At 38.7% G+C, this 243,793-nt stretch overlaps 1 protein-coding gene across 8 annotated transcripts; it reads left to right on the top strand.

Moving 5' to 3' along the window:
* The first annotated feature begins 2,760 nt into the window (after window positions 1–2,760).
* DMXL2 (Dmx like 2) lies at window positions 2,761–163,852 on the top strand. 8 transcript variants are annotated; one of them, XM_060149899.1, is made up of 45 exons: window positions 2,761–2,886; window positions 38,092–38,217; window positions 41,011–41,082; window positions 45,456–45,534; window positions 46,388–46,523; window positions 47,187–47,253; window positions 61,752–61,930; window positions 63,662–63,845; window positions 66,526–66,700; window positions 68,359–68,595; window positions 69,147–69,418; window positions 70,058–70,754; window positions 71,092–71,213; window positions 87,554–87,643; window positions 90,024–90,141; window positions 94,688–94,807; window positions 98,003–98,230; window positions 100,382–102,058; window positions 105,030–105,140; window positions 115,458–115,627; window positions 120,735–120,832; window positions 121,271–121,436; window positions 122,757–123,021; window positions 128,428–128,430; window positions 133,700–134,778; window positions 135,185–135,376; window positions 137,362–137,438; window positions 139,207–139,334; window positions 141,165–141,413; window positions 144,336–144,514; window positions 148,222–148,352; window positions 148,846–148,931; window positions 149,362–149,563; window positions 150,626–150,743; window positions 154,031–154,093; window positions 155,213–155,299; window positions 155,384–155,505; window positions 156,647–156,785; window positions 157,444–157,504; window positions 157,638–157,765; window positions 158,320–158,397; window positions 159,191–159,282; window positions 159,984–160,036; window positions 161,393–161,610; window positions 162,369–163,852. In XM_060149899.1, the coding sequence occupies exons 1-45, from the start codon at window positions 2,800–2,802 to the stop codon at window positions 162,582–162,584; spliced, it is 9,177 nt and encodes a 3,058-aa protein (XP_060005882.1). In that variant the 5' UTR covers window positions 2,761–2,799; the 3' UTR covers window positions 162,585–163,852. The 8 variants fall into 8 exon arrangements, with proteins under 8 accessions (XP_060005882.1, XP_060005872.1, XP_060005900.1 ...); XM_060149889.1 differs by having other exon boundaries at window positions 139,204–139,334; XM_060149917.1 differs by lacking the exon at window positions 154,031–154,093.
* Window positions 163,853–243,793: the final 79,941 nt, after the last annotated feature.

Raw genomic sequence — 243,793 nt, 5'->3', positions numbered from 1 at the left:
CAAAGAGCAAAGAATGGGAAGATTAAGAGAACACAGTATGCTGGAGACAGCAAATAGCTCAGGGGGCTGGAGCATAGTGGGTGTGAGGGAACAGCCTGAGATAAAACTGGAAGATTAGGCAGAAGCTGTAGGGAGTGGAGATTTTAAGCAGAGAAATTTTTCCCTTAAAAAGGTTTCTCAGGCCGCAGAGCTGTGGATGGATTGGAGAGCACAGAGTTGGAAGGCAGTCAAACCAGTTAGGAGGCTTTCAGGGTAATTACATGAGAAATGATGAGGTCTAAATGAAAGTAAAGGGCAGTAGGTATGATGAAGGGCATGAACTAGGGACCTCGAAAAGGGATCCTTGGATATAGACAACAGAGAGAATGGGGCTGAAATTGGCTCTGCGGTTTCTAGTTTGGGTGACTGGGGGAACAGTTACGCCATTAAATGCAAATGAAAATGCCCTAGGTCATTGGGAATTATCTTTGATTCCTTCTTCCACTCAACAGATTACCAACTCCTGCCAGGTCCTTGCCTGCAATCTTCCCCACTCTTCTAAATATCCTTCACACTGATATGAAGTTTGTAAGGTCGGATCTTAACAAACGGCACCGCGAAACAGAGGAAAGCTTCAAGTGAGCTTTATAAGGGAGCGCTCCCGGGCGAGGTTCACTGGTCCGAGAGAAAGCGGCCAGAGAAGTCGCACCCGGGCGAGGGTTGGGCAAGACTTTATAGGGGAAGAAGGGAAAGGGGTGTGGTGAATCTGGGAGGGCGCAGGGTATTCCTTATTTGGTGGTCTTTTCGGGTATCCTGGGGGGAAGGCTGGGCTGGGTTCAAAGTCCCCAGGTCAGTTCCTGGAACTGGGTGGTCCGGAATGTCTCCAGGGCAGTTTCTGGGACTGGGTGGTCCGGAGAATTTCGGTCTGATGCAACCTGTGAATCTGATTGTGTTCCCCTGCCTCGGGCCAGTTGGCCTTACAAAGTTACCTTCCTAAAGCAGCTGAGTGTATACATTACTGTTCACAGGGGCTTTCCTGGTGGCGCAGTGGTTGAGAGTCCGCCTGCCGATGCAGGAGACACGGGTTCGTGCCCCGGTCCGCGAAGATGCCACATGCCGCGGAGCGGCTGGGCCCGTGAGCCATGGCCGCTGAGCCTGTGCGTCCGGAGCCTGTGCTCCACAACGGGAGAGGCTACAACACTGAGAGGCCCGCGTACAGCAAAAAAAAATAAAAATAAAAAAATAAAAAAAAATTTATACATTACTGCTCAGAAGCATTTGATGGACCCCCCCCCCCCACACACACACTGCACGGGAATGAAATCTAAGCTTCTTTGTGGAGCATTCAAGCCTCTACATGTTCAGGCTGGCCACAAGCTACCTCTTGGATGTATCCATCTCTTGTTAACTACCATTCCTTTTCTCACCCTATATATCTTCAGCCTTAAACATTAATCTAATCATTGTTTCTCTAACACATCCTGTCATTTTACACTTCTAAGCCTTAGCTTAGGCTATTTTCTCTATTTGAATGCAGCGTTTATGTCAGTTTCTCCATAACACTTTACCCATCCCCTTAGTCAAAAGTATTCTTCCTCTTCTGTGGTGCATAGACTTTTGTGTCTCAATCCTAACACTTTTTGCGTTCTGCCTGTTTTTATAGATAGTTGTAACTTAGTCCCTTCTACTTCCTTGCCCCAGTGACTTAATCACACACAGTATAGGCTTAAAGCCTTGTGACGAATTGAACTGGAGCAGGGATCTGATCCCTGTATCAAAGGTTAACAGTCTGGAAAATTCAGGCGATTCTGCAAGAATCCATAACATCGCGCATGAAAAAAGAGCCTAGAGGAGTCACTCATTCCAGGGGGCTCTTTCGCTGTCTAGAACAACCGTTACAAAAGGTGGGAACAAAATAATTTGCTGTTAGGGGAGTACGGCTTCTCTACACAGTTGCAAGATGTTTTTATTGTTTATATAAAGTAAAATATCTTATGCACTGTACTTGAAAAAAGCCCTAAGGGATCTAAGATTTCCCGAGGTGAATTTTCCGCTGACGGGTGTCCTCCTGAAGTCAACTGCAATGACCATCATGCAGTGTACTTGGTAATGGATTAAAGACTCATCGAAGCATACTCGCGGTGCTTCTCCGGAGAGGGACTGCGGCTTGGCCCGGAGCGACCTCCGCTCCGCCCTGCGGCCACCCCCACGACCGCCCCCAGCGGAGGCTCCAAGGGAATTCCCGCACCTCTGCGCGCGCAATCCCGGGACAAGGATCCGCGCGGCGCGCGCAATTGCCCTGGAAACCTCTGCGCGCGCACGCGCAAACGCGGGGCGGGGGAGGACTGAGCTAAGGGTTTAGCAGCGGAAGGAGGGATTTACCCTTCCAGTCGACTGGCGCTGCCCCCAGGGTGGACGCGCGCGCCGCCCATCTCCCTCGGGTGGAGCGTCCCTTCCAGCACGCACCCGGCCGCGCGCTCCCCAGCCCCTCCCCCTCCGCCCTCCTCACTTCACAAGCACCCTTGCCGTCCTCCCGCATTTGTGCGCCGGTGCAGCAGGCAGTGGGAGCATCCGGGCACTTCCGCAGCCGAGAGGCGATCCGGGCGGCGGCAGCTGCGGCGGCGGCGGCGGTCGAGGAGCTCCCATGGCTGGGACCAGGCTGGGGGAAGGCAAAAGGGGGGCGAGGCCTTAAGCCCGAGCCGCGGCGGGGTGGGTCCCGAGGGAGGCGGAGCGGGAAGCGCTCTCGCGGGCGGAGGAGGGCCGGGAGCGGGGCTCGTTCAGTCTTCTAGTGCGTTCGCCTGGCCAGCCGGGGCTCTGGAGATGCATCTACATCAGGTCCTCACCGGAGCTGTCAACCCTGGAGACAACTGCTATTCCGTGGGCAGCGTCGAAGATGTCCCCTTCACGGTGAGCGGTGTCCGGGAGCCCGAGGGGGAGAGACCGCAGTCTCTACGCGGGGGCCAAGACCCCCTGTTCCCGGCCCACGCCTCCCCGGGAGGCTGCGAGGTGTTGGTAGGCCCCACCCGAGTCCCCTTTGCACCCCAGTTTAGCGGGGCGGGCCGTGGGACTGTGATTCCTGCGGCTGCTGTAGGAAATTGCCAGTCAGGGGAAAGGTTGAGGAATCCACCGCCCTGTCCGCCCTCAGCAAACGGGCCCCGGGGGTGACTGCACCAGACGGTTCGTCTCCTAGGATGGCCCCGGGTCTGTGGTGGAGGAAGGTGAAACCGCTGAAAGCCCAGAGCGTCCGTTTCGCACCTGCGTCCGTTTCGCACCTGCTCTGGTTTTGGAGGCGCAGAGACTCGGTCTTGTCTCCTCGCGGAGCGTGGAGGCGATGCTGCGTCTGGCTCCCCCTGCCCGTTGTGTTAGGACATTGAGGAGCCGCTGGAGCCGGTGGCTTTAAGCCCAACCCTCCGTACCTCCTGATATGCAGAACCTTAATTCCAACAAGAAAATGGAAAAATTCATTCTCTGCCTCCGAGAAATTTAGAATAGAATAATTAGAGTGACAGCGGTCTGGAGAGCTCTTATTTATGACGAGATCACGGTTTGGTAACCTCCCTAGATAATATTTTAATCCGTTTGCCAGGTAGGCTGGTTGATTTGTTTTAAAGATATGGCAATGTGAAAATTTTATGACAGTGTTTTTCCTGTTTGTGAGATTAAAGTGTATGTAAACGATAATGTGTTAGAACCTCTTAAAAATCTGGATGAAATAGACATGTTTCTCAAGGAGCTTGGATGGATTAATCCTTTTGAGAATGGAATGTTGTTAGTATAGCCAATTCAAACCAAGCTCTAGAGCTTCATTTACCCACAGAGAGACTCCCATGGATTAACATGAGTTTCTTTTTTGTGTTAAATTTAGACATGATCCTCCTTGGAAGGAACTGTAGACAATTAGACCTCGATTAAATACACATTGTTGTTAATAATCATTCTCTTTGATGAAATTGGAAATAGCATAACGGTATGTTTTTAGACAAGGGAAACACTCTGATCTGATGTCTGCTTTCCAGTAGCATGTTTTTAAAGCTGCAGAAATAAGAAAAGCTTCTGCAAAACTGCAGAATCATTATGTAGCACAGTGCATTCAGGAGCAGAGTTTATCTAACATTGTGATACATTAGAAATAACCCCATAAGATTGTTTTCTGGCCATTTTAATTTTAAATGTAATCAACTTGGCTTTGTACCAGTTTAGAATGAACCCTTAAAAAATATAATTTGCCTGACTTATATTGTTACACCTATCCCTACCAATGGTGTCATCTGTGTTTTGTGTACTTGTGACCTGAAAGACCATATAGTGTTGAGCTTGGGCTTCAAGTGTGTAGACAATTTGGGGGGCATAGAGAGAAGAAATTTCCCTCTCCCCTAGTTGTGTATGTGGGGAGGAAGTTCCCCAGGGTTAGAAGAACAGGCTTTCTCCATCAAGAAATGAATCTGGACTCTTGGCTTATGGAGTATCTCCACACTATTATGGTCGTGGTAGTTTTCTGTTTCCATCTAAGGTAGAGTGGTGTCTCATTGTGAGGCTGGTATATAGGGCTAAACAGGTTCAGGTGCAGTCTGGAAAAGCCAATGCCAGAACCATTAGTGCTGCACAGGTGTGGTTATGCTGTAGGCTGCTCATGACCAGGTCCTTGGAATCATTTTCAAATCTTTTTCCACCTCCCTCTTTCAACCTGTCACCAAATCTAGCTGACTCTCTGCAGTGACTACCAGATTTACCCCTTTTCGTGTCCTTAGTTACCAGATTATTGTAGAACCTTATTTGTATTACTTAATATTAAAAACTTCCAAACTGGTTTCCTGACATCTCTGATCACTTCAATTCATCCTCCACACAGCTGCTGGTATAATAATCTTCAAATAGCATTTCACCATATCATTCTTGGCTCAAGAGTATGTAGTTGTTTCTAAGAGCTGTGGTGTGAAATTTAAATTTGTCAGATATTCTTCTGCCATCTTTGACTTTACATTTGATTATATATACTCCTCACCTTGGCCCCTCTGCTCTAGACATACCAATCTTCTCACTCTAGCCTACATTTTTATGTTGCAACAAGAGAATTCTTGCGTTTTGTTTTCCGAAATAATGACTCAAAATTTACCTAGTTTAGGATGCCTGCCTGTGACACTGATTATTTTGGCCCTTTGGCATTTACACACCCATGTTGCACACCATCTCATTTTAATATCTTAGTTTTTTAAAATATATATTTATTTATTTTGGTTGTGCCTGGTCTTAGTTGCGGCATGTGGGATCTTTAGATGCGGCATGTAGGCTTCTTAGTTGCGGCATGTGAACTCTTAGTTGTGGCATGCATGTGGGATCTAGTTCCCCGACCGGGGATCAAACCCTGGCCCCCTGCATTGGGAGCATGGAGTGTTACCCACTGGACCACCAGGGAAGTCCCAATATCTTAGTTTTTTTTTTTTTTTTGCGGTACGCGGGCCTCTTACTGTTGTGGCCTCTCCCGTTGTGGAGCACAGGCTCCGGAAGCGCAGGCTCAGCGGCCATGGCTCACGGGCCCAGCTGCTCTGCGGCATGTGGGATCTTCCCGGACCGGGGCACGAACCCATGTCCCCTGCCGCGGCAGGCGGACTCTCAACCACTGCGCCACCAGGGAAGCCCAATATCTTAGTTTTGAATACACTGATCCAGTTATAATTTTTGCCTTGAACTAGAAATGACCTTTTGGACTCTATGAAGAACAGAGTTGCTTGAAAAAATGAGAAAAGCTGTTTTCAAGTACTCAGGAATCAGCTAACAATTATTTCAATGCCTGTGTTAGTATGGTAAAAATGAAATTAAAAGAAAAGGTAAAACTCCTTTATGTAGAGCATGCCATTTGATTTGTATAGCAATCATATGAAAAAACTTTAGTTCTGGGTCAGATGACTAACAAGGGGACCAGCCGGGACTGGAATGGAGGTCTTGTGACTTCTCATCTGGTGGGCTTTTCTCTGTAGCATGTTTCTTTCCTGTCAGAGTTCTTGCTCTGAAGGGTGTGTATATGTGGGGAGGGTCTAGACATGGCCAGTGTAGAAGGTAAGACTGTCTTGGAGCTAGCCAGTGGTAACCTGAGGACCTTTTCAAAATAGGGCAGATCATTTATTTCAGAGTCTATAAGCAAAGTTTTTTTTTTTTTTTTTTTTTAATTTTTCGGTACGCGGGCCTCTCACTGCTGTGGCCTCTCCCGTTGCGGAGCACAGGCTCCGGACGCGCAGGCTCAGCGGCCATGGCTCACGGGCCCAGCCGCTCCGCGGCATGTGGGATCTTCCCGGACCGGGGCATGAACCCGTGTCCCCTGCATCGGCAGGCGGACTCTCAACCACTGTGCCACCAGGGAAGCCCCAATATAAGCAAAGTTTTTGAAAAGGAATTGTTCTAAAAGAATTTTGAAGTGTTCATGACATTGTAATTGAAAAACAATCTGTTATATATATATTGCACTGTGCATGGGAGGTGGTGGGTGGTGGCGGTGTGATCGGCTGGGCAGTGAATGTCTGCTTGGTTATGTTGTCAGGGCACGATCTCTACTGTGTTGACATGGTGATGCAGTTGGTAGTGGACAAACCCAGTGATGAGTACTTTTAGTGCTAGCATGTGGGCTGTGATGGTTTTTACTTGTGTTTTGGCAGTTAGGAGTTCTTTAAAACACTCAATTGTAATTTTATAAATACACTTGTATAAATATCACCTTTTGATCATTCTGTTCTTTTCAATATAAGATCTAAGTCCTGGGAAATATTGCTATCCTGTAAGAAGTCAGGTCCCAGGTAGTCCAAAGGTTGATGTATGAGCTTTGTTGTAGTTTATTTTGCCATCGATACATTTCCAACTACCTTCTTACAGGTAAAGTGGCTGTTTTAAGGCTTAATGCAACAGATAGTTTAAATTTCTCCTTATTTATGTTGTTTATTACTTTCTGAAAATAGTCCTTAGTTTTTTTTTATTTTACTTTTCTGTAAGCATTAGAATATTAATTAAATTAGTGATGGTACATGATGATTATTAATATAATTAAAATATTTTTTTCACCTAAGGGGTACAGACTATTTTCAGACATATAGGGCAGTTGATGTTACTCCATTCTGATATGAATTCAATACATTGATGAAAAAAGTTTACAAAAATTAGTAAGTCATTTCCACTTTCAGGGGGCTTATAATATACTGGCAGAGATAAAAAATGATGTACATAATTACAATGTAAGTCAGGTGAAAGAGATCACATGTAGTTGGGAAGATAAAAGATTTCATGAAAGATTGACACTTGGAAAGACAGAGTAGTATTAGGCATTTCTAGATGGTAAGAACAACAAAAGCCAAGGAGTGGTGTGATATAAAGGATACATTATTGGGTGACTGTTCCTTCACAAAAGTGATTAAAAAAAGAAAACAAAACACAGGACTTTAAAAACACCCCACAGGGCTTCTTTATTAAGTAGCGAATACTGTTAGAATTTTGAAAAATACGATTTGCAAACATTACCCTTAGCTTTTTAGGAAAATATATTTGTATTCTGACATTCTTGACTTTTTGTTTTTTCTAGTAGTGAATGAAATGAATGAAAAAACATTTATTTAAAAGTTAGAAGATAATGTTATGTTACATGTTATATATGTCATATATGACCTTTTTTTGGCATTTAGATATATTTTTATTCTACTGTAGCATAATAACATTCTAGTCCTAGAATTATGGCAGCACCGAACTTTGAAAATAATCAGCTTGTTTATACATTTACAAATGTTTGCTGAACACATGGATGTGTGTGGCTCTGTGGAGATTAAAAAAAATAATAAAAAAGAACAAAAAAAAATAGTCCAGATTTCAGGGAGTTTATTAAAAAAGTTTAGGAAGCTGGTAATCTATCTACTAGGGGAGTTAAGATGTATACTTAACCACAGCAGGTCAGCTGTGTGGTATTGTGAGGCACTTAAATTCTTGTGGGAATTCAGAAGGAATAAGAGATCACTTTTGGCCAGGGGAATTGGAGAGTTGGACAGAAAAATGCTTTTGTACTGGCTAGTTATCAATAGGTATAATGACTTTACCTATTGACAGCCTATGCTGAGAATAAAGGGAAGGACAGAAGTCAAGAATTTAGAACGGGCTTGTTTCCCAAGAGAAATTGGCCCATTTATTCTTGGAGAGTAGCTTCTTGTTTATTTAAATTGATATCTTTTAGAGTTTGTGGCCTTGTGTTTGCTGTCAGCCTGTAGGTGAATATGAGGTTCTATAAGTTTTTACTTATGTCCCTAGGTAGATTGTTAATTAGCCTGCCTTCTAGAGTGAGAAGACTCCTAGCAGCTACCCTGAAACTCCGGTATAACCCCAAATAATGCCTCCTCAGAAATGGGAAGTCAGAGACCAACTACTTATATGACATTGGCCAAATTGCTGAAACTTTTTAGGTTTTTCATCTGTAAAATGAGGTTCTTAAATTAGGTTCTCTTTAACTATTCAGACCTTGGATGGCATTTATACAGACCTCTCTAGAGATTTCCAAGGGGCAAAAGAGAAGATGGACCCAGAAACATAAAGTGATTGTGGTGAGGATATAGGTCTAGCGCCTCTGTGCCCTGCCACTTGTATGTATGTACAAGACTGTTGGTCAGACTCTACAGTCAGGGAGCCTGACTTCCTTTATCCTCAGGGATTAAGCCATGCAGAGCCTTTGTGAAGTAGTGGTTCTGCTTCGGGCTCACAGTCGAGAAGGAGGCTCTTGTTTATGATTGTATCCTCAGTATCTGGTAGACGGTACTGTCAGAGTACAGTGCAGAGTGGGAGATGGGCCAGGGTGATGGTATTCAACCACCCACTAAATAGATTTACTCCTTTACTTTCTGTTCTTAGCTTTTTGAGTATTTGAAGGATGACTTTAGAAATTATCTAAAAAATTGATACAAACGAACTTATTTGCAAAACAGATATAGACTCACAGACATAGAAAACAAACTTATGGTTATCAAAGGGGATAGTGGGGATGGGGGAAGAAAAATGAGTTTGGGATTAACATACACACGACTATATATAAAATAAGTAAACAACAAGGACCTACTGTAGAGCACAGGGAACTATACTCAATATCGTGTAATAACCTATAATGGAAAAGAATCTGAAAAAGAATATATACATACATATGTATAACTGAATCACTTTGCTGTACACTTGAAACTAACACAACATTGTAAATATGTAAATACTTCAATTAAAAGAAGAAATTATAATCAGTATCTTAATTTGGATCTTGAGAAACTTTTAGAACAAATCAGAGTCTCAGTATTTTTTTTTTTTGCGGTACGCGGGCCTCTCACTGCTGTGGCCTCTCCCGTTGCAGAGCACAGGCTGTGCACACGCAGGCTCAGCGGCCATGGCTCACGGGCCCAGCCGCTCCGCGGCACATGGGATCTTCCCGGACCGGGGCACGAACCCGCGTCCGCTGCATCGGCAGGCGGACTCTCAACCACTGTGCCACCAGGGAAGCCCAGAGTCTCAGTATTTAATCATCAAAAAGAGTATAGGATGTTGGGTTACAACAGTAATGGTGCAGTGGAAAAACAAGTCGTGCCTGACCAATTTAATTTCCTTCTGTGATAGAAAGCAAGGCAGTGTTTAAAAGGGGATAATAATAGAATATCTGTAATTCAGATTCAAGTAAGGCTCTTCTAGCTTATTTTTTTGTGGCTTATTTTTTAAACAAGTTTGGAAACTAAATATTTTAATAGAAGTTTTAGGGTTTTCAATCTTTTTGAGTTTGTAGTATCCTTTTTTCATTTTATTTTTGCTCTGGATCCCTAATTTGTGATATAACAGGATAGGACTTGTTATTGAGGAAGCAGGGAGGCAGGTGCAACTTTCACGGGTGGTGTGACTGTATTTTCTTGCTCTTAGAGATAGCTCATGTAACCCTGGCACTTGACATACAATATGTGAAACCAATTGACTGTGCTTTTATTCTCAAACTTTCTCATTTCATGATTGCTAAAGGCTCCTTTAATGCTCCCCTTTGCCTCCATCCCAAACACCTAAAAATATGGTTAGCTTATATCTCTTTGATGGAGAAGTCACTAGGTATTAAAGGGGTCACTGAATAGAACCAGACTCCTTTAACCACTACATGATAATTTGGTGGGGTGATTTGAAAGGCATAAATATCACCCTCTTAGATTATCATTGGAGATGTGTTCCTTTTGGACTGTTCCTCTAAAAATTGAGCCTTCTCAGGAATGATATTTAATTTAATTCATACTAAGTCATGACGTTTTCCTCTTGTGATTTTAGAAGAAACCCAGGAAACCTGAAATTATATGGGCATTATGCGAGGCGGCATAGATTGGACCCCCCCTCCCCCAAAACATAAAAGTTTTGGCTTAGACTAAGTTCAAAGACACACATAGCTTATATGGTCTCTGCATTTCAATAACAAAATGCTGACATCTTCCTAGGAGTAATGACTTTGGTTTTGTTATATGCTGGCACCTTCCTCATGTCTTCTGTGGCCTTGACTATATCTGTACTTAGGAGGATCTAATCAGAAGGAGACATTAAAATTACTGTCATGTACTGTAACCAAAGCATCTTTTATATGGATGAATTGTCAGTGTTTCCAGGAAAGGCCAGTTCCTCCATTGGTACCGATGATCTTAAATTGGGAGTGATTTTGCCCCCTGGGACGTTTGGCAGTGTCTGGAGACATTTTTGATTGTTGACAAGGTTGTAGGGAAGGACTAGCATCTAGTGGGCAGAGGCCAGAGACCCTGGTAAACATCCTGTTATGTGCAAGACAGCTCCGCACAATGAAGAATTACTCAGCCTAAAATGTCAATACTGCTGCAGTTGTGAGAAACCCCAATTAATATCCCAGGTCCCATCCCCTCTTATCTACTCAAGCACATTGCTCTAACAGTTTCTCCTTTTCTGTCTTGTAAAATTGCTTTTTCTTCCTCATTGAAATAGTTTCTTTACTTAGCTCTGCTGGTTGTCCTTTACTTCCCTTAAGTACTCCTTCTCAACCTGATTTCAGATTTCTGTATCCAGCTTTTCTTTGACATCTCCCTTTTGAATGTCTAATAGCTGTCTCATAACATTCTCTTCCTCCAGCCTTCTCTAAAGCAGTAAATGGCTACCTTACCTTTTTTTTTTTCCAGTTCCCTTGGAATCTTTCACTGTTTTCTTTCATTTACACCTCAGATCTACTGTTGGCAACTTATCATCTCTTTCCTAGATTATGGCAATAGGCTCTCCTTGCCTTCTCTGCCTTTAGTCTTATACTTCTTCAGTTTATTTTCAACATAATAGTGGAATGATCCTGTTGCTGTATAAATCGGATCTTATTAGTCTCTCGTTCAAAATTTTCAAATGACTTCTTTTTTCACTCAGAGAAAAGACCTGAGTGCCTTCAATACCCTTTACTGCTATTTCATTAACACCTAGAACAAAAATTTATTGGGTACAAAATAGTACCCAATAAATTAGTAAATAGAAACGGCGCTTAGTGTAATATACAACATCCTTAGAGTAAATATGGTGACCACTTTTATAAGGCTATTTTTTACAATACTTTTTGATATAGGTCAATGGCATTAGGCCATATTTAGATAAATGAATTTTATAGGATGGAGGCAGGGAGAGCTAAGAGAATACAATCCAGGTATAAAGCTTAGCTGGTCTGGTTTAATCGAAGGATGCATATTAATGTATTGAGAGGAATTGACAAATTATGTGCCTATTAAGCAGTTCTAAAATTTTCACAATTTTGCTTTTGAAAAACTTTAATACATAAAAAATTAGAGATTAACCTAACACCTGGACTGTAGAGATATTTTCTAAAATATTTATTTATTTATTTTTGGCTGTGTTGGGTCTTTGTTTCTGTGCGAGGGCTTTCTCTAGTTGCGGAGAGCAGGGGCCGCTCTTCCTTGCGGTGCGCGGGCCTCCCACTGTCGCGGCCTCTCTTGTTGCAGAGCACAGGCTCCAGACGCGCAGGCTCGGTAGTTGTGGCTCACGGGCCTAGTTGCTCCGCGGCATGTGGAATCTTCCCAGACCAGGGCTCGAACCCGTGCCCCCTGCATTGGCAGGCAGATTCTCAACCACTGCGCCACCATGGAAGCCTTGTAGAGATTTTTTATTTTAAGAGTTACAGATTTTAAAAAATAGCTGAGCTGGGCCTGGAATTGAAAATTGAGGAGCCTGACAAAGACAAGATTGAGGTGGTTGCCCCACCTGGTGGTAAACTGAACTCAGCCAAAGGAATATTCTTTTTTTTTTTTTAACATCTTTATTGGGGTATAATTGCTTTACAATGGTGTGTTAGTTTCTGCTTTATAACAAAGTGAATCAGTTATACATATACATATGTTCCCATATCTCTTCCCTCTTGCGTCTCCCTCCCTCCCACCCTCCCTATCCCACCCCTCCAGGCGGTCACAAAGCACCGAGCTGATCTCCCTGTGCCATGCGGCTGCTTCCCACTAGCTATCTACCTTACGTTTGTTAGTGTGTTTATGTCCATGACTCTCTCTCGCCCTGTCACAGCTCACCCTTCCCCCTCCCCATATCCTCAAGTCCATTCTCTAGTAGGTCTGTGTCTTTATTCCCGTCTTACCCCTAGGTTCTTCATGACCTTTTTTTTTTTCTTAGATTCCATATATATATGTGTTAGCATACGGTATTTGTCTTTCTCTTTCTGACTTACTTCACTTTATATGACAGACTCTTAGGTCCATCCACCTCACTACAAATAACTCAATTTCGTTTCCTTTTATGGCTGAGTAATATTCCATCGTATATATGTGCCACATCTTCTTTATACATTCATCCGCTGATGGACACTTAGGTTGCTTCCATCTCCTGGCTATTGTAAAGAGAGCTGCAATGAACATTTTGGTACATGACTCTTTTTAAATTATGGTTTTCTCAGGGTATATGCCCAGTAGTGGGATTGCTGGGTCATATGGTAGTTCTATTTGTAGTTTTTTAAGGAACCTCCATACTGTTCTCCATAGTGGCTGTACCAATTTACATTCCCACCAGCAGTGTAAAAGTGTTCCCTTTTCTCCACAACTTCTCCAGCATTTACTGTGTCTAGATTTTTTGATGATGGCCATTCTGACCGGTGTGAGATGATATCTCATTGTAGTTTTGATTTGCATTTCTCTAATGATTAATGATGTTGAGCATTCTTTCATGTGTTTGTTGGCAATCTGTATATCTTCTTTGGAGAAATGTCTATTTAGGTCTTCTGCCCATTTTTGGATTGGGTTGTTTGTTTTTTTGTTATTGAGCTGCGTGAGCTGCTTGTAAATTTTGGAGATTAATCCTTTGTCAGTTGCTTCATTTGCAAATATTTTCTCCCATTCTGAGGGTTGTCTTTTGGTCTTGTTTATGGTTTCGTTTGCTGTGCAAAAGCTTTGAAGTTTCATTAGGTCCATTTGTTTATTTTTGTTTTTATTTCCATTTCTCTAGGAGGTGGGTCAAAAAGAATCTTGCTGTGATTTATGTCATGGAGTGTCCTGCCTATATTTTCCTCTACGAGTTTGATAGTTTCTGGCCTTACATTTAGGTCTTTAATCCATTTTGAGCTTATTTTTGTGTATGATGTTAGGGAGTGTTCTAATCTCATACTTTTACATGTACCTGTCCAGTTTTGCCAGCACCACTTATTGAAGAGGCTGTCCTTTCTCCACTGTACATTCCTGCCTCCTTTATCAAAGATAAGGTGACCATATGTGCGTGGGTTTATCTCTGGGCTTTCTATCCTGTTCCATCGATCTATAGTTCTGTTTTTGTGCCAGTACCATATTAGAAGCAAGATTTTCTTTAGAAAGTAATTTTAAGAATGTTGGGAATTCCCTGGTGGTCCAGTGGTTAGGACTCTGTGCTTTCACTGCCGAGGATGAGGGTGCAGTCCCTGGTCAGGGAAAGCCATGGGGTGCAGCCAAAGAAAAAAGAAGAATGTGCTAATACATAGACAAATGGAACATTTAAACATGGCTGTCATTTTATGCTAGAAAAATTTTATATAATCAAAAGCCCAATTTGGCCATTAAAATCAAAAAGCAAACAAAAACCATAAAGAACTCAATTTTTTGTTTTAACATTATTAATATAATATCCTAATTGTGAAAAACTCATAATTCAAACAATGTTGAAATACAGAAAGTAAGAAGGAAAGTTTCCTTTTCCTAGTAGAATTTTGTTTAGCCTAACTTCCTGGTCATCCTTGATTCAAAAAATATTTGAGTGCCTAGGCATTGTGCATACCCTCTAAGGCAAACCAGCTATTAAATATGCACTGTTGTACACTGTTGGTGTATGTTGTTTTAAGGTATAAACTAGTTAAATTGGTAAAGTAGTTGAATTACAGCCCTTCTTTCTGGTAGTATTTAATAGTGCCAGTTGCATGGGGTTGATATATAGAAACACAATTTTTTTTGAAATGGAAGGATTAATATCCATCTTGTATGTTAAATTGGTATATGAAATGAAATATTTTACAATTTAGATCTAGTATAGGAATTTTAGATCTAGGAATTAAAGAATTTAATCAAAGCTACACAGCAGACCCTGTGGCAGAATTAAGACTGGAACGAATAAACAAATGGGACCTAATTAAGCTTAAAAGCTTTTACACAGCAAAGGAAATCATCAACAAAACCAAAAGACATCCTATGGAATGGAAAATATTTGCAAATGATATGACTGACAAGGGGATAATTTCCAAATATATAAGTTAAAAAAAAAATCAAAAAAACAAACAACCTACTAAAAAAAATGGGCAGAAGACCTGAATAGACATTTTTTTCCAAAGAAGACATACAGATGGCTAACAGGCATATAAAAAAATGCTCAACATTGATAATTATTAGAGAAATGCACATCAAAACAACAAGATATCACCTCATACCTGTCAGAATGGCTGTCATCAAAAAGTCTACAAATACATGTTGGAGAGTATGTAGAGAAAAGGGAACCCTTGTACACTGTTGGTAGGAATGTAAATGGTGATGCAGCCACTATGGAAAACAGTTCCTCAAAAAACTAAAAATAGAACTACCATATGATCCAGTAGTTCCACTTCTGAGTATATATCCAGAAAAAATGAAAACACTAAGTTGAAAAGATACCTGCACCCCAATGTTTATAGCAGCACTATTTATAATAGTTAAGATACAGAAGCAACCCAGGTGTCCATCAACAGATGAATGGATAAAGAAGATGTGATACATATATACACAATGGAATAGTACTCAACCATAAAAAAGAATGAAATTCTGCTATTTGTAGCAATGTGGATGGACCTAGAGAATACTATGCTTAGTGAGATAAGTCAGAAAAAGACAAGTACTGTGTATCACTTATATGTGGAATCTAAAAATTAATGTAAACAAATGATATGCAAAACAGAAACAGACTCAGATATAGAAAACAAACTAGTGGTTACCAAAGGGGAGAGGGAAGGAGGGAGGGGCAAATTAGAAGAATGGGATTAAGAGATACAAAGTACTATATATAAAATAGGTAAGCAACAAGGATATATTGTAAAACACAGGGAATTATAGCTATTATCTTGTAATAACTTTTGATGGAGTATAATCTATAATTATACTCCATTAAAATACTGAATCGCTGTGCTCTACACCTGAAACTAACTTAATATTGTAAATCAACTATACTTCAATGAGAGAGGAAAAAAAAAGGACTGGAACCTAAGGCTCCAAGTTCTTTTTTGTCCCCTTAAAATTTAAAAAGTAACATATGCCCTTGTAGATAGTTTGAAAAATGTAGAAGAAAGATAAAATCATTTGTAATTGTCCAATCCAGAGATAACCCCTCTTACCATTTTGGTAAAGTGGACGGAGGCCCCATTGAGGAGGCTTATTTGATTTCAGAATGCTTATCTGTATTTTTTTCCTGAATGAGTTTTGGGTAGTTATTTTTGTAAAGATATATATTCTTTTATGTAGATATTCAAATTTATTAATTTAAAATTGTTCAGAGCCACCTCTTACTATCTTTTTGAGGTTTGCAGCATCTGTTATATTGCTTCTTTTCTCTTTACTATCATTGGTTATTTGTGGCTCCTCTTTTCCTTCAGTAGAGGTTTATCAACCTAATTAATCTTTTAAAATAACCCACTTCTAACTTTACTAGTTCTTTCTGTTATATATTTATTTTCTATTTCATTAACTCTTATTCTTGATTTATTATTTCCTTCTTTCTGCTTTATTTGGATTAGTTTTGCTGTTTTCTTCTTAATTTGAGATAAACATTCCAGCCTTTTTCTAATATATACATTTAAGGATGTAAGTATTATATTCTTAAGACTTACATTACCTGCATACCACAAAGCTATTTTAAATTTATTTTTATTTATTAAAAATTTTTTTTAAATTGAAGTACAGTTGATTTATAGTGTTTCAGGTATACAGCAAAGTGATTCAGTTATACATATACATATATGTATATTCTTTTTCAGATTCTTTTCCATTATAGGTTATTACAAGATATAGAGCATAGTTCCCTATGCTATAGAGTAGGTCCTTGTTGTTTATTTTATCTGTTAATTCAAAATTTCTACTTCATCCCTGCCTCCCCTTCCCCCTTTGGTAACCATAAGTTTGTTTTCTGTGTCTGTGAGTCTATTTCTGTTTTGTTAATAAGTTCATTTGTACCTTTTTTTTTAGATTCCACATATAAGTGATATCATATGATATTTGTGTTTCTCTCTCTGACTTACATCAGAGATAATGATAATCTCTAGGTCCATTCATGTTGCTGCAAATGGCATTATTTCATTCTTTTTTTATGGCTGAGTAATATTCCATTGTGTGTGTGTCTGCTCTCTAATTGTGGTGTGCGGGCTCTAGAGCGCGCCGGCTTAGTTGCCCCACGGCATGTGGGATCTTAGTTCCCCGACCAGGGATCGAACCAGCGTCCCCTGCATTGGAAGGCGGATTCTTAACCACTGGGCCACCAAGGAAGTCCCTTTTGTGTTTCATTCTTGAAAGACATTTTTGCTTAGGTTGCATAGGTTGAGGATGGCAGTATTTTCTTTTCAGCATCTTGAAGATATCACTCCTTTATCTTCTTGCCTCCACTGTTTGTGTTGAGAAGTGAGCTGCCAGCTTGTTGCTTCTTTAGAAGTTGTATTTTAATTTTTTTCCCTCTAGCTGCTTGTAAGGTTTTTCTTGTCTTTCTGGTGTTTTACTGTGTTGTGTCTTGGTGTCCTTTTTTTTTTCTTTTTAATCCTGTTTGGGACTTTTGAAATTTTTGAATTTGTGAGTTGATGTATTTCATCAAATCTGGAAAATTTTCAGCTAATAGCTCTTCAAATATTGTTTCTGCCCCATTGACCTCATGAGACTAATACATTAAATATATTAGGACTTCTCTGGTGGCGCAGTGGTTGAGAATCCGCCTGCCAATGCAGAGGACACAGGTTCGAGCCCTGGTCCGGAAAGATCCCACATTGCTATGGAACAACTAAGCCCATGTGCCACAACTACTGAGCTCCCGCAGCACAATTACTGAGCCTGCATGTCCTAGAGCCCACGTGCTGCAACTACGGAAGCCTGCGGGCCTAGAGCCCGTGCTCTACAGCAAGAGAAGCCTACAACGAAGAGTAGCCCTTGCTCACAGCAATGGAGACCCAATGCAACCAAAAAAAAAAAAAAATATATATATATATATGTATATATATTAGATCTTCTCCCTTTAGTTCTATGTCTAAAATCCTCTCTACTATATTTTCTTTTCATCCTTTTTAGAATTCTAATTTTTTTTTTCTAATCCATTTGTTAATCCTTTCTTTTTTTTGTTTGTTTGTTTGGCTGCTTCAGGTCTTAGTTGTGGCACTCAGGATCTTCGTTAAGACATTGGGGATCTTTCGTTGCAGCTCAGGGCTTCTCTCTAGTTGTGGCGTGTGGGTTTTCTCTCTTTAGTTGTGGAACGTGGGCTCCAGAGTGTGTAGGCTCTGTAGTTTGCAGCATGCAGGCTCTCTAGTTGAGGCTCAGTAGTTGTGGCGCTGGGGCTTAGTTGCCCCGAGGCATGTGGGATCTTAGTTCCCCAACCAGGGATTGAACCCATGTTCCCTGCATTGGAAGGCAGATTCTTTACCACTGGACCACCAGGAAAGTCCTGGTAATCCTATCTGAAGTCATATCTGATTTGCTCTATTGTACTTACTGCACTGACTAGTCCTAGATTTTGTTTTGTTTGCCCTTTATAAGATTGAAAAAATGTCCTTATATTCTTTTTTGCTGGAAGTTTTTATCATGAAGTCATCTTGAATATTGTCAAATTTTTTTTTTCATTGATATGGTCATGTGATTTTTTTTCTTCTTTAAACTGTTAGTGTGGTAGATTACATTGATTGATTTTTTGCAAATAAAATCAGCCTTGTATTACTGGTATAAGCCCCACTTAGTTATGGTGTGTATTATCCTTTTTATATAGGGCTAGATTTGATTTGCTAATATTCTGTTGAGTGTTTTTGCATTTATGTTCATTCTTGATCCATCGTCTTTTCCCCTCATATTGTTTTTGTTTGGTTTTGGTATTATTGTAATGCTGGTTTCATTAAATGAGTTTGTAAGTATTCCTTCCTTTTCTATTTTCTGTCACGGATCAGGTAGAAGTGGTTTCATTCTGTAAATTTTAGTAGGATTTTCCACTGAAATCATCTGGGTTTTGACTTTTCTGTTTCAGAAGTTTTTTTTTTTTTTTTTTTTTTTTTTGCGGAACGTGGGCCTCTCACTGTTGTGGCCTCTCCTGTTGCAGAGCACAGGCTCTGGACGTGCAGGCTCAGCGGCCATGGTTCACAGGCCCAGCCGCTCCGCGGCATGTGGGATCCTCCCGGACCAGGGCACGAATCCGTGTCCCCTGCATCGGCAGGCGGACTCTCAACTACTGTGCCACCAGGGAAGCCCCAGAAGGTCTTTTTTTAAAAAATTGAGCTGTAGTTGATTTACAATATTAGTTTCAGTTGTACAGAATTTTAGGGTTTTATCTACACATTCAATTTCTTTAACAATTAAAGGACTATTAAGGTAATGTATTTCATTTTGGGTGTGTTTTTGTAGTTTCTGGTTTTGGAGGAATTAGTCTTTTTTTTTTCTATTTCACTGTCATATTTATGTGTATAGAGTTGTTTATAGTATTTTATTATCTTTTTAATGTTTGCAAGATTAGTACTGGTATTTTCTTTTATTCTTTTTTTATTTTTTAAAAGAAAAAATTTTTTTAAGTTATCTTTTTATTTTTCATTAATTAATTTATTTTTGGCTGCATTGGGTCTTCGTTGCTGCATGCGGGGTTTCTCTAGTTGCGGTGAGCGGGGACTACTCTTTGTTGTAGCACGCGGGCTTCTCATTGCCGTGGCTTCTCTTGTTGCGGAGCTCAGGCTCTAGGTCCGTGGGCTTCAGTAGTTGCAGCACACGGGCTCAGTAGTTGTGCTGTAGGGCATGTGGGCTTCAGTAGTTGTGTTGTGCATGCTCACTAGTTGTGGCTTGTAGGCTCTAGAGCACAGGCTCAGTTGTGGTGCACGGGCTTAGTTGCTCCATGGCATGTGGGATCTTCCTGAACCAGGGCTTGGACCCACCATGTCCCCTGCATTGGCAGATGGATTCTTAACCACCACGCCACCAGGGAAGTCCCAATTTTTCTTTTTTCTTTGGTGTTGGTAATTTATGTCTTCTCTCTTTCTGTGTGTCTTTCTAGAGGTTTATAAGTTTTACTGAAATTTTTCAAAGAACCAGATTTTTATTTTGTTCACATTATATACTGTTTTCCTGTTGTCACTTTGATTTCTCCTTTTATTTTTATTATTTCATGACTTCTGCATGCTTTGAATTTGTTTTGCTCTTTTTCTGATTGATTAATATGGAAGCTTAGATTACTGATCTGAGGGTATTTATATTTCTATGGCATTTTTATAGTAGTCACTTTAACATGTTTGTGTGTTAATTTCAAAGTCTGTGACTGTTGATTGTCTTTCCCCATGTGAGTTGAGATTTTCTTAGCTCTTTTTATGCTCAGTAATTTTGCATTGTTATCTGGACTGTTTAAAATATTGTGTTATGCAACTCTAGGTCTTGTGTAAAGTTTATGGAGAATGTTGATATTTTGTTTTAGCAGGCAATCAGCTTATTTGGGTTCATGCCAAAAGTTCTGACCAGCCTTCTGTAGGTTGTAGTTTCAGTGTGAGTTCCATTTTCAAAGGCCTTGCAGTGCTAGTTGGATATAACCTGTGTACATGCCACAGGCGGCCAATATGAGACCTGGGCAGTGGTATCTCCTGTAGTTCAGATCCCAAAGGTGGTTATGCCGCTGTTTTAGGTATGATCTGTGCATGTGCTGCCCGGGGATGCACCCAGGAGTTTATAAAAAAGTTTATTGGGTTGTTCTTCCAAGCTCTTCCCTTTTTGTGATTTCTGTGGTACTTTCTGTTTTGCTAGGGCTCCCCTTGGTGGTTCTCTGGCTGGAAAGTTGAGACTTTAGTTACCCTGCTCTGTGCTTCCTGTGACTGTATTTGTGTTCAGTGCCAAGCAGCAGTAGGACAGAGAAAGAAAAAAAAGCAACTGGGATTTCCCCCACTCTCTTGGGATCATAGCTCTTTATATTGGAGCTCTGGGATTGCTTGGGGGCTGGGATGTGAGAAAATGGAGAAAAGAAAAGAAAAAAAAAGGATAAATGGGGAATTTTCTCTCCCTCTCTTTGAAAATTAAGAGTCTCTTTTCCTACTTTTTTTTTTTTTTTTTTTGGTACGCGGGCCTCTCACTGTCGTGGCCTCACCCATTGCAGAGCACAGGCTCCGGACGCGCAGGCTCAGCGGCCATGGCTCACGGGCCCAGCCGCTCCGCGGCATGTGGGATCTTTCCGGACCGGGGCACGAACCCGCGTCCCCTGCATCGGCCGGCGGACTCTCAACCAGTGCGCCACCAGGGAAGCCCCTTTTCCTACTTTTTGAACCAAAAATAAATGGCTTCTCCTGGAGGTCTTTTTTTTGTGTGTTTTGGTTTTGTCCTAAGTTTAAACTCTCTGCTAATACAGTGGATTTCAAATTCTGTTCTTTCCTCGTTCATCTACTACCATTTACTTTTCAGAGTTTTAAAATATTTGTTCCATGCATTCTGTCCATGTTTTATGGCTGCATTCAGTGGGAGAGAGATATTGTTGTTCTTACTTGGAATCAAAGCTATGATACCATTTTTCATATCAAAAAATATCAAGGACCAGCAATAAGTCTAATAATACATGTAGAAGATTTCAGTGGGCAGAATTAATAGAACTTTATTGAGAAACCTAAATAAAGGGAGATAAATACCATGTTTATGGACTAGTATAAAGATATCAATTCTTTCCAAGCTAATTTATAGCTTTGATGTGTTCCCAGTCAAAAACTTAAAGAGGATTTGTGAAATTTGACAGAATGATGCCTAATTTTATGGAAAGAGGGCCAAGAATAGATAAGGCTATCTTGAAGAACATTAAGATGAGAGGACTTCTACCATCTGAAGACTTGTAGAAGTTGTAGTCATTAAGGTAGTGTGGTGGTGGCCTAAGAACAAATATACCAAACTAACAAAACAGAGCACCAGAAACAGACTCACACATTTATTGATGCCTGATTTTTTTTTTTTTGGCCACACTGTGTGGCATGTGGGATCTCAGTTCCCTGATCAAGGCTCGAACCCACACCCCCTGGAGTGGAAGCGCACTCTTAACCACTGGACTGCCAGGGAAGTCCCACCTGATGCTTGATTTATGTCAAAGATGACGTGGTAGAATAGTATAGAATGGTTGATCTTCTCAGTCAGTAGTGCTGGGACATTTTCTTATTTATATAGGAAAGAAATGAAACTTGGCCTCTAGCTCACCCCATACATAAAAATTAACTGCAGGTAGATTACAGATCTAGGTGTGAAAGAACAATAAAGATTTTAGAAGACAGTATAGAAAATTTATTCATGACCTTCAGGTTGCAAAATATTTCTTAAAACACCAAATATACCACAATTATAGATAAATAATTTATTATGTGAACCAGGTTTCTCATAATTGAAGAAGGGAGTTCAAAATATGGAATGTAGGAAGGCTAGAATGAATGGTGGATATAATCAGACCAGAGGCATGTGTATGACTTCATATGTATGTGTGTGTATCCATATATGTATATGTTATGTGTTTTTAATGTGTGAATCTGTTTGTGTGTATATATATATATATATATATATATATTTAGAGAGTGAGAAAGGTAGAGAGCAATGATGTATAGGTATAGAGGTATATAGATATGGTGGGGATGTATGCATGTCCTGGATGTCGATGCTTTTAAACCTTTCAATGGAGAGTTGTAACTGTATGTGGGTGTCTACATACACACACACACATATGCGTGTGTATTCAAGTGCACGCGCACACATGTCTGCTTCCTAGTTGCTCAGCTGAGAGGGCCTAGACACAGTTGGTACTCCAGTAGCAGAAACATAACTGGCATCAAGATCTTGGTTTCTAAATACCATTCTCCACTAAAAAGAAACAGCATTCCTTGGAGAAATAGCTGATTCTAGGTTGGATGATACGCCTAGATAAGCCTGGAATCTCTTATGCCAGAAAGTAAGGAATTGTTCAAAGAATGACGAGAACATGTCAAAAGAAGACAGGGCTAGCTTGAAGGGTTCCTACTGGCCAAGTCTGGGACAGTTGGAATATGAAAATAAGTGATAGTAGTGGATTATCACCCTTTGAATGAGGTAAGAACTCGTGATCTTTAATATAAAAAGTACAAAAATGAATAAGAAAACTCCGGGGAAGGGATAAATTAGGAGTTTGGGATTAATATATACGCAGTACTATATACAAAACAGATAAACAGCAAGGTCCTACTATATATAGCATAGGGAACTATAGTCAGTATCTTTTTTTGTTTTGTTTTGTTTTTGCTTTTTTTTGCGGTACGCGGGCCTCTCATTGTTGTGGCCTCTCCCGTTGTGAAGCACAGGCTCCGGACGTGCAGGCTCAGCGGCCATGGCTCACGGGCCCAGCCGCTCCGCGGCATGTGGGATCTTCCCAGACCGGGGCACGAACCCGCGTCCCCTGCATCGGCAGGGGGACTCTCAACCACTGCGCCACCAGGGAAGCCCTAGTCAATATCTTATAATAAACTTTAATGGAAAAGAATATGAAAAAGAATATATGTATAACTAAATCACTTTGCTGTACACCAGAAACTAAGACAACATTGTAAATCAACTATACTTCAGTTAAAAAAAAATAAGAGGGGACTTCCCTGGTGGTCCAGTGGTTAGGACTCTGTGCTCTCACTGCCCAGGGCCCGGGTTTGATCCCTGGTCGGGGAACTAACATCCCACAAGCTGCATGGTGAGGCCAAAAAAAAAAAAAAAAAGAAGAAAATTACCATTTGGCAGCCATCATAGTAATAACTGATTAGGCAAGAATCATCCAATGGATGCTAATATTAGTGGGTAAAAGTTTGATAAGTAACAAGATATTTATATAACCTCAAAATAGCTTCCCACAAAATGCTTATTAATTACAAAGGAAAAAAAATAGCTTTATAGAGGAGAAACTTGTCAGATACCACCTTTAACAACCGATCAAAGTTAACATCACCAGAGATGGGACAGGTAGACAAATGTGCCTCTTAGTAAAATGCAGTGAGAACATGGCTATATTTCTATGATGTTCCTGCCCCAAATGCATAACTGGAATCTAATTATAAGGAACAGTGAAAATGCAGGCCATGGACTTGGAAAAGATAATTGCATCACATATATTTGACAAAGGATTGGTATCCAGAATATAAAAATATCTATAAATCAATAAGAAAAGAACTGAGAACTTAATAGGAAGTGGATGAAAGTCTTGAACAGGCATTTCACAAACAAGAAAGTCTAGATGACTAGCAAACATATGAAAAGAGAGGCTCTTCCTTATTAGTAATCAGAAATGCAAGTTGAAATCAGGAAGTACCATTGCATACCTACCACATTTGCAAAAGATTAATTTGACATATCTGGTGATGGCAAGAATATCCATAAATGGGAATCCTTACACACTGCTAGTGGGAGTATTAGTTCATACAGCTACTTTGGAAAATGCTTTATCATTATATAACAAAATTTAAGATACATATTCTCTGTGATCTGTCAGTTCTTCTCTCTATATATTCTAGATAAATACATATAATATGCAGGATATGTCTACAAGAATGTTCAGAGCAGCATTTGTGTTTGTTTCTTAGAGCGGCATTGCTTTTAATAATATGCAAACAGTCCAGGAACATTAGAATGGATACATTGTGGTACATACAAGGGAATATTAATAAGTAATGAAAATGAATGAATCACAGCTATATGTGTCACGAATTAACCTCTGACCAAATGTTCATGAAAAGAGCAAGATAAAAGAATACATGCAGTATGATTTCACGTACACAAAGTTCAGAGGGCCGGCAAAACCAAGCCATGTTATTTAGGCATGCATGCAGAAGTAGAAAAACTACAAAGAAAAGCAAGGGAGTGATTTCCCAAAAAAGTCAGGGCAGTGCTACTTTGCTTGCGGGAGAGAAATGTCCTTTTGAAGGGACACATGTCTTTTGGGTTGCTGGAAATAGTGTCTTCTTTTTTTAAGTGGTGGTTATGCACACGTTCATTTTAGTGTATTCTTTGTGGTGTCTGTTTTATGTACACCTCTAGCTTTTAAAAAAAATCGACTTAATGGGGTTTTGTGAGGGAGTGGATATAGATGTATTTTGTTGTTTTATTTTTTTGTTTGCTATGTTTAATGAGAATCTCAAGCCTTCTTTGTAAATTAAAAAATACAAAAACAAAAACTTACCATCCACCTCTCCCTGTCCTCTGGCGAAATGTAAACTTCATGTGGTAGAGAGAGACCTGCCTCTTTTCCATCACATTCTGCTCTGTGTGCCTGGTCCACGCTAACTGCTCAGCAGACGTTTGTGGACTTGAATCCCCACAGTCATCCCGCTGTGAATATTTGTTGAGACTTAAATGGTACAAGGAACAAATTACCTTAAGCAATGGGGAATTATGAGAATACAGAAGAGGAGTAGAAGACTGTGAGGGAAAACTGTGGCCTGCCATATCAATAAACAAAGGATGCTGCAGTAAACAAAGGATGCTGCATCCCCCCACCCCCACCCCGTGAGCCCTGAAGGAGCACAGGACAGAGGTGAATGGGCTGCCTGCTGTCAAGCTGTCAGCCGCTGCAGCCACCCCCAGAGGTGCACCCCGAGGGGACTCAGGATGGGGAAGAATACTGGTCCTAGGTAGCTAAGGTGCATATCAAAGCAATGATTTCAATGAGCCCAGACTCTTGCATCTTCCCATATGAAGAAAAGTGCTAAATTCATTCACTTGAGATGTCTGGTTTTCTTTGGTTAACAGTAATCTTGTGTTGCGACTACCTGGTCTTTGTTGCAAAACTCCTATATATCCTGGCTTCTCCCTTACCTCTTCAGAGCAGTCCCTCAGAAATACCTGAGAGGCTGTCCCCTGGCCTTGAAGTCCTCAGAAAGTCCGCCAAATAAAATATAACTCTCACTGTTTAGGTTGTGTAATTTTTTTCAGTCGACAAGACAACTCTTCCAAGAATCTTCTAACACAAGTCGTACGTAGTACAACTGGGCCTCAGATATCAGGAACTTGGTCGGCTCGGGGGACAGGTTACTCTGTCTGTGTTGGACTGTGTGGCTGTCATAATATCTCAACCTCTCCCTGTGTTGGATCCATTAAAACTGGCTTGCATGAGGACCCCAGGGACCACCCTGGCCTCTGTGTACATAAAGTCTGTACATAAAGTCTGTACATAAAGTCCTTTTGCCTTTCCTGCCTATTACTACCTGCTACATTTCTTGGTATTTCCTTGAATATCCAGAAAGTGGAATCTGACCCAGCTCACCTTTTTTAAGCCAGGCCACATCATGGGTTGCTGGCCAGCCTGTAGCTTTTTTTTTTTTTTAACATCTTTATTGGGGTATAATTGCTTTACAATGGTGTGTTAGTTTCTGCTTTATAACAAAGTGAATCAGTTATACATATACATATGTTCCCATATCTCTTCTCTCTTGCGTCTCCCTCCCTCCCACCCTCCCTATCCCACCCCTCCAGGCGGTCACAAAGCACCGAGCTGATAGCCCTGTGCCCTGCGGCTGCTTCCCACTAGCTATCTACCTTACGTTTGGTGGTGTATATATGTCTATGCCTCTCTCTCTCTTTGTCACAGCTCACCCTTCCCCCTCCCCATATCCTCAAGTCCGTTCTCCAGTAGGTCTGTGTCTTTATTCCTGTCTTACCCCTAGGTTCTTTTGGTATTAAATTCTTGGCCTTTGGAATCAGGTGTCACCCTGGTCCAATCAGTTGTATGCGGTGAGTGTTGGTCACGTTGTCTGCCCAGGCTGTGGGTGGGGCAGTTTTGCTTAGAAACGTCTGCGAGTCTGATGGACAATACACTTGACGTGATAACCATAATTTTTCTATTATGGGATGTTTAGGTTGTTTCCATTTTTTTTATTACTTTAAATAATGCTGCAGTAAACATCTCGGTACTAGTTGTAATGTTTGTTTGCACATCTGAATGTTTTCTCAGGATAGAGTCCTAGAAATAGACATAATGAATGAAAGTACTTAAATCTCTTTGCAGTCTTTTAATTCATATTACCAAATTGCCTTCCAGAAAAGTCACATGTTTTTATACTGCAATAGTGTATGAGAGTGACAGGTGCACCATACTCTTGCTCATTGCTTTTTGCTGTTCATTCTTCAGAGCTGAAAAAAGAACATTCGGCTATTTAGTGCTCCAGAAGCCTTTCTCTAGTACATATTCTGGGTCCCACGGGATCACAGATGACTACTTTAGTAACTGTAACTTTATTATACATATTTTTTTTTGCCGGCTTTCTATCCTAGTATCCTCATTGCTGCTGCTCTAATATCATGGACAATTCCATATTTTCCTTGAAGCCCTGCTCTGAATATCCCCAGTCTTTGTACCAGTTTCGGTTCCAGTCAGGGCAAGGGACAGATGAACTGAAGTAAAAGCAAGGTTTATTTCAGTATACACAATGAATCATCAAGGAAGGGCACCTGAGCTTCAGCGTGATTAGAACTAAAAAGCTGGTAGAATAAACCGCGTTTTCTTAGAGATTTTGCATACATGTTTTCTTGTGAGTTCTTTCTTATTTTCGGATATCTGATCCATTTGTTTCTCAAACTGGTGATTTCAGTTTCAAATTGCACATGGTTCTTAATGGCTGCCTTATCCCTGAATATGTATGACTTTTCAGCTCAACTCTCCCTGCTAACTCTGGGTTTTCTGGTTTAAATTCCCCAGAATAGACTTCGGCATAGCTCATCTTTTTCAGCTATTAGCCACTGGTCATTATTCTGGACCCATCCTTGCCTCCTGTCAGCTTTGAGTAGGGGAAAGAGTCACAAGATGTAAAACATTTAGCTGGGGTTCTATGTAAAATAGGTACACTGGATTATTTAATCTTTTTATCAAGACTTTTTGAAGCAAATTTGTGTACACTTAACAGAATCACAGTGTAGAAGTTGAAAGGGGTCTCAGAAGTGATCTACTCACAATCTTTCGTTTGACTGATTAAGGAATTATCTGTAGAGAGACTGTGATTTGCCCATTGTTATAGTCAGTGTTAGCACCTCTAGATTCTCAAGAATGTACTCTTTCCATCATACTGCAGGATTGGAAGTTTAATTACAATTTAATATTTTAATCATATTATTTGGGAAATATTTTTTTGAATACTGTCAGGACCATCTCCCTCAAAATATCAACATTTAGATTAAATGATTTTCTGGAAATGGCCAGTAGTTAACAAAATAATTGAAAGTTGTCATAAACATTACATATTAATATTGCTACATAATATACTGTGAACTTTAAAATCCTTTCAGATGGAAAATGTATTAAGAACAAATTAAGGAACAAGATATTAGGTACTTATTTTCTCTATTTCTAATAATTTAACGTCCAAAAAAGCTCATTTTATTTCTTTAGACGTAGCAGTTTTAAAAAGTAGTATCTTACTTCAGTATTTTCTATGAGGCAAATTATTTTATACTCTAAGCTTTAGAGAACAACTTTGAGGCTGAAAGGTGACTCTTTTTATACCTGCTGGCCAGTCCACGGGGCTTATTGTTACCAGTATTACTATGATTTCCTTTATACATTTTTGATAATTAATACTTTGAATGGTTTATTCTTAGCACTGACATAAAATAGTTATTTATAAGAGAAGATAATTTTGGGGTTTTATTTCCAGACCTACCTTTTAATGAGAATGCAGGCAAGCGGAAGATAGAGCTGGTTTTGTAATGGTTAATTAGAATTAATTAATTAATTATGGCATATTTTTCTTTTCAAGGTCTCATTTTCCTTTCAGATGGTACTAGTATCAGTAAATTAAAAAAACATATGTTTGTTCTTGGTTCAAGGGTATAGAAATAGGCTTAGTTTGGAGTACAGGTGTCTGTTTCTTTTTATCTTAGTATTTAGAAGTTTTTTTATAGGTCCATCTTGTTAGTAAATTATCAAAATTGGCTAGCTTTTGACTAATATTAAAAATAGTTCTTGTTTAAATTTAAAGTTTTAATTTTAATTAGAGAAAGTTCTACTTTCAGATCACTTGCTTCTCTGGGGTTGTTAGGAAGAAATTAAAACAAAATTCATTTTGTCTCTTACCCCTTAATCACAGATATGTAGTATTTTCTTCAATTTTCTTCTCTTCCTTTTTTCTGGCCATAAATTTTTGTTTTTACATGCTATTAATCTTTGTCTATGTATCACTTAGCATACTGCTTGCAGCTTTGCTTTCTTCTATTGTTACTTATAAGTAGCCTGCTAATTTTGCATTTCCTGGTGTGGGTTGTTTCTAAGAGGAACAGTCCCTTTGGTTACCACACAAGTAGTCATAGTAGATTATTTCCAATGTTGCTTCACACATCATTGGCTTAGTCTGAGCTTTTTGCATAATATTTAGTTTTTGTTTTGTTTATTTTAATATATAGTTTCTTTCTCATTTATTTTGCTCATTCAGCATTGTTGAATGAACTTCAAACTGTTAGAATGATTGAATCATCTCAGTAAAATGTGTTCTTACTAGTGTGGAAGGAAGAGCTTCTTTTCAAATACTACTCTCTCGCCCTTTTCTAACTCTAGTTTAGACTTGTATCTGAATGACAGGAGGCTTATTTATTTTGGGGGGTGGTGGTAGGCAGTAATTGATAATGGTAAGGGTTTGACTTTAGGTGTAGAAACTTATAGGAAGACAGGTGAGGCTGATTGAATATATTGCTGATAATAAGTACTCATAGGAACTTCCCTGGTTGTCCAGTGGGTAAGACTCTGTGCTCCCAATGTAGGGGGCCAGGGTTTGATACCTGGTCGGGGAACTGGATCCCACATGCATGCCACCACTAAGATCCCACATGCTGCAACTAAGACCCAGCGCAGCCAAAGAAAAAAAAAAAGTACTCATTTTGTAGACTTAAATTTCATTTTGAGAACTCTCATTAAGTCCAGAATGTGTATTTTTTATGCATAAGTCTATGGTTTCCTGGTAAGCCATAAATTAGGTTTTAAAATAGTCAGTGGCTTCTTATGATCTATTTATAAAATTTTAAAAATTGGAATTGTGTATTATATTAATATACTATCTCAATTAAGAAAATGTTTTCTTTGGTATGTTTGCACCTTCATATGTCTTCAGCTCAGGCATTTTGTTAAAAAAAAAAGAATTCGTTAGCTACGTATGACAAAGGATAAGTTCTCTGAAGAGCTCTTATAAATCACTGAGAACAACAGGACTAAAGACCTAGTTAAGAAATGGACCAGTGGGAGTTCCCTGGCAGTCCAGTGCTTAGGACTCCCCACTTCCACTGTCAGGGGCCCAGATTCCATCCCTGGTCGGGGAACTAAGATCTCGCAAGCTGCGCTGTGTGGCAAAAAAAAAAAAAAAAACAGAAAAAGAAATGGACCAGTAACAGGAATAGTCAGTTTGAAAAGAAAGAAATATAAATGGCTGATAAATATATGAAAAGATGTTCCTAGTAAAAATACAAATTAAAACAAGTAGATGCCAGGTTTTGTTGGATTAGAAAGATTAAAACATTTGATAATGATCAGGATTAGTGATGAAGTGGACAAACAGGTACTTTTTTATATCTGGGGAGTATGATTTTTTTGAAGGGCGGTCTGCTTTAGTTTTTTTTTTTTTTTTTTTTTTTTGCCGTACGCGGGCCTCTCACTGTTGTGGCCTCTCCTGTTGAGGCTCCGGACGCGCTGGCTCAGTGGCCATGGCTCACAGGCCCAGCCGCTCTGCGGCATGTGGGATCTTCCAGGACCGGGGCACGAACCCGTGTCCCCTGCATCGGCAGGTGGACTCTCAACCACTGCGCCATCAGGGACGCCCTGCTTTAGTTATTAATTCTAATTACTGACGCAGCAAATAATGTCTTAGAATTTATTTTATGGGTATGTTTCCATACATATGCATAGTATCATATACATGAAGATGTTCATTGAAACATTTTTTGCAATAGTAAAAGACTGGAAACAACCTAAATTAATTATGGCAAAGCCACAAAATGGAATACTATGCAACTATTAAGAAGAATGAAGTAATTCCTTCTGTGGGATTTGGAAAGTTTTCAAGATATATTGTTAATTAAGTGGACAAGAAGTTGCAGAATTGTGTATAGCATAATCCCTTTATGTTAAAAAGAAAGATTTATATGTAGATACACTTGTATGTACACTAAACATTTCAGGAAGAGTTCGTAGGTAACTGTTAAGTGATTCCTCCTTGGCTATGAGTGGGGACGGTCAAGGCTAAGAAGGTGACTTAATTTTCCTATATAGTTTTAAAATTTAGTACATGTGTTATTCTCTCTATAAAAAAGAATATTTTGTCATTGAAAGCATAAAACACTTTAAGTGGTTTATTTAGCTTTAATGGATAAGTACTATTTGAAAGTTCTAGCTTAATAAGGGATCCATTCAGCATTCAATAAGGAAACTTATTTATCCATTTTAGAAGTTAATTTTTAATTCTGTGAGTATCATAAGCAGTTAGGGTTTTAACTAGGTGACTAAAATGAAGAGAGGGAAAGGATGTTTTCTTGAGAAATTTTTGTTAATCTGTGCGTTGTTTTCTTGGTTGTAAAATTTTTTCATAGGTCAACACTGACCTCTTAAGACTATTTCCTGAAGGTGACTTGGTACAACCAAGTAATCATGAAAGCCCAGACAACCCTGTATTCTCTTTAGTTTTTTGTTTATAGAGCAGAAATCACAGCAGAAATGAAGAATATAAATGAATTTATGTAATTAACCAATAAGATGAACAAAAATTTAAGCACTAGAAAACAATATGATAGAAGATGGTCATTACTGAAGCGTATAAAACAGTGTAAAACGATCTAAATTTGCATGCCAGTATGTGTTTGCCTTGTGACTTAGGACTTTGATTAAATCATATGAACTTCCATTTCTTTATATTAAAGTGGGATTAATAACCAACTTCTAGGTTTACTGCAGTCTTGAAAGAGACTAGGAATGTGGAATGCATAGTACAATACTTGTACCCAGCAGGCTTTCAATAAGTGGCACCTCTTTCTTGTAATTATTTTTCTAGCTTTTAATAACATGTGCCTTATATTTATATGAATCAGAACTCTCAGGGGGAGGTGGGAGTTTAACAGTAACACTCTTGGTAGAGTATGCTTGTTAAATTAGACTATAACACGTTGTTAAATTAGTGAAACCTTTCAACATGCTTAGTACCTCTTGATTCATCAGTGCTATTCTTTTTAAAATTTAGACACATCTGTCAACAGTTGTCACTGATCTCAAACTTTGACCCTGTAACTACCAGGTTGTTAAAGCATCCAACTACTCCATAGAAAATGCCAGTATAATGTATTCATACTCTGTATTCTTATAGGAAAAGTCATGTTTGTGTAAGATTTATTACTCAGTCGTAAAAAGAAAAGAAATTGAGTTATTTGTAATGAGGTGGATCGACCTAGAGTCTGTCACACAGAGTGAAGTAAGTCACAAAGAGAAAAACAAATACTGTATGCTAACACATATATATGGAATCTAAAAAAAAAGCCTCTGATGAACCTAGGGGCAAGACAGGAATAAAAACTCAGATGTAGAGAATGGACTTGAGGACACAGGGAGGGGAAAGGGTAAGCTGGGATGAAGTGACAGAGTAGCATATATACACTACCAAATGTAAAATAGATAGCTAGTGGGAAGCAGCTACATAGCATAGGGAGACCGACTTGGTGCTTTGTGACCACCTAGGGGAGTGGGATAGGGAGGGTGGGAGGGAGACGCAAGAGGGAGGGGATATGGGGATATATGTATAGCTGATTCCCTTTGTTATACAGCAGAAACTAACACAACATTGTAAAGCAATTATACTCCAATAAAGATGTTTAAAAAAATAGGAAGAATAAATTTAAAAAAATTGAGAATTCCATGGTGGTCCAGTGGTTAGGACTCGGCACTTTCACTGCTCAGGGCCTGGGTTCAGTCCCTGGTAGGGAAACTAAGATCCCATAAGCCACAAGGCGTGGCCCCCCCCCCCCAAAAATTTCTTTACTTTACACTTTAATTTATCTAAGACTTAAGGGAAGTCTGAGAAATTAGAACAGTGTTTGAGATATGAGTATTACTTATTTGAAATACTACATTATGAAAATAATGTAGTCAAGGCAATTAGTATATATTAAACTGAGGTTAGAGAAGACTGAGTGTGTTATGCCTATTCAGCTACACTTAATCATTGTTCAGAATGACATTGAACCCTCTAGAGAAGGCAACAGTATTTTTATTATTGTCACGATAGTGTGTTCATTCAGAGGATTTTATGGCTTTAGAAAATGATACTTAAATTTTTTTCAAGTGTAACATTTTAATAAGGTAAAAGAAGAGGGTCACTTGTTTTTCAGCCTCAGCTAATTGACAGGGCTCTCCTAATGATATTTTGGATATCACAAATAAAAACATAGAATCTTGGTAATAACAACTACTCAGGTTTTTAGCTCCCATATAATAATTTTGGGATAACACACTTTGTCTAAGGAAGAGATTCTTTAAGACATAAACTAATGAAATCTATGGACCCAGTGAAAACCAGTACATTCACATGGCTTTAAATATAATTTCCAGGATTTCAAAGACCTCCTGAAACCATCTGTGATTCACACCCACTAGACTCAGGTTGAAAACTTCAGTCAGGTTGGAAATTTAGTTTCAGTGCTCAAAGTAGAGACTAGTTTTCTCTTTCCTGACAGGATGGATTCAGTCTCCAAAAGTAAGGTTAGAACAAGTGAGGGTTAGAGCATGTCTTTGCCTTTAGAACTTGTGCTACACAATTATCTCTTAGTTATAAACTGTCAGCTAGTTATTAATTCTTCATCATAAGGACAATTCAGTCCTTCCATAAAAGGAACTCCCACGTGAAGAGAAGGAAAGGATGTTTTTCTAAGATTCTTAGAAAAAGAATCTTGCGTTTGGGCCAATACCATATCCTTGACTTTGAGAAATATTTTATATACATCAGTACTGTTATTAGTGCAGGACACTGGTGTGTGGTGCTATGGCATAGGGGTGGTTCTCCCAGGAACCCAAGGGAAGAACTTGGTTAAGGGGTTCCATTTGTTCCAGAAAGGGCTTAGTGCCCTTTTCCCTGCTTCCCTGTAGTGATCCTGTAGCCTCTCTACCACATGTGGAATAGTTAGTTTATCCTCAGCCGAGTCAGAGATATTTATTTACCTAGTACAAAGAAGCCCATAGCCTGTACTCTCTGGGATCATTGTAGTATTTGTTTGCAGTCTCAGTGAGCGCCTGCTTTTCCTTCTGCACTATAAATTTTTCCTCTGGTAAAACTGAATTCTGAAAAAGAGGAATGAAACAAATTGCTTTTGACCTAAAATTGAAAGAATGGAAATCTCTTGAGTAATTATAGATTTTGTATATACCTTCTCAGCTGCTGGTCTTTACTCTGAGCTAGATGCTGTGGGAAATTATACTTGGGATTACAAATACGAACATGGGCCTTTCAGTGCTTATAAGACATCTTAGTGGAGTTGGGGTGATGCAATGGAAAGAGCAGGAGCTTTACTATGAAGCAAATGAATCCTCACTCTGTGAACTTGGGCGAGTTACTTATCCTTTCTGGACCTCAGTTTCTCCACCTTTACAAGGGGGCCTGTGAAGATATGATATTCATAAAGACCCTAGCAGACTGCCTGATCATAGAAGGTATTCAATAAATGGTAAATTATTAAGGAAGGCTTTGATAGATTCTCTTCTGGTAGGTCTTCTAAATCCATGACGCTGTTAGACTGGAAAATAAGCCAAAATATCTTTCTTTTTCTTTGTATAGCTACCATCATAAACTTGGCTAAATTATTAGCTTATATCAACTGTCTGAACTCCAAGTTCTTTGACCAAGTTTCTAGGTACATAGACGAGCCAGAAATTAGGAAGATTTTGAATCATTTATTTGTTATACAGATATCTGTATCTATTGAGGGCTGTGCACATGCTGGGTGCTAGGACTACAGTGGTAAATAAGAACATGGTCCTTGCTCTGATGGACCTCTCAGTGTAGTAGGAACCAGACAAACAAACACACATGTATATAAATCATTAAAATCTTAGGCGCCTTCGGTTATAGAATGCATGTGATTCAGTACTGACTGATTATGAGTCCCCTGTTCTCGCACACTTGGGGTTATGTGTATTTTAGACTCTTTAGAGAAAGGTGAAGAATAATAATATTCAACTTCTGTACTTTTCCAGCTCTTTGTGTGCAGTAGTTTATGGGGTTCCGTTCTAGCCATGACCATGGATATTATATAAAAGAGTAGGTATTGCCTAGGTGTGGTTCCACAAGACGCTAGTGCCACACATGATTGTTCTGTTATGATGGTAATTACTAGTTTGATAAGGGATTTGAGACCATTTTAGACCAGTGGTCTCTAAACTTTTGGTAACTGCATAGTATTCTACTCGATGGATATTCAGTAACTTATTTAACCACTTCCCTACTGATAGATGGTATGATTATTTTCAGTTTTTGCTGCTTAAAATAATGAGGCAGTGAATATCCTTCTCTATATATTTTGGCAAGCTTTGCTAGTATGCTTATAGTAAAATAGGGACTTGTCAATCAAAGGGTATATTGTATTTAAAATTTTGATAGATATTGCCAAATTCTTTTATCCATGACGATCCTGATTTAGTAAGTCTGGGGTGGGACCACTCAGTTTGTATTTTTAACAAGTTCCCTAGGTATTTTGATGCAGCCAGGTTTGAGAACTATTGCATTTCAGAAAAATGGCAAGATTCTCTACTTCTAAGGAGCATGGTACATGTCCTCTGGCAAAGGTCAGGCAATTATGGCTATCTAGGGAGGAGTAAAAATCCTCTTCAGTGACTGAGCAGTAAGAGCCTATGTCTAGAGCAGCTGTTGCTGGGGATGGCCCATCTTTAGAGAAGCAAGTGTGCTAATACTTATCTGAAATATTTTATGTCTCTTTGACATGTAATGTAGGGGAAAAGAACATAAGAATTGTAAGGACCTGAGTTTGAACATTTTCCACTTACTAACTGTATAATCTTGGGCAAATAAATGAACTTGAATCTTTCTTTATATAATGATAATGATACTCTCTTCCTCTCAGGTTTGTTGCAAAGATGAAAGGGGGAGTGATTTAATGTTTATTTACTTATTTTTTTGCTGCTTTGGGTCTTCGTCACTGCGCGCGGGCTTCCTCTAGTTACGGCGAGCGGAGGCAACTCTTGGTTGCGGTGTGCGGGTTTCTCATTGCGGTGACTTCTCTTGTTGCAGAGCACGGGCTCTAGGCGCATGGGCTTCAGTAGTTGCAGCATGTGTGCTTCAGTAGTTGTGGTGCATGAGCTCAGTAGTTGTGGCTCGCAGGCTCTAGAACGCAGGCTCAGTAGTTGTGGTGCACGGGCTTAGTTGCCCCGCAGCATGTGGGATCTTCCCAGACCAGGGCTCGAACCCGTGTCCCCTGCATAGGCAGGTGGATTGTTAACCACTGCGCCACCAGGGAAGTCCCGATTTAACATTCATTGAGTACCTTTTGTCTTTGCTGGTAACTTATAGATCTCTCTCTCTGTCGTGGCAGTTTGTCATTTAGTTGTGATTGGTGATTCACTTGGTTGTCTCCCCAATAGACTCACTGGGACCACATCTTGTGTTTTGTATTCCCAGTTGCTAGCCCAGACTTGGGACATCATGCACTGTTTTGTGTCTTTAATGAGTGACGTGTGCTAAGCACTATGGAAATAGATTTTCTGTCCTAAGAAATAAGTATTATTTCTTCCATTCTACCACAAGGAACTGCTCAGAGAGCTTAAGTTAACTTGCTTAAGATCCTGTAGTACTGCAGAACCAACACTGAAAACCCTGCGTGTGGTGATTCCAAACTAGGTAAAGTTTTGCTCTTACCATCAATCTGCTTTGCTGAGATAATGCTATAAAGTACTTTGGAAATTGTGAAATGTTTAAGGGTAAGATTATTTTTGTTATTTTAATAATATAAGTGTAAAGGTTAGCATGGTGACACAAACATTTCTTCTACCTATACTCAGGATTCCCATTCAGTTTACCTTTCTTGAATGCATAGCATAGCAAATCTGCTTTGTCTATGAGAGTATATAAGTGGTTATTTCCCCCATAGTTCCTTTGTTTAAAATTCCATCTTTGTTTTTCATTTGGGGAACTTTCTGGTATATGCAAACACATGAGTTGAAGATAGTTTATAGTAGTTAGAGCAGGATTTTGGCAACACTGGAAGTTTCAGTGACCAGTAGAAGTAGTGTCTGTCTTCCTCTCTGGTCTTTATCTTCAGTTCCCTCTTTCATTACCAGCCATATGTGGACCTCACTGGCTTAGCTGTCATCACATGTCAGCCCTGGCTACTGGATATCTGTATTTTGTAGGACATGACCATATTGCTTAAGGCTGTAGAAATAGTGGGAAGAAAATATCACCTCATAAACTTTATGTTGCTTTTTATGGGGCTTTTTCATTTGAGAATTACATTGTTAGGTTGTTTTAAATATTTAATCATAAGTTGAGTTTGGAAGAAAAAGAGAAATGTCCCCACCCTCTGGCCCTTATGTCATAAAATTCACAAAGTTGCAAAACAGGAATAGCATACACCAAGAAGAAGTGTGGCAATAGGAAGAAATATGCAGTTTTGCTCATTATAGTTCTTTTGAACAAGGGAATTTTCCAGGAACTTGACTTTGTGTTTTATTTTATTTTCCAGACCAAATACTTGTCACATTTTATATAAATCAGTTTATTTTTTATTTTGTTTAGCGTGTGTGTGTGTGTCTAACCACTTTGGATTGGTGTCCTCTCTCTGTCTCTGTCTCTCTGTCTTCCTCTCCTGCCTGGTAAGGTTGAGGGGAGGGGGCAGGCAGGCTGGCTTCATCATGGATTCACTTCGGCAGTTGAGTTTGTTTAGTGTTTGCCTTAGTGCATGTAATTCTGCCTCAGGGGTTCATGTCTATTTAACTAGCTCTTTAAGCCATGTGGAATTGTGTTGGAAAATGCATCTGATTTCTATCTTGATCTTCCTCAAGCCTGGTTTGAACCCTGGGAATGCAATTGAAGCCTTCAATACCTCATTACTTTCAGATGGAGGTTTTATTCTTTAGGGTTTACTGAGATGAGCTTCAGAGAGAAATTCTAAACCAAAAGATTTATGAGGGATGGAGGCTATAGTGTTTAAGACCTGGAAGAACCCTTTTTCTGTTAGTAGCATTTGTTGAATGATAATGCATGGTATGTCGTCACCCCATGTTTTTGGTGTGATTTTAATGTTCTGATTTGGGAATTGACATTTTTAATATTCTTACATTAACTATTTTTGTAAAATGTGTCACAGTATCCTTTGCAATAGCAGCAAAAACTAAGATAAACTAAAATAATTCACAAATTACATACCTTACATAATGTAAAACTTTTCTTTTTAGGCATATGGATCGGGCTGTGATATTGTTATTTTGGCAAATGACTTTGAATGTGTGCAGATCATTCCTGGTGCTAAGCATGGAAACATCCAAGTCAGCTGTGTGGAGTGTTCTAACCAACATGGAAGAGTAAGGGATTTATTTACTTTATTAAATGTCATCTTTTAATGTATTTAACAATCTCAGAGAGTATTCTTATGCTTTTATATAAGGCTTGCCTACACTTTCTAATTATGTATTATACCTTGCTTAGATGGATGTTAATAGGAGTGGGTAAAATGATAGGTTATGTACAAATTTTAAAGAGCCATTAAGCTGATAAGTGATAATTAATTGTTCTACCTGTATATACTGTCTTAAAAGATTTGTAGGCTTCATATTCCTGTGTGTACTAATATTCTGCCAGTTGATAGTTCTAGCAGCTATTAAGCCAGTAGCAAGGAAGTAAACTTTTATCTTCTATATCTAGCATACCTTATCTCTCCCAAATTATAATAACATCAAATTTTTATCAAGAAATGTAGCAAGTTGTTAGCATCTAATATAATATTTCTCATGTAACTGATGCTTTGTAAAGTTTCTGTTAATGAAACTTTGTTGTTTGAAGAATGTTAAAGTTCATTCGCTCAGACTTTAAACAGAGGATTTATTTTAAAATAATTCAAGTTTCATCATATGTTCCTTTCCCCCAAATTTCACACATAATATACATCAAATTTTGATTATATGTAAAGTAAATATAGCATAGTTGCTGTATATTCTAGCAATTCATTAAGGCCAATGTTGTGTAGCAGAGTTAAATGTTTCTATGGGAATATAAGAATGATATTTTTCCTGTAATAATTGTAATAATTTAAACAGTTTTAGTGTTCTAAAAATTGTTCTTTACTAAGTAATAATAAATTTTATGAAGGATATGTTAAATCGGAATATTCATGGTAATAAATAGTAATCATGCAAATTTATACCAAATAATAAATTGTGATATTATATCATTTCTACTGTCCTACCCTGCTGTTTGTATTAAGCTTTAATATTTGGGTAAATGTGCCACTATATGACAATCCAATGATAAAATTGACATAGTATTGAAACACTGAATTTTCTGGTGTTTTCTGATGCTTGTTTCTTGCTTTTCTGAATTTTTTCCCCAGTCGTTCTCCCTAAGTATTGCTTACTCTTTAGAAAACACTCAGAGTGTCAGATTTCTCTCATTAATTTTTCATTGCTCATCTCCCTATTCCAAGCATGGTAGCTTTAAACCTGCTTAGAGTTGTTACGATAGTTGTCAGAGATGCATTTTAAAAAATTATTTATGTGCTGGTGATGATCACAATAAACAGATACTCTGGGAGCAAAATTTTTGTTTTTGTTTTCTTTTTTTTTTTTAATATAGAAGCCCTTGGTTTTCATAACCATGTTTTTACTTTTTCTAACCTGGTTGAAGGTAAAGAAGCCCAAATTGTGACATCTCTGATTCATTGTCTTTTATTGCCATCTTCTTTTATTTCATTTATCCCCAGTCCTTGTGATGATTACTTTCAAATTTATGACTTTGTATTAACCAGTTATAATCATTCGTTCATTCATTCATTGACATGTTGAATGTGATCATTCATAACACTTTTTACCTAAGTGTTACCGTGGCCAGGCATTTTAAGTAACTCTCCCCCTACCATTGTGGAGTACAGCTTTTTCTTGGAAAGACAGTTAGATATTAAATAACAATTAAAATCACTTTTTTGGGGACTTCCCTGATGGTTCAGTGGGTAAGACTCCGCGCTCCCAATGCAGGGGTTCCGGGTTTGATCCCTGTTCGGGGAACTAGATCCCACATGCGTGCCGCAACTAAGAAGTCCGCATACTGCAACTAAGGATCCTGCATGCTGCAACTAAATATGCCTCAACGAAGATCGTGTGTGGTGCAACTAAGACCTGGCACAGCCGAAGTAAATAAATAAATATTTAAAAATAAATAAATAAATACACTCTGAGTGACTATAGATACTAAAAATAAATAAATAAATAAATAAATAAATAAATAAATGAAATCACTTCTTTTGCATTAGAGTGCCCTGAAATCACAGTAGACCTTTTTGGCTTGCCTTAAAAACATGTATACCTAATTTAGCTTTATAGGTTAACCCATAGACCTAGAGGTGTGAGAAGAGATGGTTTTTAGTCTGTTCCCTGTAGTTGTTTCCCTCTTGCCAAGAGGAAGATAAACTGGGAACTGGCTTTCAAGGAATTATTGGAAAACAGGCTCTGGTAAGCTCCTGGGAACAGAGGAATTTGTGTTTCTTCTCATCAGGTATGTGACGTGGAGCAAAGTCCTCTTGGCCCACAAACTCCTAGCTTAAGTCCACTAGAGATGTCTATATCAGCTGTTTCTCCTCCAGTTGCAATGGATGTCTCTCTGGTTTCTCCTTAGTCCATTTTCTCTATTCCTCCTTCTACATGGTGTTCCCAATTGGTATTTTTTATTTTTATTGGTATTTTATAGTTAATGGCATTTTATTTGATATATTTTTAAAACCTGTTGCCCTTTGATGTCTTTTTCTACTTCTCATGGTTTTTATATTATTTTCACTGAATTGTAAAGTTTCTGACAGATGTACCATTGAAATGTGTCTTCGTTAATAAAAGTTATTTCTGTATTTAAAAATGAAATTTTTATAGGAAAGGATGATTTCTTTGAATAGGTCAACCTTGTATTTGATATGGAAAATAAAGCCTGCTGAATTTTTGATAAGAGAAGAGATTCTTAAGTCCAGTACTTTTCCAGTTATATTTATGGAAGGGAATAAACCATAAATACTGTATTGGGATTGTATGTAATCAGTTTATACATTATTGTGAAAAGGAAGTTACCTTTATTTTCTCTTTTCCTTAAATATTAATGCTTTGTTCATTCTTTTTTAGGTTGCAGCTTCATATGGTAATGCTGTTTGTATTTTTGAGCCCTTGGGCATCAATTCTCATAAGAGAAATTGTGTAAGTATTAAATGGTAGTAGAAAAGTTTTATAATTGAGTTTGGAATCCAGTTGACAGCAATGAAGAGCTCCTTAGGAGCTGGTGCTGAAGGTGGTCTGGAATATTAGTGTGAAGTTTGTCTGGTGCTTTATGGTAAGATCTTTTACATTCACTAGGAATATATTCCTAGGCCTTTTAGAAAATCAGTTTCCTAGAATATTGCTTATTGAGATTTGCCTTGTTAATTGGGATCTACCCCCAGGTGAACTCCTGTTGTTTCTTATGTAGATTACTAGACTAGTATCCTGTCTAATATCTGTCCCCTTGCCCTTTCTCTGTTCTCAGCAGAGTAGATCATGACATTTCTCTGCTAAAAACTCTAATGGCTCCATACTTCTCTCACATTTAAAGCCAGAAAGCCTTAGAATGGACTATAGCCCTTCTTCCTCCATCCCCGCCTTGCCCCCCACACCTGCACCCATTTATTACCTCTCAGAGCTCATCTACTATTCTTGTCCTCTCTGGTCACTCCAGCCACACTGGCATTTTCACTGTTCTTTGGCTAGTTACCCTCTCATCTTTGAGCCTTTGCATTGGTTGTTCTTTTGTCTGGAATGTCCTTCTTTCTCTAGATAGCTCCAGGGCCAGTTCCTACAGATCCTTTAAGTTTTTGCTTAGTAATACCTTCTCAATGAGATATGCCTTGACCACCCTTCCCTTTTTTTAAAAAAATAATTATTTTCCTTAATTTTTTTTTTGGCTGTGTCGGGTTTTAGTTGCGGCACACGGGATCTTTGTTGAGGCATGCGGTATCTTTTCGTTATGGTGTGCGGTCTGCTCAGGTTTCTCTCTATTTGTGGTGTGAGGGGTTCTCTCTAGTTGTGGTGTACGGGTTTTCTCTCTCTAGTTGGGGTGCGCGTAGGTTTCGGAACGTGGGCTCGCTCTTTGAGGCAGGCGGGCTAAGTTGCCCCGAGGCATGTGGGATGTTAGTTCCCCGACCAGGGATCAAATCTGCATCCTGCATTGGAAGGCGGATTCTTTACCTCTGGACCACCAGGGAAGTCCCTTGAACACCCTTTTAAAAATTGCCACTTGATTCTCCCACTTTCCTTCTAACTTGCCTATCCTTCTATTTTTAAACCTTTTTCAGTAGAGCACTTATCTTGTTTATTTATTTATAGATTACTATTTAGAATGTAAGCTCCATGAGGGTAGGGAGCTTTGTTTCTTTTGTTCACTGATGCATCTCAAGTATCTGGAACATAACAGGTACTTCTAAATATTTGAATGAAGGAGTTAGGAGCTTAGGTAAACTCACTGGGTGCTGAATTATATTTTGTCTTACTTAATATTCAGAAAATCCAATATGGTTAGAAAAATTTTTTAATTTTAAAATTACTACATGCATTAGAACTCCACCATCACTCACAAATAGTTAAAACTGCCAGTGTGAAATCTGAACGCCAAGATTTCACCTCTTGACATATTTACCAGTAATTAAAGAAAAATTGTATTCTTAACTGCAGTAAATAAAGTAAATAAGTGGTTTTGATATTTTTCATTAAATGTATGTATATGAATTTTTTTTTACATTTACCCCCAGAAGTATATCATAGTCTCTTCCCTATGATAATATTATGAAATGCATATTAAATTTTCAGAGTACTGGACTTCCCTGGTGGCGCAGTGGTTGAGAGTCCACCTGCCGATGCAGGGGACACGGGTTCGTGCCCCAGTCTGGGAAGATCCCACATGCCGCGGAGCGGCTGGGCCCGTGAGCCATGGCCGCTGAGCCTGCGCGTCCGGAGCCTGTGCTCCGCAACGGGAGAGGCCACAACAGTGAGAGGCCTGCGTACCGCAAAAAAAAAAAAATTTTCAGAGTACTTAAGAGTCATCGAGAGTACATATTTAAAAATTCAGGGGCTTACCTGGAGGCACAGTGGTTAAGAATCTGCCTGACAATGCAGGGGACATGGGTTCGAGCCTTGATCTGGGAAGATCCCACATGCTGCAGAGCAACTAAGCCCCGTGCGCCACAACTACTGAGCCTGTGCTCTAGAGGCTGTGCGCCACAACTACCGAGGCTGTGCTCTAGAGCCCATGAGCCACCATTACTGAAGCCTGCGTGCCTGGAGCCCATGCTCCGCAACAAGAGAAGCCACCTCCATGAGAAGCCCTCACACCGCAACGAAGAGTAGTCCTGACTCGCCACAAATAGAGAAAGCCTATGTGCAGCAATGAAGACCCAATGCAGCCAAAACTAAATAAATAAAATAAATAAATTTATGGAAAAAAAGTCAGATTCCATAAATAAATGATACAAATGAACTTATTTACAAAACAAACAGATTTACAGACTTCGCAAACAAACTTGTGGTTACCAAAGGGGAAAGGTGGGGATGTGTGTGGGAGGGATAAATGAGGAGTTTGGGATTAACATATACACGCTACTATATATAAAGTAGATAATCAACAAGGACCTACTATATAGCCCAGGGAACTCTACTCAATACTCTGTAATAACGTATATGGGAAAAAAATCTGAAAAAGAATAGATGTATGTATATGTATAACTGATTCACTTGTACACTGGAAACTAACACAACATTTTAAATAACTATACTCCAATATAAATTAAAAATTAAATTTAAACAAATGGAAAAAAAAATCAGATTCCAGACCTCACTCCCTGAAATTCTGCAGTGTAATTGGTCCACAGATTACACTCTGAGAAGCACTAATGGAAAGAATGTTAGAGATAGCTCTAGTTTTAGGAATGATTTTATTATTACTGTAAATAGTTCTGTTGAGCAGTATTTAAAATACTGTTGTGACTGTTGTTGGGTCAGCAGTGATAGGGTTTAAAAAATAACTTTTTCCCTGATTAATAAATATAAAATTACTTTTGGATACTGAAATTCAGGTTTTGTAGTTGTATTTGAAAATTCCACTTCTAGATAGTCATGAAATCTTGAATAAATTATTTTATTGTTAAATATTTTAAAAGTATTATAATAAGAGAGGGCATCGCCATTTATTAAATTATTACTTGCCAAGCAATTAATGTATAACTTGCCTATAAAAAGCCTTGACATGGCTTTACATTGCACTATATTTTCACAAAAGGACTTTTTTTTTTTTTTTTTTGCGGTACATGGGCCTCTCACTGTTGTGGCCTCTCCCGTTGCAGAGCACAGGCTCCGGACGCGCAGGCTCAGCAGCCATGGCTCACAGGCCTAGTCACTCTGTGGCATGTGGGATCTTCCCGGACCAGGGCACGAACCCGTGTCCCCTGCATCGGCAGGCGGACTCTCAACCACTGCGCCACCAGGGAAGCCTACAAAAGGACATTTTATGTTTATCTACTGAAAAGAGATATCTAAACTTTTTTACTTACTGTATTTCATGGGAAAGCTGCGACTTTTAAATTTTAAATCTTTCTACACTTTAGAATGGAAACAGTAAGAAAATAGAATGGAAATTATTCAAATATAGGTCAGGTTTGTGGGTTTTATATATTATATGGTTCAAATTTGTTGGCTTTTTGGAAGGTGTATCTAGTTTTATTTTAGACATTGACTCCATAGGATTGTGTTAATTTGTACTTCTTTCTAATGTGCATTTACTTTGTTTTTATAAAGTTATTGAGCATCTGTGTACCAGTCATTACAACACTGAATACACAAAGCTCATTGTGGCATAATTCCTGCCCTTGAAGAGTTGCAGTGTAATAGGAGAGTCAGATATATAAACAAATAATTCAGTGTGACCAGTGTTATAATGGTAGAATGTAAGTAAAAAGTGCTCTGAGTGCTGCCAGGATGTCAGAAGAGGCTTCACTGCAGAGGTGATGATTTAGCTAGATCCTGATGTAACCATAGGAGTTTGTAGGCGGAAAAGAGAGGGAGGGATACCCTAAGAATAAGAATGTGTTTATAGGGGCCTCCCCTGGTGGTCCAGTGGGGAAGACTGCGCTCCCAGTGCAGGGGGCTTGGGTTCCATCCCTGGTCGGGGAACTAGATCCTGCATGCATGCCGCAACTAAGAGTTTGCATGCCACAACTAAGAAGCCTACATGCCTCATTGAAGATCCCGCATGCCGCAATGAAGACCCCGCGCAGCCCCCCCAAAGAAGAGATTGTGTTTATAGACATGGAAGGAGGCCTGGAAGACATGCTTTGTTTGGGTGTGGCAAACAGCTTGATATGGTAGAATAGTAAGTGGAATCATTGGAAATTATTTTAAAAACAGTATTTTGAAAATAATAGTGAAATATTTACATCTTTGTTTCAGATCATTGTCTTCAGTTGAAGAAAATGATAATATGGTTGTGCTTGTGGATATTACTTTGAAAACATATCTTTCTCTTTTTTCTTCCTCTCTCTATGTTTCAGCAACTCAAGTGTCAGTGGCTTAAAACTGGGCAGTTTTTTTTGAGTTCCGTGACATACAATTTAGCATGGGACCCTCAAGGTATTGAGCAATTATCTTTAGAAATTATGAAAAGTTAATATTTGTTTTAAGTGTATGATTACAATGTGATATAGTCTACCATAATAAGAAGATGATCTTTTTATAAGAAGTATTATAAGAAGTATTCTCTTTTTGCTAGTGAATGAGTATACTTTTTTCTTTTTCATATACACTGCTTTGTACAGTGCTTAATTTACTGTTAGTTCTGTGCTTTCCCCCGCTACTTTTGAATGTTTTGTTCCAAGAAACAATGATGATTTCTTTCATTAATTAATGTGCTGCACTTTACTCTTACTGTGTTTATTAAGAAATAAAATCAGAAATAAAACAAGATAAGAAAAACCCTATCTCACTTTGGTATTTGTATTTCGGGAAATTACTGTCTTTAATATTGAAAGTTTAGAAACTTTTGATGATAATGGCTGTTGTCCCTTTTTACATTCACAGCTAGTGAGGGTAATTTTAATAGTTCATGTAGAAAAACAAATTTCATTAATCTTTAGTTATGTCTTATATCCTGAGAATATTCTGTGTTGTATATATTCTGTGTTGAATATTCTGTGTTGGGGTTTGTTTTGTTATTCTACTTCTGTTGTTATTTTTTTTTTAAAGTTTTACCTGATAGACAATAGCTCTTTGTCAGGAGGCTTTTTTTTTTTTGTTCTCAAGTTTCCCTCAAGTTTTCTTGTCAGTGGATTCTAACTTTTAAATGGATATACTCCACAAGTGTTTTTCATAGACAATATTGCTTATTTTTCACAGAATAGTTTATAGACCTAAGCAGAAACCCGCATGTGCGTTTATTTCTCTAGATAATCCTTGCTTATTCATCTGAACATTCTTTAATTTTCAGATAACAGATTGTTGACAGCAACTGATTCTATTCAGTTGTGGGCTCCTCCAGGGGGTGACATTCTGGAAGAGGAGGAAGAAATCGATAATAAAATTCCTCCTGTTTTAAATGATTGGAAGTGCATCTGGCAGTGCAAGTTAGTGTCTAACTCTGTTATGTTCATTAATTAAAAAAATGCTTCCTGAGATATGTTCTTAGAAGCCTAGAAAAATAGACTTTTTCTAACCAAAACCCATTATAACATCATCCTTTAATCTGTGCTACAATTGATTGTTTTAAAAAAGGATGAAAGTATTTTCATAGTTAATAACCTCAGGACTTGGGTTGAGAAGGTTGATATGTAGGAATTATTCATTAATGCATGAGATATAGGTGGGATAGGGAGAGGGAAGATGTGAAAGTTGTGAGACACTCTTTCAGGTGGAAGGATTATGTGAAGGGATCCATTAACAACATGGAGTATGTGAAGGGATCCAACTAGCCAGGGAAGATGATGAGCTCAGTTTTCAAAATGTTACATTAGGATGTTGGTGGGGCATGTAGGTTGCGATATCATTTATGCATGTTAATTGCATTCTTTTTTGGCTCCCCAAAGTGAGCTTTGGATTAGCTTTAATGAATTAATTTGTATTTTTAGGGAGGTGAAATACTTAGATTTATTTTTAGAGAGGTGAAACACTCTTGTTTTGATGATGTTATGAAAATCTTTTTTTTTAATTAAAAAAAATTTTTTTTGACCATTTATATATATAGTGTTCCAGATTTTAAAAATGCTAACTGTTCAATTTTGTTTTTTTAGAACCTCAGTATCTGTACATTTGATGGAGTGGTCCCCTGATGGTGAATATTTTGCTACTGCTGGAAAGGTAAAGGACCAAACAAAACATAAACAGAAAAAACAAAACAAAAGTGTTCCTTGTTCATTCTCATTTTCAGTTTTTTCATCTGTAAAATTAGGATAATCCTACATTACAAAGATGGCCTGAGGAATAGTGATAGTTTTTGTAAAAGATCTGCTATGTTTCCCATAGGTAGTTGGCGTTTGGGCAATAATGGCTATTATTTTTATTCTTATTTGACCCTTATGAAAATTTATGGTTTTTAAAACTAATTTTTAGGTTTAAAAAATAGCATATGTACATAATTTGAAAAGTAAAATATTACTACTAGATTTACAATGAAAAGATGCACTCCCTTCTTCTAACTCTTAATTCCTGTGTCCTAGAGGCAGTGATTCATAAAATTGCAGTTTAGTATTTCTTTACATATTCTTTAGTAACTTGATTATGCTCCGATTTAAAATTTTTTTTATTTCTTTTCCTTTTGGTTTTATGTATAATTTCTGGCCATGCTACTATGGAGGCTGAGACTTTAGTTCTCTAGCTGATGTCCCAACCTCATCTCCACTTAGCACATACACATATTCACTTCCCTTCCTCCTGTCTTTCTGATATAAGCATCTCATAATATTTGGGAAAATCACTATTTATTATTCACATTATTAAGAATGTGTAAAAGATTTTTCATGGAATAATTACTTTGGTGTTAGTAATTACTTTGTTTTACTGTTTGCTTAGTTTTCTATATACCTAATTCATCCCTCACACCTCTGACATTCTTTGGATCTTCTCTCAGTATAATCCCACGTAGGAGGTATCCTGGAAATGTCTGTTCTCTTTGCTCCAATCTGGCTTAGTTGTTCTCTGAGTCTAAAATAATAGAGCTCTCATATCAGGATTTTCTTTTACCAGCCTCGGGAGATTCTCTTTGCCCATCTCCTTTGTTAAATTCCCTGTTACTTCACGTCATTTATCATCATCTTTCCTTGTTTTGATGGAGATACCCTCCAGTAGGTTCCTGAGAAAAGATGAATGGGAAAAAAGCATTTTTGAGGCCTTGCAAGTCTGAACAGTTCTTTCTTCTTTGTTATGCTTTATTTTATTGGGCATAGCATTGGGTTGGAACTAACTTTCCTTCAGAATTTTAAAAATGATGCTTCTGTTGCCTCCCAGCTTCCAGTGTTGCTGTTTGAGAGGTATAGTGCCATTATGACCATGCTCTCCCAGCTCTAGCTTTTAGAGGTTTTAAGAATGTTCCCCTTATCCCGGTGTTCTAAAATTTCAATATATCGTGATATGGGTCAGTCATCTATAAATATTTTAGTATGTATCTCTAAGGGATAAAGACTTTTTTTGTGCAGGCAATCTGATGCGCCTGTTCAGTCTGAAAACTCATGTCCTTCAGTTCAGGGGGACTATTTTATATTATTCCTTTTGTGTTATTTCCTTCCTTTCGTGTTCTCTTTTCTCTCTTTCTGGATCTCCCCTTATTCAGATGTGGATCCTTCTATACTGATCCTCTAATTTTCTTTTTTTTCCCCCCCTCGTCATTTTTTTAAATTTTTTTTTTTTGTTTAAATTCTGGGTGGGGTGTTCAGCTCTAACTTAGAAATAATTTTTCCCTGCTATCACATTTTTGAGTTTCAGGAATATTTTTCTGATTCTATGAATGCTATTTTTTAAATACATAATATTTCCTAAGTATAAAATGAATATATGTAAAACTTATATATAAGATAATAATTAAACAAGTGCACATGTATGTACCTGCTACCCAGTTGAGACAAAGGACATAAAACTAATGGGTTACTATTTTCCTCTTGCATCTCCTCATTTTCCTCTCACCTATGCAATCGGAATCCTGAATTTTATGTTTTAATTCATTGCTTTAAAAAAAAAATAGTTTCACAGGTGTAAATTCCCAAAGAATATAATTTTTATTTTTGAATAGTTTTGAACTTATAAAAATGATACCATATGGTTATTGAAATATACCTTTAAGATATTAAAAAATAAATTTGTGACGATATCAATTATGTACTTCTTAGTTAATGTATTCATTAAGAAAAAATTACATTTAAAAATCACAGATTAAAGTTTAATTGTATTTAGTTGTTGTGTATGAATTAAAATTTCCATATTATACTTTACAAGGCAAGGATAGGTTTTCCAAGAACATCAGAATTCACCCAAGGCTTTTTGAGTTAATCTTTAGTTGTAGAACACTCAACTGTTTTGTGGTTGAACGATTACTTGGCACAGAGGTAGTTAGTTGCTCAATAGTTGATGACATTATAGACAGGAAGACTGTATAACATTATAGACAGAAAGACTGCAATCATGTGCGGTTTAGCAGTAAACTAATAAATAACGGTTTCAATGTAGTGAGGAGTGTAAAAAATATTTGGAGGTATCTGCAGCAGCTGTCGTGTAATATTAAAACATCTGTGATTTCTGTTAGAGACAAAGTCACAAGTACTGCTAACATCATTTTGGTATGTTTATATTCATAACTGAACTTTAGCATTTCCTTCAATTAGCAGTTACAAAAATAGAGAAGTAATTTTTTTCCCCTACTCAAGTTCATTGTAACTCTGGGTCTTGGTTTTCTTGGTTTCTCAAGAAGCAGACCCCCAGACAAGCATTCGAGTTCAAGTAATTAATATGGGCAATGCTCACAAAAACATACACTGGATTTGAGGCAGGGAAGTGAAGGTGCTTAAAAAAGAGCGTATTATCATGCAGGTGATTAACAAGATTAAATCTCTGGCTAACTCTGGGAGTTAGTGGTCCTCACAACATTATGTTCCTCACACTTGTTCTTCAGACACATCACACATACACACATGGGTTGAAGGCTGGTGAGAGCAGAGCATTAATTCTCAGCACTTACAAACAATTCCTGGAAAACTCAGGCAAAGATATGTGGCTGCTGTCAACTGGAACTGGCTCACTGAAATGCTAAGGCATGAGAGGATACAGTTGAGGTATCAGAAATATTTTTTATATCTTGAATTCTATCTGCAGGTGCCTTGGGTCAGAAGACCTCAGAACCTCTGGCCTAAAATCTGGACATTTAATTTTTTGCCTTCCACATTTAGATCTAAAACCTACGTGGAATAGTTTTTAGGTATGGTTTGAGGAAGAGGTCAGGTTTCACTTTTTCTGTATGGATATCCAGTTGTCCAGCACAATTTGTTGAAAAGCCTCTTGTTTCTCCATTGCTCTTTATTGCCACCTTTGTCAAAATCAAATGTCCATACTAGTGTGGCTCTGTTTCTGGATTCTTTTCTCTAGTCCACTGGTCTTTCCTTGTAGTATTGCCACCTTCGTTGCTATAGCTTTTAAATTGTCTTGATATCTGGTAGAGCAAGTCTTCCCATCTTGTTTTCCTTCTTTAAGATTATCCTATCTATTTTTGGCCCTTTGTATTTCCATATAAATTTTAGAATGAGCATAATAAATTTTATAAAACAAACAGAAAACCTCTTGTGATTTTGATTGATATTTCATTGACTCTATAGATCAGTTTTGGGAGAATTGACGTCTTTACAGTTGAGTCTTCTCATCTATGAACATGATATAGTCTTTAATTTAGATCTTTTTACTTCTCCCAGTAAGGTTTTATAATTTTTTCTAGAGGTCCTAAATATCTTTTGTTAGATTCATGCCTAGGTATTTGATATTTTTGATGTCAAAAATGATATGAATGGTATCATTTTATAATTATTACTGGTATATAGAAATGCAATTAATTTTTGTATATTGGGTTTATACCTAGCAATCTTAATAAACTCATTAATTCTAACAAGTCCTCTGTAGATCCTTTTGAATTTTCTATGTGCATAATTCTATTATTTGTGAATAATGGCAGTTTTATTTCATCTTTTCTAACTTTTAAGTGTTTTGTGTCTTCTTTTTTTCTGCAGTATCTAGGACCTCCAGTATAGTGTTGAGTAAAGGTGGTGAGAGTAGGTATCTTTTCCTTGTTCCCAGTATCAAAAAGATGCCTTTCACTGTGTCGCCATTAAGTGTGATATTTACTGTAGGTGTTTACTATAGATACTGTTTTTCAGATAAAGGAAGTTTCCTTCTTATTTGTAGATTGCTAGGATTTTTCTTTTTTAAATCACAAATGATGTTGAATCTTAGCAAATACTTTTTCTGCATCTAATGATATTATCATTATTTTCTTATTTAATAAGATGAAATATGTTGGACTTATTTTCAAGTGTTAAATAAATCTTGTGTTACTGGAATAATCTCAACTTGATTGTAATGTATTGTCCTTGCTGGATTTGCATTGCTAATATTTTATTTAGGATTTATGAGATCTCTGTATTAAAGTGAGGCTTGGCGAATAATTTTTCCTTTTTTGTACAGGTATACCTGGTTTTATCGTGCTTTGCTTTCTTGTGCTTTGCAGATAATGTGTTTTTTAACACAGTGAAGGTTTGTTTCAACCCTGTGTTGTCAGATGATGGTTAGCATTTTTAGTAATAAAGTATTTTAAAATAGTAAGGTATGTACATTTTTAAAGATGTAATGCTATTGCACACTTAATAGTTTTTCTCAAACTTTTTTAGATGTTCAGCCTTTTTTGTTTTTCTCAGCCTTTTTTGTTTTTAATGTATACATTTAACACTATAGATTTCCCTTTAAGCTTAGCTTTATCCCATAAGTTTTTTTTTAATTCCATAACTTTTGATGTGTATTATTTTTATTATTATTCTAAATATAAATTTTTCTGATTTTCAGTGTGATTCACTTTTTGATTCATGGGTTGTCCAGAGTATGGATTAGAGTCAGGCTCAGTTGTTTTGGGGTGATGGTGGATGGTGCAGAAGTATTTTATTGGCGGTGACAATTTTATTTTGCGTTATTAAGTAAAACTTATGAGTAATTTTAGACTAATAAATACTGATACTGTTATGATAGTGACTGGTAGCTGTTGACTGTTACGTACCAGAAACTGTGCCTTCAAAAGCCTATGGGGCAGCTGTTTTCCAGAAGGGGAAACTGCAGTTTAAGAACTTCCCTGAGAATACAGAGATAGTCAGAAGGTGGAGCTGGGATTTTAACCCAGATGTTTTAGATTTCACAGCACCAAAATCAGCTGGCTTTGTATTTCATTGAGAAAATATTTATTGCAAATGCATTCGTAGGGATGCTTTGAGGCCTGGGTTGAGTATGCATTCCTTCTAGGAAAGGTTCGTATAGTTTCTGCCAGGCACCTGGGGGCACACACAGTTTAAACTAAATTCTCAGCTTGGAAGTTGTGCCACACAGTGTGCGCTTGGGTCTCATGAGGCCTGTTTTGTCGTTACAGATGCCCAGCGGAGACTTTTTCCTTCACTCAGAGTTCAGGTGCAGATGAACCCTTCCTTACCATATTCCTTTACAGAGAGGGTTTTTTTCTTGATTTCATCCTTTCATTTAGCGATAGTCCTTAGGGGTCTTTTTCTTTGTTTGTTTGTTTTTTATGGTGTTATGCAGGCACCTCTGATCTGACTTATCACCTTGCGTGAACACCGTGTGTTGTCTCTATGTAGCTACTGTATTTTAAACTGAAGCTCTATGCCACTGGGTGTTGGTAGAGTCCCATATGACAATCCATGCTCCCACTTTAGCATTTGTGTACTATGGATTCTTACCTGAGAAAATAGATGTAATCAAAAGAGAACTTTGATAAACTCCCACCACCTAGCTGTATCTGTTCATCTCCCTACATCTGTGCATGTATGTTCTGCCTTCCCTTGTGTTGCCATGGATGAATGGTCTGCTTTTATACAAGGCCAGTTCTTCCACTTGTAAACTAGATTCCGTTTGTCCTTGCTTATTCAGGGACCTCAGTATTGCAGTGCTCTCCTCTCTTCTCAATTAGTTTTCCCTTCTCCATTGGGGCATCACATTAGCATATGTTATGGACTGAATGTTTGTCCCCCCTCCCCATTCATATGCTGAAGCCCTAACCCCGCAAAGTGATGATCTTTGGAGATGGGACCTTTTGGAGGTTAAGGTTAGATAAAGTCATGAGGGTGGCCCTCATGATAGGAACAGTACCCTTATAAGAAGAGATACCAGATAGCTTGTTCTCTCTCTACTACATGAAAACGCAGTAAGAAGGCTGCTGTCAAAAAGCCAGGAAGAGAGGTCTCACCAGAACCTGACCATGCTGACACTCTGATCTTAAGACTTCTGGCCTCCAGAATTATGAGAAAATAAATTTCTGTTGTTCAAGCCGCCCAGTCTATAGTATTTTGTTATGGCAGCCTGAGCTGACTAATACAGCACAGCATAGCGAATATGCTATAATCTTGCCCATTCTAAAACAAACGAACAGCAACAATAACAAAAACCATCTCTTGACCTTCTCTCTCAGTTTCTGTTAATTCTGTGCTCTCCTTATAACACCTCGAAAGGGTTGCTTATAGCTGCTGTCTCCCAAGTTTTTCTCCTCATTTTCTATTGCAATTGTTATTCTCTTTACCCAGAAAAATCCTTCCCCCAGAGACCTGCGTGGCTTTTCCCCTTAACTTCTTAAATGTCACTGTCTCAGTGAGGCTTTACCTAAGCATCCCTTTAAATTGCATCTCACCTACCACTGTACTTTCTATTCCCTTTGCCTGCCTTAATTTTACTTGTAACACTATCACTAGGAGTTTGTATTAGTTTTCTGTTATTGCATAACAGAAATCGCCACAAACTTAGCAACTTAAGACCACACATTATCTCAGCTTCCGTGGGTTTGGTGTCCGGACATAGCTGGGTGCCGTGATCAGGGCACTTTTGGCTGCAATAAAGGTGTCAGCTGGGATGAATTCTGACCTGGAGACTTGACTAGGGCAGAACCCTTTTCCAAGCTCACTCAGGTTGTTGGCAGAATTTATTTTTTTGTAGCTGAATGACAGGGCTTGTAGTCGATTTCCCTCATACATTCTTAATGTTTCTGATTATCTCCTTTTGCTCACCCAGTGTGTGACGTTTGCCTCTGCCGTGTGTTACAGCTGGCTAAACTTTGAGACTGTTTTAGGATATATGGTCGTTTGACAGGGTCACTTGTTGCTTTACAAACTATTAATGAGCCATGAAAGATGATCTTTATTCATTGTCTAAACATCTTCTGATTATTTGAACTCCCTAATGAATCTGAAAGATACCTTTGTGCTTCAGACAAAAATATGTAAATAGACTAAAAGTATGTCCTCTTAAATGGAGCAACTAGATTTTAAGCTCCTCAGAGGCGATTCTGTTTGTGCACTGCATAATGCCTAATACATTTTTTCTCTGAATTTTTATTGCACACAGCCTTAGCAATTGATTATTGAGTATGTTTTTTCATTGTATTAGTCATGTTCCGTTAAGCTTTTTTTTTTTTTTTTTTTTTTTGCGGTACGCGGGCCTCTCACTGTTGTGGCCTCTCCTGTTGCGGAGCACAGACTCCGGACGCGCAGGCTCAGCGGCCATGGCTCACAGGCCCAGCCGCTCCACGGCATGTGGGATCTTCCAGGACCAGGGCACGAACCCGTGTCCCCTGCATCGGCAGGCAGACTCTCAACCACTGCGCCCACCAGGGAAGCACCCCCCCCCCCCTTAAGCTTTTAATGTTCAATTCTCCTAAGAGCTAAGTGTTTCACATTTCTGAGGGAAAGATAAGAATGCCTTTGAGATTGACATATATAAAATATATAATAAGAACCTACTTTATAGCACAAGGATATATATATATATATCCTACTATATATAAAATAGATAACTAATAAGAACCTACCATATAGCACAGGGAACTCTACTCAATACTCTGTAATGACTTATATGGGAATAGAATCTAGAAAAGAGTGGATAACTGAGTCACTTTGCTGTACAGCAGAAACTAACACAACATTGTAAATCAACTATACTCCAATGAAAATTAATTGAAAAAAAAGAATGCCTTTGGGGTTTAATAAATTATGTCGTGGATTTTAAAAACTTATTTCTTCACTTTTTTGAGAAGATAACCACATCTAATTAAGATGATCTTAATAAAACGAACAGAAACTACCTTTGTAATGTTGGCTTCCTCTCCTCTTCAATCTGTTCTGCTGCTGTTAATAAAGCCAAGTTTGTCTGACTTGATGAAACAGATGGTGACTGTGATCTACCACTAGAAGGCATTTTCCAGCGCCTCTGCTACACGTGACAGAATTTCAGCTCTGGTGTTTGGGGATTCAAATCCAATTACCTTCTGGATTTTTAATATTATAGTTCATTGAGTACTTTTGATGGTAGGATCTATTTTTTTAAAAAAATAAATTTATTTATTTATGTATTTATTTTTGGCTGTGTTGGGTTTTTGTTGCTGTGTGTGGGCTTTCTCCAGTTGCGGCGAGCCGGGGCTACTCTTTGTTGCGGTGCTCGGGCTTCTAATTGCGGTGGCTTCTCCTGTTGCAGAGCACGGGCTCTAGGCACACGGGCTTCAGTAGGTGCGGCACACGGGCTCAGTAGTTGTGGCTTGCGGGCTCTAGAGTGCAGGCTCAGTAGTTGTGGCGCATGGGCTTAGTTGCTCCACGGCATGTAAGATTTTCCCAGACCAGGGCTCGAGCCTGTGTCCCCTGCATTGGCAGGTGGATTCTTAACCACTGCACCACCAGGGAAGTCCTGTATATTAATTTTGTATCCAGCAACTTTACTGAATTCAGTGACGAGCCCTAGTAGTTTTCTGGTAGTGTCTTTAGGATTTTCTATGGATAGTATCATGTCTGCAAACAGTGACAGTTTTACGTCTTCCTTTCCAATTTGTATTCCTTTTCTTTCTTTTTCTTCATGGATTGCTGTGGCTCAGACTTCCAAAACTATGTTGAATAAAAGTGGTGAGAGTAGACATCCTTGTCTTGTTCCTGATCTTAGAGGAAATGCTTTCAGCTTTTCACTGTTGAGTATGATGTTAGCTGTGGGCTTGTCATATATGACCTTTATTATGTTGAGGTAGGTTCCCTCTATGCCTACTTTCTGGAGAGTTTTTATCATTAATGGGTGTTGAATTTTGTCAGAAGCTTTTTCTGCATCTATTGAGATGATCATATGGTTTTTATTCTTCAGTTCATTAATGTGGTATATCACATTGATCTGCAGATATTGAAAACCCCTTGCCTCCCTGGGATAAATCCCACCTGATCATGGTGTATGATCCTTTTAATGTGTTGTTGGATTTGGTTTGCTAATATTTTGTTGAGGATTTTTTTTTTTTTTTGCGGTACGCGGGCCTCTCTCACTGTTGTGGCCTCTCCCGTTGTGGAGCACAGACTCTGGATGCGCAGGCTCAGCGGCCATGGCTCACGGGCCCAGCCGCTCCGTGGCATGTGGGATCTTCCCGGACCAGGGCACGAACCCGTGCCCCCTGCATTGGCAGGCGGACTCTTAACCACTGGGCCACCAGGGAAGCCCTGTTGAGGATTTTTGCATCTATGTTCATCAGTGATAATGGCCTGTAATTTTCTTTTTTTGTGATATCTTTGTCTGGTTTTTGTATCCGGGTGATGCCAGCCTCATAGAATGAGTTCAGCAGTATTCCTTCCTCTGCAGTGTTTTGGAATAGTTTCATAAGCATAGGTGTTAAGTCTTCTCTAAATGTTTGGTAGAATTCACCAGTGAAGCCATCTGGTCCTGGACTTTTGTTTATTGGGAGTTTTAAAATTACTGATTCAATTTCATTACTGGTAATTGGCCTGTTCATATTTTCTATTTCTTCCTGGTTCAGTCTTGGGAGTTTGTACCTTTCTAAGAATTTGTCCATTTCTTCTAGGTTGTTCATTTTATTGGTGTATATTTGCTTGTAGTAGTCTCTTATGATCCTTTGTATTTCTGTGGTGTCAGTTATAACTTCTCCTTTTCCATTTCTGATTTTGTTGATTTGGGCCCTCCATGGTATGTGTGTGTATATACACACAATGAAATACAACTCAGCCATAAAAAAGAATGAAATTTTGCCATTTGCAGCAACATGGGTGGACTTGGAGGGCATTACACTAAGTGAAATAAGTCAGAGAGACAAATACTGTATGATATCACTTATATGTGGAATCTAAAAAATACGACAAACTAGTGAATAAAACAAAAAAGCAGACTCACAGATACAGAGAACAAACTAGTGGTTACCAGTGGGGAGAGGGAAGTGGGAGAGGGCAGTGTAGGGGTAGGGGATTTTAAAAGGGGGTTATTATGGGATTATATGAAATCGTGTGTGTGAAACTTTTGAAAATTGTAAAGCATTATATTTGTTCAATAAAAAATACTGTTCATGTTTATGAAGTTTATATCTGAACACTTTCTAAAATTTCTATTTTTTAAAATTTGAATGTAACTTAAAATACCTTGGTTTTTTTCAAAACCATTTTTCTTTAATAGAGGATTACTCTTTTGAGAAAAAAACTGGGCTTTCTAAGAGCTAAGGTGAGAAGAATTTTTGAGGAGGGTCATTTTGGCGGGAAGGGAAGCAGCTGGCTACAGAATGTTCCCTGAAGCTTTTCCTCCTCTTGAGAGCGTGCCTCTGTACCTAGATTTAGTGTTTTGGTTATTTAAGGATTGGCTTATTGACCTTTATTCCCGCCCCCCCCTTTTTTTTTTTGCGGTACGCGGGCCTCTCACTGCCGCGGCCTCTCTCGTTGCAGAGCACAGGCTCTGGACGTGCAGGCTCAGCGGCCATGGCTCACGGGGCCAGCCACTCCGCGGCATGTGGGATCTTCCCAGACCGGGCCACGAACCCGTGTCCCCTGCATCGTTAGGCGGACTCTCAACCACTGCGCCACCAGGGAAGCCCTTTATTCCCCTTTTAACATGGAAATATCTTTACTTCTTTAACATAATATGTATTTATTATTAAGAGGAACATGCAGAGAAAATGAAAATCTCCAGCCAAATAGCCATACCCCCAGTAAAAAAAGAATGGCCACTGTTCTCTGTTTAATATATATTCTTTCAGACTTTTTGATGCCTTTGTAAACCACACAGAAGTGTGTGTGTGTACATATTCTTTAAGCTGATTTATTCACTTACTGTATCATAGATAGATTGATGTGTCAGTACAGATATATCTTTTCTTTTTAAAGGCAACATAATTTGCCATTATATGAATGAATGTATACCATAGTTTAACTTAACCAGATAACTATTAATGAACATTTAGTAGTTCTCATTTTTTTCTATTGCCATTAAAAATGAACATCCTTTTATATAAATCTTGTTATGTCTTTTTTATAATTAACTTTATATGGTATAATTAAACCATATGTAATTAACCTAAAAGGTATAATTAACATAAAATGAAATTATTTTTTAAATGTGCAGTTCAGTGTATTTTGACAAATTTAAAGACCTGTGTAATCACCACCACGATCTAGTTATTGGACACTTACACCATCTCAAAAGGTTTCCTTTTGCTTCTTCCCAATTAATCCTTACTCCTATTCCTAGTTCCAGATAATAAATAGCTGCTCTGCTTTCTATCACTATTGATTAGATTGGTCTTCACTAGAGTTGTATGTAAATGAAATTGTGTCGTATACTCTATTGTGTCTGAGTTCTTGCACTTAGCACAGTGTTTTGCGATTCATCTGTGTTGTGTGCATCAGTAATTTGTTCTTTTTATTTGAGTTGTATTCTGTTATATGGATATATCATAATTTGTTTATCCATTCACCTGTTGATTGACATATAGGTTGTATGGAGTTTTAGGCTAAAATGAACAAAGCTACTATGACCATTCATTTGCAAGTCTTTGTATAAACATTTCACTTCTCATGGGTAAAAAATACCTATGAGTGGAATTGTTGGGTCACATGGTACTTTACAAAAAAGTACCAGGCGCTTTCCAAAGTTGTACCATTTTGCATACTCACCAACAATTGAATAATATCAGTTGCTCCACTTTCTTGCCAACATTTGGCATTGTCAGCCTTTTTAATATTAGCCATTCTAATAGTCCGGGTAGTGGTGTCTTATTGTGGTTTTCATATGTATTTCTCTGATTTCTGATGATGTTGAGCACATGCTTATTGCCTGTCTGTATACTTTTTTTTTTGGTAAAGTGTTTATTTGTCCTTTGCCCATTAAAAAAATTGGGTTTGTTTTCTCATTATTATAGAATTATGAGTTCTTTGTATATTTAGTACAATTGAAAGATAAATCTATTATATATATTTCCTCCCAGTCTGTAACTTGCCTTTTAATTTTTTTTAAATGATGTCTTTTGATGTGCAGAAGTTTTTAATTTTGAAGAAATCCAACGTCAATTTTAAAAAATTGGTTTGTGCTTTTTGTGGCCTAGATTTAAAAAATCTTTGTCTACCTTGAAATCACAAAGATATTTTACTATGTTTTCTTTTAGAGGTTTTATAGTTTTGACTTTTACATTTTGGTTTTTTTGCATTTGATTTGAAGTCAGTTTTTCCGCAAAGGTATATCAAGATATTTCAGTGGCATTTTAAAAAGGCAATCCACTCTCCATTGAATTTCCTAGACAACTTTGTTGAAAATCAGCTTTCCATACGTGTGTGGATCTGATCCTGGCCTCTCTGTTTTGTTCCATTGTGATATGTGTGTGTGTGTGTGTGTGTGTGTATCCCCTTACGCTAATATTATGTGTCTTGATTATTGTGGCTTTATAGTTAGTTCCAAAAACAAGTAGTTTCCTCTAACTTTGTACTTTTCTTTTAAAATATTTTTGGTGGTGTCAGTCCTTTGATTTCCATACAGAGTTTGTCAGTTTCTACAAAAAAGCCTGCTGTGATTTTGATACTATTTATATACATTGTATCTCTATAGAACAATTTGGGAAGAATTGTACATTAGTAACATTTGGTCTTTTTTTAAAAATTTTAAAATAATTAATTTTTGGCTGCTTTGGGTCTTCGTTGCTGTATGTGGGCTTTCTCTAGTTGCAGCGAGTAGAGGCTACTCTTCGTTGCGGTGTGCAGGCTTCTTATTGTGGTGACTTCTCTTGTTGCAGAGTGGGGGCTCTAGGCGCATGGGCTTCAGTAGTTGTGGCTCGTGGGCTCTAGAACGCAGGCTCAGTAGTTGTGGTGCATGGGCTTAGTTGCTCCACAGCATGTGGGATCTTCCCGGACCAGGGATCGACCCATGTTCCCTGCATTGGCAGGCGGATTCTTAACCGCTGCGCCACTATGGAAGTCCCACATTTGGTCTTCTTATCTACGAATGTGGTATGTTTCTCTTTTTATTTAGGTTTTCTTTCTCTTAGCAGCGTTTCGTAGTTTTCAGGGTACACAATTTAAGTTTATCTTCCTAATGTAAAAAGTATTTACAGAAATTACATTGCTAATTATTGTTAAATATAGAAATAGAATTGATTTTTGAATTTTGATCCTTAGTCTTATTACCTTGCTTATCAGTTCTAGCAGCCTTTTTGGGTAGTTTTCTTAGGATTTTGTGAAAAAAGACAATTTTACTTCTTCCTTTCTAATCTGTATACCTTTTATTTTTTTCCCTTACCCAATATATTGCAAGTACTAGGACCTCTTGTACAATGTTGAGTAGAACTGATGAGAGCAGACATTCTTGTATTGCTCCCAATTTTATGGGAAGAGCATTGTCTTGCACCATTATATATGATGTAAGTTGTAGGTTTATTGTAGAGTCACTCAACTTGATCATGTTGTATATGTTCCCTTTTATTTTTCCTATTCCTATATGCTGAGAGTGTTGTTCTCCCCCATGAATTAGTGTTTACTTTTGTCAAGTGCTGTTCCTGCATATAGTGAGTTAATTACTTAGGTTTTCTTTTTCATTCTGTTACTATGATGAAATGCAATTACTGATTTTTCCAGTGTTAAACCCACTTCACTTTGCTGGGATAAACTCCGCTTGGTCATTTAGAGTAGGAATCAGAACACTATGGCCCATGAACCAAGAATGGATTTTACATTTTTGAAGGGTTCTAAAAAAAAAAACAACCCAAGGAGAATCTGTGTCACAGGCTGTGTGGTCCACAAAGCCTAACTTACTTGGCCTTTTACAGGAAGAGTTTGCTGAGTCCTGATTTAGAGTAAGAAGCAATTCATATTTAAAAAGGGTTTGTCTCATCCTTTCAGATCTCTTCAAAATGGAGATGATAACAGTGACAGATAACATGGCTTCTTTCTTATCCAGGCTAGCATCTGGTTCCAGAGTCTTTTCTTTACAGTGACCCTTGTGTATTGAAGTGGGGGAATTTGGCTTCAATCTCTGTTTGAAAAGTACCTTTGTGTAGAGAAGATTAATAATGAGCACACTGACCATTTATTTCTCAAGAATGGTATTATTTAGAATAATAAACATCATTTTAGGGTTAGTTTTGTATTATGTATAGGTCACATTTTAGTTTTTATATATAGCTTAATTTTTTTTCACACACACACTGTATTTTATTTTTACAAGAGATAAATAAACTGACACCAATATAGCTTAATTTTTAAAGCTTCTTCAAACCACTTAAATTTTGAAATGTGTAGATACAAATTAATTTTATATTGGCCTATATATTTTCACAGGATGATTGTCTTTTGAAAGTGTGGTACCCTATGACTGGTTGGAAGTCTTCAATTATACCTCCGGATCATCATGAAGTGGAAAGGAGACAGGCGTCTACCCAGTTTTCCTTTGTCTATTTGGCACATCCGCGAGCGGTGACAGGTTTTTCATGGCGTAAAACTAGCAAATATATGCCCAGGTTAGACAACTGTGTCATCGAACTTCATTTTGTATTACTTATATGTTTATAAAAATAATGAAAACAAAGGTCCTTTTAATTGACATGGTGGCAATGAATAGCAGAGGTTCTGGGCATCAACTGCCTGACTTCAGATTCTGCTGTTGTTACCAGCTTCGTGAGCTTTTGACTAAATTTCTTAAGCTCTCCATGCCTCTGTAGAATGGGGGTCGTAGTAGTACCTACCTCAGAGAGTTGTATGAGACTGAAATGTGTGAGTGAATGTGAATGCTTATACAGGCCTTTGCACATTGTGTGTGCCAGGGCAACGTTAGCTGGTATTGTCAGTATCAGCAGCAGCAGTAGATTCCAGGAAGGAGACGTTTGCAAGTAACAGGAAAGCACACACTGAGGGAGAATAAAACATAGTAATAAACTGTCAGTAATATGCATTCTGGGAAGGCATATCATATACATACAGTGAATAAAGTGGCCAAGTTTTTCTTATCTTAGGGCTATCAACAGAAACTTCTCAAAGGATTTATTAAGTTTTTCTTCATTGTTACAGCCATCTCTTAAAAGTGTTTAGAAGATAAAGCAAACTACAAAACAGCCCATACCAATGATTCCTGTATTATATATACAGTTCTAAAAATGCTTGCTTAGAAATCTGTATTCATTCTTGAGGAAGGGTTATTTCATCTGCTAAATATATCTGAGCACTGTTTGCACTTGATGGGAAATACAGCACACCTATTATGGAGGTGCTCAGTAAATGATAAAATGGGGAATTTATACATTTTTGGAATCTAGATAAAAGGTTACTCTAAATCTGTTTAAGTTATTTGCATCTATGGAAAACATTTGCAGAACACTTTACCTTTGACTGAGTCAGATTGTATGTAAGCATTTTTTTAATGGGAAAATTTTTTTTTTCACGATGAGTGGTTAAACCACTTCAGCTGCTTGATGCTGTGACATTTTTGCTTAACTTAATGGAAATTGATTTATAGTTTGAATTTATAGTCTCCTTACAGTTTTATTATTAATAAGTTTGTTTACCTATTTATAACTGTTTAGATTATAAGAAGGATAAAACAAAATGCTGGAACTACTGCCATAAACCACATAGTTTAATTATAATTAATGATCTTTTATTATGGTCATTCTGCAAGTTGTAATGACAGAAATGTAGGTTTTCTTTTGATGTTTACTTTGTTTTGTTTAGGAGATACTAATCCTCCAGAGCCTTGTTTTCAAGCAGCACATGTATAATCTGGCATTAATTTCTGTTTCCTTCGTCAGGACCATTTCCTAGTTTTTATGATGTTCACAGCCGTACTGTGCGTGATTTCAAGCTCTTCCATTGATACTCTTTCTCCACACAATGTAATTTCTAAAGCAATTGGAAGCATACTATACTGTCATTTAGTTTAGCTGTTCAAGACATAAGTTTAATGAATTAAGGTGAGTGTCAGGGACAGTTAGGTTGTTCTTATTTTATGGTAACTGATTGCACCCTATGTCCAGCCTACCACCTTGCAGGTCTGAGCAGGTAATAAATGGGGTTTGGTAAGAGTGTGAAATAGTCAGTACAAATCCATTATCATTATTGGAAAAATAACTACACATAGATCATACTGTTTTGCGTTAATGTCATCTTTAAGGATGAAGAACTAAATATTAATAGCCTTTAATTTTTCATGTCATTGATACTCACAGTAACTTTTGTTCATTTCTCTTTATCATTAGAGGTTCTGTCTGTAATGTGTTATTAACTTCATGCCATGATGGTGTCTGCCGGCTGTGGGCAGAAACCGTATTACCAGAAGACTGTCTTTTGGGTGAGCAGATTTGCGAGACTACCACTTCCAGCACTGCCAGCAGCCTTACTCATGCTGGAAGTCACAAAGACGGAGTACAACATGCTCTTGAGGTACTGTATTATTTAAAATGGTAAATGACTCTTGAAGATAATGTGAGTATGGTGGGAATTCATAAGCTAAGTTGCAGATGGTGCATGGTATACATAATGACGAAATTAATGGCAAAGAATTCTCACTTATTTTATGTCACTTAGAAGACAGATATAGACAGTAATGATCTCAGATATGTAGTCTAGATAAATAGTATAAATTTAATTCTTCCAGTTTGCATGTTGAGTGTGAAAATCTATAGGAGTAGGCAACTTTGATTAATAAAACATGTAAAAGTCTTTGAAATTGGTTGTAATTAAAAATGTTTTGTGGGGAATTCCCTGGCAGTCCAGTGGTTAGGACTTGGTGCTTTCACTGCTGGGGCCTGGGTTCGATCCCTGGTCAGGGAAGTAAGATCCCGCAAGCTGCGCGGCGCAGCAAAATAAATAAATAAATAAATAAAATAAACCACAGCAATCTTTAAAAAAATAAACAGATTAAAAATAAAAATATTTTGCTTTTGTTTCACGAGGATTAAATTTTACATTTATTTTTCTAATTAAAAATGACTATTATGAATAAGAATAAAGGTGTTGTTAAGATATTAAGTGAACTTATATAATTGCACAGTTTTCACGGTTTAATATTTTGAAAGTGAAATAATTTTTCTAGTTTTTAAATACTATATGTAAAACAAAAATGCTTTCTAAGAAATTAGATTATTTATAATATAGTATGAACTGTTGTGCCCATTATGATTAGCGAATAAAATGAGATAAACACATTATTAAAAATTACCAGAAATTTATTATAGTAAACCTAGATTGCTAATTTTCTTAATTTTTCATGTGACTTTATTACACAAAGAGTATATGCTTATTCTAAAATTAGATTAGGAAAAAGAAAAAAAGGTAGAGTTTATAATCCAACTATTCCAATATGTGTTTGTACATTTTTTTTATTTACAAGATTGAGATCATATTATGCAATAATGTTTTATAACTTGCTTTTTATACTTAATGTGTTATAAACATCTCTGTACATAACTAACTATACTTTTACATTGCACGTTTACATTAACACTTTAATGGTTGCATAGCCAAAATGGTTTTGCAGTTTTGGCGAGCAAAAATATTTTGGGGGTTTAATAGGCTAAGGATGTGGTCCTTTAAAGTTTTATGTAAAGTAGTCCTGCTCTGATGCTCTCTGTGATTGGGCACTATTTATACAGTTTTTTCCAACATTTAAAGCATAAATGAAATTAAAGCACAAGTCAGAACAGTTAGAGTTATGTTTTGCTATTGATTGAAAATTAGTGGGAAAAAGTACTTTATTTACTAGATGTTTACAATAATTTATATATATTTGTATAACATTTTATCTTTAAATTACATATGAGCTTTTGGAGACTAAGGGCTTTTAGATATCTTTATATCCTCCATGTTATCTAATATATTTCTTTTCAAGTGTTTGTTAAATCGAATTATTAACTGCTACATAAAATAAAAGAAAAAATAAAATGTAATCAGTGATTTGACACATTTTTGCTGCCTTTTAATAAAATGTTGTCAATTAGTAATGTTAAAATTGTTTTTAATAGAAAAAACCTGATTATCTGACTTATGAGCTATTTTGCTTTCTAATGTCCTTTCCTATAAAACCCCTAACTGCAAGGTCTATATAATTCTATATATACTTAAATTATACATTTTGTTCCTAGGAGAAGATAACTGACCAATATAGCACAGCCTTGGCAATCTAATTTAAAATAATGATAAATGTCAAAGATTGAGTGAAACTAATTTGATAGGTATAATCAAAGAAATAACCGGGGAGACCAGAGACAGAGGACACGCCATAGAACTGATACTGTTTTTCACATGAAAAGGGACAAGGGCTGTGGAATTGAAAGGAAGGACCAGATGTTTTATTTTACTGCAGAAAGAACTGAGAGGATGCCACATTTTATTTCATTGATTGCAAGGAACAAAGGAAAAGAATGGTATATTATTATTAAGCACGGTATTGTTAAGTGACAGAATAAGGAATTGCTGTGTGGTGGGGTTATGGTGTGGAGAAAAGATTGTGCTGAGAATTGACATGGTCCCGTGTCAGAATAGTTCAGATGATGGAGTATGCCAGTACAGAATTTTTATCATAGGCACATATCTCAGTTTGAACAAATTCCACAGGTCAATACTTTCATGGGGTCTTTCCTGGCTACTCTTATCTAAGTTAAGGTTCCCCTTGTTATTCTGTATTTTTGTACCCTCTTTTTGTCTTTATAATAGAGGTTATATATTAGATTATTTAGCTGGCTATTTAGTTCTAAGTGAGAATTTTGGGGAGGAATATTCTTCCTGGTAGGAAGATTTGGAATTTTTTTTTTTTTACACCCTTATGACTAGCAAATTTCGTCTCAGTACTGGAATATCCTGAAAAAACTAGACTTTGGACTCCTAATCTTTATAGGGGTTTCTGCAGATAATAAGTGTTTTTGAGCAACTACTGCCTTGAACTATAAAATTTGCAAGACCAGTGGAAAATATATTAAGTTGTTCTATTGTAGTTAAAGTTTCCTTTAAGATGGTCAGGTTTTACAGAGAGGAAAATTGTAAAACCCTTAATAATCAAAAGTACTTTGATCAGCACTTATTAGACTTCCTAGACTTGGATTTAGTAATTATTTTTCTATTTTAGACAATACACCATTTGAAAAATTTAAGGAAAGGACAAAGGAAGTCTTCCATTCTTGTAACGCACACTGAATTAATGCATGACCAGATGGCAACGCATGAGGTTCAAAGACACATTTCCCATCACGCAAATGTACTGTGTCATTTTCACATTGCAGCGAGCATCAATCCCGCCACAGGTAAAGGATAGTAAAGTTTTATTTCTTATCTGCTGAAATAAGATAAATAAATAGAAAAGTGGGACTACTTTTATAACCTGTTTCTAATTTTATGCTAATACTCCATGTTTCCTTTTAAAATACTTCTTAATTGGAACAGAAATATAAGGTGCCATTTCTTAAATTGAGACTGTGTGATCCTCAAGGAATAACTTCAAATAAGTATTTTTGAGCACCATTGTTTGTCTACAATATGGCAAAGTTTCTAAGTAATTAGAGCTTTAGTTGAACCTGGAGATGAACACAAGTGGTGGCAGCCTGGTTAATTAGTGTGATTTCCCACCCTTTTGTATTTTCACTATTATTCTTTCTTCTCAACTCTTCTTTATAACTTTATCAAAGTATATTTTTGCATAGTTTTCCTTATATTTCAGCATATCTTGTTTTGTACCCTCATAGACTTTCTTGTCCTACACTTCGGGAAAGGTAGTGTTTCTTCTAACCTTGATGTTTTCTTTTTGCTCTTTTCCTCCTATGTCATTGAGAAGTATTTTGAGGCAGGTTCATTGTTGGCAAGAGCATATTTAAAGCTTCTATTTAAGGTCATTGTTTTCTTTCTGCATGAAAAACATATGACAAGGCCTATTAGTTTCATATTACATTGCTGGAAGAACTATAGTTGTATAAAGTTATAGTTACATTTTATTGAAATGGAAGTCTATTGCTTCAGGGTGCAGAGGATTTTATTTTTAAATGTTTATTTATATAAAGATAAGTATTTAGCAAATACAGTTCCAAAAGAGTGTTATCTGGATGCTTCCCCCCCAGTCTCTTTTTCTTTCTATTGAATGGATTATTTATAATTTGATTTGGGATTAAGGAGATTTTTTTTTTTTGAATTATACTGTTTTACGTGAACTGATCTATAGCATGAATTTCAGTTACCCCACATGGAGAAAATCTGCTATACTTAGAAATTTGCTTGCCTTCCTGTGTTCTTTCTTGGCATTATTTTTCCCCGACTTTTGAGGAAAGTTTAAAACAGTCAGAAAAGTTGGAAGAATAGTACAGTGAACACTCATTTCACCCACTTTGATTCAACAATTGCTAACATTTTGCCAGTTGCTTTATTCTCTCTGTATATACACACATATGTATGTTTATATGTGTGTGTGTGTGAGAGAAATTTTTTCTTAATGTTTTCAAAGTAAGTTACACATATCATGGCATATCACCCTTACATACTTCAGCAAGTATCTCCTAAGAATAAGGAAATTTTCTTACATAATCACAATATCATTATCATACCTAAGAAAATTAGAAATAATTCCATAATCTCTGATATTCAGTTCATATTTAAATTTCAGTCATTTCAAAAATGTCTTTTAGATTTGCTTTTCTGTTTTGTCTTTCTGTTCCCTCATCCCCAAACCAGGATTCAATAAAAGTTTGTGCATTTGGTGTGTTTCGTTTTTAAATTAGTAATTTAATTCCGTATGTCTATGCCATTAGTTCATTTACCATTAAATTCAATTAAAAATTTCAAACCGTGCTAGAGTTATGTTTACTTTTTGTTTATCACATTTTCTGTGTAATGGAATTAGTCTTTATAGGCACATGTAATATTTTAAAAGACATTAGAAATTCACATTGAAATTTTATCTTTTTTGATTCCACAGATATTCCAAATGTCTTGGTTGGCACTGTATTTAACATTGATGATGGAAATGGGGGCTTTGTAGTTCATTGGTTAAACAACAAAGAATTTCATTTTACATCATCTACTGAAATATTTATGCAGCAATTACGAAAACTTTCTGAAAAGCAGGTGGATCATGAAAACGACAAAGGAGATAGAGAAGATGAATGTTCACAGGAGGAAAGAGAGAGGGGTTTACATATGAAACTAGACCATGGTTAGTATCCTGTGTTCAGATTTTTCTTTTTTACAGGCTGACAGCTTTTTGTGAAACCACCTTTGGTTTGTAATCTTTCCTTCCTCCCCTCCTTCCTTTTCACTTTTCCATTCATTCCACAGGTCTTTACTGACCATCTACTATGGACCATCTACCATCTAACTTTGCTTTGTTATAACATATTGCTTTGAGTAATGTATTACTTTGGAAGCCATGCTTTTGGTGGGGGTAACAGGTTTTGCTAATAATGGTAATAATAAAGATAATGTGATAGTGTGAATGAAATTTTGATTTATCTAAAACTAAGAAATGTAGTAATTTTCAGTTCAGATCAGAAAAGAGTTTCCTTCCTTGGTTTTTTTTCCTGGCCATAAGTTGTAAAAGGGATTCATGATTTCTAAAGTTAGTATGCTATTTATTGATAGTCTAGTATGTAAATGATTTTCTGTAGTATAGTCTAGTATGTAAATGAATTTGATAGTCTAGTATGTAAATGAATTTTTTATAGTATTTCTGTTAGTATGTACTGATAAATTTATTTTCTGATTTAGAATTATCCCTGGATAGAGAATCTGAAGCAGGTACAGGATCATCAGAACATGAAGATGGAGAAAGAGAGGGAAGTCCTAGAACCTGTTCACGACCTAGTGTACCAATGCCACTGCCTACAGTCCTGCTTGATCGGAAGATCGAAATGCTGCTAACTGAATGGAATAAGAATCCTGACATGCTTTTTACTATACACCCGGTAGATGGTACCTTCCTAGTGTGGCATGTAAAGTATTTGGATGAATATAATCCTGGAATATTTAGACAAGTCCAGGTATATTTTACTGATGAAGCAATTTTTACACTTCTTAAAAAAGTAAAACAGTTGCTATTCAGATTTAGCAGGTTTTCAGAAATACTCGATGATTTTATTTTTGATAAGCAACTGAGAAGAGAATAACTTGCTACCAAAGGGGGTCAATGACCACAGATTTTATAAACTTGATTAATTTAAGTAAAATGAATTTGGCTTTGAAATGTGATAATGAGTACTTGAATGTATGTGTATTCATTTTTTCTGGGAATTCACAATATTTTGAATAAACTTAAGAAACTGCCCTAAAAATGTGACTCAGGATGTATCACCTCCACTTCTTCAGTTTTATTAATTAAATCTACTATCTTTATCGGTTATCTTTCTGAACAGTATTTGTTTAGATTTATGGTTGTAGTCATCTAGATGTACAGGCAAGTTTCAGGTTTCAAATACTTGAAATTATTTCTTCAGTTTTCTCATACGCGATGAATATATGATACTATATAAATAGAGGAAAAGGATTAGACCATAATAAGGTCGAAAATGATATATTTTGCTAGGAAGCTGAGGTTTGACAGTTTGAAAATGGAAGTATTTTTGGAAGACTTTGAGAGGAGGCAGACTGCTTGCACTGAATCATGTAATTGTGTTTTTCAGGTTTCTTTTTCTTCTCGGATTCCTGTTGCATTTCCATCTGGTGATGCAAGCTCTCTTAGTAAAAATATCATGATGTATGCCTGTATAAATGCTGCAAAAGATTCTCACCACACTCTGTTACACGAAGACATGATGGCTGAATGCAGTCCTCATGGATCACAGCTGCATTCTGGACCACACAGTACAAATATGAACATTTTAGCTCCCACAGTAATGATGGTCTCTAAACACATAGATGGCTCTTTAAATCAATGGGCAGTCACTTTTGCTGATAAGTCTGCCTTTACCACTGTTCTAACTGTATCTCACAAATTTAGATATTGTGGTCATAGATTTCACCTCAATGACCTGGCATGTCATTCAGTTTTACCATTATTATTGACATCATCTCATCATAATGCTCTGCTGACTCCTGAATCAGATTTTCAGTGGGACTCAGACAATAAATTAGGTAGATTAATGGATCCTGTAAGACACATAAAAGGTTCCTCGAAACAACCTCTCAGAAATGCAGCAACACGTACATTTCACGACCCGAATGCCATCTACAGTGAACTTATTCTGTGGCGCGTGGACCCAATAGGACCTTTGTCATACACTGGAGGAGTATCGGAGTTGGCACGAATTAACTCTTTACATACTTCAGCCTTCTCTAATGTTGCTTGGCTTCCAACTCTTATTCCTAGTTACTGTCTTGGTAAGTGTTCATTTTAATAGTGAAATTAATAAAAGCTTTAAAACAGTTATTTATATACAAAATGATTTATATTTGTCATTAGGAAGATTTTTAGTAAGTATTCAGAATGTAGGCATCAGACTTAAGTTTAGAGTTTCTAGACTTTTGTTTTTCATCTTTTCCCTCTCATAACCTATCTGTTGAATTTTTTTGGTTAATAATTTTATATCTATTAATTGTATCTGTGTTTCTGGACCATGGTTATGTCTAAAAAGAGAAGTGTGAATATTTTTTCTCATACTTCAGCCAGTAATAAAAATAAACTATATATTATAATGCAAAGTGTTTACTTTCTCAGGCACATATTGCAATTCTGCGAGTGCTTGCTTTGTTGCTTCTGATGGCAAAAATCTGAGACTTTACCAAGCTGTGGTAGATGCAAGAAAATTATTGGATGAACTGTCAGATCCAGAATCTTCAGTAAGTATTTCTTAATCTTTATTAATATATCTAAGCTAATAAGGAATTCTCTTTTAATTTGTCTAGGACGTTTATTTGTTAGTTGGTGTTCAGGGCGTGAGCATCTGTTCTGGGCTCTGTGTGACTAGTTTGTTTTTTCTTAACTTGTGTTCCAATTTACATGAATCAAAATTACAGTCTGTTGGCGCTTTCACTGCTGTGGCCCAGGTTCAGTCCCTTGTTGAGGAACTAAGATCCCACAAGCCACACAGTGTGGCCAAAAAGAAAAAAAAATTACAGTCTGTATATCACATCACACATCAATACGTTTTACATTTAAAGAAATAAATACGATTTTTTTTCTAAAATGTGATTTTTTTCTTGACATTTTTCACCTTTAGTTTGGTTCTGTTAATCTTTTTTTGCTCAAGAAAGGCAGCTTTACCAACCTCTATGTTTAGGTTGGAAAATTTGAACTTTTCTGAGCTTGATTCACTATTTTAAAAGTCCTCTGGTTAGAATATGTTATCAGTGGGTGACAATGTCTCATTCTGGTAGTTCTCTATTTGAACTGCAAGTCATGCATATTAGTCAGTACTCAGATTTGAATGGTGAATTTTCCATTTACCTATAAAAACGTGCCTTTTAATAAAATAACTGTTCTAATAAAAATGTTTCCAATATTGAAAATCAAAGACTGTTTTTGTTTTGTTTAATTTTAATTAATTTATTTATTTACTTATGGCTGCATTGGGTCTTCATTGCTGCGCATGGACTTTCTCTAGTTTCAGCGAGTGGGATCTACCCTTCGTTGCGGTGCACAGGCTTCTCATTGCGGTGGCTTCTCTTGTCGCGGAGCATGGGCTCTAGGCGCACAGGCTTCAGTAGTTGTGGCTCGTGGGCTCTAGAGCACAGGCTCAGTAGTTGTAGCGCATGGGCTTAGTTGCTCCGCGGCATGTGGGATCTTCCCGGACTAGGGCTCAAACCCGTGTCCCCTGCATTGGCAGGCGGATTGTTAACCACTGCGCCACCAGGGAAGTCCCTCAAAGACTGGTTTTGAATGTCTGCCGTGTACCCCTAGACGTGTAGGGAATACAGTGTCTGCCTTTAAGGGGATTTAAATTTAGCAGAGGAGAGAAATTATTATAAAAGTTTAAATAACGGTTTAAGACAGAAGCAGAGGTGTCTGAAGTTGGTATGTAATTAACTGCCAAACACTATTTCATAATTCAGGGGCAAGAGAGATCAGAGTAGGGTAGGCATAGAGGTTTTTATTAAGGACAGTATTTGAGTTCATTTTTGATAGATGCAGAAAGACAAATCCTTGGTCTTTGCTGAGTGATAGAATAGCCTGAGTGGATACAGGAAAGTACGTGTATAAATAAGGCTTGTTCCAGAAACAGTGGTAATTGGACTGAAGCCACAAGTTCGGCATAGACAAAGTCTAGAAAAGTAGCATCTTTAAAATTATAGAGTTGGAAGATTTAAAGGTCCCCTAGTCTAACCAGCCATCTGATACTTTGTCTCTACCACATTCCTGCCAATTTGTCATCTGGCCCCCAAGGAGGGAAGCTCAACTCTAAACGCAGCTCATTCTGTCTTTGAATTACCATCACTATTATATTGAAATTAAACTTGTAATCCTTAAATTCTACTTGTTAGCTTTAGTTCCATTTAGAATAAGTCTAAGATTTCTTACATGTGAGAGCACCTCAGACACCTATGTTGGAACCCCTCAATTTTTTTCCTTAGGCCAAACCTGCTGCTCCTCTGCCTATAAATTTATCTAACTTTTATATTTGACCCTGGTTACTCTTCTGAGCAGTTTTCCGTTTGTTTATACACCGGGCATCGTAGGATCACTAGAATATAGCAGTACTGTGCCGTCTCTCAGTAGATACTATTACGTTTGGGCAGGCACGCCACATTCTTTGTATGTGATTCATAGTGAGCTGACTTTCAATTAAATATCACGGAGTCTTTTTATTTTTTTGCTAGTAAGCCATTCTGTATTTGTGCATTTGAATTTGGGACCCAAATATAGTCTTATTTCCCTATTACATTTCACCTTGCTAGGCTCAGCTCAACAGTACATCCTTTCAGTATCCTTTTGAATCCAGATTCTGTTACTGCTTTATGTGTTACTGCTTTATGACTTATATCACTGGCCTATTTGATGAGTGTTGTTCTACATCTTCATCTAAGTCAATTACAGAAATGTTAAACAGTACTGGACTGAAGAAAGAACCTAGCAGTATACATTTGAAATCTTTCTCCATTTTTTTTTTTTTTTTTTTTTTTTTTGCGGTACGCGGGCCTCTCACTGTTGTGGCCTCTCCCGTTGCGGAGCACAGGCTCTGGACACGCAGGCTCAGCGGCCATGGCTCACAGGCCCAGCCACTCCGTGGCATGTGGGATCTTCCCGGACCGGGGCACGAACCCGTGTCCCCTGCATTGGCAGGTGGACTCTCAACCACTGCGCCACCAGGGAAGCCCTGTTTCTCCATTTTTATTGTCTAGAATATTTCTCCAGCTTATCCCAAGGATTTGCATGAGGCAGCTTGTGGTGTACTTCACTGAAGTAAAATACACCCTGTCTGCCAAATCTTTTGCAGTCAAAAAAGGAAGTCAGATTTGTAGGAGATGATTGTTTTAATGTATAGTAGGTTGAATGTGTGTATCCTAATGTCTCTTGATGACTAAAACGTTGTACTAGATAGACATCAGGCTCTTTATTCTGACTTACAGAAGTATGTTATTTTCCTTTTTGAAAACTGGAATCTTTGCCTGTTTTTAGTCTTTTGGCTGTGGCAATCCCCATGATTTCTCAGAGAGAACATCCTCTGTAGTTCATTGTTCTCATTGGCAAAATTTCTCAATAACCTGGGCATTATCTTTTCCAGGAAAGTATACATTCATTTAGAGCAGTTGGATACATTCTTGGAATTCTAAAATTTATCTTGATCTTCTGCTCCAATGTACTTACCAATGTACTTTTTTCTTAAACCCTCCTTTTTTATTACTTTTTTTAAACTTAAAAAGTAATACTTATTCATTGTAGAAAATTTTTGGTCCTTTTTACTTTTGCAAGCTAAATTCTTGAAATAGAAGACCAGAGACAAAGTAGGAATTAGGAGTTCTTTATTCTCCTGATCTTTATTAACATTAAACCATCAGCCTCTGTTAATGAGCCTATCTTTCTCTTTCTCTTTGTACTCTGAAAACAATAATTAATTCAGTGACTTAATTTTTCAAACAAATCTTTAATTTTAGAATAGTTTTAGGTTTACAGAAAAGTTGGAGATATACTGCAGTTTCCATATACCCCTATCGTTAACATCTTATATTACCAGAATACATTTGTCACGACTAAGAAACAGTTATTGGTGTGATATGATTAATTAAACCCCAGACTTTATTAAGCCTTAACTGATTTTTTCCCACAAATGTCCTTTTCCACTAATGTTCCAGGACTTCATCCACAAAACCATATTACATTTAGTTGTCATGTCTCCTAAGTCTTCTCTGATCTGGGACAGTTTCTAAGTTTTCTTCATCTTCATCAGCTTTTTCTCATGACCTTGACAGTTTTGGGTAGTACCGGTGAGATATTTTATTGTATTTTCCTTTGACTTGAGTTTGTCTGCTATTTTTCTCATGGTTAGACTGGAGTTATGAGTTTTGGGGAAAAATACCTCAGGTGTGTGAAGTACGCTTCTTGTGTTACATCAGGGGCACATGCTAACAATATGGTTATTAGCATCTTCCCTCTTTTTTTCTTTTCAGGTGGAAGTTTGTTAATTTATTGATGTTTTTAAAGAACCAGCTATTTGTTTCACTGAATGCTTTGGTTTTGTTTTAATTTTCATTAGTATCTGCCCTATCTTTATTATTTTCTTCCTTACGCTTGATTTATTTTGGTTTTCGTTTACTAGGTTTCTTGAGATAGGAGCTTAGGTTCTGGTTTTTTTTTTTTTTTGGCCAAGTTGTGCAGCATGTTGTATCTTAGTTCCTGAACCAGGGATCGAACCCGTGCCCCCTGTGGTGGAAGCATGAAGTCTTAACCACTGGACTGCCAGAGAAGTCCTAGGAGCTTAGATTCTTTTTTTCCTTTTCTTTTGTTCTTTTCTTTCTTTCTTTATTTTATATAGCAGGTGGAGCTTAGATTCTTGATTTGAAACTGTTCTTATTTTCTTTTTTTTTTTTTAGGGAAAAATTACTCTTTAATTGAGGCTTTCTTTATACCTATTAACATCAAGTTTTTATAAATGTATTTTCAAAAACATTTTTAAATGTGTGCACAGTTTCAAAATTCAAACAGCATATACTGTACTGTTATTAAATAAAAACTCTGTATCACCTCCCCTATCCAAGTCCCACACTTTATTGGAAACCCCTTTAAACCTTTTGTTTTTAATTCTTTTGATAAGTTACCACCATAATTCTAAATGATATGCTTAGATTTCAGTTTCTTAATTTACCAGCAGTAGAAATCAAGTCATTTCCATCTTCTTTGATAGACAGGGAATTCAGCTCACATTCCACTTGCCTCTCTCTCTCCACTGAGTTTTGCTAGTTGTATTAGTGTGTGTGGTTTTTCTATTAGCTGCCTTTATACTTTTAAGTGATGTATACATAATCCTGTATTTTCGTTCCGTCTTCTTTACACAGTATCTCTTGTATCATCCCAAAGTAAAATGAAGAAAGTTGCACCCCTGCACTCACCCTTCCCTCCTCCTGCTCTCAACTTGACTTCTGCCAGCTGGAGCGTTACCTTTACAATGTCTTTTATGACATGCATGTTCTATTCTATAACTAAAATTAGGTCTTATGGTTTGATTTTAAAAATTGAAACTAGTAACCATCTAATTACAATTATGTAAATGTGATCATTTCAACTATTTGTCACTGATTTGTCACAGATTCTCTCAACGGAGAATGTCCAAAGGGTTAAAGTCAAATGACCTCTATTATATTCCATCAAGTGATCAGGCCAGTTTTGCTCGTCTTGTATTTGAATCAAAACTTTTTTCTCTAATTTTTCAGTTGTTTTCTTGGCATTTCTAATTTCTTGGGCTTCTTTTTTCTTGTTGAGAGGAAAAAAAAAAACCTAAGTCTTCTTCCCCACTGGGCTAAGAGCTCCCAGCTTCTTAATTGTCCTGCCTGTTAAATCTTCCTCTTTCTCTTCTTGGAGGAATTCCTTTTAGGGTCTTTTGAGCTGGTGTTTTAATTTGAGCTGTGTTTTTCGGGATGCTGCAGATGTGTCATCCTCTTCGTTTCACACCTGGAATTCCACCACTGTTTCCTGGACCATGAGCTGCTTTTCTCTCCTGTACTGTCGATAGATTACATCCTCAAATACTGTAAATTTTTTAAAAAGAAAGGTTGCCTGGTAGATAAGGATTCTGAAATCAGTCTGAATCCAACATGGCTGGAAAAGTGTTTATTTTACCTTCATATTTATTTTTTAAAATATTTATTTGGCTGCCCCGGGTCTTATTTGCGGCATACAGGCTCTTAGTTGCAGCATGTGGGATCTAGTTCCCTGAGCAGGGATTGAACCTGGGCTCCCTGCATTGGGAGCACAGAGTCTTAACTGCTGGACCACGAGGGAAGTCCCTTTCCCTTCATATTTAATTGATAAGTTTGGCTGGATATTAAATTCTAGATTTAAGATCTTTTTTTTGCCCTCAGAAATTTAGAGACTGTTATTTCTGTCCTCCAGTGTTTTGATAAGAGGTCTTATACCTATAATCCTCTTATTCTTTTATTAGTAACCCCTCCCTCTCTCGCTCTTTCTCTTGATGCTTCTAGAACAGCAATGTACAATAGAAATATAAAGTGAGCCATACATGTAACTTAAAAATTTTCTAGCAACCATTTAAAAGTGAAAAGAAACTGGTGATATTACTTTTTTAGCATGTTTTCATTAATCCAATATATCCAAAACAGAATTTCAACATGTAGTGAATATCTTACATTATTATTTTTTTAACATCTTTACTGGAGTATAATTGCTTTACAATGGTGTGTTAGTTTCTGCTTTATAACAAAGTGGATCAGCTATACATACACATATATCCCCATATCTCCTCCCTCTTGCGTCTCCCTCCCTCCCACCCTCCCTATCCCACCCCTCTAGGTGGACACAGAGCCCCGAGCTGATCTCCCTGTGCTATGCGGCTTATTCCCACTACCTATCTATTTTACATTTGGTAGTGTATATATGTACATGCCACTCTATCGCTTTGTCCCAGCTTACCATTCCACCTAGCCATGTCCTCAAATCTATTCTCTACGTCTGTGTCTTTATTCCTGTCCTGTCCCTAGGTTCATTAGAACCACTTTTTTTTTTTTTGATTCCATATCTTTGTATTAGCATATGGTATTTGTTTTTCTCTTTCTGACTGACTTCACTCTGTATGAGAGACTCTAGGTCCATCCACTCACTACAAATAACTCAATTTCATTTCTTTTTATGGCTGAGTAATATTCCATTGTATATATGTGCCACATCTTCTTTATCCATTCATCTGTCGATGGACACTTAGGTTACTTCCATGTCCTGGCTATTGTAAATAGAGCTGCAATGAACATTGTGGTACATGACTCTTTCTGAAGTCTGGTTTTCTCAGGGTATATGCCCAGTAGTGTGATTGCTGGGTCATATGGTAGTTCTATTTTTAGTTTTTAAAGGAACCTCCATACTGTTCTCCATAGTGGCTGTACCACTTTACATTCCCACCAACAATGCAAGAGAGTTCCCTTTTCTCTACACTCCCTGCAGCATTTATTGTTAGTAGATTTTTTGATGATGGCCATTCTGACTGGTGTGAGGGGATGCCTTATTTTAGTTTTGATTTGCATTTCTCTAATGATTAGTGATGTTGAGCATCCTTTCATGTGTTTGTTGGCAATCTGTATATCTTCTTTGGAGAAATGTCTGTTTAGGTCTTCTGCCCATTTTTGGAGTGGGTTGTTTGGATATTGTGCTGCATGAGCTGCTTGTAAATTTTGGAGATTAATCCTTTGTCAGTTGCTTCGTTTGCAAATATTTTCTCCCATTCTGAGTGTTGTCTTTTCGTCTTGTTTATGTTTTCCTTTGCTGTGCAAAAGCTTTGAAGTTTCATTAGGTCCCATTTGTTTATTCTTGTTTTTTTTCCATTTCCATAGGAGGTGGGTCAAAAAGGATCTTGCTGTGATTTATGTCAGAGTGTTCTGTCTATGTTTTCCTCTAAGAGTTTTATAGTGTCTGGTCTTACATTTAGGTCTTTAATCCACTTTGAGTTTACTTTTGTGTATGGTGTTAGGGAGTGTTCTAATTTCATTCTTTTACATGTAGCTGTCCAATTTTCCCAGCACCACTTATTGAACAGGCTGTCTTTTCTCCATTGTATATCCTTGCCTCTTTTATCAAAGATAAGGTGACCACATGTGCGTAGGTTTATCTCTGGGCTTTCTATCCTGTTCCATTGATGTATGTTTCTGTTTTTGTGCCAGTACCATACTGTCTTGATTACTGTAGCTTTGTACTATAGTCTGAAGTCCAGGAGCCTGATTCCTCCAGCTCCATTTTTCTTTCTCAAGATTGCTTTGGCTATTCAGGGTCTTTTGTGTTTCCATACAAATTGTGAAATTTTTTGTTGTAGTTCTGTGAAAAATGCCATTGGTATTTTGATAGAAATTGCACTAAATCTGTAGATTGCTTTGGGTAGTATAGTCATTTTCACCATGTTGATTCTTCCAATCCAAGAACATGGTATATCTCTCCATCTATTTGTATCATCTTTAATTTCTTTCATCAGTGTCTTATAGATTTCTGCATACAGGTCTTTTGTCTCGTTACGTAGGTTTATTCATAGGTATTTTATTCTTTTTGTTGCAGTGGTAAATGGAAGTGTTTCCTTAATTTCCCTTTCAGATTTTTCATCATTAGTGTATAGGAATGCCAGAGATCTCTGTGCATTAATTTTGTATCCTGCAACTTTACCAGATTCGTTGATTAGCTCTAGTAGTTCTCTGGTAGCATCTTTAGGATTCTCTATATATAGTATCATGTCATCTGCAAAGAGTGACAACTTTACTTCTTTTTCCAATTTGGATTCCTTTTATTTCTTTTTTTTCTCTGATTGCTGTGGCTAAAACTTCCAAAACTATGTTGAATAACAGTGGTGAGAGTGGACATCCTTGTCGTGTACCTGATCTTAGAGGAAATGGTTTCAGTTTTTCACCATTGAGAATGATGTTGGCTGTGTGTTTGTCATATATGGCCTTTATTATGTTGAGGTAAGTTCCCTCTGTGCCTACTTTCTGGAGGGTTTTTTTTTTATCATAAACAGGTGTTGAATTTTGTCAAAAGCTTTTTATGCATCTATTGAGATGATGATATGGTTTTTCTCCTTCAATTTGTTAATATGGATTTTCACATTGATTGATTTGTGTATATTGGTAAATCCTTGCATTCCTGGGATAAACCCCATTTGATCATGGTGTATGATCCTTTTAATGTGTTATTGGATAATGTTTGCTAGTATTTTGTTGAGGATTTTTGCATCTATGTTCATCAGTGATATTGGCCTGTAGTTTTCTTTCTTTGTGGCATCTTTGTCTGGTTTTGGTATCAGGGTGATGGTGGCCTCATAAAATGAGTTTTGGAGTGTTCCTCCTTCTGCTGTATTTTGGAAGAGTTTGAGAAGGATAGGTGTTAGCTCTTCTCTAAATGTTTGATAGAATTTGCCTGTGAAGCTATTTGGTCCTGGGCTTTTGTTTGTTGGCAGATTTTAAATCACAGTCTCAATTTCAATGGTTCTAATCAGTCTGTTTATATTTTCTGTTTCTTCCTGGTTCAGTCTCAGAAGGTTGTGCTTTTCTAAGAATTTGTCCATTTCTTCCAGGTTGTCCATTTTATTGGCATATAGGTGCTCGTAGTAATCTCTCATAATTCTTTGTATTTCTGCAGTGTCAGTTGTTACCTCTCCTTTTTCATTTGTAATTCTATTGATTTGAGTCTTCTCCCTTTTTTTCCTGATGAGTCTGGCTAATGGTTTATCAATTTTGTTTATCTTCTCAAAGAACCAGCTTTTAGTTTAATTGATCTTGGCTGTCATTTCCTTCATTTCTTTTTCATTTATTTCTGATCTGATCTTTATGATTTATTTCCTTCTGCTAAGTTTGGGTTTTTGTTTTGTTCTCTCTCTAATTGTTTTAGGTGTAAGATTAGGTTGTTTTTTTAGATGTTTCTTGTTTCTTGAGCTAGGATTGTATTGCTATAAACTGCCCTCTTAGAACGGCTTTTGCCACATCCCATAGGTGTTGGGTCTTCGAGTTTTCATTGTCATTTGTTTCTAGGAATTTTTTGATTTCCTCACTGGTCTCTTGGTTATTAACTAGTGTATTGTTTAGTCTCCATGTGTTTGTATTTTTTACAGACTTTTCTCCTGTAATTGATATCTAGTCTCATAACACTGTGGTCAGAAAAGATACTTGATATGATTTCAGTTTTCTTAAATTTACCGAGGCTTGGTTTGTGACCCAGGATATGATCTATCGTGGAGAATGTTCCATGAGCACTTGAGAAGAAAGTGTATTCTGTTGTTTTTGGATGGAATGTCCTGTAAATATAAATTAATTTGATATTTACAAATTAATTGTTTAATTAATGTGTTTAATGTGTCATTTAAAGCTTGTGTTTCCTTATTTATTTTCTTTTTGGATGATCTGTCCATTGGTGAAAGTAGGGTGTTAAAGTCCCCTACTATGATTGTGTTACTGTTGATTTCCCCTTTTATGGCTGATAGCATTTGCCTTATGTATTGAAGTGCTCCTGTGTTGGATGCATAAATACTTAAGATTGTTATATCTTCTTCTTGGATTGATCCCTTGATCATTATGTAGTGTCCTTCTATGTCTCTTGTAATAATCTTTATTTTAAAGTCTATATTTTGTCTGATATGAGAATTGCTGCTCCAGCTTTCTTTTGATTTCCACTTGCATGGAATATCTTTTTCCATCCCCTCATTTTCAGTCTGTATGTGTCCCTAGGTGTGAAGTGGGTCTCTTGTAAACAGCATATATATGGGTCTTTTTTGTATCCATTCAGCCAGTCTTTGTCTTTTGGTGGGAGCATTTAATCCATTTACATTTAAGGTAATTATCGATATGTATGTTCCTATTCCCATTTTCTTAATTGGGTTTGTTATTGTAGGTCTTTTCCTTCTCTTGTGTTGCTTGCCTAGAGAAGTTCCTTTGGTATTTGTTGTAAAGCTGGTTTGGTGGTGCTGAATTGAATTCTCTTAGCTTTTGCTTGTATGTAAAGGTTTTAATTTCTCTGTTGAATCTGAATGAGATCCTTGCTGGGTAGAATAATCTTGGTTTTTCCCTTTCATCACTTTAAATATGTCCTGCCACTGCCTTCTGGCTTGCAGAGTTTCTGCTGAAAGATCAGCTGTTAACCTTATGGGGATTCCCTTGTATGTTATTTGTTGTTTTTCCCTTGCTACTTATAATATTTTTTCTTTGTATTTGATATTTTGATTAATATGTGTCTTGGCGTGTTTCTTCTTGGATTTATCCTGTATGGGACTCTCTGTGCTTCCTGGACTTGATTAACTATTTCCTTTCCCATATTAGTGAAGTTTTCAACTATAATCTCTTCAAATATTTTCTCAGTCCCTTTCTTTTTCTCTTCTTCTTCTGGGACTCCTATAATTTGAATGTTGGTGCGTTTAATGTTGTCCCAGAGGTCTCTGAGACCGTCCTCCATTCTTTTCATTCATTTTTCTTTATTCTACTCTGCGGTAGTTATTTCCATTATTTTATCTTCTAGGTAACTTATCCGTTCTTCTGCCTCAGTTATTCTGCTATTGATTCCTTCTAGAGAATATTTAATTTCATTTATTGTGTTGTTCATCATTGTTTGTTTGCTCTTTGGTTCTTCTAGTTCCTTGTTAAACGTTTCTTGTATTTTCTCCATTCTATTTCCAAGATTTGGGATCATCTTTACTATCATTACTCTGAATTCTTTTCCAGGTAGACTGCCTGTTTCCTCTTCATTTGTTTGGTCTGGTGGGTGTTTACCTTGCTCCTTCATCTGTTGTGTGTTTCTCTGTCTTCTCGTTTTGCTTAACTTACTGTGTTTGGGGTCTCCTTTTCTCAGGCTGCAGGTTCGTAGTTCCCGTTCCGTTGTTTTTGGTGTCTGTCCCCAGTGGCTAGGGTTGGTTCAGTGGGTTGTGTAGGCTTCCTGGTGGTGGGGACTGGTGTCTGTGTTCTGGTGGATGAGGCTGGATCTTGTCTTTCTGGTGGGCAGGACCGCATCCGGTGGTGTATTTTGGTGTGTCTGTGACCTTATTATGATTTTAGACAGCCTCTCTGCTAATGGGTGGTGTTGTCTTCCGTCTTCCTAGTTGTTTGGCATAGGGTGTCCAGCACTGTAGCTTGCTGGTCATTGAGTGGAGCTGGGTTTTAGTGTTGAGATGGAGATCCCTGGGAGAGGTTTTGCTATCTGATATTACATGGAGCTTGGAGGTCTATGGTGGACCAATGTCCTGAACTCAGCTTTCCCACTTCACAGGCTCAGGTCTGACCTCTGGCCGGAGCACCAAGACCCTGCCAGCCACACGGCTGAAAGAAAAGGGAGAAAAAAGGAAAGAAAGAAAAAATAAAATAAAATAAAGTTATTAAAATAAAATTTTTTTAAATTATTAAAAATAAAAAACGTTAAAAAGTAATAAAGAAAAGAAAGAAGAGAGCAACCAAACCAAAATACAAATCCACCAATGATAGCAAGCGCTAAAAACTATACTAATAAGACAAACAAACAAAAAGAACACAACAAAGAAAACGGACAGACAGAACCCTAGGATAAATGGTAAAAACAAAGGTATACAGGCAGAAATCACACAAAGAAATATACACATGCACACTCCAGAAAGGGAAAAAGGAAAAAAAAAATATATGTATTAAAAAAAAAGGAAGAGAGCAACCAAATCAATAAACAAGTCTACCAATAATAATAAACTCTAAATACTAAACTAATGTAAAGATAAAACCAGAAAAAAATTAGATGCAGAAAGCAAACCCCAAGTCTACAGTTGCTCCCAACGTCCACCACCTCAATTTTGGGATGATTTGTTGTCTACTTCGGTATTCCACAGATGCAGGGTACATCAAGTTGATTGTGGAGATTTCATCTGCTGCTCCTGAGGCTGCTGGGAGAGATTTCCCTTTCTCTTCTTTGGTTGCACAGCTCCTGGGGTTCAGCTTTGGATTTGGCCCCGCCTATGCATGTAGGTCACCTGAGGGCATCTATTCTTCCGCTCAGACAGGATGGGGTTAAAGTAGCAGCTGATTAGGGGGCTCTGGCTCACTCATACCAGGGGCAGGGAGGGTATGGAATGCGGGGCGAGCCTGCAGTGGCACAGGCTGGTGTGACGTTGCAACAGCCTGAGGTGCACCATGTGTTCTCCCGGGGAAGTTGCCTCTGGATCATGGGACCCTGGCAGTGGCGGGCTGCACAGGCTTCTGGGAGGGGAGGTGTGGATAGTGACCTGTGCTTGCACACAGGCTTCTTAGTGGCTGCAGAAGCAGCCTTAGCGTTTCATGCCCGTCTCTGGTGTCCGCACTGATAGGCACGGCTTGCGCCCGTCTCTGGACCTCATCTAGGCGGTGCTCTGAATCCCCTCTCCTCGTGCACACCGAAACAGTGGTCCCTTGCCTCTTAGGCAGTTCCAGACTTTTCCCCAGACTCCCTCCCGGCTAGCCGTGGCGCACTAGCCCCCTTCAGGCTGTGTTCACGCAGCCAACCCCAGTCCTCTCCCTGGGATCTGACCTCCGAAATCTGAGCCTCAGCTCCCATCCCCTACCTGCCCTGGTGGGTGAGCAGACAAGCCTCTCAGGCTGGTGAGTGCTGGTCAGCACTGATCCTCTCTGCGGGAATCTGTCCACTTTGCCCTCTGTACCCTTCTTGCTGAGCTCTCCTCCGTGGCTCCGAAACATCTCCCCCGCCCACCCCATCTCTACCAGTGAAGGGGCTTCCTAGTGTGTGGAAACTTTTCCTCCTTCACTGCTCCCTCCCAGAGGTGCAGGTTCCAACCGTATTCTTTTGTCTCGTTTTTTCTTTTTTCTTTTGCCCTACTCACATACGTGTGGAGTTTCTTGCCTTTTGGGAAGTCTGAGGTCTTCTGCCAGCATTCAGTAGGTGTTTTGTAGGAGCAGTTACACATGTAGATGTATTTCTGATGTATTTGTGGGGAGGAAGACGATCTCCACGTCTTAGTCCTCCGCCATCTTGAGGGTCTCCCCGTTCTTATTTTGTAATGTATGCATTTAGTGCTATAAGTTTTTGTCTCAGTCCTGAGAAGCATTATAAGTAGGATTTTTATTTTCATTCAGTTCACTATGATTTTCCTTGAGAATTCCTATTCCATGGATTATTTAGAAGTACGCTATTTAGTTTCAAGTGTTTAGAGATTTTCCTGTTATCCTGTTACTGACTTCTAGTTTGATCCCATTGTGGTAGGAGAACACACTCTTATGATTTTATTCCTTTTACATGTATTGAGGTTTGTTTTATGGCCCAGAATATGGTGTATCTTAGTATACATTTCATGGCACTTGAAAAGTATATATTCTGCTATTGTTGGATTGGGTGTTCTGTCAATGTCTGATTCTGTTTTGATTGATGGTATTGTTGAGTTCTTCTAGTTCTTTGCTAAGTTTTTTTTTTTAATTTATTTTACTTTTGGCTGTGTTGGGTCTTCGTTGCTGCATGCAGGCTTTCTCTAGTTGCAGCGAGCAGGGGCTCGTTGTGGTGCATGGGCTTCTCATTGCAGTGGCTTCTCTTGTTGTGGAGCATGGGCTCTAGGTGTGCATGCTTCAGTAGTTGTGGCACGTGGGCTTAGTTGCTGCATGGCATGTGGGATCTTCCCAGACCTGGGCTTGAACCCGTGTCCCCTGCATTGGCAGGTGGATTCCTAACCACTGCACCACCAGGGAAGCCCCTTTGCTAATTTTTTGCGTAGCTCTCTATCAGCTGTTGTGAGAAGGGTGTTGAAGTCTCCAACTGTAATTGTGAATTTGTCCATTTCTCCTTTCAGTTCTATGAGTTTTTGTTTCACATGTTCTGCAGTTCTGCTGTTTGCATATATTTAGTATGCAAATATATTTATATTTGCAGTACATTTAGTCTGAAATCAAGGTGTTAGCAGGTCCATGTTCTTCCTGAAGGCTCTAGGGGAAGAAGCTTTCTTGCCTCTTCTAGCTTCTGGTGGCTCTTGGCAATACTTGGTGCTCCTAGACTTGAAGCTGTAGCACTGTAGTCTCTGTCTCTGTTTTCACGCAGCTTTATTTTCTCTGAGTGTCCTCTCCTCTCCTTATATGGACAGCAGACATTTGATTTATCTCCCTGATCCCATGTGACCTTACCTTAAACAGATTGTATTTGCAAACATCCCATTTCCAAATAAGATTACATTCTGAGATTCTGGGTGGACCTGAGTTTTTGAGGGGATACTATTCAACTCACTAAACTGACCAAGTTGTTTTCCTCATAAGTTATATCTGCAGTTGCATAGTCAGAAACCTTCAAAGTCTCTTGAGCCTCCAGACTCCTTGAGCCACTTTGACTTTCAGAGCCTCATGCTGAAATTTTTGAGATTCTTGCCTAATTCTGAGATTTTTGCCTTTTTAAAATACAGACTACAGAGCCTTACCCTTATTGTTGACCTTAAACTCTTAAGATAACATGATGACTTTCTGTCAGGTTTCCATTATTCTCATTTTTTTCCTTTTAAGTCAGAGCAGCAGTTTTCCTAGTTACTTCCTCTACTAATATTGAGTTAAAGTATAGCAAGAAGTTGACACATGCTGTGCTCTTCCTCAAATGAGATTTTTAGTAGATCTGAGTAGAGACTAACTTTTTTTTTTTGAATTCCATGAGAAACATCTTGAATTTTGAATTTTACTCTGTGGATTTAGGGGCACTAGAGATTTTTGGACAGGGAGGTAAAGTGGTTAATCTGCAGGATGGGGAGTAGTTGATGGGTACTGGACGCATGGAGACGACGGGGAGTCTGTTGGGGTGGCACATGAATCATCTGGAGAGCTTGTTAAAATGCAGATGTGTTAGCTTTGGGGTCTGAGAGTCTGCGTTTATGAAAAGCTGTTGCTGCTGGTCTAGTGACCACACTTTAAGTAGCTAAGATTCATGATGTGTTAGAGAAATTCCGGTGTTTTAATCTCACCAACTGTAGGCCACAGTTGAGTCCAGATTTCAAGTGGACAAACCCAGCAGACCGTTGGCACCACTTCCGGGTGTCTCAGCCAACATTTTAAATCCTGAATCTTGGGTGAATATACCCATAACAATAAATTCAGCCCTACCCAAGCACATATTTTGTCCTCCTTTGTCTAATAACCCTATAATCTCTTCCCATTCATGCACTCTGGAATTCTGCTGATACAAATTGGAAAGATCCTACAGCTCTGGTGTATATGCTGCTCTCCCATAGCCAACCTTGTACTTAGACTCCTAGGCTAAGCTGGGATCTTATTCCTCTTAGTGGCCTGAAGGTAGTAAATAGTGGAGGTGGTGCTGAGGAGAATGGGCATCTCAGTTTTTTTTTTTTTTTTTTGGCGGTACGCGGGCCTCTCACTGTTGTGGCCTCTCCCGTTGCGGAGCACAGGCTCCGGATGCTCAGGCTCAGCGGCCATGGCTCACGGACCCAGCCGCTCCGCGGCATGTGGGATCTTCCCGGACCGGGGCACGAACCCGTGTCCCCTGCATCGGCAGGCAGACTCTCAACCACTGCGCCACAAGGGAAACCCGGCATCTCAGTTTTTATGCTAGAGAAGGCTGCTTGGAAGGAGGGAGAGGGAAAACTGCTTTTTTCAGCAGAAAGGTTTTGGGGTTTTGGGATTCAAAGTTAGGCTTCCTCTTAGTTTACACATCCCCATCCCAAGACACAGAGTCCCACTTCTCAACCTTCGCCCTTATCTTCGATCTGGCAGGGTTGTACTTTTAAATGGCGTTGCAGATCTGCAAACCATACACATAGGCATAGGGCTAGATCCTCAGCCAGATCTCTCATGGAGCATTAAGGTTGCTAAATGAAGACATGTTCAAAGAACTAGATGCCTTGAAGTTATATACTGTTTATGTAAACACTATAGAGTTTTTTCCTTAGTTAATTTTTAAAATGAGAATGAGTAAAGAAAGTTGAAATATTTCTTTGAATGTATGAATTGCCATTTGTTAGTCAGTGAATGTTTAGAAGGGCCTTTAATGTCCGAGATGCTGTGTCATATTGACAGTAGATTCATATGTTGTTGATCATTAACTTTTTTTTTTTTTTTTTTTTTTACAGAAACTTATTGGAGAAGTGTTTAATATTGTGAGCCAACAGTCTACTGCTCGACCTGGGTGCATTATTGAGCTCAATGCAATAACCAACCAAGTAAAACCATGCTTGTGAATTGGTGTTACTAACATACTTTATCCCAGAGTGCTTAATATGCATAAGATACACAGTTGAACCTTGAACAACTTGGGGGTTAGGAGCACTGACCCTTCTCACTATAGAAAATCCACATATAACTTACGGCCAGCTTTCTGGATCCTCAGTTCTGCATCTGCATATACAGTTAACTGCAGATTGAGTAGTACTGTAATAATTACTATTGAAAAAATTTCCCACGTAAGGGGACCTGTGCCGTTCAAGAGTCAACTATATTTCATTGCAGAATAGTTCTCTTGTTTGATACTAAATATAGCCAACTTCTCTTGATTTCCTTAGTGAAAATCTCCAGTGATTTACGAATTCTTTTTCTCCAGTTGAATTGTATCTGTAGCCTTATTTCCTGTTTAAAGGTCATTTGATTCAGTCAGGGAAGCCATGAAGGAAAATACAGTACAGCTGCATAGAGGCATGGTTTGTGGTTTTTCTTTTTCTATTGTTACTCATTTCAGCTCAGTAGATGGTGACATCAGCTTTAAGAGTGTTTGCTTTGTTAGGCTGACTATTAGATATTTTTATGAGATCCATTAAAATGAAGATAGAAGTAGGATCAAAGTATGCATTTATTTTCTAAGTACAGGTCTTTTGTGTAGGCAGTGTTCTTTCCTAGCCCCTACCTAGAAAAGAAGGAGAACCCTTCCCTCTACAGGGAGTTTGTAAATCCCATCATAGCCCTCATATTTGTTTCTTCAGGATCATGTTTATGGACTGAAGGGGATAGAAGTAATATATTCATTCCAAATATGAAAAAAGGTTACTTTGATGAGGAAGTTACCAACTATTTTCAAACAAGGAAATGAAGAAAGAGCCAACCATATTTAAAAATAAACACAGTGTTATGTCATTATTTTTCCATGATGCCTTGCACATTCTGTTAGGGAAAATGTCATAATTTCCACCAATGTAGAGAAATGACCACATCAGCTCATGGCAACAGAAATGTGGCTGCCAGACTCAAATTACTAACGCCTCCTAGGAAACCCTTAACTTGTGATTTCCTTTTTTTCACTCTATAGGGATATGGGAGAAGAGTGTATTAGCTTCAACCCATAAATGTCTTAATTTTTAATGAACTGCGAGTTAAATTCATTTCCCCAGTGTAGCCCCTTCTCTACTCTGTACCATGGGATATTATTACAGACCTCTTTCACCTAGCATTTTGCTTTTTACTTCATACTTTTTGAAGATTTTTCCCTTTCCATTTGTGGCTATCTTTATCACAGGGCTGGTAAGCTGCAAGCACTGATAAATGGCTTAGGCTTATAAATCATTCTGTGTTTCCCGTGTGCTGTATGATTTCTGTATCCATGAAAGCGTCACCCTTCCCTTTTCTTTCATTTATTCTTCTTCCCTGGGGAAGGTGACCTTTTATGCTATGAATGTGAAGGGATTTTTTTATGTTTCTTTATGGAGAGACATAAAAGTACCTTATAACTTTCATAAAAATTTTGTGGGTCAACCTAATGTCATAGTCATTTTATTTCCTTCTATCAGTACTATGAAAGGAGGCTGATTTGCTTTATTCTCTAAGATTATAGCCCATACATTCAGTGCCAAGGTTATCATAGCTGCTTGCCTTCCTTGAAATCTGTGGGGCAGCCATCAAATTGTCTTGACCTACTTCCGTAATAAGCTTTTGTTTGGATTTAGCCTTTCCTTGAATTTCAGTTCACTTTTGTGATTCTAAGTAGCTATTTGTGATTATCTTTACTCTTCTTCTCTGTGTGGTCCCAAACATGATTTTGTAGCATCAGCTGACTGTGATGTTTCGTCTATTCTTTTAGAAATCTTAGTTACTTAAATGTAAATACATTTCTTCAGAGATGTGTCATTCCTACTGGCTGTTATAGGATCCTTCATAATTCCCACTAGACAGACTTATTGGAAATACTTTGAGGACCTTTCTGGGTTTTTTTTTGGTTTTCAAGTAGAATTAGAAAAAGAGCGTATGGTAGTGTGCTTAATATGGTCTGCATGGCCTTCTCCAGCCAGTCATGAGACCTGATATTTTTGAACTCAGAGTGGCCTAGGTTACTTAACTGTTTTTTTTTTTTTTTTGAGATGCAGACCTGTTGATTTGTTTTTACTAGAGTTTCACAGTTCTGCTGTTGACTATAGCATCTTTGAAAGTAATTTATCTAATGATTTTTTTCTCTTGCTTTTTCCACTCTATATAAAGAATAGAAAGAATTCTATTCTATAAAGAATAGAAATTGTTAGAGAGTTTTTTTCTTCTGTTTTATATTAGGGTTCTTGGGGAGGTAGTGGGTGGAAGATACAGAATTTCAAAGATAAAACTTTACTTGTTTCATATTTGTAGTGTGGCTCAAATACACAGTTGCTTCATGTGTTTCAAGAAGACTTCATTAGAGGATATAAACCACATAAAGAAGATATGGAGAAAAAGGAAACAGAAATATTTTTTCAACCATCACAAGGTACTGTTAAAAAATAGTCTTGAGGGGCTTCCCTGGTGGCGCAGTGGTTGAGAGTCCGCCTGCCGATGCAGGGGACACGGGTTCGTGCCCCGGTCCGGGAAGATCCCACGTGCCGCAGAGCGGCTGGGCCCGTGAGCCACGGCCGCTGAGCCTGTGCTCCGCAACGGAAGAGGCCACAACAGTGAGAGGCCCGCATACCGCAAAAAAAGAAAAAAAAAACAACACAGTTTGTAAAAAATAGTCTTGAGTTCAATACCTTAATCTTAGAAAACCTTCAAACTTTCATTGAGTGTGGATCTTTATATCTAAAGTCATCACTCGTGATTTTTGGCAAATACTCTAGTTCTATCAGAATTGCTTTTTTGTAGGTGAAGAACACATGAGGGTAAAAATTACATTTTGAAAGACAGGTTCTCTGGTGACATAGCCTTTTGCCAAGAAATGTTATTTATGAAACCTAGTTTAATTGTTTAAAAACTTAACTTCGGTTGTTCAACTCTACAATTAAATTGTTTTGGTTGGTAGTAAGTATCCTTCTGGTATCTTAAGGAAGCCAATTAATATAAGTTTACTAAAGATTACTGATAAATATAGGAGGGAGATATTACGTTGTATGGTATACCAGGAAGCTTAGGTACGCTTAGGTTTTATGTTGTATGGTATACCAGGAATTAAAGGTACCATCTCATAGTTTTCCTCTCTGAAGGCTTGTATTTATTTCTTCTTCTTGTGAAAGAAAGTAGTTCTCCTAAGACCTTTCAAGAACAAACCGTATGATATTTAAACTTTATTATTTAGCTTTAAATATTCCTTTTAGAAGTTATACTTTGTAATTATAAAACTTTCATGTTCTATTTGAAAATTAAATTTGAAAATAGAGCATACTGAGTAGAATACTTTCTGTATGAAGGTAGGAAAGACATGTCCTACTTTAAGAATTCATTTTCTGTGATTAATAGTTTTTAGTTTACAAAGGGTTTCCAGGTATTTTATCTCATTTGGTTATAGATTGTAAGTATCCAGAAGGACATATTTAATTTTCTTAGTATAGCTTTTATCACAGAATTATGTATAGTCATTTAAGGAAGGTATTTCTACTGAATTTGTACAGTTAATTTTGTTTTCTTTAGTGGAAAATCAGAATGAGTTCTGTCTTCTGTGAGGCTTAGCTCAAACATCTTTTCACCCCTCAGACTAATAATTTTTTCCCTTTCCTGCATCTTTCTTCATAGATCAGAACTTTTCTTCTTTCTAAGTTATTCAGTTGTCACGTTCAGTTTTATTTCACTGTCACTATAGCATAACAGTACTGTATAGATTTAAAATGTGCTTTTCCATAGTATTTCACCTTTACTTGGGTTAAACTTTTTTATACGCTTTCCTGCAAATCTAACTATCAATTATCATGCTACTTCTAACAGGGAATACATGCCAACCTACTAGAAAACAATGCTTATATAAGGTTGGTATTTTTTAAATAATGTTTTTAATTGGAAGACCTGCATTTAAAAATATTATTTTATTTCCCTCTTTTGAGATATATATATTTATATTTTTTGGCTTGTGGGATCTTAGTTCCCCAATCAGGGATCGAACCTGGACCCATGGCAGTGAAAGCACCAAGTCCTAACCGCTGGACCGCCAGGGAATTCCCTTGATATTTCTTTTTCTTTTTTTTTCTTTTCTTTTTGTTGGGATATAGTTGCTTTACCATGTTGTGTTAGTTTCTGCTGTACAGCGAGGTGAATCAGCTATATGTATACATATATCCCCTCTTTTTTGGATTTCCTTCCCATTTAGGTCACCACAGAGCACTGAGTAGAGTTCCTTATGCTATATAGCAGGTTCTCATTAGTTATCTATTTTATACATATTAGTGTATATATGTCAATCCCAGATATTTCTTTATGTCACTGTGAAATCAGGCTGAAAGATTTCCTGATGCTTTTCTTGGTTTTCCTTTAGTTTTTGTACAAAGTTTCTCTTGATTTTATAGCTGTTTTCTTAAGGGACTTGAAATGTGTATTTCTCCTCTTCCCTGACCCTGCTGTATTTTGTACTTTCTAAGTTTTAGTTAAAAATTAATTACTCTTTTAATTAAGAAAAGTGCCAGTTACAGACAAAAGTAGCGTGCATAGTTAAATGAACCTTCCTATGCCCATAACTTAGATTGATGACTTTAAGATTTTGTCACCTGCTTTACCTACCCTATTTTCTTTTCTTTTCCTTTTTTCCTGAAATATTTTAAAGCAAACTCAGCCATCATGTTGTTTCGCTCCTGTGTACTTTATGCATTTCTAAAAATGACTTTCTTACATGTGTGCTGTTATCACATTGATAAAATAACAAAATTTCTCAGAATTCTGTAATAACTAGTCCATAGATTTACTTCATTTAATTGTCTCAAAAAAATGTCAGGGTTATTTGTTCTTAATTTGTTTGGATCCGTGTCCATATAGATTCCACACATTGTGTTTCATTTTTTAAGAGTCTTTTAAGCTAAAGTAATCCCCCTTTATACTCTTACCATGCCACAGACTTGTGTTAGAGAAAGTTATTTTATAGGAATTTCTCTGACCAGTTACTTGTGACGTCATTTAAAATTTTTCCTGTAAAGTGCAAATTACCTCTGTAGACTTGATTTGACCCAGATTCAACTTCCTAGGTGTTGCTTTGTTCATCATAGAAGGTCATAAGAAAGAACGTAATGTTAGGATGTCTCATTTTTAGTGATGCTAAGATTCAGAAAATTCACCTGGTGGCACCAGTGTAAAATTTGCCAGCAATCTATTATCTTGTGGTTTCTTCCATTGATACTGTTGCTTTCCAATCAGTTATTTCATTAAGGATTGCACAAGTGTGATTTTCTAGTTTTATCAGTTCTCATTTATTTATTAGCTGGAAAGCATTTGTAAGGAAAAGCCTTCCCTTATCCATGGCGGCTTTTTGGCTATTTTGAAATAGAGTTATTTTTAGGAAAGTGCTTAGTTCTTTCCCTTTAATTGATGATTTCAAAGGAGTTTGTGCCCAGGTTGCTGCTAGTGGTTACGGATGAATTTATTGTTGTTGTTGTCTTTCTTTTTATTTTGTGAATCATTGTGAACCCATTTTAGAAAAACTGCTGAAGAATAATACACATACAAAGATATACTCCTATCACTCATGAATTTTTATGTACTTAGCATATTTCAGTCAGTTTGCAGTCATAATTCTAATTCTCACATTGTCCTGTAGTAGGCTAGTGAAGACCCTTTCAAGTTGGTCCTGAGTTCTTTTGACACAACCTCATTATTTTTGATAGTTTCCTTCCTTTCAGGCACAGCAAGATATGCCAGGCTTATCTTGTAGATAGCCTTTGCAAGAATGGAGTCATCCCTCCAGACTGTTCCTTCCAATGGAGCATGGTATTTAGAGGCCACAGTTTGAGTTTTAGCAATGCTCATTGCCAATGAGTTGCCATTATGGGTTTTCTTCTCTTTTTTCTCCTCCGTCCCTTCCTTCCTTCCTTTTTTATCGAATGAAAGAGTCTTTAAATTCTATACTGGTTCACAATTTTCAAAAGTTTCACACCCATAATTTCATATAATGTATAGGTTTTCATTTTTTTTTTTTTTTTTTCGGTACGCGGGCCTCTCACTGCTGTGGCCTCTCCCGTTGTGGAGCACAGGCTCCGGATGTGCAGGCTCAGCGGCCATGGCTCACGGGCCCAGCCGCGGGACACGAACCCGCATCCCCTAGCATCGGCAGGCGGACTCCCAACCACTGCGCCATCGGGGAAGCCCTAGGTTTTCATTTTTAAAGGAAGTTTTTGTTGTCCTTTGTAGATCTCATTTTCATATATGAAAAATGCAGTTGTCAGTAGGGAACATTATGTTCACAAATAATGTCTTTTCATAAAAAATGCATAAAATTTCTAAAAAGTCTCTCCTGCACCACCATCATTGGCCCTCCACCCATAACTATTAATTTTTTTAAAAAATGCTATTTTACATATAGAGAAAGCAGGATACATGTTTACTTCATTCTTTCCATTTACTTGCCAATTTTCCAGTTAAGGAGTTAGTACCCCAGTTACTTCAGGGGGCATCCAGTGAGGCTGACTTGCTCCTGTTCTTTTTCTCCCTCTCTTGCTCTTGCATTCTCTCTCTGTGTCTTTCTCTTCTTTTCTCTCTTCCTTTCAGTTCTTCCTTCTGGTCCTCTTGTCCTTCCTTTCCTTTTTTTCTTATGTGCCCTCTCTCTTTTGGTATTCTTATGAACTCAATGTGTTTTAATAAATTGTATTCATTTTTATTCTTTGATGCTCAAATTGTCCCATCTTTGACCAATAGGTATCCCTTCATGTTCGCTTTTGTACTTTTGATGTAGCCGTGTTAGTCTTTGATAGCCACCTAACTTTTAGCACAAAAGTTATATAAAACTGCTTCTATACACCTATTCTTCCCTTTCCTCCCAACTTCTATACATATCAAGAGATTTTGTTTAAAATGTCTTTCTCTTAACCCTATAGAAACACGTTAACTTAAATATTCTTTTCCTTTAACAATAGGATATCGACCACCACCATTTTCAGAAAAGTTCTTTCTAGTAGTAATTGAAAAGGACAGCAATAATTGCTCTGTTCTCCACATGTGGCACCTTCATCTTAAATCTGTACAGGCATGTTTAGGTAAGTAATTATATTACAGTTTTATGTAGATATGATATGAAATAAATTCATTTTATTGGATATGCTTTAGGTTGGTTAATTCTTTAAAATGAAGATCCAGTGAACTGTAAATTGAGTTGCTGAACTGAAGTATGTATAGGCCAAACTTTTAATTACAAGGCCATAAATCATTAATGAAACAGGTTAATCTAAAAGCAAACCAGTCAACGGGCACATTAGACATATTGAAAAAAAAAGTTTGATTATTTTTTAATTAATATTTATTAAATGCCTATTATGACTCTGTTCTAGATACCATGTCCTATAAATCAGTTTTGCCCATAGAATTAATACTGTATTTTTTTGTTGGTTAATACACACTGCCATCTGATACCATGCACATTAGCTTTAGCATTACTAAAAGAAGGAGATTTGCTATTTAGAAAATGTGATTGAGCATCTGATGTTCAAAAGGGGAACTAGTTTTGTAGAATATTAGGAAATGCAGCAGTGATTAAAAAAATTATTTCAGCCGTGCTTTTGCTATACATATTCATATTGATGTCTTAGCAAATTAGAAGATCTGTAATATGAAGTACAGAAATTGATTATAAATCTTTCTTTTTAAAACAAACTTACTTTTTGAGAGATACTTGTTTAAATGAAGAATTGCATAGTTAGCCATATCAAACTGAATCTACTTTAAACTGATTAACCCAAAATATTTGAGTTTTGAAAATATTTTATTATTTCTGATGGTTACATAATTTTAATGATTTTATACACACTAAACATTTAATACAGAGAAATAATAATGTATATGTGTTTTGTTCTCTTCCTAATCCACATTATCACATAACTGTGTAAATAGCAGTTCTAACTGGGCCATGAACTGGGACTGGAAAAGCCAAATGATTCAATAGAACCTTTACCTGTGCCTAGTTGAGCCTAATCATCTTGTGGTAGGAGGAATCCAAAAAAATTTTCAAAGCCTTTGGCGTTAATTCTTGGCGTTACATGTTGTTCCACAGGAATGCAAGAGTAGAGTGATCTATTGATAAAAGCTTGTCAGGAAGAGAATTTTATTTTTATTTTTTTAAATTGAGGTAACATTGGTTTATAAAATTATATAAGTTTCATGTGTATAGCATTCTAATTTGACTTCTGTATACATTACAGTGTGCTCACCACCAAAAGTATAGTTTCCATCTGTCACCATAGAGTTGACTCCCTTTACCCATTCTGCCCTTCCCCAACCCCTTTCCCCTCTGGTAACCACCAATCTGTCCTCTGTATCTATGTGTTAGTCTTTGTTTTGTTTTGTTTGTTCACTTACTACTTTAAAAAACTATTCCACATATGAGTGAAACCATGCAGTATTTGTCTTTCTCCGTCTGACTTATTTCATTTAGCATAATACCCTCCGGGAAGAGAATTCTTAACCCACCAGAGAATATAGTATTTTCTAGAGGATAGGAATCATGTGATGCCTTCTGTCCCCCTGCTTATGAAGGAAGTATCCCACTGCTCTTCCCGTCAGGTCTGGGCTAGTATAGAGTTGCCTTGCTTACTCTGTTTGTGACAGCAGTAAAAGGTCACAAACAGTAAGATTACAGTAGAAGCAGACAAATCATACGCTATCTTTAGCTTTGACATAAAGCATCTCTCTTGTGGTTCTAAAATGTGCAGCAGATTTAACATGGTGTACATTGCCATTAAAGCTGATACGTGAATTTAGCAGTGTGTTGAAAATCCTGGCAAAGGGTGAAGCGATAGACTAGACTTACATTTAGGTGGGGAAGGAACATTTGGAGTACCTTCTAGGTACCAGGCACTGAGATAGGTACTTTATATATGTGAGATAGATGTTACCTTCAGTTTACTAATGGAATAATATTAAGTAACTTGACCAAATGACACATCTAGTTTGTCACAGACTAAGTTTCAAAATTAGGTCTTCTGGCTTTAAAGCCTTTCTTTTGCTTTTTCCCCCCTGCTCTTATTTTCTTTCTTTGCATGAGATATATGCATTAGAAAATTGCCTGCTTTACAGAAAGAGAAATGACTCAGTTCAGCCTTATTTTGCAGGTGAGAAAATAGCTAGAGATGATGAAGTACCTTGCTTAAGGCAACATATCTAGTTAGTTTTAGAGTAGGAGTAGTATTTCTGTCTTCTGACTACTGATTCAAGTTTGTCGTCTTATTCTATTTTACAAAAAATGTTCTCACATTTCTTATTTAGTGGTCTGCCATTATAAAAGAGATTGGCATATTTAAAATCCACCAGAAGCAAAAGGGGATTGATTATTATCTCTCCGTATTCTGGTGCTACTCGGGTATAAAGCTAATAAGACCTCATCCTTGCCCTTGATGAATTCATAGTCTAATGGCGGGGAGGGAGATGGACATACAAATAAATAAATGTGATGCAAGTATCTCTTACATGTAGCAGAAGCACAGATAACTAAATCTGCTTAGAGATTTACACTCCACCTGAATGTGAAAGCTGGAAGCTTTTTGGACAAAGATCAAGGTCAATATGCTTACAAAGCCATTCAACTAATACTATCTTAAATTTGTTTGGAACTTTTATATGTTCTTGGAACTTTTATATGTTCTTGTTTATTATCTTGTTTCAGCACTTGATAGTTAGTAGGCCGGTATTTTAATGTCTTCTTTACCGCTAGCTAATTTTATGACCTAAGGAAAATCAGTAAGCTTTCCAAGTTTAAATTTCTTCATCTATTAAGTGAGGCTGTACCTTGTTATTTCTCAAAGTTTGATTTATGACCCATCTGTTTCAGAAACACCTGGGCTGCTTATTAATGCAGATTTATGGGATCTACCCCAAAACAACTGAGTCAGTGTTTCTGTGGTTAGGCCTGAGAACCTTCATGTTAAAAGTTCCTCAAGCTTTTGATGTGTTTTAAAGGTTGAGAACACTGGGCTAGAGAACTTGTTTTTTTCCTAGATCTTACATGTTGTGATTCTTCACTGACAATATCCCTGTGATGCAATTGTTGATGCTAAGAAAGAGTAAAATAGTTTTAAAAAAAAAATTCTATCAAGGTAACTGAGCAAAAGTTTGAAAATTGATCTTGTCTCCAGAGCACTTTTAAGAAATCATGTTTCTTAAATCATCACAAAATATTATCTAGCTCATGTAGATAGTGATGATACTAATATATTTCTTAATTTCTTAATTTATTTTCAAAGCTAAAGCTTCAGAAGGTGTTTCATCAGAGAGTCTACTTTCAGTCCCTGGACAGAAGAACATAGACTCTTCTCCAGAAACCTCTCCTAGTGTGAGCCCCATACCACATTCTTCATCAATCGCCAACCTTCAAACTGCTAGTAAACTGATTCTGAGTTCTAGACGGGTATATAGCCGACCTCTTGATCTCCCGGTAGGAGTTGAAGTAATAAGAGCAACGCCTTCAGCAGGTAACGTAACTTTAAGACCGGACAGTTGTAGCTCAGAGCAATCTTCAGTGCATAAAATGGGTGAACTCTTCTGAAATATGTGCAGAGTTGACACTGAAATAAAGATTTGTTTTCTACTAACGATACCTCTATTTAGAAACATGTCTATTTTAGAAATAATTTCCTGTGATAAATGTAATCAGCTTGACAGAAAATAGTGTGAATGTTTTAATGCAAGGTTTCTTGCCTATGCTGTGATTTCCTATAAATAGGAATACTGTGATAGTGAAATTGCAAAGAAAAATATGGTCGTATGTGAATTATTGAAGCTTTTTTTTTTAATTAAGGCTTTTCATCCACAGTATTGCTGTTATTAAGTATGTTTGACCAAGAGTTGGCAGATACTTTGGGGGAAAAATATAGGATACAGGATTAGAGTTTGGTTTGCCTAGAGCGATACTGACATTAGCAAGGTTGGTAAAATAGTTTAAAGAGCAGGACTGGCATCTGTATTTTAAAATGTTCTGTCATTGTGGAATTTGAATTGAGGAGTTCCTCGAATAGTGTTTTTGGGGAACCAGAATTGGAGGTTCAAGACTATTCCAATTACTGGTGAATGATTTTGAGTATGAGGTTCTCTTACTCATCCCTAACACAGGTTTGGAATCAGAGTTGGAAAGACCACATTAAGAGTTTACTCTGGGCTTTTGTGGCAGGTGCAGATTTAGGTCAGCTTTTGAATCTTTCAAAGTATTTGGAAAGTTTAGGATATACTCAAATAAGTTTATTGGAATTAATAATGATAAATTACATTTTGCGGGGACTCTGTAAAATGCTTTCAAATGTCTTGTTGGACAGTAAAACTCCAAGGGAAGTAGTAACATGATCCCTATTATTTATTTATTTAAATATTTATTTATTTATTATTTTTGGCTGTGTCGGGTCTTCATTTCTGTGCGAGGGCTTTCTCTATTTGCGGCAAGCGGGGGCCACTCTTCATCACGGTGCGCGGGCCTCTCACTGTCGCGGCCTCTCTTGTTGTAGAGCACAGGCTCCAGACGCACAGGCTCAGTAGTTGTGGCTCACGGGCCTAGTTGCTCCGTGGCATGTGGGATCTTCCCAGACCAGTGCTCGAACCCGTGTCCTCTGCATTGGCAGGCAGATTCTCAACCACTGCACCACCAGGGAAGCCCCTCCCTATTATTTAGATAGAACAGGCTCGGACGTTTAAGTGCCTTTCCCACTGTTAGGAAGGCATTGATAGAATGGAACTTGAATCCAGGCCTTCTGATCCCAACCTTAATCACTGTTACCCCTCATCTTATAGTTGTTTTTTTTTTTAAATTAATTTATTTAATTTATTTATTTTTGGCTGCGTTGGGTCTTTGTTGCTGCGTGTGGGCTTTCTCTCGTTGTGGCAAGTGGGGGCTACTCTTTGCTGTGGTACGTGGGCTTCTCGTTGCGGTGGCTTCTCTTGTTGTGGAGCACGGGCTCTAGGTGCGGGCCTTAGTAGTTGCAGCATGTGGGCTCAGTAGTTGTGGCGCACGGGCGTAGTTGCTCCACAGCATGTGGGATCTTCCAGGGCCAGGGCTCGAACCCGTGTCCCCTGCATTGGCAGGCGGACTTTCAACCACTGCACCACCAGGGAAGTCCCTCCCCTCATGTTATAGTTGACAATAGATGGGAAGTGTTAGTCTTTGGCAGTCAGGAATAAATATGAGGGTTCTGGTTCAGTGTTAGGAGAGCATGAATTAAACCTGGTTAAGAAGGTGAGATCTAGTGTCTGTTTAGCTGACTGAAAACATTTTGTGGTGGGGGTAGATCTAGTGTCTGGATTATTTGAGGGCCAGTTAGGGGAATTTGAAAGGCAAATTTTAATGACTACTTAAGTATTTATGATGAAAGTGATAAAAGATATAGAATGAAAGTCCAGTGAGGCATGTGTGGTAAAGACATATAAATTACAGCAGGTGACAGGTTTATTGATTAAGCATTGACTTGTTTCATTGCTTTTGAGTTTTATTTTAATGAAATATTTGGTTTAGCAGGGGACTGCAGAGTTACTCTGAAGAAGGTCATAGTGGATTTGGATTAATCACATTCTAGAATTTGATTATTAGCATATTATTTTGTGTTTCTATTATTATGACGATCTGCTTTTTCTTTTTTAAGGCCACCTGAGTTCCTCTTCAATTTATCCAGTGTGCCTGGCACCTTATTTAGTGGTTACAACTTGTTCTGACAATAAAGTACGCTTCTGGAAATGTAGTATGGAAACCAATCTACAATGTAAAAGTGATGAGAAGGAAACCTATCATTGGAGGAGATGGCCCTTGATGAATGATGAAGGAGAAGATAACAGCAGTACAGTGAGCATTGTGGGAAGACCAGTTGCTGTTAGCTGTTCATACACGGGTCGCCTTGCAGTGGCTTACAAACAACCTATCCACCACAATGGTTTTGTTTCTAAAGAATTTTCCATGCATGTTTGCATATTTGAATGTGAATCTACAGGAGGGTCAGAATGGGTTTTAGAACAAACAATTCATCTTGATGATTTGGTCAAAGTTGGGAGTGTACTTGATTCAAGGGTCAGTGTCGACAGTAATCTCTTTGTGTACAGCAAATCAGATGCACTTTTGAGCAAGGATAGATATCTTATTCCGAATATCAAACATTTAGTACATTTGGACTGGGTATCAAAAGAAGATGGCTCCCACATTCTCACAGTAGGGGTCGGTGCTAATATCTTCATGTATGGGCGGCTTTCAGGAATTGTGACTGAGCAAATCAATAGTAAGGATGGAGTAGCTGTCATTACTTTACCACTAGGTGGAAGTATCAAGCAAGGAGTTAGGTCAAGATGGGTTCTTCTTAGATCTATAGACTTAGTGTCTTCTGTTGATGGTACACCTTCACTGCCTGTTTCTCTCTCTTGGGTAAGAGATGGGATATTGGTGGTAGGAATGGATTGTGAAATGCATGTATATGCACAGTGGAAGCATGCTGTCAAATTTGGAGACGTTGACACTGATGGTCCTGATGCAGAAGAGACAGCAGTACAAGATCATTTTGCCTTTAAATCTAATATGTTGTCAAGAAAAAGTATTGTTGAGGGAGCAGCCATTGCTGATGATATTTTTTGTTCACCAACTGTAGCTCAAGATGGTGGCTTATTTGAGGCTGCACATGTACTTTCCCCTACTCTCCCGCAGTATCATCCAACCCAGCTGTTAGAATTGATGGATTTAGGGAAAGTTCGCAGGGCTAAAGCTATTCTCTCTCATTTAGTAAAATGCATTGCAGGAGAAGTTGCAATAGTTAGAGATGCTGATGCTGGAGAAGGAACTAAGCGACATCTTTCTCGAACCATTAGTGTAAGTGGCAGTACAGCAAAGGATACAGTCACCATAGGGAAAGATGGTACTCGAGATTATACTGAGATAGATTCTATTCCCCCACTACCGTTATATGCATTGCTTGCTGCTGATCAAGATACAACCTACAGAATTTCAGAAGAAAGTACAAAACTACCACAGAGCTATGAAGATCATATGGAAAGTCAACCAGAGGATCAATATTCAGAGCTGTTCCAAATCCAGAATATAACAACAGATGATATTGACTTAGAGCCAGAAAAAAGAGAAAACAAATCAAAAGTAATAAATCTTTCTCAATACGGACCAGCTTACTTTGGCCAAGAACATGCTAGGGTACTTTCAAGTCATCTTATGCACTCAAGTCTACCAGGCCTTACCCGTTTGGAGCAGATGTTCCTTGTAGCTTTGGCTGATACAGTGGCTACCACCAGTACTGAGCTTGATGAAAACAGAGATAAGAGTTACTCAGGTAAATACGCTAACTAAAAATTTATAAAGTTATCATTAATAGAACTGTTTGTATTTATCTATATAATGGCTCACATATTAAATTGCAGTCTTTCTTTAAACCTTGCAGGGAAATGACCTCTCTAGTTGATAGTTACTATTAATGATTAGTTGTAAAAGGAAAGGTGATTGGGGTAGGCTCTGACTTGTGCATGTGACTTTATGTATTTGTGATATCTGTGTGCATCCTCACATGAATTTTTACCCTGAAACCTTCATATCATTTTGGACATATAGTCTTTTGTTTTTTTTGAACAGATTGATTCCTATGGTTTATTTTAATTTTAGTGATAATAATGGCCCATTTGTTAATTTTACTATTGAACCACCAGGTTGTAAGGACCCCCTGGGCTCAACTTGTTCATCTTCACATTTCTAGGTATAAGTAATTTTTATAATTACCTAATTTTCTCCAAAAAGTCTCTTGAGAAAGGGGTTTTCATACATTTTAATGTAACGTGTCTTGCTTAATTCATTCTGTAACTGGAAAAATTTTGGCTGCCTCCTGAAACTAGATTTCATTCTTTTTTATGCAGATAGTTGAAGGTAATGGTGTTGATTCTAAATGATGACATTAGCAAAGGAAACCGAAAATGATTGATCATTCATTCATTCAGTAAATATTGTGGAGGAGTGAACAATTGCTATGTGCCAGGTGCTTCATGTACTTTATTGTATTTAATTATTACAACAGTCTTCTAGTAGGTAGCCACTATTATACTTAATTTTATAGACGAAGACTCTGATCCTTACGGAGATTAAGTGACACATAAGATCACATAGGTAGTAAATGCCAGAACAGGGGTTCAGATGTGGGTAAATCGTTGCCTCCAAGCCTATACTCTTTTAATTATTTCACAAGATTTCCAAGTGTGAGGGAAAAAGACTGTTCCTCAAAGCTACCTGGAATATATCTTTTCATATAGGTTTATGTCTTTATAATATATCTCCAAGGTTTTCTGTAGATTAAAATAACTAGTGACCTCTAGAGGATTTTGCCTATGAGTTATTTTCTAACCATATTAATTAAAAAAAATTTGAATCATTATGAGGTTGTGTGCAGTTGAGCAAGATTCTCCCCAGAACAGCCTTAAGCCTTTGTTGCAAACTTAATATATGTTAAGAGTTTTTACTTGAGACATTCAGAAAATAGATACATCATAATCCATGAAACATAGTTTAAATTTTCGGATACAGAACTGTATCCTTAGTTAGGCAATATAAAAATGGTTCCTCCTGGTCACAGTGGATTTTCATTAGGTAGATAAGGCAGGAATGAATGTCTCCATTTCACAGGTAGCAAACTGAAGCTCAGAGATTAAATAGTTGCCATCTCAGTGAATGGATCCTAAGTAAATGAATTCTTCCATTTGTTCAAGTAAGACAATTTAGAGGTATTCCTGACTCTGCTTTCTCTCCCGCCCTAATCCAGTCCATTGGCGAATGCTATTAGTTCTACTGTATGGAGACTCCAGTCATTTCTCATCACCTCTCCTGTTACCACTCTGGTCCAAGTCACGTCACGTCCTGCCTAATTATTGACAAAGTCTCCTACTAAACTGTTTCGTTCTTGTTACCCCAGTCTGCTCTTCGCATAGGAACTAGTGATTATTTTAAAACAAAATCACATTAAATCTCTCCTCTGCTCAACAAACACTGTGGCTTCCCATCTCACTTTAGAACAAAAAGCCAAATGCTTCAGTGATCTACAAGGCTCTTTGTGATCTGTGCTCACTTCCATTCTACTGCATTGTCTTCCTTGCTGTCCCACAAACACACCAGGCCCATTCCTGTCTCAGAGTCTTTGCGCATATTGTTTCCTCTGCATAGAATACTTGTCTTCCAGATTTAGGCGTGCCTCATTCCCTTACCTCCTCAGATTTCTGCTGAAATGTCATCTTATTGGAATGTTCTTCCCTGGCCTCATATCAAATAGAACCCTCTTACCCCAGCACTCCCTTTCTCTCAGTCCTGCTTTATTTCTCTCAATAGCATTAATTTCCACTAGACACATTACCTCTTCATTGTTTGTCTCTGTCTCCTAAGATGTAAGCGCCCTGAGAGTGGGGACTTTGCCTTATTCCCTGCCAAACCCCCAGTACCTTAACTGTGCCTCCAATGTAACAGATGCTTACTTTGTGAATGCATACATGAGTGAGTGGATGAACAGATATAGCTGATGGGAAGTAGAGGTGGAACTTTGACAATTTAAAACGTTTTATTTTCTTCAAGAAAATATTTGATTCAATACTCTTGAGTACTTCCTAAGTGGCAGTTACCAGGCTAGGCGCTGTCAGTATTTTTCTGTTTCTTTTATCCAACAGTGGCTATAATTTTGAGTAAACTTGCCATGCTTTCATACCTCTGCTCAACTTTTGACTAAGAGTAAATTTGTGGAATCAAGGTTAGAGTTCAGCCTTAACTTGGTAACACTAGCCTGGGGAGTCAAATTTGAAATCTTTGAATAATGAATCTTCTGTATTTCATTGGAGCTAACCAACCTAGAAAATATTACCTATTTAATCATATAATAAATAATTTTACTTTATTATGTAATTCCTGTTTTTAAATCTCATCTGAATTTGCACAGGAAATATTTTAAAAAATTATACCTAACTTACTATAGCTAATCTATTTTTTATTGGATTTCAAGATTTCTTTTCATTTATTATGAGTAGCTCTAAGTACTATTATTACCTGTACTAATAGGTACTTATATTTTTCCCAATTATTTTTCATTTGGCAGTTTTAATATATACATATGCTTTTTGTAAAGCTGTATAAATAAAGATACTGAAGTGTTCAGAAAGGAATACACTCAAAAAATATATATTTTTTGTGTAAATTATTAAATTTAATGTTTATTTTCTAACTTTTTACTGGTTTGTGATTTGTTGCATTCCTTTTTCCTTAAACATATTTCCTCTTTGCAGGAAGAGACACATTAGATGAGTGTGGTTTGCGGTACTTACTAGCTATGCGCTTGCACACTTGCCTTTTGACATCGCTGCCTCCTTTATACCGAGTACAGCTGCTTCATCAAGGTATTGTTTGAACCTTCGTGCAACTTTTATTTCGTACTAAAGTGGTTAGTATATTCATATTTGTGTCTGAGCATTAGTAAATCAACATATGCATACCTATCACCAGCCTTAAGATCTTCCTGTCACAGGAAAATAAAGTACCCACTTACCTTTTTTCTGTTATTTTTCAGCTGTATTCTGTGACTTTTGCTCATCTGTCTCAGTTTCTCAGACTTCAGTCACTAAAGTCATAGTAGTTTAAGTAAACTGGTATGCCTGAGGTTGTAACCTAAAGTGGCCCTGAATTTCTATGACGCCTGATACCTTTTCTTTAAAAATTATGTAAATTTTGTCCTATGAATTATTATTTGTGTTTATTTTAATATAAGCATTATGTTCTAAGTTATTTACTTACAAGTAAAGCTGATGTTTCATGAATATCTGCCGTACAGTAATCCAGTAGATTTGTGTACTTCTAGCACACTGCCACATACCCTGATTTGCGACGTATAGGTTTATATCAGCCCCCTAACTTAATAGATTAAAAAATCAAAACTATAGAGTTTAAAGTGACCTGCCAAGATACAGGGCTATTTGTTAATAGAGAATTCCAGTGCAGTGGGCTGTGTTCCTTTTGAAACCAGCATCCTGGATACAGCCCCATAAAATATGCTTTAGTATTGTAGGACCTGGAATACCAGGCTTTATAGTTTGTTACTCTTACCCACAGTACTTACCCTTTACCCTCAGTAAATGTTCTTTGAAAATATGATTACAAACATATGTCATATTCTGTCGTGTTTTTAAACTATAATTCATCTATATAGTCTTTTATTTTTTTCTAAAAATACAAATTTAGCTGTTTTTTTCCTATTTGAATTATCACTGTTAATGAGTGACCTTATAACCTTGCATATAAATATTTATGTATATATCTGATTACTTCCTCATGTTTGTTTTCTAGTAGTGAAATTACTGAATCAAAGGGCTTGAAAATTCTTTTTTTTTTTTTAACATCTTTATTGGAGTATTGTTGCTTTACAATGGTGTGTTACTTTCTGCTTTATAACAAAGTGAATCAGATACATATACATATGTTCCCATATCTCTTCCCTCTTGCGTCTCCCTCCCTCCCACCCTCCCTATCCCACCCCTCTAGGTGGTCACAAAGCACTGAGCTGATCTCCCTATGCTATGCGGCTGCTTCCCACTAGCTATCTATTTTATGTTTGGTAGTGTATATATGTCCATGCCACTCTCTCACTTTGTCACAGCTTACCCTTCCCCCTCCCCATATCTTCAAGTCCATTCTCTAGTAGGTCTGTGTCTTTATTGCCATCTTACCCCTAGGTTCTTTATGACATTTTTTTCCCCATAGATTCCATATATATCTGTTAGCATACGGTATTTGTCTTTCTCTTTCTGACTTACTTCACTCTGTATGACAGACTCTAGGTCCATCCACCTCACTACAAATAACTCAATTTTGTTTCTTTTTATGGCTGAGTAATATTCCATTGTATATATGTGCCACATCTTTAACCATTCATCCGATGATGGACACTTTGGTTTCTTCCATGTCCTGGCTATTGTAAATAGAGCTGCAATGAACATTTTCATTCAGTACATGACTCTTATTGAATTATGGTTTTCTCAGGGTATATGCCCAGTAGTGGGATTGCTGGGTCATATGGTAGTCCTATTTGTAGTTTTTTAAGGAACCTCCATACTGTTCTCCATAGTGGCTGTACCAATTCACATTCCCACCAGCAGTGCAAGAGTGTTCCCTTTTCTCCACACCCTCTCCAGCATTTATTGTTTCTAGATTTTTTGAGGATGGCCATTCTGACTGGTGTGAGATGAGATCTCATTGTAGTTTTGATTTGCATTTCTCTAATGATTAATGATGTTGAGCATTCTTTCATGTGTTTGTTGGCAATCTGTATATCTCCTTTGGAGAAATGTCTATTTAGGTCTTCTGCCCATGTTTGGATTGGGTTGTTTTTTTGTTATTGAGCTGCATGAGCTGCTTGTAAATTTTGGAGATTAATCCTTTGTCAGTTGCTTCATTTGCAAATATTTTCTCCCATTCTGAGGGTTTTCTTTTGGTCTTGTTCATGGTTTCCTTTGTTGTGCAAAAGCTTTTTTTTTTTGCAGTATGCGGGCCTCTCACTGCCGTGGCCTCTTCCGTTGCGGAGCACAGGCTCTGGACGCACAGGCTTAGCAGCCATGGCTCACGGGCCCAGCCTGTGCACGGCATTTGGGATCCTCCCAGACCGGGGCATGAACCCGTGTCCCCTGCATCGGCAGGCGGACCCTCAACCGCTGTGCCACCAGGGAAGTCCTGTGCAAAAGCTTTTAAGTTTCATTCAATCCCATTTGTTTATTTTTGTTTTTATTTCCATTTCTCTAGGAGGTGGGTCAAAAAGGATCTTGCTGTGATTTATGTCATAGAGTGTTCTGCCTATGTTTTCCTCTAAGAGTTTGATGGTGTCTGGCCTTACATTTAGGTCTTTAATCCATTTTGAGCTTATTTTTGTGTATGGTGTTAGGGAGTGTTCTAATCTCATACTTTTACATGTACCTGTCCAGTTTTCCCAATAAGCACCACTTATTGAAGAGGCTGTCCTTTCTCCACTGTACATTCCTGCCTCCTTTATCAAAGATAAGGTGACCATATGTGCGTGGGTTTATCTCTGGGCTTTGTATCCTGTTCCATTGAGCTATCTTTCTGTTTTTGTGCCAGTACCATACTGTCTTGATTACTGTAGCTTTGTGGTATAGTCTGAAGTCAGGATGCCTGATTCCTCCAGCTCCGTTTTTCGTTCTCAAGATTGCTTTGGCTATTCGGGGTCTTTTGTGTTTCCATACAAATTGTGAAATTTTTTGTTGTAGTTCTGTGAAAAATGCCAGTGGTACTTTGATAGGGATTGCATTGAATCTGTAGATTGCTTTGGGTAGTAGAGTCATTTTCACAATGTTGATTCTTCCAATCCAAGAACATGGTATATCTCTCCATCTATTTGTATCATCTTTAATTGCTTTCATCAGTGTCTTATAATTTTCTGCATACAGGTCTTTTGTCTCCTTAGGTGGGTTTATTCCTAGATATTTTATTCTGTTTGTTGCAGTGGTAAATGGGAGTGTTTTCTTAATTTCACTTTCAGATTTTTCCTCATTAGTGTATAGGAATGCCAGAGATTTCTGTGGATTAAATTTGTATCCTGCTACTTTATCAGATTCATTGATTAGCTCTAGTAGTTTTCTGGTAGCATCTTTAGGATTCTCTATGTATAGTATCATGTCAGCTGCAAACAGTGACAGCTTTACTTCTTCTTTTCTGATTTGGATTCCTTTTATTTCCTTTTCTTCTGTGATTGCTGTGGCTAAAACTTGCAAAACTATGTTGAATAAGAGTGGTGAGAGTGGGCAACCTTGTCTTGTTCCTGATCTTAGTGGAAATGGTTTCAGTTTTTCACCATTGAGGACAATGTTGGCTGTGGGTTTGTCATATATGGCCTTTATTATGTTGAGGAAAATTCCCTCTATGCCTACGTTCTGCAGGGTTTTTATCATAAATGGGTGTGGAATTTTGTCGAAAGCTTTCTCTGCATCTATTGAGATGATCATATGGTTTTTCTCCTTCAATTTGTTAATATGGTGTATCATGTTGATTGATTTGCATGTATTGAAGAATCCTTGCATACCTTGAATAAACCCTACTTGATCATGGTGTATGATCCTTTTAAAGTGCTGTTGGATTCTGTTTGCTAGTATTTTGTTGAGGATATTTGCATCTATGTTCATCAGTGATATTGGCCTGTAGTTTTCTTTCTTTGTGACATCTTTGTTTGGTTTTGGTATCAGGGTGATGTTGGCCTCGTAGACTGTTTTGAGTGTTCCTCCTTCTGCTGTATTTTGGAAGAGTTTGAGAAGGATAGGTGTTAGCTCTTCTCTAAATGTTTGATAGAATTCCCCTGTGAAGCTATTTGGTCCTGGGCTTTTGTTTGTTGGAAGATTTTTAATCACAGTTTTAATTTCAGTGCTTGTGACTGGTCTGTTCATATTTTCTATTTCTTCCTGATTCAGTCTTGGCAGCTTGTGCATTTCTAAAAATTTGTTCATTTCTTCCAGGTTGTCCATTTTATTGGCATAGAGTTGCTTGTAGTAATCTCTCATCATCTTTTGTATTTCTGCAGTGTCAGTTGTTACTTCTCCTTCATTGGTAATTCTATTGATTTGAGTCTTCTCCCTTTTTTTCTTGATGAATCTGGCTAATGGTTTATCAATTTCGTTTATCTTCTCAAAGAACCATGTTGTAGTTTTATTGATCTTGGCTGTCATTTCCTTCATTTCTTTTTCTTTTATTACTGATCTGATCTTTATGATTTCTTTCCTTCTGCTAACTTTGGGGTTTTTTTGTTCTTCTTTCTCTAATTGCCTTAGGTGCAAGGTTAGGTTGTTTATTCGAGGTGTTTCCTGTTTCTTAAGGTTGGATTGTATTGCTATAAACTTCCCTCTTAGAACTGCTTTTGCTGCATCCCATTGATTTTGGGTCGTTGTGTCTCCATTTTCATTTGTTTCTAGGTATTTTTTGATTTCCTCCTTGATTTCTTCAGTGATCACTTCGTTATTAAGTAGTGTATTGTTTAGCCTCCATGTATTTGTATTTTTTACAGATCTTTTCCTATAATGATATCTAGTCTCATAGCGTTGTGGTTGGAAAAGATACTTGATACAATTTCAGTTTTCTGAAATTTACCAAGGCTTGATTTGTGACTGAAGATATAATCTATCATGGAGAATGTTCCATGAGCACTTGAGAAAAATGTGTATTCTGTTGTTTTTGGATGGAATGTCCTATAAATATCAATTAAGTCCATCTTGTTTAACGTATCATTTAAAGCCTGTGTTTCCTTATTTATTTTCATTTTGGATGATCTGTCCATTGATGAAAGTGGGTTGTTAAAGTCCCCTACTATGAATGTGTTACTATTGATTTCCCCTTTTGTGGCTGTTAGTATTTGCCTTATGTATTGAGGTGCTCCTATGTTGGGTGCATAAATATTTACAATTGTTATATCTTCTTCTTGGATTGATCCCTTGATCATTATGTAGTGTCCTTCTTTCTCTCTTGTTAATAGTCTTTATTTTAAAGTCTATTTTGTCTGATATGAGAATTGCTACTCCAGCTTTCTTTTGATTTCCATTTGCATGGAATATCTTTTTCCATCCCCTCACTTTCAGTCTGTATGTGTCCCTAGATCTGAAGTGGGTCTCTTGTAGACAGTATATATATGGGTCCTGTTTTTGTATCCATTCAGCCAGTCTGTGTCTTTTGGTGGGAGCATTTAATCCATTTACATTTAAGGTAATTATCGATATATATGTTCCTATTCCCATTTTCTTCATTGTTTTGGGTTTGTTATTGTAGGTGTTTTCCTTCTCTTGTGTTGCTTGCCTAGAGAAGTTCCTTTAGCATTTGTTGTAAAGCTGGTTTGGTGGTGCTGAACTCTCTCAGCTTTTCCTTGTCTGTAAAGATTTTAATTTCTCCATCAAATCTGAATGAGATCCTTGCTGGGTATAGTAATCTTGGTTGTAGGTTTTTCTCCTTCATCACTTTACATATGTCGTGCCACTCCCTTGTGGCTTGCAGAGTTTCTGCTGAAAGATCAGCAGTTAACCTTATGGGGATTCCCTTGTGTGTTATTTGTTGTTTTTCCCTTGCTGCTTTTAATATGTTTTCTTTGTATTTAATTTTTGATAGTTTGATTAATATGTGTCTTGGCATGTTTCTCCTTGGATTTATCCTGTATGGGACTCTCTGTGCTTCCTGGACTTGATTAACTATTTCCTTTCCCATATTAGGGAAGTTTTCAACTATAATCTCTTCAAATATTTTCTCAGTGCCTTTCTTTTTCTCTTCTTCTTCTGGGACCCCTATAATTCGAATGTTGGTGCCTTTAATGTTGTCCCAGAGGTCTCTGAGACTGTCCTCAGTTCTTTTCATTCTTTTTTCTTTATTCTGCTCTGCAGTAGTTATTTCCACTATTTTATCTTCCAGGTCACTTATCCGTTCTTGTGCCTCAGTTATTCTGCTATTGATCCCTTCTAGAGTATTTTTAATTTCATTTATTGTGTTGTTCATTGTTACTTGTTTCTTCTTGGTCCTTGTTAAATGTTTCTTGCGTTTTCTCTATTCTATTTCCAATATTTTGGATCATCTTTACTCTCATTATCCTGAATTCTTTTTCAGGTAGACTGCCTATTTCCTCTTCATTTGTTAGGTATGGTGGATTTTTACCTTGCTCCTTCATCTGCTGTGTGTTTTTCTGTCTTTTCGTTTTGCTTATCTTACTGTGTTTGGGGTCTCCTTTTCGCAGGCTGCAGGTTTGTAGTTCCCGTTGTTTTTGGTGTCTGTCCCCAGTGGCTAAGGTTGGTTCAGTGGGTTGTTTAGGTTTCCTGGTGGAGGGGACTAGTGCCCGTGTTCTGGTGGATGAGGCTGGATCTTATCTTTCTGGTGGGCAGGTCCACGTCTGGTGGTGTGTTTGGGGGTGTCTGTGGTCTTATTATGATTTTAGGCAGCCACTCTGCTAATGGATGGGGCTGTGTTCCTGTCTTGCTAGTTGTTTGGCATAGGATGTCCAGCACTGTAGCTTGCTGGTCGTTTTTGCACCTTTTTGTATTATGTGGAGCTGGGAGGTCTCTTGTGGACCAGTTTCCTGAAGTTGGCTCTCCCACATCAGAGGCACACCAGTGACTCCTGGCTGCAGCACCAAGAGCCTTTCATCCACACGGCTCAGAATAAAATGGAGAAAAGGTAGAAAGAAAGAAAGAGAGAGAGAGAGAGAGAGAGGGAGGGAGGGGGAGGGAGGGGGAGGGAGGGAGGGAGGAAGAAAGGAAGAGAAACAAAGGAAGGGAGGAAGGAAGAAAAAATAAAGATAAAATAAAAGTTATTAAAATAAAAGATAATTATTAAGGAAAAAAATTTTTTTAAGTAAAAAAACAAAAGAACAAACAAAAATGGATGGACAGAACTCTAGGACAAATGGTGAAAGCAAAGCTATACAGACAGTCTCACACAGAAGCGTACACATACACACTCACAAAAAGAGGAAAAGGGGAAAAAATAATATATCTTGCTCTCAAAGTCCACCTCCTCAATTTGGGATGATTCGTTGTCTATTCAGGTATTCCACAGATGCAGGGTACATCGAGTTGACTGTGGAGATACAATCTGCTGTTCCTGAGGCTGCTGGGAGAAATTTCCCTTTCTCCTCTTTGTTCGCACAGCTCCGAGGTTAAGCTTTGGATTTGGCCCTGCCTCTGCGTGTAGGTCACCGGAGGGTGTCTGTTCTTCGCTCAGACAGGACAGGGTTAAAGGAGCAGCTGATTCGGGGGCTCTGGCTCACTGAGGCAGGGGCACGGAGTGCAGGGCGAGCCTGCAGCTGCAGAGGCCGGCATGACGTTGCACCAGCCTGAGGCGTGCCATCCATTCTCCCGGGGAAGTTGTCCCCGGATCACGGGACCCTGGCAGTGGCGGGCTGCACAGGCTCTGGGAGGGGAGGTGTGGATAGTGACCTGTGCTCGCACACAGGCTTCTTGGTGGCGGCTGCAGCGGCCTTAGCTTCTCAGGCCCGTCTCTGGGGTCCATGCTGATAACCGCGTCTTGCGCCCGTCTCCTTTACGCAGCGCTCTTAACCCCCTCTCCTCGTGCACCAGGAAACAAACAGGGAAGAAAAAGTCTCTTGCCTCTTCGTCAGGTCCAGACTTTTCCCCGGACTCCCTCCCGGCTAGCTGTGGTGCACTAACCCCTTCAGGCTGTGTTCATGCCCCCAGTCCTCTCCCTGTGCTCTGACCAAAGCCCGAGCCTTAGCTCCCAGCCCCCGCCCGTCCCGGCGGGTAAGCAGACAAGCCTCTGGGGCTGGTGAGTGCTGGTTGGCACCGATCCTCTGTGCGGGAATCTCTCCGCTTTGCCCTCCGCACCCCTGTTGCTCTGGTCTCCTCCGTGGCTCCGAAGCTTCCCCCCTCCGCCACCCGCAGTCTCTGCCCAGGAAGGGGCTTCCTAGCGTGTGGAAACCTTTCCTCCTTCACAGCTCCCTCCCCCTGGTGCAGGTCCTGTCACTATTCTTTTGTCTCTGTTTATTCTTTTTTCTTTTGCCCTACCCAGGTACGTGGGGAGTTTCTTGCCTTTTGGGAGGTCTGAGGTCTTCTGCCAGCTTTCAGTGGGTGTTCTGTAGGAGTTGTTCCACGTGTGATCTCCACATCTTACTCTTCGGCCATCTTCCCCCCTCTCCCCTGAAAATTCTTAACTCTTGATAAATATTGTGACTTTCAGAAAGACCAGGCTCATTTACAGTCCCAGAACCAGTATTTGACGATGCCAAAACTCAACTCATTGCAACACTTGATATTATCATTTAAAACAATCTATGGCATTTGGAATAGGTTTAAAAAGTGGCATCTCAAATTTTAGTTTTAAAATTTAAAATTTTAGCTTTAAATGATGGTCATATGGTACTGAATCACTTAATGACAATTGTGTATATTGCCTAGGGAGACCTAAAACACCTCAAATTTCTAAAGCTTTGTCAAATTCCATTTTCCCTTTGATACAGTTAAAACATTGGAGATGAGAAAAGTGACTGCTATTGTAGGTGATGGTCCGGGGAAAAACTTAAGTAGCTAGTAGACAAGCTAAGAAGAACAGAGATATATTGCAAAGAATAGCCTGCCATTGGTAGGCAAATAAAAATAAGTGCCTGCTGGTGCCCCTTGTTTTTTCTTCCTAATACCTTTTTTCACTTCTAGTAGTTAGATTTCCAAATAGAGTTACTGATCTCTTCATCTTCTTTCTGAACCAAGTTCCTCTGACATGTCTGTGTATATTTTTGTTTCCTTTTAGTCATACCAAAAATGTCATCAACCAAATTTCATTTAAGGGTATAGAATATACTTTATATTGTTACTTTATATTAAAATTTTTATATCAGCAAAAGTGTGCATTTTGCATTGCCTTATAATAGCAATTCCTAAAGCAAAGTGTTAGTTTTTTTATAGTTATTTCATTCAGTGATTATTTCTTGAATCAGACAGATTTAAATAGGGAATTAATTTGCTTTTTAGGTTCTGAAAAAATACAAGTTGATGTTTTTAAGTTTTGTCCATTTTCCTCCTAAATTTATAGTGACAGTTAAGGCTTGTTGCATTGATTTTGTGATATGATTTCAAACACAGTATATAAATGTTAGCAATGAGGAATTTAAAAGGCTTAAGATTATTATTTAAAATGGTCCTAATAGTTTTTTTAATAATTTCCGAAGGAACTGTTGGGAAGCAGTAATTGTTAGAAAAGCTTTAAACTATATGGAAAATCTATATAGTAGTTGTTAATGAAAAAAATTATATGTGGTAATATTGATAGCCTTACAGCATTGGGAGTCCTTTGTAATGTGGCTATCAGACCATCATTGACCTCCGACATTTCTTTGTTTCCAAAGGGATTCTAATAGATGGCTGATTCGACTAGCCTGGCTTCTTTCCTGGGATCCTTGGGGTTCTTCCCAGTGGCATTCCCACTATCTAACATCACTCCTTGGTTCACTTCTCTCATGTTTCTTCTTTACCTGCTCTAAGTGGAGTAAAGTGTTATCAGTTGTTCAACTGTTGACAGACTCACTGAGGGTGTCACTAAACTGTATTTGTTGCCTCTAAATACAGCCTAGATCCCTGTCAGTCTTTTACCAGGGCATAAAAGTGTTTGCCATCAGTAATTAGGCCGCTTTAAACTCTTTTTAACTGAGGCACCAAAGACAGAGGAATGTGCCTCCTGACTGTTCTTCCCCAGAACTCTCATCAAGTTTAAAGCTTGCTTTGAAGTGATATGTAGCTCCTTTGCCTGAGGGATGAATGGGGCAGTTTTCCATATCCAGTACTGAAGGATATGGTCTGCAAGCAAGTGGCACTGTGAAACAACATCCACGTACATGGACCAACCTATTTTGACTTGACCAGAGCTTTTACTCTTGATCAGTTTGGTGTGTGTACGTACATATGAACGGCTTGATATTCAAATATCTTTCTTTCCAGCAATTAAGTTTTAGTGTCTCTATTCTTGCAGCGAATACGTTTCAGAAAGATTTTGGTTTTGTGTATCCTGTCGGTGATCTCGTATGTAGAAGCTTATACTATAAAATCCTGAATGATGAAATCTTTTGATACTTTTTTTCAGCTTGAAAATTCTTTCCAGAATGAATAAATACATGATTATGTAAAAAATTGGTTTTGTTTTTGTTTTGGTATAGTTCTGGAACTTATTATTTTGTATTTCTAATTTAGGTGTGTCTACTTGCCATTTTGCCTGGGCTTTTCATTCTGAGGCTGAGGAAGAGCTGATTAATATGATTCCGGCAATTCAGAGAGGGGACCCTCAGTGGTCTGAGTTAAGAGCTATGGGAATAGGTTGGTGGGTGAGGAATATTAACACTCTTCGAAGATGCATTGAAAAGGTAACTTTACTTCATTGGATTTTGAAGTTAAGTCTTTTCTTAAAGCATAAAAGATATTATCTTCCAGAAAACCTTTGGTGAGGGATTAGTATGTACATCTTGAGATCTTGAGAACTTCTTAAATAAAAATTTTTGGACCTTTAAAACTAAAATTTGACCTTTATAAAATGTCCAAGCAGTATATCAATTGTCTTTTGCCATATATACTAAGTATATAATATTTATGGAACAGATATTTTCTGCTATCAGTTGAGGTGCATCCTAGTTTAAGAAAATACAAACTGTATGTCAGTTACATACATTACATAGAAAAAAGTTCTCTTCATTCATTCATTCATTCATTTATGCATGCTGCACTGCATGGCTTGCGGGATCATAGTTCCCCAACCAGGATGGAACCCACACCCCCTGCAGTGGAAGCACAGAAACGTGGAGTCTTAACCTCTGGACCGCCAGGGAAGTCCCAAATCATTCTTTTTATATAAAAGATTCTCTGCATGGCTAGGTTAATAAATACCAAACTTCCTGTGCACTTTTAAAATACCATTCAAAAATTTTTGATTTGTGTGCACTTGAAGAACATATCTATGGCAGCAAATGACACATACTATAAATTTCTTTTTTAACTTATTTAATTAATTTTGTTTTTGCTACGTTGGGTCTTTGTTGCTGTGTGCGGGCTTTCTCCAGCTGCGGCATGCAAGGGCTACTCTTTGTTGCGGTGCGCGGGCTTCTCATTGTAGCGGCTTCTCTTGTTGCAGAGCACGGGCTCTAGGCGCTAGGGCTTCAGTAGTTGTGGCACGTGGGCTCAGTAGTTGTGGCGCATGGGCTTAGTTGCTCTGCGGCATGTGGGATTTTCCTGGACAAGGGATTGAACCTGTGTCCCCTGCATTGGCAGGCGAATTCTTAACCACTGCGCCAACAGGGAAGTCCCCTCATGCTATAAATTTTAAAATGGGTTTTTGGAATCAGTTTTCTAGTAGAAAATAAAATTGTTAAAAAATTTTTAGTAGAAGCTGAAAATTCTTTCAGTGTTGCAGAAACTAACCATTATTGAGCACCTTTTGTGTACCAGGTTTGGTTCTAGTTGCTTTTCATAAATTATTTCATATAATCTTCTTGTCAGCTGTATGTTACCATCTCGATTTTCCACCTGGTAGAACTACGACTCAGAGAGGTTGGGTAACCAGCCCAAACTCCCATCATTTAAAAGTGTTAGATTTAGTCTGTGCCCTTTCTACTCTGTCGTGATTAGGAGAGTGGGATTGTCATTGTTTTGTTTACTTTTAGGAGTCCATTGAAATTCTCGGAAGTACGATTAATGATACTACATTTGTGGAGTATGAATTCATTTCCCCCAAGAGGAATTTATTCCTCTACAGTAGTAGTTTCTAAATTTTAGTGTTTGAAGAATCACCTGGCAAACTTGTTTGAAACATACATCCCTCACTTCCACTCTCAGAAGTTTTCATTTAGTGGGTTGGAGGTGGTAGGGCTGTGGCATCTTCATCTGAATTAGCATCCTGTGATTCTGGTGTTCATGGTCCTCACATCACAGTTTGAAATGTAAGTGTAAAAGTGTCATTTTCCTGCTACATGTAAGGCTGCCAATAATATGTAAGTATTTCTCTTCTCAAAATAGGCAGATGTAAGAAGGAATTTGTTCTCATACCAACCAAGAGATGTAGTTTCTGATGTACAGGGAAATTAATTGTTATAGCATATAAATTACACAATATCTACGTTAACTTTTTTTTTTTTTTGGCCACGCCACATGGCTTGTGGAATCTTAAGATAGTTCCCAGACCGGGGATTGAACTTTTGCCCTCGGCAGTGAAAGCACCACTCGAGTCCTAACCACTGGACCACCAGGAAGTCCCCATTAAATTTTTTTCATATCCCAAAGCAATGGAAAAAGAGGAGGACATATTTTATCTGAAATGTTCTACAAAGTCTCTTCAGTTTCTTGTCATCAGTGTGTTGTGTCATTATAATTGAGTATTTCTCATATATACGTATGATTTATTTCCACAAGTAATTTATCTCTTAAAATTAAATCAAAAGGAAATGTAAAATTTTTTCCCTTGAAATATATGTTATATTGGGTTGGCCAAAAGGTTCATTCGTTTTTTTCTGTAGGATGGCTCTAGTAGCACTTAGTTGTCTTCAACTTCATTCGAAACAAATTTTTAGATTGTATTGTGACAGCTGTCATTATCAGCACGGATTTAAAAAACGCTTATCAGAATTGGTGAATTTTTGTGTAGCCATTTTAATATTGAAGATAGAAGGAAAAAAGCAACACTTTCGGCATATTATGCTTTATTATTTCAAGAAACGTAAAAACACAACTGAAACGCAAAAGAAGATTTGTGCAGTGTATGGAGAAGGCGCTGTGACTAATCAAACATGTCAAAAGTGGTTTGCGAAGTTTTGTGCTGGAGATTTCTCGAGAAGCTGGATGATGCTCCACGGTCGGGTAGACCAGTTGAAGTTGATAGGGATCAACTCAAGACATTAACTGAGAACAGTCAACGTTATACCACGCGGGAGATAGCCGGCATACTCAAAATGTCCAAATCAAGCACTGAAAATCATTTGCACCAGCTTGGTTATGTTAATCGCTTTGATGTTTGGGTTCCACGTAAGTTAAGCGAAAAAAACCTTCCTGACCGTATTTCCTCATGGGATTCTCTACTGAAAGGTACCAAAAACGGTCCGTTTCTAAAACAAATTGTGATGGGTAATGAAAAGTGGATACTGTACAATAATGTGGAATGGAAGAGATCATGGGGCAAGCGAAATGAACCACCGCCAACCACACCAAAGGCCGGTCTTCATCCAAGAAAGGTGATGTTATTTATATGGCGGGATTGGAAGGGAGTCCTCTATGATGAGCTCCTTCTGGAAAACCAAACGATTAATCCCAACAAGTACTGCTCCCAGTTAGACCAACTGAAAGCAGCACTTGACAAAAAGCATCTGGAATTAGTCAACAGAAAGCACATAATCTTCCATCAGGATAATGTAAGACCACATGTTTCTTTGATGACCAGGCAAAAACTGTTAGAGCTTGGCTGGGAAATTCTGATTCATCTGCTGTATTCATCAGACATTGCACCTTCGGATTTCCATGTATTTTGGTCTTTACAAAGTTCTCTTAATGGAAAATATTTCCATTCCCTGGAAGACTGTAAAAGGCACCTGAAACAGTTCTTTGCTCAAAAAGATAAAAAGTTTTGGGAAGATGGAATTATGAAGTTGCTTGAAAACTGGCAGAAGGTAGTAGAACAAAACAGTGAATACGTTGTTCAATAAAATTCTTGGTGAAAATGAAAAATGTGTATTTTATTTTTACTTAAAAACCAAAGGAACTTTTTGGCCAGCCCAAAAACTCATTAGCTGAAGATGAATAAAAATTCTTATAAGAATTATTAAACATTGAAGTACTAAGTTAAATGATTGAAGGCAGAGAAAATACTGAAAAAGGGGAAGAGGAATAAAAGCATTTTTGTGATGTGATTTTAGGTGTCTTTACCCCTCTTCACCATGCCTTGGTGGCTTCCTGCTCTACCATCAGTGTTCATTAATAAAACATCCATTGTTTTTAATCGTTATACCTCTCAACTTAGTTATTTGCAGAGGTTATATCAGTATCTTTGAGAAATATGTGGTCTGTATGGTACTGTATTCAAAACCGTATGATTATGTACAACAGTGTTACTGGGTTAATAATTTTTAAACTTACATTGAGTTGATTGGTTCTTTATAAATTCAGCAACTTTGGTCATATGGCTCAAAGGAGGTTATCAGTTATGGTACAAAGGGGAATTATATATTCATTAAGGCTTTTTCTCATGGAATTTCTAAGAACTAAAATTTGAAAGCCCTTCAAAATAATGGAGCTTCAACCACCTGTATTTTAATTACATGCCAGAAAGAATGTGTCAGTCCTTCAGAACTGTCAGAATTTGATTGGAAAATACTGGAGGGCTTCCCTGGTGGCGCAGTGGTTAAGAATCTGCCTGCCAATGCAGGGGACATGGGTTCGAGCCCTGGTCTGGGAAGATCCCACATGCCGCGGAGCAACTAGGCCCATGAGCCGCAACTACTGAGCCTGCGCGTCTGGAGCCTGTGCCCCGCAATAAGAGAGGCCGTGACATTGAAAGGCCCGCGCACCATGATGAAGAGCGGCCCCCGCTTGCCGCAAATAGAGAAAGCCCTCGCACAGAAACAAAGACCCAACACAGCCAAAAATAAATAAATTAATTAATTTTTAAAAATACTGGAAAATTATGTTTAAAGAAAAAAACTAAAACATTAATTTTTGTATTTTTCAAAATGTGTGTGTATGCATGTGCGTGAGTATAACTGATATTTATTTACAGTTGTCTGTATCAGTATTAGTTGAGAGAGCTTTAAAATGTGAAATCACATATACATACCATAGAAGTCAGCATTTTAACTTTTACAAAACATTAAGAAATTTAATATGTCTAATTTTCAAGAAAAGGTCTCACTGGGAATTCCCTGGCGGTCCATGGTTAGGACTCTGTGCTTCCACTGCTGGGGGCCCGGGTTCGATCCCTGGTTGGGGAACTAACTTCCTGCAAGCTGTGCAGCACAGCCAGAAAAAAAAAAAGAAAAGAAAAGGTCTTACCTATCAAATATTCTGCATTCTTTATTGTTTCCTATCTTAGACAGTTTTATTACTACCTGGGTTCTAATCCCTTTTACACCCCTTACTTACTGTGTGACCTTAGGCAATTCAGTTAACCTCTTTGTGTCTCAGTCGCCTCATGTGTAAAATGGGGATGATAATAGTACCTCTTGGATCGTGGTGATTCAGTAAGATAAGTGAAAGGTGTCTAGTACATGGTAAGTAGTCAGTAAATACTAGTTGCTGTTATTATTTTTATTGTAATTACTGGTATACAAAGGGTTGTTTCTAGGAGCATGTATTATAAGCTACTGGCGATTGTGGAATAGAGTCAGCTTTTCCCATCTGCATAGTTTGTGTCATCCATGGAAGTAGTAGGGAAGCATTAATTGTTGTAATTTGTTTATCAACTAGTTAATTCAGTATAACTTTTTATTGACTGTTTAGGTTGCCAAAGCTTCTTTTCAAAGGAACAATGATGCCTTGGATGCTGCATTATTCTACCTTTCAATGAAGAAGAAAGCAATAGTGTGGGGTCTGTTTAGGTAAATTTCCTCAACACTTAATATGGTTTAATGGAATGAAGATTGTGCTGTGACTCAGAAACATAATGCTTTTGAAAGTACTTAGATAAATCAGTTTCCTTTTTTGTGCCTTGATTCCTTTATCTGCAAAACAAATAGAATATCATTTGAACTTAACCTAAAGAGTGGGATATTGTTAAAAATAAGTTGATAAAAGCACTTTGGAAAGTAAAGAGTGCACTTGCTTCCTATTCATGTATACTTAAGGTATTTTGAGTTTTCTCCTTATTAGAAGAAACAAAGAGAAGCTTAATAACAAATACCTACCACTAAAGTTGTTATTGTTCTTCTTTTAGATGGATGTTTGAGGTTTTCATTTTCTATTTTCATATATTCTGTAAAGGATTAAAACTATTTTAAATTTGGTTTAACCACTGATGTTTGTGCTCTGGTTCCCAGGTCACAGCATGATGAAAAAATGACAACATTTTTCAGCCACAATTTTAATGAAGATAGATGGCGTAAAGCCGCTTTGAAAAACGCTTTCTCTTTACTTGGAAAACAACGCTTTGAACAATCTGCTGCTTTTTTCTTGTTAGCTGGTTCATTGAAAGATGCCATTGAGGTATAACTAAGAAAACATGCTATGAAATACCTGTAAGAGCTTGAAAACCTGGGAAGATCATGGAGGAGACTGTAATGTTTGGTCATATGTTTGTAAGGATAGAGGGTAGAGAATAACTACAGAGATTACTAACTTAAATAGTAGCACAATGATAATGGAATTATAAATAAATACATGTAGAAACATAAATGAAAAATTTTATATAGAGAATATTGCATTTCAAGATAAGTATTTCAAGTATAAGTGTATGGAAAAATGGTTTATGAATATCTTTTTCCTGACCATCTTGTGATTCGGAACTATTTAAGTATGTATAGGTCACAGTCTCCTTACTTTGTGTAGACAGGCAGATATTTTAAGTTCTTTTTCGTCTAAATGAAATTCATAGATAAGGAACTGAGATTGCAGTTTATACTGTTTTGAAATATAGTCTTAGATATTGGAAGGTGAATGGGAAGAGATAAAAGTTCACATTTTTTGATACACAATCTTGGTAGCTGGTTAAGAGAATAATTACAAATATTTCTGTTGTTTATGAGATATTCCTTTTAGGATACCTATTATTATAGTGAATAATCCAAACAGGTGAAGGAAAAACATAATTGGAAATAATATATCATAGAAAAAATAGGAAATATCCAACAAAGTGAAAGTACTTTATGTTTAGAATTAGTCATATTTTCAGAATTATCTCAGATGTATGAGTTTTTAAAGTAACAAATATTTATAATTTTGAAATGGGAAGCTTAGCCTAGAAGATACTCGGGCAAAGAAGAGAAATGTTGATTGAGTGAGAGATGCTCATATTGCCTGCATGACCTCAGATTCTCAGATGAGTAGCTACTTTAGAATATAAACTCAGAGAGAGTAAGAATAGAGTATGTGGCTTTATTTCTTAAGTTGTTTGCTATGTAAGTAGAAGATTCTTTTAAAATAGTAATAATTATGTTTATATGGAAATATATTTGGAAATTAACAGGAACTGATGTACATAAATTTAGATGTCATAAGTGGTATTTAATTTAAAGATGAATGTTATTTGAATTGATCTAAGTCTGAGATGGTGTTGATATACTTCATTTTATGCATTTTTTATAAATGATCTTTCTAGGCTACTAAGTTCCAGTTTCTTAATCTTCCTGCTATTCCTTAATCTCCTTTCAAGCAAGCATATAACTACCGTTCACTGTCTCAACCTCTGGACCTCTTCCCTCCACTGTGAGAATATAAATAGTGGATAATTTCAGGATATCAGTTGGATATTTCGTATCTCTAAATAATTATCATTAAATAAGTATTTCTTAATATTTAAATTTATAGGTATGTCTTGAAAAAATGGAAGATATCCAGCTAGCCATGGTAATTGCCCGTTTATATGAATCTGATTTTGAGACTTCATCCACTTATCTATCCATCCTAAATCAGAAGATTTTGGGTTGCCAAAAGGATGCCTCAGGATTCGATTGCAAAAGATTACATCCTGATCCTTTCTTACGTAGTCTTGCGTACTGGGTAATGAAAGATTATGCCCGAGCCTTGGACACGTTATTGGAACAAACACCAAAGGAGGATGATGAACGTCAAGGTAGAACATTTTGTGGATTTCTCTTTTTCTTTTTTAAAAGAAGACAGTTTCTGAACTGATGTTCACTTAGATAATACACACACACACACCCCCCACACACAACCGATCATTACCAGATTTACTTTTCAACTTTGAGAAATTAGTATCAAAATTTCTTGTGCAGCTAAAGGTTTAGTCACTTACTATCTATAATTGAATCTAGCATTTTGTTATAATAATTTGAGTAGTAAAAGAAGACTTCACACACATTTTTACTCTCATAGCTATATATCAAGGCATATAAGATTACCATACTATTCTAATTTCATATATATTAGACTGAAGCATACAGAATGTTTCCACATCACACAGCTCTTTCTATGTATCATAATAGCCGGTTTCCTAAAAAAGTGTAAATTTTGGCTGTTACACATGTTGGTTTAGCGTATGGGCCTACAAAAACTTTATTCTTGTGTGGCGAACTTTCTTTACTCTTAGTTATAGCAAATAATTTAGATTTTTAAAAGCATTTGGAAGGTATCTAGCAGCATTGTTTGCAATAATTTAGAAAATGGAACATTTTAAATATTCATCAATACAATAGTTATATAAATTATAATATATCCATACTATAGAAACAATGTGCTATTAAAAATGGGGTAGAGTGATGTGTTAATATGTGCTGTATTATTAAGTGAAAAACTAAGATATAGAACAATAGAGTTCTTGTTGCACTTTATGTATATATGTCATACATATACACACGTGTGTGTACACACGTACTGTGTCTGGTTCCCACTCCCTCTCCATTTTTTGTGTTTTGGAACAAATCACAAGAAACTACCGGCACTGGTCATCTTTTGGGAATAGGAGTGGGGAGATACAAGCTTTTACTTTTCATTTTGTACTTTCCATAGTTATAATTTTCTAGCCTTTTATTTTTATTACATATTATTTTTAAACATTAAAAGAGCTTACATGAATAAAGAGATTCAGGCTCAATTTTTACTTCTTCTTTACAAAAAAGAAATATAATATTTTAATACACAGTACCCCCTTATCCACAGGGATTATGTTCCAAGACTCCCAGTGGATGACTGAAATTGTGGGTAGTACCAAATCCTATATAAACTGTGTTTTTATATATATATATATATATATATATATATATATATATATATATATATATATATGATAAAGTTTAATTTATAAATTAGGCACAGTAAGGGATTAACAACGGTGACTAATAATAAAATAAAATAGAACAATTATAACAATATGCTGTAATGAAAGATGTTGTTTCTCTCACTCAGAATCTTATCATACAAATTTATTGCCTTTTCCATCTTAACTAAGCACTTACCATGCACTGTGCCCATAACTTTTGAAGTTTGAGGTGTGACAGAAAAACTAGCATGAATTTCTTTTTCCTGCTTCACAATTTCACGGACAGAAGATTCATTCTGACCTTAGATCTTAGTACCCTCAGCTTACAAATTTTTTTACTTTCCTTATTAAATAGAGAACTTTCAAATTTTCACTTAAAGGAAGCACTTACGCTTCTCTTTGGCATAGATGAACTGCCAGCATCACTACTTTTGCACGTGGGGCCGTTATTAAGTATTATAAAATGAGGGTGACTTGAACACAAGCACTGTGGTGCCGTGACAGTGGATCTGATAATCCAGGTGGCTACTAAATGACTAATGGGTGGAATACTCTGGACAGGATGGAGCGAGATTTTTGTCGTGCTACTCAGAACCACTCGCAATTTAAAACTTATAAATTGTTTATTTCTGAAATTTTCCATTTAATATTTTTGGACCTCAGTTGACCTCAGGTAACTGAATCCATGGAAAGCAAAACTGCAGATAAGGAGGGACTACTGTAAATATTTTTAAATTTATTTAAAGGAAAGGAAATAAAACCTTTAGAAGAAAAATATCTGACCTACCCAGGTAATTTTAGTAAAATGTACACATTTTTACAGAAGGAAGATTCTGTTTATTTCTTAATCTTTTCCAGGTTAACTTTTAAAAGGTTGTGTGTTATTGGGGAAAATTTTATGTATACATAAAAGAGTGAATGATATAATGAAAGTCTCTGACTCTATCATCCAGTTTCAGTAGTTATCAAACTCATAACCAACCTCGAGCCATATATATATTCCCATCCTTTCCACACCCTCCCATTCTCAATACTGTATAGATTCATTTTGAAGCAAACACAACAGATCATTTCATCTGTGAATATTGCAACATGCATCTCTAAAAACTAAGGACTCTTTAAAAAACAATAACACATGTCATTGTTATAACACATAACAATTTTATTAGTAATTAAATACTCAGTCTTCAAATTTCCCTGGTTCTCTCAAAATCTTATACAGTTGATTAATTTGAAACAAGATCCATATGATGCCTATATATTGTGATTGGCTGAGGTGACTCTTATGTCTGTTTTGATCCATATTTAGTTACCCCCTCCCCCTCCCCCAGTTTATTTGCTAAAGAAGTCGGATTGTTTGTCCTGTAGTTTCTTTTTTTTTTTAACATCTTTATTGGAATATAATTGCTTTACAGTGGTGTGATAGTTTCTGCTTTATAACAAAGTGAATCAGTTATACATATACATATGTTCCCATATCTCTTCCCTCTTACGTCTCCCTCCCTCCAACCCCCCCATCCCACCCCTCTAGGTGGTCACAAGCACCGAACTAATTTCCCTGTGCTATGCGGCTGCTTCCCACTAGCTATCTATTTTACGTTTGGTAGAGTATATATGTCCATGCCACTCTCTCACTTTGTCACAGCTTACCATTCCCCTCCCCATATCCTCAAGTCCATTCTCTAGTAGGTCTGTGTCTTTATTCCCGTCTTACCCCTAGGTTCTTCATGACATTTTTTTTTCTTAGGTTCCATATATATGTGTTAGCATATGGTATTTGTCTCTCTCTTTCTGACTTACTTCACTCTGTATGACAGACTCTAGGTCCATCCACCTCACTACAAATAACTCAATTTCGTTTCTTTTTATGGCTGAGTAATATTCCATTGTATATATGTGCCACATCTTCTTTATCCATTCATCCGATGATGGACACTTAGGTTGCTTCCATCTCCTGGCTATTGTAAATAGAGCTGCAATGAACATTTTGGTACATGACTCTTTTTGAATTATGGTTTTCTCAGGGTATATGCCCAGTAGTGGGATTGCTGGGTCGTATGGTAGTTCTATTTGTAGTTTTTTAAGGAACCTCCATACTGTTCTCCATAGTGGCTATACCAATTCACATTCCCACCAACAGTGCAAGAGGGTTCCCTTTTCTCCACAACTTCTCCAGCATTTATCGTGTCTGGATTTTTTGATGATGGCCATTCTGACCGGTTTGAGATGATATCTCATTGTAGTTTTGATTTACATTTCTCTAATGATTAATGATGTTGAGCATTCTTTCATGTGTTTGTTGGCAATCTGTATATCTTCTTTGGAGAAATGTCTATTTAGGTCTTCTGCCCAGTTTTGGATTGGATTGTTTGTTTTTTTGTTATTGAGCTGTTTGAGCTGCTTGTAAATTTTGGAGATTAATCCTTTGTCAGTTGCTTCATTTGCAAATATTTTCTCCCATTCTGAGGGTTTTCTTTTGGTCTTGTTTATGGTTTCCTTTGCTGTGCAAAAGCTTTTTTTTTTTTTTTTTGTGGTACGCGGGCCTCTCACTGCTGTGGCCTCTCCCGTTGCGGAGCACAGGCTCTGGACGCACAGGCTCAGCAGCCATGGCTCACGGGCCCAGCCCATCCAAGGCATTTGGGATCCTCCCAGACCGGGGCACGAACCCGCGTCCCCTGCATCAGCAGGTGGGCCCTCAACCACTGTGCCACCAGGGAAGCCCTGTGCAAAAGCTTTTAAGTTTCATTAGGTCCCATTTGTTTATTTTTGTTTTTATTTCCATTTCTCTAGGAGGTGGGTCAAAAAGGATCTTGCTGTGATTTATGTCATAGCATGTTCTGCCTATGTTTTCCTCTAAGAGTCTTATAGTGTCTGGCCTTACATTTAGGTCTTTAATCCATTTTGAGCTTATTTTTGTATATGATGTTAGGGAGTGTTCTAATCTCATACTTTTACATGTACCTGTCCAGTTTTCCCAGCATCACTTATTGAAGAGGCTGTCCTTTCTCCACTGTACATTCCTGCCTCTTTTATCAAAGATAAGGTGACCATATGTGCATGGGTTTATCTCTAGGCTTTGTATCCTGTTCCATTGATCTATCTTTCTGTTTTTGTGCCAGTACCATACTGTCTTGATTACTGTAGCTTTGTAGTATAGTCTGAAGTCAGGGAGCCTGATTCCTCCAGCTCCGTTTTTCGTTCTCAAGATTGCTTTGGCTATTCGGGGTCTTTTGTGTTTCCATACAAATTGTGAAATTTTTTGTTGTAGTTCTGTGAAAAATGCCAGTGGTACTTTGATAGGGATTGCATTGAATCTGTAGATTGCTTTGGGTAGTAGAGTCATTTTCACAATGTTGATTCTTCCAATCCAAGAACATGGTATATCTCTCCATCTATTTGTATCATCTTTAATTGCTTTCATCAGTGTCTTATAATTTTCTGCATACAGGTCTTTTGTCTCCTTAGGTGGGTTTATTCCTAGATATTTTATTCTGTTTGTTGCAGTGGTAAATGGGAGTGTTTTCTTAATTTCACTTTCAGATTTTTCCTCATTAGTGTATAGGAATGCCAGAGATTTCTGTGCATTAATTTTGTATCCTGCTACTATACCAAATTCATTGATTAGCTCTAGTAGTTCTCTGGTAGCATCTTTAGGATTCTTTATGTATAGTATCATGTCAACTGCAAACAGTGACAGCTTTACTTCTTCTTTTCCGATTTGGATTCCTTTTATTTCTTTTTCTTCTGTGATTGCTGTGGCTAAAACTTCCAAAACTATGTTGAATAAGAGTGGTGAGAGTGGGCAACCTTGTCTTGTTCCTGATCTTAGTGGAAATGGTTTCAGTTTTTCACCATTGAGCACGAGGTTGGCTGTGGGTTTGTCATATATGGCCTTTATTATGTTGAGGAAAGTTCCCTCTATGCCTACTTTCTGCAGGGTTTTTATCATAAATAGGTGTTGAATTTTGTCGAAAGTTTTCTCTGCATCTATTGAGATGATGATATGGTATTCTCCTTCAATTTGTTAATATGGTGTATCACGTTGATTGATTTGCGTATATTGAAGAATCCTTGCATTCCTGGGATAAACCCCACTTGTTCATGGTGTATGATCCTTTTAATGTGCTACTGGATTCTATTTCCTAGTATTTTGTTGAGGATTTTTGCATCTGTGTTCATCAGTAATATTGGTCTGTAGTTTTCTTTCTTTGTGACGTCTTTGTCTGCTTTTGCAATCAGGGTGATGGTGGCCTTGTAGAGTGAGTTTGGGAGTGTTCCTCCCTCTGCTATAATCTGGAAGAGTTTGAGAAGGATAGGTGTTAGCTCTTCTCTAAATGTTTGATAGAATTCGCCTGTGAAGCCATCTGGTCCTGGGCTTTTGTTTGTTGGAAGATTTTTAATCACAGTTTCAATTTCAGTGCTTGTGATTGGTCTGTTCATATTTCCTATTTCTTCCTGGTTCAGTCACAGAAGGTTGTGCATTTCTAAGAATTTGTTCATTTCTTCCAGGTTGTCCATTTATTGGCATACAGTTGCTTGTAGTAATCTCTCATGATCCTTTGTATTTCTGCAGTGTCACTTGTTACTTCTCCTTTTTCATTTCTAATTCTATTGATTTGAGTCTTCCTTTTTTTTTTGATGAATCTGGCTAATGGTTTATCAATTTTTTTTGTCTTCTCAAAGAACCAGCTTTTAGTTTTATTGATCTTGGCTGTCATTTCCTTCATTTTTTTTTCATTTATTTCTGATCTGATCTTTATGATTTCTTTCCTTCTGCTAACTTTGGGGTTTTTTTTTCTTCTTTCTCTAATTTCTTTAGGTGTAGGTTAGGTTGTTTATATTAGATGTTTCTGTTTCTTAAGGTAGGATTGTATTACTATAAACTTCCCTATTAGAAATGCTTTTGCTGCATCCCATAGGTTTTAGGTCTTTGAGTTTTCATTGTCATTTGTTCCTAAGAATTTTTTGATTTCCTCACTGGTCTCTTGGTTATTAAGTAGTGTATTGTTTAGTCTCCACGTGTTTGTATTTTTTACAGATTTTTTCCTGTAATTGATATCTAGTCTCATAACATTGTGGTTGGAAAAGATAGTTGATATGATTTCAGTTTCCTTATATTTACCAAGGCTTGATTTGTGACCCAGGATATTATCTATCCTGGAGAATGTTCCATGAGCACTTTGGAAGAATGTGTATTCTGTTATTTTTGGATGGAATGTCCTATAAATATCAATTAAGTCCATCTTGTTTAATGTATTGTTTAAAGCTTGTGTTTCCTTGTTTATTTTCTTTTTGGATGATCTGTCCATTGGTGAAAGTGGGGTGTTAAAGTCCCCTACTATGATTGTGTTACTGTTGATTTCCCCTTTTATGGCTGTTAGTATTTGCCTTATGTATTGAGGTGCTCCTATGTTGGGTGCATAAATGTTTACAATTGTTATATCTTCTTCTTGGGTTGACCCCTTGATCATATGTAGTGTCCTTCTTTGTCTCTTGTAATAGTCTTTGGTTTAAAGTCTATTTTGTCTGATATGAGAATTGCTACTCCAGCTTTCTTTTGATTTCCATTTGCATGGACTATCTCTTTTCTGTCCCCTCACTTTCAGTCTGTATGTGTCCCTAGGTCTGAAGTGGGTCTTTCTTTGACAGCATGTATATGGGTCCTGTTTTTGTATCCATTCAGCCAGTCTTTGTCTTTTGGTGGGAGCATTTAATCCATTTACATTTGAGGTAATTATCAATACGTGTGTTTCTATTACCATTTTCTTAATTGTTTTGGGTTTGTTATTGTAGGTCTTTTCCTTCTTTTGTGTTTCCTGCTTAGAAAAGTTCCTTTAGCATTTGTTGTAAACCTGTTTGGTGGTGCTGAATTCTCTTAGGTTTTGCTTGTCTGTAAGGTTTTTAATTTCTCCATTGAATCTGAATGAGATCCTTGCTGGGTATAGTAATCTTGGTTGTAGGTTTTTCCGTTTCATCACTGTAAATATGTCCTGCCACTCCTTTCTGGCTTGCAGAGTTTCTGCTGAAAGATCAGCTGTTAACCTTATGGGGATTCTCTTGTATGTTATATGTTGTTTTTCCCTCGTTGCTTTTAATATTTTTTCTTTGTACTTCATTTTTGATAGTTTGATTAATATGTGTCTTGGCATGTTTCTCCTTGGATTTATCCTGTATGGGACTCTCTGTGCTTCCTGGACTTGATTGACTATTCCCTTTCCCGTATTAGGGAAGTTTTCAACTATAATCTCTTCAAATGTTTTCTCAGTCCTTTACTTTTTCTCTTCTTCTGGGACCCCTATAATTCGAATGTTGGTGCCTTTAATGTTGTCCCAGAGGTCTCTGAGACTGTCCTCAATTCTTTTCATTTGTTTTTCTTTATTCTGCTCTGCAGTAGTTATTTCCACTATTTTATCTTACAGGTCACATACCCGTTCTTGTGCCTCAGTTATTCTGCTATTGATTCCTTCTAGAGAGTTTCTAATTTCATTTATTGTGTTGTTCATCACTGTTTGTTTGCTCTTTAGTTCTTCTAGGTCCTTGTTAAACATTCCTTGTATTTTCTCCATTCTATTTCCAAGATTTTGGATCATGTTTACTCTCATTATTCTGAATTTTTTTCCAGGTAGACTGCCTGTTTCTTCTTCATTTGTTTGGTCTGGTGGGTTTATTACCTTGTTCCTTCATCTGCTGTGTGTTTCTGTCTTCTCATTTTGCTTAACTTACTGTGTTTGAGGTCTCATTTTCGCAGGCTGCAAGTTCGTGGTTCCCGTTGTTTTTGGTGTCTGCCCCCAGTGGCTAGGGTTGGTTCAGTGGGTTGTGTAGGCTTCGTGGTGGAGGGGACTTGTGCCTGTGTTTTGGTGGCTGAGGCTGGATCTTGTCTTTCTGGTGTGCAGGACTGCGTCCATTGGGTGTGTTTTGGTGTGTCTGTGACCTTACTATGATTTTAGGCAGCCTCTCTGCTAATGGCTGGGTTTGTGTTACTGTCTTGCTAGCTGTTTGGCATAGGATGTCAAGCACTGTAACTTGCTGGTCATTGAGTGGAGCTGGGTCTTAGCGTTGAGATGGAGATCTCTGGAAGAGCTTTTGCATTTGATATTACGTGGAGCCAGGAGGTCTGTGGTGGACCAGTGTCCGGAACTCAGGTCTCCCACCTCAGAGGCATAGGCGTGACACCTGGCCGGAGCACGAATACCCTGTCACCCACACGGCTCAGAAGAAAAGGGAGAAAAAATGAAACAGAAAGAAAAAATAAAATAATATAAAGTTATTAAAATAAAAAATAATTATTAAAAAATTAAAAAGTAATAATAAAAGAAAGAAAGAATAGAGCAAGCAAACCAGAAAAACAAATCCACCAGTGATAGCAAGTGCTAAAAACTATACTAAAAAAACCCCCCAAACAAAAAATGGATAGACAGAACCCTAGGACAAATGGTAAAAGCAAAGCTATACAGACAAAATCATACGAAGAAGCATACACATACACACTCACAAAAAGAGAAGAAGGAAAAAAAAAATCTATATATATAAAAGAAAAAAAGGAGGATGAGAGCAATCAAATCAATAAAGAAAGCTACCAATGATAATCAACTCTAAATACTAAACTAAGATAAACATAAAGCCAGGAACAAATTAGATGCAGAAAGCAAACCCCAAATCTACAGTTGCTCCCAGCATCCACCACCTCAATTTTGGGATGATTCGTTGGCTGTTCAGGTATTCCACAGATGCAGGGTACATCGAGTTGACTGTGGAGATACAATCTGTTGTTCCTGAGGCTGCTGGGAGAGATTTCCCTTTCTCTTCTTTGTTCGCACAGCTCCTGCGGTTCAGCTTTGGATTTGGCCCCGCCTCTGCGTGGAGGTCTCCTGAGGGTGTCTGTTCTTCGCTCAGACAGGACGGGGTTAAAGTAGCAGCTGATTAGGGGGTACTGGCTCACTCAGGCCGGGGTGAGGGAGGGGTACGGATGTGGGGCGAGCCTGTGGCTGCAGAGGCCAGCGTGACATTGCACCGGCCTGAGAGGCTCCCCATGTGTTCTCCCAGGGAAGTTGTCCCTGGGTCACGGGACCCTGGCAGTGGCGGGCTGCACAGGCTCCCGGAAGGGGAGGTGTGGATAGTGACCTGTGCTCGCACACAGGCTTCTTGGTGGCTGCAGAAGTAGCATTAGCGTCTCATGCCCGTCTCTAGGGTCCGCACTGATAGCTGTGGCTCGTGCCCATCTCTGGAGCTCGTTCAGGCAGTGCTCTGAATCCCCTCTCCTCGCACACCCCGAAACAGTGGTCTTTCGACTCTTAGGCAGTTCCAGACTTTTCCCCGGACTCCATCCCGGCTAGCTGTGGCGCACTAGCCCCTTTCAGGCTGTGTTCATGCAGCCAACCCCAGTCCTCTCCCTGGGATCTGACCTCCGAAGCTCGAGGTCCCAGCCCCCGCCCGCCCCGGCGGGTGAGCAGAGAAGCCTCTCGGGCTGGTGAGTGCTGGTCGGCACCGATCATTTGTGCGGGAATCTGTCCGCTTTGCCCTCTGCAGCCCTGTTGCTGCGCTCTCCTCCGTGGCTCCGAAGCTTCGCCCCTCTGCCACCCACAGTCTCCGCCCGAGAAGGGGCTTCCTAGTGTGTGGAAACTTTTCCTCCTTCACAGCTCCCTCCCACTGGTGCAGGTCCCGTCCCTATTCTTTTGTCCCTGTTTTTTCTTTTGCCCTTCCCAGGTACGTGGGGGAGTTTCTTGCCTTTTGGGAGGTCTGAGGTCTTCTGCCAGCGTTCAGTAGGTGTTCTGTAGGAGTTGTTCCACATGCACATGTATTTTTGATGTATTTGTGGGGAAGAAGGTGATCTCCACGTCTTACTCCTCCACCATCTTGAAGGTCTCCCTCTTTGCAGTTCTTTTTGTTTTGATAGTATATCCCACTAAGGATGTTCAGTCAAATTACTTATTTTTTTTAAATTACTTATTTTTAAGTCACTTTATAGTTCCTCTCTTGTGGTTATGCTACCAACTTGATACAAAGAATAATTTGTTTAATTTTGCTTTTGCTTTTATTGTGAATTTTTTAAAATTAATTTTCTTTTAGAATTATATAAAATGTTGAAGTGGTTTTTAAATAAAAACAATAAAATCAAGGTATTTTCAGAGAAATCTAGCTTCTTTCCTCGTCTCTCTACCCTGTTCTTGCCTCCCTTTTTTAGGGGACCAATTGAAAAAAAAATTGTGTGTTCTCCTTCCATTTAAAAAAATACAAGTGTACGTGTGTGTGTGTGTGTGTGTGTGTGAATGTGTGTATGTGTTCCCTCTTTACTTTCTTAGATAAAAGGTAGTTTAGTATCTTTTACTTAATATATTCTGGATATCACTCCATAGCAAAACAGGGAAATTCTTTTTATTTTAGCTGTATTTTGTGGGTATATCGTAGTTTAACTAATCCTAGGTTAATATTTAAGTGTCCTTTTTTTTGAGGAAATGCTGACATATTTTATTCTTTTGTAATATAATTACAAGTTAACATAATACCTGTGATTGTATCTGTTTGATTTCTGTAGTTATCAAATCTTGTAACCCAGTGGTGTTTAGTTTCTACAACTACCTTCGAACTCATCCTTTGCTTATTCGAAGAAACCTTGCCTCCCCTGAAGGAACTTTGGCAACCTTAGGTCTCAAAACGGAGAAGAACTTTGTTGATAAAATTAATCTCATAGAAAGAAAATTATTCTTTACTACAGCAAATGCTCATTTTAAAGTTGGATGTCCTGTTTTAGCCTTGGAGGTACTCTCCAAAATTCCAAAAGTTAGCAAAGTGTCTGCCTTACCTTCAGACAAAGATCAGCCTGACTTCATTTCTAAAAAGACGGACGATGTACCTTCAGAATCAAAAACTCTGAGTGATGGTGATAGAAGTTCTGGAATTGATTGGTCAAACGTAACTTCATCACAGATTGACTGGAGTCAGCCAATAGTAAAAGTTGAAGAGGAACCTCTTACTCTTGATTGGGGTGAAGAGCACGATGGTGCCTTAGAAGAAGAGGAAGAAGATGCTGTCGGTTTAGTAATGAAAAGCACAGATGTCAGGGAAAAAGATAGACAAGAAGATCGGGAAGCCCCAGACCCTAATGTGTTATTGACTCCTCAGGAAGAGGATTGCCTTGAAGGTGATTCTGAAGTTGATGTGATTGCTGAACAACTAAAATTCAGAGCTTGTTTAAAGATCCTTATGACTGAACTAAGAACATTGGCTACAGGTTATGAAGTAGATGGTGGAAAACTCAGATTTCAACTCTATAACTGGCTTGAAAAGGAAATTGCTGCCTTGCATGAGATATGTAATCATGAATCAGTTATTAAAGAATATGCCAGTAAAATGTATTCCACAGTAGAGAGTGATATTCTGCATCAGGAAGAAATGGTGGACAAACCAGGTATTGGTTCCTATGAGTGGCACCAAATAGAAAGGCGGAGACTACAGGCTAAACGAGAGCATGCGGAAAGACGGAAGTTGTGGTTGCAGAAGAACCAAGATCTCCTCAGAGTGTTTCTTAGTTACTGTAGCCTTCATGGGGCCCAAGGTGGTGGTCTGGCCTCAGTAAGGATGGAACTCAAATTTTTGCTACAAGAATCACAGCAGGTATTGACTTTACTTTTGTTTTCAATCTTGGTTATTTTAATAATTTCAGTAACTTTCACTTATAGTTGTAAAGCTCTTTTTACTGGTTAATGTTAATGTGATTAGCTCCTCTATTCATAGGAGGCACATATTTACACTCTGCATGGGTCTTTTTAGACAAAAGTTTTGGTAATTAGGAGTAGGCTAAAAGCTTGAGAGCACAGCTGTGTCAAACTCATCTTTACGTCTTCTGCATCTAAGCATAGGACCTGGTATGCAATCAGTTTTTGTAGAATAAGTGAGCAAGCACATTAACATATTGCTTTTACTCAGATGTTTACTGCCAGTATTTTTATCATATACCTATTAATTGCTTTTTTTGTCCTTCATTTTAACTACGGAAAAACTAATCTCCTGTCACTCACAGGAAACTACAGTGAAGCAGCTCCAGTCTCCACTACCACTGCCTACCACCCTACCTCTGCTTTCAGCAAGTATTGCTTCAACAAAAACAGTTATAGCTAATCCTGTATTGTACTTAAATAATCACATCCATGATATACTTTACACTATTGTTCAGATGAAAACACCACCTCATCCCACTATTGAAGATGTGAAGGTAATGTAGAGTTTATGATCATTTGGTATTGTACATACTGAGAAGGTAAATGTGTTATACTTGTCTTCCAATTTGAACTTAGAAGAAATATTTTACAGTACTCTTATCTGCTACCTTCTCAGTCGGACTAGTTCAAGACCATTTGTCCAATGAATGTAATTTGAAAGTAAGCATTCTTGAAATTCTCCCATTTGCCACAGCTTGGATGGAGTTTAAGCTAAGTGAAGTAAGTCGGACAGAAAGAAAAATACCATATGTTATCACTTAGATGTGGAATCTAAAAAATGAAACAAATGACTGTATATAACAAAACAGAAACAGACTCCCAGACATAGAGAACAAACCAGTGGTTACCAAAGTGTGTGTGTGTGGGGGTAGGGAAGTTAAGAGATACAAACTACTAAGCACAAAATAGACAAGCAACAAGGATATATTGTACAGCTCAGGGAGATAGAGCCATTATTTTGTAATAACTTTAAAGGGGAGGATAATCTATAAAAATATTGAACCACTGTGCTGTATACCTGAAATTAATATGATAGTTTCTTCTTACTTGTGGAAAAGTTATTATCTTCCTTTAAGACAGGCAAATACTTTTTTGGTAATAAAATTCATTTTCTAGACAGTATTCTTGCCAGATATTCCTTTGGATTCTCCATCTCCTTTAAATGAATCATTAAGTAGAAATATTTATAACTGTTTGCTTAGATGCCAGGATATTATGAAAATATAAGTACAGGGGGGAATCTTTGAGAGAACCATGATTCACTAGAAATAGTCCCAGAGAAAGTACCCTCATTACTGTCTCCCTGATGACTGTGTTTTGTTGGAGGCTGTGGAATAGTTTGGGGCAATTAGAGTTTTGGCAGAGTTACTACCTCAAATTAAAACTATATCCTATGGTGAAAACTTAAAAATGGATAGATTCTAAGAAACAGTAGGGAGTGTGGCAGGATCTGGAGAGATGATCAGACTTCCACTGTGCTAGCCTAAGTGTATTTGTACTGTACTTTTTCCAATTCCAGTGGCTGATGTCATTTCAGGTCCCCAATATTTTTATTTTTAATTTTTTTGTTTGAAAGGCACATTCAATCTCTGGTAGTACATTCTTCTGAAGGACCCAAGGTTTACTGGTCATATCATCCTATTAGAGACTTCTAATCCATAGCATGAATTAATCTGTATCAGTATTTTAGCAGAGATTACTTAAATTATTTGATAGGTGAATATGGAAATGCAGAAAATGCATTCAATGCATATAGGCTCTAAGTAAACATTTCTAGTTCCTAGAAATTTGGATAAGCTTTCAAAAAGTTTGAAACTATTTCTAAGATCCCTTTAAATTTTAAGATTGTGTGAGTCTCAAAATGCTGATTCAGTGTGGCATTGTAGGATGTGGTTTTTATATTATATTGATAATTTTTAAACTTTCAAAATTTAAAATTCTAAGACTGCATTACTTCTAAGTACTAAGTGGATTACTTGCTTTCTGGAAAATTAAGCATTTCAGACAGTGATTGATATACTTTCTAAACATTTAATTCATTCTTACTGATAAGATCAAGTTTTTAGTTTCATCAAGGAGAAGTTTTCATAAGGCAACTTTAAATAAAAGCTCTAAAAATTCTAAGCTGATTTTGGTTCTGCTTTTTTTGAGTATTACTACTTAGGCTATTCATTAGCAGGCTAGGACACAGTCCCAGCAATGTGAACGTTGGCACTTTGCTTAGGGCCTGCTGAGTGGCAGGCTCACGGTAATAAATATTTGATAAAGATGCATATGAACCAGTTAGCTTTGTTGTGAGCATGGATATTGAATTGGATGAGTTTTATTTTAGAAGCTTTAAGGTAGAGTTAGTAGTCTCATGTAGGACCTAGTTATATTTACGATATTGCTAGTTTCCTGGGTATTTTCTGATTTTTAACATACTACTGTTGTGTAGAAATGTTAGTACAAAATGTAATTGTGGCTGTTTTGGTTTTAGGTGCACACACTTCATTCACTAGCAGCATCACTTTCTGCATCAATTTACCAAGCATTATGTGACAGTCATAGCTACAGGTAAAAAAAAAAAAAAAAATACCTCAATAGTATTAATACAGCAAAAGCATTAAACTGTTCCAGAGTTATATTAAAGTTCTGCTTCCTAGGGACTGAAAAATCCTCAAATATGACCACCATGTGTACTTTAATAGATGAGAATGGGAAATAAAATAATTATTTGTTTAGTTTAGCTATTACCTGGTAACAACAGAGACATACAGAAAATGACAAATAGTAAAGGAAAATTATCATCACCATCTTTTTTTTTTTTTCCAAAAAAAGAAGTGTTCACTATCCAAAATAATTTATGATATGAAGTTTTCTTATTTTTTCCCCCTTAGGAACTATTCCTTTTAGTGTTAGATTAGTTTCTGTTTGTTTGGTTTTCAGTTGAAAGAGGAAGAACTTTTGAAAAATGAGAAAGTACATTCCTATCATTGAACTATTAAAATCTATTTTACTTACCCATTTCTGTATGTCTTTAGAAGTGATATCAATATATGTAATGGTTTGAATTTTTGTTAAATGTCTAATTGCCTTCATCAGTGTATACTCTGTATTTTAATGACTAGGGCAGTATAAGTAGTAAGAAATTGAATCACTTGGAAAGATGACCTAGAATTAAATGGATTGTATTAATAAATGAAAAGTTTGTAATATAAATAGAATCACATTAAATTTATATTACACATATATCTAGATTTTTTTCTTATAAATTCAGCAGCCTCTTGTGGGAAGATTTGTTATTGCATAGGGAATTACTCTCTCAAAATGGCCTGTTCTCTGATGTTAGCCTAATAAGGCCATGTCTAAGTAACTACAAAAACTTAAAAATGTAAATAAGTGAAAAAGAGTTTGTTTGGTTGACTGTGGTCATCTTTTTTTTTTTTTTTTTTTTTCCCTTTGTGGTACGCGGGCCTCTCACTATTGGGGCCCCTCCCGCTGCGGAGCACAGGCTCCGGACGCGCAGGCCCAGCGGGCATGTCTCAGCGGCCATGGCTCACGGGCCCAGCCACTCCGCGGCATGCGGGACCCTCCCGGACCGGGGCACAAACCCGTGTCCCCTGCATCGGCAGGCGGACTCCCAACCACTGCGCCACCAGGGAAGCCCTGTGGTCATCTTAATGATCAAAGACAAGTTGTTTGAGATCAGTCACTGCTTAAAATGGCGCCAGATAAGAATCCAAATAAATTTTGTTTAAATGTGTATTTTCTAGTTTTTAGGCTGTGATTGACTCTCCAGGGAGTCAGATTTATTTTCTTCTTTTGTACTTCCCCCACTCCATAAAGATGAGGGAAGTAAATATTTGGGCACATTTGGCTTTAGGACTAGGTATTTCTAAAATAGGATTCTTCAGATTTTAGTTGATGTTTTAATTCAGAGTTGAGCTTGCACGACTTTACAGAACTAAGAAATGCAACAAAATAGTGCCCTGAAACTTTCTGATATATCTTAGTACCATCAGTAGTCTCCTTACAGCAGACTTTAAAAAAAATACAAATAAGTGAATATAGAAAAGATTTTTAAGTATTAGGTGGCATTTGGAAAAGGTTTTAATGACTAAATGTCATCTGCCTAAATAGAAAATTTGGTATTTTGTTTTAAAAAGCTATCGATAAATATTTGTAACTAATTTAAAGAACTTTCTGAAATAAGTTTTTATTAGAACAGTGAACTCAGTTTTAAGAGTTTTGTTTTAGTTATCTAAAATAAATACGTATAGGGTATAATTGCTTGTTACCTCTATTAAGACCATAAATAACTGAACCCTATTTGTTTTAGCAGTCAGACAGAAGGGAACCAGTTTACAGGAATGGCTTATCAAGGACTTCTTTTAAGTGATCGTCGAAGGCTAAGGACAGAAAGCATTGAAGAACATGCAACACCAAATTCTTCTCCTGCTCAATGGCCTGGTGAGAATCTGAGTGGTGTTTTTTGTTTGTTTTTTAATCTTCTATTTGGCAACTCCTTTTTACAAAGCTACCAACTGGTTTCCTGATTGTTGTTGTTTGTGGATTTGGTGAATAGTTTTTTATTTGTTTGTTTTTGATGATGTTTTCTGCCATGGATTAGGATTTCTTAAGTACTGTAATGTTGTCTGAAGACTCAGAAAGTTAAGGCTTCAAAAACCAGCTGTGTTGACCAGCATAAAAAAGCAAGGTTTAACATCCTTCGCAAGGGTGAGCACGTCATGTTTCTTATCCTTAGACATCCCGAATTAGAATCTTAGAGAGCCAGTATCACAGAGCTTTTTTTCACAGATACATCAGAATACAGTTATTCTCAAGAGTGTAGATGTATGTTAGGAAAGGAGTGACCATTCTGTGGCACATATATTATGGTGTCTGCCAGTCCTCTTCCTCCGGTTGGCTCTTTCTCACTCTCCATAACAGTTATTTCAAACCTTCTCCACTCTCTTAATATACTTTCCTCGTCTGCCACGTCATTTAATTTTTGCTCTACTTGCCTTATAACTCTGTGGTTACATGTTAATGATCATTGTGAAGGGTGGCAGTAGAAGGAAGTGACGGACTCCAAGTGTGTATTTAAAATTCATTTATGCATAAGTTTCTCAAAACATATTGTTGTCGTTTTGATATTTTATTGAAATAATTTCAGACTTAACAAAAGTTTCAAAAATGGTACAAACAATTCTTGTGTAACCTTCACCCAGATTCCCCAAACAGTGACATTTTACCATACTTGCTTTGTCATTCACTCCTCCTCTCTCACTTATTGTGTGTCCGTATGAATATATACTTTTTTCTGAAATATTTGAGGGTAAGTTGCAGACATGATGCCCCTTTACATCTAAATATATCAGTTTATCTTTCCTAAAAACAGACATTCTCTTATTGTACATAACCATAGCACTGTTATCAAATTCAGCATCTTAATATTGATACAATACTGCTCTCTAATCTATAGATTTTTTGACAATTTCACCTGTTGTCCCACTAAGGTCTTCCATGTAACATTTAGTTGTATTGTCTCATGAATCTCCTCTAATACGTATTCCTCCTTCTTTCTTTGTCTCTCATGACACTGACACTTTTGAAGAGCACTAGCCAATTATTTTTTAGAGTGTCCCTCCATTTGGGTTTTTCTGATGTCTTCTTAATATTAGATTCAGGTTATGAAGAGAGATTGTACCCTTCTCGGTGTAAAATATCAAGAGGCACATGATGCCACTTGGTCCCATTACTGGTGCCATTAACTTTGATCACTTCGTACGGTAGTTTCTGCCAGATTTCTCCTTTGTAAAGTTACTTTCTTTTCCTTTGCAATTAGTGAGTATCTTTTGAAGAGAATGTTTGAGATTGTGTAAAATATCATACTTTTACCCACTAATTATAGCATCCAGTGATGACTCCTGACTGAATCAGATATTACTGTGGGGATTACGAGACGGTGATTTTCTAATTCTATCCATCCTTCTACGTATTAGTTGAAACTGTTCTGTAAGGAAGAGCTTTCTCTTCTCTTCTTTTAATTTGTTTATTCACTCATTTATTATATCAGTAGGGATGAATGGATTCTTATTTTATTCTATAGCTTATAAACCATTCCTATCATTTTGTTGCTCAAATTATGGAGATATATATATCTCCATGTGTATATATTCACACTATATATATAGTATAATATAGATACATAATTTCGGTTAAACTGCAGATTTGGATTTTTTTTCCTTCTGGAGCTTTACGCTGATAGACTTCTTATAATATTATATACCCTTACAGGTGTGAGTTCACTTATTAATCTCTTGAGTTCAGCCCAAGATGAAGACCAGCCAAAATTGAACATTTTGTTGTGTGAAGCCGTTGTTGCTGTGTACTTAAGTTTATTGATACATGCTCTTGCCACAAATTCCTCCAATGAATTATTTCGACTTGCAGCCCACCCATTAAACAATCGAATGTGGGCTGCTGTTTTTGGGGGAGGTATAAAACTTGTTGTGAAGCCTCAAAGACAATCCGAAAATATTTCAGGTAAGATCAATTTGATACCAATAAGGTATGTAAATGTAAATAGTTTCCAATGTGAAAGTAAAAGATTTTTTTTAATGTTTTAAGAATTTTTATTTTGAAAATCACTGATGTTTAAGGTATAATCACTCTTGTTAGGGTAATAAATAACTAAACTTGTGTTAGAATAAAGAATATAGTTTCAGTTTAACATTTTTTGGTAAACCAGGATAAATTTGAGGAGGATAAAAAAGAAAAAAGGAAAGGTAATGGTAAGCAAGGAGACAATGTTAAGGAATAAGGTCATGGAAAAAGGATAGTTTTTAATTAGAGAAAGATTTAAATAAATCCTCATAATCTTTACAGAGTATACCAGTAGTTGGCTTCAGATTAAGTTTATGGTAATAGACAAGAATGCTGTTCCAATCATGCACATGGTTTTTAAATTCCATTTTCTGTCCTCTTTTTTTTTCTTATGGACCAAAATAGATTTTTTAGCCCACTTTTTTAGATGGTAGGATGGTAAGATATAGACTGATGCCACGGGAAAGGTTTACACCTTGGTGCTGAAACACAGAAATTGTCTGTCTTAATTCATCCTTAGAAATGATCATATTACAGATGAGGAGTTAGTGGCACAGAGAGTTTAAATGGCACAGGTTCTAACCTGTGTCTTTACTGCCCAAGATCACATCAGATGGATAGGTTCCTACGTAAGTCAGAGTAAGGTAGGCCGTCTTATCGACTTGCGTTGTCTCCACTCCCATTGCATGTGGATGACTTTTAATTTCCATCTTCCTACCTACTTGTAGTCCACTGTAAATTTAGAAGTTTTCCTCCCAAATCACTTCTTTTCTCTTCCTGAGTTTTCTATTATTTTTTCATGGTAGGTAATACATTCATCAAATCATCATGCTTAAACCTCTGAGTACGTATTCATGTTTGCATTTACTTACACCTGCTCTATGCCCGGCTTTTGGGGTATGGGAGTGAGCAAAACAGACAAATCCCTTACCTTCATGAAGCTTACATCCAGTAGAGGTAAACACAATAAATTAGCACGTGATAATATTTCAGGTATGGGAAGAACTACGATAAAAATAAAAGAGAGTGACTGGACAGAGAATTATGAGGGAAAGGGGATGGGAACAGTTTAGTTAGGGTGATCAGAAGACACATTTCTGATTAGATAGCATTTGAGCAGAGTCCTAAGGAAGTTGGGAATCAGATCGTGCTGGTATCTGGGGCCAGAGCATTTCAGGCAGACAGAGCAGTGAGTGCAAAAGTCATGAGGTAGGACTAGTTTGACCTTTTCCAGGAACTACAGTGGAGGCCAGAATGGCTATCCTGATTCAGGGGAGTGTGTTCAGAGATGAGGTAAGATAAGTAACTGGGGCCAAGGTCATTGAGGGTTTCATGGGTCATGTAAAACTATCGTTGTTGTTCTAAAGAAAGATAGGAAACTACTGGAGGGCTTTAAGCAGAGGAGTGACATAATCTGATTTAGGTTTTCAAAAGACCCACTCTAACTGCTATGTGGAGAATAGACTGTGAAAGAATAAAAGTAGGGAGGCTATGTGGGAGGCTCTGGGAATAGCCCACTTAAAAGATAATTGTGGATTACCATCAAGAGTGAATGGATAAACAAAATGTGGTGTATAAGTACAATGGAGTGTGATTCAGCTGTAAAAAAAGAATGAAGTATTAACACATGCTATATAGCTAGCATGAACCTCAAAAATATTATGCTGAGTGAAAGAAGCCAGGCACAAAAAGTCACACATTGCATGCTTCCATTTATATGAAATATTCAGAATAGGTAAAGCCATAGAGACAGAAAGCATACTGGTGGTTGCAGTGGGCTAGAGGGAGGGAGGAATCGGGAGTGACTGCTTAACGGGTATAGGGTTTTCATTTGGGGTAGTGAGAATGCTTTGCAGCTAGATAGGGATGGTGGTCGCACAACAGTGTGAATGTACTAAATGCCACTGAATTGTGCGCTTTAAAATGGTTAATTTTATGTAAATTTCACCTCAGTTAAAAAAAAGATAAAAGTGGTTTAGCCTAGTGATGGACAGAGTGAAAAGTGGTCATATTCATCAAAGAGAACTTGAGATAGAATTATCATTTTCTATGACGGGGAGCTTCAGAAGAGGACCAGGTTGACTTCTTTCTGGTTCTCTCATATCCAATTAGTTCTGAGTCCTTTTGATATTTCTTTTATGTATTTCTCATATCTAATACTTCCTCTAGGTCTTTACCACCCACCATACTAGTTCAGGTCCTTCTTGTGTCAGATTCTTCCACCTTCCTCTCTAATTGATCCTGCAGACTATACCTCATCCTGTGCCTAGTTCAAGACACTTTCATGAGAATTGCCCATAAGATGAGCTCCCAGCTTCCTATCCACAGGCTTGTCCCACCCTAACTCCAGACTGTCGTTGTTATTCCCCTCCCTGACACCTGTCTAGCGAAAGAAGTTTACTCCTCATTTAGCCAAACCTTTGGTCATTCATTTCTGGTGTCAACTTCCTCTTTACACAGTGAGCTTCTGCTTTTCTTTTAAGGCATGCTTTACATCCTACATATTCATTCAATGACTCTTTCTTGAACAACACAGCCAGAAATAATCACTCAAGCACTCTTTTTACTATTTGTTGAATATATCATTTATTTAATACACTGTATATAGAATCGCTTGAATTCTTATTCTGTATAGCACATAGGCTGCTTCATTGCAAGTTAATCTTTTATACTCTATCCTCATCTGCATGTCTGCCATGATTGTTGGAAAACTGATGCAGTAACTAGAAAAGTTTAGAAGCACAGATGTAAGTAATTTAGGCTACACTGAAAACATGGCAAGAGTAGGATGAAAAGAAAGGTTAACTCTTTGAATTAATAATGGAAAATAAGGCCAGTTTTTTTTTTTCTATCTTTATTCAGCACCTCCTGTTCCTTCTGAAGACATAGATAAACACCGCAGGAGGTTTAACATGCGAATGCTGGTTCCTGGAAGACCTGTAAAGGATGCTACCCCACCACCAGTGCCTGCAGAAAGACCATCTTACAAAGAAAAGTTTATTCCTCCTGAACTCAGTATGTGGGATTATTTTGTTGCAAAGGTAAGGGGTGTGAGGAATGCAAGCTTTATGTGTGTCTGTTTTATTAACTCTTATGTTTGCATCACATAGGAATGACGGGGCAGCTTCTGGGCTGAATCACCATAGTTTAGGCATTAATCTCTCAACTCCAGAAACTGAATAATCATTCAGGAATGATCAGATACTTGAAATGGACCAGACAAATTAAAATCATACGGGACTTAGGTATAAACCAAAAGTTAGTTTATTAACATTTAATCAGCATCATCCTTTTCTAGGAACTGGAATACCTGTATCTACCATCTAACTTCCCTTCTTCTGCGTATCAGTAGTTCCCTTGGTCAGCATGAAATTAGAGCAGAAGGAGATGGATGGGTATTTGAGGGTTTCGTGAGACCATGGGTTTCATGAGGTCCCATGACATATCTCTGTTTCTCCAAAGCAGAGAAAACTTTTCTGGGGATCAGAATACTCATCGTGACTAGATCCAACATAGTCCCATTTTGTACCGTGTTGGGTGTGTGCTTTTCTGCACTTTGTTTTTTCAAGCACATCACCTTATATTGATAGGTTTCCTTCTTTACCTGTGTTCCCTCTTTACATGTGTTTCATTTATACTTCTTCCCACTCCCCAGATTGGTTGGAAGCAAATCCAAACATCATGAAATTCCATTCATAAATATTTCACCATTTATTTTTTAAAAAGAAGGATTTTGAACCAGTACCACACTAGCATTATCACACACACACCACACACACCATACACACCACACATACATACACACACAATTCCTTAATATCATTAAGTATCCAGAGAGTGTTCACATTTTTCCCCATTACACCTTAAATGTTTTTGAACAGTTGGTTTGTTAAATCAGGGTCCAAAATAAGATTCACACATTGCAATTGGTTGATATGTCTTAAGTTTCTTTTAATCTATAAGTTCTACCTCCATCTCTCTCTGTTAAATTTACCCTCCTCCCCATTTTTTGCCCCCAAATTTGTCCTTTAAAATTTCTCAGTGGCTTTTGCTGATGGCATCCCCATGTTTGGTCTTCTGACCATGTTCCCCTGATTTCTGTTTTTCTGTAAAGTGAAAGTTAAACTTAGAGGCTTTATCAGATTCCATTCTGATTGGATAGGGAAAGGGGAGTACAGGATTACTTCATAGGTGGTTTTGTGTCTTTCCATCAGGAAACTCTTTTTGAGATGTTAGTTGATGATTTTTGCCTAAGTCCATTATTTTAAATTTAGGGTAGTTTTAAAATTACGATAATGATATCTTCTCATTTAGTCTTCATTTATTTGCTGGAATACTTTCTTCCATCAATCTATTTGGTTATCCTGAATTACATTTTGAAAGAGAAAGACAGGGTAAGTGCTTTATTCTTTGCTTCTTGTGCCAGTTTTCAAAGTGATGAGTTGATTCTCTAGCATCCTTCAGAGGGAAGCAGTGAACTTTGTTTTGTTATTAGTTTTGTTATATTATGGATTTAAACGTATTTTATGTATTTTAATCCAGTACAGTTATTATTCTTATGGATGTTCAGATTGTCCCATCTTTGCCAATGAGAGCCTCTTCCAGTTGGCTCCTGAATCTTTTTGAGAACTCTTCCAATAGTCTTTGAGTTTCTTTTCTTTCTAGTTTAAGTCATTCTAGGCTAATTTTGCATGTTTCCTGCCCCAGAGTGGGAGCAACCTCCAAAGAACCTGGTTCCTTTTTGTGGGAAATTCTAATTTAGAAACCACAAGTGGGTATATGGGTGCTCATTGTCACTGGGTTTGTCATTGTTTCTAGGTACATATCATTTCTAATGACCAAATAACTAGTCAGCTTGATGAGTATACTGTAGTTTACATAACCATTTGCCTATCAGTATTTGCTGTATTTATTTTTTCATTTTTATAAATAACGCTGAGATTAGTATCTTTTTAGATAAGCCTTGTTCACATTCTGATTATTTCAGATACATATCTGAAATATATATATATATTTATATATATATCTTCAGATTACTGATTTATACTCCCTTGAGAATAGTGAGCATGCATCTGACTTTACCCTCATTAAGTATTCCTTTTTCATTTTTGTTAATTTGATTAAATAATTTTTATTTCCTATTAATGATATCAAAAAATGTTAATGAACCTATTGCCATTAGGTTTTCTACTGTGAGGAATTGACTGTTCATGTTCTGAACAAAATTATCTATTGGAATTGTAATGTTTTTCCTTACTTTTAATGAACTCTTTATTTTTAAGGATATTAACAATTTACCTTACTTGTGATACCTTTTCCAGATTCTTTGCCTTTTAATTTTGTTTATGTTTTTGACATACAGAAGTTTTAAAAAGTTCATTTAGTCATGTCTATCCATACTTTTGAAAAATGATTTATTTGCCTTTTGTTTGTTTTTGACATACAGAAGTTTTTAAAAGTTTACTTAGTCATGTCTATCCATACTTTTAAAAAATGATTTGTTACATTGTTTTTAAGCAGAGAAAGTCCTTTCCACTAATAAATGGTTACTTTTGTTATCTTCTCCTCCTTTGTTTCCTCCACCTTCTCTTCCGCCTCATCCTTTTTTTTTTTTAAATTAATTAATTTATTTTTGGCTATGTTGGGTCTTTGTTGCTGCGTGCAGGCTTTTCTCTAGTTGCTGCAAGTGATGGCTACTCTTTGTTGCGGTGCATGGGCTTCTCATTGCGGTGGCTTCTCTTGTTGTGGAGCACGGGCTCTAGGCACGCAGGCTTCAGTAGTTGCGGCACACGGGCTCAGTAGTTGTGGCTCATGGACTCTAGAGTGCAGGCTCAGTAGTTGTGGCACACAGGTTTAGTTGCTCCGCGGCATGTGGGATCTTCCCAGACCAGGGCTTGAACCTGGATTCTTAACCACTGCTCCACCAGGGAAGCCCATCTTCCTCCTAATTCTTTTTAACTTTTTAACTCTCTCTTTTTTTTAATTTCTAACTCTCCTGTTGATCTAAAATGAAGTGAAGATCAGACTTTAGTACCCTCTTTATCTTCTATTCTCACACTTATACTAGTTGTCCTTCCTTTCCTCCCAACGACTTAAGATGTTATATTTGTCATATATTAATTTCTTATTTATATACTCTTCTTGGACTATATTTTTCCACTTATCAATTGCTAGACTGCACTTATTTTAATTATTTATTTTAATATCCACTAAGAAATAGTATATTTCACTTTAGAAAGATTTCTTAGCTAATCTTACCTATTATTTTCTTCCCTATGAACTTTACAATCATTGTCAAGTTTCAAAAAAGGAAAAGAAATCCCCATGGGGATTACCTAAAACCTGTAAATTAAAGAATGATAGTCTTCACATGTTTCAGTCTCCTTATTTAGCTTTTAGAGGGATTAGTAATTTCCTTCACTGTAGCTCTTTCACAGTTTTCATAAAGTTTTCCCTTGGTATTATGTTACTTAATGCACCTTTTTTCTTCAGAGTTTTTGCACTAGTTATTGCTGATATATAAGAAAAAGACCATTGATTTAAAAAAAATATTTGTGTCGTATCTAGCTACTCAGTTATTTTATTGAATCTGAGAGTTTTAACCTGGTTTTCCTGACTTTCCTAGGTCTAGTATCATTTTCAAAAGAAAATTTTAGTTTAGGTTGACACCATTTAAAATGTTCAATATTAAGTTAGGATAAAAATAACCCAATTATACATTTAAAAATAACTTCACATTTTATTGCAGCCATTTCTCCCTTTGTCTGATAGTGGAGTTATATATGATTCTGATGAAAGCATTCATAGTGATGAAGAAGAAGATGATGCTTTTTTTTCAGATACACAGATACAGGAACACCAAGACCCTAACTCCTATAGGTAAATAAAGCTTTCCTCTTTTCTTTTTGTCTTTTCTTTTGTAGAAGTTCCTGATGTTACTAGTTTTAAGCAACATTACTATCATGAATTTATACAAGAACTGACCTATGTTTTCAGGTTAGGAATTCTGTACCTTTGAGGTACATTGCTAGATAGTAGAGTATTTCACATGCAGTTTCAAAGAATAGCTGGCACAAACATTTTTAGTGAGAAAAAATACATAATTTATTGATATGGTATTAAAATTCCATGTAGCTGTGTGGTAAATCTCTTTCCATTAGGTATTTCAGATAGTGCAAGTATAATACATTGTTGCATACCTTTTATTTTCAGAGACTGCAAAGGTACTCTTTTTTAATAGTAAGTTGTTAGAAAAAAACAGCTTTTTTTCTGGGTGGGAGATTGGGCCAAACAGTTGACAGGGATCATTACTATATTCTCATGATTTTATTTTTCAATTAAGGAGAGTTTTTTTATTTGTCCCTTTGAACAGCTGGGCTCTTCTACATTTGACAATGGTTAAGCTAGTACTTCACAATGTCAAGAATTTCTTTCCCATTGCTGGACTGGAATTCTCTGGTAAGTTTGGAATTTGAAAATTAATGTTATTAAATACAACAAATTATCATCAAGTTTCTCTTTACAAAATCCATATAAAAGAACATGTGGTACTAAAAATATACAGCATTGGAGATGTTATGAGGCCTTATTTATCTTAGGCTCCAGTCTGTGGTTTTAATTCATATGGCAAGAATCACTGACTACCTAGAAGGTTGGAAGAAAAACCAGGAAACCAGCGTGGAGAAGCTGAACATTTTCTTAGCTCATTTTAGAAAGCTGGTCTTCTGTTTTGTTCAAAGCATTAAATATCAAAATGGTGTTAGATTAACATTTTCAGATTTATTTGTACTTTCAGAAGTTTTGGCTCTAAGAATTTGGATCTTGTAAATATGTGGTGATGGTCAACATTTTTAATCAAAGTAAAATATCATATTCTATTACATTTTAGAGTTGCCTGTAACATCACCATTAGGTATTGCTGTGATTAAAAACTTGGAGAATTGGGAGCAGATCTTGCAAGAGAAAATGGATGAATTTGAAGGTCCTCCCCCCAACTATGTCAACACATATCCAACTGACCTTTCAGTAGGAGCTGGACCAGCTATTCTTCGAAATAAAGCAATGCTAGAACCTGAAAATACTCCATTCAAGTAAGAATTCTCTTACAATGGTAATGAGAGTGTAGCTTGGTTTAACCTTTTTGGAAGTCAGTTTGGCAAAATAATACGCCAGTAGCCTTCAAAACACTCATAACTTTGAACTTGCAATCCTGTTTCTAGCACTATATGCCAAGGAAACTATCAGAAATCTGGATAAAAAATTATTTTTCCCATATTACCTGTACTTCAAATAGACATACTAATTTTATAATCAGGACAAAACCTTTATTTTTGTCACCATTTTAGGAACTCTTAAAAGAAATGTTTTGGGATAACAATCTACCTATTCAAACAAGGTGCTACTGACCTTTTGTCAGTAATTTAATAGTAAACACATTAAGGTTTTAATTGCTGTTTTGATCTTCCATCTGTCCATCTAGGCCCCTTTTGATAAGCAGCATGCTTTTTTTGAGGCAGCCAGCCATGATTTAGAGTATTGCTCATAAGCTTGAAAGAGCAAGGCTTTAAATTTAGCTTGTTAGCTGTTAAAAATGAAATGTGGGACTTTATGTTCATTTATATTCATTGGTGATATGCTGTAACCAACAGAACCAACCTAAAGTATAATTTAAAAAGAGAATAATAAGGGCTTCCCTGGTGGCGCAGTGGTTGAGAGTCCACCTGCCGATGCAGGGGACACGGGTTCGTGCCCTGGTCCGGGAAGATCCCACATGCCACGGAGCGGCTGGGCCCATGAGCCATGGCCGCTGAGCCTGCGCATCCGGAGCCTGTGCTCCGCAATGGGAGAGGCCACAACAGTGAGAGGCCCGCGTACTGCAAAAAAAAAAAAAAAAAAAAAAAGAGAATAATAAGAGATTCAATTGACTCTCAGCTCAACCTGTCCATTTAGAGAATCTGTAGAGAATTAATTGCTAGATGAAGGAATGATCTGTAGAACTAAAAATTAAAAGTGAAATTATAAAATTTTGTTGAGCTTAATGCTGTATCTTCTTTGCAATAATGGAGGTTTTAAAAAAATTATCTGCAAATAATGAAACATTTTCTATAGACTAAAATAGTGTGATATGTTGATTTTTTTTTTTTTTAAACTAGATCCCGGGATTCTTCTGCGCTTCCAGTCAAACGACTTTGGCATTTCCTTGTTAAACAAGAAGTACTTCAACAGACATTTATTAGATATATTTTCACTAAGAAAAGAAAGCAGAGTGAGGTATTTTAGAAAAAAATATTCTCTTTTAATTTTCATTTGTTTTCTTTAACGTTTCTAATGAAGCCAGCTTGATTTATTTGAAATTTACTTTTGGTTGGAACTTATTATCTTTCATACATCATAGGTAATAGTTTATCAAACTACAGAGAATTTTTTTAAGATAAAAACGTACAATTTTTATTTCATAACAATGAAACAACATAGGTCTTTCGACAAATCCTGTATAGTCAGGTGAAAGTGGTTATGTCCTTCATAATATTTGCCTTTGGGCCTTTACATGTAATAAACATTGTGAGGGATGGTTTGGGGAATTTAGTATATAAATGAGTATACTCTATGTTATGATTCTCTGAATATCATTTAAATGAAAATACAGCATAACCCTTTAAAAGCATTTTTATTTATTTAGCATTTAGAAATGAACAGCATAAACTGTAGAATAATTTTGTGAGACAGATTAAACTACAGAAACACCAAATATGAGATGAAGGAAGATTGATTGCATTTACAAAGTGAGGCAGAGATTCTACATTGCATGGTGATTTTTAAGCTAAACATAAGTTAATAATGTAATGCCATACAGGGTTCAAGAAGAATCATGAATTTGAGAGAGTCACACTTTAGAACTTAAAACGATCTCTTCATTATAAAATGAGGGGTACACAGATGTTTTATATATAAGCATTTCAGTCCATTTGGCTATTTAATGAGGTAATGAGCAGTTTGGAGAGTAGTGTTCAGAGTAGAGTGTCAGATGTGATTAAAGATTGGCAACAAAAACTATGAGAAAAGAAAAATTAATTATACTTCACTTAGAAAAGTGAAAACCGAGAGGGACAGTCTATGTGGCTCAATTTCCCAAGGTTGCATATAGAACTGCTTCTCAAATGTTCTCCATACCTAGGGCAGCAGAACCGATCAGATTCGTTCTTTTCTTTCCACTACTCACCCACTACCTGGATGGTCATTGTGGGCAGTCCTGTGAACAGTCATTTATTTTTTTCTGTAGATTTAAAAATTATGTACTTATGTGAGGAATTAGAGGAATGAACTGTAGAGATTCTTTTGTGTCTTATAAGCTTATTTGATAGGAAAAGACCCCAGTGGTATTGAAATTATTGATGTAGGGTTTTGTTAGGGGACTAAGAGCCAAATTCATTTCCTCTTTCGTTTAATACATTGCTTACTGCATTTCCTATAGTGATACTGAGTTCTATAAAATAAGATATAGAAATCTAAGAAATAGATTTAAGATAAAAGATACTTGCTCACTTAGGGCTCTGTTATTCACAGAAAGAGAGTTCATTGAAGGATCAATTTTCTGAGTTGTTAGTTCTTCAAATTACTAAACACAGTGATATGCTTTAATTATTCATAAGGTTTCTAGCAGTTTTGTTTTGTTAGCTTGTCAGAGCCTCAGAGTGCTATAGAAAGACTGGGTCTGGGTTGCTGGGACCCTCAGACTCTTGTCTTGCTCTTGAGGATCTGTTGTCTCCTTTCTCGTTTCCCTCTTCCTTAACCAAGTTTCTCCCCGATTCTGCCCCTTACCTCCCGTTCTTTATGCCCCTCCATTTCTGTGCTCTTGGGATCAGCAGCCCAAGCTGTGTGTTCTTTTCTATTTTTCTACCCGAAGAGGCTCTCCATGTACAGGGAGGTGGGACAGAGATAAACTGAACATTTCTTAAAATGCTGTGTAAGCGTTGGTTGGCTCCAGGAAGGGAAGTACATGGCTGGGAGTTTGGATGGAAGAATTTTTATCATGTACCCTTTTGTACCTTTGAATTTTAAATTATTGAATGAAATTAATATCTTGTTGCATGCAGTCCAATAAAACTTTCTGTTGATAATGGAAATTTATGTCTGTTCTGTACAGTATAGTAGTCACCAGCCACATGTGGTTATTGAGCACTTGAAGTGGGCTAATGTGACTGAGGAACTGAATTTTTTATTTTGTTTAATTTAAATTTAAAGCCATATGTGTTTAGTGGCTACTGTATTGAATAGCACATTATCTGCTGAAAAATGGTTTTCATTTACGAAAAAAAATTATGAAAACAATGTGAAAGCTCTTGAGGCAAAGTAAAATTGGTCACTTACTTCAGAAATATGCAGAATTTATTAAAACTACCCATCTAATAAGAGTGTTTTATCTTTTTAGATTGTTAAATAGGATATTGGTGGTCAATAAATTTGGTAAATTCAGTGAATTGATTAATTAGCAAAACTGGCAAAATAATCCTAAGAATGCTAAAATTGGCTAATTTTTAAAAATTACCTAATAAAACTAAAATTCTGAGAAATGCTGAAATTTTAGGTGTATTCAGAAGAAGGTATTTTTACTGAGTATGTTAGAGAAGACTATTCCACAAAACAGCTTTTTGTGAAATGGATAAAATGTGGCAAACTTAGCCACTTGATTAAAGGCAAATAGGTTCTTCTGCAGTTTGGCTTTTGCTGAGTTGGCCCTTGCACACTTGTACCATTCCTTCAGTGTCAGCTGCAGCAGCCCTTGAGCAGTTGCACAAGGCATCGAGAATTGGGTCCTGTTGGCTGAAAGAGAAGCAGGCACTTCAGGAAGTATTGGTAGGAATATATTGCTCTGATCAAACCTTCAGAGGTTTCCACAGCATAGCAGAAATGATATTTCTGATTATAGCCATTCCTAATGGCCCTGTCATGAACCAGGAGCAAGTTATTTGTGTGATTTCTTTCCCATGCCTCATCTCATCAAACATTTACTTATAAGGAGAAAATCATAAGATTATGTATAGTGTAGTGGTTGATGTGAATTTTAACCCTTGACTGTCTCTTCATGGATATATTCCTTATGAGTAAGAGTGAAATAATTATCAGTACTTTTAATCTGTGTTTAGAAAAAAATAGTTTTTATTTATTTGAAATAAACCCCTATAGGTTAGGAATCTATGTAGTAGAGGATACATCTGCTTATACAAGTAGGTTTTATTTGTAGAGACTAGAGTTTAAGTTAGAACTTCCAAGTTACATAACTGACATACAAATAATGAATTTTTATTTTGAAATTGCTTTTATATATGTAATACATTAATTTTGCCTGTTTTGCTTTGTGTTGTTTTTTCTGATGACATCACATTTTACTCAGTTTAATTTTTTTCTTGATGTGCTTTTAAATTCATTTTAAAGCTTGCAAATTCATTTTTACCATCTTTAAGTGATGGAGCAACCATTTCAGTTTGAAAACTTTCATTTCTTTTATAATTCCGTTTCATGCATGTGTTTTGTGTTTGTGACGGTGTGGTGTTGTTTAGTCTATAGAAGAACATGTGGAGCAGGTCAAACAAAACTGCATAGCAGAAGATTGCCACATCAAGGTAGTATTCCATGCTCTCGAATTTAGCTCATTCTTTAAAATTCAAGGAGCTAACCCCTCATCTCTGATACTAACCATGACCTGCCCAGCTGGCTAACTAGTCAGAGTGCTCACTGCTCCCACACACCTCACTGGCACAGGGTAGGAGATGCTCCACTGTGTCCAGCTTGATCTTTCTTGCCATTGGTTCTTCTCTTTCTTGCTTCCTTTTCGATCTTCAGTTCTGTCCCTTTTCCCCATCTGTTCTTAAACATGATTGTTTTATCTTGCCTCTTTCTTGATTCTGCCTCTTCTTTTCTCCCCATCACCTTCAACTCTGAGCATTACACCTTCCTCTCATCAATCTCCTTCATTACTTTTTTTTTTAATTAAAAAATATTTATTTATTTATGGCTGCATTGGGTCTTAGTTGCTGCGTGCGGGCTTTCTCTAGTCGCGGTGCGCAGGCTTCTCATTGTGGTGGCTTCTCTTGTTGCGGAGAACGGGCTCTAGGCACGCGGGCTTAGTAGTTGTGGCTTGCAGGCTCTAGAGCACAAGCTTAGTAGTTGTGGCGCACGGGCTTAGGTGCTCCACAGCGTGTGGGATCTTCCCGGACTGGGGCGTGAACCCGTGTCCCCTGCATTGGCAGGTGGATTCTTAACCACTGCGCCACCAGGGAAGCCCTCCTTCATTACCTTCTAACTGTTCTTGTATCCAACTTCTTATTCCTATCTCATCACCCTTATTTAAAAATATTTCACTTCTTATGTGACTCCTTTGTCTTTCTGATTGTGTCTTTTTCTCTCACATTGTTACTGCTGTATCTTTGTGCACTTTTGGAAGAGATAAGAGACATTACTGTTATAAATACTAATGAAAATTATGTTAGCTATCTTTTGTGACAGTTACTCAGTATCCTGTAATCACAATGGAAATTTTTGTAATTGGGGTGATTACAGGGCATCAGAGAATCTAAGCTAATTCCACAGCTAATTTTCAACACACTAAAATTACTGGTACTTTTTTTCTTGCTGCTGCTGCTACTGCTACATTTTCTTCTTCTTTTAAGTTTTGTGGGATGTACATATATCTGTATGGAGCTGTGCTGCGACAACTAAAACTGCTGACAAATGTCTTGTAGGTTGAAGCAGATCTGGGCTATCCAGGAGGAAAGGCAAAAATCATTCATAAGGAGTCAGATATGATCATGGCATTTTCTGTTAATAAGGTAAAATCTTCAGTAATTATAAAGAATGTAGTACTTTGTTTTAGTGAAATTGCTTAAATTATTGACTTTGCGTTTGCTTTACAGGCAAACTGTAATGAAATTGTTTTGGCTTCAACGCATGATGTACAAGAACTCGATATTACTTCTCTTCTGGCCTGTCAGTCATACATATGGATTGGAGAAGAATATGACAGAGAATCCAAAAGGTTTGCTTGCCTTATGTAATCAATTTTAAATGTAGTTTTCTTCAAAAAGAACCTATTAAGTGGTTATGCACTTGATTTCAGTTGTCTTGAAAACTATGTATTTCTTTGGTGAGGAGACAAACATAATTGGTTTAGCTGCCAATAAAGGGCTCTGCTTACATCAGTGTACAAATTACTCCTACTTCAGGGTCCATTAGACCCTGAATTATTCATAATGTTTGAGTGAGAATAATCCCTGACACCAGAGCCTAATGCTAACAACTGCCACTTTGACATTTAACCCCAAAGAAATGTCAGAAGTTACACAATATTCAATAAATTCAGCTGATCTGGATAATTACCATAAAAAGCAGAATACACTAATATATTAATTAGACTGATTGATGAGTCACATTTACTGAGTAATTTTCAGTGTTTCTTCTTGATTATCTCTCTATAAGCACACCTGTTTTTCAGATAAAAATGTAGCCAACTTTACTTTTCAGTAAAACTATGGACACTGCACCAAGAGTGCAGTAATGCTTTCCTATTTGGGGGTTTCTCCTCCATGTTTTCCGTCCCTCTTGCTTTTCTCCAGACTCTCGGAAATTTTATGTTCTGGGAGTGGTGCCATGATGGCCTCCCTCATTTCTGTTTCTGTCTCATTGGTATATAATACAACTAGGTTTCAGTCACACTTCAGAGTAGATGTAACCATGTAATATGATATGGCCCATCATAAAAATTACTTTAACATTTAATGTGATAATTAGCACCTAAGTTTAAGAAAACTTTTAACTCCAGTTTCTTTAAAATGTTTGAATTTTATAAATGGGGTCTCTGTACTTGAAGAGAACATACAGTCTTTTTCTATACAGGATAAAAAGAAAATCTGTGTTAAATACTTCAAACATTTGTTCTAATTTGTGCAGCAATAAAATTCTCCCAAACATTAGACTAAACTTATATTTTGCCTAAGGGGAAAAAGTTAACCAGTACTAAAACTGGTGATGATTAGGACTTGTACCTACGTTTTTATTATGGATATTGATACTTTTTTTAAAAAATAAAGACTGTCCTTCAGATAGATAAAAAGCTCTGTAATTGGAATATGTGTTGAGAAAATGGAACTGTCACAGTAACACATGAATGTTTTCCACAGTTCAGATGATATTGATTATCGTGGTTCCACTACAACTCTTTATCAACCCAGTGCAACATCCCATTCAGCAAGTCAGGTGCATCCATCTTCATCTCTGCCGTGGCTGGGCAGTGGACAGACTAGCATTGGAGCTAGTGTGGTATGTTATTTACTATTAGGTATGGTTTCTGGATATGGACTTGCTCAAAAATACGTTGAAATCACTTTGACATAGGAATGATGCTGAAGATCAGAGGCAGTGACCAGTTAGTATACCATAATAATGATAGCTAGCATGCTGTGGGTTTCTTTATGTCAGGTGCATGCTTTTTCTTATAACAACACTAAGTGGTTTTCATTTTATAGATGAGCAAACTGAGAGGCACAAAGTGGTAAAGCAGAGCTAGAGAGGAATTCATGTCTACTCTAAGTGTTTGAAAAATGCCATCAATAACATTGTTGTTAGTCACTGTAGTTAAAGGGGTCCCATTCTCATGTTCTGCTCTGAAGAATCTGGAGATACTCCTGACTGTCCTTAGGGAGGGGCACTTGGAGGAGAGCTCCCTTTACAACTAGATGAAGCAGCTTGGTATCCTCACAGTCCACACAGACCAGGGCACGCCAGTAAGTGACTGTGCTTTCCCAGACTGTTAGACAAGCGCCGTATATTTAGTGGGTCAGAAAATCCACAACAGGGTTTATTTTAGTAATAATCCAGTGTAAGAGAATAACTTATCAGAATTAGAGTTGGCCTGAATCATATCCTTCCTTATGTCTTCTGTGATGCAAAAGAAATTCATTTTTATCTTCTTTTAAAGCTTATGAAAAGGAATCTACATAATGTTAAGAGAATGACCTCACACCCAGTCCATCAATACTGTGAGTATTTTATTTATGATCAAAGGACTGCAAGTGATCTCTATCATTTTGAAGTTGGCTTATAGAATGGGAAATGTTGGAACTCTTTCTTCAGCTTTGTTTCTTATTTTTTGCTTTTCCTTTTGCGTCTCAGATCTTACAGGTGCTCAGGATGGCAGTGTACGAATGTTTGAATGGACAAGACCTCAGCAGCTTGTCTGTTTCCGCCAAGCTGGCAATGCAAGAGTTACCAGATTATATTTCAATTCACAAGGCAACAAGGTTAGTTCCTGGGGGTTACTGCTAAACTTGTCCGAAAAGAACTGCAGATATTTATGAGTAAATAGCTAGTAAAACTAGACTTAAAAACAAATTCAGTCGCTCTGGATTTGAGTTGAGCAGGCAGTCTGATGGTGTCTGTTTATATAGCCCCTTGGCTCTCAAGAAAAGCATAAATCCACAGAATTTTGTGTGGATTAATTAATCATCTACTTACAGATACTACATATTCTGTGAGGGTAAAGAATTCTGTTTCTGTTGAGTGCATTGATGGTGCCTGTGTGCAGAGTCAGGCACCTAAGAGCAACCTTCCAATTTCTTACTAAGTTCTGCTACAGAAGTTTGGAGGAAAACAGTGAAATAGGCATGGAAAAGAATTTAAAAGGTGGCAGGTTATTTACAGTACTTGGGCTTTCTTGAGAACTACAGCAGCAGGAGCATAGGTATAGGCAGAATGTTGGTTAAGTGGGGACTGAGTGACTCTCCATTTCATAAATGATTTTACCTTCGATATGGCTACTCAGAAGCTGTGTTTAATATTTACGCCATTCTTACAGTGTGGTGTCGCAGACGGAGAGGGTTTTCTGAGTATCTGGCAAGTAAACCAAACTGCATCAAATCCCAAACCTTACATGGTAAGTATCACTCAGCATTCGCAGAGCACATATGGAGGCCACTTTGTTTGTGAAGTGTTTGTTTCAGACAGCGAGTCCCATTGGTGGATCTGTTGGGAAAGGGACCACTCTGTCCAGCAGCCACGGCCCAGCACCATCATTGCCCTAGTTTTAGACTGAAATGACTAAAACGCAAAAAACTTGCTTTTCACAGCTTGAAGGGTGACCATTATATTTGAAATTTTTAGGGGCCTTCTCTGTGTGTGGTCTTATTCAGGATACATTTTTATTACACTTTTATCTGTTTTGAAATCTCTGACTTCTTAGTGATAGAGTTTTATAGTGATTCGTTTTAGGTACTGTATTAAGAACCGGACAGGTTCCATGTATGCCAGTTTGCTCCAGAATGTTTCTTATTAGATTATAAAATAAGCAATCCCAATAGGCCACTTCATCCATTAATCCAAATCATGTTAGAACACGTGGTGATGCAGAAAAGCATGTCTGCACTTGGAGGGTCGGGGGCACGGTGACGCTGGAAGGTTAAGTTCATGTACTTCGTGTTTTATTCCTTTGTTACATAATCTTTAATTCCATGTTTCTGCCAACTCTTCCAGTTTTAAAAAATTATTGGGTATTAGCCAAGTAACATGCATATGACAGCTAATCCTCTTATCACTTATTCTTTATTCTCGATTTTAAAAAGTGTTCTTAGGTCATGCATGTAGTATATGATTAGCAGAGCTGTGTGTGTGTACTGTACCACATTTTACTGGATTTTGAGATAACATCAGCTTGCACTTTGTTCCCATAGAGTTGGCAGTGCCACAGTAAAGCCACAAGTGACTTTGCATTTGTTACCTCTTCAAGTCTAGTTGCCACATCTGGACAGTCCAATGACAATAGGTAGGTTGACAGAGATGCAAAAAAGAAATAAGCATATTTTAGGCAGAAAGGTATTCTTGCTAGAAAGTATGGATTTCTATTCGGGTTTTTCCACCTCAGGAATACAAAAACTTTGTTACATAATTCTTCAAGTAGTTTTCCTCACCAAAAAGAGAAAGACCAGAATTACTCCTAAAGTAATCTACTAAAAAGTATGTGGAATTTTTATGTTAAAGCTATTTTTTTTATTGCTGTTAATACTGTCACGTTTTTGAGGCTCTGTAGCCATCATTCTCAACATTTTCTTTGCCTCAGATTGTTTTCATAGGCAACATGTGCCCATGAATAACACCTCTCATTTCCCTGCAGTGTTTACCCCCAAGGATATAGAAGCATCTCTTCTACTCAGGAAATCATGTCTCATTTTCCGTGGAGTGATAATGGAAAAGAGATAGGGCCGGGGGATGAGATGGAGCAGAGTCAGGTGGGACCATGTGAGACAGACCCTGTAGTTTGAAAAGGATAAACTCTTGGAAGAGATATATCCCCAGTCCCAACCTCTACCCTCATCCTAGTTGAGAATCACTGCTTTATAAATGTGAGTGAACAAAACAACATAAGATTCAATCAGTAAAAATATTTGATGTAAAGACACAGTTTATCCCAGTGATGACTTAGAACAATTTGTTTATGATGTGTTTTTGTTACTGTTTCTTTATTAGAAATGTATGCCTCTGGGACACATTGATATCACCCGGAAACAGCCTCATTCATGGTGAGTGAGCTAAGTCTTTGATTTTCAGTACACTGTGAAAGAATGCTTTCCTGGTTTTATTTTAACCAGTAAATCCAGTGCGTGTTTATTCACGGGTTAAAAATGGAGATAGAGTGAATAAAATTCTAAAAGTTAACTAGAATATCTGGCTACCTTGCTGAGGTAAATATATATGGTCACAGAAACCCAGCTAGCCTAGAATAATCTTTGTGTTGTATTCCATTCAGAAAATATGGTATGGAGAGTGGCACTACTAACAAGGCTGCTGAAGAAATCAGTTGCAAAGTATTCCTTGAGCTCAACAGAAATGAGGTCGTATGTCAGAGAATTAAATCTGACTGTAAACTAAAAGTCAGCCTTATGATTAGAAATCTGAATAATGCCGTTTAAACATTATTCCTTTCAAGACAGTGTTTTCCACATCGCTGTCCTAAAGATCACTCTTTCACATAATGCCACCAAGTGCTCAAAGCTCCAGTAAGTTTGGGTAAACATAGCTAGGAGGACTTTGTTAAAAAAAAAACAAAAAAACCCAAAACAGATTTGAGTCTTTTACTATGCTGACGTGTATTTTGAAAGGTGTAGTTATTTCCCAGTTTTGATTGCAAAATTCTTTGTTTTTGGCGAATAATTATTAACATCTCTTAAAGATTTGCCACATATTAGTTTAAGGTGTTAATCACATTAGAATGCAGAGAGTCCTGGGAAGGTTAACTCCTTAACTTGGGGCTGGTAATTTTCACACTAGTGTAGTTTCATTTACTTAGCTGAGAAGGACTTTAAAAATATATATATTTTATTGAAGTATAGTTAGTTGATTTACAATGGTGTGTTAATTTCTGCTTTATAGCAAAGTGATTCAGTTATACATATATTCTTTTTCATATTCTTTTCCATTATACATATATTCCTTTTCATATTCTTTTCCATTATGGTTTATCTCAGGATATTAAATATATTTCCCTGTGAAGAACTTTTGATGAGGTTTTATGTATGGGCAGGAACTGGGAAAGGGTAAATACTTGTTATTGGTGGGTATTAATGAAGACATTGAGTATCACTGAGAAACTTGTTCTCCTCTGCACTTTTGCTTCTACATTCTTATGAGACAGTATAACTTAGTTTGGGCATAAAGTTTAAACTTCCTGTGTATATGGGTGTGTGTTTTCATACTGAGATTATGTATGTTTTTTTCTGTTATTGCTTGCCATCTTTTTTAATACTTTGATCATGATTATAGAAATTAGAAAGGAAAATGTGACAGTAATTTCTGTATTACTTAAATGTGCATTTAAATATTACCAGAAGTGCTAAGGTAGACATCATTTGGCAAAGGCTCTTGATGTTTTTCTTCAGGTTTCACATGTCATGATCATGGTGCCACGGTACTTCAGTACGCGCCAAAACAGCAACTCCTAATATCTGGGGGCAGGAAAGGCTACATCTGCATTTTTGACATCAGGCAGAGACAGCTAATTCACACATTCCAGGCACATGACTCTGCAGTTAAGGCACTGGCTCTCGATCCCTGTGAGGAATATTTTACTACAGGTTCAGCAGAAGGTAACATAAAGGTAAGTCAGTACAAGAGGTTGGAATGTGCTAAATATTATCTTTACCTGCTGTCAGGATTGATCGGGGAGGGGGAACCAAACCAAAAAACTCACCACCCTCTTCGTGCAAATATTGCTTCCTCCCTTACTTCTGTGTGGTTCTTTCTAAATTGTTAGGATCTAGAAAACCAGATAATCAATTTCAGTATTAAATCAAATTCAGTATTAAATTGATTAAATTGATTTAATGACTCAGGTCATTAAAAAGCTTTAAAGAACTCTCTTTGAGTAAGTGTATGAGTTTTTAATTAATGCATTGAGTTTTTGATGACATGAATTTGGTTTCTCACATCATCCCCCTCCCTTCTTCCCACCTCTGCCTCCAGTACCTGACTCTGTTTTGTACAGTTGAGGTCTCCAAAGAAGCCTTTTATATTGTCCCAGGGCCTAACTTAGCGTTAGGAATGTATTTAACTGAATTAACTGAAATATTTAATTGAATTAGAGATGGGGTATATATATGGTTAATATGAAACAAGAGGATGTGTGAAGAGAGGAATTTGAAAGAAGGTACAGGGAAGTGTAAGGATGGTAAATGAGCCCTGTGAATGGTATTATTTCCAATTAGGTAAACTGTTAGAAAAGAGGTAGTGGACAGGAAAAGTTGGGCTTTAATGAGATCAGTTGGGCTGGGAGAACAGAGGTGAAGGCCATGTTTTTAAAAGTTTTTCGTCTCTTTCTCTATTTTTTAAATGACTTACACTTTTTCTTTAAACTAGGTTTGGAGGTTGACAGGCCATGGCCTACTTCATTCATTTAAAAATGAACACGCTAAACAGTCCATATTCAGAAACCTTGGGGCTGGAGTCATGCAGATCGACATCACCCAGGGCAACCGGATCTTCTCCTGTGGGGCAGATGGGACGCTGAAGACGAGGGTTTTGCCCAGTGCTTTTAACATCCCTCATAGCATTCTTGACATTCTATGGACTTAAAGATTGGGGCTTTATTTTTATAAACATTTCAATTGAAAAACACACTGCAGAAATTATTAGGCATTTCTGCTTTCCAAGCAGTTGTTAACCCATTGAAAACAATACAGAGAATCTCTGTGTAGAATTTGAATCTGATCCAAGCTGAGTTTTAGGCTGAGTTTTGCGTATATGGGCTGGTAGAATGACTGTGCATGTGTACCTTTTATCATGCCGACATACTTAAATAAAACAAAACCTAGTACTGTATGAAGGGTAGCTATTCTTTACAGCATTTAGCAAACCTGATTCAGAAAACATTTGAGGTTAGAAGTTAGCATATAAGTAAGTTAGTTATAATAATGAGAAGGACCTTTACACCAAATCAAGGAAGAAAATGTTGCTGTTTCAGGTTTTTCTTCCTATTCTTACCACTGATTGAAGCATGCCTGCAGTCTCCTTTGTTGAATGAAGAATAGTCATAAGGAGTTAGAAGCTTCAGGACACCAGAAACACACTGTAAGCAGCGTGTAAGCACACTTTGAAGCAGCGCATAGTGACTAGTTCTCTGCTGTGAGAGGTCGTTCCCATTCTTTCCTGCTGAATATTTTTCCTGTTAGTGTTTATACTGATCTAGTACTGTAATTTGCAAATGAGTGCAAATTTAAATGCAATGTTTTCCTCACAATTTGCACATTCACGTTTTTTGGACTGCTAGATTTTCTATTTAAATATTTGCCTTCATGTTAGGAATGTAATATGTGGACATGACATATTGGTAGTTAACCAAAACATACCAAGTTAGTACTTCTTTTTTAGTCCAGTTTAGTACTTTTTCTTTTCATGTATTCAAGGTTAAAACACCCACAATATTTTAAGGCTATGTTGAACCTACACCAGTAGAGCATTTCATATCATAATTAAAATGAATGTTAGGCTTTTTGTGGCCAGTTAATAGTTGATGAGATTGGTGATATTATTTATTACCACAGCCTATTGTATAAACTATGCAGAGTTATATTATTTGCTTGAAAAGTGCTAGCCAGTGTTGTCATATTTTGATGTACTTCTTGGTTATGACCAAAAATATGTTCTTGAAATATTGAAACCAATGTCTGTGTTTAAATGTTTACCAGCAAATTGTCTCATCACGTTAATGAGAATGTTTAATGCCTGTGCGGTATATAGTAAAATATAATGGCATAAGAGCACCTTTCTCTGAAGGCAATGTGATGTTTGGGCTGTGAAATACATATGTAAAAGAAAAATAAATGTTATTTGTTAGAGTTTTACCTCAGTTTGGTCTGGCATTCTTTGATAATATTTTTAACAGTTGAGATAATTTTAACTTTGATAAAATGCTTACCTGTGAGAGAATTCTTAAGGTATTAGGCAGTTCATTCATTTACTCAAATATTTATGAGTACCTTCTATATCAGAAGCCCTTCAAGGAAACGGGATACAGGGGTGACCAGACAGAAGGTACACAATGTTGGGATTTAGTTGGGTAAGAATATCTCCACTGTACCTTCTTGTTTATTGAACTGAGTGGATTTTGGCACCCACACTGGTGAAGGAGCTGAGCTGGGAATGGTGCTTATGTGGAATGGTGAAGAAAAGAGGAGGAGGGAGGATGCCTGAATACATAGGAACACAAGTTAGACAAAAATTGTAAATATATACAGACACTTACCACAGCTCTGTATACAGTCATCTATAGATGTTGCATTCTCTCCATCATTCCATGTATTATACTAAAACAGTACCAGCTGATTTAGAATCTGCAAGATAATAGAATTTTTTCAAAAACTGTAGTTGGTTTACAATATTGTGTTACTTTCAGGTGTACAGAAAAGTGATTCAGTTACATTTTTTTTCTGATTCTTTTCCATTATAGGTTATTACAAGATACTGAATATAGTTCCCTGTCATATACAGTAAATCCTATTGTTTATCTGTTTTATATATAGGGGTGGGTATCTGTTAATCCCATACTCCTGATTTATCCCCCATGCCACCTTTCCCCTTTGGTAACCGTAAGCTTGTTTCTATGTCTGTGGGTCTGTTTCTGTTTTGTAAATAAGTTCATTTGTATTATTTTTTTTAGATTCCACATATAAATGATATCATATATTTGTCTTTCTCTGTCTGGCTTACTTAGTATGATAATCTTGAGGCCTCTCCATGTTGCTGCAAATGGCAGTATTTCATTCTTTTTAATGGCTGAGTAGTATTCCATTGTGTATATATACCACACCTTCTTTATCCATTCATCTGTTGATGGACACTTAGGGTTGCTTCCATGTCTTGGCTGTTGAAAACAGTGCTACTTTGAATGTTGGGGTTCATGTATTTCGAATTAGAGTTTTCATTTTTTCCGGATATATGCCCAGGAGTGGGATTGCAGGATCATATGATAAATCTATTTTTAGTTTTTTGAAGAACCTCCATGCTGTTCTCCGTAGTGGCTGCACCAATTTACATTCCCACCAAGAGTGTAGGAAGGTTCCCTTTTCTCCACATCCTCTCCAGCATTTGTTATTCATAGATTTTTATTTTTATTGGAGTATAGTTGATTTACAACATTGTGTTAGTTTCTGCTGTACAGCAAAGTGAATCAGTTATACATATACATATATCCACTCTTTAGATTCTTTTCCCGTATAGGTCATTACAGAGTACTGAGTAGAGTTCCCTTTGCTATACAGTAGGTTCATAGATTTTTATATGATGGCCATTCAAACGGGTGTAAATTGATACCTCATGTGGTTTTGACTTGCATTTCTCTAATAATTAGTGATAGTGAGTATCTTCTCATGTGTTTGTTGGTCATCTCTATGTCTTCTTTGGTGAAATGTCTGTTTAGGTCTTCTGCCCATTTTTTGATTGGGTTTCTTTTTGGATATTCAGTTGTATGGGCTGTTCGTATATTATGGAAATTAATCCCTTGTGGGTCACATGGTTCGCAAATATTTTCTCCCATTCTGAAGGTTGTCTTTTCATTTTGTCTATGGTTTCCTTTGCTGTGCAAAAGCTTTTAAGTTTCATTAGTTCCTATTTGGTTATTTTTGCTTTTATTTCTTTTGCCTTTGGAGATGGATCTAAGAAAATATTGCTACGATTTATGTCAGAGAATGTTTTGCCTTGTTCTCATCTAGGATTTTTATGCTGTCATGTCTTGTTTTAAGTCTTTAAGCCATTTCGGGTTTATTTTTGTGTACATTGTGAGGGTGTGTTCCAACTTCATTGATTTACAAGCAGTTGTCCAGCTTTCTCTGTACCACTTGCTGAAGAGACTATCTTTTCTCCATTGTATATCCTTGTCTCTTTTGTCGAAGATTAATTGACCATTGATCCATATGTCTGTTTTTATGCCAATACCATGGTGTTTTGATTACTGTAGCTTTGTCGTACTGTCTGAAGTCTGGGAGGGTTATGCCTCCTGCTTTGTTCTTCTTCGCAGACTGCTTTGGCAAGTCTGGGTCTTTTATGGTTCCATATAAATTTTAGGATCATTTGTTCTAGTTCTGTAAAAAAATGTCATGGATAATATGATAGGGATTGCATTGAATCTGTAGATTTCTTTGGGTAGTATGGCCATTTTTAACAATATTAATTCTAATTCAAGAGCATGGGACATTTTCCCACTTCTTTGAATCATCTTCAGTTTCCTTTATCAATATTTTGTAATTCTTAGCTTATAGGTCTTTCATCTCCTTGGTTACGTTTATTCCTAGATTTTTCTTGATGTGATTTTTAACACATCAGTAAAAAATAATTTAAAAATTTAAAAAATTTTTAAAATCACATTAAAAATGTGATTTTTAACACATCAGTAAAAAACATTTAAAAATCCTTTATTTTTTACTTTGTCTCTAATAATTCATTGTTAGTGTAAAGAAATGCAACAGATTGCTGTATATTAATCTTGTATCCTGCTACCTTGCTGGATTCATTTACTCTAATAGATATTGTGTGGAGTCTTTATATAGAAAACCCTAAAGACAAACCCTAGAGTATCATATCATCTGCATATAATGACAATTTTACCTCTTCCCTTCCAACTTGAATACCTTTTCTTTTTCTTTTCTGATTGCTGTGGCTAGGACTTCCAGGACTATATTGGATAAAAGTGGTGAGAGTGCCATGATCAAGTGGTATTTATCCCAGGGATGCAAGTATTTTTCAATATTCGCAAATCAGTTTGATTCACCACATCAAAAAATTGAAGAATAAAAACCATATGATCATCAAAATAGATGCAGAAAAAGCTTTTGACAAAATTCAACAGCCATTTATAAAAACTCTCCAGAAAGTGAGCGTAGAAGGAACCTACCTCAACATAATAAAGGCCATGTATGACAAACCCACAGCTAACATCATTCTCAATTGTGAAAAACTGAAAGCATTTCCTCCAAGATCAGGAATAAGACAAGGCTGTCCACTCTCGCCACTGTTATTCAACATAGTTTTGGAAATCCTAGCCACAGCAATCAAATAAGAAAAAGAAATAAAAGGAATCCAAATCAGAAAAGAAGAAGTAAAACTGTCACTGTTTGCAGATGACATGATACTATAGATAGAAAATCCTAAAGATGCTACCAGAAAACTGCTAGAGCTCATGAATGCATTAGGTAAAGTTGCAGGATACAAAATTAATGCACAGAAATCTCTTGCATTCCTATACACTAACAATGAAAGATCAGAAAGAGAAATCAAGGAAACAGTCCCCTTTACCATCACATCAAAAAGAACACAATACCTAGGATTAAACCTACCTAAGAAGGGAAAAGAGCTGTACTCAGAAAACTATAAGATACTGATGATAGAAATCAAAGATGACACGAACAGATGGAGAGATATACCATGTTCTTGGATTGGGAGAATCAGTATTGTGAAAATGACTCTACTACCCAAAGCAATCTGTAGATTCAATGCAATCCCTATCAAATTACCACTGGCATTTTTCACAGAATTAGAACAAAATTTTTTACAATTTGTATGGAAACACAGAAAGACCCCGAATAGCCAAAGCAATCTTGAGAAAGAAAAATGGAGCTGGCGGAATCAGGCTACCTGACTTCAGACTATACTACAAAACTACAGTAACCAAAACAGAGTGGTATTGGCACAAAAACAAATATAGATCAACGGAGCAGGATACAAAGTCCAGAGATAAACCCACACACCTATGGTCACCTAATCTATGACAAAGGAGGCAAGAATATACAATGGAGAAAAGACAGTCTCTTCAATAAACAGTGCTAGGAAAACTGGACAGCTACATGTAAAAGAATGAAATTAGAACACTCCCTAACACCATACACAAAAATAAACTCAAAATGGATTAAAGACCTAAATGTAAGGCTAGACACTATAAAACTCGGAGTACTATAGGCAGAACACTTTTTTTTTTTTTTTTTTTTTTTGCAGTACACAGGCCTCTCACTGTTGTGGCCTCTCCTACTGCAGAGCACAGGCTCCGGACGCGCAGGCTCAGTAGCTGTGGCTCACGGGCCCAGCCGCTCCGCGGCATGCAGGATCCTCCCAGACCGGGGCACGAACCCACGTCCCCTGCATCAGCAGGCAGACTCTCAACCACTGCGCCACCAGGGAAGCCCAGAACACTTTTTTACATAAATTGTAGCAAGATCTTTTTTGATCCACCTCCTAGAATAATTAAAAAAAATAATAAATGGGATCTAATTAAACTTACAATGAAAAGACAACCCTCAAAATGGGAGAAAATATTTGCAACCAAAGCAACTGACAAGGGATTAATCTCCAAAATATACAAATAGCTCATGCGGCTCAATATCAAAAAACCCAACCCAATCAAAAAAACGGGTGGACGACCTAAACAGACATTTCACCAAAGAAGACATATAGATGACCAACAAACACATGAAAAGATGCTCGACATCACTAATTATTAGAGAAATGCAAATCAAAACTACAATGAGGTATCACCTCACACTGGTCAGAATGGCCATCATCAAAAAATCTACAAACAATAAATGCTGGAGAGGGTGTGGAGTAAAGGGAACCCTCCTACACCGTTGGTGGGAATGTAAACTGGTACAGCCACTATGGAGAGCTGTATGGTGGTTCCTTTAAAAACTAAAAATAGAGCTACTATATGATCTAGCAATCCCACTCCTGGGCATATATTAGGAGAAAACCATAACTTGAAAATATACATGCACCCCAATGCTCATTGCAGCACTATTTACAATAACCAGGACATGGAAGCCACCTAAATGTCCATCAACAGAGGAATGGATAAAGATGTGATACATATATACAACAGAATATTACTCAGCCATAAAAACGAATGAAGTAATGCCATTTGCAGCAACATGGATGGACCTAGAGATTGTCATACTGAGGAAGTCAGAAAGACATCATATGATACTGCTTATATGTGAAATCTAGAGAAAGGGTACAAATGAACTTATTTACAAAACAGAACTAGAGTTACAGATGTAGAAACAAACTTATGGTTACCAGGGTGGGGGTGGTAGGGATAAACTGGAAGGTTGGGATTGGTATATATATGCACTACTATATATAAAATATATAGCCAACAAGGACCTACAGTATAGCACAGGGAACTCAATACTCTGTAATGGCCTATATGGGAAAAGAATCTAAAAAAGAGTGGATGTATGTATATGTATAACTGATTCACTTTACTGCACACCTGAAACTAACACAACATTGTAAACCAACTATACTCCAATTAAAAAAAAAAGCGGTCATAGTGGGTATCCTCATCTTCTTCCAGAATTAGCAGGAAGGCTTTCCGCTTTTCACAGTTCACCATTTAGGATTAGTATTAAGTATTAGTGGACCGTGGCTTTGTCATAGATGGCTTTTACTGTGCTCAGATGTTTCCTCTCTACCCACTTTGATGAGAGTTTTCTTATTATGAAGGATGTTGAATTTTATCCAATGCTTTTTCTGCATCTATTGAGATGACCATGTGTTTTTGTCTTTTCTTTTGTTAGTGTGGTGTATCACATTGATAGATTTGCATATGTTGAACCATCCTTGTGACCCTGGAATGAATCCAACTTGATCATGGTGTATGATCCTTTATATGTGCTCTTGGATTCGGTTTACTAATATTTTGTTGAGGATTTCTGCATCTATATCACCAAAGATATTGGTCTGTAATTTTTATTTTTGTAGTGTCTTTGTCTGATTTTGGTATCAGGGTGATGGTGGCTTCACAGAATGACTTTGGGAGTATTCCCTCCTCTGTAATCTTTCGGAAGAGTTTGAGAAGGATCGGTATATGTTCTTTGTATGATCAGTGGAATTCTCCATTGAAGCCATCTGCTCCTGGACTTTTGTTTACAGGGAGTTTTTGTGTTTTTTTTAATAACAGATTCTATTTCGCTTCTAGTGATTGGTCTGTTTAAATTTTCTGTTTCTTCATGACTCAATTTTGGCAGGCTGTATATTTCTAGAAACCTGTCCATTTCTTCTAGGTTGTCCAATTTATTGGAGCATAACTGCATATTCCCCCACCAGGGGCTGTCCACTGGGACGTGTGATGTGTGAAGCCACCCGCCACTTGGTGTGCATGCCCACAAAGTCCACTGCCCTTGGATCAGACCCCTCTGCAGAGCGCTCACAATCAGCTTGGATGTCAGACCCACCTCTGGCGTGAATGTACTCCAAAGCCCCTTTGGCTGGAGCTGCGCTTCACCATGAACATGCTGACAGTGAGTCTCCTGTGGCAGAACCACACCCCTGCTTTGCACTCTGATAATAGGGCTCCTGTGGCAGACCTGTGCTTTGGCCTGCGTTTACCCCTCGTGATGCCCCAGTCCATACTCCAGGCCTTTCGGGTTGTCCCCACGCAGCCATACTGAGTCCTCTCCCCAGGTCTGTCTGCTGAAACCCAGGTTTTATCACCTAGCTGCTGTGAAAGAGGTTCACAGGGTGAGAGAACCTTTCCTATTTCACAGCTGTATTCCAGGGATGCAGGTCCCATCCCGTTTCGTTTTTTTCTTTTCTCCTTTTGTGCTACCCTGTTACATGGGGATATTTCTTGCAGGTTTGGTTGTATAATAGATCTTCTGCCAGCTTTCAGTTGGTATTCTGTGATCATTGTTCCACATGTAGATGTATTTTTGATGTGTTTGTGAGGGGGAGGTGAGCTCCTCATTCTTCTACTCCACCGTCTTGATCTCCCCAAGATAATAGAATTTTAAAGCTGAAATTCAAAGGTGTTATGATAGCTGCCAACTGCTTTGAGCTATTGTTTTATAGCAGTCTGCCATGTGTCACGCTAAATTTGTGTGTTTTATAGAAGTCTGCCGTGTGTCACCCTAATTTGTATGGTTTTTAAAAGTTAATAGACTTTATAAGAACAATTTTAGGTTTACAAAAAAAATTGAGCCAATACTACAGTTTCCATTTACTCCCTCCCCCAGTTCCCCTTAACATTTTCCACTAGTGTGATATATTTGTTACAATTAATGAACCAGTATTGATGCATTATTAACTGAAATACGTGAATTATATTAAGCTTCACCCGTGATATATTTGTTACAATTAATGAACCAGTATTGATGCATTATTAACTAAAGTCCGTGAATTATATTAAGCTTCACCCATGGTATTGTACAGTTCTGTGGGTTTTGACAAGTGTATAATATCATGTATCCACCATTACAGAGTCATACAGAATAGTCTCATTTCCATGAAAGTCCCCTGTGTACTATTAAGGTACTTGTTTCTTCTTCTGTGAGTTTTGGTACATCATATCTTTTAAGGAACTGGTCCATTTCATTTATGAAATTGGTGAGTATAGGTTATTCACAATATTCCTTTTTATCTTTTTTTTGGGGGGGGTATGGTTGTTTTACAATGTTTTGTTAGTTTCTACTGTACAGTGAAGTAGAGTTCCCTGTGTTATACAGCAGGTTCTCAATAGTTATCTATTATACATATTAGTGTATATGTCAATCCCAATCTCCCAATTCATCCCTCATCCCCTTCCCCCCCTTGGTGTCCATACGTTTGTTCTCTACATCTGTGTCTTTATTTATGCCTTGCAAACCCGATCACCTGTACATTTTTCTAGATTCCACACATATGCGTTAATATACAATATTTGTTTTTCTCTTTCTGACTTACTTCACTCTGTGTGACAGTCTCTAGGTTAGGATGAACACTCTTTGACATAAATCACATCAAGATCTTTTTTGACCCACCTTCTAGAGTAATGGAAATAAAAACAAAAATAAACAAATGGGACCTAATGAAACTTAAAAGCTTTTGCACAGCAAGGGAAACCATAAACAAGACGAAAAGACAACCCTCAGGATGGGAGAAAATATTAGCGAACGAATCAATGGACAAAGGATTAATCTCCAAAATATACAAACAGCTCGTGCAGCTCAATATCAAAAAAAAACCAACCAACCAACCAAATCAACAAGTGTGCGGAAGACCCTAAATAGACATTTCTCCAAAGAAGATATACAGATGGCCAAGAGGCACATGAAAAGATGTGCAACATCACTAATTATTAGAGAAATGCAAACCTTTTTTTATCCTTTTAATGTACATAAGATCAGTAGTGATGACACCTCTTTCATTTCCAATATTACTGCTTTGTATTTTCTTTTATTTTTTTGGTTAGCCTGGCTACAGGTTTATCAATTTCATTCATTCAGCTTTTGGTTTTGTTTATTTTTCTCTATTGATTTCTTTTTATAAAATTTCATTAATTTATGCTCTAATTTTTCTTTCTTTTCTTCTACTTTTGACTTGCTCTTCTTTTTGTAGTTTCCTAAGGTGGAAACTTAGATAATTGATTTTAGATCTTCTTTTCTAATATAGGAAAATTCATAGTACTGAATGCACATAAGTACTGCTTTTGCTGCATCCCACAAGTTGATAGATTGTATTTCATTTAGTTGAAAATATTTTTAACTTTCTCTTGACACTTCTTTAACCCATGTGTTATTTCAAAGTGTATTGTTTAATTTCAAATATTTTAGAACTTTCCAGCTATCTATCTTTCTGTTACTGATTTTAGTTTAATTCTGTTTTGGCCTGGGAACATACTTTGTATGATCTCTATACTTTAAAATTTATTAAGGCATGCCTTATGGCCCAGAATTTGGGTCTATCTTGGTAAATATCCCTTATGAGCTTGAGGAGAATGTGTATTCTGCTGTTGATATTTATAGAATATGTCATCTAACAATTAGATCCAGTTGATTGATGGTGCTGTTAAGTTCAATTATATCCTTACTGATTTTCTGTCAATTACTGATAAAGGGGTGTTGAAGTCTCCAACTATAGTATTTGCTTTATCAGTTTCTCCTTGCACTTCTATTAGTTTTTGCCTCATGTATTTTGATGCTCTGCTGTTGGGTGCAGACATGTTAAGGATTGTATGTCTTTTTGGAGAATTGACTCCTTTATCATGTAATGCTCCTTTTTATCCCTCATCATTTTACTTGTTATGAAGTCTGCTTTATCTGAAATTAATATAGCTACTTTAGTTTTCTTTTGATTTGTGTTAGCATAGTTTATCTTTCTCCATTTCTTTACTTTTAATCTGTGTCTAGAATTAAAGTAGGTGTTGGGTCTTGGGTTTTTTTTTTTTAATCCTAGCTAACTGTCTCTTTTACTGGTGTATTTAGACCATTTACATTTGAAGTGATTATTGATACGAACATGGTATATATTAATACAACTATAACTGTTTTCTCTTTATTGCACTTTTAAAAATCTTCCTCTTTTTCTGCCTTCTCTGGTTTTAGCTGAGAATTTTATGATTCCACTTTATCTTTTCTTACTAAATCTATTATACTTCTTTAAAAGGAGTTTAAGTGACTGCTCAAGAGTTTGCCTTATACATTTACAACCAATTTAAGTTACTTTCAGATAACATACTGCTTCATACGTAGTACAGGTACATTATAAGTGTTCCCAGTTCCTCCCTGCCATCCTATAACATTGCTGTCATTCATTTCCCTTATCCATCATTTCAATACATTGCCCCTATTATTACCTTGAACAGTTGCATATGGAAATCAATTATAAAAAGTAAGATTTTACCTTTATTTATTTCTTCTCCAATTCTCTTCCATTCTTTATGTAGATCTGAATTTCTGACCCATATAATTTTCTATCTCTTGAAGAACTTTCAACATTTCTTGCAAGGCAGGCCTGCTAGTGAAAGATTCCTACAGTTTTGGCTTGTCTGAAAAAGTCTTCATTTCCTCTTTAGTTTTAGAGGCTAATTTCATTGGATACAGAATTCTAGGTTGGTGTTTTTTTTCCTTTCAATACTAAATATTTCACACCACTCTCTTTTTGCTAGCATGGTGTCTGAAAGAAAAAAAAAGTCCAGTATAATTCTTTTTTTGTTTTGTTTTTTCTGTACTGCATGTCTTGTGGGATCTGAGTTCCCTGACCAGGGAACCTGGGCCACAGCAGTGAAAGAAAGCATTGAGTCCTAACCACTGGACCACTAGGGAATTCCCTTATTTTTGTTTCTTTACTTATCATGAGAACTGAGAACTTGGTGGAACTTCTGGGGGTAAACCCCACAAAAGTCCCCTAAGATTGGGCCCCAATAGTTTTTACCTCTCAAGCTGGTCCACACTCAGTCTCCAATAATTTGTCAACTAGTTCGTATTCCTACCACTGACTGGCCGTAGCAGCTTCTGCTCCCAGTAAGCTGTGATTCTATTTGCCTGTCTCTTCAGTTTTTGGAGGGGCAGTTTTCCCTGTGATTTCAGTTCTCTGGTTGAGCTAAGAAAAACTGTTGATTTTCATTTTGTTCAGGATTTTTTCTTATGGTAAGGACAGGAATGATGATTTCCAAGCTCTTTACAAGTTGGGGCTGAAACCAGAAGTTCTATTTTGTGATTATATAAGCATTATAAGCTATTTCTATAATTAAAATTTTATTGTGACTGATGGTATAGCTTATATAAAGTTAAATTTGCATGAGTTAATGTTTTATACCTTAAATATGTACATACTTAAGCTCCACTGAAAGTACTGGATGAGAATGAGATGGAATTATGATGCTGTTTCCTCCAGGAAAATGATGATGCATGGTGGTGATCATTTATTGAATACTTACTGCATACTAGCCCTGGGCTAAGCAATTTACATAGATTATCTCACTTAACCCCCCAAAACAGACCTATGAGGTACGGTTTCTATTGTTAGAGATAAAGGTTTCGAAATCCCTATTTTATAGGTAAAAAAAGTTGAGAGAGAAATTAAAAAGTATAACTCAGTAGTGTAAGGATTCAAATTAGTTAGACTCCTGAGTTCACACCCACATAGCCCTACATTGAATTGTAAATATTGCTCTACAGATATCTAAATCCTGTTCACAGATTCCCATGAAGTCTCTCAGAAACATATGGTAGGCATACATTATTAGGTAGATCTTTGGACTTCATGGTGGATGATTTAACTTAAGCTATATATACACACCTATTGCTCTGAAGTAACGAAGGTCAGAGTATGCACAATGGCAAGAAGAACCAGAGGAAATAAGCTTGTGAGAAACTTTATTATCCCAGTCCCTAAAGCAAAACTTCCCCCAAGCTACCCATCTAGGACAGGATACTTTAAGCCTAAATGCTCAGAGGGAGTGAGAGCTTTCAAATGGAGGGAGAAAACTTCCCCTGTCAGGTAAAAGCAGTAAGAGGCTCTAGATGTACCCTCTTGCTTGAAACAGCCAAAAAGAAAAACAGACAAAATATATAATACAGTGGTTCAAGACACTGGATATCAGGCATTGACAGACAGGGATCCCTGAGAGGCATTATTATTGTCTCAACGTACCACCTGAGGGTCTGGCTTCCAATCAGCCTGAATCTAGGTGCTGACTGTGATTCTCCCCTTTGGGGCACTGATAGTTCTTGGCACACTCTCAGCTACTGGGAACTGCTAAAAATAAAATAGGCTACTTGGACAATCACAATGGTGTGAGAGACCACCAAGAGCTAGGCAGGGTTGAACCATAATTTTCATCTCCTACATGAGGCTACTCCTTCAAGAATAGAAGAGGTGGCTGTTGTACTTAATGCACAGAAACCAACACAGAGAGTCAAGCAAAGTGAGAAACAGAGGAATAGGCTCCAAATGAAAGGATGAGATAAAACCTCAGAAAAAGTCCTTAATGAAATGTAGATTAGTGATTTACCTGATAAAGAATTCAAAACGGCTATAAAGATGCTCACTGAACTCGGGAGAAGAATGAAATGAACACAGAAATACAAAGAGATAGAAAATATTAAAAAGTACCAAACAGAAGTCACAGAGCTGAATAATACAATAACTGAGTTGAAAAATACACTAGAAGGGTTCAATAGCAGACTAGATAAAGCAGAAGAAAGGATCAATGAACTCAAACAGAGCAGTTGAACTCACTCAATTAGAGCAAAAAAGAAAAATGGGAAAAGAAGTGAAAATGGCTTATGGAACTTATGGGACAACATCAGCAGATCAACATTTGCATTATAGGGATCCCAAATAAAGAGAAAGGGGCAGAAACCCTATTTGAAGAAATAATGGCTGAAAACTTCCCTAACCTGAAGAAGGAAACATATCCAATCCAGGAAGCCCAAAGTTTCCAAATTAGATGAGTCCAAAGAGAGTTACAACAAGACACATTATAATTAAAATGTCAAAAGCTAAATACAAGAAGAGAATCTTAAAAGCATTAAGAGAAAAAACAACTTATTATATACAAGGGAACTCCCATAATACTAAGAGAAGGTTTTTCAGCAGGAATTCTGCTGGCCAGAAGCGAGAGGCAGAATATATTCAAAGTTCTGAAGGCAATAACATTGCTGGGTAGAGTATTCTTGGTTGGAAGTTATCATCCAGAATTGAAGGAAAGATAAAGAGTTTTCTGGATAAGCAAATGCTAACGGAGCTCATCACCAAAAACTGGCCTTATAAGAAATGTTAAAGGAAATTCTTTAAGGTGAAAGAAAATGGTGCTAATTAGTAACACGGAAGTGTAAATCTCACTGGTAAAGGTTAATATATAGTAAAATTCAGAATATAGTAATATTGCAAAAGTGGTAGATATAAGATCACTTATAAAGCTTGAAGGTAAAAAAACAAGTAGCAAAACTATAACTAAAATAATTAGTTAAGGGATACAAAGATAAAATGTGATGTCAAAAACATAAAATGTTGGGGGAGAGAGTAAAAAAATCTAGAACTTTAGAATACATTCAAACTTAAGTTGTTATCAGTGTAAAATAGACTATTATAAATATTAGTTGTTATATGTAAGCCTCATTGTAACCAAAAAGCAAAAAACCTATAGTGAATACACAAAAGAGAAAGGAATCTAAACACATCACTACAGAATTCATCAAAGGAAAAGAGCAAAAGAAGAAGAAATGAACAAAGGAAATACAAAATGACCAGAAAACAATGAACAAAATGGCAATATGTACCTACCTATCAATAATTACTTCAGGGAGGAAGGCGGAAGATGGCGGAAGAGTAAGACGCGGAGATCACCTTCCTCCCCACAGATACACCAGAAATACATCTACACGTGGAACAACTCCTACAGAACACCTACTGAAGGCTGGCAGAAGACCTCAGACCTCCCAAAAGGCAAGAAACTCCCCACGTACCTGGGTAGGGCAAAAGAAAAAACAGAGACAAAAGAATAGGGACGGCACCTGCACCAGTGGGAGGGAGCGGTGAAGGAGGAAAAGTTTCCACACTCTAGGAAGCCCCTTCGCGGGCGGAGACTGCGGGAGGCGGAGGGGGGAGCTTCGAAGCTGCGGAGGAGAGCACAGCCACTGGGGTGCGGAGGGCAAAGCGAGGATATTCCCGCACAGAGGATCGGTGCCGACCGGCACTCACCAGCCCGAGAGGCTTGTCTGCTCACCCGCCGGGGCGGGCGGGGCTGTGAGCTGAGGCCGGAGCGCAGGGAGAGGACTGGGGTTGGCGGCTTGAACATAGCCTGAAGGGGTTAGTGCACCACAGCTAGCCGGGAGGGAGTCCGGGGAAAAGCCTGCACCTGCAGAAGAGGCAGGAGACTTTTCCTTCCCTCTTTGTTTCCTGGGGCGTGAGGAGAGGGGTTTAAGAACGCTGCTTAAAGGAACTCCAGAGACGGGCGCGAGCCGCGGCTAAAAGCGCGAACCCCAGAGACGGGCGCGAGCCGCGGCTGAAAGCGCGGACCCCAGAGACGGGCGCGAGCCGCGGCTGAAAGCGCAGAATCCAGAGACGGGCGCGAGCCGCGGCTGAAAGCGCGGAATCCAGAGACGGGCGCGAGCCGCGGCTGAAAGCGCGGAATTCAGAGACAGGCGCAAGCCGCGGCTAAAAGCGCGGACCCCAGAGGCGGGCGGGAGACGTTAAGGCTGCTGCTGCCGCCACCGAGGGGCCTGTGTGCGAGCACAGGTCACTCTCCACACCCCTCTTCCGCGGAGCCTGTGCAGCCCGCCACTGCCGGGTTCCTGAGATCCAGGGACAACTTCCCCGGGAGGGCGCACAGCGCGCCTCAGGCTGGTGCAAAGTCACGCCGGCCTTTGCCACCGCAGGCCCGCCCCGCACTCTGTGCCCCTCCGTCCCCGCCGGCCTGAGTGCGCCAGAGCCCCCAATCAGCGGCTCTTTTAACCCCATCCTGTCTGAGCAAAAAACAGACGCCCTCCAGCGATCTACACGCAGTGGCAGGGCCAAATCCAAAGCTTAGCCCTGGGAGCTGTGAGAACAAAGAAGAGAAAGGGAAATCTCTCCCAGCAGCCTCAGAAGCAGCGGATTAAAGCTCCACAATCAACTTGATGTACCCTGCATCTGTGGAATACCTGAATAGACAATCAATCATCCCAAATTAAGGAAGTGGACTTTAGGAGCAAGATCTATGATTTTTTCCCCTTTCCTCTTTTTGTGAATGTGTATGTGTATGCTTCTGTGTGAGATCTTGTCTCTATAGTCTTGCTTCCACCATTTGTCCTAGGGTTCTATCCGTCCCTGTTTTTTTTTTAATTTTTTTTTCTTAATAATTAATTTTAATAACCTTATTATACTTTACCTTCGTTCTTTCTTTCTTTCTTTCCGTCCTTCCTTCCCTCCTTTAGACAACGAATCATCCCAAATTGAGGAGGTGGTCTCTGACAGCAAGATTTAGGATTTTTCCCCATTTACCTCTTTTAGTGAGGGTGTATGTGTATGCTTCTGTGTAAGATTTTGTCTGTATAGCTTTGCTTCCAACATTTGTCCTAAGGTTCTTTCCGTCCCTTTTTTTTTTTTCTAAATAAGTTTTTAATTCAATAACTTTATTATACTTTATTTTATTTTTACTGTATCTTCTTTCTTTCTGTCTTTTTTCCTTCTTTCCCTCCTTCCTTCCTTCCTCCCTCCCTCCCTCCCTCCTTTCTTTCCTTCTTGCCTTCTTGCCTTCTTTGCTTCTTTCTTTCTTTCTTCCTTCCTTCCTACCCTCCTTTCCTTCTTTCTTTCCTCATACTTCTACTAATTCCCTCTACTTTTTCTCCCTTTTATCCTGAGCCTGTGGATGAAAAGCTTTTGGTGCTCCAGCCAGGAGGCAGGGCTCTGCCTCTGAGGTAGGACAGCCAACTTCAGGACACTGATCAACAAGAGACCTCCCAGCTCCACATAATATCAAACGGCGAAAATCTCCCAGAGACCTTCATCTTAACACCAGCACCCAGCTTCACTCAACGACCAGCAAGCCACAGTGCTGGAAAACCTATGCCAAACAACTAGCAAAACAGGAACACAACCCCACCCATTAGCAGAGAGGCTACCTAAAATCATAATAAGGCCACAGACGCCCCCAAACACACCACCAGACGTGAACCTGCCCACTAGAGAGACAAGATCCAGCCTCATCCACCACAACACAGGCACTAGCCCCCTCCACCAGGAAGCCTACAAAACCCACTGAACCAACCTTAGCCACTGGAGACAGTCACCAAAAACAACGGGAACTACGAACCTGCAGCCTGCAAAAAGGAGACCCCAAACACAGTAAGATAAGCAAAATGAGAAGACAGAAAAACACACAGCAGATAAAGGAGCAAGATAAAAATGCACCAGACCTAACAAATGAAGAGGAAATAGGCAGTCTACCTGAAAGAGAATTCAGAATAATGATAGTAAGGTTGATCCGAAATCTTGGAGATAGAATGGACAATAGATTGGACAAAATGCAAGAATCAGTTAACAAGGACCTAGAAGAACTAAAGATGAAACAAGCAACGATGAACAACACAATAAATGAAATTAAAAGTACTCTAGATGGGATCAATAGCAGAATAACTGAGGCAGAAGAACGGATAAGTGACCTGGAAGATAAAATAGTGGAAATAACTACTGCAGAGCAGAATAAAGAAAAAAGAATGAAAAGAACTGAGGACAGTCTCAGAGACCTCTGGGACAACATTAAACGCACCAACATTCGAATTATAGGGGTTCCAGAAGAAGAAGAGAAAAAGAAAGGGACTGAGAAAATATTTGAAGAGATTATAGTTGAAAACTTCCCTAATATGGGAAAGGAAATAGTTAATCAAGTCCAGGAAGCACAGAGAGTCCCATACAAGATAAATACAAGGAGAAATACGCCAAGACACATATTAATCAAACTGTCAAAAATTAAATACAAAGAAAGCATATTAAAAGCAGCAAGGGAAAAACAACAAATAACACATAAGGGAATCCCCATAAGGTTAACAGCTGATCTCTCAGCAGAAACCCTACAAGCCAGAAGGGAGTGGCAGGACATACTGAAAGTGATGAAGGAGAAAAACCTGCAGCCAAGACTACTCTACCCAGCAAGGATCTCATTCAGATTTGATGGAGAAATTAAAACCTTTACAGACAAGCAAAAGCTGAGAGAGTTCAGCACCACCAAACCAGCTTTACAACAAATGCTAAAGGATCTTCTCTAGGCAAGAAACACAAGAGAAGGAAAAGACCTATAATAACGAACCCAAAACAATTTAGAAAATGGGAATAGGAACATACATATCGATAATTACCTTAAATGTAAATGGACTAAATGCTCCCACCAAAAGACACAGATTAGCTGAATGGATACAAAAACAAGACCCTTATATATGCTGTCTACAAGAGACCCACTTCAGACCTAGAGACACATACAGACTGAAAGTAAGGGGATGGAAAAAGATATTCCATGCAAATGGAAGCCAAAAGAAAGCTGGAGTAGCAATTCTCATATCAGACAAAATAGACTTTAAAATAAGGACTATTAAAAGAGACAAAGAAGGACACTACATAATGATCAAGGGATCGATCCAAGAAGAAGATATAACAATTGTAAATATTTATGCACCCAACATAGGAGCACCTCAATACATTAGGCAAATACTAACAGCCATAAAAGGGGAAATCGACAGTAACACATTCATAGTAGGGGACTTAAACACCCCACTTTCACCCATGGACAGATCATCCAAAATGAAAATAAATAAGGAAACACAAGCTTTAAATGATACATTAAACAAGATGGACTTAATTGATATTTATAGGACACTCCATCCAAAAACAACAGAATACACATTTTTCTCAAGTGCTCATGGAACATTCTCCAGGATAGATCATATCTTAGGTCACAAATCAAGCCTTGGTAAATTTAAGAAAATTGAAATTGTATCAAGTATCTTTTCTGACCACAACGCCATGAGACTAGATATCAATTACAGGAAAAGATCTGTAAAAAATACAAACACATGGAGGCTAAACAATACACTACTTAATAATGAAGAGATCACTGAAGAAATCAAAGAGGAAATCAAAAAATACCTAGAAACAAATGACAATGGAGATACAACGACCCAAAACCTGTGGGATGCAGCAAAAGCAGTTCTAAGGGGGAAGTTTATAGCAATACAAGCCCACCTTAAGAAGCAGGAATCATCTCGAATAAACAACCTAACCTTGCACCTCAAGCAATTAGAGAAAGAAGAACAAAAAAACCCCAAAGCTAGCAGAAGGAAAGAAATCATAAAAATCAGATCAGAAATAAATGAAAAAGAAATGAAGGAAACAATAGCAAAGATCAATAAAACTAAAAGCTGGTTCTTTGAGAAGATAAACAAAATAGATAAACCACTAGCCAGACTCATCAAGAAAAAAAGGGAGAAGACTCAAATCAATAGAATTAGAAATGAAAAAGGAGAGGTAACAACTGACACTGCAGAGATAAAAGAGATCATGAGAGATTACTACAAGCAACTCTATGCCAATAAAATGGACAATCTGGAAGAAATGGACAAATTCTTAGAAATGCACAAGCTGCCAAGACTGAATCAGGAAGAAATAGAAAATATGAACAGACCAATCACAAGCACTGAAATTGAAACTGTGATTAAAAATCTTCCAACAAAGAAAAGCCCAGGACCAGATGGCTTCACAGGCGAATTCTATCAAACATATAGAGAAGAGCTAACACCTATCCTTCTCAAACTCTTCCAAAATATAGCAGAGGGAGGACCACTCCCTAACTCCTTCTACGAGGCCACCATCACCTTGATACCAAAACCAGACAAGGATGTCACAAAGAAAGAAAACTATAGGCCAATATCACTGATGAACATAGATGCAAAAATCCTCAACAAAATACTAGCAAACAGAATCCAACAGCACATTAAAAGGATCATACACCATGATCAAGTGGGGTTTATTCCAGGAATGCAAGGATTCTTCAATATACGCAAATCTATCAATGTGATAAACCATATTAACAAATTGAAGGAGAAAAACCATATGATCATCTCAATAGATGCAGAGAAAGCTTTTGACAAAATTCAACACCCATTTATGATAAAAACCCTGCAGAAAGTAGGCATAGAGGGAACTTTCCTCAACATAATAAAGGCCATATATGACAAGCCCACAGCAAACATCATCCTCAATGGTGAAAAACTGAAAGCATTTCCACTAAGATCAGGAACAAGACAAGGTTGCCCACTCTCACCACTATTATTCAACATTGTTTTGGAAGTTTTAGCCACAGCAATCAGAGAAGAAAAGGAAATAAAAGGAATCCAAATTGGAAAAGAAGAAGTAAAGCTGTCACTGTTTGCAGATGACATGATCCTATACATAGAGAACCCTAAAGATGCTATCCGAAAACTACTAGAGCTAATCAATGAATTTGGTAAAGTGGCAGGATACAAAATTAATGCACAGAAATCTCTGGCATTCCTATACACTAATGATGAAAAATCTGAAAGTGAAATCAAGAAAACACTCCCATTTACCATTGCAACAAAAAGAATAAAATATCTAGGAATAAACCTACCTAAGGAGACAAAAGACCTGTATGCAGAAAATTATAAGACACTGATGAAAGAAATTAAAGATGATATAAATAGATGGAGAGATATACCATGTTCTTGGATTGGAAGAATCAACATTGTGAAAATGACTCTACTACCCAAAGCAATCTATAGATTCAATGCAATCCCTATCAAACTACCACTGGCATTTTTCACAGAACTAGAACAAAAAATTTTGCAATTTGTATGGAAACACAAAAGACCCCGAATAGCCAAAGCAATTTTGAGAACGAAAGAAGGAACTGGAGGAATCAGGCTCCCTGACTTCAGACTATACTACAAAGCTACAGTCATCAAGACGGTATGGTACTGGCACAAAAACAGAAAGATAGATCAATGGAACAGGATAGAAAGCCCAGAGATAAACCCATGCACATATGGACACCTTATCTTTGATAAAGGTGGCAGTAATGTACAATGGAGAAAGGACAGCCTCTTCAATAAGTGGTGCTGGGAAAACTGGACAGGTACATGTAAAAGTATGAGATTAGATCACTCCCTAACACCATACACAAAAATAAGCTCAAAATGGATTAAAGACCTAAATGTAAGGCCAGAAACTATCAAACTCTTAGAGGAAAACATAGGCAGAACACTCTATGACATAAATCAAAGCAAGATCCTTTCTGACCCACCTCCTAGAGTAATGGGAATAAAAACAAAAATAAACAAATGGGACCTAATGAAACTTCAAAGCTTTTGCACAGCAAAGGAAACCATAAACAAGACCAAAAGACAACCCTCAGAATGGGAGAAAATATTTGCAAATGAAGCAACCGACAAAGGATTAATCTCCAAAATTTACAAGCAGCTCATGCAGCTCAATAACAAGAAAACAAACAACCCAATCCAAAAATGGGCAGAAGACCTAAATAGACATTTCTCCAAAGAAGATATACAGACTGCCAACAAACACATGAAAGAATGCTCAACATCACTAATCATTAGAGAAATGCAAATCAAAACTACAATGAGATATCATCTCACACCAGTCAGAATGGCCATCATCAAAAAATCTAGAAACAATAAATGCTGGAGAGGGTGTGGAGAAAAGGGAACCCTCTTACACTGTTGGTGGGAATGTAAATTGATACAGCCACTGTGGAGAACAGTATGGAGGTTCCTTAAAAAGCTACAAATAGAACTACCATATGACCCAGCAATCCCACTACTGGGCATATACCCTGAGAAAACCATAATTCAAAAAGAGACATGTACCAAAATGTTCATTGCAGCTCTATTTACAATAGCCCAGAGATGGAAACAACCTAAATGCCCGTCATCTGATGAATGGATAAAGAAGATGTGGCACATATATACAATGGAATATTACTCAGCCATAAAAAGAAACGAAATTGAGCTATTTGTAATGAGGTGGATAGACCTAGAGTCTGTCATACAGAGTGAAGTAAGTCAGAAAGAGAGAGACAAATACCGTATGCTAACACATATATATGGAATATAAGAAAAAAAATGTCATGAAAAACCTAGGGGTAAAGCAGGAATAAATACGCAGACCTCTTAGAGAACGGACTTGAGGTTATGGGGAGGGGGAAGGGTGAGCTGTGACAGGGCGAGAGAGAGTCATGGGCATATACACACTAACAAACGCAGTAAGGTAGATAGCTAGTGGGAAGCAGCTGCATGGCACAGGGATATTGGCTCGGTGCTTTGTGACAGCCTGGAGGGGTGGGATGGGGAGGGTGGGAGGGAAGGAGACGCAACAGGGAAGACATATGGGAACATATGTTTATGTATGACTGATTCACTTTGTTATAAAACAGAAACTAACACACCATTGTAAAGCAATTATACCCCAATAAAGATGTAAAAAAATAAAAAAATAATAAAAAAAAAAAAAAAAAAAAATTACTTCAGGGACTTCCCTGATGGTCCAGGGGCTAAGACTCCGTGCTCCCAAAGCAGGGAGCCCAGGTTCAATCCCTGGTCAGAAAACTAGATCCTACATGCCACAGCTAAGAGTTCACATGTTGCAACTAAAGATCTCACACACAGCAACGAAGATCCCACATGCCGCAACTAAGATCCGGTGCAGAAAAATAAACAAATAAATATTTCTAAAAAAATTATTTAAAAAATAATTACTTTAGATGTAAATGGCCTGAAGTCTGCATTCAGGAGACACAGAGTGACTGAATGAATAAAAAAACCAAAAAACCATCTATATTCTGCCTGTAAGAGTCTCATTTCAGATATAAGGACACACATAGACTGAAAGTACAGGGACGGAAAAAGATATTCCATGCGAGTGGAAACCAAATGAAAGCTAGGATAGCTATACTTACATCAGACAAAATAGATGTTAAAATAAAGATTGTAATAAGAGACAAAGGGGCATTGCATGATGATAAACAAGTTAATTCAACAAGAGGATATAACATTTGTGTGTGTTATACATATATAAATCTCCAACATAGGAGTACCTAAATATATAAAGCAAATATTAACAGACCTAAAGGAAGAAACAGACAGCAATACTATAATAGTAGGGGATTTTAATACCCCACTTGCATCAATGGATAGATTATCTAGACAGAAAATCAATAAGGAAACATTAGTCTTAAAATACATGTTAAACCAGAAGGACTTAACAGATAATATAAAGGAAATTCCATCCCAAAGCAACAGAATACACATTTTTTCAAGTGCACATGAAACATTCTCTAGGATAGAGCCTATGTTAGGCTACAATACAAGTCTTAATAAATTTAAGAAAATTCAAGTCATAACATGTATCTTTTTTTCACCACAATTGTATGGAACTAGAAATTACAGAAGAAAACTGGAAAATTCACAAATATGTGGAGATTACACAACATGCTACTGAACAACCAAGGGTTAACAAAGAAATCAAATTAGAAATCAAAAAATACCTTGAGACAAATGAAAATGAAAAGACAACCTACAAAAAAGGGGTATAGAAAAAGCATTTCTAAGAATTTCATAGCAATAAATGCCTACATCAAGAAGCAAACAAACAAAAAATCTCAAATAAACAACCTAACTTTACACCTTAGGAAAGTAGAAAAGAAGAACAAGTGAAGCCTCAAGTTAATAGAAGAAAGGAAATAATCAGAAGAAAAATAGATGAAATAGAGACTAAAAAGACAGGAGAGAAGATCAATGAAACTAAAACCTGGCTCTTTCAAAAGATAAATAAAATACAACAAAACTTTAGCTAGACTCATCAGAAAAAAAAATGTCTCAAAATCAGAAATAAAAGTTACAACTGATAACACAGAATTACAAAGGAACAAAAGAGACCACTAAGAAAAATTAAATGTTGAAAAATTAGACATCCTAGAAGAAATGGAGAAATTCCTAGAAACATTCAACCTACAAAGACTGAATTATGATGAACTAGGAAATGTGAACAGACCAATTACTAGAAACGAGGTTGAATCAATTATCAAAAACCTCACAACAAACCAGAACCTATGGCCAGAAATCCACCAAATATCCAAGGAAGAATTAATAGCAATTTCTTAAACTCTTGCAAAAAATAAGAAGGAACTCTCCCAAACTCATTTTATGAGGACAGCATTATTACCCTGATACCAAAACCAGACAAGGATGTCAAAGAAAAAGAAAATTAAAGGGATATTAAAAGGTCAATATCCCTAATGAACTTACTTGCAAAAATCCTCAACAAAATGTTAACAAACTGAATTCAACAATACATTAAAGGATCATACAACATGATCAGGTAGAATCTACTTCAGGAATGCAAGGATTGCTCAACATCCACAAATCAGTCAATGTGATATAGCACATTGACAAAATAAAGGATAAAAACCATATGATCATCTCAATAGATACAGAAAAATCATTTAACAAAATTCAACATCCATTTATGATAAAAACTCCCAACATAGTGGGTATGGAGGAAATGAACCTCAACATAATAAAGAGCATATATGAGGAATACTCAGTGACTCCTCTCCCAGCATGAGCACTGTGATCCCACCTACCTTATACTGAAGCTCAGAAATGGATCTGGGGGCATCTACTCCAACAACTAGGGAGCAGACCCTGCTCCCAACAGGGCTGTGATAACCACAGAGGAAAGAGGAGTCCCTGCTCAATAGCCAGTGCAGTCTCTGGTCATCACAACAGCAGTCTCACCCCCTATCAAGGGGATAACAGCCAGCACACACTGAGGAAAGACATGGCAGGCATCCATACTAAAAACAGCCCTCACACCAAAAATATTAAACTCACACAGGCTACACAGGGATGCTCCCACAAATAACAGCCCTTCAAGACTACAGTAGATAACTTTCTCCTAAAGTCATAGAGTCAGAAAAAGAGATACAAAATGAAGAAGCAGAGGAACCATTCCCAATTAAAAGATCAAGAGAATTTCTGTGAAAGAACAAACAATTAAACAGATATTTTCAGTCTAATAGACATCAAGTTCAAAAAGGAGATAATGAAAATACTCAAGGAGGGAGTTCCCTGGTGGTCTAGTTGTTAGGATTCGGCACTTTCACTGCCATGGCCCAGGTTCAACCCCTGGTTGGGGAACTGAGATTCCACAAACCTTGTGGCATGGCCAAAATAAAAACTAAATAAAAAAAATAAGGAATTAAGAAAGGCTATTGATAGAAATGCAGATTACTATAAAAAGGAACTAGAAACTATAAAGAACTAACAAGAAAAATAAGAAAACTCATTTGCTGAGATGAAAGCTGAGCTAAAGGCAATGAAGAGCAGACTGAATAATGCAGAAGAACAAATAAGTAATCTGGAAGATAGAACAATGGAAACCAACCAATCAGAAGAGCAGAAATAAAGTCAAAAGAAAAAAAATGAAAGCAATATAAGAGACCTATGGGATAACAGAAAGTGTGCCAATCTATGCATAATAGGGATCTCAGAAGGAGAACAAAGATAAAAGGGGATCAAAAATGTATTTGAAGAAATTATGGCTGAAAACTTCCCAAAGCTAAAGAAGGAAACATATATCCAGATACAGGAAGCACAGAGGGTCCCAAAGAAGATGAATCCAAACAGACCTACATGAAGACATCATTAAAATGGCAACCGTTAAAGATAAAGAGAGAATTCTAAAGGCGGTAAGAGAAAAGCAAAGAGCTAATTACAAGGGAACCCCCATAAGGCTATCAGCTTATTTCTCTACAGAACCACTGCAGGCCAGAAGTGAGTAGCAAGATATATTCAAAGTCCTGGAAGGGAAAAACCTGCAATCTAGGATACTCTCCCTGCAAGATTATCATTTAGAATAGAAGGAGAGAGAAAGAATCTCAGACAAGAAAAACTAAAAGTGTACAGCAATACTAAACCTATCCTGAAATAAATATAGAAATGTTTTCTCTAAATAGAAATGAATCAAGAATCTATAGGAAAGAAAGTCACAACTGGAAAGTAAATCACTTAAAAGAGCCAGTACACAGATAAAAATTTTTTTGTGTGAAAGTGATGACCACAATGAACAGCAAAAGGATAAACATGAAGATATAAAAAGGATATCAAAATAATAAAATATGGGGGAGGAGAGTAAGAAAATACAGATTTTTTTAGAATGTGTTTGAGTCTATATGACTACCAGTCTAAAGCAAATAGATAGAGTTTTGGGTTAATATACTTGAAAACCAAAGTAACCACAAATCAAAAACATTCACAAAAACCAAAAAGAAAGGTACTCAAGCCTAATACAAAAGAAAACCATCAAACCACAATAGGAAAATCAAAAAGAAAAAGGAACAAAGAAAAAATACAAAATCAACTGGAAAACAAGTTTTAAGATGACAATAAATACATATTTATCAAGAATTACCTTATATGTCAATGGACTAAATACACCAGTCAAAAGACACAGAGTTGCATATTGGATAATAAAATAAGAGCCTACAATATGCTGCCTACAAGAGACCCACTTTAGGGCAAAGGACACACATAGATTGAAAGTGAGGGTATGGAAAAAAGATATTTCATGCAAATGGAAATGACAAGAAAGTGGGGTAGCAATGGTCATATTAGACAAGACAGAGTTAAAAACAAAGGCCTCAAAGAAAGATATAGAAGGACACTATATAATGATAAAAGGATCAAGAAGAGGATATTACACTTGTTAATATATATGCACCCAATATAGGAGCACCCAAATACATAAATACTAACAGATATAAAGGGAGAAATTGACAGGAATAAAATAATATTAGGAGGCTTTAACACTCCACTCATTAGGAGGCTTTAACACTCCACTCACATCAATGGACAGATCTTCTAGACAGAAAAATCAATAGGCAACAGAAATCTTAAAGGATACAATAGAACAGTTAGACTTAATTGATATTTTCAGCACATTATATCCAACTAAAGCAGAATACACATTCTTTTCAAGTGCACATGGAACATTCTCTAGGATTGACCACATACTAGGGCACAAAACAAGCCTCAACAAATTTAAGAGGAAATTATTTCAAGCTTTTCTGACCAAAACAGCATGAAACTAGAAATCAAACAAGGAAAAGAAGGGAAAAAAGATTACATGGAGATGAAATAACATGCTACCAAAAAACCAATGGGCCAACAATGCAACCAAAGAGGAAATTTTAAAAATACCTTGAGACAAATGGCAATGAAAACACAACCATACAGAATCTATGGGATACAGCAAAAGCAGTCCTAAGAGGGAAGTTCAGAGAGATACAGGCCTTCCTCAAAAGAAGGAAAGAATCTCAAACAATGTAACCTGCCACCTAAAAGAACTACAAAAAAGAGAACAGTCAAACCCTAAAGTCAGCAGAAGGAAGGAAATAATAAAGATCAGAGAAGAAATAAATAAGATAGAGATTTAAAAAACCAATAAAAACCAAGAGTTGGTTCTTTAAAAGGGTTAAACAATATCCACAAACCTCTGGCCAGGCTCACCAAGTAGGAGAGAGAGGACCCAAATAAACTATAAGAAATGACAGAGGAGAAATTACAACCAATACCACAGAAATACAAAAAACCATAAAAGAATACTATGAACAATTATATGTCAACAAATTGGACAACCTAGTAGAAAAGGACAAGTTTCTAGAAACATACAGCCCACCAAAGCTGAATCAAGAAGAAATAGACAATTTGAACAGACCAATCACTAGAAGTGAAACAGAATCTGTAATTTACACAAACAAACAAAAACACTCTCCCTGAAAACAAAAGTCCAGGACCAGATGGCTTTACTGGGGAATTCTACCAAATATACAAAGAACTTACACCAATCCTTCTCAAAATCTTCCAAAAGGCTGAAGAGGAGGGAACACTCCCAAAGGCATTCTATGAAGCCACCATCACCCTGATACCAAAACCAGACAAAGACACTGCCAAAAAAGAAAATTACAGGCCAGTATCTTTGGCGAATATTTACGTAAAAGTCCTCAACAAATATTAGCAAACCAAATCCAACGACACATAAAAAGGATCATATACCATGATCAAGCTGGATTCATTCCAGGGTTTCAAGGATGGTTCAACATATGTAAATCAATGTGATACATCACATCAACAAAAGAAAAGATAAAAATCACATGATCACCTCAATAGATGCAGAAAAATCATTGGATAAAATTCACATCCACTCATGATAAAAACTCTTACTGAAGTGGGTATAGAGGGAACATCTGTCAACATAATAAAAGCTATTTATGACAAACCCAGAGCCAACATAATATTCAACAGTGAAGAGCTGAAAGCCTTCCTGCTAATTCTGGAAGAAGATAAAGGATGCCAATTCTCACCCCTTCTATTCAACATAGTACTGGAAGTCCTAGCCACAGCAATCAGACAGGAAGAAGAAATAAAAAGTATCCAAATTGGAAGGGAAGAATTGTCATTATAGCATGACATGATATTAAACATAAAAAAACCTTAGAGACTCCACACAAAAACTACTATAACTGATAAAAACAAATTCAGCAACTTAGCAGGATACAAGATTAACATACAGAAATTGGTTGCATTTGTTTACACTAACAATGAAATATCAGAAAAAACAATCCCTTTTAAAGTCACATCAAGGGATTTCCCTGGTGGTCCAGTGGTTAACAAACCACCTTCCAATGCAGGGGACGTCGGTTTGATCCCTGGTCAGGGAACTAAGATCCCATGTGCCATTGGGCAACTGAGCCCACGGGCTGCAACTACTGAGCCCATGTGCCACAATTAGAGAGAAGCCCATGTGCCGCAAGAGCCTCTGTGCTGCAACAAAAGATTCCACACGCTGCAACTAAGACCTGATGCAGCAAAAAATTTAAAAAAATAGTAAAAGAAATAAAGTCACATCAAAAAAACCCAAACAAACAGGAATAAGCCTGACCAAGGAGATAGAAGATTTATATGCTGAGAAGTATAAAATATTGATAAAGGAAATTGAAGATGATTTAAAGAAATGAAAAAATATCCCATGCTCTTGGATTGGAAGAATTAATATTGTTAAAATGGCCACAGTACCCAAAGAAATCTACAGTTTTATTGCAATTCCTATCACATTCATTACCCATGACATTTTTCACAGAACTAGAACAAATAATCCTAAAATTTATATGGAACCATATAAGACCCAGACTTGCCAAAGCAGTCTGGGAAGAAGAACAAAGCAAGAGGCATAACCTCCAAGACTTCACACAATACTACAAAGCTACAGTAATCAAAACGTCATGGTATTGGCATAAAAACAGACATATGGATCAAAGGAACAGAATAGAGAGCTCAGAAATAAACCCACACACCTATGGTCAATTAAACTTCGACAAAAGAAGCAGGAATATAAAATGGGGAAAAGACAGTCTCTTCAGCAAGTGGTGTTTGGAAAGTTGGACAGATGCATGTAAATCATTGAAGTTGGAACACACCCTCACACCATACACAATAATAAACTCAAAATGTCTTAAAGACTTAAATATAAGGCAAGAGAGCATAAAACTCCTAGAAGAGAACTTAAGCAAAACATTCTCTGACGTAAACGGTACCAATGTTTTCTTAGATCAGTCTATAAAGACAATGGAAATAAAAGCAAAAATAAACAAATGGAACCTAATCAAACTTATAAGATTTTGCACAGCAAAGGAGACCATAAGCAAAATGAAAAGACAACAAACAGACTGGGAGAAAATATTTTCAAACCATGTGACTGACAAGGGTTTAATTTCCAAAACATACAAACAGCTCATACAACAATATCAACAAACAAATGAACAACCCAATCAAAACATGGGCAGAAGACATAAATAGACATTTCTCCAAAGAAGATATACTGATGGCAAATAGGCACATGAAAAGATGATCAACATTGCTAAATATTAGAGAAATGCAATCAAAACTACAGTGAGATACCACCTCACACCTGTCAGAATGGCCATCATTTAAAAAGTCATTAAAAATGCTGGAGGGGGTGTGGAGAAAAGGGAACCCTCCTACACCAGGGTGGGAGTGTAAATTGGTATAGCCACTGTAAAGAATAGTATGGAGGTTCCTCAAAATACTAAAAATATAGTTGCCATATGATCCAGCAATCCCACTCCTAGGCATATATCAGGACAAAAGTATAATTCAAAGACATACTTGCACCCCGATGTTCATAGCAGCATTATTTCTCAATAATGAATAATGATGAATGGATAAAGATGTGATATATATATGTGTATTTATATCCACACACAATGGAATATTAGTCAGCCATAAAAAAGAATGAAATAATGCCATTTGCAGCTACATGGATGGACTTAGAGATTATCATGCTAAGCAAAGTAAATCAGAAAGAGAAAGACTAATACCATATGATATCACTTATATCTGAAATCTAAAATATGACACAAATGAACTTATCTATGAAACAGAAACAGACACACAGAGAACAGACTTGTGGTTACCAAGGGGGAGGGGGGACTGGGAGATGGTAGGATTAGGAGTTTGGGATTAGCAGATGCAAAATATTATATATAGAATGGATAAACAAAATCCTATTGTATAGCACAGGAAACTATATTCAATATCCTGTAATAAGGCATAATGGAAAAGAATATGAAAAAGAATATATATATGCATATATATATGTATATATACATATGTATACATATATATGTGTGTGTGTATATAAGTGAATCCCTTTGCTGTACAGCAGAAACTAACACAATATTGTAAATCAAATATACTTCAATAGAAAACTATATTCTACCAATAAAAAAACAAAAAATAAAGGCCATATATGACAAGCCCACAGCTAATATCATACTCAAAGGTGAAAAGCTGAAAGCTTCTCTAAGATGAGGAACAGGACAAGGATGGCCACTCTCACCACTTTTATTCAACATAGTAATGGAGACAGGATGGCAGAATAGAAGGATGTGAGCTCACGACTTCTTATGGAAACACCAAAATCAAAACTAACTGCTGAGCAACCACTTAAAAAAAAAAAATGCTGGAACCTACCAAAAAGGATACTCTACATCCAAAGGCAAAGAAGCCACAACAAGATGGTAGGAGGGGCACAACTGCAATAAAATCAAACCCCATACATGCCAGGTGGGTGACCCCAATACTGGAAAATAATTATACAGCAGAAGTCCTCTCACAGAAGTGAATGTTCTGAGCCCTGTGTCAGGCTCCCTAGCTTGGGTTCTGGCAATGGGAGGAGAAGCCCCTAGAAAATCTGTCTTTGAAGGCCAGTGAGGTTTGATCACAGGAATCCCACAGGACTGGGGGAAACAGAAACACCATTCGTGGAGTTTGCACACAGGGTTTCATGTGCACCAGGGCCCAGGAAAAAAAGTGGTGACCTCACAAGAGACTGGGCAAGAGCTACCTGCTAGTATTGGAGGGAGTCCTATGGATGCAGGGGGTAGCTATGGCTTACTGTGGGGACAAGGACACTGGTGGCAGCAGTTCTGGGGTATAGTCATTGGTATGAGCCCTTTGGGAGGGTGCAATTTTCTCACCAAGACCTGGCCCCACCCAACAGTCTGTAGGCTCAGTGCTGGGACACCTCAGGCCAAACAAGCAACAAGGCAGGAACACAGCCCCACCCATCAGTAGACAGGCTGTTTAAAGTTTTCCTGAGCACACAGCTGCCCAATAAGTGACACCCCCTGATACAGCCCTGCCCACCAGAGGGATAAGACCTAGCTCCACCCACCAGTGGGCAGGTACCAGTCCCTCCCACCAGGAAGCCTGCAGAAACCTCTCAGACCACCTCATCCACCAAAGGGCAGACAGCAGAAACAAGAAGAACTACAACCCCACAGCCTGCAGAACAGAAATCACAATCACAGAAAGTTAGACAAAATGAGATGGCAGAGGAATATGTCTCAGATGAAGGAAGAAGATAAAACCCCAGAAGAATAAATAACTGAAGTGGAGACAGGCCATCTACCTGAAAAAGAATTCTGAGTAATGATAGTAAAGATGATCCAAGATCTTGGAAAAAGAATGGAGGCACAGATGGAGAAGATAGAAGAAATGTTTAACAAAGACCTAGAAGAACTAAAGAACAAACAAACAGAGATGAGCAATACAATAACTGAAATGAAAAATACACTAGAAGTAATTAATAGCATAATAACGGAGGCAGAAGAATAGATAAGTGAACTGAAAAACAGAATGCTGGAAATAACTGCCATGGAACAGAATAAAGAAAAAAGAATGAAAAGAAATGAGGATAATCTAAGAGACCTCTGGGACAACATTAAACTCACCAGCATTCACATTATAGGGGTCCCAGAAGAAGAGAGAAAGGACCTGAGAAAATATGTGATGAGATAATAGTTGAAAATTTCCCTAATATGTGAAGGAAACAGTCATCCAAGTCCAGGAAGTGCAGAGTCCTAAGCAAGATAAATCCAAGGAAGAACATGCCAAGACACACAGTAATCAAATTGACAAAAATTAAAGACAAAAAAATATTAAAAGCAAAAAGAGAAAAATAGCAAATAACATACAAGGGAACTCCCATAAGTTTATCAGCTGATTTTTCAGCAGAAACTCTGCAGGCCAGCAGGGAGAGACATAATATATTTAAAGTGATGAAAGGAAAGAAACTATAACCAAAAATACTCTACCCAGCAAGGCTCTCATTCAGATTCAATGGAGAAATCAAAAGCTTCAGAGAAGCAAAAGCTAAGAGAATTCAGCAGCATCAGACTAGCTTTCCAACAAATGCTAAAGGAACTTCTCTAGGTGGAAAAGAAGAGGCCACAACTAAAAACAAGAAAATTACAAATGGAAAAGCTCTCTGGTAAAGGCAACCATACAGTAAAGGTGGGAAATCATCTGCACACAAATCTGATATTAAAACCAGCAATTTTAAGAAGAGGAGACCGCAAATGCAGGATATTGGAAATGCACTTGAAATAAAAAGACCAGCAACTTAAAAGAATCTGGTTTATATATATACACTGCTATATCAAAACCTCATAGCAACTGCAAACCAAAAATCAACAATAGATACACACACACAAAAGAAAAAGGAATCCAAACACTAAAGTTAGTCAACAAATCACAAAACGAGAAAAAATTAGGAAGGGAGGAAAAAACACCTGCAAAAACAAATCCAAAACAATTAACAAAATGGCAATAAGAACATACATACTGATAATTTCCTTAAACATAAATGGATTAAATGCTTCAACCAAAAGACACAGACTGGCTGAAATGCATACAAAAATAAGACCCGTATATATGCTATCTACTTTAGATCCAGGGACACACACAGACTAAAAGTGAGGGGATGGAAAGAAGGTATTCCATACAAATGGAAATCAAAAGAAAGCTGGAGTAGCAATACTCATATCAGACAAAATAGACTTTAAAATAAAGACTGTTACAAGAGACAAAGAAGTACCCTACATCACAATCAGGCGATCAATCCAAGAAGAAGATACAACAATTGGAAATATATATGCATCCAACACAGGAGCACCTCAATACATAAGGCAAATACTAACAGCCATAAAAGGTGAAATGGACAGTAACACAATAATAGTGGGGGACTTTAACACCTCACTTACAACAATAGACAGACATCCAAAATGAAAATAAATAAGGAAACAGAAGCTTTAAATGACACAATAGACCAGATAGATTTAATTGACATTTATAGGACATTCCATCCAAAAACAGCAGATTACACTTGCTGCTCAAGTGCGCACGGAACATTCTCCATGATAGATCACATCTTGGGTCACAAATCAACCCTCAGTAAATTTAAGAAAATGGAAATCATATCAAACATCTTTTCTGACCAAAACGCTATGAGATTAGAAATGAATTACAGGGAGAAAAACGTAAAAAACACAAACACATGGAGGGTAAACAATACATTACTAAATAACCAAGGGATTACTGAAGAAATCATAGGGGAAATTTAAAAATACCTAGAGAAAAATGACAATTTTTTTCACAATGATCCAAAACCTATGGGATGCAGCAAAAGCAGTTCTAAGAGGGAAGTTTATAGCTATACAAGCCTACCTCAAGAAACAAGAAAAATCTCAAATAAACAATCTAACCTTAAACCTAAAGGAACTAGAGAAAAAAGAACAAAAAAAACCCCCAAAGTTAGCAGAAGGAAAGAAATCATAAAAATCAGACCAGAAATAAATGAAATAGAAACAAAGAAAACAATAGCAAAGGTCAATAAAATTAAAGATGCTTCTTTGAGAAGATAAACAATATTGATAAACCATTAGCCAGACTCAACAAGAAAAAGAGGGAGAGGACTCAAATCAATAAAGTTAAAAATGAAAAAGGAGAAGTTACAACAGAAAACGCAGAAATAAAAAGCACACTAAGAGACAACTACAATCAACTCTATGCCAATAAAGTGGACAGCCTGGAAGAAATGGACAAATTCTTAGAAAGGTATAACCTTCCAAGACTGAACCAGGAAGAAACAGAAAATATGAACAGACCAATCACAAGTAATGAAATTGAAACTGTGATTAAAAATCGTCCAAGAAACAAAAGTCCTGGACCAGATGGCTTCACAGGTGAATTCTATCAAACATTTAGAGAAGAGCTAACACCCATCCTTCTCAAACTCTTCCAAAAAATTGCAGATGAAGGAACACTCCCAAACTCATTCTATGAGGCCACCATCACCCTGATACCAAAACCAGACAAACATAATACAAAAAAGAAAATTACAGACCAATATCACTGATGAATACAGATGCAAAAATCCTCAACAAAACACTAGCAAACAGAATCCAACAACACATCAAAAGGATCATACACCATGATCAAGTGGGATTTATCCCAGAGATGCAAGGATTCTTCAATATACGCAAATCAATCAATATGATACACCATATTAACAAATTGAAGAATAAAACCCATATGTTCATCTCAATAGACACAGAAAAAGCTTTTGACAAAATTCAACACCCATTTATGATAAAAACTCTCCAGAAAGTGGGATAGAAGGAACCTACCTCAATTAAGGTCATATAGGACAAATCCACAGCAAACATTATTCTCAATGGTGAAAAACTGAAAGCATTTCCTCCAAGATCAGGAACGAGACAAGGATGTCCACTCTCACTACTATTATTCAACTTAGTTTTGGAAGTCCTAGCCATGGCAATCAGAGAAGAAAAAGGAATAAAAGGAATACAAATTGGAAAAGAAGAAGTAAAACTCACTGCTTGCAGATGACATGATACTATACATAGAGAATCCTAAAAATGCCACCAGAAAACTACTAGAGCTAATCAATGGATTTGGTAAAGTTGCAGGAACAAAATTAATGCACAGAAATCTCTTGCATTCTTATACACTAATGATGAAAAATCTGAAAGAGAAATTATGGAAACATTCCCATTTACCATTGCAATGGAAAGAATAAAATACCTAGGAATAAACCTACCTAGGGAGACAAAAGGCCTGTATGCAGAAAACTATAAGACACTGATGAACGAAATTAAAGATGATACCAACAGATGGAGAGATATACCATGTTCCTGGACTGGACGAATCAATATTGTGAAAATGAATATACTACCCAAAGCAATCTACAGGTTCAATGCAATCCCTATCAAATTACCAATGGCATTTTTTATGGAACTAGAACAAATCATCTTAAAATTTGTATGGAGACACAAAAGACCCCGAATAGACAAAGCAGTCTTAAGGGAAAAAAACGGAGCTGGAGGAATCAGGCTCCCTGACTTCAGACTATACTAAAAGCTACAGTAATCAAGACAATATGGTACTGGCACAAAAACAGAAATATATATCAATGGAACAAGATAGAAAGCCCAGAGTTAAACCCACACACCTATGGTCAATGAATCTATGACAAAGGAGGCAAACATATACAATGGAGAAAAGATAGTCTCTTCAATAAGTGGTGCTGGGAAAACTGGACAGCTACATGTAAAAGAATGAAATTAGAACACTCCCTAACACCATACACAAAAATAAACTCAACATGGATTTGAGACCTAAATGTAAGACCGGACACTATAAAACTCTTAGAGGAAAACATAGGAAGAACACACTTTGACATAAATCACAGCAAGATATTTTTTGATCCACCTCTTAGAGTAATGGAAATAAAAACAAAAATAAACAAATGGGACCTAATGAAACTTAAAAGCTTTTGCCCAGCAAAGGAAACCATAAACAAGACGAAAAGACAACCCTCAGAATGGGAGAAAATATTTGCAAACAAATCAACCGACAAAGGATTAATCTCCAAAATATATAAACAGCTCATGCAGCTCAATATTATAAAAACAAACAACCGAATCCAAAAAAGGGCAGACCTAAATAAACATTTCTCCAAAGAAGTCATACAGGTGGCCAAGAAGCACACAAAAAGCTGCCCAACATCACTAATTATTAGAGAAATGCAAATCAAAACTACAATGAGGTATCACCTCACACCAGTTAGAATGGGCATCATCAGAAACTGTACAAACAACAAATGTTGGTGGGAGTGTGGAGAAAGGGAACCCTCTTGCACTGTTGGTGGGAATGTAAATTGATACAGCCAATATGGAGAACAGTAAGGAGGTTCCTTAAAAAACTAAAAATTGAATAACCGTATGATCCAGCAACCCCACTACTGGGCATATACCCAGAGAAAACCATAGTTCAAAAGACACAGGCACCTCAATGTTCATTGCAGCACTTTTTACAATAGCCAGGTCATGGAAGCAGCCAAAACGCCCATCGACAGATGAATGGATAAAGAAGAAGTGGTACGTATACACAATGGAATATTACTCAGCCATAAAAAGGAACAAAATTGGGTCATGGGTAGAGATGTGGATGGATCTAGAGACTGTCATACAGAGTGAAGTAAGTTAGAAAGAGAAAAAACAAATATCGTATATTAACACATATGTGTGGAACCTAGAAAAATGGTACAGATGAACCGGTTTGCAGGGCAGAAATTGAGACACAGATGTAGAGAAAAAATGTATGGACACCAAGGGGGGAAAGCGGTGGTGGGGTAGGGGTGGTGGTGGGACGAATTGGGCAATTGGGATTGACATGTATACACTGACGTGTATAAAATTGATGACTAATAAGGACCTGCTGTATAAAAAAATAAATAAAATAAAATTCAAAAAAAATTTACAGAAGAGCTAACACCTGTCCTTCTGAAACTATTCTAAAAAACCGCAGATGAAGGAACACTCCCAACCTCATTCTATGAGGCCACCAACACTCTGATACCAAAACCGGACAAAGATTCCTCAAGAAAAAGAAAATTATCAGCCAATATCACTGATGAACATAAATACAAAAATGTGCAACAAAATACTAGGAAACTGAATCCAATAATACATGTAAAGGATCATACACCATGACCAAGTGGGATTTATCCCAGGGATGCAAATATTATTCAATACCTGCAAATCACTCAGCATGATTCACTACATCAACAAACTGAAGAATAAAAACCATGTGATCATCTCAATAGATGCAGAAAAAGCTTTTGACAAAATTCAACACCCATTTATGATAAAAACTCTCCTGAAAGCGGGCATAGAAGGAACCTACCTCAACATAATAAAGGTCATGTATGACAAACCCACAGCTAACATCATTCTTAAAAACTGAAAGCATTTCCTCTAAGATCAGGAACAAGACATAGATGTCCACCCTTTCCACTATTATTCAACATATTTTTGGAAATCGTATCCTTGGCAATAAGAAAAAGAAATAAAAGGAATACAAATCAGAAAAGAAGTAAAACTGTCACTGTTTATAGATGACATGATACTATACATAGAAAATCCTAAAGTTGCTACCAGAGAAATGCTACAGCTCATCAATGCATTTGGTAAAGTTGCAGGATACAAAAAAGTACAGAGATCTGTTGTATTTCTATACACTAACGATGAAATATCAGGAAAAGAAATTAAAGAAACAATGCCATTTATCATTACATCAAAAATAATAAAATACCTAGGAATACACCTAACTAAGAAGGCAAAAACCTGTACTCCAAAAACTATAAGATACTGATGAAAGAAATCAAATACGACACAAACAGATGGAAAGATATACTATGTTCTTGGACTGAAAGAATCAATCTTGTCAAAATGACTACTTCACCAAAGGCAATGTACAGATTCAATGCAATCCCTATCAAATTACCAATGACATTGTGCACAGAACGAGAACAAAATTTTTTAAAATTTGTATGGAAACAAGAAACGCCCTGAATAACCAAAGCAATCTTGAGAAAGAAAAACAGAACTAGACGAATCAGCCTCCCTGACTTCCAACTATACTACAAAGCTACTACAATCAAGACAGTATGGTACTGGCACAAAAACAGAAATGCAGATCAATGGAACAGGATAGATAGCCCAGAGATAAACCCACACACATATGGTCACCTTATTATTATTATTTGTGGCACATGGGCCTCTCACTGTTGTGGCCTCTCCTGTTGTGAAGCACAGGCTCCAGACACACAGGCTCAGCGGCCATGGCTCACGGGCCCAGCCACTCCGCGGCATGTGGGATCTTACCGGACTGGGGCACGAATCCGTGTCCCCTGCATCGGCAGGCCAGATGGACTCTCAACCACTGCGCCACCAGGGAAGCCCGGTCACCTTATTTTTGGTAAAGGAGGCAAGAATATACAATGGAGAAAGACAGCCTCTTCAATAACTGGGGCTGGGAAAACTGGACAGCCACATGTAAAAGAGTGAAATTAGAACACTCCATAACACCATACACAAAAATAAACTCAAAATGGATTCAAGATCTAAATGTAATATCAGACACTATAAAACTCTTAGAGGAAAACATAGGCATATCATTCTATGACATAAATCACATCAAGATCCTTTTTGACCCACCTCCTAGAGAAATGGAAATAAAAGCAAAAATAAACAAATGGGACCTAATGAAACGTAAAAGCTTTTGCACAACAAAGGAAATCATAAACTAGATGAAAAGACAACCCTCACAATGGGATAAAATATTTGCCAATGAAGCAACTGACAAAGGATTAATCTCCAAAACTTACAAGCAGCTCATGCTGCTCCATATCAAAAAAACAGAAAACCCAATCCAAAAATGGGCAGAAGATCTAAATAGACATTTCTCCAAAGAAGATATACAGATTGCCAACAAACACATGAATGGATGCTCAACAGCACTAACCATTACAGAAATGCAAATCAAAACTACTAGGTATCTCCCCACACCAGTCAGAATGGAGACCATGAAAAAATGTACAAACAATAAATGCTGGAGAGGGTGTAGAGAAAAGGGAACCCTATTGCACTGTTGGTGGAAATGTAAATTGATAGAGCCACTATGGAGAACAGTATAGATGTTCCTGAAAAAAAACTAAAAATAGAACTATTGTACAACACAGCAATCCCACTACTGGACATATACCTGGAGAAAACCATAATTCAAAAAGAGTCATGTACCACAATGTTCATTGCAGCTCTATTTACAATAGCCAGGGCATGGAAGCAACCTAAGTGTCCATCGACAGATGAATGGAGAAAGAAGATGTGGCACATATATACAATGGAATATTACTCAGCCATAAAAAGAAATGAAACTGAGTTATTTGTAGTGGGGTGGACGGACCTAGAGTCTGTCATACAGAGTGAAGTAATCAGAAAGAGTAAAACAAATACCGTATGCTAACACGTATATGTGGAATCTAAAAAAAAAAAAAAGTTTATTAAGAACGTAGAGGCAGGACAGGAATAAAGATGCAGACGTAGAGACTGGACTTAAGGACAGGCGAGGGGAGAAATGGAGAAATGCCACAGCCTGCTGACCGTTTCCTGAAAAAGCAGCTTTAATCACACTGCTAAGGGTCACTTAATATTCACAAGAATTGCAGCTCTGTAAATGACACCTGCCCTCAAAAAAAATCCTGGGTTCAAATATTGACGAAAAAATTCAAAAGAGGGCAACCTTTCAAGAAGACAATTTCAAGAGGCATATTTAACTCACATTTTTTCTTTCCTTTCTTTTTTTTTTGTTTAACAAAAAAGGCCATGGAGAAAGCTCAACGTCAGGAATTAATAAAGACATGCAAATCCAATGTACAAAAACTTTTACCTGACAATAGTCAGAATGATCATAAGCAAAAATCTCTAAACAACAAATGCTCAAGGGGTTTTAGTGAACTGTGTACCCTCTAGCTGCTGGTGGGATGTCGACTGGTAACAGCCAGTAGTGAGAACAGAAAGGAGGTGCGTTTAGAGGTAAAATTGAGCTACCATATGACCTGGCAGGCCCACTACTGGCCCTATCACCTGAGAAGACCAGAATGAAAAGCCACAGGCTGACAATCCTACACTGCAGCACTATTTACCCTAGGCAAGACTTGGAACACCCAAAATGTCCATCAACAGATGAATCCACAGAGAAGAAGTGGTCCATGTACACAATGGAATATTACTCTGATAAAAATATGAATTAAATATAAAAAACAAACATAAGTAAGGAGACATAAGCTTTGGGGGTTTATTCGGACACATTCCACTCTAATTTACAACCAAGGAACACTACTTCCAAGAAGCGTCTGTTTCCCTAGCCACCAGAGTGGGGAACGTGGAAATGCTGATGCCCTGTGGCCGTTACCCACAAAAGCACCTTTAAAAACTGTGCTAAAGGTCAGTTCATATTCACAATTACTGCAGGGCTATAAATGACACCTGCCCTCAAAATGTCTTGAGAGAGGTAATGGCCCAAAAAATTCAAAATATGGCACATACTTCCAAAAGACAATTTGTATAGGTAAGTTGTACTCACTCTTAAAAAAAAAAAGGACATGGCAAGAAGCTTGATATAAGTAATTATTAGACATATGCAAATGCAACCACAAAAAGGTATCAGCTCACACTGGTCAGAATGACCATCAGTAAAAAATTAAAAACAATAAATGCTGAAGGGGTGTAGAGAAATGCATACCCTCAAATTTAAGTGGGTCGTAAACTGGTAAGAGCCACTAAGGACAACAGAATTGGGGTGCCTTTAGAAGGTAAACAATTGAGTTACCATATGATTCAGCAGTACCACTCTTGGCCCTTTAACCTAAGAGGACAGAATTGGAAAGACACAGGCAACAATACTGCACTGCAGCAGAATTACAAAAGCCAAGACATTGAACCGACCAAAAAGTCCATCAACCAATCAATGTACAAAGAACAACTTGTACGTGTACAGATGTAATATTAGCCAAGGAAGAAAATGAAACAATACCGTTTGCAGCACCACAGATGAGTCTAGAGGTAATCACACAACTTGAAGTAAGTCAGAAAGTGAAGGACACATACCCTATGATATCAATTACAGGCATTACCAAAGAATTGATACCAATGAAGATATATCCAAACAGAAAGGCAATCACATATTCAATAAACAAACACATGGTTAACCAAATGGAAAGGTGTGAGGACTGGATACGTTAGGATATTTGGGTTAACAAAGATATACAAACACATGTGAAATTTATAATCACCAAAGACCTACGGAATACCAAGAGAAGACTACTACTCAACATTGTCTCATAACCTACATGGAAAATGGATCCAAGAATGAATACATACATGTATATGTGTAAAAGAAATACATCTTGCACACATAGAACAAACAAAATATTGTAATCAAATATGCTGTGATAAAAAATAAAAATTAAATTAAAAAAACGAACAAAAAGTGATGAGGCAAAAAATGATGAGGGTTCTTTCGCCACACTGCATTCTAACTTACAGCCTTGGAACAAGGCTTCCAGGAAGGCTGTGTTGCCCTAGTAAGCAGATTTGGGAATGGAGAAATGCTGCACTGTTTTAGCCGTTTCCTGCAACAGCAGGTTTAAACCCAGTGCGAATGGTCACTTAAGAGTCAAAATGATTGCAGGTCTGTAAATCACACCTGCCCTCAAAAAAATTCCTGGGGTCGAAAACACACCAAAAAATGCAAAAGAGGGAAAACTTTCAAGAACACAATTTCAAGAGGCATATTTTACTCATATTTTTTCTTTTCTTTTTTTGTTCTTTAACCAAAAAGGGGCAGGGAAAAATGCTCAACATCAAAAAGTAATAAAGACATGAAAATCCAATCTACAAAAACGTACACCTCACAACAGTCAAAATGATCATTAGCAAAAAAGACTACAAACAATAAATTCTGAAAGGGTTGTAGAGAACTGTGTACCCTCTACCTGCTGATGGGATGTAAAATGGTAAGAGCCAGTAGTGAGAACAAAATGGACGTGCGTTTAAAGGTAAAAATTGAGCTACCCTATGTTCTGGTTAGCTCACGGCTGGGCCATCACCTGAGAAGGCCAGTATCAAAAAGACACACGCTGACAATCCTACACTGCAGCAATATTTACCATAGCCAAAACTTGGAAGCAACCAAAATCTCCATCAACAAATGAATGCACAAAGAAGAAGTGGTCCATGTACACAATGGAATATTAACCATGGAAAAGAATGAAACACTGCCGTTTTCACCAACAAAGAAGGGTCTAATCACACAACTTGAAGTAAGAAAAAAACCGAAATACAGATAGCCTATGATATCACTTATAGGTGTTACCTAAAACTTGATACCCATGAACTTATTTCCTAGAGAAGGACACTCGTAGATTAAGAAAACAAAATTACGTTTAACCAAATGGAAAGGTGTGAGGAATGGATAAATTAGGATATGGGGGTGACAGCCCTATACTAATACATATGAAACATATAATCACCAAAGACCTATGGAATACCAAGAGAGGTCTACTCAATACTCTGTAATAACCTACATGGGAAAGGATACAAAGATAAATAGATAGATACATAGATATAATGAACCACATTCTGTACATCCAGAAAGAACACAATATTTTATCAAATTTGCTCTGACAAAAAGTAAAAATTAAATTTAAAAAACAAACAAGAAGTAAGGAGATATAAGCTGTTGGAAGTTTGACTTGGCACATTCCACTCTAATTTGCAGCCTACTAACACGATTTCCAGAAAGGCTCTCTTGCCCATGTACACAGAGTTGTAAATGTAGAAATGCTGCCGCCTTGTGGCCATTTCCAGCAACAGCGGCTTTAAACCCACAGCTAAGGGTCACTTAATATTCACAAGGACTCAGGGCTGTAAAGGACATTTGCCCTCAAAAAATGTCCTGAGGGAGGGAATGGCCAAAAAAACTCAAAACAGTGCAAATTTTTCAAGAAAATCATATGAAAAATTAAGTTTTACTCACTATTTTAAAATTTAAAAAGGAAAATGGCTAAAAGCTCCACATCAGGAATTATTAGACCTGTGCAAATCTAATCTACAAAAAGGTTTCAACACACACCAGTCGAATGACCATCAGCAAAAAGTCTACAAAAACTATGCTGAAGAGGTTTTAGAGAACTGTGTACCTTCTAGCTGCTGGTGAGATGTAAAGTGGTAACAGCCAATAATGAGAACAGAAAGAAGCTGCGTTTTAAAGTAAAAATTGAGCTATCATTCGATCCATCTGGCCCACTGCTGGGCCTATCACCTGAGAAGACCAGAAATGACAAGACACAGGCTGGCAAAACTGCACTGCAACCATATTCACAATAGCCAAGAAACGGAAGCAACCAAAATGTCCCTCAACAGATGAATGCACAAGAAGAAGTGATCCATGTACACAATGGAATATTAACAATTGAAAACAGTGAAACACCGCTCTTTGCAGCACCATAAAATGGGCGTAGAGATAATCACAGAACATGAGGAAAGGAAAAGACAAATATCATATCACTTATAGGTGTTATCTAACAACTGACACAAATGAACTTATTTCCACAGAGAAGACACTCACAGACTTAGAAGACAAATCTGGTTATCTAAAAGGAAAGGTGGGAGGAAAGGATAAATAAAGATTATGATTACCATACCTATACCAATACATATAAAATACATATATCAAAAAGACCGACCATATACCAAGGCAGGGCTACTGAACATTCTGTATTAATTTACATGAAAAGAGGATCTGTACTTGAATAGATATATATAATGTACAAATGAACCAGACTGTGGACACTTAGAACAAATAATATGCTAATCATTACCCTGATTAGAAAAAATACATTAAAACAACGAACAATAAGCACTGAGACATAAACTTATGGGGGTTTTTCCTGACAAATTCCATTCTAATTTACAACCTAGAAACACGACTTCCAGGAAAGATCTACTGCCCTCGTAACCAGATTTGGGAATGGAGAAACGCTCCCACCGTTTCCCACAACTGCAGCTTTAAACCCAGCGCTAATGCTCACTTAATATTAACAATAATTTCAGGCCCCTAAACGACACCTGCCCTAAAAAAAAATCAAAGGTCGAAAATCGACCAAAAATTCAAAAGAGGGAAACGTTTCAGAATTCAGAACAATGATAGTGACAATGATCCAGGGCCTTGGAAAAAGAATGAGGGCAAAGATCGAGAAGATGCAAGAAATGTTTAACAAACACCTAGAAGAATTAAGAAAGAAACACCTAGAAGATTTAAAGAACAAACAAACAGAGATGAAGAATACAATAACTGAAATGAAAAATACACAAGACGGAATCAACCTCAGAATAACTGAGGCAGAAGAATGGGTAAGTGACCTGGAGGCAGAATGGTGGAATTCACTTCCACGGAACAGAAAAAAGAAAAAAGAATGAAAAGAAATGAAGACAGCCTAAGAGACCTCTGGGACTATATTAAGCACAATAACATTCGCATTATAGGGGTCCCAGAAAGAGAAGAGAGAGAGAAAGGACATGAGAAAATATTTGAAGGGATTATCTTCGAAAACTTCCCTAACATGGGAAAGGAAATAGCCATCCAAGTCCAGGAAGGACAGCAAGTCCCATACAGGATAAACCCAAGGAGAAACATGCTGAGACACATAATAATCAAATTGACAAAAATTAAAGACAACGAAAAATTACTGAAAGCAACAAGGGAAAAATGACAAATAAAAGACAAGGGAACAGCTGATTTCTCAGCAGAAACTCTACAAGACAGAAGGGACTGGCACGTTATACTTAAAATGATGAAAGGGAAGAACCTACACCAAGAGTACTCTACCCGGCAAGGATCTCATTCAGATTCAACAGAGAAATCAAAAGATTTACAGACAAGCAAAAGCTATGAGAGTTCAGCACCACCAAACCAGCTCCACAACAAATGCTAAAAGAACTTCTCTATGTGGGAAACACAAGAGAGGAAAAGGACCTACAAAAATAAACCTGTAACAATTAAGAAAATGGTAATGGGAACATACATACTGATATTACCTTAAACGTGAATAGATTACATGCTCCAACCAAAAGACACAGATTGGCGGAATTGATACAGAAACAAGACCCATATATATGCTGTCTACGAGAGACCCACTTCAGACGTACGGATACATACAGACTGAAAGTGAGGGGATGGAAAAAGATATTCCATGCAAATGGAAATCAAAAGAAAACTGGTGTAGCAATACTTATCAGATTTTAACCCCTGGTGGCACAGTGGTTAAGAATCTGCCTGCCAATGCAGGAAACATGGGTTCGAGCCCTGGTCCGGGAAGATCCCACATGACCCAGAGCAACTAAGCCCATGTGTCATAATTACTGAGCCCGCATGCCACAACTAATGAAGCCCATGAGCCTAGAGCCTGTGCTCCGCAACAAGAGAAGCCACCACAATAAGCATGTGCACCGCAACAAAGAGCAGCCCACACTCTCCACAACTAGAGAAGGCCCACGCACACCAACGAAGACCCAATGCAGCCAAAAATAAATAAATAAGTTATTTTTAAAAATAGACTTAGACTTAAATATATAGATTTTAATAGATTTAAATAGACTTTAAAATAAAGAATGTTACAATAGACAAGGAAGGACACCAAATAATGATCAAGAGATCAATCCAAGAAGAAGATATAACAATTATAAACATATATGCACCCAACATAGGAGCATCTCAATACATAAGGCAACTGCTAACATCTATAAATGAAGAAAGTGACAGTAACACAATAATACAGGGGGAACTTAACACCTCACTTACACCAATGGACATATCATTCAAAATGAAAAATAAATAAGGAAACAGAAGCTTTAAAAGACACAATAGACCAGATAGAGTTAATTGATATTTATAGAACATTCCATCCAAAAACAGCAGATAATATATCTTCTCAACTGCGCACGGTACATTCTCCAGTATAGATCACATCTTGGCTCACAAATCAAGCCTCAGTAAATTTAAGAAAGTCGACATCATATCAAGCATCTTTTTCTGACCACAACGCTACGAGATTAGAAATTAATTACAGGGAAAAAAATGTCAAAAACACAAACACATGGAGGTTAAACAATACATTACTAGATAACCAAGAGATAACTGAAGAAATCAAAGAGGAAATCAAAAAATACCTAGAGACAAATGACAATGAAAACATGATGATCCAAAACCTATGGGATGCAGCAAAAGTAGTTCTAAGAGGGACGTTTATAACTCTACAAGCCTACCTCAAGAAAAAAGAAAAGTCTCAAATAAACAATCTAACCTTACACCTAAAGAAACTAGAGGATAAAAAAAAAACCCAAAGTTAGCAAAAGGAAACAAATCATAAAAATCACAGCAGAAATAAATGAAATAGAAATGAAGAAAACAATAGAAAAGATCAATAAAACTAAAAGCTGCTTCTTTGAGAAGATAAACAATATTGAAAACCATTAGCTAGACTCATCAAGAAAAAGAGGGAGAGGACTCAAATCAAAAAAGTTAAAAACGAAAAAGGAGAAGTTACAAGGGACACCACAGAAATACAAAGCATCCTAAGAGACTACTACAAGCAACTCTATGCCAATGAAATGGACAACCTGGAAGAAATGGACAAATTCCTAGAAAGGTATAACCTTCCAAGACTGAATCAGAAAGAAATACAAACACACCAATCACAAGTAATGAAATGGAAACTATGATTAAAAATATTCCAACAAACAAAAGTCCTGGACCAGATGGCTTCACAGGTGACTTCTATCAAACAATTAGAGAAGAGCTAACACCCATCCTTCTCAAACTCTTCCAAAAAACTGCAGAGGAAGAAACACTCCCAAACTCATTCTATGAGGCCACCATCACCCTGATAGCAAAACCAGACAAAGATACTACAAAAAAAGAAAATTACAGACCAATATCACTGATGAATATAGATGCAAAAATCCTGAACAAAATACTAGCAAACAGAATTCAGCAACACATTAAAAGGATCATACACCATGATCAAGTGGGATTTATCTCAGGTATGCAAGGATTCTTCAATATACGCAGTATCATTCAGTGTGATATACCATATTAACAAACTGAAGAAGAAAAACCATATTATCATCTCAATAGATGCAGAAAAAGCTTTTGACAAAATTCAACACCGATTTATGATAAAAACTCTCCAGAAAGTGGGCATAGAGGGAACCTACCTCAACATAATAAAGGTCATATACGACAAACCCACAGCAAACAACATTCTCAATGGTGAGAAACTGAAAGCATTTCCTGTAAGATCAGGAACAAGACAAAAATGTCCACTCTTACCTCTATTATTCAAGATAGTTTTGGAAGATCTAGCCACAGCAATCAGAGAAGAAAAAGGAATAAGAGGAATACAAATTGGAAAAGAAAAAGTAAAACTCACTGTTTGCAGATGAGATGATACTATACATAGAGAATCCTAAAGATGCTACCAGAAAACTATTAGAACTAATCAGTGAATCTTGTAAAGTAGCAGGATACAAAATAAATTCACAGAAATCTCTTGCATTCCGATACACTAATGATGAAAAATCTGTAAGAGAAATTAAGGAAACACTCCCATTTACCATTGCAACAAAAAGAATAAAATACCTTGGAATAATCCTACCTAGGGAGACAAAAGACCTCTATGCAGAAAACTATAAGACACTGATGAAAAATTAAAAATGATACCAACAGGTGGAGAGAAATACCATGTTCTTGGACTGGAGGAATAAATACTGGGAAAATGACTGTACTATCCAAAGCAATCTACAGATTCAATGCAATCCCTATCAAACTACCAATGGCATTTTTCACAGAACTAGAATAAAAAGTTTCACAATTTGTATGGAAACACAAAAGACCCCGAACAGCCAAAGAAATCTTGAGAACAAAAAATGGAGCTGGAGGAATCAGGCTCCCTGACTTCAGACTATACTACAAAGCCACAGTAATCAAGACAATATGGTACTGGCACAAAAACAGAAATATAGATCAATGGAACAAGATAGAAAGCCCAGAGATAAACCCATGCACCTATGGTCAGCTAATCTATGAGAAAAGAAGCAAGGATATACAATGGAGAAAAGACAGTCTCTTCAATAATTGGTGCTGGAAAAACTGCACAGCTACATGTAAAAGAATGGAATTAGAACACTCTCTAACACCAGAAACAAAAATAAACTCAAAATGGATTAGAGACCTAAATGTAACACTGGACACTATAAAACTGTTAGAGGAAAACATAGGAAGAACACTCTTTGACATAAATCACAGCAAGATTTTTTTTTTTTTTTTTTTTTTTTGCGGTACGTGGGCCTCTCACTGTTGTGGCCTCTCTCACTGCGGAGTGCAGGCTCCGGACACGAAGGCTCAGTGGCCATGGGTCACGGGTCCAGCCGCTCCACGGCATGTGGGATCTTCCCGGACTGGGGCACGAACCAGTGTCCCCTGCATCAGCAGGCAGACTCTCAACCACTTCGCCACACGGAAGCCCGCAAGATATTTTTTGATCCACCTCATAGAGTAATGGAAATAAAAATGAAAATATACAAATGGGACCTAATAAAACTTAAAAGCTTTTGCACAGCAAAGGAAAACATAAACAAGACAAAAAGGCAACCCTCAGAATGGGAGAAAATATTTGCAAACGAATCAATGGACAAAGGATTAATCTCCAAAATATATAAACAGCTCATGCAGCTCAATATTAGAAAAACAAAAACCCCATCCAAAAATGGGCAAAAGACCTTAATAGACATTTCTCCAAAGAAGACATACTGATGGCCAAGAAGCACATGAAAAGCTGCTCAACATCACTAATTATTAGAGAAATGCAAATCAAAACTACAATGAGGTATCACCTCGCACCTCTTAGAATGGGCATCATCAGAAAATCTACAAACAACTAATGCTGGAGAGGGTGTGGAAAAAGGGAACTCTCTTGCACTGTTGGTGGGAATGTAAATTGATAGAGTCACTATGGAGAACAGTATGGAGGTTCCTTAAAAAACTAAAAATAGAAATACCATGTGACCCAGCAATCCTGCATATACCCAGAGAACACCATAATTCAAAAAGACACATTCACTGCAATGTTCACTGCAGCACAATTCACAGTAGCCAGGTCATGGAAGCAACCTAAATGCCCATAGACAGACGAATGGATAAAGAAGATGTGGTACATATATACAAATGGAATATTACTCAGGCATAAAAAGGAGGAAAATTGGGTCATTTGTAGAGACACGTATGTATACAGAAACTGTCATACAGACTGAAGTAATTCAGCAAGAGAAAAACAAATATCGTATATTAACGCATTAATGTGGAACCGAGAAAAATGATATTGATGAACCAGTTTGCAGGGCAGAAATAGAGACACAGACGTAGAGAACAAACGTATGGACACCAAGGGGGGAAAGTGGCTGGGGGTGTGGGATGAATTAGGAGACTGGGATAGACATATATACACTAATATGTATAAAATAGATAAGTAATAAGAACCTGCTGTATAAAAAATAAAATTCAAAAATTAAAAAGCAATAAAACAGAAAGAAAAAGTTCTTCCCTTGCCATAGACATATTTATATGAATGATTTCTATGCTAACATCTATAAATACGAAAAAAAGGAATAAAACCTATCTTGAACCAAAAAAAGAAAAAAAAAGGGAAAAAAAACCAGAACCCACCAGTCATACAGAAGAAAACCCTATCAGAGCACTTGCTCCAGTGGTAAACAATTCTGAAGCTGGTCAGAGGTGGGGAATCGTCTCCCATGCAGCCAGCAGCCCCCCTGCAAGGAGCGTCCTCATTGCAAAGCTAGGGAACCTTGAGGAGGCGTCTCTGAGTAAACGTGAGCTGAGCCCCAGGCCACCTGCTGCTGAACTGTTCCCACCCTTCCCAGGTAAAACACCTGAATGTGTGCAAGGACTGGAAAGCCTAGAAGAAGGGCTGAGGAGGCACACCAGCGACAGCATGCCGGCCGACTTGGTGCCTGCAGGCCAGCCAGGATGGTCCTGGCCCTGGGTGCTCTTCTGGAAGATTTCCATTTCCCTGCCTGAGATACCCGTGCTGTCCCTGCCCCCACTGCTTTTTTCCTTCCTCACCTCTGCCCAGGGAGAAATTCCAGCAGCAGGTATGGGTGACACTTCCTCTTCTTTAGCAGGTGGCAGCCTGGCAACTGCTGCAGAAAGTCCAGCAGAGCCCCACTCACACTGGGCCACCCACAAAGCTGCGGCCTCTCACTCCCTCCCACCAGCCCAGCCCCGAGACTGCTGACAGGGCAGAGAAAATGGCGTCAGGCACAGCTGCAGGGGCTTTTGCTGCCTGGAGTGGTATTTATATTGATCTCAACCCAGGCACACCTGGGGAGGGCTGGCCGGCACGGTAAGGCTGCCCAGGTCAGCCAATCATCACCCCTCAGGGGCTCACAGATGCAGAAAATGGAACTTGCTGAACCGGCCAGGTCCAAGGAACAGGTGTGGGCTCCTGAGAGTCAGGATAGACAAGGGGCTGCAGCTTTGGCTTGTTTTCTAATCATTTTATCTGACCCATGACTGGGAGACAACTTTAAGAAAACCCTCTCCTAATGAGAGAAACCCAGTAGTCAGGGAGAGGAGGGGTGGTGGTTGGAGACAGAGGCCTGGTGCCCCGGGTGCAGTGGAAGTCTCTGGAAGACCAGGTGGAGGGAGGCCGCACAGAGTGATGCCCAGGGTCACAGACCTGTCGGAGCTGCTGTTTGTTAGTTCAAGTCCTGCTCTGAGGTGCTCTGTGTCAGCTCTGAGCGACAGGTGAGCTGGGGGTGCTCTGCAATGAGGCCTATGTGCACGGTTCCTGTGTGCCCAGCCCTGCCACGGTACCTGCAAGGGTAGCTCTGTATCCTGGGAGGGGCCTGACCACGAGAGCCCCGTGGGCTGGGGTGGGGGTGGGGTACCTGCCCAGGTGAGCTCCATATCCTGGGATTGGCCTGACCACGAGAGCCCCATGGGCTGCTGGGGACCTGGTAAAGGATGTCAGGACAGTCAGTGAAGCCACCGAGGATATACCTCCAGTTGCTCCTAATTCCTACACCCTGCTGGTCATTCTACCAACCACCAGAACATGGTATTCTGTATTAGTCTTCAATGATGCCTTCTTTTGTATTCCATTAGTCCCAGAGTCACAAGAAATTTTGGCTTGTGAGTGGCAGGACTCAACATACAACTAAAACAATACTTCCGGGCCGTCTTGCCCCAAGGGTTCAAAAATTCCCACACCATCTTTGGGGAAAGCTTAGCTAAAGACCGAAAAGTTCTACCTCTGGAAAAGGAAACCCTCCTTCAATACGCAGACGACATTCTGATCGCCAGCCCTACTAAGGAGGCCTCTGAACTACCAAGCCAATAAAGGATAGAAGTTGTCCAAGAAAAAGCTCAAATATCACAGACTGCGGTGACCTGCCTGGGCTTCATTCTCACACAAGGTCGGAGAAGCCCATCCCAGGAAAGGGAAGAAACCATTTGCATCCTTACCCCTTTCTAAAACTAGAAGACAGCTTAGGGGTTCCTGGGGAGGCCAGGGTTTGCTGCTTCTGGATCCCTAACTACAGTCTACTAGCTGGGCCTCTATATGAAACACTGAAAGGAAAAGATGATGATCCTTTTGAATAGAATCCAGAAGTGGTCTTTCAAGAATGGAAAGAGCAGTCAATTCAGACCCTTGCCCTGGAACTCCCTAATTAAGCTAAACCCTTTGACCTTTACATTCCCGGTGAAAGGTGAATCGCCATTGGAGAATTAGTGCAAAACCTGGGACCACTTGAAATGGAACAACGCAAGAATGCCATCCAGGTAGGATAAACTACGGTCACCAAGGGGCTTGGCCCACTGCCACAACTGGCCAAGATACTGGCGGTATCTAAAAACCTGGAAATCAGCAGCCCAAAAGGCCACCTCCCTCCTAAGGGAAAAGGACCCCACGTGGTGATCCTAATCACCAACCATGCCCTGAAGTTGCAGGGTTCGCTCCGTGGGCACACCGACCTCGAGTGAGGAGGCCCTCCAACTCCAACATCCAGAGAGATAACCGGGGGCAACGGGGCACCATGACGACTCGTGTGAACATCACTTGACCTGGAGCTTCTCTCAGAAAACAAGTGTGTACCCCAAAAAAGCAGACTACTGCTTGCAGCACTTACTGCACCCAGAGGGGAGCTAATAAGCTTGGCGGGGGAACCGTATATCACGCTGTCACCATAGAAAAGCCTACAGACACCGTGATGATGGTGGCCAATAAGACCGGCTGGACTCCTGGCTACTTCAAAAGGCCGTTGACTCAGTGGCCGTCATGGTCCTGGATCACCACGGACGCTGGACTCTCTGGGAGTTGAGCGGGCAGGGCTCTGACACCTGGTGCTGTTTGTACGTTAATTCAGGGGCCTAACTGAAGAAAGCGCAGACTACTGGTCAGAGCATCTAGGCTGGCAGAAACGGTCAGCCTAAGGTGGCCGAACAAATGTGGAGCGGGGTGAAACCGGCCCCCACAGCGTCTCTGCACATCTCTTTCCTGGACCCTTAAAAGTCATTAGAATCTATAACACTTCCAATGCTGGTGCTCAGGCGGACGAGCAGGGAGGCAGGGGGCCTGGGGACAATCAACGTCACCTAGAGGCTGCTGGGGAGAAGTTCTGACTCTCGTCACCGGGTATGAGGGCTCCCAACTCAGCACTCAGCAGTTACAGAAGAAGGGTCTGCACCCTCAGCACTCCAAGAATGAGGAACGGGACAAAAGGCAGAGGAGGGGTTTGTCCCCAGCAAAGCCCATTAAAAATCCCTGGGAGATAAAAATAGAATCTGGGCAATAAAGTCAAGTCTGACCTTTTTGATCCTTTGTGCTTTGTCTAATTTCACGTGCTCCTAGGGTCCCGCATGCAGAGGTTCCACACCCGGCACTTCAGACCAGATTTCCTAGTGCAGAATGGCTGGGTCGACACCTCAGCTCCTGGGGCCCAGTGCAGACTCCGAGATATAGAGCCTGAGCTGCAGCCAACCCGGCCCTCGAGAGCTCCGCCCCCTCCCTCCCACTGACTCTGACAGGATCTCTACACAGCAGCCCAGCCCACAGCCCACGGCGTAGTGCATGCTCTCACCTCTCCATTCTCTGATCAAAATATAAAGTTTCTTTTGCTTCTGAACCAAACTCAGTCTCGATCTGTTGGCCCCAATGACACTGGGCAGGGGGACACTTGTTGGGGCCCACTCTGGAGGATCAGTAACCGAAATTGAGAACATTGTAACTTCAATGAACAGATGTGTGAGCCAAACTGTAATTAACATAGAGCAGTGTGTAAGGCTCGGGTAAAATAAGATGTTTCTAACACTTCCATTTGATATTTCCATCACTTTATTATAAGCAAGTTCAGTGAAGATGTTTGTCCTATTTGTCAGGTCAATATTATCTTTCCAAGGATGTACATCTAATAATCTTGGTTAAAGCTTCAATCTTGTTTTAAATGCTTTTCCACTGAAAGTGCTACCTCTCTTTCAGCTACCCCATTTCTGAGAAGTATGAAATCTTATAATTTATTATTACCAAAGGGGAAAGGTGGGAGGAGGGATAAATTAACAGTTTGGGATTAACACATACACACTGCTATGTATAAAACAGATCATCAACAAGGAACTACTGTATAGCACAGGGAACTACACTCAATATTTTGCAATAACCTATAAGGGGAAATAATCGGAAAAAGAATAGATATTTTTATCGACATCATCTATCAACGACATATAAAATGTAACCTAAGGGAAGCCGATGGTGAGCGCTTCTGACCCTGAAGACTTCAATCATCTAAAGTTTGGACTCTGCCTACTTCCCAAGGCCCTTAATGAACATATGTGTAGCTGTAGCTTAAAAATTCCCCAGTTTGGGGTTCGGGGAGACACTGATTTGGAAAAATCCCCGGTGTTCTCCTTACATGCACGGAACCCTTGCTACTGCTAAAATATGCCTGTCACACCCAGAGGATGGTACACCGTCTGATCGGGAAGAGTTTGGAAAAGGCATCTCATCTCCTCATCTCTTGGTAGTCGGGTTCACCCCTCCAGCGTCTTTCCTAACAATCTCCCCACTTGGGGATGTCAGCACCGTCAACATCCTGTTGCACACAGTTTCGAATCTGTCCAGAGGATGAAGCGGAAGGATGAAGAACAATGAGAGACAAGTCCTAGGTATTCGGACAGGCACATGTCACTCTAATTTCCAATCAGGAAGACGTAATGACCAAAGGCTAAGATTACCCACGGAAACAGAATAGGGCTTGAAGAAATCCCACTGTTTTGTGGCCAGTTCCCAAAAGCACAAGTTGAAAAATGGAACTCAGGGGCACTAAAATTCACAAAACTGAAGAGCTGAAAGTATCTATTGTCGAAAAATGTCTTGAGGTAAGCCACCGAAAAGGACTTGTAAGCAAGGGAGAATGGCAGGAAAGGGATTTGAGGAGGTAGAAAGGACTCGCCATTAAGCACAAGGGGCTGAACATCGCCAACAATGCAGTTGGCCAAAAAAGGCGTATGCGTATTTTCTGAATATATTCAAGAAAAGGGCATACGCCCTTTTTAGCGAACCGAACAGGTGGGCACTGGAAAACAATACTACAAAATGTATCACTTCGCATTAGTCAGAAGAGCCATCCTCATAAAGTGTAAACACCAGAAATGCAGGACAGGGCGAGGAGAAAAGGGAGCCCTCTGAGGCTGATAGTGGAAATGTAAGTTGCCAACGGCCATTCTGGAGAAGTGTATTGTGTTTACTAAAGCATCTAAAAAATGAGCTACAGAGCATAGGGCACTTGCACTCATGGGCGTATATCTTGGGAAAAACAAAAATCGAGAGGACACAGGCACCCCAATGTTTACTGCCTCTCGGTTTAAAAGATCCTCGACTAGGATATAACTTAAATGTCTCTGGAAGGAAAAAATGGATAAAAGAGATGTGGTACTTATGTAGAGTGGAATATTACTCAGCCCGGAAATCAATGAAATAAGGCCACTTGCAACAACTCCAAAGGAGTTACGTACGATCATTCTAAGTGACATAAGTCAAAAGGAAAAGACACATATCATAAGATATCACTTAAAGGTGGAATCAAAAATGGTTACACATGAAATAAATTACAAAAGATAAACATAGTCAAATATGTAGAAAACACACATAAGGCTGCTAAAGGGGAAAGGTGGGGAGGGGTGAGGCATTATCCAGGAGGTTGAAATTAGCAAATATACGGTTTCAAATACCAAATTGATAATCGAAAAGGCCTACACGGTACCTCAAACAACCGCACTCAGCACACTCAAGTCACCGGAAAAGAATATATACGACTGGTAAGAATCTGAAGAAGAATTTATTGATGTCTCTCTATGGGTGAATCAAGTGCATGTACAGCACAGCGAGAAACAGACCACTGAAAATCACCTGTAATCAATATAATAATAAATTTAAGAAAAAGTCACTGAGACAGAAAAATTCTTACACCTTTTGTTAAGGGGCTGTTAATCAACATGCATTGTACACATATAGACCCACAACAGGATGAGACATAAGGCTGGAAACTGTTCGCGCTAACAGAATTAGTGAGGTTGGGTGAGGAAATGCAGACCCTTTAAAGGAATACTGCCTGGTACCCATTCCATGGGTCCCAAATCTGCAGGCTCAAGGGAACTGCCTACAGGTAAAACATACATGGGAAATCCAGAGGACTGTACACCGTGTGAACGGGAAATGTGTCTAAAATGCACCTCATTCTTCATCTACTGGTGTTCGGGTTCGCCATTCCAGCCACTTTACTAAAAATCTCCCCACGTGCAGATTCAGAGCCTTTAACCTCCTGTTTCGCACAGTTTCCAATTTGTGCAGAGGATGAACAGAAAGAAGGGGACCCAATGAGACACTAGCTGTGGGTGTTTCGACAGACACATGTCAGTTTAATTTCCCATCGTGAAGAAGAACTAACCAAAGGCTCAGCCTGCCAGCCCGGAACCAGAATAGGGCCTGAAGCAATCTTGCGGTTTTGCAGCCAGTTCACAAAACAGTGAGTTGGAAAATGGAGCTCAGGGGCAGTGCAATTCACAAAGCAGCAGAGTTATAAATGACACCTAACGTCCAAAAATATATTGAGGTAAGGCAACTAAGAGGCTCTGAATGCAAGGCAGAATTGCAGGAAACAGATTTCAAGCGGTAGATTGGTCTAGCCTTTAAAGCACATGAAAAGCGTCAGAACTTCGACAATGATGCACTTGGCGAAAAAGCGCGTATGCGTTTTTTCCTGAATATATTCAGGAAAAAACGCAAACGCCCTTTTTAGCCAATCAAGCAAGCGGGCAAAGCAAATCCGTACAACAAACAAATCTCATTTCCCACCACTCAAAAGGGCCATCAGGAAAGTGTGTAAAAGACAGAAATGTAGGACAGACCATTGGAGAACAGAGAGCCTTATTACGGGGATGTGCGCGGTGTAAAATGCCGAGTGCTACTCTGGAGAGGTGGATGGTGTTTTCAAAAATATTTAAAAAACAGAGCGACAGAGCATAGGGCACTTCCACTCAAGGGTGAATATCTTGGGAAATATAAAAATCAACAAGACACAGGCACCACAAAGTATAGGGCTGCTCCGTGTTCAAGAACCTAGATTTCGGTTCACCTTAAATATCACAGGAAACAGAACACTGGAAAAAGAAGTTGTGGTACTTATGTACAATGGAATGTCACTCAGCCTTGAAATCACTGTCATAAGACCAGCAGCAGCATAATGAGTGGATTTAGGTACGATGATTCTAAGTGAAAGAAGTCACACAGAAAAAGAAACTTATCATAAGATATCACTCATAGACGGAATGTAAACATGGCTACACATGAACTGAATTACAAAACGGAACACAGTCACACAGTTAGAAGACGCACTTGTGCCTGCTTAAGGGGAGAGGTGAGGTGGGGTGATGCATAAAACCAGAGTTTGAAATTAGCACAGATCCCGTTCCATACACCACATATGTACTAGAGAAGACCTACTCTTTGCTCAGTGAACTGGACTCAACACCCGCTATGCACCGCAGAGGAATATATGTGACAAGTCAGAATCTTAAAACCTACGTATTGATACGTCTCCGTAAGGGAATCAAGTGTGCGTAGAGCGGCAGAAATACTGCAGTGAAATTCAGCTGAAGCCCATTATAAAAATAAATTTCGAAAAACAAAAAAAACACAAAGAGAGTGAAAGAGAGAGAAATTCTTACAAACTTCGTCCAGGGGCTGTGATGCACCCTGGATTGACCTTACCTACCCCCTACAGCTGGATGACACATGAGGCTGGACACTTGGGGCTGAGAGGATTGGTGAGGTTGGGTGAGCAAATGCAGACCCTTTAAAGCAGTACTGCGCGCTACCCATTCCATGGGCCCCAACTCTCCAGGTTTAAGGGTATCTTCCTACGGCTAAAACACGCATGGGAAACCCAGAGGACGGTACACCGTGTGATCGGGAAAGGTTTCTAAAACGTACCTCACTTTTCCTCTCCGGGTGCTCGGGTTCGCCATTCCAGCCGCTTTACTAACAATCTCCCCATTTGGAGAGTCAGCGCCTTAAACCTCCTGTTTCGCACAGTCTGCAATTAGTGCGGAGGATGAACGGGATGACGGGGAACCCATGAGAGAACAGCTGTAGGTGTTTGGACGGGCACATGCACCTCTAATTTCCCATCAGGAGGAAGAATTAACCAAAGCCTCAGCCTGCCGCCCCGGAACCAGAATAGGGCCTGAAGCAATCCTGCGGTTTTGCGGCCAGTTCACAAAAGAGCGTGTTGGAAAATGGAGCTCAGGGGCACTGCAGTTCACAAACCTGCAGAGTTAAAAAGGACAACTTTCGTCGAAAAATATATTGAGGTAAGGCAACGAAGAGGAGTTGAAACCAAGGCAGAATCGCAGCAAACAGGTTTCACCAGGTAGATTGGAGTCTCCTTTAAAGCACATGAAAAGCGGCCGAACTTCGACGATGACGCAGTTGCCCAAAAAGGGCGTATGCGTTTTTGCCTGAATATATTCAGGCAAAAACGCATACGCCCTTCTTGGCCAATCAAGGAAGCGGGCAATGGAAATCCGCACAGCAAAGAAGTCTCTCTTCAAGCGGTCCAAAGGGCCATCCGAAGAAAGGGGAAAAACCAGAGAGGCAGGACAGGCCATGCAGACCAGGGAGCCTTGTTACCCTGATTGGCCGGACTTTAATTGCCAACAGCCACTCTGGAGAAGTGTATGGTGTTTCCGGAAACATGTGAAAAACAGAGCTACAGAGCATAGGGCACTTCCACTCGTGGGCATATATCTTGGGAAATATAAAAATCAACAAGACACAGCCACTCCAAAGCTTAGGGCTCCTCTGTTTACAAAATCCTCCACTTGGGTACAACTTAAACACCCCAGGAAAGAGAAAAATGGATAAAGAAGCTGTGGTACTTATGTACAATGGAATGTCACTCACTCAGCCTCGAAATCACTGTCATAAGGCCAGCAGCAGCATAATGAGTGGATTTTAGGTACGATGATTCTAAGTGAAAGAAGTCACACAGAAAAAGAAACTTATCATAAGATATCACTCATAGACGGAATGTGAACATGGCTACACATGAACTGAATTACAAAACGGAACACAGTCACACAGTTCGAAGACGCACTTATGCCTGCTTAAGGGGAGAGGTGAGGTGGGGTGATGCATAAAACCAGAGTTTGAAATTAGCACAGATCCCGTTCCATACACCACATATGTACTAGAGAAGACCTACTCTTTGCTCAGTGAACTGGACTCAACACCCGCTATGCACCGCAGAGGAATATGTGTGACAAGTCAGAATCTTAAAACCTATGTATTGATACGTCTCCGTAAGGGAGTCAAGTGTGCGTAGAGCGGCAGAAATACTGCAGTGAAATTCAGCTGAAGCCCATTATAAAAATAAATTTCGAAAAACAAAAAAAACACAAAGAGAGTGAAAGAGAGAGAAATTCTTACAAACTTCGTCCAGGGGCTGTGATGCACCCTGGATTGACCTTACCTACCCCCTACAGCTGGATGACACATGAGGCTGGACACTTGGGGCTGAGAGGATTGGTGAGGTTGGGTGAGCAAATGCAGACCCTTTAAAGCAGTACTGCGCGCTACCCATTCCATGGGCCCCAACTCTCCAGGTTTAAGGGTATCTTCCTACGGCTAAAACACGCATGGGAAACCCAGAGGACGGTACACCGTGTGATCGGGAAAGGTTTCTAAAACGTACCTCACTTTTCCTCTCCGGGTGCTCGGGTTCGCCATTCCAGCCGCTTTACTAACAATCTCCCCATTTGGAGAGTCAGCGCCTTAAACCTCCTGTTTCGCACAGTCTGCAATTAGTGCGGAGGATGAACGGGATGACGGGGAACCCATGAGAGAACAGCTGTAGGTGTTTGGACGGGCACATGCACCTCTAATTTCCCATCAGGAGGAAGAATTAACCAAAGCCTCAGCCTGCCGCCCCGGAACCAGAATAGGGCCTGAAGCAATCCTGCGGTTTTGCGGCCAGTTCACAAAAGAGCGAGTTGGAAAATGGAGCTCAGGGGCACTGCAGTTCACAAACCTGCAGAGTTAAAAAGGACAACTTTCGTCGAAAAATATATTGAGGTAAGGCAACGAAGAGGAGTTGAAACCAAGGCAGAATCGCAGCAAACAGGTTTCACCAGGTAGATTGGAGTCTCCTTTAAAGCACATGAAAAGCGGCCGAACTTCGACGATGACGCAGTTGCCCAAAAAGGGCGTACGCGTTTTTGCCTGAATATATTCAGGCAAAAACGCGTACGCCCTTCTTGGCCAATCAAGGAAGCGGGCAATGGAAATCCGCACAGCAAAGAAGTCTCTCTTCAAGCGGTCCAAAGGGCCATCCGAAGAAAGTGGAAAAACCAGAGAGGCAGGACAGGCCATGCAGACCAGGGAGCCTTGTTACCCTGATTGGCCGGACTTTAATTGCCAACAGCCACTCTGGAGAAGTGTATGGTGTTTCCGGAAACATGTGAAAAACAGAGCTACAGAGCATAGGGCACTTCCACTCGTGGGCATATATCTTGGGAAATATAAAAATCAACAAGACACAGCCACCCCAAAGCTTAGGGCTCCTCTGTTTACAAAATCCTCCACTTGGGTACAACTTAAACACCCCAGGAAAGAGAAAAATGGATAAAGAAGTTGTGGTACTTATGTACAATGGAATGTCACTCACTCAGCCTCGAAATCACTGTCATAAGGCCAGCAGCAGCATAATGAGTGGATTTTAGGTACGATGATTCTAAGTGAAAGAAGTCACACAGAAAAAGAAACTTATCATAAGATATCACTCATAGACGGAATGTGAACATGGCTACACATGAACTGAATTACAAAACGGAACACAGTCACACAGTTCGAAGACGCACTTGTGCCTGCTTAAGGGGAGAGGTGAGGTGGGGTGATGCATAAAACCAGAGTTTGAAATTAGCACAGATCCCGTTCCATACACCACATATGTACTAGAGAAGACCTACTCTTTGCTCAGTGAACTGGACTCAACACCCGCTATGCACCGCAGAGGAATATATGTGACAAGTCAGAATCTTAAAACCTACGTATTGATACGTCTCCGTAAGGGAATCAAGTGTGCGTAGAGCGGCAGAAATACTGCAGTGAAATTCAGCTGAAGCCCATTATAAAAATAAATTTCGAAAAACAAAAAAAACACAAAGAGAGTGAAAGAGAGAGAAATTCTTACAAACTTCGTCCAGGGGCTGTGATGCACCCTGGATTGACCTTACCTACCCCCTACAGCTGGATGACACATGAGGCTGGACACTTGGGGCTGAGAGGATTGGTGAGGTTGGGTGAGCAAATGCAGACCCTTTAAAGCAGTACTGCGCGCTACCCATTCCATGGGCCCCAACTCTCCAGGTTTAAGGGTATCTTCCTACGGCTAAAACACGCATGGGAAACCCAGAGGACGGTACACCGTGTGATCGGGAAAGGTTTCTAAAACGTACCTCACTTTTCCTCTCCGGGTGCTCGGGTTCGCCATTCCAGCCGCTTTACTAACAATCTCCCCATTTGGAGAGTCAGCGCCTTAAACCTCCTGTTTCGCACAGTCTGCAATTAGTGCGGAGGATGAACGGGATGACGGGGAACCCATGAGAGAACAGCTGTAGGTGTTTGGACGGGCACATGCACCTCTAATTTCCCATCAGGAGGAAGAATTAACCAAAGCCTCAGCCTGCCGCCCCGGAACCAGAATAGGGCCTGAAGCAATCCTGCGGTTTTGCGGCCAGTTCACAAAAGAGCGTGTTGGAAAATGGAGCTCAGGGGCACTGCAGTTCACAAACCTGCAGAGTTAAAAAGGACAACTTTCGTCGAAAAATATATTGAGGTAAGGCAACGAAGAGGAGTTGAAACCAAGGCAGAATCGCAGCAAACAGGTTTCACCAGGTAGATTGGAGTCTCCTTTAAAGCACATGAAAAGCGGCCGAACTTCGACGATGACGCAGTTGCCCAAAAAGGGCGTATGCGTTTTTGCCTGAATATATTCAGGCAAAAACGCATACGCCCTTCTTGGCCAATCAAGGAAGCGGGCAATGGAAATCCGCACAGCAAAGAAGTCTCTCTTCAAGCGGTCCAAAGGGCCATCCGAAGAAAGGGGAAAAACCAGAGAGGCAGGACAGGCCATGCAGACCAGGGAGCCTTGTTACCCTGATTGGCCGGACTTTAATTGCCAACAGCCACTCTGGAGAAGTGTATGGTGTTTCCGGAAACATGTGAAAAACAGAGCTACAGAGCATAGGGCACTTCCACTCGTGGGCATATATCTTGGGAAATATAAAAATCAACAAGACACAGCCACTCCAAAGCTTAGGGCTCCTCTGTTTACAAAATCCTCCACTTGGGTACAACTTAAACACCCCAGGAAAGAGAAAAATGGATAAAGAAGCTGTGGTACTTATGTACAATGGAATGTCACTCACTCAGCCTCGAAATCACTGTCATAAGGCCAGCAGCAGCATAATGAGTGGATTTTAGGTACGATGATTCTAAGTGAAAGAAGTCACACAGAAAAAGAAACTTATCATAAGATATCACTCATAGACGGAATGTGAACATGGCTACACATGAACTGAATTACAAAACGGAACACAGTCACACAGTTCGAAGACGCACTTATGCCTGCTTAAGGGGAGAGGTGAGGTGGGGTGATGCATAAAACCAGAGTTTGAAATTAGCACAGATCCCGTTCCATACACCACATATGTACTAGAGAAGACCTACTCTTTGCTCAGTGAACTGGACTCAACACCCGCTATGCACCGCAGAGGAATATGTGTGACAAGTCAGAATCTTAAAACCTATGTATTGATACGTCTCCGTAAGGGAGTCAAGTGTGCGTAGAGCGGCAGAAATACTGCAGTGAAATTCAGCTGAAGCCCATTATAAAAATAAATTTCGAAAAACAAAAAAAACACAAAGAGAGTGAAAGAGAGAGAAATTCTTACAAACTTCGTCCAGGGGCTGTGATGCACCCTGGATTGACCTTACCTACCCCCTACAGCTGGATGACACATGAGGCTGGACACTTGGGGCTGAGAGGATTGGTGAGGTTGGGTGAGCAAATGCAGACCCTTTAAAGCAGTACTGCGCGCTACCCATTCCATGGGCCCCAACTCTCCAGGTTTAAGGGTATCTTCCTACGGCTAAAACACGCATGGGAAACCCAGAGGACGGTACACCGTGTGATCGGGAAAGGTTTCTAAAACGTACCTCACTTTTCCTCTCCGGGTGCTCGGGTTCGCCATTCCAGCCGCTTTACTAACAATCTCCCCATTTGGAGAGTCAGCGCCTTAAACCTCCTGTTTCGCACAGTCTGCAATTAGTGCGGAGGATGAACGGGATGACGGGGAACCCATGAGAGAACAGCTGTAGGTGTTTGGACGGGCACATGCACCTCTAATTTCCCATCAGGAGGAAGAATTAACCAAAGCCTCAGCCTGCCGCCCCGGAACCAGAATAGGGCCTGAAGCAATCCTGCGGTTTTGCGGCCAGTTCACAAAAGAGCGAGTTGGAAAATGGAGCTCAGGGGCACTGCAGTTCACAAACCTGCAGAGTTAAAAAGGACAACTTTCGTCGAAAAATATATTGAGGTAAGGCAACGAAGAGGAGTTGAAACCAAGGCAGAATCGCAGCAAACAGGTTTCACCAGGTAGATTGGAGTCTCCTTTAAAGCACATGAAAAGCGGCCGAACTTCGACGATGACGCAGTTGCCCAAAAAGGGCGTACGCGTTTTTGCCTGAATATATTCAGGCAAAAACGCGTACGCCCTTCTTGGCCAATCAAGGAAGCGGGCAATGGAAATCCGCACAGCAAAGAAGTCTCTCTTCAAGCGGTCCAAAGGGCCATCCGAAGAAAGTGGAAAAACCAGAGAGGCAGGACAGGCCATGCAGACCAGGGAGCCTTGTTACCCTGATTGGCCGGACTTTAATTGCCAACAGCCACTCTGGAGAAGTGTATGGTGTTTCCGGAAACATGTGAAAAACAGAGCTACAGAGCATAGGGCACTTCCACTCGTGGGCATATATCTTGGGAAATATAAAAATCAACAAGACACAGCCACCCCAAAGCTTAGGGCTCCTCTGTTTACAAAATCCTCCACTTGGGTACAACTTAAACACCCCAGGAAAGAGAAAAATGGATAAAGAAGCTGTGGTACTTATGTACAATGGAATGTCACTCACTCAGCCTCGAAATCACTGTCATAAGGCCAGCAGCAGCATAATGAGTGGATTTTAGGTACGATGATTCTAAGTGAAAGAAGTCACACAGAAAAAGAAACTTATCATAAGATATCACTCATAGACGGAATGTGAACATGGCTACACATGAACTGAATTACAAAACGGAACACAGTCACACAGTTAGAAGACGCACTTGTGCCTGCTTAAGGGGAGAGGTGAGGTGGGGTGATGCATAAAACCAGAGTTTGAAATTAGCACAGATCCCGTTCCATACACCACATATGTACTAGAGAAGACCTACTCTTTGCTCAGTGAACTGGACTCAACACCCGCTATGCACCGCAGAGGAATATATGTGACAAGTCAGAATCTTAAAACCTACGTATTGATACGTCTCCGTAAGGGAATCAACTGTGCGTAGAGCGGCAGAAATACTGCAGTGAAATTCAGCTGAAGCCCATTATAAAAATAAATTTCGAAAAACAAAAAAAACCCAAAGAGAGTGAAAGAGAGAGAAATTCTTACAAACTTCGTCCAGGGGCTGTGATGCACCCTGGATTGACCTTACCTACCCCCTACAGCTGGATGACACATGAGGCTGGACACTTGGGGCTGAGAGGATTGGTGAGGTTGGGTGAGCAAATGCAGACCCTTTAAAGCAGTACTGCGCGCTACCCATTCCATGGGCCCCAACTCTCCAGGTTTAAGGGTATCTTCCTACGGCTAAAACACGCATGGGAAACCCAGAGGACGGTACACCGTGTGATCGGGAAAGGTTTCTAAAACGTACCTCACTTTTCCTCTCCGGGTGCTCGGGTTCGCCATTCCAGCCGCTTTACTAACAATCTCCCCATTTGGAGAGTCAGCGCCTTAAACCTCCTGTTTCGCACAGTCTGCAATTAGTGCGGAGGATGAACGGGATGACGGGGAACCCATGAGAGAACAGCTGTAGGTGTTTGGACGGGCACATGCACCTCTAATTTCCCATCAGGAGGAAGAATTAACCAAAGCCTCAGCCTGCCGCCCCGGAACCAGAATAGGGCCTGAAGCAATCCTGCGGTTTTGCGGCCAGTTCACAAAAGAGCGTGTTGGAAAATGGAGCTCAGGGGCACTGCAGTTCACAAACCTGCAGAGTTAAAAAGGACAACTTTCGTCGAAAAATATATTGAGGTAAGGCAACGAAGAGGAGTTGAAACCAAGGCAGAATCGCAGCAAACAGGTTTCACCAGGTAGATTGGAGTCTCCTTTAAAGCACATGAAAAGCGGCCGAACTTCGACGATGACGCAGTTGCCCAAAAAGGGCGTATGCGTTTTTGCCTGAATATATTCAGGCAAAAACGCATACGCCCTTCTTGGCCAATCAAGGAAGCGGGCAATGGAAATCCGCACAGCAAAGAAGTCTCTCTTCAAGCGGTCCAAAGGGCCATCCGAAGAAAGGGGAAAAACCAGAGAGGCAGGACAGGCCATGCAGACCAGGGAGCCTTGTTACCCTGATTGGCCGGACTTTAATTGCCAACAGCCACTCTGGAGAAGTGTATGGTGTTTCCGGAAACATGTGAAAAACAGAGCTACAGAGCATAGGGCACTTCCACTCGTGGGCATATATCTTGGGAAATATAAAAATCAACAAGACACAGCCACCCCAAAGCTTAGGGCTCCTCTGTTTACAAAATCCTCCACTTGGGTACAACTTAAACACCCCAGGAAAGAGAAAAACGGATAAAGAAGTTGTGGTACTTATGTACAATGGAATGTCACTCACTCAGCCTTGAAATCACTGTCATAAGGCCAGCAGCAGCAATAATGAGTGGATTTTAGGTACGATGATTCTAAGTGAAAGAAGTCACACAGAAAAAGAAACTTATCATAAGATATCACTCATAGACGGAATGTGAACATGGCTACACATGAACTGAATTACAAAACGGAACACAGTCACACAGTTAGAAGACGCACTTGTGCCTGCTTAAGGGGAGAGGTGAGGTGGGGTGATGCATAAAACCAGAGTTTGAAATTAGCACAGATCCCGTTCCATACACCACATATGTACTAGAGAAGACCTACTCTTTGCTCAGTGAACTGGACTCAACACCCGCTATGCACCGCAGAGGAATATATGTGACAAGTCAGAATCTTAAAACCTACGTATTGATACGTCTCCGTAAGGGAATCAAGTGTGCGTAGAGCGGCAGAAATACTGCAGTGAAATTCAGCTGAAGCCCATTATAAAAATAAATTTCGAAAAACAAAAAAAACACAAAGAGAGTGAAAGAGAGAGAAATTCTTACAAACTTCGTCCAGGGGCTGTGATGCACCCTGGATTGACCTTACCTACCCCCTACAGCTGGATGACACATGAGGCTGGACACTTGGGGCTGAGAGGATTGGTGAGGTTGGGTGAGCAAATGCAGACCCTTTAAAGCAGTACTGCGCGCTACCCATTCCATGGGCCCCAACTCTCCAGGTTTAAGGGTATCTTCCTACGGCTAAAACACGCATGGGAAACCCAGAGGACGGTACACCGTGTGATCGGGAAAGGTTTCTAAAACGTACCTCACTTTTCCTCTCCGGGTGCTCGGGTTCGCCATTCCAGCCGCTTTACTAACAATCTCCCCATTTGGAGAGTCAGCGCCTTAAACCTCCTGTTTCGCACAGTCTGCAATTAGTGCGGAGGATGAACGGGATGACGGGGAACCCATGAGAGAACAGCTGTAGGTGTTTGGACGGGCACATGCACCTCTAATTTCCCATCAGGAGGAAGAATTAACCAAAGCCTCAGCCTGCCGCCCCGGAACCAGAATAGGGCCTGAAGCAATCCTGCGGTTTTGCGGCCAGTTCACAAAAGAGCGAGTTGGAAAATGGAGCTCAGGGGCACTGCAGTTCACAAACCTGCAGAGTTAAAAAGGACAACTTTCGTCGAAAAATATATTGAGGTAAGGCAACGAAGAGGAGTTGAAACCAAGGCAGAATCGCAGCAAACAGGTTTCACCAGGTAGATTGGAGTCTCCTTTAAAGCACATGAAAAGCGGCCGAACTTCGACGATGACGCAGTTGCCCAAAAAGGGCGTACGCGTTTTTGCCTGAATATATTCAGGCAAAAACGCGTACGCCCTTCTTGGCCAATCAAGGAAGCGGGCAATGGAAATCCGCACAGCAAAGAAGTCTCTCTTCAAGCGGTCCAAAGGGCCATCCGAAGAAAGGGGAAAAACCAGAGAGGCAGGACAGGCCATGCAGACCAGGGAGCCTTGTTACCCTGATTGGCCGGACTTTAATTGCCAACAGCCACTCTGGAGAAGTGTATGGTGTTTCCGGAAACATGTGAAAAACAGAGCTACAGAGCATAGGGCACTTCCACTCGTGGGCATATATCTTGGGAAATATAAAAATCAACAAGACACAGCCACCCCAAAGCTTAGGGCTCCTCTGTTTACAAAATCCTCCACTTGGGTACAACTTAAACACCCCAGGAAAGAGAAAAATGGATAAAGAAGCTGTGGTACTTATGTACAATGGAATGTCACTCACTCAGCCTCGAAATCACTGTCATAAGGCCAGCAGCAGCATAATGAGTGGATTTTAGGTACGATGATTCTAAGTGAAAGAAGTCACACAGAAAAAGAAACTTATCATAAGATATCACTCATAGACGGAATGTGAACATGGCTACACATGAACTGAATTACAAAACGGAACACAGTCACACAGTTCGAAGACGCACTTGTGCCTGCTTAAGGGGAGAGGTGAGGTGGGGTGATGCATAAAACCAGAGTTTGAAATTAGCACAGATCCCGTTCCATACACCACATATGTACTAGAGAAGACCTACTCTTTGCTCAGTGAACTGGACTCAACACCCGCTATGCACCGCAGAGGAATATATGTGACAAGTCAGAATCTTAAAACCTACGTATTGATACGTCTCCGTAAGGGAATCAAGTGTGCGTAGAGCGGCAGAAATACTGCAGTGAAATTCAGCTGAAGCCCATTATAAAAATAAATTTCGAAAAACAAAAAAAACCCAAAGAGAGTGAAAGAGAGAGAAATTCTTACAAAATTCGTCCAGGGGCTGTGATGCACCCTGGATTGACCTTACCTACCCCCTACAGCTGGATGACACATGAGGCTGGACACTTGGGGCTGAGAGGATTGGTGAGGTTGGGTGAGCAAATGCAGACCCTTTAAAGCAGTACTGCGCGCTACCCATTCCATGGGCCCCAACTCTCCAGGTTTAAGGGTATCTTCCTACGGCTAAAACACGCATGGGAAACCCAGAGGACGGTACACCGTGTGATCGGGAAAGGTTTCTAAAACGTACCTCACTTTTCCTCTCCTGGTGCTCGGGTTCGCCATTCCAGCCGCTTTACTAACAATCTCCCCATTTGGAGAGTCAGCGCCTTAAACCTCCTGTTTCGCACAGTCTGCAATTAGTGCGGAGGATGAACGGGATGACGGGGAACCCATGAGAGAACAGCTGTAGGTGTTTGGACGGGCACATGCACCTCTAATTTCCCATCAGGAGGAAGAATTAACCAAAGCCTCAGCCTGCCGCCCCGGAACCAGAATAGGGCCTGAAGCAATCCTGCGGTTTTGCGGCCAGTTCACAAAAGAGCGTGTTGGAAAATGGAGCTCAGGGGCACTGCAGTTCACAAACCTGCAGAGTTAAAAAGGACAACTTTCGTCGAAAAATATATTGAGGTAAGGCAACGAAGAGGAGTTGAAACCAAGGCAGAATCGCAGCAAACAGGTTTCACCAGGTAGATTGGAGTCTCCTTTAAAGCACATGAAAAGCGGCCGAACTTCGACGATGACGCAGTTGCCCAAAAAGGGCGTATGCGTTTTTGCCTGAATATATTCAGGCAAAAACGCGTACGCCCTTCTTGGCCAATCAAGGAAGCGGGCAATGGAAATCCGCACAGCAAAGAAGTCTCTCTTCAAGCGGTCCAAAGGGCCATCCGAAGAAAGGGGAAAAACCAGAGAGGCAGGACAGGCCATGCAGACCAGGGAGCCTTGTTACCCTGATTGGCCGGACTTTAATTGCCAACAGCCACTCTGGAGAAGTGTATGGTGTTTCCGGAAACATGTGAAAAACAGAGCTACAGAGCATAGGGCACTTCCACTCGTGGGCATATATCTTGGGAAATATAAAAATCAACAAGACACAGCCACCCCAAAGCTTAGGGCTCCTCTGTTTACAAAATCCTCCACTTGGGTACAACTTAAACACCCCAGGAAAGAGAAAAATGGATAAAGAAGTTGTGGTACTTATGTACAATGGAATGTCACTCACTCAGCCTCGAAATCACTGTCATAAGGCCAGCAGCAGCATAATGAGTGGATTTTAGGTACGATGATTCTAAGTGAAAGAAGTCACACAGAAAAAGAAACTTATCATAAGATATCACTCATAGACGGAATGTGAACATGGCTACACATGAACTGAATTACAAAACGGAACACAGTCACACAGTTAGAAGACGCACTTGTGCCTGCTTAAGGGGAGAGGTGAGGTGGGGTGATGCATAAAACCAGAGTTTGAAATTAGCACAGATCCCGTTCCATACACCACATATGTACTAGAGAAGACCTACTCTTTGCTCAGTGAACTGGACTCAACACCCGCTATGCACCGCAGAGGAATATATGTGACAAGTCAGAATCTTAAAACCTACGTATTGATACGTCTCCGTAAGGGAATCAAGTGTGCGTAGAGCGGCAGAAATACTGCAGTGAAATTCAGCTGAAGCCCATTATAAAAATAAATTTCGAAAAACAAAAAAAACACAAAGAGAGTGAAAGAGAGAGAAATTCTTACAAACTTCGTCCAGGGGCTGTGATGCACCCTGGATTGACCTTACCTACCCCCTACAGCTGGATGACACATGAGGCTGGACACTTGGGGCTGAGAGGATTGGTGAGGTTGGGTGAGCAAATGCAGACCCTTTAAAGCAGTACTGCGCGCTACCCATTCCATGGGCCCCAACTCTCCAGGTTTAAGGGTATCTTCCTACGGCTAAAACACGCATGGGAAACCCAGAGGACGGTACACCGTGTGATCGGGAAAGGTTTCTAAAACGTACCTCACTTTTCCTCTCCGGGTGCTCGGGTTCGCCATTCCAGCCGCTTTACTAACAATCTCCCCATTTGGAGAGTCAGCGCCTTAAACCTCCTGTTTCGCACAGTCTGCAATTAGTGCGGAGGATGAACGGGATGACGGGGAACCCATGAGAGAACAGCTGTAGGTGTTTGGACGGGCACATGCACCTCTAATTTCCCATCAGGAGGAAGAATTAACCAAAGCCTCAGCCTGCCGCCCCGGAACCAGAATAGGGCCTGAAGCAATCCTGCGGTTTTGCGGCCAGTTCACAAAAGAGCGTGTTGGAAAATGGAGCTCAGGGGCACTGCAGTTCACAAACCTGCAGAGTTAAAAAGGACAACTTTCGTCGAAAAATATATTGAGGTAAGGCAACGAAGAGGAGTTGAAACCAAGGCAGAATCGCAGCAAACAGGTTTCACCAGGTAGATTGGAGTCTCCTTTAAAGCACATGAAAAGCGGCCGAACTTCGACGATGACGCAGTTGCCCAAAAAGGGCGTATGCGTTTTTGCCTGAATATATTCAGGCAAAAACGCATACGCCCTTCTTGGCCAATCAAGGAAGCGGGCAATGGAAATCCGCACAGCAAAGAAGTCTCTCTTCAAGCGGTCCAAAGGGCCATCCGAAGAAAGGGGAAAAACCAGAGAGGCAGGACAGGCCATGCAGACCAGGGAGCCTTGTTACCCTGATTGGCCGGACTTTAATTGCCAACAGCCACTCTGGAGAAGTGTATGGTGTTTCCGGAAACATGTGAAAAACAGAGCTACAGAGCATAGGGCACTTCCACTCGTGGGCATATATCTTGGGAAATATAAAAATCAACAAGACACAGCCACCCCAAAGCTTAGGGCTCCTCTGTTTACAAAATCCTCCACTTGGGTACAACTTAAACACCCCAGGAAAGAGAAAAACGGATAAAGAAGTTGTGGTACTTATGTACAATGGAATGTCACTCACTCAGCCTTGAAATCACTGTCATAAGGCCAGCAGCAGCAATAATGAGTGGATTTTAGGTACGATGATTCTAAGTGAAAGAAGTCACACAGAAAAAGAAACTTATCATAAGATATCACTCATAGACGGAATGTGAACATGGCTACACATGAACTGAATTACAAAACGGAACACAGTCACACAGTTAGAAGACGCACTTGTGCCTGCTTAAGGGGAGAGGTGAGGTGGGGTGATGCATAAAACCAGAGTTTGAAATTAGCACAGATCCCGTTCCATACACCACATATGTACTAGAGAAGACCTACTCTTTGCTCAGTGAACTGGACTCAACACCCGCTATGCACCGCAGAGGAATATATGTGACAAGTCAGAATCTTAAAACCTATGTATTGATACGTCTCCGTAAGGGAATCAAGTGTGCGTAGAGCGGCAGAAATACTGCAGTGAAATTCAGCTGAAGCCCATTATAAAAATAAATTTCGAAAAACAAAAAAAACACAAAGAGAGTGAAAGAGAGAGAAATTCTTACAAACTTCGTCCAGGGGCTGTGATGCACCCTGGATTGACCTTACCTACCCCCTACAGCTGGATGACACATGAGGCTGGACACTTGGGGCTGAGAGGATTGGTGAGGTTGGGTGAGCAAATGCAGACCCTTTAAAGCAGTACTGCGCGCTACCCATTCCATGGGCCCCAACTCTCCAGGTTTAAGGGTATCTTCCTACGGCTAAAACACGCATGGGAAACCCAGAGGACGGTACACCGTGTGATCGGGAAAGGTTTCTAAAACGTACCTCACTTTTCCTCTCCGGGTGCTCGGGTTCGCCATTCCAGCCGCTTTACTAACAATCTCCCCATTTGGAGAGTCAGCGCCTTAAACCTCCTGTTTCGCACAGTCTGCAATTAGTGCGGAGGATGAACGGGATGACGGGGAACCCATGAGAGAACAGCTGTAGGTGTTTGGACGGGCACATGCACCTCTAATTTCCCATCAGGAGGAAGAATTAACCAAAGCCTCAGCCTGCCGCCCCGGAACCAGAATAGGGCCTGAAGCAATCCTGCGGTTTTGCGGCCAGTTCACAAAAGAGCGAGTTGGAAAATGGAGCTCAGGGGCACTGCAGTTCACAAACCTGCAGAGTTAAAAAGGACAACTTTCGTCGAAAAATATATTGAGGTAAGGCAACGAAGAGGAGTTGAAACCAAGGCAGAATCGCAGCAAACAGGTTTCACCAGGTAGATTGGAGTCTCCTTTAAAGCACATGAAAAGCGGCCGAACTTCGACGATGACGCAGTTGCCCAAAAAGGGCGTATGCGTTTTTGCCTGAATATATTCAGGCAAAAACGCATACGCCCTTCTTGGCCAATCAAGGAAGCGGGCAATGGAAATCCGCACAGCAAAGAAGTCTCTCTTCAAGCGGTCCAAAGGGCCATCCGAAGAAAGGGGAAAAACCAGAGAGGCAGGACAGGCCATGCAGACCAGGGAGCCTTGTTACCCTGATTGGCCGGACTTTAATTGCCAACAGCCACTCTGGAGAAGTGTATGGTGTTTCCGGAAACATGTGAAAAACAGAGCTACAGAGCATAGGGCACTTCCACTCGTGGGCATATATCTTGGGAAATATAAAAATCAACAAGACACAGCCACCCCAAAGCTTAGGGCTCCTCTGTTTACAAAATCCTCCACTTGGGTACAACTTAAACACCCCAGGAAAGAGAAAAACGGATAAAGAAGTTGTGGTACTTATGTACAATGGAATGTCACTCACTCAGCCTCGAAATCACTGTCATAAGGCCAGCAGCAGCAATAATGAGTGGATTTTAGGTACGATGATTCTAAGTGAAAGAAGTCACACAGAAAAAGAAACTTATCATAAGATATCACTCATAGACGGAATGTGAACATGGCTACACATGAACTGAATTACAAAACGGAACACAGTCACACAGTTAGAAGACGCACTTGTGCCTGCTTAAGGGGAGAGGTGAGGTGGGGTGATGCATAAAACCAGAGTTTGAAATTAGCACAGATCCCGTTCCATACACCACATATGTACTAGAGAAGACCTACTCTTTGCTCAGTGAACTGGACTCAACACCCGCTATGCACCGCAGAGGAATATATGTGACAAGTCAGAATCTTAAAACCTATGTATTGATACGTCTCCGTAAGGGAATCAAGTGTGCGTAGAGCGGCAGAAATACTGCAGTGAAATTCAGCTGAAGCCCATTATAAAAATAAATTTCGAAAAACAAAAAAAACACAAAGAGAGTGAAAGAGAGAGAAATTCTTACAAACTTCGTCCAGGGGCTGTGATGCACCCTGGATTGACCTTACCTACCCCCTACAGCTGGATGACACATGAGGCTGGACACTTGGGGCTGAGAGGATTGGTGAGGTTGGGTGAGCAAATGCAGACCCTTTAAAGCAGTACTGCGCGCTACCCATTCCATGGGCCCCAACTCTCCAGGTTTAAGGGTATCTTCCTACGGCTAAAACACGCATGGGAAACCCAGAGGACGGTACACCGTGTGATCGGGAAAGGTTTCTAAAACGTACCTCACTTTTCCTCTCCGGGTGCTCGGGTTCGCCATTCCAGCCGCTTTACTAACAATCTCCCCATTTGGAGAGTCAGCGCCTTAAACCTCCTGTTTCGCACAGTCTGCAATTAGTGCGGAGGATGAACGGGATGACGGGGAACCCATGAGAGAACAGCTGTAGGTGTTTGGACGGGCACATGCACCTCTAATTTCCCATCAGGAGGAAGAATTAACCAAAGCCTCAGCCTGCCGCCCCGGAACCAGAATAGGGCCTGAAGCAATCCTGCGGTTTTGCGGCCAGTTCACAAAAGAGCGTGTTGGAAAATGGAGCTCAGGGGCACTGCAGTTCACAAACCTGCAGAGTTAAAAAGGACAACTTTCGTCGAAAAATATATTGAGGTAAGGCAACGAAGAGGAGTTGAAACCAAGGCAGAATCGCAGCAAACAGGTTTCACCAGGTAGATTGGAGTCTCCTTTAAAGCACATGAAAAGCGGCCGAACTTCGACGATGACGCAGTTGCCCAAAAAGGGCGTATGCGTTTTTGCCTGAATATATTCAGGCAAAAACGCATACGCCCTTCTTGGCCAATCAAGGAAGCGGGCAATGGAAATCCGCACAGCAAAGAAGTCTCTCTTCAAGCGGTCCAAAGGGCCATCCGAAGAAAGGGGAAAAACCAGAGAGGCAGGACAGGCCATGCAGACCAGGGAGCCTTGTTACCCTGATTGGCCGGACTTTAATTGCCAACAGCCACTCTGGAGAAGTGTATGGTGTTTCCGGAAACATGTGAAAAACAGAGCTACAGAGCATAGGGCACTTCCACTCGTGGGCATATATCTTGGGAAATATAAAAATCAACAAGACACAGCCACCCCAAAGCTTAGGGCTCCTCTGTTTACAAAATCCTCCACTTGGGTACAACTTAAACACCCCAGGAAAGAGAAAAATGGATAAAGAAGTTGTGGTACTTATGTACAATGGAATGTCACTCACTCAGCCTTGAAATCACTGTCATAAGGCCAGCAGCAGCATAATGAGTGGATTTTAGGTACGATGATTCTAAGTGAAAGAAGTCACACAGAAAAAGAAACTTATCATAAGATATCACTCATAGACGGAATGTGAACATGGCTACACATGAACTGAATTACAAAACGGAACACAGTCACACAGTTAGAAGACGCACTTATGCCTGCTTAAGGGGAGAGGTGAGGTGGGGTGATGCATAAAACCAGAGTTTGAAATTAGCACAGATCCCGTTCCATACACCACATATGTACTAGAGAAGACCTACTCTGCTCAGTGAACTGGACTCAACACCCGCTATGCACCGCAGAGGAATATGTGTGACAAGTCAGAATCTTAAAACCTATGTATTGATACGTCTCCGTAAGGGAATCAAGTGTGCGTAGAGCGGCAGAAATACTGCAGTGAAATTCAGCTGAAGCCCATTATAAAAATAAATTTCGAAAAACAAAAAAAACACAAAGAGAGTGAAAGAGAGAGAAATTCTTACAAACTTCGTCCAGGGGCTGTGATGCACCCTGGACTGACCTTACCTACCCCCTACAGCTGGATGACACATGAGGCTGGACACTTGGGGCTGAGAGGATTGGTGAGGTTGGGTGAGCAAATGCAGACCCTTTAAAGCAGTACTGCGCGCTACCCATTCCATGGGCCCCAACTCTCCAGGTTTAAGGGTATCTTCCTACGGCTAAAACACGCATGGGAAACCCAGAGGACGGTACACCGTGTGATCGGGAAAGGTTTCTAAAACGTACCTCACTTTTCCTCTCCGGGTGCTCGGGTTCGCCATTCCAGCCGCTTTACTAACAATCTCCCCATTTGGAGAGTCAGCGCCTTAAACCTCCTGTTTCGCACAGTCTGCAATTAGTGCGGAGGATGAACGGGATGACGGGGAACCCATGAGAGAACAGCTGTAGGTGTTTGGACGGGCACATGCACCTCTAATTTCCCATCAGGAGGAAGAATTAACCAAAGCCTCAGCCTGCCGCCCCGGAACCAGAATAGGGCCTGAAGCAATCCTGCGGTTTTGCGGCCAGTTCACAAAAGAGCGAGTTGGAAAATGGAGCTCAGGGGCACTGCAGTTCACAAACCTGCAGAGTTAAAAAGGACAACTTTCGTCGAAAAATATATTGAGGTAAGGCAACGAAGAGGAGTTGAAACCAAGGCAGAATCGCAGCAAACAGGTTTCACCAGGTAGATTGGAGTCTCCTTTAAAGCACATGAAAAGCGGCCGAACTTCGACGATGACGCAGTTGCCCAAAAAGGGCGTATGCGTTTTTGCCTGAATATATTCAGGCAAAAACGCATACGCCCTTCTTGGCCAATCAAGGAAGCGGGCAATGGAAATCCGCACAGCAAAGAAGTCTCTCTTCAAGCGGTCCAAAGGGCCATCCGAAGAAAGTGGAAAAACCAGAGAGGCAGGACAGGCCATGCAGACCAGGGAGCCTTGTTACCCTGATTGGCCGGACTTTAATTGCCAACAGCCACTCTGGAGAAGTGTATGGTGTTTCCGGAAACATGTGAAAAACAGAGCTACAGAGCATAGGGCACTTCCACTCGTGGGCATATATCTTGGGAAATATAAAAATCAACAAGACACAGCCACCCCAAAGCTTAGGGCTCCTCTGTTTACAAAATCCTCCACTTGGGTACAACTTAAACACCCCAGGAAAGAGAAAAACGGATAAAGAAGTTGTGGTACTTATGTACAATGGAATGTCACTCACTCAGCCTTGAAATCACTGTCATAAGGCCAGCAGCAGCATAATGAGTGGATTTTAGGTACGATGATTCTAAGTGAAAGAAGTCACACAGAAAAAGAAACTTATCATAAGATATCACTCATAGACGGAATGTGAACATGGCTACACATGAACTGAATTACAAAACGGAACACAGTCACACAGTTAGAAGACGCACTTGTGCCTGCTTAAGGGGAGAGGTGAGGTGGGGTGATGCATAAAACCAGAGTTTGAAATTAGCACAGATCCCGTTCCATACACCACATATGTACTAGAGAAGACCTACTCTTTGCTCAGTGAACTGGACTCAACACCCGCTATGCACCGCAGAGGAATATATGTGACAAGTCAGAATCTTAAAACCTACGTATTGATACGTCTCCGTAAGGGAATCAAGTGTGCGTAGAGCGGCAGAAATACTGCAGTGAAATTCAGCTGAAGCCCATTATAAAAATAAATTTCGAAAAACAAAAAAAACACAAAGAGAGTGAAAGAGAGAGAAATTCTTACAAACTTCGTCCAGGGGCTGTGATGCACCCTGGATTGACCTTACCTACCCCCTACAGCTGGATGACACATGAGGCTGGACACTTGGGGCTGAGAGGATTGGTGAGGTTGGGTGAGCAAATGCAGACCCTTTAAAGCAGTACTGCGCGCTACCCATTCCATGGGCCCCAACTCTCCAGGTTTAAGGGTATCTTCCTACGGCTAAAACACGCATGGGAAACCCAGAGGACGGTACACCGTGTGATCGGGAAAGGTTTCTAAAACGTACCTCACTTTTCCTCTCCGGGTGCTCGGGTTCGCCATTCCAGCCGCTTTACTAACAATCTCCCCATTTGGAGAGTCAGCGCCTTAAACCTCCTGTTTCGCACAGTCTGCAATTAGTGCGGAGGATGAACGGGATGACGGGGAACCCATGAGAGAACAGCTGTAGGTGTTTGGACGGGCACATGCACCTCTAATTTCCCATCAGGAGGAAGAATTAACCAAAGCCTCAGCCTGCCGCCCCGGAACCAGAATAGGGCCTGAAGCAATCCTGCGGTTTTGCGGCCAGTTCACAAAAGAGCGTGTTGGAAAATGGAGCTCAGGGGCACTGCAGTTCACAAACCTGCAGAGTTAAAAAGGACAACTTTCGTCGAAAAATATATTGAGGTAAGGCAACGAAGAGGAGTTGAAACCAAGGCAGAATCGCAGCAAACAGGTTTCACCAGGTAGATTGGAGTCTCCTTTAAAGCACATGAAAAGCGGCCGAACTTCGACGATGACGCAGTTGCCCAAAAAGGGCGTATGCGTTTTTGCCTGAATATATTCAGGCAAAAACGCATACGCCCTTCTTGGCCAATCAAGGAAGCGGGCAATGGAAATCCGCACAGCAAAGAAGTCTCTCTTCAAGCGGTCCAAAGGGCCATCCGAAGAAAGGGGAAAAACCAGAGAGGCAGGACAGGCCATGCAGACCAGGGAGCCTTGTTACCCTGATTGGCCGGACTTTAATTGCCAACAGCCACTCTGGAGAAGTGTATGGTGTTTCCGGAAACATGTGAAAAACAGAGCTACAGAGCATAGGGCACTTCCACTCGTGGGCATATATCTTGGGAAATATAAAAATCAACAAGACACAGCCACCCCAAAGCTTAGGGCTCCTCTGTTTACAAAATCCTCCACTTGGGTACAACTTAAACACCCCAGGAAAGAGAAAAATGGATAAAGAAGTTGTGGTACTTATGTACAATGGAATGTCACTCACTCAGCCTTGAAATCACTGTCATAAGGCCAGCAGCAGCATAATGAGTGGATTTTAGGTACGATGATTCTAAGTGAAAGAAGTCACACAGAAAAAGAAACTTATCATAAGATATCACTCATAGACGGAATGTGAACATGGCTACACATGAACTGAATTACAAAACGGAACACAGTCACACAGTTAGAAGACGCACTTATGCCTGCTTAAGGGGAGAGGTGAGGTGGGGTGATGCATAAAACCAGAGTTTGAAATTAGCACAGATCCCGTTCCATACACCACATATGTACTAGAGAAGACCTACTCTGCTCAGTGAACTGGACTCAACACCCGCTATGCACCGCAGAGGAATATGTGTGACAAGTCAGAATCTTAAAACCTATGTATTGATACGTCTCCGTAAGGGAATCAAGTGTGCGTAGAGCGGCAGAAATACTGCAGTGAAATTCAGCTGAAGCCCATTATAAAAATAAATTTCGAAAAACAAAAAAAACACAAAGAGAGTGAAAGAGAGAGAAATTCTTACAAACTTCGTCCAGGGGCTGTGATGCACCCTGGACTGACCTTACCTACCCCCTACAGCTGGATGACACATGAGGCTGGACACTTGGGGCTGAGAGGATTGGTGAGGTTGGGTGAGCAAATGCAGACCCTTTAAAGCAGTACTGCGCGCTACCCATTCCATGGGCCCCAACTCTCCAGGTTTAAGGGTATCTTCCTACGGCTAAAACACGCATGGGAAACCCAGAGGACGGTACACCGTGTGATCGGGAAAGGTTTCTAAAACGTACCTCACTTTTCCTCTCCGGGTGCTCGGGTTCGCCATTCCAGCCGCTTTACTAACAATCTCCCCATTTGGAGAGTCAGCGCCTTAAACCTCCTGTTTCGCACAGTCTGCAATTAGTGCGGAGGATGAACGGGATGACGGGGAACCCATGAGAGAACAGCTGTAGGTGTTTGGACGGGCACATGCACCTCTAATTTCCCATCAGGAGGAAGAATTAACCAAAGCCTCAGCCTGCCGCCCCGGAACCAGAATAGGGCCTGAAGCAATCCTGCGGTTTTGCGGCCAGTTCACAAAAGAGCGAGTTGGAAAATGGAGCTCAGGGGCACTGCAGTTCACAAACCTGCAGAGTTAAAAAGGACAACTTTCGTCGAAAAATATATTGAGGTAAGGCAACGAAGAGGAGTTGAAACCAAGGCAGAATCGCAGCAAACAGGTTTCACCAGGTAGATTGGAGTCTCCTTTAAAGCACATGAAAAGCGGCCGAACTTCGACGATGACGCAGTTGCCCAAAAAGGGCGTATGCGTTTTTGCCTGAATATATTCAGGCAAAAACGCATACGCCCTTCTTGGCCAATCAAGGAAGCGGGCAATGGAAATCCGCACAGCAAAGAAGTCTCTCTTCAAGCGGTCCAAAGGGCCATCCGAAGAAAGGGGAAAAACCAGAGAGGCAGGACAGGCCATGCAGACCAGGGAGCCTTGTTACCCTGATTGGCCGGACTTTAATTGCCAACAGCCACTCTGGAGAAGTGTATGGTGTTTCCGGAAACATGTGAAAAACAGAGCTACAGAGCATAGGGCACTTCCACTCGTGGGCATATATCTTGGGAAATATAAAAATCAACAAGACACAGCCACCCCAAAGCTTAGGGCTCCTCTGTTTACAAAATCCTCCACTTGGGTACAACTTAAACACCCCAGGAAAGAGAAAAACGGATAAAGAAGTTGTGGTACTTATGTACAATGGAATGTCACTCACTCAGCCTTGAAATCACTGTCATAAGGCCAGCAGCAGCATAATGAGTGGATTTTAGGTACGATGATTCTAAGTGAAAGAAGTCACACAGAAAAAGAAACTTATCATAAGATATCACTCATAGACGGAATGTGAACATGGCTACACATGAACTGAATTACAAAACGGAACACAGTCACACAGTTAGAAGACGCACTTGTGCCTGCTTAAGGGGAGAGGTGAGGTGGGGTGATGCATAAAACCAGAGTTTGAAATTAGCACAGATCCCGTTCCATACACCACATATGTACTAGAGAAGACCTACTCTTTGCTCAGTGAACTGGACTCAACACCCGCTATGCACCGCAGAGGAATATATGTGACAAGTCAGAATCTTAAAACCTATGTATTGATACGTCTCCGTAAGGGAATCAAGTGTGCGTAGAGCGGCAGAAATACTGCAGTGAAATTCAGCTGAAGCCCATTATAAAAATAAATTTCGAAAAACAAAAAAAACACAAAGAGAGTGAAAGAGAGAGAAATTCTTACAAACTTCGTCCAGGGGCTGTGATGCACCCTGGATTGACCTTACCTACCCCCTACAGCTGGATGACACATGAGGCTGGACACTTGGGGCTGAGAGGATTGGTGAGGTTGGGTGAGCAAATGCAGACCCTTTAAAGCAGTACTGCGCGCTACCCATTCCATGGGCCCCAACTCTCCAGGTTTAAGGGTATCTTCCTACGGCTAAAACACGCATGGGAAACCCAGAGGACGGTACACCGTGTGATCGGGAAAGGTTTCTAAAACGTACCTCACTTTTCCTCTCCGGGTGCTCGGGTTCGCCATTCCAGCCGCTTTACTAACAATCTCCCCATTTGGAGAGTCAGCGCCTTAAACCTCCTGTTTCGCACAGTCTGCAATTAGTGCGGAGGATGAACGGGATGACGGGGAACCCATGAGAGAACAGCTGTAGGTGTTTGGACGGGCACATGCACCTCTAATTTCCCATCAGGAGGAAGAATTAACCAAAGCCTCAGCCTGCCGCCCCGGAACCAGAATAGGGCCTGAAGCAATCCTGCGGTTTTGCGGCCAGTTCACAAAAGAGCGTGTTGGAAAATGGAGCTCGGGGCACTGCAGTTCACAAACCTGCAGAGTTAAAAAGGACAACTTTCGTCGAAAAATATATTGAGGTAAGGCAACGAAGAGGAGTTGAAACCAAGGCAGAATCGCAGCAAACAGGTTTCACCAGGTAGATTGGAGTCTCCTTTAAAGCACATGAAAAGCGGCCGAACTTCGACGATGACGCAGTTGCCCAAAAAGGGCGTATGCGTTTTTGCCTGAATATATTCAGGCAAAAACGCATACGCCCTTCTTGGCCAATCAAGGAAGCGGGCAATGGAAATCCGCACAGCAAAGAAGTCTCTCTTCAAGCGGTCCAAAGGGCCATCCGAAGAAAGGGGAAAAACC

Source organism: Lagenorhynchus albirostris, chromosome 1, assembly GCF_949774975.1.
Source record: "Lagenorhynchus albirostris chromosome 1, mLagAlb1.1, whole genome shotgun sequence".
NCBI classification, from domain to species: Eukaryota; Metazoa; Chordata; class Mammalia; order Artiodactyla; family Delphinidae; genus Lagenorhynchus; species Lagenorhynchus albirostris.
This window is presented reverse-complemented; position numbering and strand designations above follow the sequence as displayed.

Bases quoted from the DNA above. Each gene is read 5' to 3' on its own strand.
- DMXL2 (XM_060149889.1), top strand. From the start codon at position 2,800: ATGCATCTACATCAGGTCCTCACCGGAGCTGTCAACCCTGGAGACAAC. The intron at 105,141-115,457 runs GTATTGTTTGAA...TTTCTAATTTAG, and splicing joins AGTACAGCTGCTTCATCAAG to GTGTGTCTACTTGCCATTTT. The intron at 137,439-139,203 runs GTAAAAAAAAAA...TATTTGTTTTAG, and splicing joins TGTGACAGTCATAGCTACAG to CAGTCAGACAGAAGGGAACC.